At 43.2% G+C, this 259209-nt stretch overlaps 22 protein-coding genes across 44 annotated transcripts; 11 read left to right on the forward strand and 11 right to left on the reverse strand.

Moving 5' to 3' along the window:
• Nucleotides 1–316: 316 nt before the first annotated feature.
• Nucleotides 317–3246, forward strand: LOC121178227 (protein boule-like). The gene is made up of 11 exons (XM_041032790.1): nucleotides 317–340; nucleotides 727–879; nucleotides 1178–1269; nucleotides 1390–1444; nucleotides 1548–1623; nucleotides 1896–2056; nucleotides 2230–2301; nucleotides 2413–2448; nucleotides 2526–2642; nucleotides 2904–2975; nucleotides 3106–3246. The coding sequence occupies exons 1-11, from the start codon at nucleotides 317–319 to the stop codon at nucleotides 3244–3246; spliced, it is 999 nt and encodes a 332-aa protein (XP_040888724.1).
• A 3042-nt stretch (nucleotides 3247–6288) lies between these two features.
• LOC121177950 (gamma-crystallin S-1-like) lies at nucleotides 6289–7156 on the forward strand. Of its 2 annotated transcripts, none has more exons than XM_041032398.1 (3): nucleotides 6289–6315; nucleotides 6413–6655; nucleotides 6881–7156. In XM_041032398.1, exons 1-3 carry the CDS (start codon nucleotides 6307–6309, stop codon nucleotides 7154–7156), a joined length of 528 nt encoding a protein of 175 aa, XP_040888332.1. In that variant the 5' UTR covers nucleotides 6289–6306. The 2 variants fall into 2 exon arrangements, with proteins under 2 accessions (XP_040888332.1, XP_040888331.1); XM_041032397.1 differs by having other exon boundaries at nucleotides 6307–6315; nucleotides 6413–6652.
• A 265-nt stretch (nucleotides 7157–7421) lies between these two features.
• Nucleotides 7422–8526, reverse strand: LOC121177943 (gamma-crystallin M2-like). Of its 4 annotated transcripts, none has more exons than XM_041032391.1 (3): nucleotides 8518–8526; nucleotides 7771–8013; nucleotides 7422–7691 (listed from the first exon to the last, which is right to left on the reverse strand). In XM_041032391.1, exons 1-3 carry the CDS (start codon nucleotides 8524–8526, stop codon nucleotides 7422–7424), a joined length of 522 nt encoding a protein of 173 aa, XP_040888325.1. The 4 variants fall into 4 exon arrangements, with proteins under 4 accessions (XP_040888325.1, XP_040888324.1, XP_040888323.1 ...); XM_041032390.1 differs by lacking the exon at nucleotides 8518–8526 and adding an exon at nucleotides 8184–8192; XM_041032389.1 differs by lacking the exon at nucleotides 8518–8526 and adding an exon at nucleotides 8184–8192 and having other exon boundaries at nucleotides 7422–7684; nucleotides 7761–8013.
• A 1517-nt stretch (nucleotides 8527–10043) lies between these two features.
• Nucleotides 10044–11297, reverse strand: LOC121177948 (gamma-crystallin M3-like). The gene is made up of 3 exons (XM_041032395.1): nucleotides 11286–11297; nucleotides 10835–11077; nucleotides 10044–10316 (listed from the first exon to the last, which is right to left on the reverse strand). The coding sequence occupies exons 1-3, from the start codon at nucleotides 11295–11297 to the stop codon at nucleotides 10044–10046; spliced, it is 528 nt and encodes a 175-aa protein (XP_040888329.1).
• Nucleotides 11298–12179: 882 nt separating this feature from the next.
• Nucleotides 12180–13095, reverse strand: LOC121177942 (gamma-crystallin M3-like). The gene is made up of 3 exons (XM_041032387.1): nucleotides 13087–13095; nucleotides 12591–12857; nucleotides 12180–12458 (listed from the first exon to the last, which is right to left on the reverse strand). Exons 1-3 carry the CDS (start codon nucleotides 13093–13095, stop codon nucleotides 12180–12182), a joined length of 555 nt encoding a protein of 184 aa, XP_040888321.1.
• Nucleotides 13096–13737: 642 nt separating this feature from the next.
• On the forward strand, nucleotides 13738–15144 carry LOC121177945 (gamma-crystallin M3-like). Its single transcript, XM_041032392.1, has 3 exons — nucleotides 13738–13752; nucleotides 13908–14156; nucleotides 14866–15144. Exons 1-3 carry the CDS (start codon nucleotides 13738–13740, stop codon nucleotides 15142–15144), a joined length of 543 nt encoding a protein of 180 aa, XP_040888326.1.
• Nucleotides 15145–16771: 1627 nt separating this feature from the next.
• On the forward strand, nucleotides 16772–17906 carry LOC121177947 (gamma-crystallin M2-like). The gene is made up of 3 exons (XM_041032394.1): nucleotides 16772–16780; nucleotides 16882–17124; nucleotides 17631–17906. The coding sequence occupies exons 1-3, from the start codon at nucleotides 16772–16774 to the stop codon at nucleotides 17904–17906; spliced, it is 528 nt and encodes a 175-aa protein (XP_040888328.1).
• A 662-nt stretch (nucleotides 17907–18568) lies between these two features.
• LOC121178228 (gamma-crystallin S-1-like) lies at nucleotides 18569–20153 on the forward strand. Its single transcript, XM_041032791.1, has 3 exons — nucleotides 18569–18588; nucleotides 19486–19744; nucleotides 19881–20153. Exons 1-3 carry the CDS (start codon nucleotides 18569–18571, stop codon nucleotides 20151–20153), a joined length of 552 nt encoding a protein of 183 aa, XP_040888725.1.
• A 632-nt stretch (nucleotides 20154–20785) lies between these two features.
• On the forward strand, nucleotides 20786–21680 carry LOC121177946 (gamma-crystallin M2-like). Its single transcript, XM_041032393.1, has 3 exons — nucleotides 20786–20803; nucleotides 21016–21258; nucleotides 21408–21680. The coding sequence occupies exons 1-3, from the start codon at nucleotides 20786–20788 to the stop codon at nucleotides 21678–21680; spliced, it is 534 nt and encodes a 177-aa protein (XP_040888327.1).
• A 2438-nt stretch (nucleotides 21681–24118) lies between these two features.
• On the forward strand, nucleotides 24119–30834 carry LOC121177899 (ETS translocation variant 5-like). 2 transcript variants are annotated; one of them, XM_041032329.1, is made up of 13 exons: nucleotides 24119–24248; nucleotides 25832–25897; nucleotides 26006–26090; nucleotides 26284–26331; nucleotides 26444–26494; nucleotides 27260–27368; nucleotides 27481–27744; nucleotides 27836–28113; nucleotides 28239–28289; nucleotides 28384–28452; nucleotides 28570–28721; nucleotides 28846–28953; nucleotides 29110–30834. In XM_041032329.1, exons 2-13 carry the CDS (start codon nucleotides 25850–25852, stop codon nucleotides 29341–29343), a joined length of 1497 nt encoding a protein of 498 aa, XP_040888263.1. In that variant the 5' UTR covers nucleotides 24119–24248; nucleotides 25832–25849; the 3' UTR covers nucleotides 29344–30834. The 2 variants fall into 2 exon arrangements, with proteins under 2 accessions (XP_040888263.1, XP_040888262.1); XM_041032328.1 differs by having other exon boundaries at nucleotides 24127–24248; nucleotides 28846–28947.
• Nucleotides 30835–59930: 29096 nt separating this feature from the next.
• LOC121177894 (voltage-dependent L-type calcium channel subunit beta-4-like) lies at nucleotides 59931–73645 on the reverse strand. Of its 8 annotated transcripts, XM_041032322.1 has the most exons (16): nucleotides 73577–73645; nucleotides 72029–72112; nucleotides 68168–68245; nucleotides 68075–68116; nucleotides 67828–67950; nucleotides 67591–67718; nucleotides 66932–66934; nucleotides 65420–65496; nucleotides 64904–64923; nucleotides 63656–63736; nucleotides 62742–62800; nucleotides 62461–62570; nucleotides 62133–62284; nucleotides 60959–61054; nucleotides 60558–60743; nucleotides 59931–60239 (listed from the first exon to the last, which is right to left on the reverse strand). In XM_041032322.1, exons 1-16 carry the CDS (start codon nucleotides 73637–73639, stop codon nucleotides 59979–59981), a joined length of 1563 nt encoding a protein of 520 aa, XP_040888256.1. In that variant the 5' UTR covers nucleotides 73640–73645; the 3' UTR covers nucleotides 59931–59978. The 8 variants fall into 8 exon arrangements, with proteins under 8 accessions (XP_040888256.1, XP_040888253.1, XP_040888254.1 ...); XM_041032319.1 differs by lacking the exon at nucleotides 66932–66934 and having other exon boundaries at nucleotides 68075–68125; nucleotides 68180–68245; XM_041032320.1 differs by lacking the exon at nucleotides 66932–66934 and having other exon boundaries at nucleotides 65420–65502; nucleotides 67594–67718.
• A 6537-nt stretch (nucleotides 73646–80182) lies between these two features.
• Nucleotides 80183–97596, reverse strand: LOC121177849 (semaphorin-5B-like). The gene is made up of 22 exons (XM_041032229.1): nucleotides 97540–97596; nucleotides 91970–92158; nucleotides 89882–89981; nucleotides 89585–89630; nucleotides 89299–89361; nucleotides 89093–89191; nucleotides 88697–88910; nucleotides 88311–88596; nucleotides 88074–88209; nucleotides 87684–87891; nucleotides 87341–87548; nucleotides 86531–86648; nucleotides 86148–86332; nucleotides 85919–86062; nucleotides 85663–85810; nucleotides 84855–85080; nucleotides 83590–83811; nucleotides 83332–83502; nucleotides 82163–82312; nucleotides 81773–81808; nucleotides 80970–81181; nucleotides 80183–80875 (listed from the first exon to the last, which is right to left on the reverse strand). Exons 2-22 carry the CDS (start codon nucleotides 92112–92114, stop codon nucleotides 80711–80713), a joined length of 3282 nt encoding a protein of 1093 aa, XP_040888163.1. The 5' UTR covers nucleotides 92115–92158; nucleotides 97540–97596; the 3' UTR covers nucleotides 80183–80710.
• A 5372-nt stretch (nucleotides 97597–102968) lies between these two features.
• Nucleotides 102969–113189, forward strand: kpnb3 (karyopherin (importin) beta 3). The gene is made up of 26 exons (XM_041032228.1): nucleotides 102969–103107; nucleotides 105538–105618; nucleotides 106269–106461; nucleotides 106672–106774; nucleotides 106858–106954; nucleotides 107045–107149; nucleotides 107552–107674; nucleotides 107786–107906; nucleotides 108019–108106; nucleotides 108424–108530; nucleotides 108618–108742; nucleotides 108976–109065; nucleotides 109315–109488; nucleotides 109642–109860; nucleotides 109959–110042; nucleotides 110133–110265; nucleotides 110399–110520; nucleotides 110607–110703; nucleotides 110859–111031; nucleotides 111114–111225; nucleotides 111321–111376; nucleotides 111487–111609; nucleotides 111823–112042; nucleotides 112136–112364; nucleotides 112456–112597; nucleotides 112849–113189. The coding sequence occupies exons 1-26, from the start codon at nucleotides 103030–103032 to the stop codon at nucleotides 112933–112935; spliced, it is 3282 nt and encodes a 1093-aa protein (XP_040888162.1). The 5' UTR covers nucleotides 102969–103029; the 3' UTR covers nucleotides 112936–113189.
• Nucleotides 113190–114304: 1115 nt separating this feature from the next.
• On the reverse strand, nucleotides 114305–120916 carry atg13 (ATG13 autophagy related 13 homolog (S. cerevisiae)). Of its 2 annotated transcripts, XM_041032313.1 has the most exons (18): nucleotides 120761–120916; nucleotides 120225–120305; nucleotides 120014–120094; nucleotides 119731–119850; nucleotides 119342–119388; nucleotides 118673–118813; nucleotides 118455–118495; nucleotides 118215–118311; nucleotides 117976–118083; nucleotides 117688–117781; nucleotides 117425–117523; nucleotides 116963–117046; nucleotides 116674–116783; nucleotides 116382–116523; nucleotides 116100–116177; nucleotides 115876–115983; nucleotides 115646–115774; nucleotides 114305–115546 (listed from the first exon to the last, which is right to left on the reverse strand). In XM_041032313.1, exons 2-18 carry the CDS (start codon nucleotides 120291–120293, stop codon nucleotides 115469–115471), a joined length of 1626 nt encoding a protein of 541 aa, XP_040888247.1. In that variant the 5' UTR covers nucleotides 120294–120305; nucleotides 120761–120916; the 3' UTR covers nucleotides 114305–115468. The 2 variants fall into 2 exon arrangements, with proteins under 2 accessions (XP_040888247.1, XP_040888248.1); XM_041032314.1 differs by lacking the exon at nucleotides 117425–117523.
• Nucleotides 120917–121140: 224 nt separating this feature from the next.
• harbi1 (harbinger transposase derived 1) lies at nucleotides 121141–123981 on the forward strand. Of its 3 annotated transcripts, none has more exons than XM_041032359.1 (7): nucleotides 121141–121189; nucleotides 121503–121668; nucleotides 121784–121986; nucleotides 122119–122206; nucleotides 122302–122509; nucleotides 122608–122783; nucleotides 122884–123981. In XM_041032359.1, the coding sequence occupies exons 2-7, from the start codon at nucleotides 121504–121506 to the stop codon at nucleotides 123082–123084; spliced, it is 1041 nt and encodes a 346-aa protein (XP_040888293.1). In that variant the 5' UTR covers nucleotides 121141–121189; nucleotide 121503; the 3' UTR covers nucleotides 123085–123981. The 3 variants fall into 3 exon arrangements, with proteins under 3 accessions (XP_040888293.1, XP_040888294.1, XP_040888292.1); XM_041032360.1 differs by having other exon boundaries at nucleotides 121166–121194; XM_041032358.1 differs by having other exon boundaries at nucleotides 121178–121185.
• On the reverse strand, nucleotides 123162–148654 carry creb3l1 (cAMP responsive element binding protein 3-like 1). Its single transcript, XM_041032327.1, has 13 exons — nucleotides 148317–148654; nucleotides 140200–140332; nucleotides 138954–139040; nucleotides 133007–133161; nucleotides 132831–132912; nucleotides 132541–132740; nucleotides 131907–132053; nucleotides 131480–131538; nucleotides 129765–129833; nucleotides 127350–127452; nucleotides 126882–127050; nucleotides 126334–126502; nucleotides 123162–126253 (listed from the first exon to the last, which is right to left on the reverse strand). The coding sequence occupies exons 1-13, from the start codon at nucleotides 148425–148427 to the stop codon at nucleotides 126223–126225; spliced, it is 1515 nt and encodes a 504-aa protein (XP_040888261.1). The 5' UTR covers nucleotides 148428–148654; the 3' UTR covers nucleotides 123162–126222.
• Nucleotides 148655–151767: 3113 nt separating this feature from the next.
• On the reverse strand, nucleotides 151768–154810 carry zgc:110699 (uncharacterized protein LOC325371 homolog). Of its 2 annotated transcripts, none has more exons than XM_041032381.1 (7): nucleotides 154633–154810; nucleotides 153573–153629; nucleotides 153360–153433; nucleotides 153105–153243; nucleotides 152511–152604; nucleotides 152225–152296; nucleotides 151768–152098 (listed from the first exon to the last, which is right to left on the reverse strand). In XM_041032381.1, exons 1-7 carry the CDS (start codon nucleotides 154682–154684, stop codon nucleotides 151990–151992), a joined length of 597 nt encoding a protein of 198 aa, XP_040888315.1. In that variant the 5' UTR covers nucleotides 154685–154810; the 3' UTR covers nucleotides 151768–151989. The 2 variants fall into 2 exon arrangements, with proteins under 2 accessions (XP_040888315.1, XP_040888314.1); XM_041032380.1 differs by lacking the exon at nucleotides 154633–154810 and adding an exon at nucleotides 153817–153922.
• Nucleotides 154811–155571: 761 nt separating this feature from the next.
• LOC121177880 (NADH-ubiquinone oxidoreductase 75 kDa subunit, mitochondrial-like) lies at nucleotides 155572–160905 on the reverse strand. Its single transcript, XM_041032292.1, has 19 exons — nucleotides 160811–160905; nucleotides 159938–160014; nucleotides 159656–159747; nucleotides 159471–159578; nucleotides 159275–159351; nucleotides 159086–159167; nucleotides 158712–158842; nucleotides 158381–158566; nucleotides 158096–158230; nucleotides 157899–158013; nucleotides 157625–157770; nucleotides 157403–157531; nucleotides 157092–157221; nucleotides 156810–156970; nucleotides 156546–156700; nucleotides 156227–156402; nucleotides 156004–156138; nucleotides 155769–155841; nucleotides 155572–155668 (listed from the first exon to the last, which is right to left on the reverse strand). The coding sequence occupies exons 2-19, from the start codon at nucleotides 160008–160010 to the stop codon at nucleotides 155577–155579; spliced, it is 2196 nt and encodes a 731-aa protein (XP_040888226.1). The 5' UTR covers nucleotides 160011–160014; nucleotides 160811–160905; the 3' UTR covers nucleotides 155572–155576.
• A 381-nt stretch (nucleotides 160906–161286) lies between these two features.
• On the forward strand, nucleotides 161287–163951 carry unc50 (unc-50 homolog (C. elegans)). Its single transcript, XM_041032374.1, has 6 exons — nucleotides 161287–161365; nucleotides 162071–162342; nucleotides 162485–162605; nucleotides 162694–162833; nucleotides 162965–163072; nucleotides 163210–163951. Exons 2-6 carry the CDS (start codon nucleotides 162075–162077, stop codon nucleotides 163344–163346), a joined length of 774 nt encoding a protein of 257 aa, XP_040888308.1. The 5' UTR covers nucleotides 161287–161365; nucleotides 162071–162074; the 3' UTR covers nucleotides 163347–163951.
• On the reverse strand, nucleotides 163439–174667 carry LOC121177853 (protein-tyrosine kinase 2-beta-like). 3 transcript variants are annotated; one of them, XM_041032233.1, is made up of 32 exons: nucleotides 174463–174667; nucleotides 173972–174335; nucleotides 173496–173674; nucleotides 173322–173409; nucleotides 173039–173118; nucleotides 172793–172855; nucleotides 172056–172110; nucleotides 171805–171945; nucleotides 171519–171590; nucleotides 171285–171386; nucleotides 171019–171136; nucleotides 170845–170884; nucleotides 170508–170539; nucleotides 170349–170396; nucleotides 169712–169806; nucleotides 169488–169566; nucleotides 168315–168415; nucleotides 168037–168152; nucleotides 167773–167873; nucleotides 167420–167509; nucleotides 167130–167334; nucleotides 166915–167008; nucleotides 166677–166718; nucleotides 166259–166384; nucleotides 165952–165984; nucleotides 165620–165644; nucleotides 165446–165486; nucleotides 165183–165317; nucleotides 164944–165024; nucleotides 164592–164827; nucleotides 164072–164222; nucleotides 163439–163575 (listed from the first exon to the last, which is right to left on the reverse strand). In XM_041032233.1, exons 2-32 carry the CDS (start codon nucleotides 174173–174175, stop codon nucleotides 163543–163545), a joined length of 3006 nt encoding a protein of 1001 aa, XP_040888167.1. In that variant the 5' UTR covers nucleotides 174176–174335; nucleotides 174463–174667; the 3' UTR covers nucleotides 163439–163542. The 3 variants fall into 3 exon arrangements, with proteins under 3 accessions (XP_040888167.1, XP_040888166.1, XP_040888168.1); XM_041032232.1 differs by having other exon boundaries at nucleotides 166671–166718; XM_041032234.1 differs by lacking the exon at nucleotides 163439–163575 and having other exon boundaries at nucleotides 164169–164302; nucleotides 166671–166718.
• A 1327-nt stretch (nucleotides 174668–175994) lies between these two features.
• arhgef7b (Rho guanine nucleotide exchange factor (GEF) 7b) lies at nucleotides 175995–201516 on the reverse strand. Of its 5 annotated transcripts, XR_005893394.1 has the most exons (24): nucleotides 201446–201516; nucleotides 190373–190689; nucleotides 188988–189071; nucleotides 186235–186319; nucleotides 186029–186147; nucleotides 185675–185879; nucleotides 184571–184662; nucleotides 182999–183093; nucleotides 182578–182673; nucleotides 182343–182465; nucleotides 182102–182240; nucleotides 181925–181984; nucleotides 181696–181842; nucleotides 181434–181520; nucleotides 181242–181320; nucleotides 180834–180970; nucleotides 180530–180754; nucleotides 180348–180441; nucleotides 180151–180240; nucleotides 178975–179071; nucleotides 178668–178722; nucleotides 178141–178505; nucleotides 177899–177981; nucleotides 175995–176583 (listed from the first exon to the last, which is right to left on the reverse strand). XR_005893394.1 is itself a non-coding variant. In XM_041032275.1 (22 exons), the coding sequence occupies exons 2-22, from the start codon at nucleotides 190535–190537 to the stop codon at nucleotides 178383–178385; spliced, it is 2397 nt and encodes a 798-aa protein (XP_040888209.1). In that variant the 5' UTR covers nucleotides 190538–190689; nucleotides 201446–201516; the 3' UTR covers nucleotides 175995–178382. The 5 variants fall into 5 exon arrangements, 2 of the variants coding, with proteins under 2 accessions (XP_040888209.1, XP_040888210.1); XR_005893391.1 differs by having other exon boundaries at nucleotides 175995–177981; XR_005893392.1 differs by having other exon boundaries at nucleotides 177899–178505.
• Nucleotides 201517–238796: 37280 nt separating this feature from the next.
• Nucleotides 238797–239867, forward strand: sox1b (SRY-box transcription factor 1b). The gene has a single exon (XM_041032356.1). It carries the CDS (start codon nucleotides 238797–238799, stop codon nucleotides 239865–239867), a length of 1071 nt encoding a protein of 356 aa, XP_040888290.1.
• Nucleotides 239868–259209: the final 19342 nt, after the last annotated feature.

Below are 259209 nucleotides of genomic sequence, written 5' to 3' on the forward strand. Positions count from 1 at the left end.
GGTACAGCTCGGCGCTAGATATCAGGTTAAAAATAAAATAAGTTAATTAAAAATAAAATAAAATAAAATAAAATAAAATTGGCGAGGGCTTCAGGGCCGAAACGTGCAGGGACGTAAGGTGCGTAATGATGAGGTCACGAATTAATCCAGGGGGCGCGAGAGCAAATATCACTGGGGAAAACTTTTCTGTGTTGGAGGACTTAAACTAACACCGACATCTTAATAAACGATTAACCATGATTAAGCTGAGATTGTAACCTGCCTACATCTTCAGAGGAAGACTTTTACCCGTAGCTTTGCCCCGGTGAATGTGGCAATGGAAGTGGAAAACCAATACCGGGTGAGTGAACTGCCCCAACCGCCTTGCTAGCTAACCGTTTAGCTAGCTAGCTAGCAAAACAATGTTATGCTAATTAAAATAAATAACTTAAAGCTGTGCGAAAAGTCACGGAGAGCGTTTACTTAAGTACTTTTTCTTGTATTTTTCCGTTTTTTCCTAACTTCATACTTTTACTGCGCTACATTTGAGGACGAAATATTTTATATTTTATTGCACCAAATTACATTTATCTGACAGATACTATCAATAAATTGAATCAACCACTGAAATTTTATGTTTTATTTTACTTTCAGTGAGACTTTATTGACCATCAGTGTGAAATTCACTGTTTGACAGTATATATTAACATTAAATTTAGTTTATTTTTTTACTCTCTATATTTCAAGTTGACATCCAGCCGTCTGTCCCAGGAAGGCAGCAGCTCCTCCACCTTTCATGTTCTACCCCCAGAAAACCATGCTGACTGCCTGACCCATCACATCACCCACCTCGGCACTGTTATCCCCAATCGGATTTTTGTCGGGGGGATTGACAGCAAGGTGAGAGCTGTGAATTTGCACTGGCAGAGTGTATGTATGGGCTTGTTTGTCTTGCTATAGAAGCGTAGACACTAGAGAGCAGCAAGGCATGTCAGTAAGCTGAGGTCAGGATGACAGCGTGGCCTGAGAGTGAACGTAAATCACTGTTAGTCAGCAGTAACTGTATGTAACCATTATTTCTCAAGAAATAGCTTTTTGACCAATCATGTTTTGGTAAATCAGCGACCACTGCAGCTTTTTGGATGATAACACGGTCGAAAATGTCTTTTTGTGTGTGTGTGTGTGTGTGTTTATGAAGGTTAATGAGAGCGACCTGCGACATTTCTTCTCTCAGCATGGTGCAGTGAAAGAGGTGAAGATTGTGATAGATCGTTCAGGACTGTCCAAAGGGTGAGCTGATTGAAATACTCCTTACATATGGTTTTCTATCCTTTGACAATAAGCGTTATTCACAGATTTACTGTTAACTACTTACAACATAGTTTATCTTGATTCTGCCTCTTTGGACAGGTACGGGTTTGTTACATTTGAGACCCAAGAAGATGCACTGAAAATACTTCATGATGTAAGTAAAACACACCACTAAACTTACAGTGCATGTAATTTTGTAGTTTATCTACCAGAATTTTATCATCTAATGTGAGTTCTGTTTCCCAAAATACTTAAAGGCTAATGGAATCTGTTTCAAAGACAAGAAGCTCAGCATCGGCCAGGCTGTCCGCAAGCAGCAAGTTTCAGGACAAAGTAAGTCAGCAGTGTTATACTGAAGGACCTTTGGCAAATGGCTGAATTATCTGAATTATTCTAGCCAGCTCCCTGATCACACAGTGGCACTTTTTTACCTCAGCACAGCAGCTGTAGTGAAAACTAAATTCACATTAATGGAAGTTTGTTTCTAAAGGTCACCAAGTACTGGCCTCTCTCCAGTTACTGACCCACAAGCTGACATATTCTTTTGAAATGCATAGTAAAGGACATAGATTTGATTATGTTGTGTGGTTTCCTTCTTTTCCCAGTTAAAACGGTCCATGTGGCCAGCCCTGGCCCTGCTATGCCTGTGCCGATGTCCTGTGGGACCTTCTATCTGACCACATCCACAGACTATCCCTATACCGACCACAACGGAGTGACCTACTTCCACTGCCCCAGCGTGAGCCCTCCTGCCCAGCACTGGCCTGTCAGTTCTCACTGATATCACACCCACGTCACACTTGATTTACAAAGCTGTTTTAAACGACTGGCCATTTAAAAACATGCACATCCTTTGAATATATCATGATACTCTGTTTTCACTAAATTTAGCATTTATTGCTTTAATTTTAAGATGAAAGTAAGCTCCTTCTCTTGCAGCCTGCTCCTCCTGGGATGCTCCCTCAGCTTCATCAGCCTGTCTACCAGCAACCACCCTACCACCACTACCAGGTCAGCTCAGCCCTTTAGTAATCCATTCATTTCTCACCATGTCACTGCTAAAGTAAAGTGCAGCAGGAGTTCGGACTTAATTTAACAGTCTGCTTTTTTCTGCCTCCTCAGTGTGTCCCAAATCAGTATCAATGCCCTGTTGCCCAGGTAGGCAAAACTATACCTTTTATTTTAGTTAAGGAGAATCTGGCGTGTTTTTAACCTGTCGTCAACGTCTTGTCCAGTTGCCGCTGCCCTCCAGTCCAGTCGTGTACTCCCAGCAGCCAAAATATCTGTACCAGCCCACTGAAGGAGGCTCTGTCCCATCTCCTCTGCCTGTCATGGAGGAAACCACAGTAGAGGTACATCACCATGATACATCAAAACATGAGTACAGCTATGAAAACATATTTGTTAAAGCTTTTTCAGTTTTAGTTGGTTGGAAGTTAGAGGGTTTGTTGAGTGAACAAGTGTTTTAAAAACTTAGATCCTGTTCAGATGTTTCGGATGTGTTTTAGTGCACAGTGTGCAAGTGTTTTGTGGTGATTCTGCTGGTTTGATGAGTATGTGGAAAACTTGTTCTGAACTAGATCTGAATTTGGCCCGTTCTCATTCTTCTGCAGTTCGTAGATCCCACGGTGCAGCATTTTTACCCAGTGTATCCTTCAGTGGCTCTGCAGCACAACCCAGGAAAGGTAAAAGGCCTTTTTACAGTCAAGTAGTGCGAAACTTGATTTTGTGATCATCACATTAGTGATATTATTATTATTTTCTGTATGGTGTAGTTTGGAGAAATGCTGAGTGAATTTTTTTTCTTGTCAACAGAATCTGATGTTTCCACACTCCCAGAACCATTGCAGGCCAAAGTACCACGGTCACCTCCACCACAAGGACTGTCACTACCTGCCTGAAGCGCCAGAGCCACCAGACGCCTCCATGCTTCACGCCGCCCAACCTCCCATGTAGGCTAAACCCACAGATATCTTCTCAAGGGACAAATCCCACTCAGAGCACCACAGCCTCTCATGTCACGTCACTCTCCTTCTCCCTGGATTTAACACATACACATATATATATATATATGTAATCTTTTGAATGTTTAGCCTGTGCCTTACGACATAATGCAGCATGTCTCGTGACATGATTTCATAGCTTCCTTGTGCTTATTCCCACCAACTCTCCAGAATCAAGGTAAGCTCTCGGCCGGCCTCATTAGACCGGCAGATCTCAGATCTGTACTTATAGTTCAATACAGTTGGATGATTTAAGTTACTTAACAAGGGGTAATTTTGCAAACTGTACTTCACCTACATACAGTGGTTGCACTTAATACAAAAAGCGATAACACAAGTTTTTCAGTAAATCAGACATTTTTTTGTGATAAAACAAGAACTTATTGAAGTAGAACAAACTTTTCATGTTCAGATTTAATGATCTGTGATGCAGATGACCACAGTGTCACATATTCAGCCTGTCATGGCTGAATTCAGCCTCTGCTTGGCGTTATCATTGGTGGGACATCTCAGGATGCTCTGATCCACTGTCTGATTGGTGCTCAGCCAGTTCATTTCAGGGCAGCGCTTTCAAACATTATTTTATAGCATTTTCCAGTGTGATGATGGGAAGAAATTTGTCTGTAGCATACCTGTCTGCTGAAACCAGCTCTGATTGATTTAATAATAATTTAGAACCAGCAGTAGGCAGATGTATTTTTGAAACGGTACAGACCCAACAGCAAAATGAGTATTTAGCATGTTTTATATACAGCAGGCCGATTGCTAGTTGTATGTTAGCAGTTTTGTATTTCAGGAATCAAAATTATTCATTATATTTGGAAATATATGTAGAAATATATGGGTTTTTTTGATGGTATAAAAAGAGATTAAGCCTTTTGGAATCTGGCCAAAATAGTTTTCAAGCAACTTATTTTATTATTACTTATTTTTTATTACTCAACGTACATCAGATTTCAAATACGCAAATTTGTCACTGCGGCGTTAAGGACTTGGCGACAGCTTGATTTCTTTGTCCGTTGTGCTCAGTAGTTTTATTATTAGTAAAGTAATAATACCTGAAAGTCTTTTAACACCTGCAGCGATACAACTGAAAATTTCAGTCTGCTTGTATGACATTATTGTTCATCTCTGTTTTTTTCTGCTGTTGGAAGCAGAAGGTTTATTGTATAACCCAAAAAACATATTTTACACTCTGTTGAGGAGATAAATATGTGCAGTACTTACTTAACTGTTATACAGCATCATCTAACCATCTGTCACTTGTTTTAGTGTATTTTTAGTTCAGCGTGTTTCCAGTTCTTGAATGGAAATAAATGTTTCCCTTGGTGTAGTGGCTGTGTTTTGCATTTATATGCAGCAATTCTCTGTTAGTGATTGACTGACTTTATGTTGGTGATTGGAAACCAGAGGCTGCCTGGAAGCATAGAAGGTTTATTTTCCTGGACTGGACAAAGAGAAAAATCTGTGGCGTTCCCCTTAAACACTGATGAGCAGCGCTGCTAGCACTGACGGTGGTGTTATAAGGTCGCCTTTGTTTCGCCACCTTTTACCATCTTGTGCTGCAGACATATTTGCCTATAGGCTGAAGTGTTACCTTAATCGAAATGATCTGAAGCATCTGAAACAGTAAAATATATTTAGCGTGTGGACATCCGATGTATAACAAGAATAGAGGGGGGGCAATACTGTACCAGGCCATGGGCACTGATGAATCAGGGTTTTTTATCTGTATGAATGGGATCAAGACCTTGGCACGGGGGCAAAAGCGGCGAATGCCTGCTCATTAGAATGACAAAAGACAGAATCTCATGACCTTGGATTGAGGTTTATAAAACAGCAGTGTGTCTCTGTGTCAGCTGTCTGTGCATGATGAGCTTCATACTGTTTAGAGTCACTTTTCATATTTTAAGAAGTTTAAGTTTCCAAATCCTATTTTACAGCAGAGCTCAGTGTTAAGAATATTTGGCAGTAGCCTTTCACATTATTCTAAAGGCCTCTGGTACATCAAACACAGGTTCCTCAAAGGCTAAATAAAATGTTTTCAGACAGTTTTCAGATATGACAAATGAAAAAAAATATCCCTCAGTTTTTTTGTCATGTCTTCAGCAGATTCTGGGGCCCCTGAAAACCTTGTCCACCTCGCAAGTATTGTAGGAGAAGTGACCATCATCTCTAGGTTAATGAGGCGCAGGGTATATTATAGAATTTTCACAGGGCCACACAGTCAAGAGTAATTAAAGTAGCTTCAGCTCTGTTTGCTGTGGTACAACATATAAAAATACATGTTAACTATTTTGAAAAGAAATGATTTCGAAGGCAGCTTATCCTGACGAGACTCCATGCTATCATCTCTTTGCGTCTGCACTTGGGCACTCGGTGCTAAATGCTACGGTAAAGCAGGTGTAATGTAAAGCCTGTTCATCATCAAATTGCAAAGTTAGTTCTAAATAGCGTGTTAACATTCACTGTGCATCCTGAGAGTTCGACACATTATTTTTATAGGTTCATTGTAGAAAATATGCATAGGTATAAATTACTGTGACCTCCATGAGGAAACATGGAGTCTGTTTTAAATCATCTGTGCTGTAATTACTGTAATCATTTGTAGCCACTAAAGTCTTTGTGTACATTCAGAATACTCATTGCATATATATTTGCATATATGGGATTGTGTTAGGGGTAAAGACATCACGGCGCTGGCGTATAGAATTAGGAATTGATTGAAAAGGACACAAATAACGCCTGTTGTTTTGCTGATACTGTGAGCGGTGACCCCGGGCTTACAGGCCCACTGCGGTGTTTTGATCAATAGTGATGAACGTGTGAAAACCCGACAACAAAAACTCATCATCACACTTTGGCGCGTCGCTATACATAACCAGATTTGTGTTATAAAACCTATTTGGATGACAATACTTTATGCTGTGCCATCACACAGCAACTTTATATAAAAGGACAGCGGCACAGAGAGCGACTGTTGAGCGTCAGTCTGGCCCCCACTAATTTAACAATGGGAAAGGTAAGCTTATTATGTGTTGCTACCGAAAATACAGTTTGAGAAGTTTTCGACATGGTGGCAATTAATAATTAATCAATGCTTTGATAAATATTTGCAGATCATATTCTACGAGGACAGGAATTTCCAGGGTCGGCACCATGAGTGTGTGAGCGACTGTGCCGACCTGCACCCATACTTCAACCGCTGCAACTCCATTCGCGTGGAGAGCGGCTGCTTCGTGGTGTATGAGAGACCCCACTACATGGGCCACCAGTACTTCCTCCGCAGGGGGGAGTACTCTGACAACCAGCGCATGATTGGCATTAACGACTGCATCCGCTCCTGTCGCATGATTCCCGTGGTAAGCCTCGTTCTGCTGGTGTGGATAAAATTATTAAGGAAAGAAAACCTGTAACTCTCAAGTTCAAAGTAAATGGAAAATTTAGGGAGTAAAACAGAAGAAATAAGAAGAGTAATAAACACCCAGTTGAGGAAGAACCTCTGGTTAAGACTACTCTTGCAAACTATTCTTGATATAACTGTGGTATTAGCACTGTCTGACTCATGCATTCTGTTCTTCCTGCAGCATCGTGGTTCCTACAGAATAAGATTATACGAGCGTCCAGATATGGGCGGCCAAATGCAGGAGGTGAGTGACGATTGCCCCAACGTCCAGGACCGTCTCCGTATGTCTGACATTAACTCATGCAATGTGGTCGACGGCCACTGGCTGCTGTACGACCAGCCCAACTACAGGGGGAGAACCTACTACCTGAGACCCGGCGAATACCGCAGATACAGTGACTGGGGCGGTGCCAGTTCAAGGATTGGCTCGCTCAGGCGAATCACTGAGTTCAACTAGACGTGTTCTGAACCTTCTCCCTCTCACTGCTCTCAATAAACATCCTGGGCTTAAACTGTGCGTGTGTGTGTGTGCGTGCGCGTCTCTGTATCTAAAAGACATAAAGATGGCGTCCACAATGTATGTGTTTGTGTTTTCCCTTGAGTTCCAAGTCATTTAACCACATTGTTTGATCTCTCAGAACAGAAGTAGTTGACAGAGCATTGACTATTGAATAGATTTATTGACTGAACTTCACATAAACAGTGTGCAGACATCAGCTTTCTCAGATAGTGATACGTCTGATGGATCCCACCCTGGGACTCATGCTTCCCCACTCATTAAACCTCCTGTATTCACCTGGGCGCATCAGGTACTGGCGTCCCCTGTAGTGGGGATGTTCGTAGAAGATCCAGTAGCCGTCCATCACGTTACATGAGTAGATGTCGTTGAAATGGAAGCGTTCGTACAGGGAGGGGCAGTCATCGGTCAGCTCCATCATCTGGCCTCCGAACTCCGGGCGCTCATAGATCATCATTTTGTGAGAGCCTTGGTGCTGCAGAAAAGATGAGGTGTTTTTGTTGTTGTTGTTGTTTCTAGTTCAGTGAAAAGTATCAAAGGAAACTGAGGCTTACCATAGGGATCATGCGGCAGGATCGCACACAGTCATTGAATCCCATCCAGCGCTGGTAGTCTGGATAGTCCCCCTTCCTCAGGAAGTACTGGTAGCCCATGTAGTTGGGTCTCTCATAGACCATCCAGTCACCGCTGTCCACTCTGATGGAGTTGCAGCGGCTGAAGTGGGAATGCAGGTCAGAGCATTCGCTGCTGCACTCATAGGAGCGACCCTGAAAGTTCCTGTCCTCGTAGAAGATAATCTGGAAGCACATTGATCAAGGGATTTTTCAAATTGTCAGCTCAAATTAAGGAAAACATGCATACTGTACCACCTGAAAAAAAAACTGCTTCCAGTTCAGCGGTGTCGGTTGAATAATCCACGCAGGTATGCAGAAGCACAAAAGACACAGAGCAAAACAAGCAGCCTTACCTTACCCATTGTGTCGGCTAACCTTGGTCGCACTGTAGCAGCAGCCGTGGGCTCCACGCTGCCTTTATAACCCATGGATGACCTATGTCATTGTGATTCGGAACAATGACCGGGCTCGTCAGCTTTTTCTGGCTTTTTTAACAAAGCAGATCAGCTATTTTCTTTTCAGCAGCTGTTACACTTTGAATTTGCTCTGGTTCACTATGATCAATCTACAAAAAAAAACCTTTAAATACAGAATAACATCAATAAATATCTGAACTTGTCTATCAGTTACCTTATCAGATGCAGTGGACTGTAATGAACTTATGTATTTAATACTTCTGAGTTTGACTTTGGACATTACAAGAAAGAAACTCAAACTTCTCCCTCTCCCATTAACATGTTTCTTTGGTTTTCTTGTACAACATGTGAAATCCTTCATAATGCAGATGATTGTGGTACTGTACATACTTGGCACATACATGGCCAGGGCTGTAATGATTCTGTCATATGGTCAGAATACAGTCAGGATACAGGCCTGATTTGTGTCCTGTTTCTTTATCACTTTAAAGATCAACGTTTTCACGTGATTGAAATTGAACATTTTACCTCGAACACTGAAAAAGGCAAACATTCGTCTGAATATTCAGCCGCTCTGAAATCCTGTGAAGGGAACACACGCTCTGCCTTTCCTCTGCACGCAGCTGCACCTTTTATAAGATTTGCGATTCACAGACCATTATTTTTCTCAAGTCAGCAACAGAGTGTTTTGCATAGCTTCTAGTTCTTTCAGTTTTGGTTTTGTTTGGCTTCAGTCTCCCATGCTGTGATATTCTGTATGGACTAAGCTCCAGAATGTTATTTCAGTGCAGCCTGCACGTGACAGTTTTTATACTGTGGAGCTGCTCATCTGAGAGCAGAGACAGCACCGAGTGTGAACAGTGCTAAAAACACTTGTATGGAGATATTTAATTGAAGTCTTAGTGCGATTCTGTCTCGACGGTTTTAACATTTAAGAATTATGTGAATTCTGTACATATTGTATAAACGGATGAAGAAGCCAGTTAAAATATTACATCTGGAGAAAAAAAAACATCTCTCAAAGATGTACGATACAAAAAGAAGTTAAAATGTCAATCTTAATTTAATTGATATTCATTTTTATATAATTGGTTTTGTCTATATACTTGGTATATTGCCATTTTCAATAATTATGGCTAAAGGGTCTCACACCTCAGTGATCTAACATCTGTGACTGGATGTTACTGCAGTTAATGTTAGAAGTGGAGTTAAGTGTTAGCGCTGGTTTTCAGTACAGTGGAAACAGTAGACGACATGGAGGAGTTGTTGTTGTGAAGGTCATTATAATGAGGAGCGCTCAGTTTTCATTACTTTTCACTGTAACTGCAACAGTGAGTGTAAAGTTCTGCTAATATGAGCAACAGCATTTTTAGTCGCTTTAACAAAAATATAGGAAATATTGGCAAATGTAGGCATCTGCTTAGTTTTATTACGTTATTTTATTATTGTATTTTTTTTGTTTTTTTGTACTTAAGCCAAGTTTCAGGAAGTAGTAGTATTAGTAGTATTTCATGTGTTTTCAGATGTCTGGAGCCAACTATATGTTTATCTGTTGATGAAACTAAATGCCACTTATTGGATAAAACAGTTTGCTGACATTGTGTTCGGAAGTAGTTCACACAGATATGCTGCAAATTATTTTATTGTGCGTGTCACACAGTAAAAGAGGTAAATTCATTGTGGCTGGATTCCACAGTACAACTGGAACTACATACAAACAGTGAACAAATCACAGCTTCAGGATAAAAACAAGGCTTTTTCCTTTTGCCTCTCACTTTGACAACAACAAACTTACAGTTAAGATTCTGTGATACGTTTGATGGAATTGAACCTCATGTCGTCGCCGCTCATCTCTCTGAGGTTCCTGTACTCTCCTGGCTTCAGGTAGAGCATCCTGCCCTCGTAGTTTGCCTGCTCGTACATCAGCCAGTACCCGTCCGTGACGTTGCAGGACTGCATGTCAGACATGTGATAATGATCCCGGATGGAGTCACAGTCATTAGTCAGTTCATGCATCTGGCCTTCAAAGTTTGTTCTCTCGTAGATCCTCATCTTAAAAGGCCCCTTGTGCTGTAAAAGTACATGCAACAAATAGGATTAAATACATGTATGAATCTGATGAGTCGTGTCGGTGCTGTGATGTTAACACACTGGAACCAAAAATAGCTAAAGGTCTTTCTAAATAGGAAGCAGCTATAAGATTACTGAGAAATGAGAAGCTCGGTATAAGTTTAATCTCAAAGTTTCTACAGTCTCAGAAGCAGTCCTGGTTAGGAATGTATAAATAAAAATGCATCTTCTGCTCCACTCTGAACACAACCCTTAGATGTACTGGTCAACAAGACAAAAAAAACATTTGGTGAAGGTTTGGGTCACATGGAAGGAGCTTTTGTTGTTGTTTGCGTGGCTAACAGTTTCCCTCTGCTTCCAGTGTCTGTGCTAAGCTAGGCTAAACACATCCTGGACATAATGCTTCTCATCTCATGCTGGTAAATTAAACCAAACATATTTCTAATCCGTGTGCCTGCACAGTACATCGCTGTCTGCCTTTTTCCTTCCTTGGTTGACGGTGTCATGCTCATATTTACCACAGGGACAAAGCGGCAGGACTGAATGCAGTCGTTGAAGCCGATGGTATTCTGATACTCGGGATACTCTCCCCTGGTCAGGAGGTACTGCTGTCCGGTGAAGTTGGGCTGGTCATACACCATGAACGTCCCGTTCTCCACCCTGCAGGAGCTGCACCGCCTCAGGTGAGAGCTGATCTCAGAGCAGTCGCTGATGCACTCATACGAGCGGCCCTGGAAGTTTTTCTCCTCGAAGAAGACAATCTAGAGAGAAAGACACAGATTGTCTTTGGGTCCAACATTCTAAAATCTCCGGTGCTAGATGTACCAGAGAGTTTTGTGTTTATCTTAACAGTAACAGAAATTAGTACTTTGGTATATATACAGTGTAAAATTACTGAGCTTGAGGCAGTTTATGTGTCAGCGTCTGTGTCCTGTACTGGCCGGTGCAGAGATCTGTACTCCCCATTACCTTTCCGCTCATGGTCAAGCTATTTGATTTCTGTTGTTTTTCTCCCTGCCGCGCTGCCTTTTATGCATCATGTGACATGAAAAGAATCTGCCCCTCAATTGTATGAATTTACTGAGTCAGCTTATCAGCCCCTGCTGTATTATACATCAAAGCCGTGAGCACTGCAGTCGCTCAGATTAAACAGTAGTGGTGTGGATTTTACAATAACAAAGCAAACTCTAGTTATTGCATTGCTTTTGTATTCTTGCAGCCTCAGTTTCATCATAGGGCACATTTGTTTATAGAACAGATTGACATTTAGACACATGCCAGGTTGAATTAAATGCCTTGAATGAAAGATAAAATATGCAACTTCTGATAGATGATATAATACAATCCTGCTCTTGAGTTAGCAGTAAAACATACTCTGGCTCAGTACAGCCTCACTTGGTCTGCCCTTTTGGGTTTTGTCGTTGAAAGGACAGTCTTACTGTCCACTGCTGGTAAAACTATAAAATCTGAAACTTCATCACAGTGTTCTTGTTACATTTGCTAGCAGTTCCAGTGAGGTGCTGTCCATCTTCAAGTGTCAGTACTGGAGACTGAACCAGAACATTATATTAACTTATTATATTTATATTATGTTTTGACGAGGGTGAGGTACACACCAAATATCCTTTATATGATTGATATGTTACAGTCACAAAATGACTCTTGTGCTGTAATGTCGTGGATTGTAATGGATGTTTACAGTGGACGCTCTGGCATACCAGGCTAGGTAAGATAAGTCAGTGACTTTATTCACACCCCTGCTTGACTGTAGAGCATGTAGTTTTACTCCACACAAAGAAAGCAAAAGAGATATTTCAAAATATGGTTTATTTTTGATCCTTTGTTCCTTATAATGAGGGACAATCAGCACATGTCCATGATGCGTCTGATGGAGCTGATTCTCATGATGTTGCTCATCCCCATCTCCCGGAGGTTCCTGTACTCTCCTGGCCTCACGTACATCATGCGGCCTCTGTAGCTGGGCTGCTCGAACATCAGCCAGTGGCCGTCCATCACGTTGCAGGACTGGCAGTCAGACATGTAATAGCGATCCTGGAGAGACTCACAGTCGTCCATCAGCTCATGCATCTGGCCTCCGAAGTTCTCCCTCTCGTAAATCCTCATCCTGAACTGTCCCCTGTGCTGTTAGAGGACGAGGAGCCAGTTTAACTAACATGCATGTATTTGAATGTGGAGCATCAACAACAAACCAGACTGTGACATCAAGTTGTGTAAAAATAATAAATGACAGTGAATAAATGACAAACATTTTACCATTGGGATCATGCGACAGGAACGAATGGTGTCCATCATCGCCATACCCATCATGCCCATCATGCTCCCCATGCGCTGGAAATCCGAGTACTCCCCTCTCCTCAAGAAGACCTGGTTGCCCATGAAGTTGGGGCGGTCGTACACCACAAAGCACCCGTTGTCCACCCTGCAGGAGTTGCAGCGGTTCAGGTGCATGTGGATGTCAGAGCAGTCACTGTTGCACTCATAGGAGCGACCCTGGAAGTTCCTTTCCTCATAGAAAATAATCTGCAGCAAAGAACAAAACAAAACAGAAAACATACAGGAAATGTGCAGTTGTTTGGATTCAAGATCCCACAGCGGGATTCTTGGAAGATTTATTTCTTGGATGGAAAAGACTTTCTGTTACTGTGGCACAAAACAGAGTTTGCACAACAGTTTGCATCATGTTGTATCTGTAAACTGTTTTTACAGCTCTGGATTTTTCTGCATTATGCAAAGATATGATAAATATTACCCTGCCCATGGTGACGGTTTTAGTTTTTCCAAATGATGCCAACCCACTGTCACTTTTATATGGACAATCAGCAGCCGACCACCTTGCACACCTTTGTGTGAAACATCATGACTCATCATGAGGTTCACGTGGGCCTGCATTCATTTTTTACATCACACCTCGGTAGTTATTATTGTATATTGAACGTAGCTTAGGGAGGGTCATGTTAGGTCACAGAAAAAGCTAAATATTCTTCAAATGACTTATTATTAATTGTTTTTTTTATTTTCAAAATAATAGAAGGCCAAAAGGTCCTTGTTCTGTGGAGTCTGCAGTGTCTCCTGCAGTTTGTCGGATGCCGTCAGTGTGACAACAGTCTTATCTTCAGATCTGATATTCACACCACGTAGATTTTTACAGAACAGATATGAATTAAATAGTTGAAGTTGCTGGAAGCAAACATAAAACCCAATATTCAGTCCTCAATAACTATTGCAGATTCTGACATACAGTGAAGTCTGCCACCCTATAGTGCTGCTCTGTGCCACAATATAGAGTGATGAGTCAAAGGTTTCAGCACAAGCCATGTGGAAATACTACGGCTGTGCAATGTATAAAAAGGGAAAAGGGTCGATGTTGAAGCTGTACATCTGAGATTAGCTCACAAATATCATGACCATGGGGAGGGTAAGTGAAACTTTCAACAAAAAAAAAAATCTGAGCCACAAAAACATTTAAAAGATTTTTAGTGAAAATTCACTGCTTGATGTGGTGGAATAGACAAACATCAAATGAGCTGCTGAGATTTTTCTTTGAGGTACAGTTCACGTTACTGTTTGCAGATCATATTCTATGAGGACCGGAACTTCCAGGGTCGCTCCTATGAGACCAGCAGTGACTGCCCCGAGCTCACCTCCTACCTGAGCAGGTGCAACTCCTGCAGGGTGGAGAGTGGCCTCTTCATGGTCTATGAGAAGCCCAACTTCATGGGCCATCAGATGCTGGCGAGGAGGGGCGAGTACCCGGACAACCAGCGCCTGATGGGAACGAGTATGAGCGACTGCATTAGATCCTGTCGCATGATCCCTATGGTAGGTGGAGGAGTGACCCCACAAATGGCAAGAGAGCGATTTCTTTACCCCGTCATAGATGCATGGATGAGCTTAAAAAAATCAGCTGGAGAAATGCTCTAACCTTGCAGTAAATTTTGTTTGCACTGCATTAATTTAAAACAGCATTTCTAAGCTTAACAAATGCAAAAGGCAAATAAACATTAAGCATTTAATCTTGACCTTGGAGATGCATATCTGCTGTACAAATACTCAGCATTTCCCAGAACTTTCAACCGGATCTCACATCCTTTTTCAGCAAATGGAACCCGCTCATGTTTCATCACTAAGCACTGAACTTCAGTGACACGAACACAACCTGAGCAGGTTCCATTCATTGAAGAAGGCCATAAGATTCTGCTAAAAGCTCCTGGAAAAGCTAGTGCCTCCAGATTCCAGTGATACAGTGGTTCTGTTCAGACTTTGGTGCAAATCTTACAAAACGTGAAACCTGTGAATATCAACCTGACTAGTCTGTGATAGTTTTTAGATTAATTTAGAACATTGGTGAGTCCAGTTTTCTTTCTGTGCTTACTGATGTCAGGATAGCCACGCTGGGATATTCTTAGCTTCCCTGCAAAAGCATCTTTACCCATTTGTGAAATTAAAGCTGTAAAGACAGAGTTGACTTTTCATTTTCAGTTCAGTTCAGACATCCACAGTCATTTCCCTGATGTTACTTCACCCACAGCACAGGGGACCTTTCCGAATGAGGATCTATGAGAGAGAGAACTTTGGAGGCCAGATGCATGAGCTGATGGACGACTGCGACAACATGATGGATCGTTTCCACATGTCTGACTGCCAGTCCTGCAACGTGATGGACGGCCACTGGCTGATGTTCGAGCAGCCCAGCTACAGAGGCAGGATGCTGTACCTCAGGCCAGGAGAGTACAGGAACCTCAGAGAGATGGGGATGAGCAACGTGACGAGGTTCAGCTCCATCAGACGCATCATGGACTCTTGCTAATTCAAAGTCTAAATGTACTATGTGAAAAAATAAAGCAAGGCTAAAAATCCAGTGAATCTCATGTCTGCATGTCATTTTGGTGCAAAATAACTTTTCAAAAGCAAATCGTGACTGTTACTGCTTGAACCTGTGCAGCCATTCATGACTTGCAGTTTCAGATAGCAGTTACCTGTGAGTGAACACTTTTTTGTGTTTGTTTGTTTGTTATGCAGTTGTCAACGGGAACTGTTTTGAAAAGCTTGCTTTTCCTTGCTGGTGTGTTTAGGGAAGCTTTGACATTCAGGCTTTGAGAGTGAGGTATGAAAAAATCACGGCCACAGGAGAAACAATAAGTGAACAGCACAGTTCTGTAAATGTTCAACAGCTGACTCAAACGAGTTTCCCACAAGCACTTGAACACACCAACAAGTTTTCAAAATAGTCACTAATTGCAACTCAGTGACTTAAACCAAGTTGATTTTCACATCATGGTGAACTAAACTGAAACCACTGGCCTGGATGAATCACAGAAAACTGAAGTGCACAGGGTTTGTAAAGGGCTGAAACAGGCAAACCACCAGGCAAGTGTGTGCATTAATGGCAGTGGATGGAGAAAATGTTTCAAACTGATCCCAAACCTGAAAAAAGAAACAGAAGTCAGGGGATAAAATGTTTTTTTTATTATTATTATTATTCAGTGAGCTTTGTTTACTTATGATGATATGATTTAAACATCTTTAAGAACAAGTTTATCTCATCCAAAGACTAATTCTCCATTAAAAAATCTTCATTATATACAACTTTATTCTAGAATTGTCACTTGTGGACAAAACTGATCTTGATGTTCGACTCTCTGATGGCATCAGAATTCATTGCATTGCATAGTATCTTTGCTTCCAAACTCGTTTGCATATTAAAGCTCAGATATTTGGGGGATTACATACAAACTTACCCAAGGAAGTTGATGGAAAATCCATGTTTGTTAACACTGTTTAGGTGTTTCAGTTCAAAGTATGAACTAAGTATAGTACCTAAGAACACCAAAACATGACCTGCTTCCTTTAACTGATCTTTATCAACATAGTAACTAAACAAAAATGACGTATATTGGATAATTATAGAGTTTTGCCCATATGTGACCCGGTCGATCTTCTGTGAATTTGTTCACCTGGTCATCTGCATCATTCCGTCCCTGAAACTAATAAATAAGCTTTTGGTTTTCACTGAACTGTTTTCACTTTATTTGTCCTATTTCTAGTCTAATTTGTCATGTGTCCCTTCTTTTTGGGCAGTAAATCCATAAAGAAAATCTCATTTAACTCAGCAGGGAGTGATGCCAGATTCCAGAAGATGCGAACAATTAAAACTGCGTAAATGAAACCATAAGATGTGTATATTTTTTGCCAACCCCAGTTTCTTTCCATCACTGTCTGACACTGACCCTCTGCCTTCACTGTTCCAGCATGTGTTTGATACAGAGTCATCATCAGACTGGAACAAAGGCAAATCAAACAGCACCAAGCCATTTTGCTGATATGTAAATCTACCTCATTTGGGTATCAAAGACTTGCCACACTCTGCACATTTTGTTTATCGATAAATACTTTGATGGGGCTGCAGCAAAGAATGAGGTCTACAGTGCATCCAAATGGGGAAGGTAAGATAGAAGCTATTACCACCTGAATACTTTTAAAGACATTTTTTCTCTTTAATTTGTGCAGTTTCATAAAATGCTCACGTTTCTTACCTTTTCCACAGATCACATTCTTTGAGGAGAAGAAATTCCAGGGCCGCTGCTACAACTGCAGCAGCGACTGTGCCGACCTGCACACGTACTTCAACCGCTGCAACTCCATCCGGGTGGAGAGCGGTGTGTGGGTGATCTATGAGAAGCCCAACTACAAGGGTTTCCAGTACATCCTCAGCCCTGGGGAGTACGCCGACAACCTGCAGTGGATGGCCTTCAGCGACAGCGTCAAATCCTGCCGTGTCATAAAGAATGTGAGAGTCCTCATTTGGGTTTCTTCAGGGATTCGTGTCAGATACAGCAGCATGTTCTAAGTTACTGTATAATTATAGAGAAGTGTCAGAAAATTGAGCGGTGACCAGAAGGACAGGAATGCACAGGAGCACAGGGCCCAGCTTTGTGAACACTGTGAAGCCAACAGAACAAACAGGCAGACAATAGCAAGAATATTTGGCAGCAATTTGCAGGTTCTGCTAATAGGTAAGCCAAGAACTTGTTAAAGGGACATATACAAACTCAAAAGGATGTCAAGACTAACTAGTGAGCATTGCAACACATTTACGAGTTAAGGAGCCAGATGTGGAGCCAGAAACACAACTCCAAATATACGCTGAGTGAAGGTAGACTTTGATTTGTAGAAAAAGGGTTTTCACAAAGCTGGGTACTGAAAAAAGATTTATGCAGGCACCAAATCTCAGGAATTATATCAGCACTAAATTTAAAAAATCAGTTTCAGGAAACACTTTTTTTCTTCTTCTAGGTTTATGGCAGTGCATGGAAGCTGAGACTGTACGAGAGGCCAGACTTCGGAGGGCAGATGGTGGAGTGCTCCGACGACTGTCCTTCGGTGTATGATACCTACAAGTTGCGTGAGGCTTACTCCTGTATGGTGATTGATGGTGCCTGGGTCCTATACGACCTCCCCAACTACAGGGGGCACCAGTACCTCCTAGAGCGAGGCGAGTACCGGCAGCACAACGACTGGGGGGCGACCTCTCCTGGTGTCGGCTCCTTCCGGAGGATCACAGAGTTTTAACTCTGCCTCGGATTTAGCTTTGACCAGAAAGTGATTCAAGACCTTTTCAGATGCGTACACTGACACGACACAATCAATAAATGAGAAGCAAACTCTAACTGTGTTCTTATGGTTTTTCTCTAAATATTTCCCATGCTACACCACTGCTTTGCAATTAAGGGACCATTAATATAAATGTAAAATAATTATGATTTAAAAAATTACAGTGAAAGAGAAGGTAAAATGAGGCCTGAAGTGTGACAATGAAACTCTTGATAACTGGAGATAACACATTCAATTGTTCCGTCTCATTAAGCATCTTACAAAGTAAGTTTGGCCCCAGGTTTTTATTCCAAATAAACACTGTTAAAGCAGATTTCAGTGATTTACATAACCAGAGAGAAAGCGTGAATCAGAGACTCTGGGGTTTGCGTAATAACGTTTACTGAAATTAAAATGTGTGCTGTGGCCAATACCCCTGCAGCCACCTGGGACATTGTTCTTGTGTGTGGAAATGAAGGCTGATTATTTTAAGAAAAGGAATAATAAATTCCATTTTGGGGTCATTTTATCCTCCACACAGGAGACGATGCCTTTTAATTTTTGACATTGCTTGTATTTTCATAAATATTTGCTGTCATAAAAAATAAAAATAAAGTGACGCAGGTGGAAACGCTGTTGTGATGGTGACACTGGAGGAGAGGTCAGGGGGACACCAGAAACATTTCATGCTCTGTGGACCTTGAATATCAGCAGTACATGTCTAGATAATCATTTCTGATGGACATGCAGTTTACTGTTGGCTTTGCTCACTAACAATAAAACTCTCTAACCAGTCACTTCATCCACTGTCCAAAATCTCATTTGTGATAAAGAGAAATGACAAAGTCAACTTTGTTTTAACCCTGATCAGAAAACAGACTCTCTTCTTCCAGAGCTTTCAGCTGCGTCTCACAGCCTTCATCAGCAGATGAAGCCAGTCTTCATGGAGAATAACACCATCTCTGTTATGGAGGGGAGTGAGACTTTGAGCTAATATTTGCTTTGTCAAACAGCTGTTTCCAAGAGCAAGAAAGCAGCTTGGATTGGACCGAATGAATTCGTTGTGCAGTGTGTTGAAATCAGGATTCAGTATCTCCTGTAAAGTCTCTGGTGCCTTCCTGCTGTGCCACTGACTCAGCTCAAAGCGTTTCATATCAAACCAAATGTCCTGCAGTGCCCTTGTTTTTGTCAGCACGCTCTGCTGCATCCGCTGGCTTTGGGATGCTTTGCACTTTGCATTTGCATTGTTTAGGGAAACAGGATTGACTGCATCAGAACAATGTGATAAGCCTGGATAAATATTTGAATCGCTGATTGAATAAACCAGCTCACACAAAGCGAGCCATGTGCTTAGTTTTATTGTTCCTGTTCTTTATAAAGAGAATATTGGAGGTGGCTGCTTTAATGTTTTATATAACTCACCAAACCTATTGATATTAACTATGGAGAAGGTACTTTTCACATTATTGCACATATTTAGTGTAGTTTACACTTTACACTGAATGTGATTTTTTAAATCAGCTTCACAGCCTTGGACTGTGATAGTTTTTTTTAAAAGTCTGTTTCTTTTCCAGATCATCTTCTACGAGGACAGAGACTTCCATGGTCGATTCCACGAATGCGACAATGACTCCAGCGACCTGCACACATACTTCAGCCGCTGCAACTCCATCAGAGTGGAGGGAGGTTTCTGGGTAATCTACGAGAGACCAAACTACATGGGCTACCAGTACGTGCTGAGCCCCGGGGAATATCCAGACTACCAGCACTGGCTGGGCATCAATGACACCATCAGGTCTTGCCGCATTATTAGGAATGTGAGTTAAGAAGGATTACTAATGCCAGACCATGCCAGTGTTTTAGCCCATTTTCTAGCAATTGTATATTTTCTGTTGCACCAAATTTGCCTTTATTTGCAGCAGCCGTTCAGTGTCCTTTGATTCTGTCCTCCAGGTGGGGAATTCATGGAGGCTGAAGGTGTGGGAGAGGCCAAACTTTGAGGGCCTGTCCATGGAGGTGGCAGACAACATGCCTGCCTTCCACGAGCGCTGGGACAGCCACGATGTCCACTCCTGCAAGGTGTTCGAAGGAGCCTGGATCTTCTACGAGCACCCCAACTACACGGGGCACCAGTACCTGCTGGAGAGGGGCGAGTACAGACGGTACTCTGAGTGGGGGGGCATGAAGCCCACTGTTGGATCCATCCGCCGGGTTACACAACACTAGCCATGCAATTAAAAAAAAAAGGTGTTAAAAGGCTGAACATGCATCTTGAAAAATAAATTCAGAATACAAAAATGATTTAGTGTTGATCTTGCATGTTGCGTTCTTTAAACGACGTCAGTTATTTATTTTGTGACTCAAATGTGGGCATGATCACAGAAATGCTACTGCAGAGGTTAAACTAGATAAATAAAAGATCATATACTGCAACGTATACTGTAACATTAGAATGTCATATAATCAATATAAACATAATGTATTAAATACAAAAAACTTTCCACTCGTTTCTGAGGTAACTGCAGAAGTGATCAGGGAAATAACATGAATGAGGGAGTGCATGTACAGCAGCAGCACAACCGATAACAACACAGTTCAGTGCTATAAATCTTGGCCAAATCTTTTTCTAGAGTTAAACAGCATTCAGTCAAAATTTCTGCATCAACACATATAAAGGCCACATCCTGAAACAATTGCAGCATCAGCTAATGTGCCAAAGTTAATGGAGAGCTCATTTGAATGACAATCGTTCCCCTGGCAATGCATTTCATCAGCCTTTATATAAAAGTCGACCATCAGAGATCCGGGGTGAATGAGTGGCTTTAATTTGATTGGGTGAAGATAAACATAAGGTGATCATGGAGCGTGCGGGGAAGGTGCGTTGCTCTTTGACAGCGTTGATTTTGGTGGAATTAACTGTTTGCATGTTTTTAAATTTTGCTTTGGTGTTTGTTGCCCTGATCTCACAGGAAACAGCTTTGGTTGTACTTCTCTGTGGTAGTGTTGCTGTAACTAGTGGATGTAGAGGTTGTAATGGTCGTCATAGAAACAGTAATCAGTAGCTTCTAACGCAGTCTCCTTCTTGCAGATCTTCTTCTACGAGGACAAGAACTTCCAGGGTCGTTACTACGAATGCAGTAGTGACTGTCCTGAGCTCAGCTCCCACTTCAGCCGCTGTAACTCCATACGGGTGGAAGGTGGAGCCTGGGTCGTCTATGAGAGACCCCAGTACATGGGCTACCAGTATGTCCTCATGAGAGGGGAGTACCCAAACTACCAGAGCTGGAACGGCTTCAATGACACCATCCGCTCCTGTCGCCTTATCAGATATGTAAGTCCCGGAACATAGCTTGACGTGTAAGTGTGGTTCAAGTAAGATGAACATACAGTAAGCCTGGCTCAGTCTATAGGCAAGAAAAAATCTGCCTGGCAGCATTTCTAACACTCAGTAGTTAACACGTATCTGGTTTGATGTCCAAGCCTTCCAGCAGGCACAGGATCCGCATCTATGAACGCCCAGACTTCAGCGGCCAGATGATAGAGTTAAGCGAAGACCTGCCCAACCTGATGGACCGCTGGCGCTACCGTGACGTCCACTCGGCTCACGTCCAGGACGGCGTCTGGGTCTTTTATGAGCATCCAAACTACAGGGGACGCCAGTACCTGGTGGAAAAAGGTGAATACAGACGACATGCAGAATGGGGGGCCCTTCATCCATCTGTAGGCTCCATTAGACGTGTTATGGACTTTTAGGCACACCTGAGACCACACCTTACACCAAAACATCTTCTTCCACTCATCCTCCAGAAACTCACCTGCAAATAAAAGCATGCAAACTGCAGCAGAACAGGTGTGATTTTATTTTGTGAGATTGCAAAACAAATCATGCTGAAATTAGAACACATGAACATAAAAATGAGACACCCTACAGTCGATATTTGAACATGTGGTTATCAGCTGAGCAGTGGACGCTAACATCTGGTGTCTGATGGTAAAGCTCAGGAACAAAAAGGCTGCAAAAGCCCACTGATGATTCTGGAGGATTCACCGACAAGGACCCATGGTATGCCAGAGGCCATTGTTCTTAGATACCAGCCGGTGCCAGAGACGGCATTAAAAAACACAGACGAGCAGCTCAGCAGCATACACTACCCACAGCTATGACCCTTATAAATGACTTACTCAGTACTGCAGACTTGATGGCTTATCAGAAAGTGTCTTTCATTACCCTTTACCCATTACCCTCGGTGAGGTGAATGTTCATGACTCTGCAGTCCCTGTAGAGCTGACGTTCATGAAACATCTGAGCGTTTTTTTAGTGAAAGTGATATTTCCCTGAGTGCAGGAGTCATCTGGCCAAAAAAAAAAAGAAAAAAGGCCACCTAGTGGTGTAAGAGCGTTGTTGCACAGGACATGAACTTCCATCCTCTAATGTACAATGAGGAAGCTCATCAGGAAAACACATAAATAGATAAAACATTGAGAAAGAAGCAAATGATTCTCACCATTATCTGTTTATATCAACATCATGATTCATATAATCATGACTTTACATTGACAGTGTTATGTCTTGGTGTCTGTTACATGATTATATAGAGTCTTGTAATCTTACAGTAACTTAGCAAGTTCAATTTATAAGAGATAATCATTTCTCATAAAATCATATTTTTTTCCTGTTTGGTTCTTCCTGTCTCTTACCACATGTTCACATCATGTGTTAACCACAAAAAAAGATCATGCGTCATATTTAGTATTTAAGAGCTAATAGAACCTCAGCAGAGAGCAGAAGAAAACATCATAAACATCCGCCTGCAGACACCTTTGATAAGAAACTGTAAGACTTCGACGTCTAATTTCCTGTTGCAGGATGTGTTTGATTATATCATCCAGGTTGATCTGCCAGAACGGAAGAATAAAAATCCGTGATGTGATATGTACACAGTAGTAGACGCACGATGGCAGAGTAAACAGGAGACGTTGCAAATCAGTAACAGAGCTGCTGAGCTCAGCTGATGTTTGAACTGGAACTTTTATCACGCACAGATCCGTTCTGGCATCCCCCAACGCTGATCAAGCAGTTTCTAAGTAGAGCACAAACAATCAGTGCACCATGCCACAAAAAAAAAAAAAAAAAAACAACATCCACCTGAGCAGGTCATTCAGTCTGAAGTCATAAGACGGGACTAGCAGTAGGGTTTCCTGTGCTCCCTGCAGAAAAAATGTCCTTTAAATGGGCCAAACATTCTGCAAAAATGTGCCTGATTTTGGGCACAGAGACAAAGAAGAGCATGAGTGAGACAGAAATGATGATGAAATGTGTGTTGCAGCCTCCTGAACTTTCTCAAGACTGCAAAAAACACAATAACTGCATTACAGGCTGAGGGTGTTTAAATACTGGACTGGATTTTGCATCAGTTCCCTTTCCTTGATTATGATGATACTCAAAGATCACAAAGTTCAGTAAGAAACACTGCACTGTATCAGGGCTTGGGCTGAATTTCAGACCTGCATACCAGAGTTACACAAAATCAGGTGACACACTTGGTGATCTCTCTGCGGTGACTGGTAATGAAGTGGAAAGAATTAAAAACTGTTCTGCCACCCACTGAGATGAATGGACTCTGAAGCAGTCATGTGTGATGCTGGATTAAATCTGTCAAACATGGAACAGTTACAAAACTGCAAAGTGTGTGTGTGTGTGTGTGTGTGTGTGTGTGTGTGTGTGTGTGTGTGTGTGTGTGTGTGTGTGTGTGTGTGTGTGTGTGTGTGTGTACGGAGAGAGGTCATACAGTGTCTCTGCACTTAAGTACATATATGTTATATATTTATTACCCTTGTTAAATAAATCCAAGGAGAGACTTTGTAATGACATGACATCTGATGTTAGTAGTTAGTAGTAGTGGTACTTATGCTAGCAGTTGTTTTAATTATAGCACAATATTATTGTTTATTGTTGTCTAAGTCTAATTAAAATCAGCTGTTTATTTATTTATTCATCTCCTTACTTTCTTATTTAACAGAATGGTCGCTCTGGCCCTTTAAGAGAGCTGTGGATCCATGAATGAAACGCAGCCATTCATAAAAAACAACAAGGGACGGACGTCAGAGTCGTCTTGGAGACGATTGGCTCGCCCTTTGACCGACGCCGTGTTCTGGCCAATGGGAGGCGGGGCGGCGCGGGGCTCGGCCGAGATCCAGCGATCAGAGCTCTTCATTGAGAAAAATCCACTGGCGAGTTTTTATTCGCGGAGCTGCAGGGGATGTAGGGGAGGACGCCTGCGTCGAGTCTGTTTCAACCCGCCACGAAACTTCACTGATCAAGTGAGTCCCGCTTTATTAATCTATAACCCCGACAACAGGGAGGACGGGGGCTTGTTTGCCTTTGTTCGATCGCATCAATGCTAACGGCACCGTCGCGATCGGTCCCTGGCACTCAGGCACCCAGGGGAGCAGATGCGGGCTGAGAGGCGAACGCCATTTTCTGAGAATCAAAGGCGGCGCTGCGTCCATTTCCCCGCATCTGTCAGCTTTGCAGAGCGGTGTTTACGTTTTGCAGCAGCGGCCCGTTAGCATCGGCAGTCTTTCTCTGTGGTCTGTGGTAAATTTCTCAATGGCGAGCTGCCCCCCCTTCCTTCCTCCCTCTCTCCTTTCCTGCGAGGATCATGTTTCACTTCATTGAGAAAAACAAGGAGGTCCCACGATACGTGCTGTCCTCTCCTGCGCCTCACGCCAAACTCCATTCACAAATCTTTCACTTTAATGGGTTGCTCATAGTAATAACACGCCGGCTTGAAAACACCACGAAGCGGAGTCGTGTGTTTGGCTTTTCTGTTTGCAAATGAACTAAACTTAAGTCACAACGTTTCGCTTGTTATTAAAACGATTTCCTCAAACAAAAGCAGAAGGTGTTGTTTACCCACGGAAGCTCACTGTATTTACCAAAGGGGAAAAGAGACATTTTCTCCTAATTATAAGTTCTGTGTGCTGTAATTATGAAACGACTATCTTATAATTACTAGGTGAATGTATGAGACTTCCTTCCTATGAGATAGTTCGCTCATGCTGCACTGGATTCAATTGGATAAACTTTAAAAAATTAGCTGCTTATTTCAAGTGAAGAGCTCAGAGCAGTGGCCTGAAAAGTGGGAAAACCACGCTGAATAATCTAACTGTACTATGATTTGGAACATGCATACATCATTTAAAATAAATGGGTTTAAATCCTTCCAAAAGGGACAGAGACAAAGACAAAAATTTGGAGCTCTGGAAGAGGTTGAAAGCTCTTGTGTGGTTCACACCAAGTGCAAGACTATCCCCCTCATCTAGATCCAGATCAAAGGGAGTCCTGGTATGATCAGCAGACTGCTCAGACAAAATAAAGTTCCCAGACTCGGTCCAGTAATTGTTTCCAACTTTGTCATTTTGGGAAAAAACACTTGTTTGCTTTCTTGCTGAGATTTAGATGATAAGATTGGTACCACTCTCGTATCTTTCATGTCCGTGAACCTACCAGAATTTCTAACACGCACATTAATGTCACCACAGTGGAGCCAGACAGGCGGAAAACACATCACCTTTTATTGGACTGTACAGCTGCTTCCTGTTTATCTCCTCAAAACTAGCGTTGCCGTTTCAAACGTCTTTGAAGACTGGTTCGTCCTGAAGCTCGGATTCACCTCAGACTGAATTTACTGGAGTTAGCCGAACGCTGTCATTGACGACAGTGCTTTTACTGCCACTGTAACCCTGTGGGGGTTATGGAGGTTAGGAAAACACAAACCCACAGAGACATCACAGAGCGGGTGGTTGTGTGGGTTGTATTGGTGGAAAATACTTCAGCTTCAGAGTAAATCTCCGTGATCACTGTTTTCCCTAATCTGTCCTCTGATCCCTCTTTGTTCCAGAGTGAAGACTCCTGCAACATGGACGGCTTTTATGACCAACAGGTCCCTTTTGTGGTTCCTGAGAGTGTGAGTTTGAAGCATTAAATTAAATCTCACACATTTATCGTTCACCTGAGGATTGATTACAGTTATGTTTTATGTTTTCACTGAACAGTTTTGTCATTTAACTTGTAGAAACGTCACACAGAAGACGCAGAGATATGTCTCAGCGTCAGGAAACGGAAGTTCGTGGACACAGAGCTGGCTCAGGACACAGAGGGTAGGCTCATTACAGCCTCATGTCTCATGCATCAAAGTTTGTTTACTATGTTAGAGTGAAGTAAAGCAGTGAACAGCTTGTGAATGTAGAGAAAAATCCAGGTCCAGAGTATTTTTACTCACAAAAGTAATACTTACATACGAGTTAAATCATTTCACATCCATTTTAATTTAATTTCACAACTGTCTCACAGAACTTTTTCAAGATCTGAGCCAGCTCCAAGAAATCTGGATTGCAGAAGGTGAGACCAACGAGCATCATGGGATAATTCATGTAGTCAGAAAGTCACAGAACTGAACTCTGGGAATGTACCGAGGAGAGTCCTTTAATCTCCCGTCTTTCTCCCCTGACAGCTCAGGTTCCTGATGACGAGCAGTTTGTCCCGGATTTCCAGTCCAACAACTGTGAGTAGCTGCTTCGCCTCTAATATTTATAACAACAGGGAGCGAACGTTTTGTGGAATAACTCGCTAACAGTGCTCAGACTTATTAACTCACCAAAAAGCTACCAACAATAAACTGATCCAACAAACAGATCTTACTCCTCTGTGCCTTAAACTATAGTGCAGGAGTATAAAGTTTGCCAGTGTTTGAGTAAATGTGCTCGCCGTCACATTTTTGAAGTTTGGTTTGTACATTGTTCTCCTGCAGTCTGCGATTACAGCCAGTCATCTAGAGGCCAACAGATGAACCCAGCTGAACTGTCTGAGTGTGCATGAGTGTAGTCCACGCTGTCCTCAGGGTCACTGGTGTAAATAGGATGGTGTTTACAGTGTTCACGTTGACTGGTAATATAGTATATGAGTGGGTCTGTGCCAGTTGAATGATAGTAGTCATGTGGCACACAGGAAATGAGTTGTAAAATGACTTAGAGCAGCTCTACCTGTACTTTAAAAACCATGATGTCACAGATAAGGCAGGAGCTGAGGAAGTTTAGTGCTGCCAAACACGTACTGCGTGTGCTTACTGCTGCCTGGACACAGCGACTCCCGCTCACACAGTAAATCTGACAGCCACTGTGTTGTGGATGGAAACGTTGGCGGCGTGGTGTCGTCACTGCAGATTCCAGGAAGGCTGAGATCAGACAGAGGGCTTTCTGTCTTTCTGCTGCTCAAACACTAGAAACCAAAGGCTGCAGAGACTCTTATTCGTGTGTGTGTGTGTTTGCAGTGATGTTTCATGGACCGCCCGTCAGCAAGGTGAAACGAGAGCCCAGTCCGTCCAAACACCTGTCTCCCTGCAGAACGCCTCAAGCTGACATGTGCCTTTACAGTTACAGGTACCGCGTGAATGTTTTAGAGCAGTGCATGATGGGATGACACTGATATCAGCGTGTCAGAGTAACATTTTGGGTGCAGCACTGAGTGTCCGGTCGTCTTCTCTCTCTTTAGTGCCTGTGACACTAAGCCAGCTCTGCCTCCAGCCTCCACAGCTGCAGTACACTGTGGCTCCAACCATCCAACCGGACCTCCACCCTTACAGAGGCAGCTACAGCCATCGACCCCCCAGCTGACCGGTAGCTGCCCCCCGAGCCACGTTCCTGCCCTGAGCCCCTCCCACCACCACAGCCTCCCACCTTCCAACCAAAACCCTCAGTTTGCTCTGCCACGTCCCCCCATCAGCTGCCCCGCTGCACCTTTCAGCAGGGAACAAAGGTGAGATCTGATTATTACTTTATATGATGTCAGCTAGAAACAAGTTCAGTTCAAACCCTCAAACCTCTGCTGCTGGTCTTCCATGTTTCAGGTTCCAGCGGCAGCTGTCAGAGCCCAGCTTGTCCTTCCTCCCCCCAGAGAAAGCAGCAAACACACAGTTCCCCCCCTCGAGCCGTGATGGGCGCCCACTGTACCAGCGCCACCTCTCAGAGCCCCTGGTGCCCCTCGGCCCCCGAGGTTTCAAACAAGAGCTGGTGGACCCACGATACCCAGAGCGGGGGCCACCTGGTCCAGGTCTGGCCCAGCCTCAGACCACCTTCAACCATGTCACAATCAAACAGGAGCCGAGAGACTTTGGCTTCGACTCAGGTCTGTGCTTTATCTGTTGCAGCTGTTTACAAACTCTGCATTTTCCCACATTTATCATTTGAGTTAATGTTTAATGTGACAAATGATTGAATCTATTCTCACTCTGTCTGACCCGTGTCTTCCAGAGGTTCACACCTGCCAGTCGTCATCCCTCATGTACCAGAACAACAGTATTGGTGAGTTTGTGTTGTGTTGTCTGAGCCTGCACAGCGTCTCTGTGTTGTGAACTCTGTGTTCACTTTTCTAACGTCACATTTTATTTCCTCACAGGATTTGGTCGTGACAGAGAGCCACGCCTGTACTACGACGACACCTGCGTTGTGCCAGAAAGGCTGGAAGGTGAGACTGAAACAAGATGATGATGCCAGGAGGGATGTGTATATTAAGCAGGACTGTTTTTGTGACCTGACATAGTGAGACGTGTCCTCATTGTGTCCTGTTTGACCCTGTGAGCAGGTAAGGTGAAGCAGGAGGCTTTGCCGTACCAGCGGCGCGGCTCCCTGCAGCTCTGGCAGTTTCTGCTCACGCTGCTTGACAACCCAGCTAACGGACACCTGATTGTGTGGACGGGACGCAACATGGAGTTTAAATTGATCGACCCTGAAGAGGTCAGTCACAGACAAAACCTAATGTGGGACTTTCTGAAAGGCTTGAGATAAAAAAGAATCATATTTAATTTTTAAAAATTCGAGGATGAGAAGGACCCTACATTTCACTTCCTGTTGTGTCCAGGTGGCCCGGCTCTGGGGGATTCAGAAGAATCGACCGGCCATGAACTACGACAAGCTGAGCCGCTCGCTGAGGTACTACTACGAGAAGGGCATCATGCAGAAGGTAAAGGCAGGTCATGTTTCACTTCTCTCCTCCGTTACTCTCACATGTGGTTACACATTTCTTATGAAGTATCAGTTGGATTTTGTCTTTCATCTTTGAGGGGTTTCTCTTTAGAACTATTCAATCTAATTTCTCTCTCCTGTGATTGGTTCCTCCTGCCAGGTGGCTGGGGAACGGTACGTCTACAAGTTTGTTTGCAGCTCTGAGGCGCTCTTCTCCATGGCTTTCCCGGACAATCAGAGGCCGAGCCTGAAGGCCGACCCAGACGCCATGCCGCCCCCCAGCGAGGAGGACGGCCTCCCTCTGCCCAGCTACGAGGAAGAGGGTCCGTACCTGGCTGACGGAGGAGAGCAGGGCACCCAGGGACTGGCTTTCCCTGACAGCTACCTGTACTAGACACAGCAGCCTGGAAGCTGCTGAGATATTTGAAACAGGAGGACCCTGAAATTACTGAGCAGTGTTTGAGATTTTCAAAAATGTGCTCCCACATAATGGATGTCACAGAAAAGATGAACTTATCAGATTTTTTTTCCCATTCAAACTACATTTATCTTTTGCCAGGAGTTTTGTTTGCAAAGTGAGAGATCAGAGAATCTCTGGGACTGTTAATTTGAACTCACTCCCATAGCAAGAACAAAAATCTGTGTAAAAAAAGTCTGCTGTTGTGATTTGGTTTCATTTGTTATGATGGTCTGGGCCATTTGCAGCAAAGAAAAATGGAGTTTGCAAGAATGAAGTTGTAATATTTTGAGAAAAAGTAATAATATTACCAGAAACAGTCGTGATATTTCAAGATATAAGCAATATAAGAAAAGGGTGTAGTTTTATTTTTACAACAGTTAAAATTTTATGAGAAAAAAGTCACAATATTTCAACATAGAGTTGTAAATTTACTATTATGGGAAAAAGTCTGTGGTTTTATGAGAAAATAAAAGACGAGGAAAAAAGAACAAGAGGTTTTGAGAAAGTTGTAAAATGTGAAAACTTGTAAAAACTCTTTCTCCTAATTATGTTTTTGCGCTCACAATGTTAAAACTTCTTTCTCAAAATATTCCAATTTCATTCTTGCTATATATTTGATATATATTTGTATTTGTTTTTGGCCCTGGGGCTTGTGGTAATTTTGTAGCGTGGCCGTCGCTGTAGTTCTCACGTACGTGAACTCTGGGATCTGTATTTGAACCAAAAACTATCTAGAAGCCATGACACTCCTTTACTAACTGACCTATCGTTGTTTTTTTTTTCTGGGTGAACCTTACACTGCTTGAAAGGGACACACGTTTCAGTCCTCCTATAAACATGTATATTGAAATGTCTTTTGCGTAAGTTTTCTTGTTTTCAAAGCTAATATTTTTGGCATTACATGGACTTGTAAGTTTTTCCTAAAACTGTTTTATGACAAAGGTACTGCTTCTATTTTTGATTCTGTAATACTGCCACTCTGATGCTAAATACTAAGCATGGACTTTCTTACAAACAGCTCACCAGTTATCGCACCGAGATAGTTTTCTGCATTTTGTATAGTTGATTTGCTTCAGTGTGTAGAAAAGGTGTATAATTATATATGAATATATATTTTTTGCTAAAGGCTCTGTTTGCTTGACGTTGTACAGTGAGCTGCAGAGTTTGGCCTGCTAATGTGTTGCCTCAGTTTCAGCCCGTGGAAGGACCCGTACCCTTTGAGTCCTGCAGATGGAAACTGTATGTATATGCTGTATGATCACGTGGTGGAGGTCGTGCAGGACGGAAGATGGAGACACTGGTGTGACGTCTACCCTCAGATACTGTATGTGTGCCTTACGTTGTTCTTTACTGATACAATAAAACTATTTTACTCTTTATTATATTTTACTGTAATTATTTTTTGTAATTATTTACAAAAATGTATTTCCTCTAAATATTAAAAAGTCTTTGCAAGTCATAAATCAGCTTTGAGTGGTGATAATAATTCTCATGGTACAACATGGACATTATTCAAAGCTTTGTCTCACTGAAACAGCAGCAGCAGCGCCCTCTGCTGGTCGTAAAGAGAAGTGCTTACAGCACCTGAGTAAATGTACTTAGTTATATTCCAGTATTTCATTAATACTGATGGGAACACCAGGCGCTAAAAGCCTTTTTCGACCAGCAGACAAACAGTCCGCTCTCTGCATCAGTATTTGCTGCTCGTCGAACCACTTGCGCTTGTAGAACCACTTCCGTTTCAGGGTTCATTGCGTGAAGTCACTTCCGGCAACATGGCGGGCGATGGGCAGCTAAGCAGCGCAGCGTCTTCAGAGCTGGACTCAGGTGGAGCGTGTCTTTGAAAGTGTCATCTACAAGCTGCCAGGGTCAGTGTTGGGTACGGGTAAGTAGCTCAGTGTCTGACTTTAACATTTAGTGTTTAGCGAACGTACATACACGCGGTGGCTTAGCGTTTGATAATGTAGCGATCGATTGTTAGCGTCTAACGTAGTAATCAGCTAAGTGCCGTCAGGTGTGTCAGGTAGACTCATGACAGGCGACAGAAAAAATAACACGCGTGTTGTGTTAAGCGATGAGTGAAATGTAAATGTGGTTTAATAAGCAATGTCAGCAACAGCAGGAATTACAGCTGAGCTTTCTCACACAGGTCCCTCAAGCCACAAGCAGCGAGGAGGAGAGAGCAATGGGGGCTCCGCAGCAGCCTCCCCACTTCATCCGTCTCCCCCACCCCGAACCTGCTCCACTCTCCCCTGTTTCCGAACCTGAGCTGGAGGTGACCTTCTTGTCACCTATGTTTGATGTCTTTTAATGAGCTTTTATTTGTTTTGAACTCTTTATTCTGTGTGTAAAAGTCCAAATAAACTCTGTTGTGTTGCCTCTTTTGATATTTCTTTACTGGGAAGGCCACAGGTGACACACACCTTTGAAAGAAATTCACTGTGGCCCGTTTGAAGCAGGGAACTTTTGGTAAACTTCATATTGTAACATGGTTATAATGACCATGTTGGAAGACAATTGACAGCAGATTCACTGGTTGACTTTCTTTGCTTTTGAACACACCTTATATGACATATATAGTTTGCATGATCCAGATTCAGAATGACCCATTGCACTATTGGTATTTATGGAAACAATAGTTGTTCTGTTGGTTGTGTTGTTGTTCTGTTGTGCCTGAGAGCAAAGGGAAACTGAAGTCAGATTCCTTGTGTGTCTGCATAAATCTGGTCAATAAAACTGATTCTGATAAAGACTCTTTAATGCATAAAACCATGGAGTCAGACTGAAAGTGAACCTCTGGCAATTTGTGATCATTTCAAACACCTGTTCTGTGTTGGACGTTACTGCTGCTTTATGAGGGCAGTCACCGCAGGTCCCTCCTACCATTTAACCCAATAGTCCCGTCCAATCAGAGTCCAGTTTGAGCCGCGCCAAAAATCAGTCGCACCTGTTGCCCATGCGCTAATCAAACCCATGTGACCGGGGAGGAGAGGGCTCAGCCAATAGCAGGGCAGAATTTGATTTTTCGCAGGTGCGGGGAGACGCTGGCTATAAACTACCGTGGAATAGAGGCTGCCTCTGTAACGCTGTGCTTTGTCCAAGCTCTTTTTCTGGTTAGTGGATCGAACTGAACTCGTTACCTGTGGACAGAGGAAGCCTGCGTGTTCATGTTTAACGGGTTATTTGTGATTGTACTTTCTGGTTTACAGTGAGAGCTGTGGCTGAGAGCAGAGAGACGATTCAGGCCGAGTGGAGCTGGAACTTCGGCGTGAGGCCGAGACAGGTGTGTCCGGAGTAATCCAGAGGAAAATGGCCGACGTGGAGGCCAGGTAAGGCCCACGCGGAACGTTTAAAATGCAGAGTTTGAGTTGATCTGTGACCACAGGCTAACATGTTTGATTATGTGTCGGGTTTCTGCAGGACGGACGAAGGATCCAGCGGAGCAGCCGAGACTATTTGGGAGAAAGCACCGCGTTTGGCTTCGCTCATCGGCTCTACGTGTGTGTGTGTGTGTGATCTGAGTGTTGGAGGTGCAGGCTTGTGTCTTTAGCTCGGTTGAGATGGACTTTGTAACCAGTGTAGCCGCTTTGGAGTTTGGGACTGGCCAAGTGTTGGCAAGGCTTAGTTGTGGATGGATTCAGTGAGTAGAAGGCACTCGGGCCTTCTTAGATTTGGAGCGCGCGTTTGCTATTGCTGGGCCGTTGCGTCGGTGTTGTCGGTCTGTGGAAGCATATATGCAGTTGTGATCCGGACACAGCTGTGCATGTATGTGGAAGCCTGTGGGCAGATGGTGTTGGCAGCATGGGTTGAGTTGCGTGTCGTGTTGTCAGGCTTGATTGTGGGTAGTTGTCGGTGTGGATGGCCCCGGGGTCCGTTTAGGGTGTGTGTTCAGCAGTGTGGATGAGGCCATGGCCAGTGAGGGCCCTCAGCTGCACCTTGAAGTGTTGCTGAATGTGTAAAATTCCAGGTTTAATATCCAAAGCCTGTGTGTGTGTGTGTGTGTGTGTGTGTCTTCTCTGCAGGAAGGATGAGCTGCTCCAGAGAAACATCAGAGGGTAAGAGAAAGCATGTAAGTCAACATTGCTCAGTGTTTCTACATTTAAACATGTTTGTCTGTGTGTGTTTAGCAGGTAGCTGCATCTGGCTGAGTGGGACTCCAGCTTGGATGAGGCCATGGCCAGTGTGGAGCTCAGGTACGCCCCCTGCTGCATGTGGAAGTGTTGGAAGATGTTTTAACTTCCAGTGTTTGACTTGCCTAGCACCTATGGCTAATGTTGAGTGTGGTTCTTTGTGTGTTGTGCAGGATGGAGGAGCTGCTGATCCAGAGAACCATGAGGATGCATGTTGGCCAATACTGCTCAGTGTTTCTACACTGAAGGATTCAGAGTGGAAGATCTGGGGAGAAGAACCTCGAGGACTCATCAATCACAGTGGTCACGTGACTGTAGACCTGCTGAAGCAGGGATGGGACCACTGTCTCAACGCTTCGGCTTCAAAAGATGGATACTGCGTCCAGCATAACATCAGTAGCTGTGCAGGATGGAGGAGCTGATCAAGAGGACCATGAGAAGATGCATCTTAACCAATAATGCTCAATGTTTCTGCATTGAAGGACTCAGTTGTATCTTGCTGTTGTTTGTTGTGTTTGTTGTTTTATTGTTGGGTTTTTTGGGGGGTTTTTTTTTTTTTTTTTTTGGGTTTTTTTTTTTTTTTTTTTTTTTTTTGTGTGTTCCTTTGTGTTCAGCAGGTACCTGCATCTGGCTGAGTGGGTCTCCAGGTTGGATGAGACTGTGGCCAATGTGGAGCTCAGGTAGCCCTGTTGCACAATCTTAAAAAAACAAAGTTTTTTTTTTTTTTTAATAAATTGGTATCCAAAATTGTTTTGTTTTTTTTCCCCTTTAATTCACTGCAGGAGGGAGGAGCTGATCCAGAGGACGGTTTGAGACCAGGTGAGCAAGAGCCACATTGTAGTCTTTCTACACTTATACATGCACTAATTTTATACTGTGTGTGTGTGAGTGTGAGTGTGAGTGTGAGAGAGAGAGAGAGAGAGAGAGAGAGAGAGTTTTAGGTGTATGTGGGGTGGAGCCAGTGAAGGTGCTGATGGTGAGGATAGAGCGCCATCCTGTGGGAGTGAGGGACACACTGCAACTGTTGGTGTGTTGTCAGAGATCTTTGTGGTAAGTGGATTTAAAAAAAATATCAAGGGCTGTTTCAAAGGTGCTTTGTGTGTTGATACTTCCTGTTTGTGTTTCTCTTGCAGGATGGCAGAGCTTATTTGGAGAGACCATGAGAGACCAGGTGAGACGTTGCCTGTTGGTTAACATTTAGTGTTTCTACACATATGCATGCATTCATTTGTGTGTGTGTGCGTGTGCTTTCTCTGCAGGAAGGATGAGCTGCTCCAGAGGATCATCAGTGTGTGTACTGCATCAGAGTGGAAGACCTGGGGAGAAGAACCTCAAGGACTCATCAATCACAGTGGTTACGTGACTGTAGGCCTGCTGAAGCAGGGATGGAACCACTGTCTCAACGCTTCGGCTTCAAAAGATGGATACTGCGTCCAGCATAACATCAGTAGCCGTGCAGGATGGAGGAGCTGATCAAGAGGACCATGAGAAGATGCATCATAATAAATAATGCTCAATGTTTCTGCATTGAAGGACTCAGTTGTATCTTGTTGTTGTTTGCTGTGTTAGTTGTTTTTTTTTTTTTTGTGTGTGTGTTCCTTTGTGTTCAGCAGGTGCCTGCATCTGGCTGAGTGGGTCTCCAGCTTGGATGAGGCTGTGGCCAATGTGGAGCTCAGGTAGCCCTGTTGTATAATCTTAAAAAACAAAAAGTTTTTTCAACAGATTAGTATCCAAAGTTTTTTTTTTTTTTTATCTTTAATTTGCTGCAGGAGGATGGAGCTGATGCAGAGGATCCTTTGAGACCAGGTGTGTGAATACCACATTGTGCAGTGTTTCTACCCATATGCATGCATCCATGTCTGAGTGTGAGAATGTGTCTATTAAAATCAGAAGACAGTGCCTGCTTTTGTCTTTAATACACTTTAGATGGGGCTTAGTTCAGTTCTGGGGGGGCTCAGGTTAGGCCCCTGCTGCAGCTGGAAGTGAAGCAAAATATTACAAGTTCAAGGACTGAATTGATTAGTATCCAAAACCAATGTGTTTGTTTTTCAGCAGGAGGGAGGAGCTGAGTGAGAGGATGGTTTGAGACCAGGTGAGCAAGAGCCACATTGTAGTCTTTCTACACTTATACATGAACTAATTTTATACTGTGTGTGTGTGTGTGTGTGTGTGTGTGTGTGTGTGTGTGTGTGTGTGTGTGTGTGTGTGTGTGTGAGAGAGAGAGAGAGAGAGAGAGTCAGTGAGTCAGTGAGTCAGAGAGTGTTTTAGGTGTATGTGAGGTGGAGCCAGTGAAGATGCTGATGGTGAGGATAGAGCGCCATCCTGTGGGAGTGAGGGACACACTGCAACTGTTGGTGTGTTGTCAGAGATCTTTGTGGTAAGTGGATTAAAAAAAAAATATCAAGGGCTGTTTCAAAGGTGCTTTGTGTGCTGATACTTCCTGTTTGTGTTTCTCTTGCAGGATGGCAGAGCTTATTTGGAGAGACCATGAGAGACCAGGTGAGACGTTGCCTGTTGGTTAACATTTAGTGTTTCTACACATATGCATGCATTCATTTGTGTGTGTGCATGTGCTTTCTCTGCAGGAAGGATGAGCTGCTCCAGAGGATCATCAGTGTGTGTACTGCATCAGAGTGGAAGACCTGGGGAGAAGAACCTCGAGGACTCATCAATCACAGTGGTTACGTGACTGTAGGCCTGCTGAAGCAGGGATGGAACCACTGTCTCAACGCTTCGGCTTCAAAAGATGGATACTGCGTCCAGCATAACATCAGTAGCCGTGCAGGATGGAGGAGCTGATCAAGAGGACCATGAGAAGATGCATCATAATAAATAATGCTCAATGTTTCTGCACTGAAGGACTCAGTTGTGTCTTGTTGTTGTTTGCTGTGTTTGTTGTTTTTTTTTTTTGTTTTTTTGTGTTCCTTTGTGTTCAGCAGGTGCCTGCATCTGGCTGAGTGGGTCTCCAGGTTGGATGAGGCTGTGGCCAATGTGGAGCTCAGGTAGCCCTGTTGCACAATCTTAAAAAAACAAAGTTTTTTTTTTTTTTAATAAATTGGTATCCAAAGTTGTTTTGTTTTTTTTCCTTTAATTCACTGCAGGAGGATGGAGCTGATCCAGAGGATCCTTTGAGACCAGGTGTGTGAATACCACATTGTGCAGTGTTTCTACCCATATGCATGCATCCATGTCTGAGTGTGAGAATGTGTCTATTAAAATCAGAAGACAGTGCCTGCTTTTGTCTTTAATACACTTTAGATGGGGCTTAGTTCAGTTCTGGGGGGGCTCAGGTTAGGCCCCTGCTGCAGCTGGAAGTGAAGCAAAATATTACAAGTTCAAGGACTGAATTGATTAGTATCCAAAACCAATGTGTTTGTTTTTCAGCAGGAGGGAGGAGCTGAGTGAGAGGACGGTTTGAGACCAGGTGAGCAAGAGCCACATTGTAGTCTTTCTACACTTATACATGCACTAATTTTATACTGTGTGTGTGTGTGTGTGTGTGTGTGTGTGTGTGTGTGTGTGTGTGTGTGTGTGTGTGTGTGTGTGTGTGTGTGAGAGAGAGAGAGAGAGAGAGAGAGAGAGAGAGAGAGAGAGAGAGAGAGAGAGAGAGAGAGAGAGAGAGAGAGAGTCAGTGAGTCAGTGAGTCAGTGAGTCAGTGAGTCAGTGAGTCAGTGTGTGTTTTAGGTATATGTGGGGTGGAGCCAGTGAAGATGGTGAGGATAGAGCGCTATCCTGTGGGAGTGAGGGACACACTGCAACTGTTGGTGTGTTGTCAGAGATCTTTGTGGTAAGTGGATTAAAAAAAAAATATCAAGGGCTGTTTCAAAGGTGCTTTGTGTGTTGATACTTCCTGTTTGTGTTTCTCTTGCAGGATGGCAGAGCTTATTTGGACAGACCATGAGAGACCAGGTGACCAGGTTGCCTGTTGGTTAACATGTAGTGTTTCTACACATATGCATGCATTCATTTCTTTCTGTGTGTGTGTGTGTGTGTGTGTGTGTGTGTGTGTGTGTGTGTGTGTGTGTGTGTGTGTGTGTGTGTGTGTGTGTGTGTGTCTGAGTGTGTCTGAGTGTGTCTGAGTGTGTCTGAGTGTGAGAGTGAGAGTGTTGGCACTGCAGGCTCATCTTCAGCTCAGTTTAAATGGGCTTTGTTCTGTATCCAGGTGCATTGGAGTTTGGGTCTGGCTGAGTATGGTCAGGGTTTAGTTGTGGATGGATTCAGTGTGTGTGAAAAGCATTGAGGTCGGTGTAGGTTTACAGTGTTTGTGCTTGTGTCAGTGTCGTCTGTAGGTGGAAGCATATATGCAGTTGTGATCCGGACACAACTGTGTATATGTGGAAGCCTATGGGCAGATAGTGTTGGAAGTGTGTAGCTGAGTGTTGTCAGGCTTAGTTGTGGTTATTTGTCAGTGTAGGTTTAGTGTGTGTGTTAGATGTAGTTGGCTCTTGATGTAGAGGCTGTCAGTAGTTGTGTATTGTTGATGGAGCTGTGTGGCTCGGTGGTTAGGTGCTGTACTTGGGCCTGTAGGTGTGAGTCTGTGTGTGGCTGTGTTTAACAGGTTGATGAAGATTGGCATGAAGGTCGTGGAGGAGGTCACAGTCAAAGTGGAGCTCAGGTACGCCCCCTGCTGTATGTGTTTAAAAATGCAAGGTTAGACTTTTTCTTCCTGTGGCTCATGTTTAGTTTCTTTGTGCATTGTGCAGGATGGAGCAGCTGATCCAGAGGACTGTGAGAGACAAGGTGAGAGCAAACATGTTGGTCAACATCACTCAGTCTTGTGGGGGTTTTTTTTTTTGTTTGTTTGTTTTTAAACATTTCAGGGTTCGTTTGTGTCTCACTGTCTCCATTTCTGTGTTCAATTCAGGAAGTGTTGGATCAGAGGCAGTTGGTGTGTGTCCTGGGCCATGAAGAGGAAGAATTGTAAAGAGCTTTGTCTCCTGTTGGGGTTGTGGAGGGTGTGTTTGCAAATAAATGCTTGATTTGTACCCAGTGGCAGTTGTCTGTTCTCTGTGCTTATTTTGTGATGTACAAACTAATTTCAAGGCTGCATGGAGTTTGGAGAATGTTCCATGTTTAAACTTAGTGACTGGCTCCACACTTTAACATTTCAACCTTAGGTTTAGGACTTTTAGTTAATTCTTTAAGTGGCTAGAGTCATCTGTGAGGACTGTCAGAGTGTAAATGTAGTTGAAAATGTTTAGACAACTAGTTAATATGCAGGCTGTGCTGTGTGGATGACAGAGTCTTAGGCTTTAAACTGGGAGGTGTTAGATGCACAACTTAGACTTGGTAGAGTTTTAAAAACACTGTTCTTTTTCTATTGGTTTAAACAGACCAAACCTATGTTAGAGAGCTGAATGCTTTGGCTGTTGACCCGTGGTGTCTGGGTGCCATAGTGTAAGAGTTTAAACTGTGAGCTGTTGGATGCAATAGTAAGATTTCTGGGTAACTGTTTGGCTGTACCTCTCTGACTTTAGACATGAATAAGTAGATGTGTGTGTAATAGTTGGCTTTATATGTCAGACTTGTTTGGTATGATCACATGTATGATAGAGTTTGGCACTGTGACTTTTAGACTGTGGTGTGTGGACGCCAGGCTGAGTTTAAACCCAGATGTGACAAATGTTCAGTGTTTTGACACATATGCATTAATGTCTCTCTCTTTCCAGCTGCATGTGGATGAGGCCATATCCAGGGTGGAGCTCAGGTACGCCCCCTGCTGTATGTGGAAGTGTAGCAGAATGTTTAAAATAGGTCGGACTGTTTGTACCTGTATCTGATGTAGAGTGTATTTGTCCTGTACAGGATGGAGGAGCTGATCCAGAGGACCACAAGAAATAAGGTGAGAGCAAACATGTTGGTCAACATGGCTCAGTCTTTTGTTGTTTTGTTCTTCTTTTTTTTTTTTCTTTTTTTTATTTAACATTTCAGGGTTCATTTGTGTCTCCCTGTCTCCATTTCTGTGTTCAATTCAGGAAGCGTTGGGTCAGAGGCAGTTGGTGTGTGTCCTGGGCCATGAAGAGGAAGAATTGAAGCAGAAGGGTGTTTGCAAATTAAAGGCTTGGTTTGTACCTAGTGGCAGCTGTCTGCTTGTTGGCTGTGCTTATTTTGCAATGCACCAACTGATTTCAAGGCTGCACAGAGACTGTGCCATGTTTAATCTTGGTGACTGGCCCCACACTTTAGGTTAACATTTCAACCTTAGGTATAGGACTTTCCTTTGTTTACAGCCATCTGTGAGGACTGCCAGAGAGTAAATGTAGTTGTAATGGTTTGAGTTTTGGCTCAATTTTGAGACATAGTTTTAAACTGGGAGGTGTTTGATGCACCACTTAGACTTGATAGAATTTTAAGAACTCTGTTTTTTTTTTTTGTTTTTTTTTTTCAACAGATCAAACCTATGTTAGAGAGTTTTATGCTTCCTGTCGACTTGATAGTCAAAGTGCGATGATTTTTGTTGTTGTTGCTGCAATAAAGTGGATTTGTGTCTGTGTTGTCTTTTTTGACATGTGGGAAATGGAAAAAAGATGACTTGGGTAGCCATGATACAGGTGTACATGTACAAAGTGTGTCAAACTTTACAGGTTTTTGTTGTTGTTGCAATAAAGTGGATTTGTGTCTGCGTTGTCTTTTTTTTGTCTTAAGTTTGACATGTAGCAAATAGGTGAAATAGAAAAAAAAATGACTTGGGTAGCCATGATACAGGTCTACATGAACAAAGTGTGTCACACTTTACAAGTTTTTGTTGTTGTTGCAATAAAGTGGATTTGTGTCTGCGTTGTCTTTTTTGTCTTAAGCTTGACATGTAGCAAATAGGGGAAACAGGTCTACATGTGCAAAGTGTGTCACACTTTACAACTCAAACTCTTACAAAGTGCCACTCTACGTAACACTCATTTGGTATTGTGTGGCACTGAGTGGGCCCATGTATGCAACTGCACATCAACAGTGTAGTGGACTTTCATGATGGAAGCTTTCCTCTGTTTGAATGAGTGATAAGCTGTTTTGAATGAATTCATCTTGTAGCAGAGCCTGTGGTTAAAACATTCTGCCAAACTCACAGATCCAGGGAAGCGCCTACCGTGCTCCACTTTGACCGTGACCTCCATGACTCAGTCCTACCGGCCCGTTATCAATGAACTATTTTCATTTTCTATTTATAAGCAATGAAGACGTGTAGGAACTTATGCAGGGACAATAGAGAAGAAATCAAATAATCTTGTGTGCTGCTTTCTCTGCAAATGGAACTGCTGCGTTTCTGCTAAAGATGGAAAATGCAGCACTTAAAATTAAAAAGCAAACAAAACAATCACATACTTAAAGAATTGAGTAAACAAACCAATTAAGTAGTAACATATCTGAATACTGAGCTAATGGAGTAGTTAAGCCAAATGTGATAACAAGTAATCTTAAATACTTAAATACTACTTAGAGTATTTAATTAGTCATGAGGTTAAACAAACGATTAGTAAAGTAATGTAATGGAGTAGATATGCAAAATATAATTTTAAAGAATTTTTTTTTTGCTGGTGTTTGTTACTGCTGTCGCATTCACCCACTGCGGCCCATATCACACACACACAGGTATTGCATACATTTAACATGCATTACATACATCGTACAAGCATTACATACAGCATACATTTCATGTGGGGATCGGCTCAGGGTTGCTGGATCACGGCTTTAAAGCCACGCATGTCGGGCTGTGGCTGGTTTGAGACCGTTTCGTCTATGGTTAAATTAGTTTTACAGTTTTTGTTCTTAATTGCTTCATTTTACCATGTATTTTTGCGACAGTTAATAATCGAACAGAGTAATCTGTTACATAAGTAATTGACTAACTTTGGAAAATGGCGTCGAAAAAAAGTAATTTTTTTAAAAACTTTTTTTAATTTTTTTTTTTTTCCCCTCCTCTCCTTCTCTATAACCCTCACCACACACACAGACACACACACACGTCATAGACATCACAGACATCACATACATTTAACAAGCATTACATACATTTACAAGCATTACATTTCATACACATTTCATATGGGGATCGAACCCCCGACCCTGTGATTGGAATAGAAGGCGCTCTACCAGCTGAGCTAGCCAACCACGATTTCGGCCCCGCTCTCACCGTCTTATGAGTCTCTCATGAGTGAATCTAACAACGTATTAATCGTGTTTAGGTACGCTAACGTGAAAAGTTCGTAAACGACGGGCAGCGGCGTGAGCTCGGATAGCTCAGGCGTTAAGGCTGCGGGTTGGAGACCATGAGTCTGCGGGTTCGATTCTTGCTGGAAACCACCTCTATTTTTAAAACCACACGTCCAGGTTGCAGATTGAAGAAGGTTCCGAATGCAGCGGCCAGTGCGACGGCCAGCGGTGGCGTACGTGGATCGCTCGCGGTTTGAAAGCCGCACCACCCCTGTGGAAGCGGGTTCGAGACCAGGTCGTCCACTGTGTATAAATTCTTTAACAATCAAACTTTAATATTTACTAAAAGCAAGCGCAAACGAAGCAATTATTTTGGCAAATTTTTTTGCTTTTTTAATGACTTTTTTAATGACTTTTTTAAAGATAATGACAATATAGCAAAAGACGGCATCGCAAGCGATGCCGTCTTTTGCTATATTGTCATGCAAAATGAAAAAGTAAACGTTTTTTTTTCTTTTTTTTTTTTTCTTTTTTGGAGTTTTTTTTTTTTTTTACGGAGTCATTAAGAATGTACGCAAAACTATACGCAGCTCGCTCCAATGGACCCAGGGAGCCAAAATACCTCGCACTGGTCCGAGCTTCGCTCGGACCACTGCTCGGTATTTTTGGCTCCCTGGGTCCATTGGAGCTCGCAACGCTGTAGCTATGCATCTATATTACTATGCTTAAAGAAATTTTTTTTTTCTTCCTTTTCTTGTTTTTTGTCTTTTGTTCCTTTCTTTCTTTCTTTCTTTCTTTCTTTCTTTCTTTCTTTCTTTCTTTCTTCTTTTTATTCTTTTTTCTTCTTTTTTTCTCTTTTTTTAATTTTTTTTTCTCTTTTTTTTTAATTTTAATTTTAATTTTTTTTTTTTTTTTTTTCTCTTTTTTTATTTTTTTTTTTTATTTTTTTTTCTCTTTTTTTATTTTTTTATTTTTTTAATAAAAAATTTTTTTTCTCCTTTTTTTTTTTTTTTTTTTTTTTTTTTTTTTTTTTTATTTTTTATATTGTGATTAAAAAAGCAAAAAAATTTTACCAAAATATATGCTTTGATTGCGCTTGCTTTTAGTAAATAGAAATGTTTGGTTGTTAAAGAGTTTATACACAGTGGACGACCTGGTCTCGAACCCGCTTCCACAGGGGTGGTGCGGCTTTCAAACCGCGAGCGATCCACGTACGCCACCGCTGGCCGTCGCACTGGCCGCTGCATTCGGAACCTTCTTCAATCTGCAACCTGGACGTGTGGTTTTAAAAATAGAGGTGGTTTCCAGCAAGAATCGAACCCGCAGACTTATGGTCTCTAACCCGCAGCCTTAACGCCTGAGCTATCCGAGCTCACACCGCTGCCCGTCGTTTACGAGCTTTTCACGTTAGCGTACCAAAACACGATTAATACGTTGTTAGATTCACTCATGAGCGACTCATAAGACGGTGAGAGCGGAGCCGAAATCGTGGTTGGCTAGCTCAGCTGGTAGAGCGCCTTGTCTCCCAATCACAGGGTCGGGGGTTCGATCCCCATGTGAAACGTGTATGAAATGTAATGCTTGTCAAATGTATGTAATGCTTGCTAAATGTACGTGATCTGTATGTCTGTGAATGCCTATGAATTGTGTGTGTGTGTGTGTGTGTCTGTGGGGGGGGGTATACAGAAGAAAAAGGAGCGGGGAAAAAAAATAAAAAAAAATAAAAAAAATTTTTTTTTTTTTTTTTTTCAAAAACTACTTTTTTCGACGCCATTTTGCGAATTTAGTCAGTTACTTATGTAACAGATTACTCTGTTCAGTTTTTAGCTGTCGCTCATATAACGTTCAGCTCGAGGAGGGAAGCGTGGTTGGATAGCTCAGTTGGTAGAGCGCGTTGTTTCCCAACCACAAGGTCGGGAGTTCGATCCCAACATGAAACGTGTATGAAATGCAATGCTTGTCAAATGTATGTAATGCTTGTTAAATGTATGCAATGCTTGTCCAGTGTATGTAGTACGTGTGTGTGTCTGTGGGGGGGGATTTCCAGTGGTCGAACGCGAGTTACAAATAACGCCAAAAAAAGTTTTCTTTAAAATTATATTTTGCATATCTAGTTGATTATAATACTTAACTAATCGTTTATTTAACCTCATGACTGCTTCAATACTTAATATATTTGATTTACTTCTACATTACTAATCGTTTACTTTATTAAATCTCATGACTGCTTCAATACTTATATTTAATTTTCTTCTCCATTAATTAATTGTTTACTTTACTTAACCTCATGACTGCTTCAATACTTAATATATTTAATTTACTTCTCCAATACTTTACTAATCGTTTACTTTACTTAACCTCATGACTGCTTCAATACTTAATATATTTAATTTACTTCTCCAATACTTTGCTAATCGTTTACTTTATTTAATTCATGACTGCTTCAATACTTAATATATTTAATTTACTTCTCCAATACTTTATTAATCGTTTACTTTATTTAATTCATGACTGCTTCAATACTTAATTTATATTTTTTTACTTCTCCATTGCATTACTTAAATAATCATATATTTCACCTCATGACTGCTTCAATACTTAATATATTTTTTTTTACTTCTCCATTGCATTACTTAAATAATCATATATTTCACCTCATGACTGCTTCAATAGTTTTTTTTTTTTTTTACTTCTCTATTGCGTTACTTAAATCATATTTTTCACCTCATGACTGCTTCAATACTTAATTTTTTTTTTTTACTTCTCCATTGCATTACTTAAATATTCATTTATTTCACCTCATGACTGCTTCAATACTTAATATATTTTTTTTTACTTCTCCATTGCATTACTTAAATCATTTATTTCACCTCATGACTGCTTCAATACTTAATATATATTTTTTTTTACTTCTCCATTACTTTACTCACTCAAACACTTCAATTAGCCCATTACTTGTTCTTTGATCGCATTTGGCTTAACTACTCCATTACCATAGTATTCAGATATTTTACTACTTGATTGGTTTGTTTACTCAATTCTTTAGGTATGTGATTACCTCAATAATCAATGACTTTGTTCTTCTCATTCATTCATTGATAACGGGCCGGTAGGACTCAGTCATGGAGGAGGTCACGGTCAAAGTGGAGCACGGTAGGCGCTTCCCTGCATCTGTGAGTTTGGCAGAATGTTTTAACCACAGGCTCTGCAACAAGATGAATTCATTCAAAACACCATATGACTCATTCAAACAGAGGAAAGCTTCCATCATGAAAGTCCACTACACTGTTGATGTGCAGTTGCATACACGGGCCCACTCAGTGCCACACAATACCAAATGAGTGTTACGCAGAGTGGCACTTTGTAAGAGTTTGAGTTGTAAAGTGTGACACACTTTGCACATGTAGACCTGTTTCCCCTATTTGCTACATGTCAAGCTTAAGACAAAAAAAGACAACAGACACAAATCCACTTTATTGCAGCAACAACAACAAAAATCATCGCACTTTGACTATCAAGTCGACAGGAAGAACAAAACTCTCTAACATAGGTTTGGTCTGTTTAAATCAACAACAACAAAAAACAGAGTTCTTAAAATTCTATCAAGTCTAAGTGGTGCATCAAACACCTCCCAGTTTAAAACTATTTGTCTCAAAATTGAGCCAAAACTCAAACCATTACAACTACATTTACTCTCTGGCAGTCCTCACAGATGGCTGTAAACAAAGGAAAGTCCTATACCTAAGGTTGAAATGTTAACCTAAAGTGTGGAGCCAGTCACCAAGAGTAAACGCGGCACAGTCTCTGTGCAGCCTTGAAATCAGACAGATGCCACTGGGTACAAGTCAAGCTTTTAATTTGCAAACACCCTCCACAACCCCAGATGCAATTCTTCCTCTTCATGGCCCAGGACACACACCAACTGCCTCTGACCCAACGCTTCCTGAATTGAACACAGAAACAGAGACAGGGAGACACACATGAACCCTGAAATGTTTAAAAACAACCAAAAGACTGAGTGATGTTGACCAACATGTTTGCTCTCACCTTGTCTCTCACAGTCCTCTGGATCAGCTGCTCCATCCTGCACAATGCACAAAGAAACTAAACATGAGCCACAGGAAGAAAGAAAGTCTAACCTTGCATTTTTAAACACATACAGCAGGGGGCGTACCTGAGCTCCACTTTGACTGTGACCTCCTCCACGACCTTCATGCCAATCTTCATCAACCTGTTAAACACAGCCACACACAGACTCACACCTACAGGCCCAAGTACAGCACCTAACCACCTAACCACCGAGCCACACAGCTCCATCAACAATACACAACTACTGACAGCCTCTACATCAAGAGCCAACTACATCTAACAAACACACTAAACCTACACTGACAAATAACCACAACTAAGCCTGACAACACTCAGCTACACACTTCCAACACTATCTGCCCATAGGCTTCCACATATACACAGTTGTGTCCGGATCACAACTGCATATATGCTTCCACCTACAGACGACACTGACACAAGCACAAACACTGTAAACCTACACCGACCTCAATGCTTTTCACACACACTGAATCCATCCACAACTAAACCCTGACCATACTCAGCCAGACCCAAACTCCAATGCACCTGGATACAGAACAAAGCCCATTTAAACTGAGCTGAAGATGAGCCTGCAGTGCCAACACTCGCACACTCAGACACACACACATAAAGAAATGAATTCATGCATATGTGTAGAAACACTAACCAACATGTTTGCTCTCACCTTGTTTCTCATGGTCCTCTGGATCAGCTCCTCCATCCTGTACAGGACAAATATACTCTACATCAGATACAGGTACAAACAGTCAAACCTATTTTAAACATTCTGCTACACTTCCACATACAGCAGGGGGCGTACCTGAGCTCCACCTTGGATATGGCCTCATCCACTCAGCCACATGCAGCTGGAAAGAGAGAGACATTAATGCATATGTGTCAAAACAATGAACATTTGTCACATCTGGGTTTAAACTCAGCCTGGCGTCCACACACCACAGTCTAAAAGTCACAGTGCCAAACTCTAACATACATGTGCTCATACCAAACAAGTCTGACATATAAAGCCAACTATTACACACACATCTACTTATTCATGTCTAAAGTCAGAGAGGTACAGCCAAACAGTTACCCAGAAATCTTACTATTGCATCCAACAGCTCACAGTTTAAACTCTTACACTATGGCACCCAGACACCACAGGTCAACAGCCAAAGCATTCAGCTCTCTAACATAGGTTTGGTCTGTTTAAACCAATAGAAAAAGAACAGTGTTTTTAAAACTCTATCAAGTCTAAGTTGTGCATCTAACACCTCCCAGTTTAAAGCCTAAGACTCTGTCATCCACACAGCACAGCCTGCATATTAACTAGTTGTCTAAACATTTTCAACTACATTTACACTCTGACAGTCCTCACAGATGACTCTAGCCACTTAAAGAATTAACTAAAAGTCCTAAACCTAAGGTTGAAATATTAAAGTGTGGAGCCAGTCACTAAGTTTAAACATGGAACATTCTCCAAACTCCATGCAGCCTAGAAATCAGTTTGTACATCACAAAATAAGCACAGACAACAAACAGACATGTGCCACTGGGTATAAATCAAGCATTTATTTGCAAACACACCCTCCACAAGCCCAACAGGAGACAAAGCTCTTTACAATTCTTCCTCTTCATGGCCCAGGACACACACCAACTGCCTCTGATCCAACACTTCCTGAATTGAACACAGAAATGGAGACAGTGAGACACAAACGAACCCTGAAATGTTTAAAAACAAACAAAAAAAAAAAACCCCACAAGACTGAGTGATGTTGACCAACATGTTTGCTCTCACCTTGTCTCTCACAGTCCTCTGGATCAGCTGCTCCATCCTGCACAATGCACAAAGAAACTAAACATGAGACACAGGAAGAAAAAGTCTAACCTTGCATTTTTAAAAACATACAGCAGGGGGCGTACCTGAGCTCCACTTTGACTGTGACCTCCTCCACGACCTTCATGCCAATCTTCATCAACCTGTTAAACACAGCCACACACAGACTCACACCTACAGGCCCAAGTACAGCACCTAACCACCGAGCCACACAGCTCCATCAACAATACACAACTACTGACAGCCTCTACATCAAGAGCCAACTACATCTAACACACACACTAAGCCTACACTGACAAATAACCACAACTAAGCCTGACAACACTCAGCTACACACTTCCAACACTATCTGCCCATAGGCTTCCACATATACACAGTTGTGTCCGGATCACAACTGCATATATGCTTCCACCTACAGACGACACTGACACAAGCACAAACACTGTAAACCTACACCGACCTCAATGCTTTTCACACACACTGAATCCATCCACAACTAAACCCTGACCATACTCAGCCAGACCCAAACTCTAATGCACCTGGATACAGAACAAAGCCCATTTAAACTGAGCTGTAGATGAGCCTGCAGTGCCAACACTCTCACACTCAGACACAGACACACACACAGAAAAAAATGAATGCATGCATATGTGTAGAAACACTAAATGTTAACCAACAGGCAACCTGGTCATCTGGTCTCTCATGGTCTCTCCAAATAAGCTCTGCCATCCTGCAAGAGAAACACAAACAGGAAGTATCAACACACAAAGCAGCTTTGAAACAGCCCTTGATATTTTTTTAAATCCACTTACCACAAAGATCTCTGACAACACACCAACAGTTGCAGTGTGTCCCTCACTCCCACAGGATGGCGCTCTATCCTCACCATCAGCACCTTCACTGGCTCCACCTCACATATACCTACAACACTCTGAAACACACACACACACTATAAAATTAGTGCATGTATAAGTGTAGAAAGACTACAATGTGGCTCTTGCTCACCTGGTCTCAAACCGTCCTCTCACTCAGCTCCTCCCTCCTGCTGAAAAACAAACACATTGGTTTTGGATACTAATCAATTCAGTCCTTGAACTTGTAATATTTTTGCTTCACTTCCAGCTGCAGCAGGGGCCTAACCTGAGCCCCCCCACCCCCCAGAACTGAACTAAGCCCCATCTAAAGTGTATTAAAGACAAAAGCAGGCACTGTCTTCTGATTTTAATAGACACATTCTCACACTCAGACATGGATGCATGCATATGGGTAGAAACACTGCACAATGTGGTATTCACACACCTGGTCACAAAGGATCCTCTGGATCAGCTCCTCCCTCCTGCAGCGAATTAAAGGGGAAAAAAAAAAAAACTTTGGATACCAATTTATTAAAAAAAAAAAAACTTTGTTTTTTTAAGATTGTACAACAGGGCTACCTGAGCTCCACATTGGCCACAGCCTCATCCAAGCTGGAGACCCACTCAGCCAGATGCAGGCACCTGCTGAACACAAAGGAACACACACAAAAAAAAAAAAAACAACTAACACAGCAAACAACAACAAGATACAACTGAGTCCTTCAATGCAGAAACATTGAGCATTATTTATTATGATGCATCTTCTCATGGTCCTCTTGATCAGCTCCTCCATCCTGCACGGCTACTGATGTTATGCTGGACGCAGTGTCCATCTTTTGAAGCTGAAGCGTTGAGACAGTGGTTCCATCCCTGCTTCAGCAGGTCTACAGTCACGTAACCACTGTGATTGATGAGTCCTCGAGGTTCTTCTCCCCAGGTCTTCCACTCTGATGCAGTACACACACTGACCATCCTCTGGAGCAGCTCATCCTTCCTGCAGAGAAAGCACATGCACACGCACAAATGAATGCATGCATATGTGTAGAAACACTAAATGTTAACCAACAGGCAACGTCTCACCTGGTCTCTCATGGTCTCTCCAAATAAGCTCTGCCATCCTGCAAGAGAAACACAAACAGGAAGTATCAGCACACAAAGCACCTTTGAAACAGCCCTTGATATTTTTTTTTAATCCACTTACCACAAAGATCTCTGACAACACACCAACAGTTGCAGTGTGTCCCTCACTCCCACAGGATGGCGCTCTATCCTCACCATCAGCACCTTCACTGGCTCCACCCCACATATACCTAAAACACACACTGACTCTCTCTCTCACACACTCTCTCACACTCTCTCACTCTCTCACTCTCTCTCTCTCTCTCTCTCTCACTCTCTCACTCTCTCACACACACACACACACACACACACACACACACACACACACACACACACACACACACACACACACACACACACACACACACACACACACAGTATAAAATTAGTTCATGTATAAGTGTAGAAAGACTACAATGTGGCTCTTGCTCACCTGGTCTCAAACCGTCCTCTCACTCAGCTCCTCCCTCCTGCTGAAAAACAAACACATTGGTTTTGGATACTAATCAATTCAGTCCTTGAACTTGTAATATTTTGCTTCACTTCCAGCTGCAGCAGGGGCCTAACCTGAGCCCCCCCACCCCCCAGAACTGAACTAAGCCCCATCTAAAGTGCATTAAAGACAAAAGCAGGCACTGTCTTCTGATTTTAATAGACACATTCTCACACTCAGACATGGATGCATGCATATGGGTAGAAACACTGCACAATGTGGTATTCACACACCTGGTCTCAAAGGATCCTCTGCATCAGCTCCATCCTCCTGCAGCAAATTAAAGATAAAAAAAAAAAAAAAAAACTTTGGATACTAATCTGTTGAAAAAACTTTTTGTTTTTTAAGATTATACAACAGGGCTACCTGAGCTCCACATTGGCCACAGCCTCATCCAAGCTGGAGACCCACTCAGCCAGATGCAGGCACCTGCTGAACACAAAGGAACACACACAAAAAAAAAAAAAAACAACTAACACAGCAAACAACAACAAGATACAACTGAGTCCTTCAATGCAGAAACATTGAGCATTATTTATTATGATGCATCTTCTCATGGTCCTCTTGATCAGCTCCTCCATCCTGCACGGCTACTGATGTTATGCTGGACGCAGTATCCATCTTTTGAAGCCGAAGCATTGAGACAGTGGTTCCATCCCTGCTTCAGCAGGTCTACAGTCACGTAACCACTGTGATTGATGAGTCCTTGAGGTTCTTCTCCCCAGGTCTTCCACTCTGATGCAGTACACACACTGATGATCCTCTGGAGCAGCTCATCCTTCCTGCAGAGAAAGCACACGCACACACACACAAATGAATGCATGCATATGTGTAGAAACACTAAATGTTAACCAACAGGCAACGTCTCACCTGGTCTCTCATGGTCTCTCCAAATAAGCTCTGCCATCCTGCAAGAGAAACACAAACAGGAAGCATCAGCACACAAAGCACCTTTGAAACAGCCCTTGAAATTTTTTTTTTTAAATCCACTTACCACAAAGAGCTCTGACAACACACCAACAGTTGCAGTGTGTCCCTCACTCCCACAGGATGGCGCTCTATCCTCACCAGCAGCACCTTCACTGGCTCCACCCCACATACACCTAAAACTCTCTCTCTCTCTCTCACTCACTCACTCACTCACTCACTCACACACACACAGTCTAAAATTAGTGCATGTATAAGTGTAGAAAGACTACAATGTGGCTCTTGCTCACCTGGTCTCAAACCGTCCTCTCACTCAGCTCCTCCCTCCTGCTGAAAAACAAACACATTGGTTTTGGATACTAATCAATTCAATCCTTGAACTTGTAATATTTTGCTTCACTTCCAGCTGCAGCAGGGGCCTAACCTGAGCCCCCCCAGAACTGAACTAAGCCCCATCTAAAGTGTATTAAAGACAAAAGCAGGCACTGCCTTCTGATTTTAATAGACACATTCTCACACTCAGACATGGATGCATGCATATGGGTAGAAACACTGCACAATGTGGTATTCACACACCTGGTCTCAAAGGATCCTCTGGATCAGCTCCACCCTCCTGCAGCGAATTAAAGGGGAAAAAAAACAACAACTTTGGATACTAATTTATTAAAAAAAACCTTTTTGTTTTTTTAAGATTGTGCAACAGGACTACCTGAGCTCCACATTGGCCACAGCCTCATCCAAGCTGGAGACCCACTCAGCCAGATGCAGGCACCTGCTGAACACAAAGGAACACAAAAAAAAACAACAACAAAAAAAAAAAACCCAACAATAAAACAACAAACACAGCAAACAACAGCAAGATACAACTGAGTCCTTCAATGCAGAAACATTGAGCATTATTGGTTATGATGCATCTTCTCATGGTCCTCTTGATCAGCTCCTCCATCCTGCACGGCTACTGATGTTATGCTGGACGCAGTATCCATCTTTTGAAGCCGAAGCGTTGAGACAGTGGTTCCATCCCTGCTTCAGCAGGCCTACAGTCACGTGACCACTGTGATTGATGAGTGCTTGAGGTTCTTCTCCCCAGGTCTTCCACTCTGAATCCTTCAGTGTAGAAACACTGAGCAGTATTGGCCAACATGCATCCTCATGGTTCTCTGGATCAGCAGCTCCTCCATCCTGCACAACACACAAAGAACCACACTCAACATTAGCCACAGGTGCTAGGCAAGTCAAACACTGGAAGTTAAAACATCTTACAACACTTCCACATGCAGCAGGGGGCGTACCTGAGCTCCACACTGGCCATGGCCTCATCCAAGCTGGAGTCCCACTCAGCCAGATGCAGCTACCTGCTAAACACACACAGACAAACATGTTTAAATGTAGAAACACTGAGCAATGTTGACTTACATGCTTTCTCTTACCCTCTGATGTTTCTCTGGAGCAGCTCATCCTTCCTGCAGAGGAGACACACACACACACACACACACACACACACACACACACAGGCTTTGAATATTAAACCTGGAATTTTAGACATTCAGCAACACTTCAAGGTGCAGCTGAGGGCCCTCACTGGCCATGGCCTCATCCACACTGCTGAACACACACCCTAAACCGACCCCGGGGCCATCCACACCTACAACTACCCACAATCAAGCCTGACAACACGACACGCAACTCAACCCATGCTGCCAACACCATCTGCCCACAGGCTTCCACATACATGCACAGCTGTGTCCGGATCACAACTGCATATATGCTTCCACAGACCGACAACACCGACGCAACGGCCCAGCAATAGCAAACGCGCGCTCCAAATCTAAGCAGGCCCGAGTGCCTTCTACTCACTGAATCCATCCACAACGAAGCCTTGCCAACACTTGGCCAGTCCCAAACTCCAAAGCGGCTACACTGGTTACAAAGTCCATCTCAACCGAGCTAAAGACACAAGCCTGCACCTCCAACACTCAGATCACACACACACACACACACACACGTAGAGCCGATGAGCGAAGCCAAGCGCGGTGCTTTCTCCCAAATGGTCTCGGCTGCTCCGCTGGATCCTTCGTCCGTCCTGCAGAAACCCGACACATAATCAAACATGTTAGCCTGTGGTCACAGATCAACTCAAGCTCTGCATTTTAAACGTTCCGCGTGGGCCTTACCTGGCCTCCATGTCGGCCATTTTCCTCTGGATTACTCCGGACACACCTGTCTCGGCCTCACGCCGAAGTTCCAGCTCCACTCGGCCTGAATCGTCTCTCTGCTCTCAGCCACAGCTCTCACTGTAAACCAGAAAGTACAATCACAAATAACCCGTTAAACATGAACACACAGGCTTCCTCTGTCCACAGGTAACGAGTTCAGTTCGATCCACTTACCAGACAAAGCACAACGTTACAGAGGCATCCCGTATTCCACAGAAGACTAAAACCAGCGTCTCCCCGCACCTGCGAAAAATCAAATTCTGCAATGCTATTGGCTGAGCCCTCTCCTCCCCGGTCACATGGGTTTGATTAGCGCATGGGCAACAGGTGCGACTGATTTTTGGCGCGGTTCAAACTGGACTCTGATTGGACGGGACTATTGGGTTAAATGGTAGGAGGGACCTGCGGTGACTGCCCTCATAAAGCAGCAGTAACGTCCAACACAGAACAGGTGTTTGAAATGATCACAAATTGCCAGAGGTTCACTTTCAGTCTGACTCCATGGTTTTATGCATTAAAGAGTCTTTATCACAATCAGTTTTATTGACCAGATTTATGCAGACACACAAGGAATCTGACTTCAGTTTCCCTTTGCTCTCAGGCACTACAGAACAACAACACAACCAACAGAACAACTATTGTTTCCATAAATACCAACAGTGCAATGGGTCAGTCTGAATCTGGATCATGTAAACTATATATGTCATATAAGGTGTGTTCAAAAGCAAAGAAAGTCAACCAGTGAATCTGCTGTCAATTGTCTTCCAACATGGTCATTATAACCATGTTACAATATGAAGTTTACCAAAAGTTCCCTGCTTCAAACGGGCCACAGTGAATTTCTTTCAAAGGTGTGTGTCACCTGTGGCCTTCCCAGTAAAGAAATATCAAAAGAGGCAACACAACAGAGTTTATTTGGACTTTTACACACAGAATAAAGAGTTCAAAACAAATAAAAGCTAATTAAAAGACATCAAACATAGGTGACAAGAAGGGCCAACAAGCCACGGACACAGAAAGTGAACCTTCCCAACAGAATGTAACTGACATAAGATCAGATCAGATAAGATAAGATAGCACTTTATTGATCCCACAGCAGGGAAATTCACTTGTTAGGCAGCTCACAAGCACAAACAGAAGAAAAGAAAAGGTGCAGAAGTGTGCATGTGATTCAAGTATAAGGAACAATGTGAAAAAAAAATAGCATTTACAATCTAAAGAAAAAAGGAAAGTTACAAAAAAACAGTACACAAAATACAAAAACAGGAAAAACTGGCAATATACAAATTTACATGATGGTGGAGGGGTGAAGAGTAGGATCCTGTGGGAGAGAGGAAAAAAAAATATAGACAGATAGATAGATAGATAGATCTTTTACAGTTTGCAGAGGAAGTAAAGTAATTTCCAAATCATCAATCGACAAAAATACAAAAACCTTCTCACTCTTATTCACAAACAAAGAGGTAGTGAGAGTTAGATTCATACATTTCTTTACTTAACTATGTCAGTTGATACTATATTCAACAGTGATTGGTCTACTCTGTTCATCAGCTACAATCTAATGGCTAAAACACGTTTGGGAATTGTGCAGTTGTGCAGAAAAGCAGCTCTCTAAGGAGAAAATCACCCTCAGTCAAGACTGTGCCTTACTGCAAAGACCCTTGCTTGCCCCTCACGGAAGATAATATGTCACTGCACATCCACACCAGCAGAGGGCAGTAAACGTGTCTCCGGTCCTCCTCCTTTCAGCAAAGATGAGTATATTAATATGATGAGTCACTCGCTCTTGACATCCTGAAAGGTGACAAAAACCATAACTGAGCACGCCTCTGAGATTTCCCTGGGTCGGAAAATCAGGACGGTGGAGGTTTAGATTCGCGTTCTCCTGCCACGAGTTGGTGCACGCAGCTTACCTTGCTGTACAGTGAATGCATTACTCTCTGCAGTGTTGGTGGGGAGGCGGTAATGTTGCCTCTCTCCTGTCAGTGATCACGCCTCCACGCGTGACCTGACAAACAGCGAGCCCACCTTCTCATGATCCTGTTTCTCGTGTTGTTGTTGTTGCGTCTGTCAGAGGGAAGGAATGCGGCTCCCCCACCGCTGAGCTCAAGATGAGAGAGCGGTGGATTCATGTGGGTCTGATCTGCATCCCGCCCCCTCAGCTCTCACCTGCCCTGCAGAAGTGGCACAATGACAGCAGCTATCCATGCTAGCTGCTAAAAACAAACGGAAGTTTCTGCTTCTTCCTGTCGGCGTCTGACGTCACACAACTTCCTGTTTAGAGTTGGTTTACCGTGTAAAACTAGTGAAATCTCAGAGATGACTTCTTTGTTAATGATTTAAAGCTCAAAACCGAATTCATTCATTGCAGTGAGTCATACTTCAGACAACGTTAGAACTACTCTTTTATTTTGAAAAAAAAAAGTTTTAAGTCACTTGTAGCCTCGCCTTAAACACAGTCACCTCCAATTTCATGTATTTTTCTTTACCTTCTTTTTATAAATTAGAATGGTATATTATGCATGCAATACCGCATTAGCCGCTTAGGTTTTCATCTTCCACAGAAAAAAAAAACAAACAAACAAAAACAATAAACACAAAAAAATCCCTAAAAAGTCCAGATGAAGCTGCTTGGAAAAGGGTGGTTGGAGAAGCCACAGCATGAAGCGATGTACACAGTTTGCGGTTGCATAGTACAGTACATGAAGTTCCTCATTTTAAAACAGCATGCCGTTTTGTATTGCACATTATTGAAACTTTGTATACTGGACCTTGCTGTTGTTCCAAGTGTCCCACATGGGTCGTCGTCATCGTCTCATTTCAGCACATGTATACAGCAAATAGCATCTCTCAAAGACATTATGTACATTTATTTGTTATAAAAATAATTGCCAGCAAATATTCATCTATTACTTTTCTACTGGAATAAATGTTTGTTCTTTTTCTTCTTTTTTTTCTTTTGTTTTACATTTTACCAAAGAAAAATCTCCCTTGAAGTTTTGTATTTTGTGGTCATCTTGAGATTTAGTCCGTGAAAAATAAAGTCAGTAGTGAATTTAGTTTTGAGACAAAAATTTAGCCACAGGTAAAGGTGAAAACAAACATAAAAGAAAGCCAGGACGGGCAGTTTTTCCGAGGTCTGCGAGTGAGTGTGGTGTTTTGTTTTGTTTTTTTGTTCTGATCTGATTCCACAGCTCAAAAGGGACAAACGTCTCTTATCATTTTAGGGCACTCACATAGAGAGGGATGGTGGGACGCTGGTCTGGAAATCCCTTCTGATTGTCTCAAGCAGCCCAGCTCGACATTGGTTGGTTTGATTTCAAATGGAAAATGGCTCCCTGTTCATCAACCAATGGGGATTTTATGCTATGGGGCAGAATGAGACAGAAAAGCGTGCTTGTAAACAGTAGCATGCACTTTGCACTTTTAACACTTTCATTTTCAGTCTACTTTTTCAGCAAAGAACTTACTGAAATAATATGTGCCCTTATGCCAGATTCACATTGTAGGAACAGTTGCTTAAAAACCTTTTCTTTCTTTTTTTTTGCGCTATACAAGTCTTTCAAAATAATTTTATCCAGATCTATACAAAGTGATCCAATGAGAGAATACAACACCTAATTTTAAGTTTAACTCAGTACATTAAGAGCTGCTTTTTTAACACCAGGTCAGGTTTTAAGTTTCTGTCAGGGAAGTGAGAGGAGGAGGAGCCATTTGAAACTTACTCTAATTAGGCCTCGAAAATGAGGTCCTCTCAAGACATCGTGAAACTGTGTCAGGCTGTAAAATTCTTGGGGACAGTGAAATATCGTTTATGTAGGACAGAAGCTGAAGTCTGATTTCTGAAGATTCAAATAGAAAAAATGAAACATCCTCCTGACCAGTTCTCTGAGTAAATAAAGCCTAAAGCTAAATCCTGTGAGTACCCAGAGCATTTAAACAACCCAGTATCCATATTAACAGACATGGTATAACACTTTTATCATTTATGACAGAACATTAGAAATGTATGAATTTAAAAAATGTAAATCACCCTAAAAACAGCAGCTCCCATATTACTTTTTGCTTTTTTCTTTCAGTCTTTTAAATAAAAAAAAAACAAACAACGCACATCTAAAATTTTTAGATATCACTTTGTACAGATCTCAGACAAAAAAAACAACAACTTGTATTTAAAGGAATGGACCAACTATTGAGCCAGAATTCATTTGCTGAGCATTTTCTTTCAGCTATTCTGGTGCTGTACATCAGTTTTGTCAGAAGGGAAAAGTCTAAAAGTTAAGAGAAGCTTCAAGATTTGCTTAAACATGCCAAAGAAAACTCTGTTTCACACTGTACAGTTTTGATGTCGGACTAAACATTGTGATTTCTTTTTCTTGACAAACTACATCTCTCTGACAGTGTGTCTGCACAGAACTTGAGTTTTTGTGGGTTGCAGCATCTTTTAATGTGCCTCAATAAAGCAAAGTAACGAACCATATGAACTAAGTATGAGCTTGTTTGTGGTTATTTTCTCTGTGTTATTCTGTCATCTACACATTTAGGTGCTTTTTGGTAAAACAACACAGAACAAAGACAAATTAAAGACACACTGCCAGGGAAATACATGAAATACATCATATAAATTTTCATCATCCTGTCAAACTTGTGGAAGCCAAGAGGAGCCAAATTATCTTCAGACGACAAACTGTAGAGATAACTTTTGTTCTCATTGTCGTCATATTTACTGTCTCATAGTTTCTTCATTTTTCTCTCAGAGGTCGGTGGAGTGACACTGACAAAGCTTTTAAGCTGTGATCATAAGGAAAACACTGAGTTTTCTGGTTGAATTTCATCTTCCGTTCAGTCTTTTCAGGCTTAAAACTGGCTAGCTACTACTGTAGGTTTGATGTCCTAAAAGAATAATATTTGTACAGTGTATTATGATACTGGAAACAAGCTTTAAAATCATTACTAGCAACCACAGCATCTCTCTGCTCTCATACAAAGCACCATGTTTGTTACGACTGCCCATGTTATCTCAACACAATGTGTCTGTGAGGGCTGTATCACTGTTTGACCGTTGTTTCACTGCACTTTCTACCACATAACAAAATTGTGAATTTATAGAAACTATTATCAATGTGATGTCACCTCATACGAGTCATGCAATCAACTGAATCTCTGTCTGAACGACATAAACCAACACTTTAGGTTTCCAGTGTGCCACAAACCTCAGGGTTCCAGACATTTCATTCATCTGTAATTTGGGCCATCTTTTAGTTTACTTTTTTTTTTTTTTTTTGGAAAAAGGTGCCCTATACTTCTACAAACATCAACTTATCAACTTGATTACAGTAGGGTTCTATTTTACGTTTGGAGGGAACATGCTCTGCAGTCAGGACAACATGCCAGCTACACAGAGAATGAACATGATGCAACCAGTCCTGCCAAGTCACATTTTTAACGCTTTAACCCCTAAAACCAACAGAGACAGCGACAAACCAATCCTTTGATTTACTACTGACTTAGTCACCAACATCTGTACGTCTGTTTTACCTCGAAACAACTTTGATTTTGTTGCTACTAAATGCAAGTGAACAACCTGTAGCTTCAGCAGCAGATGCTCCTTCAGGTCTATCAGACTAAATTTAAAAAAACAAAAAACAAAACAGTTCCCTATCGTACTGTTCACGCTGGCTGGGGCAAAAATCTCAGACAGAACATCCCAAACTGCTCCAAAGGTTCTCACAGCATCAGGTTTTTAGCCGGTCCCCATCTCAACACCACCAAATGCATCTCAAGTAGTATTTTGCTATTGTATTTCACTACACTATCCGACAGACTGTCACAGCTATTTCCTCGTCTAACTCTCTAAGTGCTAACTGTTCAGAACAGAAGCAATATTGCCTTCTCCTACAGCGTAACTGAGATCTGATCCCAGCACCATCACAATCTGTTCTGCTTATGACGGTGAGGGTCTTCACCCAAATGAAATCCTAAAGCTATGCTACAGAAAAGCTGGCCTTGCTCAAAGTGACTTTCAAATAGCAAAATAGTTTGGGAATGTGAAGCACCAGTTTTCAAAACTAGCAGCCAGATACCATCTGCACGCCCCACCACACACCCAGCACCTACCGCCTATCCAGTCAGGTGATTTAGAAAATTGGACCTCCGTATCTACACCTCTTCGTGGGAGAATCCAGAATGCTAGGTACAAAATATCAATGAAGTGATCGCGGAGGTTGATCATCTATCAGCATGCAATAAGCTAAATGGTGAGAGGATTTACACATGGCCCAGGATAGGGGTCAGCAGCCTTCAGCAGTCTGTGCGCAGTGGACCTCCCTCTGACCCGGTGCGACGTCCCAGGCACTTAGAGGCCCGCACACCATCACTACCTGACCTCTATCCATAATTAGCTTGCTGACACAGGCAACAAGCACAATCTGCGCTGCACGTCTGCTGAGCATCGTGTTAGTACAATCCCAAAAGGTCCCACTAACATAAATTAAAGGAATTCATTCTACAGCAAAAGTTAATGTGGGAATCCTGAACCTCTTGACTACTCACGCTGTTGACGACGGGGTTGCCCTGGCAGCCTGATTAAAAACAAACACCTGAACATGACTTTGCTTGACTTTGAAAGAGGAAAACAGCCAGGTGGACAAAACAAATGAACACAAACCATAAAGGTACCATTTGGGACCGTCTTGGCTCTGTTGCAGCGTTTATTTTGGGTGGAATCTGGGCCATTTGGCCCCGGTGGTGACAGACGTGGGCTCAGAGCCGGTGCCGGGAGTCATGGCTGTAGCTGCCCGGTGAACTGCGGTTGCGATGTGGCTTGTATGCATCCTGATAGGGGTCCTGGTAGTCCTGGTAGGGGTCCTGCTGCTCTCGGCTATGCTGCGAGCCAGACGACATGCGGTTGCGTCCCTTGTGCGCACGCTCGTTGTGGTAATTTTCATCTGATGTCATCAGGTTGCGTCGTTCATTCGGGGTAGAGTGATCTCCCGTGTGGTTGCTCTGTCGCATTCTTTGGCTCTGCTGAACACATGAACACAGAGGACACACAGGTGAGACTGGTGGGACAAAACACCTCAACATACAGTGACGCAGAGCTCCGACTGAGAAGAGATCACTATGATTAATGCCCACATGATGTACACATGGGCGATGAGTATGTAATCAAACATGGACAATGCATTAATACAAAACATGATTTATTTGAGCAGCTGTACTGTACGCCCATCAAGGAGGCAAAAAACTGTCCTTGAAAAATATCCCTGCCCTCAGGTCAGTAACTGATGTTGCTTTAACTGCTTGTGAAGTATCAGTCAGAGGAAGGGATGGGTTCTGTACCTGCAGTCCAGAGATGCTGGTGGGGTAGGGTGTGAGGGTGGTGGGGCCCAGGTTGCGTCCCAGCAGGGGGTTTAGGGGTGTCGCCATCGAGGTATGGGTTGCTTTCCAGTAGGCCTCGAGGTATTCGGCGAGGTGCTCGCACGCGTCCTCCAGCTGGTTCTCGTCCAGGATGATGTCAAACATTTCCTGTCAGCAGCAGATGGTCAGAGGAAGGAAAGTGAGATGAAGCTAACAACGAAAATGAGACGGAACGAAAATGATCTCCACGTGTGAAGATTTATGATTAAGGAGCTGATTGGTTAGTTAACAAAAGACTATGGAGACATTTGTTTCTGAATGCAGACACATATTTGTGACCCAGCCAACAAGGCATCAGCCAACGTATGAGTACGTCCACTCACCGGGGGACACTGGGCCAATTTGTCTGCTGCCACGAGCTGGACATTCAGGTGTTTGCTCTGGGACTTTCCTCTGGACTTGACTAGCCTCTGCAGGACCTGAAAGGCAGCATAAGAAAGTACATGACGCTCCAGTTACACTGAGAGCATCACAGTTTCTGGGTGCACTGGTTTCAGGTCACCCAGTACCCTCTTCATGTACCCTCTCACATGCGGGGCACAACAGTGGTGGAGAGATTTGGAAATTCGAGTTCATCATGAGAACTGGGACATAAAACAACTGAGGATGTTTCTGTGTGTACAGATAATTTATGGTGCTGGTCACGTGTTTGTCAGAGTAAACACACACACACATGTCAGGCAGCAATAAAGAACCTTACATATAAATGTATGTGCAAACTGAATAAGGTGGAGAGTAACATAATGCTTGGGTTTGTGCTATGTTCAACAGAGTTGTGTTAATAATTAATAGAATTCATTTAGAAATAAGTAAACATAAAAAAAATCTAGTGGAAGTATTTCTAAAATCCTGTCTCCTGGTTTTGCAGGTGACACGGATGCTTCCTGATTTGTTTTTACTCTGGTCAATGTCACTGGTCAACTGTAGTAAAGTGAGCATTTTGCATGCTGGTGTAAAACTGGTGTGAAAGACCAGAAAGTGGTTGTCTTTAAACAAGTGCACCCTGTCAATAAAAACTTAAAGACACACAGGAGTGATGTCCTCAGCTTGTCTGAGTGGACATTGCTGTAGCCCCAGTGTAGAAGTAGAAAGTGCAGCAGACGTATTCTTCCATGCAAAGGTGCCTTGGTGCTGACGCCACACAATGAATTTAAAAGTCTCAGTCAGAAGCTTTACAGTATTTCATGCTGGTTCTGTAGGAAACGTTGTGCCTGTGCTGAGCTCTGAAACCAGTGGAGGGAAAATACGGAGCTAACACAGAGACCGTTACCTTTAACGGGTCTAGGTGTTGTTGTTTGTCTCCATCAACTGAATGACTCTGTGGGACAGTCACTGTAGAGATCATATCATATGCTTAAGGTTTGTCCACATGATTATAATTCTTGTAACCCGCTGAATAAAAAAGCGTTGTGTGAACCGAACCGGCTGAGGAGTTGGTCACAGAGATGTCAGAGGTGTGTCTTTTATGTTTGTCTGTCCCCTCCCATCATACAGTACCTTCGGCGAGGAGACCTTAACGTGGACGATGATGGGGGCCAGGGAGGTCTTGAGGAGCTGGGCCGGGTGGTTGATGGTGTCTGCGTCCAGCACCACCAGCTGCAGGGAGCGGGCCAACTCAAAGATCCTCTCAATCTCACTCTGCACCTCAGCTGATGAGACGAGATCAAACTCAAATACACGATAGAAATCTACATATGACCAGCATCCGGCAGTCCATGTCTCCTTTTCAAACATACCACAGTTGAGAGGTGAAACAATTTGCTGATGAATAAACAGCTAATCAAGAAAATAATCAGTGGAAATAATCAGTGCAGAGTTATCTTACCTAAGCTGGAGCGAGTGTTGGATCGTTCAATGATGGCCCTCTTACTGGGGTTGTTGAGAACGGAGCGCTTGGCTAATGATATGTCTGCCGTGACACGTGTGATAGATATCCTGTAAACATTGGACAAAGATTTTTAAACATGAGAATAGATTCATTTAAATGAATGAGTGTGATGACCCCGGTGCTGTGCAGGGAAAATTAATTTGTCGACAGTGTGATCAGAAACAATATTTAATGCACTGCTTCATGAGGGGCAGTAAATGCACTCGTCTCCGCCTCACCTGCCATCAAATCTGTGCTTGAGGAAGTCGAACAGTGCTTTCTGCATCATGTCTGTTACCTGCACAAAGACAAGTTATATAAATATTAATAACTTAATCAATTTCATTGCTTTTTGTTTAAGGCGGCATATTCTCAAAAAAAGATTTCTAATCTCACAGGAGTTTCCTGGTTAAATAAAGTTGTATCATTAGTATCCAGCTGTTACACTATGGACATGAATGTTTGGTTTCTCCTCACAGTTACACGGAATTGTTGGACTGAAGGCTCATAACTACAGGCTGAAATAGACTTATAATCTGTCCTCAGTGTTTTCCCTGGCTCCTGCCCAGTGCATGCTGGGAGAAGCTCCAGCCCCTCTTACGACCCTAAATATGAATAAGCCCCCGTCCATCAGGCAGATCCAGGAGGAGGAGACAGATGGCATTTCTTCTGTCGCTACAAAATCATACTGACATCTGATGTCTGATCAGAGTAAACAGGACGGATCTGACATCAAACCAGTAACTAATCATTATAGTCATTATTCGCTCTTGGGTTTCATTAACTGTGTATCTAAACAGCGCCTTTATAGAAATCAAGGAAAGCACTAAGGTTAAAGGAAGACGTTCTTCCCAGAAAAAGCTCAAATCTGCCAGTTTCACAACATATTTTCATCTGACCTCTTCAGTCTCCTCATTAGTCTGGCTGCAATCTGGATGTTACGTGGGTGATGACACGCTCGCAATTAACTGCGCCAACAGTGAGCTATTTCGGGTGACTGAGGGAAAGACGAGTGAGACTCATCTCCTTTCTGTAATCTTGTCGTTTTTTTGCATCGGTAAACATCGTATTCAATGAGCCATGTTTTCAGGCTTCCATTCAGTGATGCTGAGTCGTTGGTATTTATCGTGGACATTGCTGAGCAGCAGCTCACCTCATAACCCTTGAGCGAGGGTCCCACCAGCACCACGGGCCTCATGGAGGGAACCACGTCATACGGGGGAACGTGCTCCGTCTGTCAACGCAGAAATATTTCATCAGCAGCAGTCGACCCAAACAAAACAATGGAGCCAAAACAACTCCACAGAAAACACAGAGAGTCGGCTGAACGTCGATAATGTACTAACTGTTGTCAAAATGTAATAACAAGAGAAATATAATTTAGACTGAGGCAGTTAATTCACACTTTTCCTGATAATGTAGGAACGTTATTATTTTATAATTCAAAGCTTTTTTGGCAAATTACCGCATAAACAGATTTAGTTTCTCAGCAACATGTTATTACATTTTGACCAACTAATAAATGTTTTAACATTTGCTACACAGATGGATGGATATGAGTCGCTGCACTGATCACAAACGACAGTCTAACCCATTCACACAATACCAGACCAAATATAACGATAAGCAGGAGCATGACGACACCATACCATGCCATGCCAAAGTGAGACTAGATGTTATTAGGTCTTATCTTTTCAGATAATATTCAGTTTGGCACAAAACTATATTTAAGTTGAGGGAGAGAGAAAGTTCGTTCCTGTCAGGAATCTTACAGTCTTCCTCAGTGGATGGAGTTTGGGCAGTTGTCATGGCGATAGCTCAGTAATGCATAGTACAGTCAGCACAATGAGATATCTCCATGACAACTGAGCACACTGTGTGACCATGATATGCAGCTGAGAGCTGAAAAAATTAGTAAGTGGAATTATGATCAAGTTTTTTTTTGAGTCTATAAAATGAAACCAGAAAAATTCAGTTTTTCAAAGTAAAACTGAGGTTTAAGGAGGGTTAATGAGCCAGAGGCAGGCAGCTGTTTCCCCAAACTACTTCTTTCATATTTCTTTGTTTTATGTCTGATATCAACTAAAATTGAACTGCAAACCACTAAAAACACCATATAATGTGGTGAATGTAAACAAGGTAAAGAAACTACTTTGCCCAAAAACCATACCATCATAAGAGTCACTGCAGTTAAGACACTTTGTACTTTGGCATTAAAGGTGATGATGGCGCCGTATACTTGAGCAGGGCTGAAGTACTGAGCGCCCCAGGATGTGACATGAGGTTGTAACTTCCTCTCAGACAAAATGTTTCAGTGCTGCTGGTTCCTGTCATTTTATGATGGCAGCAACAAGAGTCCAGTGGATGGTGGATGAGTGGGTTTTTACCGTCACCGACTTACCACTTTCTGTTTCTGCTTTCCTGTAGGAGGGGAGAGAAGACAGTGACAGTGTCGTCAGTAGCTGGTATGGCATCGGGCGGCGTCACCATTATGTCTCAGAAACATCCAAACATGCTTCACATGAGCAACGTTTCATCATAATTCTTAGCAAATGAAACCTATCAAGGATAATCAGCACGACATTAACATGAAACATACAAAAAAAAATATTTCTATTGTCCTAAAGTTATATTCACAAAGTCACATGAGTGCAGTTCAGAGGGGGGTTCATAGTCTTGTCGTTGGGTTCACACTGTGGTAAGCTCCAGTCTCAGAGCGCCTGCAGTCCTCAACTGGAGGAAGAGGAGGATCATGGGAAAATGTACCAACAACTCTACGCAGTGAACTTATGCTCTATGCAGAGACATGGGAAGGCTTTAGAGTCTTATTCTCTCTATGTTGCTGCGGTTCACGAGGCTTGGCTCTAAGCTGGCAGCCGGCTATTAACAGCCCTCTCCCCCTGTCCGATGTTCTCACCTGCCGAGGATATGAGGGGTCGGATAGAGGCAGAGACCTCATCCTCAACACTGGAAGAAGAGTTCCCTCCAGACTTACTGGAAAAGACAAGAGGGGATAAAAAAGAAAAAGACAGAAACACACCATGGTATTAATGCAGAAAACGACAGAAAAACTAAAAAAAATAAAAAAAATAAAACTACCAAAGCTTAAGCTGAACGTTCACTGCAGAGGAAAGGTGTAACACCTGGAAGGGAAATATTGATTAAGGTTAAAGGTAATAAAAACCATATGTGGTGCGCTTAAGTGGTAACAGAGGGGCAGAAAATATGAGCCATCAGCTGCAAAGTGTTCACGTTTAATTGACTGTAATCACTATTCTGAGGGCTGATATCTGATTTCTTCCACTTGGCATCATAAATTGTCACAACACAGGCAGGACAGGCAGCAAGTCCACTGACGTCAGACGTCCGTGGCCATGAAAACAAAGATTTTCAGTACTGCTGACGACATATAAAGGCCTCCAGTTTGTTTTCCTGAAGCCTGTGGATACAATTAAGACTGGCATAGAAAGCAAACAGTGACAACTTCACTCACAGAACTCCAATCAGTTTTTTCCAAATTCTTCAAAAGCACCAGACGTGCTGTTTGTTTAATTCTCTCACACAGTTTAGTGCTGCTGCGTGTTACAGGGGGAATTAAAACACTCTTCAGAGATGAACTGATGCCAACAGGAAAAGTTTAAAATTTTAAAAGTGCTGTAACTGTAAATTATTTGCACTTGCTTGCAGCTTTTTACGTCCTGCACATTTACACCATTTTCTTGCTGACCACTGCAGCAGATCATCGTTGGTGGATACTGATGATCTTGACATTTTACAGCGGTACATGTATAATCAGTACCCGGTTGTTTGTGACATGAAATAATGTGTTTAAATGTTTGTGAGTTTTGTTTATTTCACGACAGGAAACAATCAAGTTTGGTATGACATCCACTCTAAATAAAATCAAAGAACAAATGAAAAATTAGAAGGAGAATATAACTAAAACCGTTCAGAACACATACAGTATATCTTCACACTATTATTTGCTTTCCATCGTCTCACAGAAGGAGACTGTTTTTATCCGTCACAGTGAAAGTGTAGTCCTGGTTAACGGGGTTCAAACGTCTCTCCCTGTCTGAGAGGCTTGGTGACAAAAAGCCACAGAAGTCAAGCTAGTACGTGAAGCGCTGAAGCGCTCCAGTCTAGTAAGATTAGTATTAAACTCAACAGCAACGCTTGGGGAAGTGCATGTGAGATACTGTAAAAACTCTGGATGACAGAACCTTCAAGACACATTACACACACAAGGAAACTAGGAGGCTGATAGGAGCGCTAATTACAGCTATTGAAACTGCTCCCACTTGTACAGTCGGCGTGAGCAGAAGTGATGGAGTAAACAGGCATGAGTCATGAGCAGACCTGGGTCAGAGTAGACTTCAAAATAAATCGGAGAGCATTATACTGAGGAGCTAATGGACTGAATTCACACCTTCTGATTAAATCGTTGTAGAGAGAGAGTACGTTCTGCAGAAAATGTGAGCCTGACAAATGTCGTTTACAGCAACAGAAGTTTTGTTTGGTCTCAGAAAATAGAGAAAAATTCAAACGGCTTTCAATTTACTGTCAAATGTGACAAAGAAAAGCAGCAAATTCCTTTGAGAAGCTGGAACCAACAAATGTTTCTTCTTATTCGACTGTCAAAAGAGTTGTTGAGTCATTTTCTAACAATTAAGGGGGTTTTGTTGAAAACTGTCAAACTAAAAGAAATTTTGCCAAAAAAAGACTCTGATTATCAAACGCCAGCTCATAAAAATGCCTCTAAGTACAATCTGTGTGCAGCTGCGGAATGTAAACGCCTCTGTAGACACTGTGGACATCACCTTTGTGTGTCCAGCCTTGTGCCACCTACAATCCTGTGCAAACTCGCTCAGCCTTGTTTTGTTTGTTTACCACCAACACCCGCGGAGCTGCATGATGGCTGAAAAACTTAGTCATAGCTTAAGGTAACAAGATAAATGTACAACATAAAGCTTCGGCATTGAGATGGAAATAAAGCTAATGAATATGATATGATATTAAATATGATAGAATAATAGTAGTTAGTTTGTGAGACTAACAGTGAAACGAGTGTGGGTTTCTGTCACTTACCCTTGGACTCGTCCTCTCTTTTGCTCCTGCTGGAGCCGGATGTTCTCGAGCTTCAGAGGGCTGGGGATGAAGCCGATCTCACAACCCTCTTTCACTAACCGACCTATCCACCAGTCATTGTTGAACTTCTGTGGAGGATAACGTCAAATAAAAGGAGGGGGGGGCTTTTCATGAGTAAGTTTCGCAGATTTTCATTTCTCTCAGCTGTATATGCAGCATTAAAAAGTACACGTGTACCTCTTTTATGTGGAGGAAATCCTTGGCGTCAAAGGAGATGGCTGTGGCTGGAACTGGAACATCCTCATCCAGTGCGCCACAATAGCTGACGTTGGTCCTCACAGCGAAGGCCACAGGTTTAGTCTGGAGGAGGGAAAGAAACACTCAGTGAGTAACAATACAAATATGCACATATTTAAAATATTGAACGGCCATTTTTTATTGATCTCCCTGAAAGGACAGCTAAGCAGTGGCACAGGTTGGCTACCTTGGCTCTCTCCAGCTGAATGGCGGCCTGCTGCTCCCTCTCCTGACGGCTCTGTCCCGGTCCTTGGCTCTGGCTTGGGCTCTGGCTCTGGACCTGGGCCTGCACCTCCCGCTCCTCCTCCAGAGAGACATCTGAGTCTGATGGTCTACTAGTATATGAATCAGCTGAGCCCTGCAAACAGATATCACACCTCAGGTCACTAAAAGAAACTCACACTGATGCTTCACATTCATCTAATTCTTCATCGTCAGCTACTGACAATGAAGACTTGATGATTCTGAGACCTACACTGGGAGTGTTTGGTCACCATGGACGTCTGAAACGACGTCTCCAGAACGTCTCCTGCCAGCACAGTCAGCGAATCTGCATTTAGAGTCAGAGGAAACTGGACTGTACGATCAAAAGAACGACTAATGCTGACGAACAACAGCACTCTGCTCCTAATTCACTGTTGAAAGCCAATTTAAGAGATAGAAGTTGGGAATCATGAGGAAAAACTACTTTTAAAACCTCTCCACGGAGTGAGACCCTGTCCCAAAATCAAGGGTCAAAGACCTGTGGACAGACACAACAAAATGGTCTGGATTGTAATCAGAGCTGCTTAGAACAATAAGATTAAATGAGAGAAAAAAATCTTTATGGGAACACTGACTGTATTAGGTTTTGGGGTTTACATCAACCAGTGCCAAACCCAGAGTGGTGGCCTGGCACTCCCAGTGCAGAGCAGGTGAAATGGATGATGTAGGAAAGAGCAGACTGCCAGGAGCATCTCAGACAAAGTGGAATTTCCATTCTGGTGCCGTCAGCAGTTTGTGCGACCACACGCAGCCCGTCTCACGCTCCGAGACAATTCTGGACAGATTTGACTGATAAAAAGAAGCCGACAGATTCCTTTAGTCTCTGAACGAATGCTGGTCCTGCAGCAGTTCATCCTGCCACACTGTGAGGTTTTTTTTTTTTTTTGCTTGGACATGACTGGACCAAGCGTCTCCTTCTTCTGCTGTGTTAATCTAAACAATCAGCCCCTAATGATGATTCAATTAAAGAAGGCCATTAGTCCCGAGAAGATCAATCAAGCTAGTCATCACAGCTAAGCACTTTTCACTTTTTACAAGCTAGCAGCGTCAGGGCCTGACTTCAGCACACTGCTCGTCTGCATCGTGTGCAAGTAACCACAGAGTGGCACGTCAGGGAAACTCAGATGATTTCTTCATTCTGGAAAATACATGTATTAAGGGATTTACAAGGATAAACAGATTTTAGAATAACAGAGACGTCAGTGTAATGGGGAAAATGTCAGACATGTAAGATGTTTTTATTAAAACATCTTCGAGGTGCGTTCACTCGTCATGAGCGGTGCTGATCATCCGGTGAGAACAGTTGTATAATGTCCTCTGTGCCTCTGGAGGAGCTTCGTCAAGACCGAGAAAATGACCCCTGAAGACGTCATGATGATGTCATCAGGGTTAACGCGTCCTGGCAGTGGAGGTTAGAAATGTGTCAGAGAAAGCCTGGGTATGAAGGGTTTGAAAGACACAGACATTTATCAGGCAGGGAGTGCCTGATGAGAAACGCTACTGAGCTGCATTATGGGAAGTGTAGGACCCATTTTTTTGGGACTTAACACATGAGAGGAGATAAAAGCGAGGATATGTTGGTGTTTTACATTTTGATTTTTTACCTTTCTCTTCCTAATCTATCTCTGACTCCAACTTTAGAGCAGTGCAACACTAATGCTCGCTGGAATAACTCGTGAACAGTCACAAATATCTCCAGTACGATGACGTTAATCACTGAAGCATAAACTGTGTAGACTCCAATTTCCCTTTTACTCGAAACCATTTTGCCTCCATTTCTGAAAATCCCCGACTCCAGCACTGACAAGTCACCCTGAGCATCTTCTCACGCGCCCGTGTGGAAGCGCTGAGGTCGCACCGTAGCATCTGAGCTATTATCCAATGGAGTAGCTTCGGCATGTGACTCATCAACATCAGAATCCACTTAATGACATCACGACGCATGTTTCAGCGAGCCTCGGCGGAGCCCGCACGACACGCCGTCGCAGGGTCAGATACCAAACACTCGGCTGCATATTTCTCAAAAAGTGATAAATGTAGAAATGTAGACACCCGGGGATTTATCATTTGAGCGTGGCGGCGTAACTGGCCTCAGGGGGGAGAGATGGGTAATTAACGTCATCCCATCTTCCTCTGTGAAACGGGGCTCGGTCCATCTCTGAGAGGCACAGAGTGTGATGAACGCTAAATGGCTCCTCCTGGCTCTGGTGGTTTCCTGACAGCCGCTCTTACAGGCAGACTGCAGACACATATGCAGCACATACAGAACCACACACACCAAAACGCACACACATATTTACAGAAATACACACAGAAACGTGTGAATGTCACACGTCAGAAGCCATCTGCCTAACGTGCACCCCCCCTTCACACACACACACACACCAACACCCACCCACCCAACCCCCTTCCAGCAAAGCATAGCCCACGATCACGCTACAGTGTACTGTTGGCTAACCCATCAAAGGCCTCTTATGTGCGCTGGTGTGTGTGTGTGTGTGCGCGCACAGCTGAGCTACTTCCATCAATAAACACACAGCGAGAGAGCACAAAAGCAGATTCACACACACACACACACACTCACCGCCTCCGAGTCTTCAAATCCATGCAGGTACAAATTGTCATACATGGAGGTTTGATATTCCAACGAGTGCCTCTAGAAGAATGAGGGGGAAAAACGAGAGTGGAGGCGGAGGAGGAAGGAGGGGGCACCACAGAGAGAGAAAAAAAGGATGGATGGGGGAGATGACGACAATCCCTTCTCTCCTCAGCAGAGAAGAATAATTTTTTAAAAAAATATCTCCCCTCCCGTTGGATCACGCCTGGTCCTCCGGAGGCCCGTCGCTTGATGGATGCAGCTTCTCCCTGATCCCACAGTGCTGCTGGCTGGCTCACATTATAGGATGGAGAGGCTCTCCCTGGAGGTAGCCCAATCCTGGCATTTCATTTCATCAGGCTTCCACGCGCGCGCACAGACACACACACACATACACACACCCCCACACAGACACACACATATACATATACACAGCGAGAGCAGCAGAGGCAGCAGCAGCAGCAGCAGAGCGGTGGATCCTTCCTCAATATCCAAGCCTGATGACAGAGCCAATGTGCAAGGAGCTGATTGGCTGGCTGGCTGTCCACTCAGCTTGGATGAGCGCTCTCCTTGATTTTTTTTTTTTTTTTTTTTTTCCTAGTGCGGGAGGTAGCGGGGGACCGGGGGAGGGGGATGGAGGAGTGAAAGAGGGGAGCAGCATCCTCCATTTCCCTGTTACCTCTCAGTCCCCAGTCTGCTTACTTATTCTCCAGAGAGATGACAAATACGTTTAATTTGGCTCTGACAATGAAAGGAGGTCTAATGAATTTACACATTTGATCCATGTATTTAAAAAAAAAACATGAGAGAGATGTATGTATACTATATAGTTTAAAAAAAAAGCATCATATGCTTTGGTCCACAGCCTGGAGAAAGTCCAATCCCCCCCCCCCCCCCCCCCCCCCGGTGCACCCCACCTACATTCTCTAATATTTACATTTTTCATATTTTATTTATTCAGTTATATTTCTTGTCAATCACGCCTGCAGACATAAAACGCTAAATGCTGTTTCAAAGCCCTCTACACTCTGACAGGAACTATCCTGAATCCAGTGTCGTCCTCGGCTTTTAATATATATTCTTTGTTTATGTCAGCCTCCAGTTTTGTTTGTCTCCTCTTTTACTGGTGCATTGGAACTTTCTGCTGGCGGTAAATTACTGCCCTCTGCAGTCGACAGTGATGAGTATCACATCACCTCTGCTAGAAGATGTGATAAAAATATTACATGTTGCCTTTAACCATGAACAGTGTGCACGGAAGGTGAATAGCAGGTGAACTACCTGTCTGAGGATGAAGCTGGTGGAGGTGGTGCTGCCATCAGACCTCTTGAGTCGGCTCCTCCTTGAATAAGTCCCTCGGTTCACCTGCACGAGAAAAACAGCATCTCAACCAGCAGAAACACTTTTTTAAAAATCCATAAAATGTAAATTTTTCTATCATCTGTTTGCATGTTGGATATAATGTGAGTGAAACCTTCAGTAAAGTCACATCAAGCTTTGGCCGATGCTTTTTTCCAAAAGAGATTTAAATGGTGCAATAAGGTCAAATAATACAGTAAACTTTCCAAGCAGCTGGACACTCGTATGTATGTTTTTGCATTATATGTGTACCTCACCAACTTTTACTTTTTCCTTACCTCCTGACTTTCTCTTTTTCTTTTTTCTCTTCCAAAAGTCCAAATATACCAGCAGAGTCCATCTCCAGGGAGCTAAATTAATTATCTGCCAGTGATTTGCCCCATTTCTGTTCAAGTCTCCAGAGTTAATGACAATGTCACCGTTAAAAAGTCAGAACCTACTTCCCTGAATCTATAAAACAGGGCCATTAATCTGGGTCACCATCTCTCTTCTGTCTCTTTTTCTCTCTGTTTCTCAATTCAAGCAAAGAGCCAAAAGCCGAGAAGACATATGAAGGATAACGATGGCTAAGTCTATGAATATCCTGCTATTAATATCAGCAAGTAGCCTCCAATGATCCATTAGGCTGAAGAAAAATAACTTATCAGCCATCTAACATTCACTTATCTTCACATACAAAACTTCTGCCAAAAATCTGCAGATTTTATGAGTGACTCCCGACAATCTAACACGATACACCTAGAAAAACAGTGAAGTCCTTAAAGAAATTACTGAATTATTCTGTTGTTTGGCATAACCTGTGGTGCACCGAGTTTATATTAATAAAATGTGAGTGTTTACATCTGATACAGCTCACTGAAGCCCACCATGGTGCAGTTTCAGAGGCTGTGAGAACAGTTCAGCCAACCGTAACAGTTAATAGTCTGTTAAAACAAATGCAGTTACAATCACCAGGGAAGTTAAAGTCTCTCAGTGAGATGACATTAGATCTGATTAAAGAAAACGGGACAAAAGTCTTACAAGGTTTAACAGGACATTTAAAACACCAGGTGGAGCTGAAGGTCAAATTTCAACAAATGTTTTTATTGTAACTCCTTTATCCAGATCATCGCAACAGATTCTGTCCTTTATTTGCTCGTGTTTATTATTCTAGAAATAAAAATGCCTTAAAATATAAGAATAGTTCTCTGTGTGTTTTCTGTTTATGTGAAAAGGTCCACGAACCAGCAGTCAGAGCGAGTAGGCACCATGGCGTCTTTTCTGGCTACTTAGTAAAATAAAGTAAATAAAGTCCTTCAATTTAATTAAAAAACATCGGTTTACCGAGACTGGCTCTCAGTCTTAGTTTTTTAAATAGTGTGTCAACCAGCCCTGATCTCCCCTATTTCTGGATATAACCTTACAAGAGTAAACTGTTCGTTAAATGTTTCTGGGAAAGGAACCAGTCGAGCTCAGGTAATAAAGACCCACCTGAAAGATAGGCGCCTGGATGCCCTCGCCAATCTTGTTCCGTATGTAGATGTGTCGGGACATCTCGGCCAGGACATCGGTCCAGAGGGCTGGCTGCTCCGGTCCAGCCCAGCGGATGGGTGGCGGGTTCCGGGCTGCGTGCTCCAGCTTCACGCCACACAGCAGAACATGAGCGCTCACGACCCGCTGCTCCGTCAACCGCCCACCTTCACTCAGGTGTGAGGCTTCTTCCTGCTGCGCGCGACTGGAGGCTCGTCATGCACACTGCTGCCGCTCGCGCCACTCAAAACCAGGTGCGCCTGAATGATGGAAGGAACTATTTTAGAAACCCGGGGGGGGACAAAATGGAAATGATCAAAAGGAGATGCAAAAGTAGAGCAGCTACAAATAAATGCACATTTTTATAAATGCATGAGATGATTCCATACACAAATGCAAACATTATGCTTTTATATAAATACCAGAGAATCATTGTCAGAGTCATTTCAGAGCCTAAAGAAGCAAAATAATCCAAATTCACAAGAAACAAAAATAAAAGATTAAAAGAAACGTCTTTAAGTTCATGTATTTTCAGCCTCATACATCCTGAAACTACTGGCTCAAGTGAAAAACTCACCTGAACCAGAAAATATCAGTAATCTGGCATGATGTTGGGGACCCCTGCAGAAGTCAGTCTTATGAGGCCAGTTTGAATTTGCACCCACCCCAACCCTGTATCCTGCTACTGCTACAGAAGTAGGCAATTGGGCCATGCATGTTTTGAGGGGGACTGTGAAACCAAGTGCAAAATCTTTCTCTTTCGTTAGTTTATGCTGTGCAGGTTTGATTTTAGTTTAAGTTTCAGTCGTCTGTCTTGTTATACTGCACATTTAGCTTCTGTTTTACCCTCAGCAGCATATTTATCAGAATGTTTTCTCTCCTCTACCTGCACAGTTTTTCCTGTTCCACTGGCTGACACACAAAACATAATAATCAGCTCCCATGATTAACGATTGTTCTTTTTTTAAAGCCTTCCTCAAACCCTCTTCTCCCCAGACACTCTGCCTCTGAGTGTGTCCAAACCTTTTCCTTCCAACAAGCTTATGTTTCATCTGAATACTGTGTTCAAGGCATTTCCTTTTGTGTTGACATCACAGGCAAAGTTTCCAATTGAGGACACGTCCATGCAGATTTGAAAAAGCCTCTGTCAGACCACCACACAGAACAAGCATATCTCTGCAGCATCGGTGAACATGATTCCAAAATGTCAGGCTGACATGTTTGAAAGGTCTTTATTAAAGTAAAATACAAAAAATTGTTGCAGTGTTTTGAAAAAGCATTGGAATTAGAGGTAAAATGAGCCTTTAGTAGCACTTCAGTAGCTAATGTTAATACAACCTGTTCTTCCTCCATTTGTCCAGCAGATGTCAGCCTTTTCAAAATAAAGGCAACAACAGTGAGGTGTGTTTTCAGTGCTCGGGGACTAGAGGGTGACATTGTACCACAGATACCTGAAATGCACCGTGCACAGTTTGAGCAGCCAACAGATTTAATCTCCAAAACATTTATACATTAAATGAAATCACCATCATCATCTAAATAGATCATATTTACCAGATACTGTTAGGGTGTAAATATTTTAATCGTAGCTCATCAACTGTGTTTATGTGAAATGTTACAGCTGCTATAAACTCTGGTTATGGATGTGGTGATACTCTGTCCCTTCTTTCCTCTGGTATTCATGTCTAAGAGCAGCCATGGCTGCAATTATCTTTTAATCCTGTAATTTAACCACAGTAACTAATAAATCACTTTGGACTCTTTATACAGACCAAACGATTAATTGAGGAAATAACTGGCAGACAATTTAATTATTCAAGTTAAAATCAGTTTTCTTGGGAAAAATCTAATTATTGCCCCTGTGGCCACTCTCTGCTCCTGCTTCATAGCATCACCTCACTGTTGTTGTTTTGTTTGTGGTACAGAACATTTCCTCCGCGTCTCTTTGCCGCGCAGAGAGACAGACACACGTTTTACATCTGTCTTTTGAAGCTGCAGCAGGGACAATTTGTTGCCGTGGCTTCTCCTTTTCAACTCTTCCAGTGGACAAAAATAACCAAGAACATGCAGCTCCTCCATCCATCTCCGCTACTCAGACAGACATCTGAGTCCTTGAGTGGTCCTTGTTTTTTTCTACAAGGTACCACTCACCTGGCTGATAGAGCAGTTATACTGACTTTAAAATATCTCAGTCACTATGCTTTAAATAACCATCTCCTCCTTCACACAGTCTGTTGAACCTGCATACACACAGGAATGGTTCACATATAAAGCACAGACAAACTCCTGGATAAAAACATCCTGCTCCATCGATAACAAAGGCACAGTTTGAAATTTAGTTTGTAGCCACAAAGCCACAAATGTGCATCTGAGCACTTTTACATCGTCCATCGAGCAAATGAAAAACAGCCACTTTGACTTATGTCTTCATGTGTTCAGAGACACTTTGATCAGACAAATCTTCTAACGAGTGAATGTGGTGGATTAAGCGAGTTTAAAGTGGGAGGATTAAGTTGTTTTGCTCTCTTTTTGTTACTGGTCAGTACTGTAGGACGTCCACTGCAACTGCAGGCGTTTGCTGCTTTCAAATGGAGCAAAAATATTGTTTTCAGGTACCTTTTTAACTAAATAGTTATGTGTTTTGGTTCAGTGATGTGTTTTGGTTCAGTGATGTGTTTTGGTATGAGGTTAAGAGTTATAATTCAGAAATAAGTTAGAGAGCACAGCCTCAAAAGATCCAGGAGTAAAATCTGGAGGTGAAAACACAGATGAGGGTGCTTAATGCCCTGAATTTGACCTCTCAGGCAGAACTTAAACCCTGAGCAATTAAAAATGAATGCGTTAAAAGATGGTTAAGGTTGGGAATACAGCTATAGCTGTTAGGATGTGACAATTTTTCTCTCCACCTCGGCGAACACATTATGAGGTGAAGGAAAAAGCGCACTCAGAACTTGTAAAGGAATTACAAAAAGACGCCCACAGAACCGAGAGAAAAACTGCACCTAACAGTTTTTATACCTCAGCAGCATAGTGAATGATAAAATAAGACGCTAAGTAAGTCTGCAAGTAGACAATGAATGACACCAGCTTCATGAATATTAGTGCAGCTTCTGCATTCGGTGTAATATTTATGGACTTTTGCTCCAGTTTTTTCCAGTTTTCTCTAAATGGGAAAGAAAAAAAAAGATAAATTCCAATGAAAAACGAAATAAATAAATAAACATTGAGCGTGAGCACACGAGGGTCGTCTATTTCGGTGGCCTAGTGGTTTTACCAGCAGATTAAACGCTCAGACAGCAGAGCAGTGCTGCTCATTGGACTATGAACAATAAACACTGGAGTGCAGAGCAATGATGTGAGAACTAACTGGTTTAAAACGTCTGGCAGTGGACGGGCACACTCTGGTCGTCCGATCACTCAGAATAAAACAGATATTAAAATATTAAAGTCAGTCTACGCAGCTATTAAAAGCAATCTGTCCAATTTCTGTATGTTTCCGTCCAAGAAGACCAGAGTCTTTCACATGCTGAAAAACAGATGCTGTGTAAACAGTGTTTTACACCTTTAAACATGAATGAACGTGTTGTATGTCCCGTGGCAGTGAACTGAGGCTGTTGTTGCAGTGATCAGGCTGCACTGCTCAACCACCTGTCCAGCGTTAACGGGAAACACAAACAGGATTATAGCCCCGACCACGGAAAGCAGGATTTCCAAGAACTGGGCCTGCCGGTGTCTTTTGTCTCACGGAAGCATCATTAATCCCACTGGCAGCTAAAGACCGCAGAGCATTAATGGCAAACAGGTCTGACTGAAACCCCAAACTTCTTCAATAATCCGGTTCCACCTGGTCTGAGATTATCAGCACAGCATCTGCATCACCCGCTAAGTGGACTCCACGTGGGCTCCATGTGTCTATTTACAGTGCAGCGACAATGGTAAAGGTGCAAATGGGTAAAAGTGGGCTACCTGTGGGCAAGTGTGCAAATTCAAAGAAGCTGCCCTTCCCTTTTCCAGGTGCTTCCGCTGCTTCCATTATTCAGCAGGTGAGATCTCTCGACCTGAAAAGCAGACATAAAATCACCAGCTGTACAGGACAAACCGGCAGACGTCAGGGTCTTTATGGCTTACCTGCACGCCTGTCTGCTCTCAGCCACTGTCAATTATTAAAGACACAGGGAAGGCTGATGGAGGAAGAGCAGCTTGTGACCCTCCACTTCCTGCTCGTGCATCAGTCAAACCACTTAAAGCAAAACAAAACAAAAAATCCACCTTAAACTGGTTAAAAAACACAGCAGTGAACCATTTTGTTGTTTTGTTGTGTATTTGTGGGAGTTGCACAGCTTCCCACACTTAAATGAGGCTTAAATGTTTAAATAATTCCATTATTTGTAATTTAAAAAAATCAATATATACATCAAAAACTTTTCCTGATAAGCCAGTGACTGGTTGTCGTATTCTGTGATAAGCTTTTAGCATGTATAACCAAAACATTGGCACCAAAATTGATTTATTCATCTTGATTTCTTTTTCTTACAGTGTACGTTATACAAAAATATAGAGTACCAAAAGTTCACAGTGTCCGAAAGGCAGTGTTTAGTCATATTCACACCAATCATATTCAGCTCAAGTGTTTTTGGGAGCAAAACAAATCCATTAAATGGTGAGTGTATATTCTGTAGTTCGTGTGGAAAGGTGATTCAGATTCAAAGAAAGCTGTCGAGACTTTTAAATACAAAACACAACTTTCTGAAAATGAATATTTCCACCGTCCTGGCCAAATACATACAAACACATCTGCACAGTTTACACAAACATGTGTTGTATATTCATGTCAGAGTTTCAGTGCATGCAGTTACGTGTTGGCAAGCACCCAAAACGAGAACACACACATTATCAGGGCTGTTGGTTTCATGCTACATAACACTGCAACTGGTGAGAAACACCTGAATTCATTTCTTGGTATTTACAATTTAGAAACACAACAACATACTGTTTATATTACACATTTTACTACACAAACTTAAATATCAACAATACTGTGGTGGAATGTAACAGAAAACTCAGATGGTGCACGTATTGAACCTGTTTTTTTAAATGTTTAACGTCATCTAAAGCCCCAGTGTGTGGATTTACTTCACTTCACTTTAGAGTCAGACTTTGTTCTGATGGTGTAAAGTTTTGTTCCAAGAAAAAAAACATCTGGTGGGAGTCGTGAACGAAGAGGGCAGCGTGTTGTTAGTACCAGCAGTAGCAGCCGGAGTCTTCAAAGACCACGTACTGTGGCTCTGACTTGCCACTAATTTGGGCTTTTTCAGCAGCAGAACTTTTGAAATGCTTCACAATAATTTCAGAATAATTTGGTTCTAATTGTCAGGAAAATGGAGAATGAATCCAGTTGATTAATTCCAATTAACGTGCCGGACTTTAAGTCTTAAGCTGGTCTACGGAAAGTCGGCTGAACATGCAGAAACGTGAAATGTCTCTACAGACGTGCATGTTCAACATGTATGAATAACAATATGTTTCCCCTGCAATCTGTGCCAAACTATACTGTTTTATTTTCCAGGAAACTTCTTGTGACAATGCATTTTCTAAATCCACAAGTCTTGGACATTGTGTTTTTCCTACCTTCCAGGTAGCCATTGTTTTCCACTCACTTCAGTACACTGTGAAAAACAAGATGTCGAGACTTGAAAGCTGCTTGAGCAAGTTAATCCATCACAGTTGTACATATTGTCGTGTTGCTGTTGTCTGTTACCTCTTTGTTGAAAAGCCTGCGGCTGATTTATGGTGTGCTCACGCGCTTGTGAGAGGCTCTGAAATATACAGGTATAGGTGTGTTGTATTTGGTGATTGTTGAGCAATAACCTTAACACATTAACATCCAGAAAACAGGAGTGAATGACAAAATAAATGCCCCTTTCTGAAGTACAAAATCAATCAGGAGATAGACAGAAACACAAACAGTGACAGACGTGAACACTCCTGAAATAATTCACCTAATCTGTTGACAGAAAAGTTCTTCGTCAGCGATGTACAGTACGCAGTGAGGCCTGTCCAAAACGTCCTCTTCAGTGCTTCCCGTTTTCCTCTTCAGTGTTTTCTGTTGTGGACGCTGCTAAGCATGAAAATTAAAGCAAATAAGCCAGAAATCCACACACAGTGAAGAATGATGTCTGCGGATGTTTCGTAGAACAGATCATTCGTCTGTGTTTTTTTCACAGTCTTTACTGACGGCAACTCACATTTATCAACAAGTGTCCGAGCTGCCTGTGTAGTCCATATACAGTTTTACTAAGTCCTCTGAACTCACCTGCCAGAAATTCATTATACGCAACCAGCAGATGAGTCTCTTCTCAGTCCAGTGGAAATCCAGGGACAGACAATGTCTTAATGTCCTGCAGCCCTGGACCTCAGAGTCCCACCCTGCTTTCACTCTGCCCTGAGCACAAACGGAGCACCTCAGGGTGGGTGGCGTGAGAGGAAGGTTAGAGATGCAGGTCGTAGTTTGAAAATATGGTTGCTCCTTGTGTGTGTGTGTGTGTGTGTTTGGGGGGGGGGGGGTGTTAGTGTGCAGAGCCCTTAAAGACAAAGTTCATCATTTTGCTTATTTGCTTTCTTTGAGGGAGTGAAATTAAAACATCAATACCAATCTTCTGTCTGTGTGTTAAGTACAGAGCTGCAGGCAGGAACTGGTTTTCTAACAGCCTGACACTTTTAAACCTCTATGTCGTTTGTTTAATGCAAACACAAACAGAAATGTAAAAGAGGAAGATGTATGGTTTTGGGGTAAATGCTATAAAACTGTGCACAGTCTCTAAGACCGGCTGTGGTTCGCCAAGAAAGCTCCAACACCTAACTCGACCTAAAACCACAAATTGGTGTTTTTCAGTTTCTGTTTGGGTAAGAATGTGGATTATACAGACTAACAGGAACACAGTTACGTGAACCGAGATCTCATTAACAGATCAAAATAACTGAGTGGAACATGACGAGGATTTTGGTGTTTACTTTAAGACTTTCTTGGGGGTTCTGGTGTTGGGGTGAGTAAAGAGGGTTGTTGTTGTTTTTGTTTTGTCAGAGCCCGGCCTCCTCTCAGCTGTGCATGTAGGTCCTGCAGGGGGAGTCAGGATGGAAGTCGTACTTGCTCAGGCTGGGAGGATAGTAGGTGGTGGTGAACATATTGCTGGAGGGCAGTGGGGAGGGGAAGTGGTTGCACGTCGTCTCGTCGTTCACGTGGAGATTGTTCTTGTTCAGCGTCTAAATTGTAGAGACGGATATTTTGGTGGTTAGGTTGAGGCACAGAGTCCAGCAATTCATTTTTAAGAATTCATAAACGACTGAACCAGCCTACCTTAAACTCCATGGGGATGTACTTCTCATTCTTTGGCGTGCTGTTGCCCTGCTTGTTGTAGGTGAGGTGGTTGGGTGTGCTGGGGTGGATGACTGCTGACTCCGCTGACGGCCGGTTCAGGTGGTGGCAGTAGGTGTAGGCCAGCGCTGACAGTAACGCTGCTGCGAAGAAACTAGCTGAGCCCACAGCTACCAGCTGGAACAAGGTAAAGGCTGGAGGCAGAGGGGTGGAAGGAGCGAGAAGAGAGAACATGAACCTCTGAGAATGGGAAGGGTTCACCCCCTGAGGAGAAGTGATGCAGTTAGTAAGTTTCACTGTAATCCAGCCATTTTGTTTTGATATTTCTTTTGTGACTGGTTGAAGTGGAAATTGTGGACTGATGGTAAGTTTAAGAGGTGTTAAACATCGGTAATCCAGCCAGAAGTTTTCAGAAATATCAAGTCGAGGGACAGGTGGCAGGAAAGAAGGACTTCAACCTGAAAGCTGATGCTGCAATGAAACTTTATCAAAAGACCAATAATGATTCCACATTTCCACACGGTCCCCTGCCACATGGGGCCAAAGCCACAAACAGAAGTCAATATGCTACCAACTGTGTGGTACACAGGCGAAGAAAAAAGCCAATAACTCTGTAACCTTGAGACAATAACTAGGTGTTGCTACATGTTCAGAGACGGCGACTAAGCTGCTGTGACATTGATTTTCTCCGGGTGCAACAGGAGACTGCAGGCATAAAACCAGGCAGGTTTTCTGTTGGGGATTAATGAGAACACAAAGGAATGACGTCACTTGTTTTCACTTACTTCCACAGCTGTGGTCCTCCTGTCCGGGTAGAATGACTGGACAAAGACAGACAGAAATGAAAAATACGCAGAGAGACAGAGAAAAAAAAAACATCAGTGAAGGGAAGTGAAATCTCTGCAGCTCCACAAGATCAAACAACAAAAGACCAGTTAATTTCTCTCAAAGGCTTCACGGTTCTTGAAGCAGGCAGAGTGCTGACATCTGTATTAATTTGTCTTTTAATTTCTACAGACACAGAGGGAACAAGTCAGCATTACATTGTGTCTGATTAAACTTTTTGTGTGACGAACTAACTGGATTTTTCCTGCTTGTATCAGCATCGGTCTGCAGCAATTTATTATGTGCAGCAAACTTGTTCCAGCAATTTACTAATAAGAGCATGTGCTTACCTGGCACCTCATGGGGCTGGCATGGCCTGGACTGGGTGATGTTGCCCTGGCAGAGACTGGCCTCGGCCTCCTGGTCCTCACCGCAGCGACGAGTGCGATGCTGCAGACCTTCCTCATCACAATCCCCCCACTCTGTCCACTCACCCCAACCTGTCCACCGAGGGAAATAAAGATAAGATGCTTTGAATGTTGGTGGTAATAGGTTTTTTTTTTTAAATAACTGATGTTCTGGGATCTGCATCCGTGTCCTTGTCTTCTGAGTGTTAATGTCCCGCAGTGCAGATGCAGCATCAGCACATCACTGCCAAGCTATTTCAAATACCTCCACTTCAAAGAAAAGCCCCCAACAAGGTATTTATCTAGAATTTAATTGGATCATGTCCAAGACCAGGTCCACATCTGCTGTGTAGGAGACGGCTCAGAAACAGCAGTAAGAGTTTTGCATATTGGCTCAGCTGAAAAGACTGAAAGTGATGGCCGTCTCAGTGGGACATCTGAAGAAAAAGTCAGGCAGCCACTGACAGGAAGCCAGTGACCAGAGAAACTGTGTGGAGGGTTAACGGGTGTGTGTGTGTGTGCAGGCTGGGAGATGTTGGCCACGGTGCAGCCGTCACCATCAGTCAACAGCTCAGCCTCCTTGTGTGCCTGCTGGGGTTACTTTGTTCACTGAACAAAGGTGTAAAATATATGAGAAGTTGATTGCACCAATCTGCTTCCTCATGTCTCCACTTACAAACGAATGAAGGAACATAAGAGCTGCACCAATCCGTGTTTGGAGCAGCTGTAAAAATCTGAGGCTAATTTCTTAATGTTTTGTTTTTTTCTCTCTGATTTTCTGACTTTCAGCCAATGCATGCTGGGATAAGCTCCAACAACCATGTTGTTTGCCTCCTCAACACAAATATTGGTTCACCACTTGCTGTGCGGAGGAGATTTCCCATCAGGATCCATACAAACACCATTATTCAATCCAGGGAGACAGGGTGAATCAATGGAGTGTGTTTATGATGTTACACTCGTGATAACTCTGTGTCGCGCTTTTCAAGCCAAACTAAATGATTCAACCTGGCAAAATGTCTGACAGGAAAATAACCAGTATGCAAAAGCCTTCACAGAAATAACGACTTGATGTGATACTTAAAATATCACATCAGCATTTGCTTTCATACCTTCACAAGTATGTGTGTTGCAGAGGGCCTCTTCAGTGTGCAGGCCGATGCAGATGTCTCCTCCATTGGCAGGTGGTGGGCTGTTGCACGTTCGAGTACGCTGGTAGTGTCCCCCCCCACAGCTGGACGAGCACTGGGACCAGGAGGACCAGCAAGACCAGGCCCCGCTCACTGGTACACACACGTACAATAAACTTTATTTATACTGTTTACGTTTTCTGCTTTTGCAAGATACACTGCCAACACTTCTCCAGTTACCTGGACAGGGTTGAGTGTTGCAGTCCTGATACTCCACTGGGGATCCTACGCAGGCGCTCGGGTTGGACCTGCCCTCTGCCGACGAGCAGCTACGTTTCCGGGTTCGGAAGCCTCTGGAGCACTGCTGCGAACAGCTGGACCACGTTTCCCAGGATCCCCAGCGAGCGCCTTGGGGCTGGGACAGAGCTCGGCCACTAGTCTTCACCAAGTCTTCGACCAGAGCTGGAAAACAAGATTTTTTCAGTCCCCTTCACACGATAAGCAAAGAACAGGAGAAAAAAGAGAGAGAAGAAAAAGTGTAGCAACTTTCACTGAATGGAAAGAACGAAAGTCGATGCCGACATCTTTTGGCGCAACCTGCTAAATGAGTGAACGCTCGGGAAATCTGAACTTCTAAATGCTTCTCAAGTTCAAATAAGAATCACAGAACGTTATCTTTTTATTGCCAAACTCAGCAGACAGACACCCTGTTCTGAAACTTTAATTACTGAGGTGCAATGTGGGTCACGCTGAAAAATGAACTGGTTTTCCCTGTACACCCACACACACACATAGGCACCCATAATCAGAAATTATTTACATATGAATCAGGAGTAGCTCCTGAGGTTTTCAAATGAGGCCAGCACAAATATTTCATTCTGATTTTTTATTCTGTTTGCAACAAAAGGTTGAGAGCAGCCACACGAGTTTCAGCTCATCAGCTTTACCTACTTTGGACTAAATTTCCAAAATGAATTTTGAATAAAAATCCAATTTTTATGCCGTATTAGATAATCTATTACCTGTGTGTCTCTGAGGGCTGGAGGAAGTGGACATCTGCTTCCCCATAATGGTTCAATGACGTTTAATCAGACTGCTGATTGATGTCTACTAACACGGAAACCTGGGAGCTGTGCCACCGACAGCACAGTCGGACAGGTGCGGTTTTACAGATACAGTATATGAGACGGGTCTATAGAGTCCGGACCGGGACGTTCGAATCCAGGTTAAGCAGCTGCACAAACATAAAGACTGATTACTTCGAACCTAGAACGTTTAGCCCCAGTTTCACGACCCCCGGGTTAAAGTGGCATCTGGATGCACCTGCACTCAAGCAGGTAATCGCTGCACCAGCTGTGCCTCCATGATAACAATCACGTTACCATGGGAACTGCTGGCAGGTGACAAACGGAGGCAAACACTGGCGAGGTGCTAACGCTGCAGAGTGAGAAGGGAGAGAGTTGTTCATCTGTTGTTTCCATTGTTTAGTCATTCCCTGTACTTACAGTCAGTCTGACAGGCTCCAGAGCCGTCATTGGGACAGAACCGGGTCTCCACCTTCTTCTTGCCCAGCTGCAGCTGCTGGGGGTCGGGTAGCAGTGCCCGGCAGGTGTACCTGAACCTCTGCTCTTGCCGTGCCCCATCTTGGCTAACATTGACCGGCATCCAGGGAGTCCAGGGGGTGTTGCGGCGTACCTCGGGGCAGGCCTCCAGGTTACAGACCTTATACTCCTGGAATACACAACGGACAAAGTGTATAAACATTAATAGCTGATGAAAACTCTGAACCCGCTGCTGTGTCACAGGCTGGAGCGACTGCTGCCTGTTCTGCTGCATGCTTGCTTTATCTCCCAGAGCCATACATCCTGATGTTTATAGTCATTCAGTGTAAACAGCTTGCAGAGACACAGTGCTGCCTTAATTCAGCCTGCTAAACAGCACAAATACTGCAGCTTGTCCTGGAGGGAGTTTATTATGCTGCTAATTACTGTGTTGAATGGGACTATTTAAACCAGGCTGCATGGAGCCGAAGACATAAAATGATGCTTCGCAGTCAGTTCTTATGGAGTGGATTAGTGATAAGTCAGGTGGGGCTGCACTGAACGGATGATGGCAGAAATATAACATTAAAAATCTCCCATTTTACATAACGCTGATCTGCATCCAGGGCTTAAACCCCAGGTCTTACTGACAGAGGGTAAACACAGAATCTCTTTTGCATTTAAAGCAAAAGCCCATAAATTGCTTGACTTGTCAGTGTGGTTATAAACATCTTAATTTTTTTTTTTTTTAAATATCCAAGCACTGCAGTACCGTGGCACATCCAGGACAAGTGTTTCCATTCTCACAGGTTCTGGTCCTGGAGTGGACCCCACCTCCACATTCAGCACTGCAGTGAGCCCAGGGGCTCCATGCTGTCCACAGCACTGGCAGGGGACATGGCTTTTTCTCATTGCACAGCCTGGAGACAAAAAGACGTCACTTAGACTTGAAGTCAAAATGCAGACTTCATATTTTAACTCTTAGCGATGCCATGCAGTGATGATTGCATCTTCACACTCCTCCTCACCTCTCCTCTCGACCCTGGCCGACGCAGACTCGACCGCCGTGGCGAGGCGAGGGGTTGTTGCAGGACCTCTGCCTCACTTCGAACCCGATGCCGCAACTGCTGCTGCACTGGCCCCATGAAGACCAGGGAGTCCAGCCGCCATTCCTGAGCAACAGGACGTGAGAGAGGACATTTTCAGATTTATTATTTTGCCCTGGTGACTGATCTCTGATGAAATGAAGAGGCGTACCTGGAGCAGTTTGCCACCTGGATGGTCGGGCCCTTGCATTCGACCCCACCGCATCGGGCCATCGGCCCGTCACATGAGCGGGACCGACATGAGCAGCTGCTGATGGAGCCCTCGCCGTCATCGTGGTTACACGGCTGCCACGGTGCCCAAGGACCAAAACCGCCATCCTGCGTTAGGTTCCTCACCTCCAGAAAGGATTTGAGAGGGCCACAAGAGCAGGAATAAGTCTGATTTCCTTAAATGCACCAAAATTGGCTGAAAACTGTTTTAATGTCCTAAAAAGTTTTTTTTAATATGAAACAATTCTCATGAGTTTTCTATTAACAGCTCCAAAACATTTTATACGATTAAAACCATCACACAGGACTAACTGTGTGTCTTACTGGGCACTCTGTGATGTTTTGGGTCCACTGGTTCATGTTGGAGCTCTCCTCGATGGTGGTGCAGCGCCTCTGTTTGTGATCCCAGCCACAGTATGGGTCCCGAGCTTCCATGCAGTAACTAATATGAGTTCAGACAGTTAGGCGGTGATTGTTGAATGTGCAGAATTAAGGAGACTCCCTGCGACACAGTCGTGTTTGCTATGAAATGCTGATGCAAAATGACGTTAAAAAAACTGTGGTAGTCTGCACATTTCTACAGTCGACAATCAGCAGGATTGTCTCTGAGGATAATTTTGTCTCTGTATCATACGACTTCTATTGTATTTCACGTAGGAGGTCTGCTACAGGGGCTAATGCTGAGAAACAACTGTACATCATACGAAATTTTGTTGTCAGCATATTCTATTGGTGCACCGACTGTCAACAAATTCCGTAACGGCCCACTTGTGTAATGTCTGCTCTGAGGCTTGGCAAAATATGGACTGACAGTTCAAAAGCAGTTTCTTTACAGAGGGAATGAGCTGGGCTCTTAATATAATCATCTCTGTCAGCGTTTACTGTGGGCCTCTCAGACTTGGACACCCACGCGTGTTTGTCTCTTTAATGGCAGTGAATCAGAGTTCATAAATCTTTTTTAAGTATTTTCAGGTTGAGTTGGGGAAACTTGCACACTCACCACCTGCAGGAGAAAATTCACAGACCGAGCAGGCTCACAGATTTAGAGTGCAACTTCTACAATGATCAACTGAACACTGTGAGAGGGTGAAATCATGTTTGACATTGCAGGCCTGAGCTCGACGAGGATCGTACCGTTCGCTTGGGTAGCTGGAGCATCGCTCTAACGGGATCTTCACCAATCTGTCATCAAGTCCCACAAACAAAGACCTGTCACTCTGGAGGATCTGCAGGCTCTTGATTGGCCCGATTTGCCCTTCGGGGAGGATCCTGAGCTCCTCCAGGTAGCAGCCATGAAGGCTTTTATTGGTTGTGGAGAGAGCCTTCAGGATGGTGCCATATTCTGACAAGATGGACAAGGAGAAAAGCTCTGGTATAAAAATGATCTGGTGCATTTCACACTTTGATGATAATAAAGGAGTAGACCCTGTTGCTGCAGATAAAAAGGTCCATTACTTATTTTATAACTGTTGCTCACCAGTGCCGATGTACATAACATGGTAGAGGGTGTCTCTGCCCTGCACGATGTCCACCACCATCTTGGAGAAGCGCAGGTTGTCCTGGGTGAGCAGAGGGTTGACGGTCACCGGCTGGACCACGTCGTTCATCAGGAAGAGTCGCTGAGCGTCCTGGAGGATGCGCTCTGTCAGGTTCCCCCCGGGGCCTCCCTCCTCCAGGGTGCCACACTGAAGATCGAAGAGGGAAGGATCAGTGCGAGGTGTTAAGGATGTGGAGGTAAGTTTCAGTCTTTATGTCTTGCAAAACTGTGGAAGGACAAAACTGTCTCATATCTATCAACATCATGTTGTCGGAGAAAACCAGCCATGTGGAGGAAGTGTGGGATCCTTTTCTTTTGTTCTTTAGTTACCTGAAAATTAGGGATGGGGTTTGGTGTGGAGAGCCAGGCAGTGCGGGGGTTCTCCTGGTAGCGGAAAGGTCCGTTGAATGCCTGGGTGATGGAGCTCAGATTGAAGGCGCAGACAGCCGAAGCCGATATGCTGTTCCTGGAGGAGGGGAGGATGTGATCGCGGTCAGATCTCAGCAATTGAGTGTGTGAAAGAAAATGAGAGGAAATGCAGAAGCCTGAGGAAGCGATGCAACTCACACATTAGTGGTGAAGATGCCATAGATCAGGTCCTGCTCCGGTAAGTAGAAGGTGCTCTGCAGCTCGTTGTAGTAAAAGGGGATTTCTCCTGAGCGGGAGCAGTTGAGCCGGGCCTTCATGAAGGTCGTCCACGTGTCCTCCAAAAGGAAACGGCCGCCCATGTCGTTCTTACAGACGCGCGCCACGCGGGAGAACACCATCTTCCCACAGTCGTTTTCTACTGCTGTCTCTCTCAGGAAGAAGTAGGCAAACCGACCGATCTCATACACAGACACAAAGTGAGGCTCTGGAAGACACAGAGGAAAGACGTGGAAGATATGATGATCACAGACTGACACACAGCTCAATGCAAGGATGAAAAGAAGACAAACCAGTGCTGTGTTTACCGTTGAGCCATTTGGAGTTGTACTGCGCGGTGCGCAGCGGCGGCATGTTCCCCAGGCTCCTGTAGATGACCGGGTCACGTCCTGAGAAGTCGATCACTGTAGCAGCATACAACTCGCCCTTCTCCGTCACCATGGCGGTGGAGTTGTGGCGAGGGTCATAGGGACATCGGGCGACACCGTTCACTGTGTCCAACACCTGACTGACGTTAACAATCTGACAGGAAAACAAGAGACTTTATAACTTTATAACCTAAGAAACTCTGACTCTTAGTTGTAGCCCTTTTACGTGTTTTAATTATATTTTATACATTTACTGACCACTGACCGTACAAGTGTGTGAATGTGTTCTATTTTTTTCCCCTAATTTTGTTGGATACCTGATGTTGTTGTACCAACCTGCCTGGTCATACAGACCGGGGTGAAAGCATTGGTCCCACACGTGAAGAGGGTCCTCCCATTGATCAACAAAACCCGGATGTAGTTTTGACATTCCGCCTGCAGGCAAATGAACAGTTGCAGCTGGTCATCCACTACAACAACACATCTGAAACACAGTGAACAAAGACTGAACTTTCTTTTTGTTGTATGACACAGCACCCTACCTCAGATTTGCCTTTGCTCTGACATGAGCGCTTTGTATCTTCATCGGGTGCCCATTCTGTCGCCTGAAGAAAAAAATATAAATGTTTTGCTTTTGGGAATTAAGTTTAGATCATGTATGTTAAAAAAAAATTCGTGGTACAAGGGTGTGATGTGCAAGCGAAATTCAAGGGAAGAGGAAACATAAACAAATATTTAAAACTGTAAATTTCTAAATACTGTTTTGTGTATTTCTATAAAAGAAGCATTAAATGAATATTTTATCTGTCGCGGCTTGGCCAGTGTTACCTGTATGAGGGAGGCGTTGCTCAAACTCAGCCTGAAGATGAAATTTCTGGAAAAGAAGCACATCACGGCGGAGGTAAAGCAGCACAAGCACTCAGACTGCTTGCTCTTACTGTATTTAGGTTATTTTATTTTTTTTTTTTTATGTTGTTATAAATATGATCCTGCATGTTTCAATTTTCCTGTATGGCCTCCCATTTTCCTTCCTGGTGCATTCCTATAAAACATTATTATCTACATTCCCTTTATAACATGGTACACTGGCAATACATGTTGACTCTAACTGCTGTTATTTGGTACCTTGCTCCCACAATGAGCTGGTTTCTGCTCAGGTCCAGGGCCAGCTGGGAGAAATCCTTCACTCCTGGACGGGAGAACTCTGACATCCACGGCCTTAACACTGGATGGAGAGTGAAGGGTGGCGGGGAGGAAAGGGTTGACGGGTGGAGGAAAAGTTAAATAGAAGGAGGGGGTGGGGGTGAACAGGGCGAGACGAAAAGGCGAAAACACATTATGAAAGATGAACAATGAAGAGGAGAACAAGGAGGGGGAAAAAAAGATTAATGAGAGGAGAGACGAGGCAGGAGAATAAGAAGAGGAGAAAGAAATGGGAGGAGCAGGATGATGAGCGGGAACAGGAAGAAGACAAGGAGCAAATCAGAAGGATAAAAAAGAAGAAGGTGGGGGAGGAATTAGGAGGAAGGGTAAGAAGAAAGGGTAAAAAAATAAGTTATCCATTCTCTGCGTGGGAATCCCTCCTCACCAAATGGTACCTGGCTCCAGCTTCAGCCGAGTCTTTTTTTTTAAAGGCCCTGAAAACAGAGCGTTGTTCAGCTGCACCACAGTTTGGCAGAACTTACTGCAAATATATGATGACATTTGAGGGGTTGTTTGCTCATGTTACCAGCACTGCCAGTCAAATCTGATCAAATCACACCCACACAGTCCTGATGACGCAGATTACATGAGTTATAAACTATAAAATAAGAACTTCGACTCTGATTGGTGTTTATTTACTCGGTCTTGAATATCCAAGATAAAAACATATGATTTTGATTAATTTCATCTCTATTGGCAAATATTAATCAAGCTGAGGGACTTGAAAACACTTGAAACTATCAAAAAAAAAAAAATACAACAATTTACGGAGAGTGATGTTTCATCAGTAACAGTTCCTCCTGTTTGATGAGACCTTTATATTTTCATTTCTCCCACCTTGTGAAGAGCTTGTGACTTTGTTTTCAAAGTCATTATAGATTAAATTAAACTGTCTTGATTTAAAACCTGGGCCCAGGCAGGATTACAGCTAATCAAAACCGAACATTAAACAAGCCTCTCTGGCGTTTTTACACGAGCAGTGGGCAGTGTGAACAAACCGCATAAAGAAATGCAACGAATTAATCATTTCGACGATGTTTCAGAGCAAACTGCAGCCTGCTCACTTAAATCAGCACCGGCTCCTCTTATCCGAAGGTCGGCTTACGGGACGCGTGTATCCGAAACCACAACAGCCCAGTTCGCCAGGGCAAACACTTTGAGCTTAATGGAAACTGACATCCAGTCAAAATAATATCATCAAAGGCCCTTTCACACTTGGTGGACGGCTGGAGAAGAACATTTAATGAGGCTGTGCTGCAGAACATTTATTAACATTTATTAATTTCATCTAAACCTGTAGGTCTGTTAAAATGCACAGATACAAATAACCTCCAACGAGGAGAAGAGAAACACGACTCTAACAAACCCCATTAATGCAAATGGATGCCACCTGAGAGCTGCCCGACTTTTATCATCTCGATATTAAAGCCAAGCCTCATTTGTTCTAATACTTATTCTTTATTAATCTCATAAAATGTGAAGCAACATTTTGAAAGATTACGAGCAAACAGTGTGTTATTAGGAACAAAACTGATCCGTCACTCAGCTCCTCCTCTTTACAGCATGAATACAAACCATCACTTGAGCCACAGCGATTTTCAGAGGGAGTTATTAAATCCAAATTGCTTTTGTGCATTTGCCTCTGCACATAATGACCTGTGGCAACGCAGACCAACACAGACTGTCCACGCTCGTACACTCATTTTCACAAACACTCACAGCTCAGTGGGAGAAATTACTCGCTTTCCAGCAGCAGCCGTGTCCTAAAGCTTCGCTCTTTGACCCCCTCGGTTAACTACATGGAATCAGAAACCGAGAGTCTCGCTCGGCAAACAAAACCTGTCAAATATGAAAACAGACGGAGGGAAACTAAGGATAGAAGTGACATTAGCAATTTAGATTTCTTAAATGTATAAATGTGCCCTCCCTCTCTGTAGATGATGGCCGTTTGATGAATGGATGGATGAAGTGAAAAGCTAAGGAACAGCAGACTGGTGTCGATGCACTCACTCTGGTAGGAGACAACAGGATGTTCCTTTCTACTGCAGTCTGCAGGTTTGATGTGAGGCTGCTGGGACAGACACACAGACGAACAGATGAGCAGCACGAGGCCACAGGGGGAGAGGGCCCACACCCCCCACCCTGACGTAGGCATAGTTACAACCACATCCAGTCTTCGATCAGGCCCTCAGGAAACACCTGTTGAAGCAGAGGAGACAGTGTTCAGTTTGAGCACATGACCAACAAGAGTCAAACAGCAATGATGGAAATTTCACCCAGAAAAATAAAGAAAACACCAGCATCTGAAATCCTCAGTTCTTTTCCACTCTCACACCCCGCCCTGTTCTGCTCCCCTGTCCATCCATCTAAATTAGTTTTGCCAGTGCCGTGGCCCAGCGGTCCCTCCGCCGCCTCTGGGTGTCCGGCCCCTCAGTGTCAGCGGGAACTCGGTCATGGCTTATTCACCTCAAAAGGCCAGAGCCGCCAATCTTTCTCATGTCGACTCTCAAACCGAGGGTGCCATCAACAGAGCTCTTCATGACTGAGGAGACCCATTCAAAGACGAGACTGGGCCCAGGGCCAAACAGGGGATGTGAACTCTGAACTGAGAGCCACATGAAGGGTCTTTGTGTCAACATCAAAATCCATTTATGTACATCAGCCGATTATCTGATGATGATGGCCATATGCACAGGATTATGGGAAAAGCCCATTCAAAAAGATTAGCTTGTGACTTGCTGCATCAAAAGTACATTACATTAATGTGCCGCATCAGCTGTGTCTGTTATGAAAGATAAATAAAGTGTTGAACAAAGACCAACGCTGCTGTAAACCACCAGCAGCTTTTTTATTCATGTGGACATAAATAATTAACCTAAACTTCTGGCTGTGACAGACTGATGCAGACTTTTGGTTTATAAATTTGTCGGGAATTGAAGGATAATATTTAAGTTATTCTACGCCACAGTTCAGCAGTTTGGCTATTTGTTCGTAGCAGCTCCCACTGTCTTTCAGCTTGCGTGCATCTGCTCTGTGCTCTGGAGAATGGAAGCACTGAATGTCTGTCTACTGCTCACCAGGAGGACTGAGACTGAATGTGCATGGAGGCAGAGGTTTTTCAACCTGCTGGGTCCAACATTGCTGCTTAATGAAGCGACAGGAACAGAGCCTCCACCGCTGGCCTCGCTTTGGTTATGTGGCCGAGCTGCTCTCACCGTGCAAAGGGCCGGCCAGTGAGAGGCCTAATGTTCGGGGATTTGTCTATTCAGTACAATGAGGGGGAGCAGCAGCAGACGTCAGTCAGATTCTTCAGGGGGCAGCAGAAAATGCACAGAAGCAGAAACTTACACCCAGATAGCAACTTTAGTTGTTCTGCCGGCATTTGGTTAAGGTTTGGCAAAGTTTAGTCAACCAAACCTCACCTCGAACAAAGACCTCAAAGCTTGCGTTGTTTGGCTTTTTGTAAATTAACTCCGTGCCTGAGAAACACTTTTCAATTATTGATTAATCCATTGATTATTTTTAGCCCTGCTAGCCCAGCAGCAGGGCTCTAGGGAGGACAATGTCCATCAGTTAATCGGTCGGTCCACCACTTTACTCCAGAGCAGAAAATCAGCTGAAAAGTAGGAAGTGAAAGCAGCAAACATTCAGGCCCAGCAGTGTTTTCCTGAAGCCATGAGCCTGTCAGGACATCCATTCATTCATGTAGCTGCCCGAGCTGGAAAAACACCGTAAAGCCTTAACAACCTGTGAAGAGATTAGAAATACAGAGTCTCCGATTCATGTGACCTGTATGTGTTTGGACTGTGGGAGGAAAACCGCAGGAACACGGAATGAACATGTGACCTCCACACAGCCAGGAACGCCGCCAAGATTTTAAGCTCTGAGCCACCGTGCGTTAAGTTTACAACACGGCCTCACTGCATCAACACACAAAAATATGACAGGTGTACACATTACAGCTCTGTTTGCCTCGTGTTTTCCCTCTGGATTCATCTTCATACTTTGCTCATTATTTTTTTCAGACTGTTGGAAACTTTAACGGCTCACAAATGAGAATATGTCAACACCAAAGTTCTCTTCCTCTCACACAACAAGTTGTATATGTACACACCTTAATTACTGACCAGGAATATGTTTGGATTTAGGGAAGAGAGAGACAGCCAGAGTAATAATTACAGTCCTCACTGGATCCACACACAACACATACTCTGAGTGCTGTCCAGAAACCTGAGTTGTGCTGATCAAAGCAATGATTATAATTAGGCCTTAAAGTCATTAAGTGTGTGCCCATCATGGGAGAGGAGTCTGTTATCCATCACTTCTTAAGATCTGAACTAACCCTGCAACAAAAACTGCTCAGTGCTGATGTCTTCTTCAAGACCTATGTCCATATATAGACCTGCCGTCTCACTTTACTTGGACATTTGTTACAGGCATTTGATTTGTTGCATTTCCTTCAGTTAAAATATATACAAACCCTGCATGGTGAAAAGGCTGAGCCATTTCCCCCATACACGTTCAATAAGTGCCGCTTTCTCAGCCAATACAGAGTTAATTAAACTGCCTTTATCATTTCTCATAATCCAGATTTTTCAGTTTGCTTTTTTTTTAAAGATTTGGAGGAGGTACATTATTTAGGGAAAGTAATTTATACAAGGTTTCACGGGGGGTTGGAGTAATGTGGGTGCAACAATCTATATCTGATATATCTGCTATAAGATCACATTATCCTCCCTGATTCATTGGTCTGGCTCTAATCCAGGCTACTCTCTAAGGTCTAAATCTAAGCTAATAAATCTTAGAACAGACAGCATGGTGGCCTCAGCTCTTTAAATCAGTGGCTCCCAACCTTCTCCATTTGCAACACCTTAAAAAGCTTGTTTACTTGTCTTACAGACAGTGGCCAGTTAAACTAACGGGTGATTTCTCCTGCTCAGATTGTTCTAAATAATTCTTCAGTCGCCCCAAAAGTATCTGGAAATTCACAAGGAAGCACAATGATTAGATAAAGTCTGGGAGGATGCTTTCGATTTCCACACATATCTCAGCAGAAAGTTGAGAGAATGAGCTACAGCCTCCGGAGTTTCTCCCTTCGTGCCGGTGGAAATGTTGTGACACATCAACAAGTGTTTGGACAGAGTGGTGGTGTTCCCGCAGCTCTTCATCATCACAGTCGTGCAAACTTTACGCGCTGCAAAAACTAAAAAAAATCTCCTGGCTGTTCTTTTTGTCTGGGAACGTCTGACAGTTACTAACCTGCACTGCGTGAAGATAATGCATCTTGTGTATTTCTGTGAGCCTCTCTTCTTTGTTTCAATAAATTTCTATTCAAGCAGCCTGGGCTTTGTCTTCAGACGAGCTGAGGAAGCACAATGGTACCCTCCCATGGTGTGTGTCACTTGTATACATTCAGCCACAAGCTTATATATAACTGAGTGATGAAGGAAGGATTAAGGCCTGGGTGAACCTCTTTAGGATGAACAGGGCAGCCATGCCGACACTGTGAAGGTGCTGTTTCTTCTTCTGTCAGGATGAGTGAAACCTCTTCGGCCATACCTCAGGAGCAGCTATTACACTGAATTATGTGTCGTGATCTGACTACAAAAGATGCACAAAGACCTTGAAAATGCTTAACAGCACGTCCACCAGGATTACACAGGCTACCAAATGAGCATGCTGAGACTCTGGGTGTACATGTTAAGTGAGCTTCATTAAAATCCAGACAAATCCACTTTACCGAGGTGATATATGACAGGGAAATTATTTACAAGCAATTATTTCTCCATTCAGAAGCTGAATAATTTGTTCCTCCATTTCAAGAAAAATAAAAGACGGGAGTCCAGTGTCTGACCCTTGTATATCTGCCTCTTGTCTAAACTCTCTCTCCACTGGAATACTTGAACTCCATCCAAATATCTTTAAAGGAAACAGTGAATCCCCCCACCTCCCTACACCCAAGGACCTGGGATTCCAAACTACAAATTCCTCCTTAAATTTAAAAAAAAAAAAAAAAAGTCTCACAAAACAGCAGCAAATCCCTAGAAATCTCTCCCTGGCTGTTACAGTAGCAGCTCTCACTTGAGGGTAACTGACCATCACCTATTAAAATTAGTATTAACGACCAATGAAGTCAGTTCATGGAGATTTGTTACTTGCAGTAACTGGACACTAAGAGGGCATCCAGAGTCTCTCCATCAAAATATTCAGAGAGGACCATTTCCGAGGCAGTATTCCCAGCTCCTTCCTACCGGGGTGAATGGCCTCTCTGTGCAACCTGCCAACTATCTGCCAATGGCCGCTCTCTTTTACAAGTGAATAGACTGAGTTTAGCCACAGTTAAAAAGACACACTAACGTGCCATGGCTGTGCCACAATGGCCGCTCGGGTAATTTGCCAAACCTAATGATGCCGGTTTGGCCCCGGCGAGAGGAGGTAGAGAGCAGGAATCCTAAAGAGGCACACAGCTGCACTGATCCCTCTCTTCCTATCTCCCCTCGCTCCTCTCTGTCTCCCTCTGTTCTCTTGTCATGAACTCAATTTCTTTTTCTTTCTGGAGTAAACGACACAACGAGGGTGCATAACACCCTCTGTGCATACAGATTAAATTATAATTATCACAATGTAAGCAAATTCAAAGGCAGGGTTCCACCTGAACGGCTGCGTTTGACCAGAACTTGAACGTAAATTTTTATCAAATTCTTTTGACAAATGTGGTTATAAAGCAAATGGATGGAAAATATTCAAGATATTTTGTTTCAGTGCAAGTCAACCTTGAGCCTATTAGTCATGTAATCATGAATGAGGGGTGCCAGTCCTGCTGCAAGCAAATATTTTGTGGGAGGAGACGCTAACTGCAGTTTTTACATTCAGATTTCAAGCTGCTTCTAGTCAAAAATATTCATCACTATCCCAAAAACACGCTTCTTAAAAAAAGGAATTTTAAAAATTGCCCAAGGTTAGAGTCAATGTAACTTGTGTCTCTTACTTGACAAAAGGCTTATTGCTCATCCATTGAATGGTCAGGCTGAAAAATAACAATAAAAAAAACACACACACACACATTCAGACATAATTTTAGAACCCAGACAGAGGTTATTGATTCAGAGTTTTTTCCTGCATCTCTCCTTTGCTTCTCTCTCCTTCACCCTTGAAAATTTCGGCACTCGTGCCTCAGACAGAACAAAGGAAATATCCAACACACATTACCTGGTCCCCCCCACCCCCCCACCCTCCTCCCGAGGGTTAACACACGTGCATCCACGCAACATGTAGTCTCCGAAGTCAGAGACAGAGTGATATACGCTGAGGATGGGAGTGAAATGAGGGGATGGAGGGAGAGGTGAAGGGTCATATTATATATTGTTAAAGAAGGAATGAGCCTGCAGAGAGGAAACAGACAGACAAACTAACAGGCAGAAAAACAGGCAGCAAAAGTAGGAGGGAGAGTTAGACACAAAGACAGAAAGGACAACACAAAAGAATAAGTAATTGCACTGAAACAGCCAACCTCCACATGGATTACATGCACGGACACACACACACACTGCACACAGAAATATACAGGAAAATAAACTTACTTGTCCACCATCACCAAACTGCTTCGAGAGACAAACGATTGGCACAGATCCCGGCGCTTCACATGGCGAGAGAGGAGGACAGAGGCATGAAAAACAAGAAAGAAAGAACTTGTTACACATCGACACGCAGTGGCACGCTGACCAGAGTGTGTGCAGAGAGGTGGGGGGGAGTATGGGGGGTAGTGTGTGAGTAGGGGGAGGTGGGGGGAGCAAAGCATTCCTGTTTGTGCAGAGCAAACTGTTAACTCTCTGAGCAGAGAGAGGACGTCTGCCCTGTGTGAGTGTATTGTTATGCTTGTGAGATCCAGTTTTAGATTTTGGTCTGAGGGGCTCAGTACTGTGGTGTTTCTGCTCTGCATTTACCACCGATCACCCGTCAACAGGTTTACACTTGATTCTATAACTTAATAATCCTTTTCAGGCTGATGCACTGACCCAGACTACTGCAAAACAGTCAGTCAATGACCGACTGAGGAGACCAGTAAGTGCTTGATGTAATTAATTCAGGTCCAACCTAAGAATCTGAGGTAATCCCATCAATCTCATCATCTATAAAAGACTCTTTAGGCCAAACAATGAAATATTTTCACTTTGTTTTATCAAAGTCTACTTGGTTCAGCTGTGAAGTCTAAACATCTAGTGCTCACTGTGTTTTTACAGTAATTAAAATGCAGCGAGTTGCTGAGCTGTTGAGGGCCGTTAACAAACTCCTTCAAACACACAATCAGCATCTAAATCAGCACTTAAAGACAAACAAGAGGGTTAAGTTTTCTGAGGCGAATTTTAAATCATCTGGATAGAAAATGAGCCTTGGTGTGGGACGCACATGGCTGCAGTATCATCAGAGTGCAAATGAATCGGGAGACAGAGTCAACAGCAAATGCCATTAGCTCAGACAAACATTTTGTTTGCCTAAACAAAGAAATCCAGTCTGGCCTCCAGAGTCACCACCAATGACAGAAAGAACATGACGTTAATAAAATACTGGAAGTTTTCTAACTTCTACATTTAGCAGCATTAAAATATGAAGCTGTAACACCCACATTAGAAACACACACACCGCTGAACCAGCTCCTCTCTGACACAGTTTCTGAGCATTGTTCAAATAGGTAGTATTTACTACTCTGTACTGTATGATCATTATCTCCAGCACCTAGAGGCTCATTCAAATCCCACGGCACAGTTTCACAATCACACAGCTGTTGGCATCTTCTGTCTGCACTAATTTCTCTCATCTCAAAACCGAGCTTTTTAAAAACAGTCTCCATCGTCTGAACAAATCTGACTCCTTTTCACTGTGGACAAGGAAAATTAGCAGGATAAGTGAAGCTGTGTTTTCAAGTTTAAACTGCTTTGTGCTCTACGTCAAATCCATCAACCCGATTCGTGTCTGTGTCAACAAGCAGGAAACATGACAGGTCTCCGCACTGTTGACAGAGACACCACTCGGGCATGGCTGTAAAAGCGGCTGCTCATCTGCCATTCAGAAATTAATGGCGCCATTTAATCATATCCGCTGAGAAACGACAGGCTCGTTTAGCTTCCCGTGTGCCCGGCAGAGCATAAGAGACAAATTCCCGGCTTCGTCCCCAACCGTTACAGAGCAGGACATTCATCTCTCTCAGCCTCAGTCTCACCACAGCAGAGTACCAAACCCCCCTGAGAGGATGAATGGCTCGATCCTGTGCAAACTTCAGGATGACCTCCTCCGGCTCTGTTTTTACTGCCCTCCTGTCACTGCTGAGGCTGAAAGATTACAGGCACAGCGAGGTGCAGGGGAGAGCTGAGGAAAAACCAAACCAGGACCAGTGAACGATAGCCGGCTTCTACAGAGGACAGTGGACTTCATGGGGGCTAAAAAGAAGGCCAGCAGCCTGTCAGCTAAAACGAGTGAATGTGATGGTGACTTCTGTATCGCCTTGTATGATTCAGAAAATGTATCAGCATTTGTTTTGCTGAAACCAGCTGCCTGGTGTGTCTGGAAACGAGGTTAATGAGAGCGGTGAGACTGAACCAACAGTTAAGCTGTGGCCTGTAAAGCCAGTGCAATGAGCTGAAAACTTCTTTGATCATCAAAAAAAAAAAAAAACTGCATGTGAATGTAATTTAGGCAGGAATTACATTTCCTTCAAAGCAAGTTTGCAGCACAGAAGATAAGGTGTACACCTGATAAAGTCCTGGTCCTGCACTCGTAACTGAATTAAAAAAAGAATATCAGTTAAACTCCAGTGACTTCCATTAATCCATGGCCAGCTGCAAAGGAGGTCGACAGTGGTTACCCAACAACTCTTAACCCCCAAAACCAGCACCTGACCCCCACCCACACCCCCCACGTCACTGCCCTCAATGGATGCCTTGTCCAGGATATAGCGCTCCTCTGTGAAACTCGGTCTGTGTGTCACAAAGAAATATTGACTTTTAATGCTTCAAACATTCAGCTCGCTCCGTTTTAAACAAGCCCGGCTGTGTTGATTTTTAAAAACCCTGCAGTCACTGAGGTTTACCTTTTTACTGGAGCAATAAAATTGTGCTTACAGGAGTAACACACATACATACAAGTAGAAACAGGGTTAAAGTGCAGTTTAGAGGTTGGAGAAGAAGCCCAGTGAGGAAACTCATGGGGAACCATAAGCATCAAGGTTAAATGCTCTGACAAACTAAGAAATATAATAAATGTGAGGGATCAAATCCACTCAGCTTAACGTCGGTCCAGGACTAGACTAGCTTAGCATAGACTTGAACTGAGTGGAAGGTGCTGGCCTCATGCTATCAGTGTGAAAAAAGAAATGTATATTCTGAGTCCGACAGCTCCAAACATGTCTTATTTACACTCCATATTTTCTTTATTTACTTGTGTAGAAATAGAAAAGTAAAAATGAGAGAGAAATGGCTCGTACGCCGACGTTGGAGGACTGCGGCTTTCTACTGAGTTTTCCAGGAAAAACACGAAGTACTAACAACTTTCCCTGAATAAACAGAGGCTAAGCTCGCTCACACAGTCTCAGGATCCTCTGTGAATTCTGGGCTGTGTGTGGGGGGAAAACCAGCCGCCTGCCTGTCCATCAGCCCCTTCAGCACTAAACTTACTCTTTCTCTCCTCATCCATCTTCCTCTCCTTTTCCACTTCAGCCTGACCTCATGTGAAACTGTGGAGGTCTGTGGGTAACACATTCAGGCGTCCAACTTAATGATTTAATGCCACTTACATTTAAGGGTTATATATTAGCTGCAGTAAGTCCTTGTATGTAGTGGAAGAGTCTAAGCAGCTCTGTTTCCACTCAGCTCCTGAGCAGATTTTAATCTGACGTTTAAAATGTGGTGGAAAATAAAATAAAAGCACAATACAGTTCCTAAATATGCTCTAAAATGTCTTTAACATACCTGTACTGCGGTTTTCCAGCGTATTGTTAATCCTGCCAGGAACAGCAGTGAGGACAAGAAAGAAGAGTGATGTCAGTGAAATACAGCCTGAAACAGAGTACATCTAACTTGTTTTTTTTTTTTTAAACAGAAATGTGTTGGAGGGAGAATAAAACTTTCTGACAATGAGTCTATTCATTTGCTGCAGTGGATGATAAAAATGCACAGTTTCAACCCAAAATGGTGCCACAGAACATAAAGAATCACCAAATACAGTGAGTGTCATCCTCTCGGAGGTATGTATATATGATGTTTGGTGTAAGGGTAAGGGAGGATAGGCTAAGAGGTCAGCAGGTCAACAGGGTTCAACATGAAAACCTACAGCAAATTTCAGAAATGGAACAAATACTGTAATATACTGTAATAAAATCAATCATACATGAATTAACAAAATATCTAAAGATTTTTAATATTTCTTGTAAAAACTGTTTTTGTCTGTTTAAATAAATTCGTACTGAGAAATGTCAGAACTATGTGAGACAAGAAGAATCAGGCTGACAAATATTGGGAGGATTTTTTAATTATGTCATTTTTTTTCGCCCCAGTACCAAAGCATGCAACAAAGTCCGGTTATCATCACCTACACACTATTTAGTAAATCTCCTGCAGATTTAATACGGGTATTGGTGGAGCCGAATTGGTAAGTGGACCCGAACAAAAGCTTCCTTAAATATTTCAAATGCAAATGTGTTTTCCAGAAAGCTCTGCAACAATAAAACTTTAATTCTTGAATGGAGTTCGATGTTAATTATTTCAACGTCGGAGCCAAATCTAATAAAAACGATGATGAGTGGGCCGATGCAACCAAATGTAAATGTCGATCTTACCTTTCACTTTTCACTCATCGTGGGATCCCAGCTGATTTTAATCGTCTGGTTTCAGAGACACAGGTGGTGCAGATTATCGGTAGCCCCGCTGTCCAGAGGTCTGAACCGCTGCAGCCCGGTGCACAGTGGCAAGTCACAGGTCTAACGCAGACCAGTAGGGGTGCTGTCAGGACACAGAATTGACCAAATAAATTCGGTAACAGTAAACAGCTCAAGAACAGCAGAGCGTCCCTGGTTAGTGGCATAGACCTGAATGAATTTTAACAAAAAAGAAAAGGGGTTGTGGCGAAATGAATGCTGCAACAGAACAATAATATGGTCATTAAATGGGCAATTACACTGATATACAGAAAAGGAGACACAAGCAAATGTCCTCTTATCTGTTTATCTTGCCAAAGGCTGTGTTTCCACCAAATGTCTTCCAATTGTTTTGCAGCTTTTTGACAGTTTATGTGACCTACAAACAAACTAGTAATTCTAATGGCAGAAGTATGCTGGATTCATTGAGAAAAGTACATTGCCGAAATCACTGAGCAAAGCTTTGGTGCCATCTAGTGGGGAAACCTGCTCCCACACCCTCTATGGTTACAGCGCACATTGTATTTTAATCATTAAAACATGCACAAATATATGTATATATATAAGATGGCTTATTTTGCATTTAAGACATGGTCCTAACGTTTCCAAAGATGCCACATGTCAGAAGGTGTTCACGTCTGTAACGAACACGTACATATTGTGTTATTACATGACTATGAATGATATATATTTTACTTTTGTTGCTTGTTGAGGTGAAGCTGGGTGGTTCACTCTGTAGGTATCTCTACCTGTCGAACAAAAGTAGATAATATTTACAGCTGAAATGTAGTGACGTCAAAAGTAACGTAAAATTCGAGTAACGAAAAAGTACATCAACAATGTACTTTAAGTACTATACTTGAGTAAATTTACTTAGTTACTTTCCGCCATTCATAATGCACAGTTGTTTCTATTTCCAAGCGCCGATACGGTAACTTCCCGCGCTTTGGTAATTCACTATTAACTAATAGGAACAACATTCACTTTTCCTGTGACCATTCCATCCAATGGGCGCTCTGCTACAGGCCTCGGGTCCAATGAGCAGCGAGTACAGTTGCATAAAGCAAACCAATAGGACTACAGCAGCTTTGTGTGACCGAAGCAGCGTCGACCGGTCTCATTTCGCCGCTTCTCCACCCGGCTGGTCTTTTTGGATCTCACTGCAATGGCGGAACAGCAGCAGTTCTACCTCTTGCTGGGTAACCTGATGAGCCCTGACAACACCGTCAGGAAACAAGCAGAGGTAAGAGAAGGAATCGCAGTTGCTTTCGCGGCTGACAAGATCGGCGGTTGTGGAAAACGGTGCGATCTGGTCAGTGAAAGCTAACCGCCTGTTAGCTACCCATCCTGGCCGCGCGCGCAGCGAGCTTTCACGTCAAGCGCGGAGAGTCCACGTGCGATGTGAAGCCGACACGGAGTACTAGTCAGCTAACGCTAACTACCTCCACCGTGTTGCGTAGTTATGTGGACATAATGTTGATCTCATAAACACGAAGCCAGTCGTGACACTGTGTGTTTGTCTGTGTGTGTGCGGAGCTCATTCGGTTTGATTCAAAGTGAAACGATCAGTTTGTTAGGTACCAGTCCTAATTTCTCCAGCTGACAGTGAAGCTAGTCTTCTGGCTAGTAGAGTACAGGAAGTAGCATGAAGCTAGGTGTTGCTAGTTTTATTAGCTAGCAAGCTAGTGTAGGACATAGTGGGATACCAAAAGATTAAACGCTGGATTTCATAAATTATAAAAGGACAGTAATGGCAAGTTAGAGGCGTAATGATGGGCGACAAAATGAAAACGGGATCGATTACAGATGGGGTTCATTCAGAGGGCGAGCTACGTTAGCAGTAACGTTACTTATGCAATGGCCTTCAGTCATTCTATGTGCAAGTCTGTTTCACACAACACTTTAAAGCATGCTGTTTTTTCCTTCCTTATTCGGGTTGATGTTACTCATGGTGTGATTTATCTCAGTTTCAGCCACGTCACTATAAAGGCTCGTCCTGTGGGTCATCCCCTCTCACTGGATTAGTTTCTCTGAGGATTTGTTTTGGCTGAGTCTAGCTGGCCTGTTCATTTGCCCCCTTCCACCACACACACACCACGATTAGCCTCATGTCGCGGCAAAGCTTTGTTACCACAGTTTTCCTCTTCAGCACCCGACTTTTGGATGAGGTGGTTGAATCTTATCACACACACACACACACACACCCCTCACTGGCAGTCAGCGTTTTTCTTTATAAAACACAGACTGTCTGCCGCGATGCTAAGCTCATTGGAATTCATCCTTTATAGAAACTCTCCCTTTCTGTCTTACGCACATAATAGGAATTGATCCATCTGCAAAGGACTTTAAACCCATATTTGAACAGCTAATGACCACAGCTACAGAACATTTGTAGGTGTCCAGGCCCCCGGTTTACCCCATTCAAGACACGATTAGGGGTGTTACAAGCCATGAATTACACAATAATTACAATCTTAAAGGTGTGGCGGTGTTGTGGTTAAAATCAGAGGTTGGGGATGCTTTTCTATAGCTAGTGGGCAAGTATTTAATCTCAGTACAGGAGCTGAAGATAGCACTTGTATGATACTTGATTTGGAACAGACAGCGATACCTAGGCATTGGGATTCAGCATTCACTGGTCAGGAACAAGTTTTCTCCCCCACCATATTGTGGCCACAGTGATACTCCTCCCTGTCTTTGTCATGCGAATGTGTTCACTTAAAAAGACATCTTGCTGGGGTTCTCTCAGTCCTTTCACCTGATAAACAAGACCAGATCTTTTTGTTTACTGTTGAGCTTCCACGTGACCATCAGTCCTCAGAGCACACACCCAAGGTTCCACTGCACCAGCATACAGCCTCATGTGTGTTTGCACTTCTCGTGTTGCTTTAATAAGCACAGTAAGAACAGCAGAGACCGAAACAAACGGGCAACAAAAGCGTCTCAATGTAAATGTAATGAAGTATTCATCAAGTAAGGCGTTGGTAATTGGATGCTAACTTGGGTGATACTTTGCAGCTCCTTCCACTGACCTGTGGAAAGTGAGGCAGCCTCGGGGTGTTTGTCCTCACAGTATATTAACACAACAATGGATGTTAGCTTTGGTAGCAAGGCAAAGCAGAAGGAATCAGAAAAACAGCTTGATAAGTGAGGAGAGTAGGGTTGAAGCTAAACCCATGACTCCTACATTATAGATCTCTTCATTTATAAATTTACAAGTTCGCCTTTATTATCATTGATACACAGCTAAAGTGCACGTGTCTCACTTAGTCTTTTGCCAGTGTGCACAGTTTCTGTCCTACAGTACAACCAGGCTTTCAGCAGAGGCTTTTGAAGCTTATTCCACAGACAAAACAATTAACATCTAGTTAATAACACTAGTTTTTGAATGGCCACACCCATCATCATCATGAATACTGCCAGATTATGACTATGATTTCTGGACATCCCTCCTGCATTTTGTCTGACTGCAGCATGTGTTTCAGCTTGAAATGTGCCTAGCGTGGGATAACAGGCATTCATTCTGACTCTAATAAAGTGAACATGACACTCTCACTGGTCGAAATCCATTTTTCACAGGGGCTAAAACAGAGTGTCTGTGGCGCTTGCATCTGTATGCATTCACCAAATGGCCTGTCTCGTCCTCACCACTGTCCATTAATTCTCTTTGCAGGAGACCTATGACACTATCCCGGGCCAGAACAAGATCACATTCTTGCTGCAGGCTGTCAGAGATGCATCTGCTGCAGAGGAGGTTTGTACAGACATACACTTCCATGACATGTTTTATCCTTCAGGCCTGAATTAGAGGAAGGATAGAAAACATTTTGTGTTGTTTTTTTTTTTTTTTTTAACAATCGGGAACAAAGAACATATTAGGTCAAAGGCATTTGCTGGAAAGTCATACATTTTCATGTGATATTACATCATGTCCACCACGTGAATCCCGTCCACATTACCTTAATGTGTTCGCTTTAAAAGCGGCATTTGAAGAATGTAGCCTGTCATCATGTGTCAGCCTTCACCACAGCCTGACACGAAGACCCATGAGTCACAGTTTTGGCATTTGGGCAGTTATGTTTACTCCGAATCCACCAGCTGCTTGGTCCCTCATGCTTCCTCTCCTTTTCTTTACCTCAAGGCTGATATTTTTAGAGTCTTGAAATGGGAGCAGGCAGAGAGGTGCTTGGCCCAGGGAGAGTGACTCTGCCTTTCTGAGATGCTGCAGGTTTTGTCAGGGTGGTTTTTATTTATTTAAAAAAAAAAGTTGTGGTATAAATTGGTCATATCACATCAAAACTATGAAAAGGTCTTTATTATGGACTGGAAAGTTATGGGCTTTCACGCTGGGGGCCACGGTGGGAAGCGTGACATGATGTTGAAACGGGTGTTTTATCCACGCAGGTCAAACAGATGGCGGCAGTGCTGCTGCGGCGGCTGCTGTCGTCGTCCTTCGAGGAGATCTACCCGGGCCTGACCCTGGAGATGCAGACGGCCATCAAGACAGAGCTGCTGACCAGCATCCAACAGGAGACTTCGCCAAACATCCGCAAGAAGGTCTGCGACATTGCAGCTGAGCTCTCCCGCAACCTCATCGGTAATGTTCATTAGTTTTTTCTTTCTGCCCGACGGTACTTCCTACATTCTGGTGGCTTTGTGATGATTAAATATTGATAGTAAACAGTGAATGGAGTATTATCATGTCATACCTTACATACATGATAGCATCGTTGTAAGGGTATTGGTTCACTTGCTGTTAGGTTAGACGTCGTTGCTGTTATCTCTGATTGTTTTGTCTTGAATCTAGATGATGATGGGAATAACCAGTGGCCAGAGGTGCTCAAGTTTCTGTTTGACTCCGTCAACTCCGACAGTGTTGGTCTGCGAGAAGCCGCCCTGCACATATTCTGGTGAGCCGCAGATTACATCAGACATCTCGTCTGTTCAGGCTGACGAGCCGGTGGGTGACTGGTATGTTTTGGCCTTGTTTCAGGAACTTCCCAGGAATCTTTGGCAACCAGCAGCAGCATTATATGGAGGTTATCAAACGTATGCTTGTTCAGTGCATGCAGGACCAGGCAAATCCACAGGTAAGATCTTGGGACAGTTGCAGGGCAGCTCATTTCCAGATTGATGTTCCTGTATTGTAATTTCCTGTCATTTTTGAAATTCTCCTTCAGATTCGTACCCTGGCGGCTCGGGCTGCAGCGTCCTTCGTTCTGTCCAACGAGAGCAACACAGCTCTGCTGAAGCACTTTGCTGACCTGCTGCCAGGAATCCTCCAGGTGAGACACCAGGAACTGGCTCCTAACATCAAATTATTTTGTACTGTGTCCTCTGCATCAGTCATGGACGCTTTCTTTAAGAAGTTGTTGTCCGACAACTTGGAGCAGTGTTGTTCTTGGTGTCTGCGTGTAATCCTCTGCACCAGTAATGGCTTTTAAGCAGTCAGTAAAAGTCCGGTCCTTTGAGAGACCCATTATTGGTCTGATATGGATGCATTAGCTAATGCAAGCTTAGATCATGTAGTAATGGGTCCATGTAAAAAAATAGCACCCTGCTGAGTTACATTGACTTATAGTCCTGTTCTTTGTGGGTCTCCTTTCTCCCCATACTGTGTTGTTGATGATCTAAACACAGTCTAATGAATGTAGTTACAACACTAATCTCATCCTCTGTTTTTCCAGGCAGTTAATGAGTCCTGCTACCAAGGAGACGACTCTGTGCTCAAGTCTTTAGTGGAAATTGCAGACACAGCACCCAAATACCTGAGACCCAACCTGGAGGCCACCCTGCAGCTCTGCCTGAAGGTGAGTCAGGGAGTTCCCTCATGCAAAGCATCACTTTACTGCTCTTGGTATTAAACACAAAAAGACGCCTGAAATCTTAACATCTGCTTATCTCCGTCCCCGTCTCCTCAGCTATGTGCTGACACCAACCTGACAAACATGCAGAGACAGTTGGCGCTGGAGGTCATCGTCACCTTATCTGAGACAGCGGCAGCCATGCTGAGGAAACACACTGCCATTGTGGCTCAGAGTGGTGAGGATTTGCTTTACCATCAAAGCGCTTCGCTTAAAGTTCTCTTACTAGTTTGTGGCCACATAAACATGTCTGGTGAAGTGGTTTAGACAAGTGCGTTATGTACACGCAGTGCCCCAGATGCTGGCTATGATGGTGGACCTTGAGGATGACGATGAGTGGGCCATGGCTGATGAGCTGGAGGATGATGACTTTGACAGGTAAGATCCTGGTATATCATCAGCCTCCACAGCATCATCATCATCACATCTGATCTCAGTGTAATCACCTGACCTTTTTGTCTATGGTTCCACTCCAGTTTAATTTTTGAAACACAAGATGAAAAATTTCAGCATCTAAATTTAGAGAACTAAAGGATCAGAGCGTGTTTTACATCAGGTTACCTTCAAAGACGCTTGTTTAAAAATGGCTGTTGCTGCAGCAAATGCACAAAGTGCTCAGATGTCTAAATGTGTCCATACACATTTTATTTTATTTTTTTTTGTGCTTGACTGATTTGTTTTTTGTCACCCACCAGTAATGCCGTGGCTGGGGAGAGTGCTCTGGACAGAATCGCTTGTGGCCTGGGAGGAAAGATCATTTTGCCCATGATCAAACAGCACATCATGCAGATGCTGCAGAACCGTAAGTAAATCTAAAGCACTCGCATGTATTTTAAGTTTTAAACTGGTCACTATGAAAACGAGGCTAACTGTGTGTGTTTGTGTGCAGCTGACTGGAAGTACCGTCACGCCGGGCTGATGGCGCTGTCGGCCATTGGCGAGGGCTGCCACCAGCAGATGGAGGCCATCCTCCAAGAGATCGTCAGCTTTGTTCTCCTCTTCTGCTCCGACCCTGTAAGAAACACAACCTCAGACTTCACTGTGTCACACAAAGATGGTGCATCAAGTTAGTTCAGCTCAGAATGTGCTCATATGTACTTAAACCACATTAAGTGATGATGGGCAGATGATAAACATTTAGGCATTTGTTTTACTGTTATTTATGATCTGGTTACTAATGTTACAGGTGCACAGCAGATGGTATCTTGTATGGTGGTTTTGAGTTTGGCTTCCTTTTCCCTCCTCAGCACCCGAGGGTGCGTTACGCTGCCTGCAACGCCATAGGACAGATGGCCACAGACTTCGCCCCGACCTTCCAAAAGAAATTCCACGATAAGGTACCTAAAGTGACGCGGAGCGTTTTAAAATGGTTGTTTCCTGGTGGCTCCATGTTCAGTAGCTGTGGTTTTAGATTAGTTGATGTGTCAGCCTGAGCAAAGACATTTACATCCATCTGCAGCTGCAATGCATCACTATGTCCTTGTGATTTTTAATCAATCTAATGCTGTAGAATAGAAATGTGAGACAGATTCACAGATTTACTGCTGTGGACTATGAAAACTGACCTGTGTCCTTTTCCCTTCCAGGTGATCTCAGCACTGCTTCAGACCATGGAGGACCAGAGTAACCCTCGGGTGCAGGCGCACGCTGCTGCCGCCCTCATCAATTTCACAGAGGACTGTCCCAAATCACTGCTCATCCCGTATCTGGACAGCTTGGTGCAGCACCTTCACGCCATTATGGTTGCCAAGCTGCAAGAGGTACAAATATTCACAGTTCATGTTAATAAATATATGTATTATGTTTCTTGCACACCCACCTTCCAGTCCCCGCTAACACACTTTACTGCCAGTTCAGCGTGTCTCCTCCGCGACTCTCTGGAGTTTCAAGTGCGCCCTCCTCTCTCTTCCCAGCTGATCCAGAAGGGCACCAAACTGGTCCTGGAGCAGGTGGTGACGTCCATCGCCTCGGTGGCTGACACAGCCGAGGAGAAGTTTGTGCCATATTACGACCTGTTCATGCCCTCGCTCAAACACATCGTGGAAAACGCAGTGCAGAAGGAGCTCCGGCTGCTTCGTGGCAAGACCATCGAGTGCATCAGCCTCATCGGCCTGGCTGTCGGCAAGGAGAAGGTACGTCTGTGTAGACTGTGATCAGACGTCCTGTTAAAATAATTTCACTGCATGTCCTCACTTCAGCTGTCCTCACATCGGTCCTTTTCTGTTTCTAGTTCATGCCGGACGCCTCTGCAGTGATGCAGCTGCTCCTCAAAACCCAGACAGACTTCAACGACCTGGAGGATGACGATCCTCAGGTAGGAAGACGCATACGACCTTTGAACTATCCAGTTTTCCTTGTTTGTGTTTCTGTGTAGTCAACCTGTCGCGTCCTGTGCGTGGTTTAGATCTCGTACATGATCTCAGCCTGGGCCAGGATGTGTAAGATCCTGGGGAAGGAGTTTCAGCAGTATCTGCCTGTGGTGATGGGTCCCCTGATGAAGACGGCCTCCATCAAGCCTGAGGTGGCCCTCCTCGACAGTAAGTAACACAACACTGGCTCACAGCTACGTCCTGTGGACATTTAGGGAAATGACTGCAGTAATCTTATTTTAAAAAATAATAAAGCAGTATTTTATTGCAGTATTTGAAAGTGTTTGTGTTTGTCTTGCAGCCCAGGACATGGAGAACATATCCGAGGATGACGGCTGGGAGTTTGTCAACCTGGGAGACCAACAGAGTTTTGGCATCAAGACGGCCGGCCTGGAGGAGAAGGCCACTGCCTGCCAGATGTTGGTGAGTCGAAAAGAACCTGAATTTACACATTGAGGCTATTGACAGTATTTAGCCAAGTTAGTAAACTGTTCTGTGTTGTTTTCCAGGTGTGTTATGCCAAAGAGCTGAAGGAGGGTTTTGTGGAGTACACGGAGCAGGTGGTGAAGCTGATGGTTCCTCTGCTCAAGTTCTACTTCCATGATGATATCCTTTTTGTTAACGTCAGACCCACAGAACGACTGGGGGCCAAAACCAACAAGGAATTCAATGTTAACATCTAAAATATTCCATCGCTTTGGTGCTTGATAAATTGAATTGTTTATCAAACATGTTTGTGGCGTTTTCCTTAACTGTCTCACGTGTGCGGGTGGCAGCAGCTGAGTCCATGCCCCTGCTGCTGGAGTGTGCGCGGGTTCGAGGACCCGAGTACCTCACCCAGATGTGGCACTTCATGTGCGACGCTCTCATCAAGGCCATCGGTACCGAGCCGGACTCAGACGTCCTCTCAGAAATCATGCACTCTTTTGCCAAGGTAACTTTAGCAGGGTTTTTGCACAGCATGAATCCTGTCCAGATTCTGATGTGACTGATGAGAGTTTGTGTTTTTCTGTTAGTGTATTGAGTTGATGGGTGACGGGTGTTTGAACAACGAGCATTTCGAGGAGCTGGGCGGCATCCTGAAGGAAAAACTGGAGGAGCATTTTAAGAACCAGGAGCTCAGACAGGGTGAGTCTTCATCACAGCCACAGATCACATCACCACATCACTGTGTCAGACAAAGCATAAGCATTACAACATTGTCTTCACTTTGTCCTTCACAGCCAAGAGACAGGACGAGGACTATGATGAGCAGGTGGAGGAAACATTACAAGACGAGGTAAATATTTTCATTTTAGTAAAAGTGTTACAGCGACTATGAAGGCACAATCTGGAGCTAATGATTTAAGACTGCACCATCCCTCTGCTCACTTCTATTTTCTTTCCCAGGATGAGAATGATGTTTACATCCTGACCAAAGTGTCAGACATCCTGCACTCAGTGTTCAGTAGTTACAAAGAGAAGGTGCTGCCTTGGTTCGAACAGCTGCTGCAGCTCATCGTCCAGCTAATAGTAAGTACCTGCAGAATGAATCGGTCATTTCCTGGTGCAGACGGTGGATGCTGGCTGTATCAGGCACATTTCCATTTATTTTCTGCATCTTTGCTACAAGTCCAATGAAGAAACAGAAACTGAAGTGGCCACTAGATGGTGTCAGATAGTCCCAGCCAAGACTCACAGTAGATGTCTACTTTTTCCTAACTGGACCGTCCTGCTTGTCTCTAGTGTCCCAACAGGCCGTGGGCAGACAGACAGTGGGGTCTGTGCATCTTTGATGACGTGGTGGAGCACTGCAGCCCCTCCTCCTTCAAATATGCAGAGTATTTCCTGCGGCCCATGTTGCAGTCACTGTGTGACTCGAGCCCTGAGGTTCGGCAGGCAGCCGCCTACGGCGTCGGCGTCATGGCTCAGTATGGAGGAGAGAGCTACCGCCCGTTCTGTACAGGTACGACCTGGTACTGGTATTAACTAGCATTGTTTTCAGCAGGTTAGTGTTTTTAGTTGATAACTACATGATGTCTTTGTTTCCTCGGTCCAGAGGCCATTCCCCTGCTCGTCAGTGTCATCCAGGCGGCCGACTCACGCTCCAAGGAAAACGTCAACGCCACGGAGAACTGCATCTCTGCTGTTGGAAAGGTTATGAGGTTTAGGCCAGAGTGCGTCAATGTTAACGAGATCCTTCCTCATTGGCTCAGCTGGCTACCGCTCAACGAGGACAAAGAGGAGGCCGTCCACACCTTTGATTTCCTGTGTGACCTCATTGAAAGGTAAAAAAGCCACCACCTTATCTGTCCCCATCAAGCGCTGAGGTGGAAATGATTTTTGCACCTCCTGCTGACTGTCATCTTCTCTCCACAGCAACAACCCCATTGTCCTCGGGCCGGACAACTCCAACCTTCCTAAAATCTTCCTCATCATCGCAGACGGAGTTGCAAACGAATCTGTCAAGAGCGAAGACGCTTGCAGCAAGCGGCTCGCAAATGTCATCCGTCAAGTACAGGTGAGTCATCGCTGTCACGTGGCAGGAAACTTCACCTGGGTTGTACAAGGTGTCTATATACTGAGGTGATTAGACATCAAGATGCCTGAATTTAGAATAGAAAGAGACCAGATGACATTTCAGTTTTACCAGGAAACTGAAAAGCAGAAGAAGAAGAGACACAGGTTTCCACTGTCTCAGAGCAGATGGACATTTTTTTAAGTGAATGAGGTTGTTGTTGTCAATATTGACTCTTCTGTCATGTCCTCCAGGTGTCAGCAGGATTATGGGCACAGTGTGTATCGACACTGAACGAGACGCAGCAGAAAGCCATACAGGACCTACTGAATACTGCCTGAGCCTGAACCCCCGGTCACCTCCCCGCTCTCTTAAAAAGCCCATGAAGAAAAGTTGAGCTCCTGGATCTCCTCCATACACTCCCTCCTCTTCCTCCTGCTCTGATCTGTAGTGTGTATGGACGCCGGCTTCACCCCCATCACCACCCCCGCCCTACTATTATATAACTCCACCTACATTCAGCCAACTGGGGGAGCAGGTTGGATATTTATAACAATGGAGGACATTGGCCACCCACCTCAAAAGACTTTCACCCTGTATCCAAGGAAGTGGGAACGAGTGTGTCTATCGGTCACCCCCCCCCTCCCCGTCTTATTACAGTTACGTGTCTTCTATCTGGACGTTTTGTTTCCAACCATTCCCTGATGTTTGACTCGTCTCGCCATGCCCAGAGGGACTCATTCTCCACGTAGCCCAACACAAACTCATTGGACAGTCAGGCTCAGAAGGGCCATGGTGGGGGGGAAATGGGGACAGGACATTCTAGTGGACTGAGCAACTGAATGAGGTGAAAATGCACACTGGGCAATCACTGCCTGTCTCCTGTGAATTTTTTTTTCTTTTCTTTTTTAATTTCTTTTTTTGTTCCGTGTTCCCAGTGTTACCTGGGGGGAAATGGCCTCTGTCTGCCGCAGCTTCAGAGGGTATGTTTCAGAAGTAACGGCATGTTTGTTTAAATGGCTAACTCTAGAAAATATAAATAGTTAGGAGATTTACATCATCGTTGTCTGGGAAGAGTTGACGTTGATTTAAGCAGCTTTCCTCCATAGCCCTTTAGACAGCTGTTCACAGGAAATGAGTCTGAAGATGGAAATGTTTGAACGGTTCTCAGCCCCTCTCTAGGCGGCAGTGTGAGAGTTAGAGCCTCTCAGAGAAGAAGCGCCGTAATCTGAATTTGGTCACGACCACAGAGCGCGTGGCGCGTTGGAGGAACGTGAATTGTAGAGTGTTCGTGAAACGCGTGCTACCATACTATTAAACTCTATGGTTTCGACCCTTCGCAGTTCTGCAGGTATGTGATGGAAAATACCAATAAAATTCCATTTGAGAATTCTGAGAAACGAGTTCGAATTTTTTTTTTTTTTCATTTAATTATTTACCCAAAGGGAATGATCAGGATGTTTTGGGGAAACACCTGACAGCACCTGTAAAGCACATTAACAGACTGTACATTTAATCCACACAGACTTTTTTTGTAAAACAAGCTAACAGCCTGGTTAAAAACAACCTGACAGGTGTGTCAAAGCCATTTCCCCCTTAACTGAGCCCAAACTTATTCCTAAGTCTGTCATTCATTACTGTCAATGCTGTGTGCCTTGCCTACCGCAATCCCATCACTCGAGACACCAGGTATTTGCTGACAGACTCCACTTGCTTCAACAGAGCAGCCATGCTTTATTAGGACACCTAGAACAACAGCAAATGTTTAAATTAAAGCTTTCAACCAAACTCAAACAGTCATGGATGGTGTTGTGGCGCCTTCTACAGACAGACTGGAAATGTGTTTATCCCACCTTTAACAAATTCCCCAAAGATACACACACAGGTTGTAGAGACCTCTGTAAATATAGATGTTTAAGAAGCTAAAACTAAAGCGGCGGCCCTGTGATAAATCACACCTTCATTAAGGTTTTAGAGTTTATTTTGGTGCCATTAAATTGTGTTGTTATACAGAGAAGATGTTTAATTATCACCACAAGCTACAGCCTCCGTCTAGAATCACTTACAACAAAACCTGAACATCATAATGTTGATGGAGGTGGGATTAACTGCAGGGCCGCTGCTTTAGTTTTAGCCAAGTGAACTTTATTAGCTGACAACAAATTGACTCCGCGTGGAATATGTGTAAGGGCCGTAGAAAATCTGGGCCTTTTGCTTACTCTGAAGCTGGCAGCTTGAATCCCCAGTCCGGCTGGGAACGCCTCCTTTCAAGTTGCTTCTGAAACTGTCTGAAATTCTGAAATTGTGTAAAGCAGGACATTTTTCAATTACGACACAGGATTAGCATCCACCGTGAGGATGAGACCAAAGCCATGGTGTAAAGGAAACCTTCAGCAGGGTGGGAGAGGGGAACCGATTACAGTGAACCACAGTGAACAAAAACTAACTTATGTCTGTCCTTGAATTGCATGGCTGTTTAAAGTGACAGAAAAACCCCCAAGATCATCTGATTTCCTGAATAAACACTGATGACGAACACCTCTGTGCCACATAGAAAATAAAGATCTTCAGTTTGAATTCACACTACCAGACCAGAGAGAGTGAGAGAGAAGGGGGGAGGGTTTGTGCCAGTGTCAGAGGAAATAATACAGTATTTACAGTGAAGAGGACTGTCTGTACAAGCTGGTAAAAGAGGTGAGCGTGCTAAACAGGAGGGTGAAAAAAAAAATGTCAGAAATGATCTTCACATTAAAACATGGTGATTTAGTCTGAGTGATTCTCACAGGACAAACTACTACAGAGCCTCCAGTGTCCTTTCATTATCCGTTTAGTCTTTCCTCACATGTAGTCCTTCTCTTCATCCTCACTCCTCTTCTACTGAAGCATGTCCACAAAAGCGTCAAACTCGTCGATGTTCTTCTCGTAGACGGCCAGCTTCTCTGGCAGCGAGTCCTGCAGAGAGAAAAACCGAAATCGAGGTCATTCATTTGCTGTTTTACTGAGTCACACCATGAAAACAAGACTCCGTTAAAATAAAAACAAGCTGGTTACCAGGTCATCGGCCATCGACTGGGAGCTGATGTGTAGTGAGAGGCTGGCCAGCTGTGGAGGGTTCTGAAACTCTCTGTAGAACGTTCCCAGATCCATCGGCAACAAGTCGTCTTTAGAGAAGGCAGGTCGCTAAAGAGACAGGACACAGAGACACTGTTATATAATATACTGCTGCACCTCGAGAGTAAAGCTGTGAGTGGACAGAACAGACTCCAACAATAGGCACGTACGAAGTCGACCATGACGAAATCGTCCTGCTGCCCCGATCCCTCTGAGCCCTGAGAGTGAAGGCTGGCCTGCAGGGGGGACGAACAGGGAGGAGAGTCTGGAGGCTGCACCTGAACACACACACACACACACACACACACACACACACACACACACAAGCTTGAGTCAAGCTTTGTGTCTTCAGCTCCATCATCAGACAACAACTCAGAATTAGATCTACAGTTACCATGGGATCATTCTCCTCTGAGTCCAGGCCTCGAGGAGCAAATGCAGCAAATGGCAGGTCCAGACTGGCTGCTGTTATCTACACACACACACACACACACACACACACAAACACACACACACACACAGGTGAATTCAGAGATGCAAACAAGTGGCTTAAAAATAAGACAAACCCAAACCTGGCTCAAAAGCTCTCCTTAACCATTCTTGTAATGTGTTTGTTCTCATTTTCATTAGCGTCACCAGAAAACAAGAAATAAGCAGCTCACTACGTTCGGTTTACCTGCGTGCTCGGCTTATTGACAAATGCTCCGACTTTCCTCGTGAACGCACTGAGAGACTCCACCGGGTCAGAGGGAGAAACGCTCCTCCTCCCTTCATCCCTCCTTCCTTCTCCGCTCTGAGTCAGACCATCATCATCACCGCTGTGAAGAGGGATGAGACACAGATGAAGGTTTGATCAAGTTCAAGTCTACCTGTCATTTTACTTTATTAACATCACAACAACAGGAAATAAGTTCACAGTTGGTTGGAAGCAGAGATGCTGAGTTGAAGCGATGTCAGGAGGGATTTACCTGCTGCCAGGTGTGTTGGGGGCATGTTCTACTGTCAGATGGGCATCTGCTCCATGAGCAGGATGAGCAGGAACCAAGACAACCCCACCCTCCTTCCCAGCATGCAACACCTGAAGAGGGAGAACACAGGCAGAGCGTTAGTGTCCCTCAAAGAGACAAAATGAAAATCATGTCAGGGAGGACAGACACAAGACTGATGTCTGGGCTAATTATACTTCATAACAAAAATAACCTGCTCTTTTTTTTTTTAAATCAAAGTGAATTGATTGGTGATTGACTGGCCCATCACCTGGTTTGGGTTGGCAGCAGGGTGACAAAGATCAGCAGCTCCTGCTAAAGCTGGAGGCTGGTAGGATAACCTGGAAGTATACAGCTACACAGAGAGACAGAGACAGAAATATGAATCACAAAACATCACGGATTAACACTGGAGACACACACTGTGTTGTTAGAACGTCAGAGCTGTGCTCTTGAGATGGATCAAAGATTAATGCGGCTTTCTACTGTGGTGCATGTGATGGTAAAAGATTACGATGAAGCAGGTCTAGTGAGCAGCAGCAAACTGACGCTACAAAGCTCAAAGCTCCGATGGAATTTTAAACACAGTCAAAAGGGATGGAAATAAAATCTGACGCAACTCTGACACGCCCCAAAACAAACGAGCAATCTGAAGGAACAACCGAGTTGTTCAGTGCAGTTTCAGGGTGTCTCACACACAGTCACACTCTCACAGTGGCCAGCGCCGACTCACAGTGTGAGTGACGAGTCCTGGAGCCAATGGAAGCTGCAGACTGTCCAGGGGGAGGGGCTTTGACAGTTTAGAAGGAGACGGACTCAGTGTACACACACACTGAGGTAATGCGCACACACGGGTAAACGTACAATCAAAGGACAACAGGAAAGAAAACAGACAAAGAGAGAAAAGAGAGAGTGAAATGAAAAACAGGCGTGAAAATGGAGAGAAGAAGTCACAAGGTAAAAGAAAGAGGTGGTTAAGAAGTGAGTGTGTCCTACCTGAGAGGGAGGGGAGGTGGAGAAGGAGGTGGTGCAGACCTCCTGTGAATCCTGAACTCCAGCAAACGGGCTTCCATCCTCCTCATCTGGAGCTCTGGACACACACACACACACACACACACTTTATAATGTACAGAGGAAGCATTACATCACCTAAAAGCTCTCTACTGTTTGTGGTGAGACTCAGCATTGTGTCTTTAAAGTTGAGCGGCGTCGTGGGCAGATAACGTCAGCATTTTCATTTTAAAATGAACGGTGGCTTTCGCTTCCAGAGCTTTGCGTAGGTACCTGTAGTTGCAGGGCTGTCCCATGTTTGCAGGACGCTGGCTGCTGCAGGGAGGATCCACGAAGTGATCCACAATGATCCCCATAATGGGAGCTGACGGCTCAAACTGCCTGCGGAGGACGACATTTCAACAGCTGACTGGCTGAGCCAACACTAACAGATACGTTTCCAATTTAAATAAGTAAATAATAACTGCCTTTGTGTGAAAATGTTCTTGGTTTGTATGTAGTGTGTGAGTTACCTGTTAGACATGAATGCCAGGTTGGTGCGGTAGGCACATGACAGCGTGACTGTGCCGACAGGGGTGCCAACAACACCGACGCGCACAGTCTGAAAACCTAAGAAACAAACAAGGATCCTGAGTAATCACACCATTTTACACAGAAGCAGACCACAGTGTAACACGTTAGTTTACTCATATCTACTGTAGAGGACCTACATTGTAGGTGCAGTGGTGTCAAGAAGCTAAGTTTACAGTTACCTTCTCCTAATCCACTCAGCTGGACTTCCCCAAAGTAGATCCTGGACAGAAGAGAGACAGACACAAGACAAACCTGTAAGTTTAGACGACTGGACTGAAATAAGCACAAATAAAATCAGAGCATCTCGCTGTGGACAAAAAGGAGACAGGTCAAAGTTTGTGCTGCTTGGAAGTAAGTTAGACAAACCTATCTAACAGGACAGACAGAGTCCACACACCTGTATAATATGACATAGTCATGCCCCTGCTTTCTGGACAGTTTATAGGCAGGCGTCACTCTGGTGATGGCCAGCAGAGACTTCAGAAGGACAGACAGACGGTTGTATACTGTATACGACACCTTGATGTCCTTATCGCACCTGCAGGAGAAACAGACAACACAATAACTCATTACAATATCTCCAAGACACTTTCTATGTTCATATTTTTTCTGAGAATAAAACCTCAAAGGGCAAGAGGCAGATCTGCATTAAAACAGCACGTTAGAGATGTGATATAACAGCAAAATGTCACAGACTAAATAAGCCGTTTATGACTCAAAGCAGATGACGCTGACTGTGATGTGTCATTTGTGCTCCTCCACAGTTCACTCATTCACAAAGCTGTACGTATAGCGCAGGCATTAAGCTGCTGCATTGTAGCTGCTTAAGAAGCCAAGCAGAGGAGAGTCAGCCATCACAAGTGCTGCACATGATGAAATAACTTTTATAAAATCAGTACTGGGTCAACTGATTCTGTTACTACAGATAAAGAGTGGTTCACCAGTCTAATCCTGTACAACCTTATAAAGCCTCAGACACATCAACAGCATTGACAGTTCTCTTATTTCATTTAACATTCTTTAACTGTTTGGCTAAAAGAACATTTAAAAAGCAAAATCTACTCACTTTTCATTCATCTCCAGGCACCAAGTCTCTAACTCCATTGAGTCACCCTGAGTGTGACAAAAACAGACAGACAGATTACCAGAGGGACATAAAACTGGGACTAAAAAAATGACTATATTTATTTTCATTTTTTCACATCCAGGAGCTGAAGAGCAATCCTGTGACCCAAATCCACAAAATACTGGTGATATTAATGAGTATTTTTCCAGGCTCATGTGCACAGCAATATAACTACTGTTTGTCTTGCTGTCATCAAAGACCTCACCCACCACTGATGCTTTATAAGCCTGATCTGCGGAGTTTGAGATCATCTTGGTGAAGAAGCTATTTTACGAAAGACGAGAACAGGAGCAGATGATCTACAGTTTCCCCGCTGAACAAGGTTTTACCTCTGATGTCTTCAGGGAGATCTCGACACACATGGAGCGCCCGATGCCTGGAAGTTGGCCTGCCAGTGCCTTCTTGGCTTCATGAGTCACCTCTGGGATGTCTTTGATGGCCAAATTAAACTAAAGGAAATAACAACCAAAACGAACAAATTTTATACTTGTGAAAAACAGAGCAACAGTCAAAACAAGCTACACATATTTAGAAATCTACAGCAAACTGACATATTTTATATGAAATCAGTTATAACAATAGAGAAATAGGGCAAAGGCATAATTAGTTTACCCAGTCAGAGCCTGTAGGTGACGAGGAAGAGCGAGTGCAGATTTTCTCTCCAAGACGGGCTTGGACTATCACCTGGACAGTCTACACACACACACACAACAGGTCATAAAAAACCAAACTGTGAACAGCAATTACAGAAACATTCAGTTTTCTGCAAGCACATGGAAAAAAAACCTACGTTGGGACCAGCAGCATCATACTAGCCTCTTACCTTCAAGGCAAAAAACTTAATGAACTTGTCCAAGTCTTTTTTATCCTGGGGACTTAGGTCACTGTCCATGTTGACACAATCCTGCAGCAGGACAGCCCATTAGAGATGGACAAAAGACATACATCAAAATACTGCCTGTAATCCTCCTTCAATTGGGAAAAATCAGTTCAATATCTAGTCGGAGTAAAAGCAAACTTTGGATTTGTCAGCAGTAACATAACATATGCTGTTGTTTATCATTTTTTTACCCTCCATAGAAAGTGAGGCCTCCACGTTGACATGAAATTGTCCGTTAAGATTTGGAGGTCATGTTAAACTACAGGACACTGACAACCACCTTACATTGTACATTACGCAACTTGACACATTAAAAAACTACAATACCGTCATTACATGGCTAATTATTAAACGTTTCACAAAGGCGACGCAGGGGTACTGGTTAGGTGACTCGCCAACTAGCGTTAGCCAGTGGCTAATGTTAGCTGGCTAGCTGAATACGACGCACTTTAACTTCACCATAAAACAGCAAAACTTACATTAGATTTTCCCTTTACAACGTTGCTTCCGTAAAATAAAAAACAAGTTCACAAATGTGACATGTAGGGCTACGCTTCGCAAACATTTATACGCCCATTTCAGATGTACACAACGTCAACAGCGGCTGTGATACTCGTCTGTTTATCTTCTCCATGTCGACGTGTTTGGATAGCAGCCCTTTCGCATACGCACTTTCGTAGATTCTCGTGTAAACGTGTTTAAAATGTACTATAGAAAACTAAACAAACCACACCACGTTATGCGAAATAGAAAAGAAGATCAAATTTTAAGAGTTTATTTTTTTTTTATGTAAAACGTCAATCAATACATAAAACACGAGGACACTCTCCGTGTCGAATCTGCGAATATACGCCGCGAGTTAGGTGTTCTTATGGCTTGTTTTGGTTGACAGCTGCTGCATGGTGTAGGTAAAGTAAGCGGGTTTTCATCAACAATGCATCAATGAATCATACTTTCTTTTTTTATTTATAGCCATTTTGCCTACGGGGGATTTAAGAATTGTTTCCACAAGAACACAGAGCTGAAATTGGGATAGCTCAAATACAGAGTAGCTAGCTAGCTGACGTTATCTGCTTAGTGGTAATACGATTCAAAACATGAGCAGTTATTCCTGTTTACAAAGCCTCGTTATTTTATAGGATACAGTCAGCAATTAAATCTGCCTAAACTTAACAGACCCGTCGAACTCAGAATCTTATTATCTTCTATTATCACCCACAGCATGGCGATCCCTATAGCCATCTTGGACTGTGATCTACTGTTACATGGCCTAGGTCATAAGACCCTGGACCGCTTTGACCTGGACTCTGTCTCAGATGACTTCCTCCTCACACAGTTTGGCTTCCCCAGAGAGTTTATACTGTACCTGGTGGAGTTACTCAGAGAGGTTAGTACATCCTCATCCTCAGCTTTGACTGTACACAAAAACTGTTCAGTGTGTCTTTCTCAAATCTGCAAATACAACTATGCTGTGTTTCTCTTTTATTACTTGTGTGCATTAGACTCTCTGTAGGCGTACCCAGCGGTCGAGAGCCATCAGTCCTGAGGTCCAGGTGTTGGCTGCTTTGGGATTTTACACATCTGGCTCATTCCAGACGTCAATGGGAGACACTATAGGGATCAGCCAGGCTTCAATGTCAAGATGTGTGTCCAACGTGACTAAAGCCCTAGTGGAGAAAGCTCCTCAGTTCATCGTGTTGAACACGTATGACACCATGATACTGATTCTGTTCACAGTGGTTATGAATATGCTGTTGAAGGTGAAAAATATAAATTAAGCTTTAGAGAAAGAGGAAGAAAACAAACAATAACAGCAACAATATTGATTTGCAAACAGGGATCCTTCCAGCAGAGAGCAGTCCTTCCAGGAGTTTCAGAGAATTGCAGGGTTTCCAGGAGTTCTCGGTGTGCTGGACTATGTTCAGGTTAATTATATTATACTGTATTAACAGTTTTGCACACTCTACTTAAATTGATTATTAGTTTCTACAGCAGGTAACTGATTTCTACTCATCTCCAGGTCGCCATCAAAGCTCCAAACAGCGAGGACTCTTCGTATGTGAACAGGAAGGGGTTTCACTCTGTGGGCTGTCAACTTGTCTGTGATGCCCGAGGATTATTACTCAGCGCAGAAACCCACTGGCCAGGTGGACTCAAAGACACTGATGTACTAGAAAGATCTGCTCTTTACAAACAGCTGCAGGACACAGAGAAGGGCTGGCTGCTGGGTGAGACATGGACTCAGGCTTTTATTACAGCTCTGTAAAGTCCACTCGATTTAGGTGTTGGTTCACAGTACAGAATTAAGAAGTCTTCTCTTTCCTAGGTGACCGTCGTTACCCTCTGAGGAAGTGGCTGATGACCCCGGTTGATGCCCCAGAATCCCCCGCAGAGTTGCGATATAATCTGGCACACACTGCTACACATGAGATTGTGGACAGAACCTTCAGAGCCATTCAGACCAGATTCAGATGTTTAGATGGCACCAAAGGATATTTACAGGTATTCTGGTCTTTCCTACTCTTTCTTTTACATCTTGCCTAAAACAAAATTGAAACCCACACAAAACTGTGTATTTGTAATCTACCTCTCCTGTGTGTAGTATTCTCCCGAGAGGAGTTCGTCCATCCTGCTCGCTTGCTGTGTCCTCCACAACGCCTCCCTGCAGTCTGGATTAGACGCCTGGACTCTGGAGAGGACAGACCCCCTGGAGCAGCCAGAGAGCCTTGAACAGAGACCAGAGGACCGTGACACCCAGGCGGAGGACCTAAGGAAACAGCTCATACTCAAACACTTCAGCTGAAGCGTAGTATTCTGAACTTGGACAACACGAATATCACAAAAGTCACATTTAAAGAAAGAAAATCAACAGACCCAGAGTTGCTGATGCAGTTTTTTAATATTTTGCTGGTTTCTACTCTACTGACTACACTAAGATAACATAGTTATATATGGAGGAACATGCAAGACGCTATACAACAAACCAAGACAACATTATATCCAAACACATTTCAAACAACTGAACTCCTCGGAAAGTGCTGGATTATTCTCTCGGGACATTCTCCAAATATTCATGGTTAGAATAATCAAGCACCTCCTGGTGTTTTACAACTATTCAAACTGTGTGAAGCTACTCTGTCGTCCAGGTTTCTTTACAAGTGGAAAAAGTCACCCTCCCTGTTTTTTTTTTTATCCCTCCCCACTTTCTTCCCCCAAAATCCACAGATTTTCTCCTATTTTTTCCCTTTCCCATTTAATTCCACAGGTTAAAATCTTGGACTATGTCACAATACAAAAACGAGGCCCTTTATTTACAACATCTGCACATTAAGTTGTCATTATTTATGTACACTGGTGCATTAAGACTGTTGAGGGTGAGAATGATAGGATGGTTGTGCAACGGGCTGCAGTCATGGGATGTTTTTGTGTACGCTTAGCAACAGGGACACGAAAAGAAATGAGTACACAGAAGAAAACAGAACATCTTAGTTAACTGTAATGTTGTGGAATTCAAAATCATGTTTCTGGATGTTTTATAGTCAGAATTTGTCATGATTTCCTCAAGGAGTTGGTCTGGGACAGTGAAACATCTGTTTTTATAACTTTTAATTTGAAGGAATGCCATGACATTTTTTGGAGAGCATCATGTTTCTCACATTGTCAGAATAGTGGTGAAGAAATAAAAGCTTTTTTTTTTTTTTTAATGTCCTGGCGTTCCTTCAAACCATGGAGAGAACAAAGCTAGTGGTGTTTTACTTCCTAGAATGTTTTTTTTTGTCCCCTGATTGGCTTCATCAATATATACACACTTTCTACAAACAGGAATAAATACAACATGCACTGCTGTCGCATGAGCACATTTATCATTGATGTTTTAGACGTTTCCTCTGCTGCTTAGAGGTTACAGGATGTATTTATAGCACAGAAATATTTATATTAAATGTTATTGTCAATTGGAGTCTGTCTTAAATGTCTTTGGCTTGTTGGGTCAGGAACTTGAGGGTAAAAATGAGATTTTTTAAAAGGTTCAATTGCACATTTTTAAGTCATGAGGGAACAAAAAAGCCCTCGGAGGTTTTCATGCGACAGCAGTGAAACATAAACACTGTATTACAGTTAAAAGACACAAACAGATCATGTCAAAGTTTTACAAACCATGTAAACTACACACCCTCATGTAAAACTTCACATCATCCTAAATGCCAAAACACAACATACAATTCCTTTTTTTTTTTTGCATAAAATAAATATGCCCTTTTTTGATGCTCAGAATATATTATAAGTTGTATTTTTGTTTTTTTGTAAACATTATTTAGAAAAATGAGACAATGAGTTAAACTAACCTTAAAAACAAGTTCAGTATTTCTTTTTTTGTTGCATAAATTAAATATGCTCTTTTTTGATGCTGCAAATATATTACATATATAGTTTTATAATTCCATAAAAATACTTTTATGTCATGTTTCCCAGCCTCTGTGAGAACCCAGAACAGTCCCTTGATATGAAAATATGGTTTCTTGCCCAAAAATAATACAGAGTTGTGGTCAGAATTTAGAAGTGAAAAACTAGTTTTAAGAGACAGGTTTAAAAAAAGGGAAAAATAAAAATACATTACATATTTAGTTGTAACTCTAACTGAAGACCCATCACATTTTTACTGTTCAAACCAAGGCTGGCTCACAGGAAAGGTAAATTTACCACAAGGCGTTTACTGCTACGCTGCCAAACAGATGCACAGACATGTGAAATAAAAAGTGTAGATAAATCCTAAACATTCATTCGGTTCATAATCAGTTAAAAGAAACATGAAACAGGGAAATTAGCAAAATCTCAGCCTCAAAAGGCCGAGGCCAGCTCTGATTTAAACAGTGTGTAATCTAGTTAGAGTTACATTTCCAGGTTTATAATTGTACGTGTGGGCGTTAGGTGTAAGGCCAAGTTAGTCACATCTGACTGAAGCAGGTGGAAGGCACTTTGAAAATGGCACAGGATGTGTTTGTTCTCAACACACTCGCATCTCTGGTAAAGTGTTTGTAGAAACACTGAGCTGAAGAGCTAATTTGTTTAGCTGATAATAGAAAATTAATAAATTTGATTAGACTTGTAGACTTATAAGACATTCGAAAGACGTCACTTTGGCCTCTTGGAAACTGAGACAGGCCTTGTTTCACTATTACCTGACACTTTCTGGACTAAGTGATTAATTGATTAATCAAAAGAACAGCCGATAGATGAATCGATAATCACGATAATCATTTGTTCCAGCCCTTGATTAACATATGGTATGTGACTGATTAAAGACTGAAACCAGAATCCCACAGTGGAGGTCTGTCTAGTCTCCATATATGAGTATGTAGGTATAAAGGTGCAAAGTACATCAGTCTGTGTGTCACTCAGCATTAAGACCACATTTCCCATAAAGCTCTTTGATACATGGAGAGAGTGGATAACTGTTTTAGGTCCATCATGACTATTTTTACATGATCAAAACTTAAGTGGCTCTTTGTTGTGATAAAGTTTTTTTTATTAAAATGCTACAAACTGTGTCTGTACGTTACTGTATGCTGTCTGAAGGCTCTTTAATTAAGAACCAATGGTTTTAATGTCATGTATCTGAACTGAATATGAATGAATTAGTTCTGCTTTTAAAATTATTCTATATTTCAATGCATGAAAATGGAAACTCCAAAAATAAGGTCTCTTTAAAATCAAGTATATTCAGGTGTATCAGACTCTGTTAAAGGAGAGAGGTGCACAAGCACGAGCAGGACACCGGCTGAAGTCTTGAAGCAGAGTAAGAGATGATGGACGTGCTAACAGAGTAAGGTAGACAGAGGCAGGTTTTGGTCCAGCTGGATGTTGGTGTGAAGCCCGTTGAATAATTTTGGGCTTTTTAGGGGTCAGAGGTGAGAAGTCATGGGAGGAGGGGTCATGTTGTCTGTCAGAAAAACTCTTTGTCTGGTTTTGTTTCTCTGAGGAGAGAATAGAGCAAATGTATTCATGCTGTTTGACTCGTACCATATAAAGATCATCAGCGGAGTGTGTGTCTCACCTCCGGTCTAACTTGGGCCCAGTTGTCTGGTTGCTGTGGGCGTCAGCTGTGTATCGGCTCGTCTGGATGCGGGAGTGGGCTTCTGTCTGTAGCCTCTCCCCTTCTGATGTCGCTAAACTCTCCTCCAGCGGAGCCCCTTCATTGTAGAAGAGCAGGCTGCGGGAGCGGACTGAAACACACGAACACAGAACAAACAACTGTATTTTATCTGATGTATTTCAGGTCTAGCCACAGCTAACAAAGCTTTTTTCAGCGCAGACAGTCGTAGCTTGGGCACAGTGGAGCAGAGGTTTGTCCTCACCACTCTCAGGAAGGTTCTTTGGCAGAACTGAGTGGCACTTATCATGATGGCAGCCTGACTTTGGATTTCAAAAAGGGGTTTCCCAAGGGTAAGTGGGTAAAGGAAGTAAATTTCTAGGAAAGTGGAATGTGGTGTAGATAAAAACTTGATACCCATGTCCTCTGTCCAAGTTCTGTTTCAGAGAAATGAGGAATTTTATGCCTGAAACTGGTCGTATGCTGTACACTGAAAATATTTATAGACCTACCCTGACTGGTGGTGTAGAGGTCCGCTGACGGAAGAGGAGGAGAGGAAGAGGGGTGAGAGGAAGAGGAGGAGGAGGAGGAGGACAAAGAGGAGGTGTGAGTGAGGAAGGAGAGGGGAGAGAGGCAGGGGGAGAAGGAGCCCAACACCAGGACAAAACACAAGGCCATCATCTGCACAGAGAAACAAAACACTGCTGTTAATTAACAATCATAATGTGATGATGCACAATTTTAGAGACAACATGAATAAAGGCAACATGAAAAATTCACATCAGCTAAAAACCTGGAAAAAATAATATTCACTTTATTCTGAGCAATGGTGTCGTCATGTGGGAGATTCATGGTTGACAAAATTAAACGCCTATGAGATGAGTATTTACAGAAAGGGACTAACAACAACATCAGAATGCATGTACGATTTTTTGTGTGTATGTGAGTGTGATGAGCTTCAGGACAGCAACAGTATTTACCATGAGGCACGTCCCTGTTTGAGTTGAGGCCATTTTACAAGAGCGGGGAACAACTTTCCCTGAAATCAGTGACTGAAGCTTCTGGAGCTGCTGTAGGAGAGACCTAGAGAGAACAAGGCAAATAAATTATAGAAGAACATTAGAGGAAGAGAGGAGAGGAAGTGTGGCCTGTTAAATTCTTATATTTCAAAGTGGGCTTCCAGACGAACAAGGTTAGGATGAGAGGCTTTGCTGGAGTTTGAGTCTGATGATTGGTGCGGAGCCTGAGAGGTTAAACTCAGGGCAGGAAGCACCCCTGTGGATCTGCCTCCCCTTTAATGATTATGTGTTTAGGTCCATAGCGTGTGCATTCACACGCATGGCTCAACTCTCCATCCACCACTAAGTACAGTACACTTTGAACATGTGAAAGTCATTGAGAACCACAAGGAGAGTTATACACACACTGAGACATACAGTTTGCTTCACCTAAAAAAAAACAGTTTAACCACCTGATTCGTTGTTGTTCTGTCGGTTAGTTCACGTGTGTAAAGAGTGAAATAGAGCTGGACGGAGTACACGAGTTAAAACAATAGAATAAAGCACATCAGTGGGATCTGGAGAGCAGGGTTCTGATGGTATGAGCTGTCAGGGGCTGTGAGGACACACTCCGTCCAGTAGGTGGAGACAGAGAACCAGTTACTGCTGAGCACACTGTGAACCAGCCCTCAGCAGGTCACTGAGGCAGTTAGTAAGTTAGAAACTAAACCAGACAGTAAACTGGCCAATAATTCTACCATATATAAGGTGATTAAACTAAACAACGAGTTATGGTTCACGTTTCCATGCTGGTGTCTGTCACATGCACCAGAGAGTAGCTTTATGCCAGCTGCAATAAACCTACATGGGGTGACACTAACCAGCATCACTCACACAGGGCTTTCATGCAAAACCACAGTAATTTACTGCTAAAGTTATTGCTGCTTAAAATATGCAATGCTTCCAAAGGTCATGCTGGTCGACTGGGTGAACGAAAGCACGTGTAAATGTTCAGCACAAGAATGGAACATTTTAATTAATTAATTAAATCAACATGGCTCCCCATCAAGGGATCTAGGCTTTCCACTTGGTTCCACTGTCTGTGCTAAGCTAGGCTCAACATATCCTGAACTGGACTCAGAGAGCTGACATTATCATAAATCTTCTCATCTGACTCTGGCTGAGGCAGCAAATAAACATCTCTGAAAAGTCCCGGTGTTTCAGTGTCTGCTCAAACTCCACTGTAACAGAGCACAAAACAAAAAGCAAAAACACATCCAAGCCAAATTCAGCACCTTTTAAATGCAAATTTATATTTAATGCTGCATGGAATTGAAGACTATTCTTGTACAGCTAATAAACCAGCTGCACGAACCCAGTTCAGTTTGAATCAGTAGAGAAAAAACAGTGCATGGAGAACAAAATGACCACTAATAACTGCATCTGAGGCATTTTTAGGAACTAAGACTTTAAATTTAGCTCAGTCGTTTAAAAACTTTTTTTTTTTTTTTTTAGACCCACACATTTTCTGGACTCTATGTGTGAGCGAGCATGCTGTGTGCTGACTCATGTTTCCCACTTTGTGCCAACTCATTGTTCCTCCGTGTGGTGGTTTAACATATTCATCTGTGTGTGTGTGTGTGTGCTTGTGTGTGTGGTGGGAAGGGAGGGGGCTGCCTACCATGATGAAAGCTACTGTTAACTCGCAGCTTTAATGACAGGCCGAGGCTGCCACAGACAGACAGACAGACTTTGTAGAGACGGACCCCCCCCCTCAACCCTCAACCGCCTCTCCCACCACACCCGCCCACCCATCTACCCACCCATCTACCCACCCATCTACCCACCCATCTACCCACCCACTCCAGGATAATAGCAGATTGGCTTCATATTGTTATAATAACAGAGGAGACAAATGGATCTGGGTGAGTGTACACTTTGCTTATGGAGCAGATAAATTTCTCCTGTAATTCTCTCAGTGTAATTCACTGTATATATACTGTACACTCCAAATATTTTATACATACAGAGCATAAATACTAGTCTGTATAACCTATATTTGTCCTTTGAAGACCACATGACTGCAGTTCAGTCAGAGTTTTGCAGTTATAATTTAATTAATTGTTATTTCTCCAAGAAAGATAAGAAGACAAATGAGGCCCAGTTTCCTCGGCCCTGCTGCAGCACAGATCGCTCAGCTCTCAGATTATCAGGCCACATTCTTCACAAACTTGTTGCTGTTTTCAGTGATGATAATCCAAACATCTCTGCATGAATGTTGGATCTGTGTTATGAATGTTCAGAGCCAGCTCACAGCAGCTTCACAACAGACACCACGGAGAAACAACACTAACGTCAGCCTGAGTGTGTGTGTCTGTGTGCGTATGGAAGCCTCACCTATTGGCAGTCTCCAGGTTTTCTACTTTTCTCCACAGGTCGCTGTTTTCTGACGTGTAGCTCTCCACCCTGACAAACACACAAACACAGGTTTCTATCAGCATTTCGTGTTACTCAGATCAGAAATATTATCACACAGTCATGTTATGTTCTAAGCATGTTTAGACGAAATATTCCTTGGGTTGATTAAAACATCTGTTTAGTCAACAAAAGGGATTGCCATTCCCTTATACTGAGGATTTTCTAAGATTTATGAGGACGTTCAAATGAATTTTAAGATTAAAATTCAACATTTAGATAATATTTTGAAGAAAAATATACAGGTGGACTCACAGTTAAAGAAAAAAGAAGAAAGAGGATGAGAGATTTTCTGCTCTAAACCATCTTCCCATCATCTTTTTCTTTTCTCTTCCTCTGTCATCTCCACTAATCCCATTGATCTCTATTATCAATTCATCACATCTTGCTAATCTCTTGCTCTCTTTCTCATAATCCTCCTGATCTCCTCCTATGTTTGGTTTGTATACCGCTCATTCATACACATTCCTTCTAGCATGTCGTCCTGCTGTTTTCTTTCTGAGGGATCATCCAGTAATTCAGTCCTCGTGCCACAAAAGGAAACATACGTACAATGAGGATATAAAGAGGAGGATTTCTGTTCTACACACCTCCTCTTGCCTCTCTGTTCTCTTAAAAGATGGAATGGGATTAATAGGACATTCTGTTACCAAATGTAGGAACCCGGCAGTTTACTCTTTGCAATGAAAGTGACATAAAAATAAGCACACACTTTCATTTGTCTTTCACCCTCCGTGTCGGAGACTCTCAGAGTCTGACCCATGTGTTCTGCAGGTTATTGGAGTCCTGCCATATCAAGGAATGGCCAGAATAACAAAGGAAAGAAAGCAGAGGAGGTGAACGGAGTTTCTGTTCACTTTTGACGTCCTTTAATGAATCAGAGGACACAGGGAGGAGAGGAGTACAGATGAAACACAACCAGTAATCTAAACCCACAAAAAACCTGCATGTTTGCTGGGTTTGCTGGTGTGCTGCCTCCAGTTCAATCCCCTGCAGGGCTCTTGGGTCTGTTACCACACTCAGCTCTAAACCAGTTGGGAAAACCTCTAAATGCAAAAACTGCCTCTTAACTACATTTCAACTGCCAAGTTCACTTCAGCATTACACAACTCTATCTTTTCTCTCTGTTGCCAGTTGCACATTTCATTTTCTGTGCTAGTCATGCACATAAAGAGCACACAATTATGTATAAAAAGGCCTATGGTTAGATTCAGCTCAGGGAAAACCTCACTGACCAATATGGCTGCTTTCTGCACCAAATACAATACTCTTAAATACATTGTTCGACAGCTCAGAGAAGTGGAAGAAACGTCCCATTAACAGCCTTGAAAGATCCCATATAAAGATTAATTGATCCTACTGTCTTATTCATCTGTGCTACAGACCTCCATTGTTCAATGATCCTGCTAACAGGTTCCTTCAGGACCATGAACACACACACTGCAGCCACATTTACTGTCCTGCTGCTGTAAATACTCACTGGACCACAAAATGTGTATCCGTCCGCATTTTAATACCATATGAGGTGACTATAAAGAGAAAAAAGAGCTTGGAAGTCACAAAATGACAGACAGACACAAAGGTAAACCAAAAGGAGGAAAATGAATGGAAAAAAAAAGATTTTTGCCAAGACGTACTTTTTCTCCAGACATTCCACATACTCTTTCTTCTTCCTCCGACTCTCCTGAGCTGAGATCTGGGAAGAAAAACAGGCAAAAATTATTATCTTTCCTTATTTTATTTTTTTTTTAGTAATTGACTGATTGGGTTTTTTTTTGAGTGTCAGACACACCAAAACATTTCTTCTAGTGGAGCAAAAGAACAGCTCCAGTAAACGTTTTATATCATGATACTATTTCTGTAACTATCATCATTTGATTCTGTGTCGGAGCTTTCTGACGTTACAGTAACGGCACCACTCAACTGAACATTTTCAGCTCTGCTTCGCCCTCAGAAAAGGCGTCAGTCTGAGTCACCGATTCTGTAAATAGCTGATCTTTTTGGTCAATCAGATGTTCAGTTCAGCAGTGAGCACAAACAGAACGAAAGGTGCATGGTGTTTACCTTATTTTTAATCTTCCGTCGGACTCTCTTCAGTGCCTTCTCTTCACTCTTGGTGAGAGGGAGTTTGTTGGGTACTGGGTAACCCTCAGCAACCAGGGTCCTCTTCTCTTCCTCTGTCAGCATGAGGGGTCCTGAACCCTGCAGCTTCTGCACAAGGAAACAAGCACTTCAACAATATATTTACAACTATTATCAACAATTTATCTCCAAATAAACCCTGCATGAGGCTGACTCACCATCTTTACATCAGCGTATCTACCAAAAAGATTCATGAGAAAATGGAAAATACTGAAAACTGATGCTGTAAATGTCCGTGTTGTTATTTTACAGCAGTTCATCTATTCAGATGAACATTACCACATCTTTTTTTTTCTGTTTTGCTGACAGAACAATTCTGAATAAACATTTGGTCATAAGGAATTATGTTATGGCATTAGTACAACGTGATTCATTTGTTCGGAGAAAAGCTGCTGAATCAGACAGACAATGGTCAGACACCGAATGCTCAACATTTTCACTGAATTGGCCCCATTTTGTCAGCAAATGATAGAACTGATTTAACCCCAACACTGCAGCTGTTCACACACCAAAATCACAGCAATCACAGAAGCGTCATGTTTCTCATGTTACTCACATGTGGCGCAGTGAGGAGAGGTGAAGAGGAGATGGCTGAGGAAGAGGAGGAGGATGAGGAAGAGGCACGACCCCCTGGCCTCTGTTGTGGTTGAGGGGAAGACGGGGGCAGAGGGAGGTGTGGGGAGGAGGGAGGGAGGGAACCGTCACTGTCGCCGTGGTTACTGCTGGGAGGGGTGGGCGGGAGCTGGAGAGCATCGTCTGGAAACAAGGAGAGAGCTGAATGAGTGCGTCTACTTTAAACGGAGGACATTCTCTGTTTCTTTGACCAGTATATCCATGTGCATGTACCACTGGGCAGGCTGAGATACTGTCCAAGCTCTCTGGGTTCATCTTTTATAGCCACTGGCTTCATATCATCTTGACTGCGCTCCTGCAGACACAAGAAACACACAAGCAACAGATGAACATAACGCCTGAACTGAACGCCATGTGCAGTGTTTCGTCGTTGTGGGGTGGACACTAACCGTGTGTTTCCAAGCTGATCCTCTGTGTGGGGGTGCAGGACTTAATATGAGCGGTGGGCCTTCCATCGGCTGAGGATCTAACCTTTGACCCACATCAGGTTCTTCCTGTTTCACCAGGATGGCTGACAGGTCCTGACTGAAGCTCCATTCAAACTCTGAGGAAAAGACAGAATACCATACAATAAATGTCCACATGTACGTTTATGTACACATATAGTTTTGTTGCACACCAAAGTGAAATGTGTCCATTTGGTGATGGACAAGTTATTTTGTAGGTCTGTGCTGAATCTCTATATCTAAAATACCCGTGAGAGTAGGCCTGTGTTTTAAAGTTACTAACACTAACTCTACTTAGCAGTTTGGCCCCTGTTCTTGGTCATAAATCACTGGAGTTGAGTCATTTACCATTGTGGCTGTGAAAAAAGCACCGTAAACTTTCCTGTGTGTAAACATAGATATATGAAAATAAACAGTGATTAAAAAAAAAAAAAAAAAAAGACATTTTGACTGTACGATTCAAGCACCTTAATCCCAACCTAGGACGCTCCTTGCTCTTTTCAAAAAGCAGAATGAACTTAAATTTTCTGAGCAACTTCAGTAAACAACTGTATCTCTCTTCAGTCAGGCTTTGCTGTAGGTCTTCCAATGGGAAGTAACTGGTAGCTTATAAATCACACTTTAAAAGAGCTTCCCCAAAACATTTGAGCACTTCCTGACAAGGCTGGTTATTACAGACTGCTGGACGACGTCGCTCTGGCAACTGCGGTGCATAATTTGTCTCCAGTGAGTGTGTATCTACCCTGAAATAAAAAGATGGGCTGAACCAGCGGCTCGTCTTCAGTGTCCCTCCTCAGAAAAGGCACAGTTGCAGCATTTAAACACTGCAGAAAATATGGATAATTGAGTGAAGAGTACAATTTCAAAGGAGGTTCACCAAAACACAATGTGGATTTATTTCTAGAAGCATGTCACAGGTACTCCATTGTTTAGTCTACTGTGACCTGCAGAAAGTATTTTTAGCGACATAAGTGCCACTGCAGGACAGCTAGTCACTGAAACTCCTGGTATATTTGCTGTCCTAGTGGGCAAGATGATGAAGAGGCTCCGCTCCTCCCTGCCCGCTCCTGAACTCATGGGGGTGGATAGAAGTTTATTGTAGAGCATCATCACAATTCTTCAGCAAAAAGGACAATATTGTTCAAACAAAATGAATTATAAGGAACTACAACGCTACACAAAAACTACAAAAATACACCTCAGAGAGTAATGTAAGTCTGGTTATCAGTGGAGTCCCTTAAAACTTAAAACTCATCAACTTTTCACCTCAGAACTGCTGATGGTTAAAACCATCAGATTCTGTGTCTCTATGAGGGACACATATGAGGGATAAACTCTATAATTGGCCCAAATAAACAACATGGTGGCACTTATATTTAGACTTGACTGTCCTGTCAACTTTTCCACAACTTCCCACAGTGGGTTCAGGGCAGCCTTAACTCCCACACAGCGTGGTAACCCATGTGAGAACCTCTTAAACATTATAGGACATTATCCCAGCCCTGCGAGAGGGCCCGGAGAAAATCTTGCAACTGGGAAGAGAAGGTCACGTCTCCTCAAAAATGCCTCACAAAAAAGAATTAGTGAGTTAGCTGGATAACTGAGGAAGCCTAGAACAGCTGTTTTTATGTTCATGCTCCAGCTTTGGTTGTTTCCAGATTTTGTTCTGCACACTATCCAGCTAACTTAATTTCTCTTTGAGAGACAGAATCCAGATGCTGCAGTAAACAGCTTTATATAATCCAAAGTTATCTGACTAGGTGGCCTATCTCTTACTGCTCAACTCCGAGCTTTCCATCAGGTTTCTCATCAAGGGGATTTAAAGGAGCCTTCCACTAATTTTACACATGACAAAGTGACTTATCAGGGCTTTGAGACAACTTTTATTTTTTTAGCTAAAGAAATTATAAAATAGAAATTATGTTGATGTCTTTTCTGCACATTTTCATTCTCTATGTTATATCTATCTCAACTAATTCTCTATGAGTGTTTCATCTTAACTTTGACTTGAAATTCAAAAGTGAAGCCATGACATAACTTTTTAGAAGTAAACACCAACAAAAAGGTAAGAAGGAGGTGTGTGTGTGATGTTTTATCAAGTCAGCATTTCTTCACTTTGGAATAAGACACTAACACCAGGTCAGACACTTTGATGTTTTGTCACAACACACAGCAAGAAGGCTCCCATGGTGTACGGAAAGAGAGCAGCAGCAGTTTAACAAGACAAGGGCTGCTGTGTGTGTGTGTGTGTATCGGGAGTGAACGTCATTTTAATCACCTCCCGGTTTCCTAGCAACATTCTGCTGGTAAAACGCTCTGAAGTTTACAAGCTGTGTATATACGTGTGTGTGTGTGTGCTGGGCAGAAGCAGAGGGGGGTGGAGGTGTGCGCCCATCAGAGAGCTGGTAGCTTGTCTTGTTATCCTGTCCATCACTGCAGCGGGGATCAGCACACAGAGAGAATCCATCCTAAAAACAAATCCCTGTGGCTTGTTGCTGCTGGTTTAGACAAACCCAAAGCCAATAGTTGCAGGCTCAACACTGCAATCTGTGGTGTCAATATCAGAAATAAACACTGACCTCAAGACTGTCAAAAAATAACTGTTATGCTGTTTTCTAGAGAGGCCTCAAGTTCATTTGCAAGATCAGTCCTGGAGTCAATTGAGCCGTTTATTAGTCTCAGCTGTATTTATTCCAATTAAATTCAGATTTTTAATTTATTTTAATCCAATCTCTGGAACGCAATGTGCACAAACACGTACCGTTCAAAAGGGTCAGTAAATGTGTTGGCAATCTGCCCAGTGGATAGACAATTTCACGGCAGACATTTTGGCGTGTCGTAGCAAGAAACCCACAAAAGTCATTAAAAACACTAAAAACAACCGCATTCCACTTTTCCATTTCCATTTAGGTGAGCTTGTTCCAGGGTGCTGGTACTGTGCGTGGCGAATCGTGGCTTGCTGGGACACTGAGCCACTGTTAACAAGATTTGTTTCACCTGCCCTTCTCCTGCTATGATAAGTCAAAATGCCTGCTGTGAAAAGTCTGTCAGGACTTGTACAGAAGCTGAAATTCTGAACTGACATTCGCACTTGAGGAAAGGTCAGAAGTTCACCAAAAATATTAGGGTGGCTGTTCGCTGATGAAGATCACCTGTCACAGACCACAGTGTGGGTGGATAGGAAACAGAATAGCAGACTGGATTTCAGACCCTGATTAATTAACTGCTGATAAATCAATTACATAGCAACACATGCCAATGTTATGACATCCCTAGAGTTAGGTAAGGTATTGTGCATTTCTGTCAATTAATCTGCTAATTATTTTCTTGTTATCAGTTCATTGGTTGGTCCAAGGTGAGTCTGTAACATGTTAAATGAAATTTATTTAAGGGACACACTGTACTGAAGCATTGACAAAAGTTTAAAAGAGATTAGGAGTAACATGAATTCAGTTTTTGGGTGGATCCACAATTTACTTATAAGTAAGTCAGTAAGACCCTCAGAAGTCTCTCCTAATGAGGCCGGTCCTGCTGCTAGCCTGAGCCTCGTTAAGCCTCCTGCCCTCGTTAAGCCAGGGCTTGATTGGACGCCTTCTCCAACCATTTCTTTAATGAATACCAGAAGCCGTCAGCTGTTAGCCAATGCATAGGAAAATTGTCCTCTGCATCTGTTGCTACTCTGGTAGTTTCAGAGACAGTGACACACCTTTTCTCAGTTTTGGGGTTTGTTTCTCAGTTTCTACATAAATCACATTTGAACACAAGAGCTCAACAGGACCATCGCAAAGTGCCTCTGTTATCCACCTTGGCATCGACAGTCTCACTGTACATAATGTGTGTTGCACTGCACGTTCAGAATATAACTCACTAAAAGTATGTGCAGGGGGTTTAAACATCATTTTAGACACACTGTTGTGTATTTCTGCAGTACAGTACTGAAGTAAATGTGAACAACGCTCTGGGTTAAAGTAATAAAAGTAAAACCCGATCCTCCCAGTTACCATTTAATAAAATCCCACCGGACACCGTGTTAACACAAAGAATAAAACAAAGTCTGTCTGTGTGGGCAAAATGTTGTAAACGCATGTAAGAAATCCTATCATGGAGCAATGGCTAATTACCAAAGGCTCCTGGCAGTCGTCACATGGAGCTAACAGAGCGGAGGTGGTGACTGTGTTTGATCTCAGTGGGACAGCAGCAGTATTAAAACAATAGATGGGGCAGCGCAGTAGGTGTTGCAGTAAAACACACAGCTTCTCTTTGACTGAATTTGAGCAACAAGACCACAAACAGAGAGAGCTGGAAAGTTAGAAAGTTAAAACTTGCTAACCAACATGTGTAAAATGGCTCTAGATGACCTCCATACTATAGAGAAATGTATTGGCTTGATGTGCTACTGATGTCACCATCATGATGATACCATTTCACTTTAAAAATATATATATCACCTCCCTCAAAAGTAAAAAGCAGCTCATAAAACTACATGTTAGCTCACACACATATATGGAGCAGAGGCATTTTTGGAAAAAGTTCAATATTAAATATCCTGGAATAGATTCAAGTACATGTGTGCTATTCTGTGTGCACGTGTGTGTGTGTGTGCCACATGTGAGCTTGAGTTGACAGTTACACAACTTCAGATGGAAACACAAGAAAGTAATATATATCTACATATATATTAAATGGCTTGAAATCAAAGCTGTTTAAATGTTTTTATTTTATGAAGTAATATATCACGCTGACGGTTAGTGGTTTAATGTCATTTTAGTTTTTATAACATCCTGCTTCCTTTGGCATCAGTGTAAATTTACATTCAAACCAAAGCATACATCATTGGAGTGACTCTGATTCTTACACTGATTTATTCTTTATGAGTACAGCCTGATTTTTATTCTCTCCTAAAGCTAATCACTATCTGCAGAAACATTCTGGTTCACAGTGTTGACCTAAACACACAAAGGTATTGGCAATGAACAAGCCAAACAGTTGTGTTTTGATGTGAACTACATTTTTTCTTTGCTCAATGTTCTGTTTTGGCAGTGCAGGTAATGTGATATTCATACCAATAAAGTGGATTTAATTGGATTAAGGGAGACAGAGACGGAGACAAAGACAGAAAACAGGAGAATCAGAAAGAAGGAGAGACAGATACAGACGGAGAGAGAGTGAGAAAGATAACCTGACAGAGGAGAGAGAGAGTTTCCGCTGGCTTCGGCTAAAGCTGCAGATTCAAAACCATATGCTTGTCATAGCCTTGTGCGAGTCTGTGTGTGTGTGTGTGTGTGTGTGTGTGTGTGTGTGTGTGTGTGTGTGTGTGTTAGGTGGGCAGGGCTTAGCTGGAGGAAAACTGCTCAGACTGGGATCCTGCTGTGAGCACCAGGATCCCCGGGACAAACGGAGAAAAGACAGCAGGCAGACAGACAGACAGTGAGAGAGACAGGTACAGACAAAGACAGGAAGACAGCAGGACATAATGGGGAAGATGAGTCACAAAGAGTGAGAAAGGCTGAGACACAGGCAAAGGCAAGCAAAGGAGGCTTTCAAATATACAGTATTTTTATGCTGCACTGCTCCTACAGGCAAACGGACATACAATATAACAGACAAAGGTTTCAGCCAATCATCACACACATTATATGACAGACAGCAGATGCAACCAACCAAAGTATATGCTGTTTGGCAGCCAGCAGAAAGGGTCAGACTGCATGTAAACCCTTTTTTTTTTTTTTTTTTTCCAAACAGACAGAAAACTGAGCCCACCAGATAACCAGCTGACAGCCAGCAAGATAAAGAACCAGACAAAACATTAGCAGCAGAGTTTTGATTGGCTGGACTTTTTTTTTTTTTCCAGATAGCTGAGAAGAAAACATGAAAATATAAAGTGACATACCAGACTCTTGGTCCATTTTGACTGACAGGGCTGGGCTCTGGGGAGCGGAGTCTTCACTCAGAGAGTAGCTGTGCTCTGCTTGAATATCTGTGAGATTCAAAAGCCTTTTTCAGAAATGGTATATGTACAGTAATGGTGTATTGCCACTCTGATATATGCACATTTTCAATACAGAACCACTGCAGAAAAATCCATTCAATATCTGACTCATGGCCTTTTTCTTTTTTTAGACAAGGCCAACATGTAAATTCACATTAATGAGGTGCACGTGACAATTACTTTTCAAACTAAACTTCAAAATGTTTTCATAACTTCCTACAGTCATAGCCATCTCACCGTAGAGGTCTCAGCTGGGCTAGAGATCAAGACGACGTCTGACAGGGAGACAAATTTGTCTCAAGCGATGAGCCTGACAAGTTGTGCTACATCCTTCTGACAGCTTCAGCAGACTGAGATAAGCTACAGTAACTCTGAGCAGGGATACCAGAACCCATTCATGCAGTATGGCAGTTTATTTTGCAACTGAGTGCCTTGTGGTCGCTCAGCCAGTTGTAGCCTCAACTAACAGCTCAGTGCCTCCTCTTTGCAGGCCGAGCACCTGCTAGGTGTGGGATAGAGGTCCAGTGTGTTTCCTGCTAGTTAAAAGGCAGGGGTTTTGGAAATCACAGACTTTGGCAACAGAAACTGGCTCTCGGATCATGGAATTTGACTCTCTGGGGAAGGCCGAGACAGTTTGATGTAAGTAACAACTTGATACAGTTGGTCTCAGAGTGTTGGCTTTCGATTTAAACCAAATAATGGGCCTGGGGTCTTTTCTACTCAGACACTGGCTGAGGAATGAAACAACTGGCTGCTGCACTGTTGGAGGCTACTCAAGGAAACGAGAAGGTCACCTACATGGGACTATGAGTGGAGGAGATGAAAACTCGGAGAGATTCTTGGAGCTAAGACATTTCAAAGTAAACAACTTCAAGACAGTGGTCACAGTGGACACTGGAAAGAGTTCCACCAACCCACTTCTTTCACCTGCTGTGAGAGTTTAGTCATTGCTCTGGAAATAACTATGAATTCTGAAGAAACTATTTAAATTATATAAAGACATTTACTGGAAGTAACAACCACTGTGATCCAACCCCTGGTGTATTTGCATTACACAGGCATTTGCACAACTCCTACAGTGTGTTCTTTTACTTTAATACTGTGAGAAACTGTTGAGATAAGTTTTCACAATAAAAGAGGAGCTGACCTGGGCTGCTGTCTATGTCCATGTGTAAAAGTGAAGGTCTGTCTGCCAGCAGGGGTCGCTCTAATAGATGGTCGTCAAAGAAACTGTTGAACAATTCACTGCTGAAGTCGTCCATCTGGTCACCTGAGAAAGGCTGAAGCACATAAGGAGACACATGGAGACAAAAACAGGATGTTTTTAATTTGAGATACACGACTTTCACCACAAAAATTACTCGAGCAATTATCAAAATAGTTGCATATTAATTTTCTATTTTAATCAAATAATAATCTCTCAGTCAGAAAACCAGACAATAGACTGTGCTGATGGAGCGGAGAGTCAGTCAGAGGGAAACAGTATTGATAGATTCATCCTCAGTCTGGATGAATGAGTCACTGAGCGGAGAGACGTTGTTCTGGAAGCCTGGGACAGCATGGTGCTCTGATTTCACTGGTTTACACACACACAAACACATACACACACAATATGAGTCACCCTGGTCTTGAGCAAACATGCACAAAGCAGTACAAAAGCACACAGATGGATTGGTTGGAACCTATTACTACAAAAGACAGCGCTGCTTGGAGGCTCCTAAGACACAGTGACAGAAATAACTTGATTTGATTAACAACAAATACAAAAATTGATTTACATGTTTTATTCCTGGAAATTAGCTTTAGCTCTGCCAGAGTGTCACAGCAGATTAAATCAGTCCAGTAGCAACAATGAAAGACACTGCTGAGATAATAAATACAGACCTAAATTCAAAATTTTTTTTTTTTTAAATATCAATAATGGATAAAATGTGTGGTGTGAAAGGGGTCACTTGTGGGAATGAACCAACAAAGAACTCGTCCAATTCTGCAGTTCCTTGCAGCTCTGTGAAACATTTTACCCTCTTTTGGCTCATTGTTTTGGTTTTCCATCCAAAACTTTGTTCCCCTGAATTATGGTTTTTAGGCAGAACTTATACCCAGTGTCCATCACTGCAGGACGAAGGTCTGCACAGGACTATATGGACTGCAGGAGTACATAAAATCAGCTTTAAGTAACATTCACACATGCACATGCATTATCTCAGTGTGTGTGTGTGCTTAACTGTGCTTGGAAGGTCAAATGTGTCCCATGGTGTAACTCTGGGACACATGCAGCTGTCTAATGAAACCACATGGAGTAAGCACAAACACACACACACACACACACACAGAAGGCAGGCATACAAAGTGTGGGTAAAATAACAGAAGTACATGACACATGAAGAACTGCTGATGATTTTGAAACTCAATGATTTTGAGATTTTGGAGGAAACTGTGTGTATTTTGAAAGAAAAGGCTCCTTTTAAAACGATTTCATGATTAAATAAAAAGCTTGCTTGATTCTGTAATCGGTGAAGGAACCAGTCAACATTTGTATTTAAACATAACCTGAAAGATGAAACCACTGACAGCCACTGCTCTGCAAGGTGTGTGCACACACTCACTGATCCTGTAGTCACTTGCTCTTTCATACACAAGTGAATACTCACTCATTCATAAGCAAACGCACCCACACGCAGGAACAGTAATACTGACAGAGAAGCCTTGTCCTCCTGCTGCACTAAATGTTAGAACAATATCCCTTCAAATAACCGCGGCACAGCCCCTTTAACTCTGCTCCATGAGGGAATATAGGTCACATTTAAACAGGGCTGCTCAAAAACAAACAGTGAAAAGTTTCCTAGACGGAGAAATGTGGGTGAAATTGTTCTAATGATGGGAGAGGTGCAGGCAGAGAGACGCAGCAGAGAAAGCTCCACAGTTTAAACATTTTAGTGTGATCTAAAATTAGCTCCGCTGGATGCATTAGTCCAACAGAATTAGTGTTTATGTTGCTCTCTGCCATTTTACTATGTAAAATTTTAACTCTTGTAGTTCCCTTTAGATTCAGCAGCATTTGCAGTGCTATGCTCCAGTTCTGTATTTAGCCCCAGTAGTTAGAGTGCACACCTGGAGTCTGTGATACAGCTCCCAGCTACTAGCACAACCCTGCTTGAGGCTAATCTTTTTCTTATCCTTCACCTGGCATGGTGATGTGCCCATGGCACTGCATAAACACATGCAGACATGTTCAGCTAGTCTGGCTGATAAGACCTGCTCCTCTCAGGACTGGATTTGTACAGACTGCTTCATTGTTGTCTTCCTGGGGGTGGATCTCAGGTGGGAGACAAGGTGAAGGCAAGGAGATGGATGAATGATGGACGGCGTCAAATCAAACCATGCAGCCAAAAGAAATGATTGCATTACCAGAAGCTTCCAATCTTTCTTCTATCTCACAGTAAACACTGCAGTGACAAAGTCCTCCTCTGCAGTCATTCATCTGTCACATTACTATGAACAGCCTGTGCAATAATAAGGTCTAAATCAAGAATATATTTTCTTTGCTGTTTCTGTGTTAGGACAGAAAGCTTAATGAGCCCAGACTGGTTCGGTGTTCGATGGCTGATGCCGGGACAGCTGCAGTCAGAGGTCTGGACCTTTCATTACCTGAAACACTCCCCTCTCTGCTGGGAAAAGAATCACATTAGGGAGTGTTAAAAAGCAGTTGACAGTTTTTATAGCTTATTTCAGTGCTGCTGTGTCATTAGGGGGGATGGGGCCGAGATGTAAACCACACAGGGAAAGAGCCTGAGAAGACAGACGCAAGGAGTAATTATAAATGCAGAGAGAGACTCTGTTGTGCCTGTAATTAACAGTGTTGAGTCTCAACACATCTCTCTCCTCTCCTTTCATCTGGATGCCTCACTGGTTCAGGTGAAACTGAAAGAAAAACACCAAGTGGTTCATTTTAGTGTTAAGGCTTGAATGCTGGCTAAAATGGGCAGTTTGGTGCAGAGCATGGTGGGAGTCTCCTGCACCTTAACAATCATACAGACCGAGGAAGGATATTTACTCTCCCCGATTCAGTGATGAAGGAAAGCAAAGCGATAAACTGGACCACTGAGAGCCAGGCCAACAAGATTATGTCATTATGGCACACATTTTACAGTGGAAACCATCGTAAAACTCTTCAGAACATCATGCAAAGGCCAAAGGGAAATACACCGAACAAAAATGTTCTCAGTAAGTCTCAAATTTAGCCCTAAAACTGCCATCATTTGGATTTAATCAACTGTGATTCTGATTCTCCATCTCAGAGGGTCAGGGAAGTTCAGGTCGGGACACAGGGTGTTATCACCTGACCACTACAGGGTAACGGTACAGTCTTTGATAAATGATCAGAATTAATCTAATCTATTGGTAATTTGTGGTAAAATAGGCTAAAACATACAAATGCACTTTAAATCTAGAAAATGTTGTAAATAATCAGACAGGCTCTTTCTCCAACATACCACATGAGATTTCTTTTTTGCAGTGTAAAATGAAATTGCAATTTTGAAAGACCTGAAAACATCATGTCATTATATTATATCACAGGCTGCCACAGATAAGAAAATGGCAATGTTCTCCACTGTATTTGGCTTCATGTGGTGCTGTGCGGCTGCAGCGGGTTGGCAGTGTTTGGCTTCGCTCGAGCTACATCTGAGAGAGAGAGAGGAGGGAGCCGAGGTGGTTACTGTGTCTGTCAGTGTGTGTCTGTGTGTGTGTCTGTGTGTGTGTCGAGACAGAAGTGAACTGAGCTATAGAGTTCTCAGTAAAACAGCAGAAGAGTATTTTTCCTTCTCACTCACACTCACTCACACTCACTCACACTCACACACACACACACACACACACACACACACACGCACGCACACACGCACACACACACACACTGCTGCATGCCTGCTCACATTCCTTCTGAAAGCTCAGCAGCCAATCAGCAATGAGCATGGAAATAAGATGGGTGTGTCTTTTTAAAGCTGGAGTACAGGGTCTGAACGGAGAGTAGAATAGAATAGAATAGAATAGAACATAATAGAATAGAATAGAATAGAACATAATAGAATAGAATAGAATAGAATAGAATAGAATAGAATAGAACAGAACAGAATAGAATAGAACAGAATGGAATAGAATAGAGACAGAAACAGCAAGATCAGAATATGAAAAGTAGCGAAAAGCATTTAAACGGATGCAGGATAAAAAGAGTGTCTGGACTGAATAGACCGTGAGTTCAAACCACCTCACAGCGTGAACTTACTGCACTGTCCTTACCTGACCTCACTCCTGCATGTGTGTGTTCATCTACTGATCCAAATCGGTGTATAATGATCCAAAGCTGGACCGATCGGTTGATTAAAACATTCTCTGGTTTCAGCTTCTTAAATGTGAGGACCTGCTGCTTTTCTTTATCATATATGACAGTTATATGAATATCTTTGATCCAAGAAATTACAATTGACATTTTTCCAATATTTTATAGATAAAACACAATGGATTAATTGAGAAAATACTCTGCATATTAAATGATAATGAAAATAATCATATTTATAGATGTACAATGTTCATGTCCACACTTCACATGTTTCGGTCCCATTCACACTCAACATGTTGTGAAACTGGCCCTCAGGTGTGTTACAATATATCTCTGGCAGACAGTTAATAAAACGTTAAAATGGTGCACAGTGGTTACCATGGTTACGGCGGCTTTTGGCCCTGCATGAATTTATACTCGATAAATCCCATTTCTGGGCCTCAAACATCGTACAAATCAGTCCTAACAGACCCACAAGTCTCATCGTAGCATATGTTTGTTGACTTCTTTCAGACGTTTCTAACATGGGAAGTTCCTCTTATCTAGAGCTGAAATTATTAGTCAATTAATTTATTAGTCAATCGACAGAGAAACAACATACAATCATATGTGATATTCCATCTTTAAAATTTGGATTATTGGCTGGACAAAACAATTCATCTGTAGAAGTCAGCTTCATGTTGTTGTGGTCATTTTTCACTACTTTCTCACATTTTATGGAGCAAATCTGTAAACTATTAAATCGATAATGGAAATAATTGTTGCTGCAGACCTACTCTCATTTCCTCCATGATTTAAGAGAGCTACATTCAGGGCTGTGCTAACCCATTAAGAGTTCCCAGTAGGTGGTAAATGATGTTATCCATGCATGATCCATGCTTAATACTGCGGTCGAACGGTCCAGTGCACATGACGCATAGACGCAGCTGGATCATGCGAGCAGATGAGCAGCGGTGCCAGTCGTCACTGATTGGCCTCGCAGCATCTGTTCAGCTCAAACTGCAGCCAAGGCATGGACACATTCAACAGGAATTGTTATGCAGAAAAAAATAAAATAAAATGGTTGTTATATTTATTCAATGGGAAATAATTAGCAGCCATAGGTCCCACTGATAATGACTGTCAGGTCACTTAATGTTACTCTTAAGTGATCTGAGCCATCAGCTCTGTAATGCTCCTATTTCTTGTCTACACTGACTCTTCGCTCGTGGTCATTAACAGGGCACACACTGTACTGAGGTAAATAAAATTCACAGCAGGAAGTGTGTGAATCCCTGCTGTGCTGCACAGCTGAGCACACTCTATTAAAAACCAACGAGCTGATGTCTCTCTGCGTCCGTTCACTGTATCCTCCACATTTTAATCGTCGCACAACAAAGGTTTCAGGACAGGCTGTGGTCCACGCTGGTAACACTCTTCAATTTTCAAATTTAGTTTAAACAGCTCATTTTAGCCAAGACATGTTCAGTTCAGTGGCGCTGCCTGAATGAGGAAAAAGCAGTGCATCTGTGCACGTACCAGATTCTAACTGGCATTTTCTCTGTTTTGCTATTCTTCCAACATTGAAGCCGCTTCAATCAATATTTTGTATTAACAATGGATGAAATGTCTGTGTGTGATGTGAAGGATGTTGTTCGTGGTGACAAGCTAACAAAGAATCTGCAGCTTCTCTCAGATGTTCAGAGCTTTACAGCAACTTTCAGCTTTTTCTTTTTTTTGAATTTTTACTTTTCAGAACCAAACAACAGGCAAAGAACGCAAACTTCTGCTGCTCAGCCAAGCCGGTGGAAAACAGAGCTAAAATCAGAGTGAATTTTGGTTTGCAATAATCAGGTGGACAGAAGCACGACTCAGAATATATGTTAATGTTGAAATTCAGGTTTAAACAGGTAACACACATTCATCATTGTTGTCAAAGGTAAAGAGTGAAATAGAAAATAAACAAATCTGGCAAATGTGAGTTCACTGCATTTCAATATGTATAAGCGTTGGATAAGCAGCCATCCTTTCCCATGTCCTCAGTGGTACAGCCCAGTCTAGCGGGTTCACAGCAGAGTGGACTACTACTTTATTTAGAACAGAGACAGAGGGGTATAAACCACAAGCAGACTGCACGGCTGACTCACTGGCTAGAATAGAGAAAAACTGCTTAAAAAAGAATAGAGAACGGCAGAGAATGGGAAAAAGAGACAGCGATGAGAGAACGTCCTGCTAACGCAGTCAGTGACGCTGTGATATTTATCATTAAACTCTGTGCAGCAGTGAAACAGTTCTCAGTCTGTCCTCAGTCTTTCAGTGAATTAAGAGTGCAAAACTCGGTCAAGCATGCCGTGCACACAGGGCACGGCAATGTGCTTTTGGCATTTTAGTGGCCGGAGGTGCACAGCACACGCACAGGTCTCCTGGAAACGAGGGAGAATTAAGAGGAATAAATTAAAGGCAGGTAGCAGTTATCGCATCACAGTTAGATTTGACTGCAGCGGTCCTGGCACTGCTCTCAGAGCCGAGGATGAAGCAACTCCCTTTGGTATTAGTGGACAAGTTTGTATTTTTTCTTATTTAACACATACTTGTTTCTTGTCGCACCACTTTTGCTTCGTCAACCAACACAGCAATGATTGTATTGATTAAAAAGCCACATCCTGTTGTTCATTACAGCCACAGTTTGTCCGACACTGAAATTAAAGACGCAAAGTCTCAGGTGCTGAGGGAGGTGATGCATGCAGCTGTTGCCCTGGGTAACCTGTTGTTTTTGGAGAGGATACTGGGAGAGGAGCGGTGGGAACAGGTGGTTTTTGAGGGGGCTTAGAAGATCTAACTGTCGTCTGATTTTTCTCAGGCTGAACTGTGCGTGTCTTCTGCATCTCTCGAGTGTTCGAGTGTCTCAAGTATTTTTCCTGCAGAACTGAGCTATGTGCACAAGAAAAGTCTGTCATTATTTTGCAAATGCATGAAGCTGGTGCAGCAAGATTTAATTAACTGCAGCAGATAAGTGTGATAAACAGCTGATAGAGATCAAGAAAAGTTAACTGGTACTTATGATTTAAGAATAAGAATTTAATTTAAGAATTAAAAGTTAGAGGCAATTAAGACAGAAGATTAACTACTTGATTTCAATATTATTTAGGGCTGTAACAAGTGATTATTTATTGTCAGCCCATGGAGGCTTCCTCAGAGGTCTTGTTTTGTCCAACAATCTCTCCAAATCCAAACTGATTTTTGGACACTGTCATTTCAGAAATTATTTAAATCTTTAATCAATCATCAAAACGCTGAATACCTTTCTGTCAGCCGACAAATCGATTGACCGACTAATCATTTAAGCTCTAATATTATTTACTTAAACTTAAACTTAATACTAATTAAGACGTATTATTGTGTAAGTTGATTAAGAAACATGCCTAAATTTAAATCAAAGTTTGATAAACAAAAAAAACTTGAAAAGTTAATAGAAAACTAATGAAGACCAATACAGGCAATGCATTTACTGAATATTGATCAGTTAACAGTCTGATGCACACACAAACACAAACACACCGCTTCTTATTAATAATCAGGTGGACTGCAACACCTGCCAGCTGAACACACACACAAACACACACACCACAAGTTAACCAGTAACTCGCCAACAGCCTCTGTCTGTGTTCCCAGTCTAACATTTCGGTTTACACAATTAAACACACACACTTAGTGTATGGGCCCCGGATGTCAGTCAGGATCTAATAACTACACCGCCCTCCCGAGGTCCGGCTCCGGGCGGAACAGGCAGTGAAGGTGCGCTTGATTTAAGGGACTTTAAATGCACACAGCTGACTTCCAACAGAAAGCAACGGTTTACACGCACAGTGATGTGAAGTGTGGACTGAAACAATGAGAGGCTAAGGCATGCCCAGCTAGGTTAGTTAGCGATTTGCATACAGACTCACCACGTTAGTGAGGAAATCTCCGTCGCTGAGTTCCTCCAGGTCCAACAGGTTGGTCCCTCCGGACGGATAGAGTTTCTCTGCTGCTAAACTGTCTAAGATAGACTCCATCATGACTGTGTGCGTCTGTGTGCAGCTCACTGGACTGATCGTCAGTAGCTAAACGGACTGGTCGTGAACGCAAATGTGGAAATCAACTCATTAAAACGAAGCGATCTGTTTTCGATCGGGATGTAGAGCCCGGCGGGTCGAGCTGAGTCCGGCCGCCGCTTTCTTTCCTTCTCTCAGAGGCAAAACTTGAGAAATGTCGAAAATTCACATCCTTCTCCTGCGGTGGCGGAGACGCTGCTATCCATCCAGCTGTGAGCGTACAGCTGATTCTCCGCTCGCGTGCTCTGTCTCACCCACGAGGTAATGAATATTCAGTGAAGCCCCGCCCCCGTGGCGTCAAACAACGAGCACGCGCGTTGCTCTTAATTAACTTCTGTTAAATGGTATTCCAATTAACACAATTAAGGCTAATTAATTAAGTATACTTCATGTTGTAAGTATTTAGATCATATACAAAGGTGCATTGTTACGTGTCTACAATGAGGAAGAGACAAATGAGACAAAGTGACCATAGACACTGTTTTGACACCCCAAGAAACTGCCTCCAGCTACAACACACACACACACACACACACACACTGAGCAAAGAGGGAATGAAACAGATATTTCTTCCTCCTCTGTGAGTGCTGAGGCTCACCCCTCTCATCCTGCCCTGGATTGTTTCTCCTCTGAGACACTGAGATACCTGTACAGCAGGGCGAGAGAAACCATGTCCATTGTGTTGCAGGTATCAGAGGTGCATGTGTCTGTACTGCAGCTCTGACCTGTTACACAATCTGGGTAGATTTCAGTGAAAGAGACATGTAAGAAGGACATTTCCAAGGGTTATTTATTTACTTTTTTATGTCTTTGTAGCCAACAGCAGTGCCATCCCTAAAACCACTCAGTCCGTCCAACATTTTAGTCCAGACAGAAATATCTGCCCAGAGGATGAATCCATACTGACACTGGTCCCAAAGCATTGCTCAGCTCTGGGGCCTTTAGCATTTACGTTATCCAGAGGTTTGGAATCAGACTCTACTACTCTACTAATCAGAAAAGACATCCAACTACGTCCCAACACCAGTGACTGGATTTCATTTGGACTGTAGGCCCCTGACTGTACTGTCCAATCAAGGTCACATCAGAGGGTGTGGTAGAGGTGAGAAGACAGAGCTCCTTTGTCATAATGGACTGCATTGATTACCATCAGGCATCTGTGTGTATGTTTTATGTTCCTGTTCAAACCATAGTTGATGTTACATAATGATCTCCTGTTACTCTTCAACCTCTGTCCACAGGACTTCTTCTCATTTCCGTCCTTGTTTTCCTTTATCTGTGTTTCCTTTTCCATTATTCCGGCTCTCTCTGCTTCCACCCCTTCTCTTTTCTCTGTCCACATATCAGTTTACGGAGGTGTCCCACCCCGGGGGACAGGGTGTCTCTGTTTTTCTCTCACACACTTTGGTGTTGTATAACTGTGGTGACCTTCCACTGACTACAGTAATTCTATTAATCCTAATTCACATTTAAAGGTGGAGTTTCTGACCACCAGCGGCACCGTCACCTTACACTGTACATCAGCTGCTGGAGCAGTGAATTTGATTGATGCATTTATTTAAAACAAATCAGATTAGTACAAACTTATCAGAATCCCAAAGCCTCAAAGTTTTTGTCAGTTTGAAAGCAGCAGCTCCCTGATTGGTTGTTCATCCGCTGATGCACATCTTGACAGGCAGCTCCCTGATTGGCTGCGGGTGTGACGATGCGGGTATGACTCATCCTCTATTCTTAGCCGGAGAGGTGACACAGGGTTCTGACCTTTCATCGCCTTGGTGACCGCTGTGATGTCATCACCTCTCGTCGTTGTCATCATCCTCTTCAGTCCCCTCGCTGTCTGTCTCTGGAATCCGCTCGGGTTCGTTGGCGAGATAAGAGCAGTGGCATCAGAGCACTGAGGGGGAAAACACAGGGTTTACGTGCGTCTGTGTGAGTCAGTGATTTGTTGACTCTCCACCACACTATCACCCCCAGACAATTCCTATTAGTCCTCACATCGTCTCTGCTTCTCGGCCCCTGTGCTGACTGTGAGCAGGCATATTCCCAGGCGCACCCGCTCATGACTGTGAATATAAATTCACACTTTGATATTAATGACTCCTCCTGTGTCCAAGCAGTCTTAAAGGAGTAGTCAGGGCTGGCACAAGACTTTTTGTCGGGGGGGGGGGGGGTCCAATCAGCACCAATGGTAGTGTACTGGATCCTGTATGGGAAAGGCTGGGTCAACCAGTGAAAATGAAAACTAAAACAGAGGAGAAATTAAAGAATGCAAATATGTTGAAAAGCCACAAAAATGTGGTTTGATGCAAAGAGTATCGAAATGATTGTACGTTTGCAGCCCAAATAGGTGGCTCTCTGTGCAATTTCAACCTCTGTGTTTGTGCATAAAGCCCAAAGGGGGGCCTGTGGTTGGTGGTAGCTGGGTGGAGGAGTTGATAATAAGTGGGGGTGGACAGGGTGGCGAGTATACAGCCAATTTTCCCATAATGTCTTCACAAGTGGCTGGAGATAGAGCAGCCTGTATAAACACAGCAGTCAGACAGAAACTGAGCAGCTCCTATTCATCTTCCTTTCTCTGCTCCTTACAGACGAATAAGATGCCAAAAGAGCAAAGTGTTTTCCTCCCCTGTTATAGTCTGTCTTATTTTCTGTCACTCACCGCGTTGCTTTTTCCGCTCTCTCTGTTTTCAGACGTCTCTCGCTGATCTTAAAGTTCAGAAGTTCGGAGTGAGCAGTAAGGAGAGAGGGATACGTGGGGTGAAGGACAGAAAATGAGTTGAATAAGGCCAAGACTGTAATCAAAGCCAGCCTCATTCTTTACACACTGTTACATCATCTACGCACTCCTACAGAAAGGCCAAGTTCAACTGCGTTACCTAAGAACTGATGGACTTCAGGGACTGGTCCATTGATTGTCCTGCAGCATCTTTGTCTTCTTATAATTCTAAAAATAAACATATGTGAAGATAATGAAGTTGGCAGAAAAGAAAAAAGTATGTGGAGACCAGGGCATCACACCCATCTGTGATTCTTAATCGTTTCATCCCAAAACTATGTGCATTAATCTGCTGCTGTGACATCCTCCACTCTCCTGTGCAGGTTGTACACAGGTCAGGGCTCTGTGCACACCAAACTGAACTAAGGTATCCACATATATTTGGCCATATAGTGCATTTGACATACTGTGAGACTGTGATGAGTCTGCACCAGATCAAATGACTGTGTCGCCCTCTACTGGAGAATGAAACACATTACAAACTCCTACTAAAATAACTTAAAGACGTTTTTAATCATCAGTGATTTGCAGAAGTGGAGTTCACACTAATCAGGAGGTTTTATTTCTTCCATTTTCCTCCACACGACTGGTAACAGGATTCAACATCTCTGTGTGTCAGTACTACAGTGCTGATATCATAAAACCAGTCCGGGAGTAAAACTGCAGTGCTGATATGAGAACAGACAACACACACAGTTTTCTCAAATGTCCCACTGTAACTGTAAGTGGTGAATGGTCTGTTTGCTGCGGTCACCACTGCATGGTCTTAGATCGGGTGAGCTTCTTGGTCAGAGCGTGGCGAACTGTCAGCATGTAGGAGCGACGGTCGGGCAGAGGCCGCTGCTGATCCAACACCAGCCTGTTGGACACCACAGACAACATGTCACCAATAATCAGCTACAACACTCAACACTTAGGAAGAACGGACGTAATGAGAAACAGGGATGCAGCTTGTGTTGTGTGCTGATGTGCGGCTCAAACACACCGAATGAGCTGAAACACTGCTGCTTCCACAGGTGAGACGGCTTCAGCCACAGACAGCTCCTTGAAACCACACCTAAACACACACACAATGAGCACCAGTGAAAGTTTATATGCAGAATAATTAAGTTACTCCAAACTGAACTGAAGCTGGTTAGATAATTTATATCTCAGAAGCAGAAAATAATAGTTATTAAAGTACAGTTTTCCATTATAATTTTAAGGGTAAATGAAAACGTTTAGCATTAGTAAAAACTACTGAACCAACAGAACCATGCAAACCCACATACCTTAAATCCTTGGCCAGTCTCTGTCCTTCCTCTGCTGTCACCTCTCGTCCTATTTCCAAATCTGCCTTATTGGCTACTAGCACTGTAGGAACAACTGACACACACACACAGCAAAAACAATAAACCAATATGATAAAATGCTGATGATATCTCTGTGTCCTGTCAACATGTTACCTACAGGGCACAGGATGGTCTGCCAAACATGGAATGTGTGTTCACTCCGTGTGTGTGTGTGTGTGTAAATATGACAATAGACAGATGTCAAACAGAGTATGCACAGAGACTCACTGCACTTTAATAGCAAACACAGTGAACACACTGCTCCTCTGGAGATCATACAGCTGGTTCAGTAGTTCAGCAGTTAGCATGTTAGTCTAAGTTGTGTCAAACATGTCTAAGTTATTTTTACACAGAGCATTATACTGTCAGTGACACTGACACTATAATGTACAGTTAAGTTTCTGTTTAGAGACTGTTCTGTTTAGGTTTTAACACATGCAGTCCCTCTCATTCACTATCTAAAGTCACAGTCGGAGGAGTCTTTGCACCTTTCTTTCAGCGTTCCCTCGGACAATGAGTAAGTTTGTCCCCTACCCAGACTCTGTTTGGTTTGTTCGATGAGTTTCTTGAGTCGCGGGACCTCCAGGAAGCTGAGGCGTTGCGTGATGGAGTAGAGCAGCAGGAAACCGTCAGCCCAGCGGATAGATGACTCCAGCGAGGCCACAGAGCTCTCCTGGGGAACATAACGTCTGTTGAAACACTGACTGAAGACTGATACCACTCTCTCGCTTGTACGTTAAATATGAAGCTGAAAGCAGCAGGTGATTAGAAGTAGAGAACAAATCCCACCTTACAAGCCACGTCCAAAATCTCCAGATCCACGGCTTCCTGGTCCACCACCCGGCTACATCTGTAGGTCACCTCTGTGGCAGAGTGACACAGGCACCTTTTACTTATTTCACTCGCTCAGTCAGACGATGCAGTGATTTAAAGTAATGCATCCAATTATTTTCCTCCACGTCCATAATGTTTTTTTGTAATAAACACTTACTGCAGTCTTACCCTTTTTATGGTCGTATTCACCAATGAAGCGCTTGGTTATGAAACGAACACACAGTGCTGGAGACAAAAAACAGACATGGTGACTGGAGAGTGAACAAAAACACAACAGACACACACTAATATTTCTATTTAATACTCTACATTCACACACAGGAAGTTTGATTTACACATTTGCATCTGGTCTGCGTGTTAATGTGTTTTGTGTCCGTTCTCACTTGGGGAATTATCCTCTCTGTAATTTTACCTGCTTTGTTTAGACAAATGCACAAGTGCCTTCTCTGTTTGGGCGGAGGGAGTCTGGATGGGTTCATGTTTGTTTGACTTCTGTGTCTGGTGTTTGAGGGCTCACTGTATTTTCTCCACACAGGACACATTAAAAGGTTAGTTAGGCCTGTTCCAGTTGTTATTTGAGCCTTTAGAGATGTTTTTTTGTTAAATGTTAAATATATGACCACTGCTCTCACACAACAATGAAACAAAATGCAGTTTTATATACTCTGAACTTGGAATAATTCTAAGAGCATGCAAGTTTAACCATCTAGATTTTGGAAAACATCCTGTAACATGACTAAAATAAACCTGCTGTAAATTCAGGTGTTCAATATGAAACTCGCATAAAATCACAGCATTTAAATAAAGATTACACTGGATTTAATAATCACCAGTCACGCATGAAAAGCATGAAAAGTCTATTTCTCCACAAAGCAGTTTCTCATACGGATCTGTTCTCCAGCCATGGCAATGGTTTGGCATTTAAACTGAGCAGTGGAGGTCACAGCACAGAAGAGGCTGGAGACATTTACGCTTCAGTGCTGGAGAGGGGTCGACATCGGACCTGTATACACCTCCATATTTAGCAAAATCTCTTAAACCGTGACCAAAATTTAACCCTAAACTTAACCTCTTATATTTCCTTAAACTGGACTTTGTCACGTCATGAACATGTGACCATGTGTCCGACCTGAGATGCTGTTACATAATCCAGTTTGAGCTCACATTCCCATCCTGTCCCTCTGCCTTCTTGTCTACCTGTATGTCTCTGCCTGTCTCTGTAGTTTACCTGTTTTTCCAGTGTTATGAGCTCCCAGAATGAGGAGTTTAACTGGAACCATTTTCCTGCTGAGTCCACTATTAGTCCACTGTCTGTCTTGCTGTTTGTCCCTGCATGAAAACTCTATTGAGAAGAGCAGAGTCAACTTTAAGATACAAGATATTTACACACAAATGCATATGGAGTTATGGAACTATAACTAAACACTACAGATTTCAATAATACTGACCTGTAAGTAGAAATAAATTCCAGATACAAAGAGTGTGTTCGGCCTGAGACACTGAGCAGACAGAGAATGAGGAGACAGGACTGTCTTCTCTCCTTTCCTGCCTGTTTAAGTGAGTCCCTCTCTGCTTGTGTTTGGTTTTAAGAGCTCTCTCTCTCTCTCTCTCTCTCTCTCTGTCTCTCTCTCTCAGTGAACAGAATATGACAAGAGCCATTTGTTTGGAGGAGCCGTGTCCAACTCCAGACACCAATATCCCGATCTGGGTCCATTCACGGTACAGTATAAACTCTTTTTAGGGACTTTCAGTGACTTATAATCACCCCAAAGTTTCACTCTGAGTCCTGAAATAAAGCCACTGTCGCACTTTACTCCCCACTAAATTATTTTGCAAATGCTCATGTGTGTCTTTTAATGTTTGAGGTGTAACAGTTCAGTTTAGACTTTTGTTTTCAGCTGAAGGTAATGTTCACATCCTGTGGATTAAAAAAGAAAATAGTCCTACATACTGGAGTAAAGACGTCAGTAAGATTTTATTCATATTTCATATGTTTTTCAGAATTGTTCCACAAAGCCCGTTCTCAGGAGTGAAAACGATTTAACAGTATACAACAAGCATCAAGGACAACTTTAAATTAAGGAGCAACGCTGAGCTTCTTCAGAGAAACGTGTGGTCTGTCAGCAGATGAGAGAGTTTTTTTGTTGTTTGGATGTGGGTGTTTTTGGGTGTTCAGCAAACCGATGGCTCGTCGACGGCAGCGGCTCCTTCTGTGACGGCTTTGACACATTTGGCCATCGTCTGCGAAGCCCTGCTGATGGAGTCTGTACACAGAGAGAGAGCAGGTGCGAGAATTTTATTTTACATTTCTGGATTTTTTTTATTTTTACCAGTATATCTACTAATTAAAACAAAAAAAAATACCTGTCATGTAGAAGTCCTTTACAGTGAGTTGAGGTGGTACCAGAGGAGCTGCTAACAGGTCCTGCTTCACTGCCTGAGAGTGAGGAAACAGCTGAATCATCTGTCTCTCATGCTACTGCTGACTTTTGTCAATATCTCCAATGTCCTGTGTTCATATCCTCTGAGTTATTTTATCTGTAAATTGTAAAACTATACAGCATACCTCACAGCAAATTCTGAGCAGAAAAAACTTTACCTTGGCGAGTTCGTTCGCTTGTTTGAAGTAGTTTGCTTCCTCTACGTCGTCATAACGGACCAGATTTGGAGAAACCTCAGCCAGTCTGGATCGTATCTCGTCCGAAGTGTCGTAGGGCAGTGCCACACCAGCCAACTGCAAGCACACAGAGACACTTCTTCAGTCAGATCAGATGTTAATTAGCAGTATGAACATTTGCTTTAGTCAGTAACTTCCTGCTCACTTCAGATACAGCTCGGATGACCTTCCAGTCCTCTCTGGCCATTCCAGGAGCAGTGACAGCCACCCGGGTGTGTTGGCTCCTGCCTTCAGTGTTGACATAAGTGGCATTTTTCTCTGTGTATGCTGCACCAGGTAGGATGATGTCTGCCACTGGTGCTCCTACGTCACCATGGTGACCTGGCGGGGTTGAAAATATAGATCATAATATTCTCAGACACTTTGCACTTTAACTTCCATTTTTGGCTTTTACTCTCATGTTATCTACTGAATGTGTGAATACTTTGTGGCAGGTGTGTATGTGTGTGTTTGTGTGTATGTACCCTGATAGATGATGAGGCTGTCTTTGGGCAGGTCGGCTCTGGTGATGCAGCCGGCATCAGCTCCCAGCAGGAACAGGACTTTGGGTGGATTCTTCCTGATGGCGTCCACTCCGGCCTTGTAGCCCAGATCCAACGCAGCCACCTGACTGGCCACTCTGGTAACACAAACACACACACACAAAATATAAACAGGAGGCATCAACTCATCAGTTTGTCTTGAAGGCTTCAAATGAGTTTACACTTTAAAATACTGGTGTGTTTTACCTGTGCAGGACATTGAGGACTTTCCACCCCTCCTCCACTCCACTGCTGGTTCTGACGTTTTGTGCGATGGTGGAGACGGTACTCAAAATGGCGGCTCCGTCTTCTCTCTGCAGAGCGCTGCTGCCCACGACCACTACTGGACGCTTAGCAGCTGAAAGGACCTGGAAACAAGGGAAGAAAAGGGAAAATTCAAACAAAAGTCCCCAGAAATTCAGATGAACGCTGAAAACATGTTGCTCAAAATTCCCTCCAAGCTGATCAGACTGCGTGTGTGTCCATTACCTGGCAGAAGGGGTGTGTGCCGTTAGCCAGCTCCTTCAGGACTGCAGTGTCCTCTCCCAGGTGGTCGTACGCGTAGCTCAGGTCAACATTGTGACCCACCATGGCAACGCGCAGCTCATTATGGAGCCAGCTGACAGAACAGATAGGCAGAGGGAAGCAGGTACAATCAGGTGACTGAGTGAAGGACAAACTGATGCGTACAGATGACTGAGTGGTGCAAAGTGTCTTCCAGGTTAATCTAATTCATCGCAATTATTTTAAAATCTGTCCTTTGCGAGATAATAACCGTAAACTGTGCCGTGTGAGTTTACCTCTTGCGGATTCGGGCGTTGAACAGCGGGGCCTCATAGCGTGGGTTGGTTCCCACGAGCAGCAGCAGGTCACAGTCCTCAATGCCGGCGATGCGGGAGTTCAACAGGTAGTTAGAGCGCAGGTCAGTGCTGCAGAGACAGCAAGGAGGAAAACCAGTCAGTGGATGAAGCTGGTGACAAACTGTACATCACACATTTAAGCTTATAACCTTCACGACTTACCCTGCCCCTGACATAGGGAAGATCTCCTCAGTGCAGAGGTTTTCTGAGTTGAGTCTGTTGAGGAGGTCTTTGAGGGACACCAGAGCTTCAGCATCGGCCATCCCTCCTGCTATGGCTGCAACCTCACTGCCCTGCACGCTCTGCAGCTACACACACAACACACACACATGTATTTATGCATACAGGCTCAAATAATAAAAGGCATCACCACAGGGGGTGTCTTAGATATCGCAAATGAAGAAGAAGAATAAACAGGAAGCAAACACACACTTACTGCTCCAGCAACACGAGTGAGAGCGTCTTCCCAGGTGGTAGGTATCAGCTGACCTGAATCATCCTTCACCATTGGCTGAGTCAACCTCTGTCTCTTCAGACCATCATAAGCGAACCTAAGAACAAACGTTTTAGGATTTCAGTCTGAAACATGTTAACAGGTTCATATTTTCTGGCTCGGGTCCGTCTGTGTCCCACCTGGTCTTGTCAGAGATCCATTCTTCGTTGACGTCTTCATTCAGCCTGGGCAGCACCCTCATCACCTCACCTCCTCTTGTGCTCACCACGATGTTGCTGCCCACAGCATCCAACACGTCGATCGACTCGATTTTCCTGCAAAGACAGCAGAAGATGAGACTAAAGGAAACAGAAGCTAAAATGAAAACTCTTTAAACTGCTGAAACAAATCTGCTCAGCACGTTTAAAAAGAAATTTCCCATCTTCAAATATAAGCAGCAGCAACTGTCTGATCAAAGTTCCTACCTGGTTTCCCATGGTCGTGCAGTGAAAGCGTAGGGTTTGGAGGTGAGAGCTCCAACAGGACAGACATCGATAACATTGCCCGACATCTCCGACATGAACATCTTCTCTACGTATGTCCCGATCTGCAGGTTGTTTCCTCTTCCTGTCGTTCCCAGGTCTTCAACACCGGCGATCTCACTGGCAAAACTTCACATAAAACACACACACACAGGATCCGTGAATATGTGACATGTGTCTCAAATATCTCACTACTTGAAATGACCACAGAAAACAATCTGATTATCACATTATTCCTGATACATGTAAGTATGAATGTCTATGATGCACTTACCGGACACAGCGTGTGCACTGGATGCAGCGGGTCATGATGGTTTTGATGAGCGGCCCGATGTTTTTGTCCTCCACTGCTCTCTTCCCTTCTGTGAAACGACTGCGATCTGAACCAAACTGCATGGACTGATCCTGGGACACAGTGTGCAGAGTGTTAATAAGTAATAACTGTCCACAGTGAATTGGGTTTATTACTGACTTATTCAAACTTTATTTGTTCCTTTAGGCACCACAAACAGTTTTACAGTCACAGCTAATGTCTAAGCAACAGATATGTCTTTCTGCGTGGTTAAATACCATTAAAATAAATGGGAAAGTATGTTTTTTTGTGGCTGAACTGGCCCTTTAACTTCCATAACCTCATCCTTTAGTCACCTGCAGGTCACACTCTCCTCCCTGATCACAGATGGGGCAGTCCAGTGGGTGATTGGCCAGCAGGAACTCCATCACTCCCTCCCTGACGACACAAACATGCACATTCATCAAGCTTGTTTACAGCAGTTTATTAACCAAGGTGACATTTTAAACATTTTCCAAAAGACTGACTCATATTTGAATTAGTACCTGGCTTTGCGTGTTTTCTCTGAGTTGGTGAGGATGTTCCAACCCTTCATGACCGGCATGGCACAGGCTGCTACCGGCTGAGGGCACACAACAGCACACACACATCAATTAGACAATCTTTGCTCAAACAGATGCTCGTTCAGTCTAGTGGCTACTAAAATGATCTGACCAGAGACAAACAGATGCACTCTGTTACCTTTGGAGCTTTCTCAATCTCCACCAAACACATACGGCAGTTTCCTGCCACTGAGAGGCGCTCATGGTAACAGAACCTGGGGATCTGGATTCCCACCTTCTCACAGGCCTGATAGGGAAGGGAAAAAGACATCAGCTAACAACAACAACAAAAAGTCAGAGAAGCTACACTCAGGTACTTCTTACCTGCAGGACAGTAGTTCCAGGCTCCACCTCCACTGGTTTTCCATCCACAAACACTTCCACCATGTTGCTGGCAGCACGCACTGGAGTGCGCACTGAAATTGCACACAAAAGGACACATTTGCTGAAATTCTACCTATAAAATATATGTAATGTATACTCTGTTTCCACAGAAGTGTAACAGATAAATCCTGAAACAAAGCAGACCTGCATCAACTACAAATATATGTGAAAAGCCTTATATAACCTTGTATGGACACAAATAAACACACACTTAGATCTTACCAGTACTGGATGGAGCCAGGCTGCCCTTGGTGGCTCCGGCTAGAGCTCGGCCGACGGTCGGCAGTCGCAACATGACGCTGTGTGAGGTAAACAGATGGAAAGCAGCCAAGATATGAGCTAACCTTATTCTGAAATGCCATGTACCAAACTCCATGAAAAAGAAATCTGACTTGGTTTTGGGAACGAGTTTGGAACATAAATACTGACAATTAAAAGTTGTATTAATTATGCTTTTAAGCCAAAAAACGCTGACAGCAGATGTCAACAGAATTTCTGTAGGTTTTGGGGAAAACATTATCAATTTGCTGAATGTGAGATGAACTGATTACTATTTTACAATATATTTATCTTCACATATCTGGAGCATATCTATGTCTGAAAGACATTCTCCAGAGACATCATCTATTGTAGGTTTGTTGTTGGGTATTGAATACGTTTGTGCAGCTTCAGTTGATAAACTCGAAGCCCAGTGACAGCATACATAACCAGAGCTACGGCTGCTAGTGCTACTTAGCTTAGTAGCTGTCACTGTCAACAATAACAAGTGTCATATTGTCACTCAGTCACGTAACGATTCAAGGAGATAATACACAGAGGACAAAAGCAACATGCTGAAATAACTTCAGGGTTACATACAGTAAGCAATCAGGACTAGACAAAAAGTTAAAAGTAGCATGAACCTTCCAACGAGGACCCCTTGTTGGAGGCTAACAGCGTTAGCTCAGAGAACTACTCAAGGACACGGGCATTGCAGTGTTGTAAGAGGGTGACTGAGGGTAATAAGGTCAAACACATAATTTCCCACTGGCCTTGCAATTAAATAACACAGCGATTTAAATGTGTGTAAGTGCACAACGTGTAACTCCTTCTTACCTTTCGCTATTTGGCCTTCTTGACCAGAACAGCGGTGAGTTTTGCTACCAGTCTAACAGCTATGGCGTTGTTAGCGGAAATAGCACAGTGTCCTACTTCCGTTTGAAATGAGATCCCAGATTTCACAATAAAAGTGACACCTTCACTTTTGTCAACGTCAATTTCTCTTTTCTTTTACTTTATTGATTTTTTTTTAATTCTTTATGTACAACAATAGCTATACAAAACGTTGTACAAGCCAAGGATATCCCTTAAGTCAAATGCAGTCCATTCAATTGACCTTCATTTTTAGGTTCTAATTAAATTAAATTAAATTAAATTAAATTAAATTAAATTAAATTAAATTAAATTAAATTTAAAAAATGATAATTACCCTTATTTATGTTGGATATAGCAAGCCTTTTCCCACCGCATATCATCCCGAACTTCGACTACCTTTCCCATGATGACCCGCGAGTTCACCGGAAGTAGCTACGTGTTCGTTTTCGCGACAATTCAGGAAGCGTCTATAAACAGAGTCGGTGCTTTCTCCTGTGAAGGAGTGCAGCAAAACAGGTAAATATTCTGCAGAATAAATAAATTTAGTCGTATATCTGCTTCCGAACAGTCACCGCTGCGTTTATGTCAATTCTGTTACAAATGAGACTGATCAGGCCTTCTCATGTTATTAAACTAGTTAGCAACAAGCTAACTGTGTCTGCTAGCGTCTCCTAACTTAAATACAGTAAATATATCAGTGTTTGTCGGGGGCGAAACTGATATTGCTCAGTATGTCTCTTATGTTATTAGTTTATATATGAAGAATTTTGTGTTTTTGGATGTTGTTCAGTCCAAATGTAGCACAGGTTTGCAGTCGCACCCTCTGTTTCTGTGTTGTCATTTTTATTGCACCAGTGATGGGAAATTATTTTATTATTTTGTTTTGCTGTCCTTATTTGCTGTGATTTATATTTGTCAGTGTAAAGGGAAATTCTGGACAAGATAACCTTCAGAATATCACAAAACGAAAAAGAAATGTTCAAATATTCTAAGCCAGCATGTTTGAAAAGTAACAAAACTATCATACAGTGTTTGCTGGTTTTGATTCACTGGTTTGTCTGCATACCACACAATATGCTCAAGGCAGCCAGCTTTTTTGAGAGCTGAACTCCATCAGGATGGTTAGAGCTGTTTTACTTGTCTCTCTTCTTTTTCACCTTACATCCTTTCCCCATCTCCCTCATCCCATGATCTCATGTGCACTTGAAATGTAATTTTCAGCACCATGTTGCCGACCACCTCACCACACAGCAACGGCGCCCTTGGCTCCAGGGATGCTGCACGCCACACGGCAGGCGCCAAACGCTACAAGTACCTGCGGCGGCTGCTGCATTTCAGACAGATGGACTTTGAATTTGCCCTGTGGCAGATGCTTTACTTGTTTACGTCACCACAGAGGGTCTACCGCAACTTCCACTACAGGAAACAGACCAAGGACCAGTGGGCCAGGGATGATCCTGCTTTCCTGGTCCTGCTCAGCATCTGGCTGTGCGGTGAGTCTGTGCTTATCGGACACTGGTCAATAAAACACTTTGGTCATTGTGGTTCATTTCGATTGGTCTTGATGTCGCCAGTTGAATCCTGATTCTTTTCTCTGTACAACAATAACTAAACACTCCCTGTATTCATCTGCAGTTTCAACAATAGGCTTCGGTCTGGTGCTGGAAATGGGTGTCCTGGAGACTCTGAAACTGTTGCTGTGGGTGGTCTTTGTAGACTGTATAGGAGTCGGTCTGCTCATCTCGACATTCATGTGGTGCGTTGCAAGTTTGCCTGGTTTACTGAATGAAATGAACTGACTTGAAAGTATTGTGAAATACTATTTATTTTTTCGTCTTTTTTAGGATTATTAGCAACAAATACCTGCTAAAACATCCCAGCAGAAACTTTGATGTTGAATGGGGCTACGCATTTGATGTTCACCTCAATGCTTTTTACCCACTTCTGGTCATCCTGCATTTTCTGCAGCTCTTCTTTATCAACCGTGAGTAGATGGTGTCTCAGGTTTAAAGGTCTCTTATTTAGAAAGTGTTTTGTGACATCAGTGAGCTGTCAACCTTCACTGATATCAGAAGTCGTGTGTGTACTTACAGTTTGTTGTTTTGTGTGTTTCAGATATTGTGGTGATAAACTCAGACTGGTTCCTGGGATACTTTGTTGGGAACACCTTGTGGCTGATTGCCATCGGTTATTATCTATACATCACCTTCTTAGGGTACAATGGTAAGCTCCATTCACATAATGGCTATTCACAAATTGATTAATTGAGAAAATAATCAGCAGATTAATTGATAATTGAGAAAATGTATCAGTCAGTAAAACAGAAAGTTTGAAACTGTGGTCTTGTGTGATCCTCACAGCTCTACCTTTCCTGAAGAACACGGTGGTGCTGCTCTACCCCTTCGCTCTGCTCGGCCTCATCTACATCCTCTCTGTCTCTCTGGGCTGGAACTTCACTAAGGGTCTCTGCTCCTTCTACAAGTTCAGAGTCCAGTAGAACCAGTTTGTACCTGAGACTGGACACTAGCTGCCTCCAGGCCGACTCAAAATCTCTTTTCAGGTCGCACCGTGATGACATCAAATCCGTTTCCAGCTGCTGTCAGTCAACGTCTGGTTGAGAGGGACTCGGCCCCTGGTTGACTCTCAGTAAACTGGGACCTGGGGGTTGATTGACGCCGACTGTTGCTCGACTCTCACTTGATTTTCTGTCTGGCTCTCGTGTTGAGCTGTAGCGGCAAAGCGAGTAAACAGTGATGTGTTTGGACTAGTTGCAGAAACAAGGGGAGAGATGAGGCACAGTTTTTATTGTTGTTCTTTTTGTATCATTTGTAAATAGTGCTCTGGCAGGTTGTAATATATACACAGAGAATTGTTTCTGAAGAAGATAAATTTGCTTTGTTTCTTTGAGTTTTCATAAAAAAGACTGAAATCCTGCTTATTGAAGGGAAGAAAGGAAAGTGGAGGAATGTGGGGTGCAAACAGTTTTTCCTTTTCTTTTTTCTTAAAGTGTACATTCCAAAGCACTTTCAATAAAAGGTTTTATTAACTTAAGCTGCTGCAGTTTTACTTTCTGGAGGAATAAATAACAACCATGCTCTCCTGTCGCTGATCCAGTCTGCACTGTTTAAACCTCTAACCTGAAGGTGACGCCGTCTGAAACCTCGTATCAGGTTAAAACAGGAACAGAAACTGCATCAATGAAAGTTCTGGTGTGTGTCTCACCTCTTCTGCATTTTGATCGACAGTCTTGATCATGGCAGGCACACTTCTTTTCTTCTGCAGCAGCGTCGAACCTGGGCCATCCTCCTCATGAAGCTCCAGCGTTAATTGGCCAGCAGGCGCTCTGAGCAGCTGAGACACTGGGATCTGTGGACTGAGACAGATTGTGCTGGTGTAGGGATGCGTCCCGTAGTCTGCTAACATTAACCTCCTCAAATCACTTTGATTCAACAACTAAGTCACAGCCCAGTAGTTGTGTTATGATAAAAAGAGAGGGAAAAAACAGTTAGTGGAAAATGTTACTGTGTTTAATTGTAAAAATAAGCAATAAACAGTACAAATTGTTTTTATACACAGTCGCAGTTTCATTTGTTCACCTTCACGTTACCACGATTGATTTTCTCTAAGACAAAATACAAATATATTATCTTTCATTTTGAAGTGTTGCACCCTTAAACTTAAACTCCTTGTTTTAAACCAGTCCATTTAATCAGCTGTGAACTTTCTACTCTCATGTCATTACCCTGAGTCTTTTGCATCTTCTGTCTCAGGTTTGGGCTTGGCCAGGTTGGCCCTGACCCGGGCCTGGTCCACAGCATCCAGCAGGTTTTTGGAGTCGAGTGCGAGAGTGTGAGCGGCCGCCAGCATCTGCCGCAGGCACTCCTCCTTCAGTGACGTCACAGAGTTCTGCTGGGCCAGTCGCATCTTATTGATCAGCTCCCCTAAGTCTTTGTTCAGCAGTTTCTTAGTGCCCTCGATCTGAGACACAGAGGAGAGAAGATCACAGGCTCCAGTTCTAATACATCTAATCTGACTCTGTGTGTGTACATAGGACAGACAGTGGGGGACGCAAAGAGACAGGAAGTGAGGCTCACCTCTGTGGTGACAGAGCTGTGCAGGGAGGGCAGGATCTCATCAACACTTTGGATCAGGCTACGAAGAGTGACACCCACCGCCTGAAGGTGGAGGGAGGGAAGGAGGCCAGGACAGGTGGGGGGGTGTGACAGGGAGGGAGGACAGGTGGTGGGAAATAACAGGGGAAAAAGAAGACATCAAATATAGTGGATGATTAGAAGCATTCTTAAACTGACTGTGAGGTGATTGATGGACCTACTTTGACAGCGCTGGGATACTCGGAGGCGGGCAGCGTGTTGACATCATTCTTCAGCTGGACCACCTGTTTCACCATGAGCATGACGCGAGTGTAAACCTCATCGCCCGATCGGTCCAGCTCTGCTGTGGGGCGAGGCTGCGACACAATGCAACACACTGCTTCACTCCTCCACAAGCACGTGCAATAAACTGCTCCATCTATCAGTCAGTTCTAAAACATTCAAACGTTCAACTCTTCAGGAAATAAAAATATCTGGTTTTTACCTGTGTGACTATGGGAGGCATTGGGGGCTTCTCTGGAGGACCTGACACACACAAACACAAACAGCTGCACATTTTGTACACCCACACATTCTCTGTACATTAATATGCCTCTCTGCAGACTCCAAGGTTTAACTTAAGTGTTGTGAGTGTGAGTCTTTCTGAAACTGGACTCACCGTTTTCTGGGCTTTGTGGGACAGGCTGCGAAGACAGAGAGGAAAAAGTGAGTTTATCAGTTTAAAAGGTTTTAACTGTAAATTCTCCTTCAGTAAAAGGATAAATTTAAAATGATTGGTGAATGATGGCTTTGTGTTGAAAAAACAAACACTCAACTAGTTTTTACTCTTTACTGCCACTGTGTGGACAAAAACTGTGAATCTGTCTATGTCTTTAGGTGATAACACTGGTTGTTTACTGGTTTACTGGTTTACTGGAGAAAATAAACCACACCTCAGCTGATGATGGACATGCTGTGTATTTCCCCCAGGGTCAAAAAGTGACAGTGTACCTTGGTTTGTGAATCCTGTCGCACAATTGGATCCTGCACAAAAACACGAAAAGATCAGCGGTGTCTGCATACTGTCAGTGAGGTGGCAATTTCATTATCGGTGGAGTCTCTGTTACAGTCGCGCTCCTGAGGTTGGTTTGTGTGTAAACTGCAGACACGCAGACATTTCAAAACTTTTGGTCAGACAGATATCACACGCTTACCAAACATTTTCCCCATTACAGGTTACTTGTTAAGCAGTGAAACACATAGTCTATGATGACATCTACAGTGTGTGTGACAGTGAGCGTGTGTGTGTCTGTCTCACCAGTTGTCTTTCCTCCTGTTCCAGCCATTGTTTATCCATCATCATCTCTCTTCTTTGTCTTTGTAAAGTGTTCTCCACATGTGCTCTCTCTTTCTCCCACACTGGCCTGTTATCCCTCTCTCTTGCCTACACACACACACACACACACATGCATCCTTTAAATAAACCTATTTTCACACTGAATGTGATGCATATTACACTTTTGCTTGGCTTGCATTGAGGCAGGATGACTCAGCAGCTTTATATTCATGTTATCTTTTACAATAAAAGTTGTGTGACAGCTGCCATTGCCAGAACAAACTTCCCTTTTATGTTGCGATGTGATGTGGGACGTGTGGTCATTGTACTGCATGTACAATATACTTATATTGACAGAAAGCAAAAGTATGTCAGTGCACATGTGAACGCACACCTGTACCTGCGAGACCCGAGGAATTGTGTTGCCTTGTATTCTGGATGGCTGGTGAGAGAGAGAGGAGAGGACATGCCATTTATTAAAAGGACACAGCGGCTCTTACTACATCTAATCTGCTTCTGAAGTAATTTTCACATTTAGCTGTGGTGGCTGCAGAAAAGCCGAGATGCAAAGCCAAGGCCTCAGATTATTTAACATCCAAAAATTACTGTGACACAACAAGACATGCTGTGTGTAGTACCTTGGGTGGAGGGTCTGTGTGGTTGGAGTTAAATGCATGTTCCCTGCCCGGCTTCACGTCCTGCTCCTGCTCCAACTCCATCCTGTGGATGTCACTATCAAATACAGTACATTACTGAGCTTTAAAGTCATAAACAGATGAGGAAAACAAGTGAAGTGTCAAGTGAAATGAGAAACAACACACGTGTGTGTGTGCGCAGGTGTGTGAGTGTGCACCTGAGCAAGCAGACGAGCTGGCTGAAGCGAGGCCGGGCCCCCGGCTCGTAGGCCCAGCAGCGGGTGAGCAGGGAGTAGATGGTGGGCGGGCAGAACTGCGGTTTGGGGAGTCGAACTCCGGACTCCAGCTGGTTGATCACCTGCCCGTTCTCCAGCCAGAAGAACGGCTGCTGGGCCATTGAGAAGATCTCCCACACGCACACACCTGGTTAGACACACACACACCAGCCTTGAGTATAAGTTTGCGTTCAGACAAAAGGACAAAGGATGCAGAAGAGTGTGTTCCTCACCGAACATCCAGACATCACTGGCTGTGGTGAAGCGTCTGAAGTTGATGGATTCAGGTGCCATCCATTTGATTGGTAATCGACTAACAGTGGCTGCACACACAGGAAAAATATTAAAAGAGAAACGGACCAAAAACAGAGACTGAAGCTTTATCTTTACTTTTGTAAAGACTGAACTGAAGTGTGTGCATGCTGAAGGCAACTCATACCTAAAATTAACTTCTATTTAAAGAGGGAAGAAGATGTTTGCTATACTTGAATGAGTTTCCTCTGCACTGCAAGTCTTTTGACCACAGATATTTGTGTCTAAGTGTATGCATATGTGTGCATGTGTGCGTATGTGTGGGTGTGTTTACCTTTATAATACTCCTGGTCGTCAACGTAGCGAGACAGGCCAAAGTCCCCGAGCTTGACGCATTCAGGCGACGCCACCAAGACATTTCTCACAGCGATGTCTCTACAGCACACAGACAGAGACCAGTTCAAGGACATGGACCAAAATAACATGTGACACATATAAATAGGTCAAATATGACATATCGCAGAAAATATTTGCAGTGCACCTGGAGAGAAAATGCTTGTTTTTGTGTTTGTCTGTTTTTTTTCTGTGGCTGCGTTACCTGTGCACCATGTTGAGTCCCTCCAGGTAAGCCAAGGCTTTGCAGATCTGCACACAGAACAGGATTAACGTCGCTCCTGTCAAGATGTACTGCTGCTGCACGAGATAGTTCCCCAGCTGTCAGGGAAACAAGAACACCTACTGTTCACAAGATTCTGTTTACAAGTGTTCACTTCAAGAAGTATTTATTCATTCTGGATCTGTTTGCTAGTTGAAAACAACCTTCAGGTTTCTGCTGAATTTAAGGTGAGATGTGGTTCCCACAGCACAAACACACACCTCTCCATGTTCATACAACTCCATGACGATCCACACGGGATCGACCTCAATGACTCCGATGAGACGCACAATGTGAGGATGATCCAGATTCTTCATCAAACCTGCAGCAGACACAGCAACACACCTCTGATCAGTGAAATATCATGTTCGAACTTATAAAGAACTTATTAATATCAGATGGACACATGCTGCTTCCAAGCTTCAAACAACAAACATGTCTCTGCATTTTAGCCAATTACAGAAGAGACAGCATCAAAGGTCCAACCACAGAAATAAACATAATAGTGAGTGTTTAACCACTCAGATTACAGTCCAAGCTTTCACTGTTGCTTTATTTTAAAATCACTATGGGAAAATAAAATCTAACCACAGCGTTTGTGTGGCATCTCTTTCGTGAGAAATTCTGGTTGTCTCACACCACCATCAGCGGCCTGGTTCCCAGCAGAGGCCAGCAGGTAAATACTCAGTGAAACAGAGAGGAAATATCTGACTTATGTTCAGAATCCAGATGACAACTGAACGTGAATGTGCAAACTGTCTAACACTTTGCTAATCACAACGTCATTTTTTAAATTTCCACTTTTTAATCAAGAAATTTCAAAATGTAACAATAATTGAATCACGGGCGAGTAGTCTCGATTTTTAATCATCCCATGACGTTTCTTCTGTCGGGGGTTCAGACTTTACGTCTGGATGTTACAGACTTTTTAAGAACACTTTTGCTTCGCGGTTCACGAATTCTCCACGAAATTACGGGCAGCTTGATCTAAAATCTTTTTTAAATTTTCTTTCTACACCCACACTTCTCATGTTTCATGCTGAAGCTACCACAGCCTCCAGTCTGAGCTTTTTCACAAAGCCACAGCCGCACAACAGGAAGTCGACTACAGCAACTTTCTGAGTGACGAAACATGCAAAACCCTGAAATGTTCCAACCTGAGATGCTCTTCTCTTATTACACTTTACTCTATTTCTTGCCTCTGTTATTTTCAGTTGTATTTTCACATATGTAAAATTCTCCTGCTAAAGAAATTGAACCTGTAACCAGTGAATGAAATGTTTTTACGAAGGCATGACTTCATTGACTTTACAGCTGCATCTCGACTCTCTGCGCTGCACCAAAAAAAAAACTGTTTCAAAAGGAAATAATCACTGCAACAGTCTCATACTCACCAGCTTCACTGAGAAACTTCTCCTTCACGTCAGGTGAACAGTCCTTACATGTTTTGATAGCTACACGGATATCCCCTGTCTGCAAACACACACATACACACATGCATTAGATCCACACTGACAGTGTTCTGTGAATGTCCTCAGGTGTTTTCAACCTGTAGATTTATTTTTTTTTTCTTGGTGTGATGTCTGGAAGCGAGCTGTGCTGATACAGATGAACTCACTGAGCTTTTATACACTCCATCATGAACCTCTCCGAAGAATCCCTCGCCCAGGATCTGACGCACGACGACGTCATCTCTGGATATCTTGTATTTGTCTGGACACACATGCACGTAAAGAAACAAAGAGTAGGAGGAAAAATTCAGGAAATATGATGATGATTGAGGACTTGAAGTACTTAAATTTCCAGTACGAATGCAGGTGAGTTACAGGCTAAAACCTCTGCAGGAACTTCAGGGAGGAAACGGCCCAGATGTGGAAATTCAGAGAAATTACATTTTAGCTCCAAGTGTTTTTTTTTGGTTGAAAGTGAAACTTGCTGGGAGTCATGGCAGAACTAAGAGCGGGTTTAAACACACATAAAAAAAGAGAAGCTACATGCTGGTGTCAGTGTAACACAACGTAATGTCACATCTTCACTCTTACACCTTTGACACCACTTGACAATTTCACACAGAGGTGTAGGTTCAGTCCAGGGTCATTTCTAAGTCAACTTTCCCCCATTGTTCATTGACAAATTCCATTTTTTCTGAAGTTGTCTGAAGTTGTAATGACTTTTCAACACGTGTCTTTCTCAAGGAGGAAGAGGACACTCTGAAGGAGACGAAGTAGTTTGTATTGAGGGTAGACATAACTCACCGCCAGTGTCTGCTGTGCCCTCTGGGATCTCAGCATAAATATCAGAGCCTGAAGTTAAAGAAAAATGTTGACATCTCTATTATTTTTATAATTATTAGTATAATTTCACTATTAAACATGAAAGTAACACCAGCGAATTTATAAATTAGTTATATTTACCCAAACTTTTAACAGGACCACTAGAACCACCGCTGGAAGAGAGAGAGACAAATATCTTCTTTAAACTGAGCAGCCAGTGACATTTCACCTACTAATCAGCCTGTTTGAACAGAGACGCTTTGTCGTCTGCGTCTTTCTGGTCAAGCAAAGGTGAAAATATGAAAAGGTAACCAGAAAGCACAGGATGAGGAAGGTGTGAAGGTAATAAAAATAAAACCCGACATTATGCGTTTCCAGTAATTTACCACCACAATGGAAAAAAAAACAAAACGTGAGTGTGTCACTTTTAGCAGCATTTAAAAAAACATGACTTTTCTGTTTGATTCATCACTCTTACCATCTTGGGATGTCGGGGAGTTTCAGTCTTGTGTCTCTCCCTGTAGGAACCACATATTTGCATTAACTGTCATTTTACACCCACATTTCAATCTTTAACTTCACTGTTGAAATTAGTGAGTAAAATGAGCGAATGAGTAAAATGCTGTGTGTTGGTTCATTACTGTGACTGTACCTTTGCAGGGTCTGATAATGAGCGAGCTCTCGGTGCTGCCGTCCAGGCGACAGTAGCCGTCAATCAGGTTGGCCATGTTCTCTGCCACGGCCAGCGAGGAGGTGTTCACTGACAGCGGCTGGAGAGTTTAACACACAAGCTTTGCACCTTAACCTCAACTGAACTTCATTTTTGAATGTGTGAAAAGCAAAGAGCTGTGAAACAGGAGGAGACACACAGTCTGGAACTGTCTAAAAATCAAGCAAACATCCTCGAGGGTTCCTAACCTGCTCGGCTCCCTCTATGTGCACAGTGAGCAGGGCCCGACCGTCATTCCCCGCAGAGCAGGAGATACTGCGCACCCGAGAGAACACCGCCAGACAGACGGGCTGCAAAAGAAGAGGCAGAGAAATAAAGGAGGAATCGATAGAGGAAAGGACGCTGTGATACCACATGTGATCTTGTCATCTTTGTTATTGCATGACAAAAAAAAAAAAAATTAAGAAGTGTTAAAAACTCACTGCTGAGTTCTCAGTTTGTTGACTGATGCCTTCAGGGCCGATGACCAGGTCTATTGCTACATTCCAGCCATGCTACAGACACAGGAAATTTTTGTTTTTAATTTAAAAATCATCCAACACAAGTCTTTTGCATCTGTTTTATAAGGGTCCGGGGCATTTCCCACTTACACAAGAACAGAATCTCAAAAAACCCATGAGCTCACCGCTGGTTGGTTTTTTGGAGGGCCACTTTTTGTCATCAGAAGTTGTGAAAAGATGTGTTTTCGTGAAACGCTCAAACACTCACCACCAGCTGGCAGACGAAGCTCTCCTTTGTGAAGCTGTAGCACTGAGACAAAGTGGTGAAGAACTTGGCCATGCACTCGTCCTGCTTCAGAGTCGAGTAGCCCTGAAACGTCTGCTGGATCAGCCGTCGCAGCTGCTTGGGCTGACACACACAGACACACACACGGACACACACACGTGTAACTTCAACATGAAGATTAATTCAGGTTTTAGGCGGGAAAAAATAAACTCTCAAACTATCTGCCTCTGTACCTTCATGCTGTCAATCAGCTCTCTGGGAAAGAACAGGTCCAGCCCCACATCCTTCCTAACAGAGGGACATCACACCACCATCATGAAACAAGCTCTTCAGTTATTAGCAAAATGTCTCAACAGAAACAAACAACGGAGGTGGACTGGCATTACATTTGGAACATATGATGCACTGTACCCAGCAGTCCATAATAATAATAATCAATAATCAAATTCTATAAGATATAACATCACCACCACCGATCATTATTATTTATTTTAACTGCATTTGACTCTCAGATGTTCAGTATTTCTGCAAAGCTGCAGAGACAAACGTCTCCTCAGCTGCTCAGACCCGTCTGACCACAGCCTGAGCTGATGAGAGGCACGCACCTCAGTGGCAGTCTGACCGCGAGGCTGTCGGCGGAAAGATCTTTAGTTTCAGGTTGGTTTTGTTCTGCCTCTGTTGACTCTGAATTACTGTTAAAGTGAATTCTCACTGTGTAGTTTGGGACACGGACGCAATTAAAGATACTGAGACCAATAAGATTTGACTCCAGAGCAGCTGGTCGGAGACTTGCTGGACATCAGGTAGCTCTGTCATATTAAATAACATCAAACGTTCCTTCTCTTTTGATATCGTGTAACAGTGACATACAGCAACAATTAAAACATGATTTGACACCAGTACATGAAGCTCATGGACAAAAAAACCGCCATAAGCCTAAATGGAGGAGAAGGGTTCAGATTTCACTTACTCCAATAGTTCAAAGTTGGACTTTTTCTCCAGTCCGTTTGGATTCATGTCTTTGCAGAATCTCCTGTGAACAGAATAAACAGAAAAGAACAATAACACTTTATAATTTGTGAACCAACAGCCTTTGATATTTCATAAAGAACATGAAATTGTTGCCTGTTGTTGTCCTGTTTCTCCAAATCTGGAGCAGAAACAAATGAACATCCTTTTTGTTAGATTAGTGAACGAGGTGGCAGCTGCACAGCACCTGATCTCCAGACAACCGAGCTGTAGAGCCATCCCATCACTGACTTTGGAGGCGTACTGCTGCATGTAGTCACTGCGCACCTGTGGATAAGCAAACACATACCTTCCACTAAGAGACATTAAAAACCTGAAACAAGTCCCAACCCGGTGAAAATCCTTTGGGAAGACAGAGTCAGTAAAACTGAGACCAATAAGATTTGAGTTGCTCATACAACTCAAAATAATCTGCCGGAGTAAAACCACAAACACACACACACACACACTAACACTGGGACATCACTGACCTGCTGGTAAAAATAGAGCATAGTGGTTCTGTCGTCTCTGAACTTCTCCATGAAGTCTGATGGGATGTATCTGATCCTCAGGTCATATCTGGACAAACACACGTCACAGTTAGTTCACAGTTTTCCAGATCATGACCACAGTTCAAAATGTGCTGTAAAGACAGAGGTACCGACCTCCACTCAGCCTCCAGGTGCTGCTGTTCGTAGCGCTGGGTGAGTTCAGACACCGTCAGGTCCGGGTGCAGCCAGTGCATCTCTGAGGACTTGAGGTGTTTGAGGAGGAGGCCGTAGCAGAGGCTGTGTTTTATCTCCGGACCCACACAGCCGCTGGTCAGCACCACGCTGATGACATCCTGGGACAGAAGTCCAAAATATTCAAACTAAAATTACAGCATTATGAGCTAATGAAAGGCCTCGTCTAGCTGCTGAACCATTTTGTCAACGTCTGAGTAATTTTTCAGCACCATTACTAAAACAGACTTCCTTGTTTTTGTGCATAAAAGAAGCAAACAAACACAGCAGAATACAATGAAGCGCAGTAGTTGAATAGAAGTCCAGTAAAGTAGAGCACATGGGAGCACAGTAGAGTACAGCACAGTGCTGTACAGTGGAACACAGTAGAGCACAGTAGAGTAATAAGTAGAGTATACCCTGACAGTTCTGCCCTCCTCACAGCGGACCAGTTTGAAGTTCTTGCCCAGGTTGGAGCTGTTGCTATGGAAACACACTTTGATGATCTTCACCGGCAAGATGCTGTTCCTGCCGACAGTTGTCGTGGGAGACATGTCCGAGCTGTCTGACTGGCCGGTGGGAGACATGCTCCTCCAGGACAGGGTGCTGGTGTCTCCCGACATCACGGAAACACTCACCACACACGCCCAAACACACACACAGCAGGTATGCTACAGCGCAGAGACACACATCGCCGTCATCGCCTACACACACATTTCACTTTCTGTCTCTCGTCTCTCTCTCATACACACACAGTCACATACATGAGGGGATGCATTGAAGCTGGAGACAGACGGGAGAAGGACACGGCAACAACAACACAATCAGTCTTTGTTGGATTTGAAGAATTTGAAGAATATTCATGTGCCAGAGAACGACTCAACTTCTGCTGCAATCCCTCTGTACTCACCCGTCTTGCACAAGCTCCACGGCTCAGCACGAGGTTTCTACTGACTTTAGTCTTTATAACAGAAGACAAGTCAACACGAGCAACAAACTGTGCTCATATTAGTTTGTTAAGGTTTGCGTCGTTGGTCTTCTTTGACAGGCTAACAGAGCAGACTTCTCCGAGGCTGCGTCCTGAAGAAGAACCACATCAGTGAGCAAAAGAGGAAACGGCACTTACAGGCAAATAAGGAAGTTGAACAGCAGCAAACAGAAAAACTTACAGGACTGATGAAACTGCATTGTCACCCCCTATCTCACATGCAATGGCACAGTCCAACACCAAACCACAAACCACCCCCACTGAGCAGAAGAAGGCCCAGCTGGCAGCACGCTCACTTCCCTGTTTAAAGGTTTTGATGAGCTGAAGCACAGCACAGGTAAAAACGGTGAACCTCCTTCACTTTGGCTGGTGGAGACTAAAAAAGTTGGACAAATGTTGAGTAAATAAATTTTAGCACAGACATTCACAGTATCCACAGGATTAACCCTAACGATCACCTGACTCCTCCTCTGGTGTCACCATGAAGATGATTAGATTTGAATAAATTGTCTCCATAACAATGGAGGTGGACTGACATGAAATCTGGAACAGCATTTTATTCTCACATGTTCAGTATTTCCTACCTATTAACTTGGACATCAGATCTGGAGGTTACTCTCCTGACACGAGCAGCCGTTTCTTTATTATTGAATTCTGGGCAGAAATGAAGAACCATCATTTTTTATGTTAGTGTTTTTTTTTACAGTTCTGTAAGCTGGTAATGACACAAGGACCCATGACAGCAGCACAGAGGAGATAAACTATCATGGACTACTTCTTAATGCTTGTGTTACAGGGAGACTTGACACATTGAAGTGACACCATAATTTTTGGTGTGACATCCTGTTGTGCATAGTGTGCCACGTTTTCACACCCTCGACCCGGCCCAGTTGGCTTCTGATCATAACCTTCTTTTTTTTTTTTTACAGGCGCGACTGTTAATTTGAATTGCTAATTTAAAACACTGAAATAATTCCTGTAAGAAGAAAAACATGATGCAGAGACTGGTGACATTAACACTGTGTCTGCCTTTTCACTTAAATGGAAGTTATGTGTTGTTTTATTTGTTGTTTACCTGTTGTTTGTAGTATTCAGAGAGTGACAGGCCTCAGTTTCTCCTTCGGACACGTGTTCCACCACAACTCAGGGGGGCGCTGTTTCCTCTGTTTCAGGACAACTCAGTAAAACAAGAGGAAGACAAAAAGATAAAAATAAAATTTTATTTCTATGAAGAGACAAAGAAAGGCAAAATATTAAATCAAAAACACTTTCACACCTTGGGGGACAATAAAGTTCTATTCTGTTTAAATAAATAACATTAGATTTTGAGTGTGTATAATCAACAAATAAATGATGATGTATTATTATAGACTGAGACAACATGAGACCTTATTGATCCTTGGGGAAATTTAAAAATGGGTCATTCATTCTACTAAAGACATGAGATTCAACAGTTTGATTCAGCATTTTATTCAGACAGACAAATGGGTGAAATAAATAGAGGGGGGATGATTCTTCTTCATCATCGCATCATTCCAACACAACACATTTACATCACATCAGTTAAATACATCATTTCGAGTCAGTAATTGACAAATGGTATGACATAGCTTACATTAGTGTAGTCCTAAATTCGGTAAAGTTAATTTGTAGTGAAGTCTTGAAGCTAAACGCTTTAGCAGAAGAACTGTATTTTCTCTCCACGGACGCTCAGGAGAAACTGCCTTTCTGCACAAATCATCTTCAGGGTGATCAGCCAGGTCAGGTAGAAAATAAGACGTCTTAAAAATCAAAACCAGCTGTTAAGCATAAAAACACGATCACAAATATAAAAATAAGAAATCATTCTAAAGTAAGTTGCATATTGAAATTGTAAAAAAAAAAATCATTAAAAAAACATTAACATTTCCCAGTGCTGTATTGCTTGGACTTTGGTCTTGAAACAGAAAAAGCAGCGGGCTGACTCACTGTGGATATTTTGTTTTGCCCCTAAAGCCTGAAGATGGCGTCTGTACACCATCTCTCTGACATAGTGGTCTCCTCCTGTGAAATTCAATGCCTCAGTATCAGTTCAGTGCAATTCAAATGTTCTCGTTGGCTCTGAACATCTTGCAGCTTAAAACAGTACAACCATGCATATCGTATTAAAAAGTAATATAACCTCAAAACACTATTTAGCGTTAATGTTACCTGTTTTTATTACTTTTACATTACAGTATACATAGGTTGTATTCGTCACTGCTACAAGACATAACAACAGTTTTCTAATATATTTGATTGTATCTCAGCTGATTGGTCTCATGACAGTCGTCATGCTGACAGCCGGACAGGGGCGGGCTGGGGTTGAAATTCAGCCCGGGAGCTTGGTTTGGAGAGGCCTTTTACCCGATCGCACTACAGACGCAAGTGGAACTGTGATTTTAACATGAATACTTTATTTGCAAAAAAACAATCTAAGCAGACCGGCCGTTCGGGAAACCTCCCGAACCTCACGATGACCAGCCCGCCCCTGCAGCCGGAGCAAAGTGTGGTGACAGTAGGTCCGCAGGTTTACTTTAACTTAAAAGTAGAAGAAACTCAAAATCCTGAATCTGTAACTAAATACACAGTAGTTGTATTGATGATCTTTCCATCAGATCTTTGAAATCTCCCATGTTGCTTTACTGCGCTTCCCAGGCCTCCGCCTTTGATGTGTGATCAACAGTTAATAGTCTGATTACTGATGAGAGAAGGTGAATTCTCCACTGATAGTGCAAGATAGCGCAAGGGCTATTAGAGGTGATACTTGTACATTTGTCTGATGATTTGAAGTAGTGTTTTCAGCTCAGGTCGTGAGATTCCTCTCTTACCTTTAGTGTGTGCCATGTTAGGCCTATTGCCATGGCAACTTCAGCTAAGTTTCCTTTATCTTTAAATATTGCTCTGAACGTGAAATTTGAAATGGATGTTAAGCCGAAGCAGGAAGCTGACACTCCCTGATGGTTGGTTCCTGAGAAAATCTCACTCCAGCTTCCCTTCGGCAATAAGGATGTGTTGTTTTTGATTGGGTGAGCTCACAAACATCTCATCTACAGTTCAGTTAATCACAATAATTTACATCTCATCCTGTAAAACAAGAGGTCACTTTTAAGTGCTGGTAAATTTAGGTCTAGTTTAAAATGTATTTGATATAACAACCAACTTTATAGTTTGTTAAAGTTATAGCTTGTTGTCAGTAACACATAAATCATAATTTTAAAAGGCATCTTTAAGAATAATATGTTAGTTTAACATCTGAAATTGAGACAAAATTGCTGCTAATAAAATGCAGAGTGTGGAAAAAAATCTATTTCAAGTTTCACTGAGGGGTTTTACTCACATGCTGCTCTGATATCGCTCTGGAACGTACGAACCCACGGAGCGTTCTCAGTCATGCACCAGGCCAGTCAGTAAAACACTGTTCTGGCAGTGGTGAGATTTTACACTTAATGCAAATAAGCGCACGGAGGAATGAAAGATAAATACGCAAGCGAATGAGAAAAGGTGGTTCTTTTGTCAGTGCCCCAAAGGCTGTTAGAAAAAGTAAAGGAGCGTGACAGGAAGTGATGTCATCATGCCTACCAGCTAGTTTGGCTTCACAGTCAGATGGGATGGCTTTGCTGATGGATGGCAGGCATCGTTTCTTGGTCCAGAGTTTGGTGCACAGGTAACCGTGAAGGTTAAAGTAAGTGGAAATGGTGAGGATGCGTCGAATGAAGAACTGTTGGCAGCTTCTGTCCACACAGGTTGGACAACATTTCAAAGGTCATTTGGTCATTTAAAAGTCAAAAGTTGGTTCCATGATGTTTAGATACATGTTGGTCTCAGAGGTTCGTCTCATCCCAGGTTGGGTCGTTCATGTTCTTCAGAACTCTCCGGATGATCCTCTCCAGCTCCTTCCTGGCTCTCTGCTCCTCCTCCAGGGTCCTCTTCATCCTCTTGTTGTCCTGGAGGGAGACAAAGAAAGAGGAGATGAGCCGCTGGAATCTCCTTCAATACTTCCACGGGTCCTTGGAGCTCAGTTTGAACCCTACAAAGATGGACATCTGAACAGGGAACTGATGATAATGAATCGTTCAGGTTAGTATTAAATTTAACTGCAGACTCACCTGTTTGAGTTCCTGGACCTCGTCCTTTAGACTGTACACAGTGTCCACCAGACTCCTGCAGGAACGGGATTTTACATTTCATGTTTTTATTTTTTCATGAAACTGTTGATACCTGCACAGACACTGCAACTCTAGTTTTTCTTTTCTATCTGACAGGTCTCTACTTACTGTGGTGTTCTGCTTCCACCATTCACTGCATTTGTATTCACATTTTATGCTTTGTCTTTTTACTTTCAGCAGCTCCTTGTCCCCACAGGGGACGACTTTGACAGCCTGAATTACCTGCGTTTGCAGCATCATCTCTCACCTCTCCTCCACCACGGTCTGTCCGTTGCTCCTGGTTTCCTCCACTATAATCTTCTCCTCCTCTGGGAACAACATGTGAACGTCCTTCCTGCTGGAGCCTGATAGAACAATGAGAACGGTGGAAGTTACCAACCCTGCGTCACACACAACATGACAAACGCACAAACACATTGATGTGCACGTCTACACAAACACAGACTTACAGGAGAATGAAAACACAGAGGATACTGATGGGGTGACTCACAAACTACAAGCAAACAAATAAATGATGTTTAAATAATCTGTAAATGAGTTGATAATAAAGTTGTTAGTTGTGGCCCTAAACGAGTGTGTCCGAGGAGTACTCAGGGTGGAAGGTTGACTATCCTGTTACTTCTCCATCTGCTTGTTTTGTTTGGTTGCAGTTAAGCACACACCCACCTTTAAACACACTGTACAGAAAAATGGGGCATATGCCTGCTGCTGGGAGTCCACACAGGCTCATACACAAACACAGCTACTACATATGCACACATAAACAAACACACACAGACGTACACACATCGGGTGAAAGGTTCGGGCTGATTTACAGATATATACGTCTGTCTCTAGCTGCTGCACCAGCGTGCCTGCGGTTTCAAACACCGGTATCTTACGAGAAAGCGAGGCAGCCCTGTAACTATGGGCGGTCCAGATACTGTCATAATCCGAGTCCTCTGATTGGTCAGAACATGGCAGGTTGCCAGGGAAACCGGCGATGGTGAGGCTGGTGTCAGCGAGCACATGGTTGTGCATGAGGTCAGTCCCTTGCCAGGCTGTGCCACAAAGTACCCAGCAGTCAATGGGGTTTGGAACAAACCAAAATCATATGTCAGGGGAGACGAGGGGAGGAGGAGTTCAAACCATATGGGACAAAGGGCGAGGGTTGTAGGAGTGTGCAGTATATTTAAAAACATAAATATGAGATTTAAAGCAGAAATAAAGAAAAAAAGTGAGATAAAACCAAACGAGACCAGAAGAATGAAGCAGAGGAATGAAGGGAAGACACAAAAAGAAAGGAGAGAGAAAAACAGTGTTAGAGCTGAAAGCAGAGAACAAACAGTGTTAGCATTAACACGCAGAAGCTAGAAGTGTGTGAGCATGTGTGTGCGTGATAATGTGTTCACATATAAATGTGCTGACGTGTGTGTGCACTCACTGGAGTTGAGAGTCTGTCGCGTCTTGGCGCTGGTACAGTACGCCTCGATCACCTTCAGTATCTGAGCGTCCTCCTCTAGAGCTGCTGTACCTGAGAGACAGGGACGGGACAGAAGGACAGGTGACAGAGGAATTTAAAGAACAGTAGCAGCAGCTTTTTGACAGATTGAAGGTAAACTGATTTACTTGTACACTCACTCTTTCTGACAGTGAAGTCCTCTTCTGAAGGTTTCCTCTCTGGCTTCCTCTTTGGCAGCAGCTTCTTCATGTTCTTTGGACTTTTACTCATATCCTACAAAATAAAGTGCGTACAGTAGAACTGTGATTCTACACTCAGAAATGTCAGCTTGACTTTTTTTTAGTGTGTCACTGAACAGCACCTCCTTGTAGCAGAGAGCAGCGGAGGGCCGGAGTGGAGGCGCAGGGCGAAGGCAGCTCAGACTCCAGGGTTTGGGGGTACTCGGCGGCTCCAGGGGCCCCCACATTAGGCTGCTGCTGTGTGCCGTCCCATATGAGGACGGATGGGGAAGGGTGTGGTAGGTGTGTCCACTGCTGCCTCCACGTGACTCAGAGTGTCTGGTAGGAGTGACGGGGTGAGAGGGCAACTGTGAGGAGGAGAGGACAGGTTAAAGACAAGAGCAGGTGGGCGAAGCAGCGGACGAGCATCAAAACACGGAGACTTACCGTGTGACACACGGACTGAGGCTTGTGGGAGTGCGTGTGTGCGGCCGGAGTGTGTGTGTGTTTGGTGAGAAGGTCGAGCCATTCCTGTAGATCGTGCTGACTGTTACACGCCACCTGCATCCGCTCACACTGACCACCTGTACAACAGCACACACACAAACACACAACCAAACGTGTTAATGTACAGACAAGCACGCATAGGTCACACAGGCAAACACTACAGCACTATTTACAGTGTGCTTGTGGCTTCCTACATTTCCCATAATTCCTTTGAACAATGCACAACTCTGCAGGTGTAAAACTCTGAAGGTGTAAAATGTAAAGACGCCAAAATCAGGTGGGATTTTATAAATGAGTTCAGCTGAAATCAGAAAGGTCTACCAGCTGAATGAGAGGGTGAGGGCTGACCGGATATTTCAAAAGCATTCTTCAGGGTTTCTCCATCTTCTATTCTGGAGATCAGCATTCCTGACAGTGGAATTCTCCCCTGCACACACAGACACACAGAAACACACAGGGTTGGACAGTGGACCGGAGATTTTGATCTGAGCTGAAGCTGAGAGAGAGCTTCATTTCAGTTTCATCTCATGTAAAACGTACCTGGTAGATGAACCCACTCATTCTCAGGCTGGCAGACACCATGAGCAGTGTATGAGGGAAGAGGAGGAGGTAGCGTTCATTTGACTCCTGAAAGACAGAAGTACCTTTTACCTACACTTTCATGGTCGCTTGAACTCTTCTAGTTTAACTGGCAGGCAAGTGGGACAAGATCTGACTCGTCTGAGACACGAGTCTTTAATCTCAGACAGATAAAGATGGTCTCTGGGTGTGGTTTGACTTGTTTAGATGTTCTGATGGGTACCTGACAGTTCTGTGTGTGGACCATAGCCTGGGACATGTGCAGGACCGGGCCGAGGGTTCTGATGTCGTCCCCCTCCCAGTTTCTGATTGGCTCGGTTAAAATCTGCAACTCCAGGTCCTTCTTCTTCCTCACCTCCTGACACTGAGCCTGAAGACACACAGAGAGAGTCAGAGTACTCAGACTGATGAATGTGTGTATGTGTGCGTGTGTGTCTGTGTGTGTGTCTTACTTCAAGGTTTTTGAAGGCCGTCATGGAAGCATGGAGATCAGCTCTGTCGGGGTGTTGGTCCTAAGACAAAGACAATAATAATAATAATAAAACATGGAAACACATTGTACAGAATATTTCAAAAAGCAAAGCAAACTGATCACAACCTTAAAAATAGTATTAAGGAGTCAGACTAACCTCCATGTGTCGGTCCAGTTCTTTCAGCAGTGTTGGGTATCTCTCCAGTCTGGTGAAGGGTTTACTCAGACTAGTGGTCAGGGTCAGGATCCCTGGAGTGGAGGCCCCCTTTGACTCCATGTACTCCCCCAGCTCCTCCCTGTAACACACACACCCACACAGACACACAGCTGAGTATTCACATAGTTTTGTGTTTACACACATGCACACACAGCATACACAGTCTCTGTCTGGACTGTACCTGTGTTGTGTGAGTACACTGACGGCAGACGGGTGGTTGGAGCAGTAGGCCACATAGATGTTCTTCATCTGGGGCATCAGGCTCAGGAAGAACCCCCCGATCCTCTGCTGGCTCTCTGGGAGTCTACACACACGTGACGTGACAATATCAGACTGAGAGCTGCCACTGCTGCTGCATTTAATCACACGCACACGGTGTGTAACTGCTGAAAAACAAAAAAGATGGATGCACTAACTTTGTGTGGTCCTCTAAGGACTGAACCAACATCTGCTGGAAGGTTGAGATCTCCTCCAGATTTCCTTGAATGTGACTGATGTCCACGATGCTGAGTCTGCGAAGAAGAGAGAGGAGCGGCTTCATTCATAATTCAAAGCTGCTCTCTGGGTAATCCTGATTCATTAGCATGTACATGTTACTGTATTTGTACACTGACCTAGATCTAATATGGATAAAACCTCAGACATTTATATTTCAATCAGTATTTGGTGCCAGAATGAATTCAGATTAAAGTGTGAACAGTGTATGTTAGATCAGCTGTGGGTGAAAAATAACGGTATAAATAACGGTTCTGCAGCAGATATTCTGACGTGTGTGCCGTTACCTCTGAAAACTGGCTCTGTTGAATAAAACAACAAAAAGTGTAAAAATAACTGCACCTGTCTGTGGGGTGAAGTGAGCGCAGGTACGAGCCCAGCAGACTCTGCAGCTCCCTGGAATATTCACTCTCTGCTTCCAGGATGTTCTGTAGCACCTGACAGAGACATGAACACACACACAGATACACAGACTTTAATTTTTTTTTTTTCTCTTATTTTTTTACAGTGAGAGATTTAATGAAGAGGCAAGAGGAAGTTTAAAAATAGCAATGCTGTTTGGCTTCGCCCATAAAAATGCCAATTCACGTTACAAATATCTGTAACAGGAAGTGACACTTAACTAATTCCAGAGAAAACAGAGGCAGGTCAAAAACACAGTAACTGTATGAGCAGCTTGCTTTGCCGGTGGGAGATGTATGTTGTAATCAGCTAATGGACAGAGTTATCAGGCCCTGTGGGAGCTGCTGCACTGGCTTTAGTAGCTTTCACTGGGCCTGACTCCACAGGATAATTGGCTAATCTCTCTCCAACATCAGAAACCACACAGGAATCTGAGGTTTCTGCTAATGAATTGCAGCATTTCAGACATGTAACACGTGTTGCTGTTGCAGGAGACAACAAAAAAAAAAATCTGACTGCAACTGAAGCAATAAAATAAAACAAAACAGAATGTATGTATTTTTTTATAGAAACTGACGTGTTGAGAGGACACAGACAGGATGTCAGGACGGGCACTGGGAATAAGAATACTATGAATACACTGGCATCTTCCAAATTGAAAAAAAAAAAAAGCATGGCTCTTAACAGACTACACACAAACATACACACAAAGAAAAACAAACCTTAAAGCCTGTGTCCTCTGCTGGTACAAGTCTCTGTCCTAAAGCTTTGACAGGCTCTTTAAGAAAAAGGACAAAAACTTTTTTTTTTTCTTTTTCGTTTCTGTCTGGGAACAACTTTGACTTCAGGCAGGGTCTGCATGTGACGCAGGTATCCCAGCCAAAGATGGACTGTCCGAAGGGACTGTGCAGCTTGTTGCATTATTAAAACACACACAAACACTCATACACACACACACACACACACACACACACACACACACACACACACACACACACACACACATCAGCAGGAGCCAGCCCTGGGGCTAGGCTGCCCCAGAAACCACTGGAATGGAACAAATAACCTACATTACATCTGCTGCACTCTCACTCTCTCTCACACACAGATGACACATGCAGGGGTGCCATGCTCCACAAACCATCACATGCTTATACACACCCAGACAATCATTAACTGGATGTGTGGATGAAAAACAATTGATTGCAACTGTCCACAAATGTGACAAACATCCACTGACTCGCTTCAGTCCTGCAGTCAAACACAAAGCTGCACCAGGACAGACACACAAAGGAGATCATTTATTTCACAAATTCATATTTTCCCACTGCTTTAAACTAAACTTTGTTCTAACCCTTAAACTCCTCTGGAAACAGTGAGAACAGGGAGATTTTCTTCCTCATTCATCGCTCATATGAAAATGTGGTAATTATAAAAAAAAAAAGCACAATTTTAACACACACACACACGTGTGCAGACACAAACACAGTCTCTTAGGAGTATGATGCTCACCACGTTGTAGTAGGTCTTACTAATGATGGTAGTGTCAAAACCTTTGGGTGGACTTTTAAGAGTCCCGGACTTTGGCTTCTCTGACGTCTTATCTGAAAGCAGAGAAAGGAGGACGGTTTAATGGTCAGCGGTCAGAAATGGAGACAAAAACAAGCTGCACGTCAGTCCCATCAAACTACAACACAACCGAAGACGCTTCAAGTTCATGTGTCATTTTGCATTTGAGCTCCAACATGTTCCAGCTGCTCAGCAGCGCTGTGGCCATTACAGGATGTAGGACAACCAATGATTGAACCCTTTAACTCACCGACCCCACAATCAGGCACACTGTCATGTCCCCCAGTCATATCCTATCGGTCTTTGGAGACACTGATGTAAAGCCAGAGGAGTAATGGCTATTTTCTAGACACTGGACAGTTTCATGTTCTTCTTAAAGTTTTCTGACTGAGCAGAGAAAGTAAAGAGCTATTTAAAGTGGAGTCTGTAATTAGGATGAACACATCCTAGGCCTTTTCCTGTTTCTCTCTTTTAACACTGATCTCGGTGCTGGAGGGTCCAGCAATTGATTACTTTGCAGTGCGAGTGTGCTACCTCACACACCAAACAACAACCAGCGTTATCACAGTCTTTGTTTTCTCGCTTTAAGTCAGGAAGTTCCTTTCTATACAGCAGCTCTGGAACTTCCTGTCATTGTGTGCACGTGGAGCTTCCTTCCTTCTTTCCTTCCCTGCCTCCTCAGAAAGCAACACCAGTGACACAACAACACAACCGAACTAGCCACAATTGTGTGACTCTAACAAACACAGGGGGAAGCAATTAACAGCCTCAGTGCTCAGTTTCAGTTCAGAGCAGAACGTCGATCCAGCTTTTCCATCTTTTTTATCATAGTTTATATAAACCCCCCCCCCCCCCCCCCCATTTATATAAACCCCCCCCCCATTCCTGAGATGTGAAATTAAAAAAACATTAAAAACAATAAATTTTATGTTTAATATTTGTGACACAGCTATCAATTTAAACTGTAAATATAATTCTAGATATTTTGGTTACTGTTTGGTACAGATTTATGATTTATCCATCTGAAGCCATAGGAGCTTCACCCACCGCTTCCTTTCAGCTCCCGTACGTAGTTACTGGGGAACCACCCAGTCTTGCCGTTGAACGAGCCTTCCCACCAGCCCCCCTCCTCCTGCCTGTTCACACTGATGATGTCACCCTTGGAGAAAGACAGCTCGTCCTCATTGGTCTGCTGGAAGTTAAAGCGCGCCTTGACCACCAACTGGCCACACCCACTGCCCTCCGACATGTCCTAGGAACGAGGAGAACAGGGAACAGAGAGCTGAGTGAAACTGTGCGGGACTTCAGGGGCAGCGTGATATCACTAACGCCCCCCCCGTCAGCTTTTGTTTACTGTCATTACTCGTGAGTTATGTTACTGCCGTTGTCATGGTAACTCACCAGGCTGCGGTACTGAGGCTGCAGCAGTTTGGAGGAGCGAGTCTGAGTGTTCAGAGAATCGAATGACTTGATCCTCAGTGTCGAGGAGTGTGGCGCACACACGCTCTCTCCGGAAACACCTGAACGCACAAGTGCACAAGGCTTTTAGAACAATGTAAACACATTAAACTCATTAGAAATCCACAAAAAAAGCACAATAATCTTGCCTTCAGTAGCTTTGTTAAGCGCAACCAAGGAGTTGAGCACCTTAGGGAAGTTCAGTCCCTGCAGGAGGTCACTAACCTCAAAAGGCTAAAAAAGAGAAAAAAAATATATAAGAAAAAAAAGAAATACACATTAGAAAAGCAATTAAGCAGTGAGGGGTGTGAGGCAGGAGAGGAAAAAGTACACACATTCATAATAAATTTATAGAGCACGACGTCAGCAAGAACACAACGCTGTAATCCTGACATTTCCATGCATGTATCTCACACAGGGTGGTAAAACAGAAAGGAAGGAACCTATGGCCTCCAGCTGCTGATCATATTTTTAGAAACTGAGTGTTTGTTCAGTCACAGCATCGTCATCTTATTCAGCCGGGATAACAACTCTCTGAACGTGTATATCATGAAGAAGCACGTCAGCCTAAAAATGAAGAAACACTGAGTTTAGTGGGGGTTTGCATCCCTGCTCCAACTGCAGTCTGGAGCAGGATTACTCAAAGTCTGAGCTCCCCCCTTGTAATCTCCCCATCTCACACACACACACACACACACACACACACACACACACACACACACACACATGCACACACACACACATGCACACAGCCATAATCAAAATACCTCTGAAGCCCCTAATCTTGTGTATACCACACACACTGACTGATTTCTACATTCTGCAGGCGTGAAGGTGGAGCGATCTGAAGCGTGAACATCAGAGCTGAAATGTTCTTTTGTGGTTCTTTAACAATTTAATTTACAGTAAAACTTTCTAATGACTGAAACGATAAGAAATATCCAAACTCCACGTTCCTTCACTTTAAAGACAAAGCTACGATGTTCTTTAATGCAGTCTTGGCCTGATTTATATACACAGGCTGATTAGTAGTCAAAGCAGCATGGACCCAGCAGTTAATACACACTTTCACCTCTCCCACTGGCATTTGGCCAAGGTACAGTGTGAGGCTCTCTGTCCACTCCTGCAGTGGAAATATATCAGCTGCATTTGCCCACATTTCAGGCCTTTTGTTGCAGCTGGTTCGAGGGTACAATAACAGATCAATATCTCTGATCAATACTTAAATCTGACACGAAGAACGACATGTAGAACGTCAGGCACTCGCATAAAGATCTTATATCTTATTAATGGAGAAAACTGCATTTGATACTGAAACATAAGACAGAAGTTTATTGATCGCCAAAAAGATTTAATAGACTTTGAGTGATATATTTGTTCATTTTCATAACGTGAGCAATGACCTCAACAAATCCTCATTTAAAAGTCTTATATAGATGTATACCAATAAAACCTGACCTGTGCCTGGTCAAACAGCTTACCTGATAACAGGGAGCGCTTGATTTAATGCTGCAGAGAAGGCACACTAAGTGCACAGAGCTAATATCCCACCTGATTAGGCTTAATTAACAGCAGAAGCCAAATTTACGATCACTATTGTTATCTGGTAAATTGTGCGGCTCTTGCTCATCGTGGAGTCAGAACTCATCCACGCTCACACTGGCACTCGTTGTCCACGGATCCTGTAATCCTCCTCTACCGGACAGGCAGCCTGGCTCGTCCTCTGCTTGTCCGATGACCGTCTGGGAGAATTACTACGCTGATGTCAGTCAGACTGCCTGTAATGGAGGCCTTGGCTACCAGCAACAAGGCTGACATGCCTCTAATCAACCTGATTGGAAAATCCACTGGCTGCCTGGCGTGTTGCATTACATCAGCCCACCCTGCTCCTCTCCTCCATTTCATCCTTTCATACTCTTTCCACTGCTTCTTTACCATTCAGGGTTTTTTTTAAACCCACTCTCCTCATCAAAGTGATTTTCCAAGTCTGGAGAAAACCTTATTAAAGATCTGCAGCCGAGGACTTCTGTGTTGCATAATCTGATCTTTTCCATTATGATTCCACGGCTTTTTCCATGGCTCTGATCAATATTGTGCTCGTGTGTGTGTGTGTGTGTTATTTTGTACCACACTACTCACTAGCCCTCTCTTCACACCCACTGTGGGACAGGATATAACCTGGCTTGACCCACTGTAGTGCAAACACAAACACACCCTAATGTGTGCTTTTAAACTCTGCTAACAATAGATTATCCTTAATAATTAAATAAAATAGCACCACTTTAAATTAAACCCGTATTTATACAGGCTTTAACTAATGGCTTGACTAATGACAATAAACCACATGCTGCTGATAACGTTTGGGTTGCCAGGTCCTGAAACATCATTGAACCACTACCTGGTCCACAGGTAATTTATTAGTATTAACAGATACAGACTTGAGTGACCAAAAGTCCTTTATATATAAACATTTATAATGATTATGAATAATATTTATGACTGAACAATTGCCAAACATAAAAATAAATCATAAAAATCACAACCTGGCAACACAGAAGTTGTCATCAACATCTAATAATTGATGGACTGTAAATTTACCATTATTAAAGCTATTAGTTATAAATTATAAGCCCTATAAAAAGAGTGACTTAATGAAAACGACCATTAGTGTATGTCTGAGTGCGCTGTGCGATTTTCCATGTTGCTCCAGAGGAAACGATCTGTCGCTGTGTGATCTGGAGAAACGGCTGAACGGTGCGGAGCGGATCAGGACGGCGCTGATACACAAGTTGCAAAAGACGGTTTAAACGACAAATAGGTCGCTGGAGGTCAATCTGGTCCCCGGGCTCCACGCCGTGTGTGTGTGTGTGCATTATAAATATATTTAAAGGTGTTAACTCACCTCCACACCGAAAGCCCCGCAGCCTTTAATAAACTCGGTAACGTTCCTCTGACTCTCGCTGTCGCTTCTCGGCTCCTGGAAAAACTGCACACAGAAAGTGGCTCAGTTGGCTGCACACACTGACTCCAGATGTTAATTAACTGCGAGGAAAAAGCGTTTAAAGGGTTTTTTTTCCCGCATGAAAACAATCTTATTCCAGGCGTTTCTGGTTGCACTTGCCACTTGCTGCTTATCGGTGTTAAGTTACCTGCAGTGAGCAGACCTTCTTCCGGTTTTACCTCAAACTAAAGCTTTAATTGAGAGACGTTTTCACACATTTTGTGTTTGAAATGTGAGTCTGGGAACAAAATATGAATTTAGCATTCTTTTACTGCAGTTAGCGGATTCTTAATTTGTTGTAATCTAGTGTTTCTTTATTTTTTCATTGACTTGTGAGGGATCATTTCAGTTTTCTGTGATGTCTGTGGATGGTTCATTCCTGTTGTTATAATACATCTGGAAAAAGCGCTTAAAAACAAAAACCTACATATTATTTAACTTGAACAGAAGTCTAATGCCTCCACTGAAGTGTGCTGGCTGTGGCAAAGCTATTCCCAGACGAGGTTAAATAAATAACAGAGGAGTTGAACCATGCCAACGAGTTTTACTGTCAGTATTGTGAAAGACGCACTGACTCGCTCTGTGCTCTGCTGCAGCTCACTGACGCTAACTTGACACAGATCTACAATCTCCCAGGGAAGTTGGATAAGCCCAAGGAGGATATGACGTTGATAGGTCCATGGTCCATTGTATTTGTGTGTGCGTGTGTGTGTGTGTGTGTGTGTGTGTGTGTGTGTGTGTGTGTGTGTGTGTGTGTGTGTGTGTGTGTGTGTTACAGTCTCATCCTTAACTAAAAATAGGTTTATACAATAAAGTCATTTATGGATGTGCGCAAAACACACTGTCATTGTAGTATTTTAAATTCTACATTCAGTATAAGTAGTTCTATTACAATATTTGTATTAGCATTTACAAGCACCAATACGTTGTTTTATCAGTGCAGGGATCAAGAAAAATAAAAAAGTTACACCAGGCTGTTTCAATTAATCATTTGAAGGCTTGTTGTGAGTACACTGGTCCTTTACTAATATTACAACAGTATTAACCCGTGTCTTAAAAGTATTTATTTATTCTATACTCTAGAGCCCTAAGAACCTTTCACTGTTTATCAGTTTTTTCGGGAACACTAAATTCCTTTGGATGTGACCTAACTGGGTTTATTTTACGCACTGATGTAGTTTATTTGGCTTCTGTTGTTGTTGTTGTTTTACAGAGCCTAGTATACATATTTTTAATCTTAGGTTCTGTTTTTCTCTCCACAGTCCTCTAGCCTTCCATCCACTTACTTTGTCCACCGTCCCGGGTCTGAGTCGCTCCAGCAGCCTGCACAGCACCGCTCCATCCTGCAGAGACGCCTGGAGGAAAGCCTCTGGATCCGAGATGCTTTTCTTGGGAGACTCCAGGACTCCCAGCGTTATGAGCCACGTTACCGTCTGTTCGGCCGAATTCATGCCTCAGTCTCTAATGTCATAAAACAGCAGCAGCAGCAGCGGGACTCTCTGGTCTCTGCGTTATCCTACTTGTGGTATGTCCAGAAAGAGCCGGGATGGTCTGCCCCGCCTTGTTTGAACATTACAGTCAGTCACTGGTCGGATCGCTCGGGCTGCGGAACCAAAACAGAACAAAACAGAGGTGGAAATGAGGAATAGAGGGAGTTCCTTCCTCCCTCTGCTTCTTATTCTCTCTCTCTCTCTCTCTCTCTCTCTCTCTCTCTCTCTCTCTCTCTCTCAGCGGATGCAGCGGATGTCGGCATCACTGCTGCCTGTGCACAAAGTAGCAGCAGCACCAGAGTCAATGTGGGAGCAGTGGAAAACGACTTCCTTTGACAACTTTCATATTAAAAGCCTGTACATGAAGAGTTTCTGCTCACAATCAGATCGCAATTCTGATCTAAACTCAGAGAAGAACTTTTATAATATATATTATATATATAAACAGTATTCATTACTGACACACACAAGAAACTGATGTGTGCATTATTTCTTTTTCTAAACATAAGGCTGATGCTTCATGGGAAACATGATTGATATAATGCCATGTAATCCATTAACAAGACCTACATAGTATTTGTTTGCATATTTTCTTATACTTCTCATATTTTAGGGAACAGGAAACACACACTGGAATCTGCCATATGATATACAACTGGAAGTCAAACAGGTAAAAGGAGCTTCCTGACATTACTGAGGTTTGTCACCACACCATCTAAATAATAATAAGTTCACTCCACCTACTGTACACGTGTTCACCTCACAGCCTCTATAAAGTTTTTTTGTTGAATTTCATCGTCACATATACGTTTGTGATGTTTCGCGGTGCATTAGCGGCAGTTTGATGGTTTGGTAGATGGTAGATGTCTGTTATCAATGCAGTCAATAACATCACATGGCCAAATTGCCGACAGGTTTTGGCAGGACACCAGTGAAAAGCATTATTCTCATAACAACAGAGGAGAAAGGAGTCTTTGTGGAGTTGTCCTTACTAAACTGACAAGGCCTTTTACAGCCTTTGATACAGGGCTGGCTGCCTCACACAATGGAAGGCATATAAATTTGCAGATGTCGTCTGGAAAGCTCAAATGTCAACGCTTTTCACAACAGCACCAGGGCCCTGCGAGAGGAATAATTGATTGGTTCACCTTTTGTCTCGAGCCAAATATTCATCCGGGAGGACAAAAATAAATAAATAAAAAGGAGGCGAGCAAAAGATGAAAGAGCATCTTCCAGAATCAGCGTGTGCTGACACTATTCATCTTTTCTCTTTTAAGAAAAATAGTTTTCATAATATTTTAAAGGCTACAGAGCTGATGCAATACATGTTCAGGCTTCAGGGTCAGTCATCCATCCAGTGGACATGCAGATGCAGATGCAGATGCAGTTGCATTGCACTGCTGCCACATGATTGGCTGATTGCATAATTGCACCAAGAAGCAGGTGAACAGGTGTTCCTAATAAAGAGAACAGAGTATATACATGAGTGTATATTTTTTAGTCAAGTGTTAAAGTCAGACGCAGGAATCGAGATCGGAACTGTGCATGAAACCAATCATTAATTCTACCTGCGTCTCCACACGCACCTGGAAGTCTGGAAATAGTGAATGGGACACACACACACACACACACACACACACAGACACACACACATACACTATCGACAGCCCCATTGTAAATGAAATGACAGTGAGTCACTGGGGTTGCATTGTTTTTGACCATGGAACCAACAGGTGTCTCTGCTTCATGCACACACACACACGCACGCACACACACACACACACACACACACACACACACACACACACACACACACACACACACACACACACACACACACACACACACACACACACACACACACACACAGTACAGTACCTCTCTGTCTCTTCACTGTGTTCAGTAGCTGCTGATAATTTAGATTTGACTTGCATTGTTGCATTGTGTCTCCCTCTTCTTTCTCTCTCTCTCTCTCTCTCTCTCTCTCTTCCCCTTCAAAGCCTTGCCATTAATTTCCAGCCTCTGCAATTTTCCTCTCCAATAACAGAGAGGAGCAGAAGAAAAGGGAAAGAAAGATGACAAAGACAACACAGGACTCCCCTCTTCCCCCGGCCCTGTTGTTGGACAAAATAGCCAAGCAATAATTTTTTGTCATTGGTTTACTCCTAAAAGCCCATTTGACGTCGGTCCTGAAAAGGAAGCAATAAAGAAACCTTTTCAGTAGCGCTGAATGAGGGAGAGAAGGAGGAATGAATCCCTTTGGGACGTTGCGACCGGAGAGGTCTTTTTATTTTCTTTGCTCTGGTAATCAAATGGAGCTGAAATGAAAATGGAGTTTTCTATGAAAATAGGGGCCTTTGTTGGCTTTGGAAGGCTGGTAATTCATAAACAATAAGCCGGCTTCTTTTGTTTGGGCTATAATATATTCCTGCTGCTCTGAAAGAGGCTGAAAGAGGTCTCTCTCTCTCCGTGCGCACACACACACAAACACACACACTCATTGAAGCCAGGGTAAAAGCCAAAGCGAGTCAGCAGGGGAAGAGAGAATATAAAAGGAGACAGAGAAGCAGGCTTTCCATTCGTCGTCCTGGCGGGGAGACGGCAGGATGCTCGACTCCTCAACTCCACATCCTTCACCTCTCTTTCTCTGCTATCTCCATCATCAACCTCTTCCCCTCTGTTTGTGCTAACACTCTCATTCCTCTTACGTCTGCTCGTCTTTTTTTTTTTTTTAAGCAAAAAGTTAAACTTCAATGTGGTTGTCCAGCCAACAGGTGTGAGTGGATCACTTTTCTGTCTGAGTGCAGCACGTTTATCATCCCAAGGAAAGATTTCCTCCTCCGTTTGGAAGATGATGGATTATGTTAAGATTTTTGTGGTTTTTGAAATTCTCCACTAAACACTGGACCATGACAAGGAAGAGAAGACGCAGGAAGACAAGCGGTGCAGTTTGTGAGCTGACAAAAAAACCTACAGCATCAGCATCATGATGGGATGACACCCGAGTCCCTCTGAGCAAAGTCATGGACAGAGACAGAAGCTGGTGCTGGAGCTACACTTCGTTATATGGAGAGCGATTTGTCTGCTTAACCCAGAGAGAGGATCTGGAAAGAGGAGCATCTTATAAGTTAAGGTGATTGAAACTCCTGGAGATTATTTCCACGTTACTAAATGATTTTGCCAAATATGTTTGGGAGGAAATTGTTTCATGGATGATCTTCTGCAGGCCAAGAAGTGCTACTTTCTTGGCCTGCAGAGGAGTTGCAGGAAGGCGGTTAGAAGGTGGACGGAGGGTGAACAAAGTTCAGGACGGTTTCCTGAGTCCTGTGTGTGGTCGGGTTAAAGCTGTGGTTTTGGTTAAACAGTGAAAAAGTAAACACATCTTGATTGAGCGTTGACTTGTTTCTAAATAACACTACAATCTGCCCATAATATGAAGTTACTTAGACATAACCATAGAATATTAATCATCAGACAAACTATCATAAAACAGCTAACTTAGATATGGGGCGCTGTGCCCCTGCAGGTAGATCTATGTGTCACTGCCACTTTTCAGTCATGTGACTCTATTAACCATTTAAATTACTATGTGCAGTGTATAGACGGAGGTGAAGGAAGTGTCACAGGTACTAACAATGGTCCTGCTTCATGACGCAGACACTGAACGTGGTTGGAAACAAAGCTGCTGCCTGGTGTATGTTGGAAACTGCAGGCCTGGATCTGCAGTAAGTCAAACTGCCTCCTGCTTATCCATGGACACAAACGGTGGACGAGTGAATGTGCCAGGTGCAGCTCAGCACTCAGACTTAATCTTCATCGTGATGAAAAAGTCTGCTAAGGTACATAACAGTTTTAAATAGGTTTGATTTGATGTCATTAGAGCATGTTTGTCCATTCTAACTGGGATCCCACTCCCACAGTGTGTGGCTCAGCTGGTGGATTACTGGGGACGATTACTGGGCCACTTATCGTAATTGCTTGCTTTTCCACATAGCTGGTGGAACAATGCGGCTCCTGAACTTGCCTCATGTTCATGTCTTGGAAAAAGTTGGATTAATCTGAGTTGTTCTCTCTTCCAGTCACTGTCTGATTTATGATGATGCGGTTTAGTGAGTCTGAGTTTAGACTGTTTTGAATACAAGCAGGCTGCGGTCTCCATCATGGCCGCCGCGTGTTGTCACTGTGGTGTTTTTTTCCCTGACATCACCTGTCAATCAAGCTAAGGTTTTCCCAGTGCTCATGCTGATAACCTGGTTCTTCCTCTGCTCATTTAAAACACAGCAGAACTGTTGACAGAGCTGCAACGATTAGTCGACAAAACCTGACATGTGAAGTGTCACCTCTGGCTTTTGGAAGTTGTGATGGACACTGATCACCGCTTTCTGACATTTTACAGATCAATTAACGCAGGACACAGTCGACAGATTAATCAATAGTGAAAATAAAACACACGCCTTCCTGACCAGAAACTTAACTTAACTTAAATAAACACACCTGGTCTGGTTTCACCATGATGACATTAGTTTTTCAGTCTAATTAAACTCCTGACTGACCTGTTGTGGTTGAGGTTGGAAACTGTGCTGATTAAGATGAAGAAATGCTGTAAGTCTTGATTTAGCCACAAGATGGCAGCACAGACTACCAAACTGGAAGCTGGAGCTGTTTCACTGTGAGAGTCAGGTGACTTTGTTCTTAAACTATCTTGTATTTAAATGCAAATCTGGGCCCAAACAAACGATTCCACAGAATCTGACACTGTCCTAAATCATATAATCTGATCATACAGCAGCTTTCATGCATGTTTTAGTTCAGCTGAACACGACATAGCATCAGTTACTCCTGTAACTCTTAAATAAGTTAAATATATTTCTCACAATACAAGTGTATAAATACTAATTCCCTGTATTTTAACTTATTATTATTATTAGACATTTTTTTCTTCAGGTTTAACTTCAAGTCCCTGTCCAGCAAACACTGTCTCTCCTCTGTATTAATCATGAGCAGTATACAAACTCTTCACTAGAGGGAGCCTGATATCCACCTTAAGACTGCTGATTTAACCCTGACAGAGGCCTGTGAAGCCTTTGGCGACTGTCGTCCGCTGTGTTTTACAAACTCTTGTGTGTGTGAAACACCTGCAACTGAACCCTGATTATACACTGTACTGTATAATAATAATAACATGGGTGGATTGTGTAGGTCACTGTGGCAGTTAGTGGAAATACATCACACACGTGACCACTTGACTATATTATTGATAGTGTGGATACTGGGACAGACTCTGAGGTCAGTAAACTTTTATCCTGAAAGGCCAGTGATAATAAGTTTTAACTTAAATGAATAAAACACAGTAAGTGCATATAAAGTAGCATGAAACATGAAGGTGTAAGAGGGTGAACTATCAAAGATCTTTCTGTCCAAATACAAATAATTTTTATTATTTATTTCTTTTTTTTTCCTGTTGCACACTGAACTGTAGACCATCAGTCTGTCTCTCAGGAATTTTTTATTATTTGAGGGAGTTTTTTTTCATACCACATCTAATTTATCTTCAGATTTTTAAACACGGATTAAAAACTGCTCTCTAAGCCCCTGTTAATAACAAAAGAGCTACGAGCACTGGTAACAAAGCCAAAACAAACGTCTTCAGTGTAGAATTCAATAAAACGGCCAATTCTAGCACCAGCACGACGACACTGAAATGGTTCTGTAGGGGAAAAAAGCTGCAAACATAAGTGGTGTGCAGCAATCTGAACCATTTACAGAAAAAAACAGAGACCAATGGGATACGAGAGCATTCCTGTGGACTGAATTGCCTCAAAGTGCCAGGCTGCTATCAAACCGCGTTAATGTGATGGATATCCGGCATTCTGCATTCATTCTCCACGCAGTAAACATGGGAGCTGACAAACAAACCCTGGTGAGAGGGCCTCCAGCACCGAGCAGCCGCTCAGGCGCTCTCTGCCTCTAATGCGTCGACAAATATATCCTGAGTTCAAGTATATTTTATGTAAAACACACACAAATAGACACACTTTTCCTTAACCCAATTTTTGCAATTTCCTAAGAGTAAGCAGCTCAGTCTTCTTTCTCCTTCTATTTCTAGTGTTGTGTGTAAGGATAAGTGAATGTGACCGGGCTTTTCTTCTCTCTCTGCTGTCAGGCAGGGTGGAAAAGGTCACAGCGTCGAAACGCAAGTCAATCTGAGACTGTGAAGAAGGCGACACATGACTCACAGTTTGTTAGTTTGCTGGACAATTATCCTGCTGCAGGTGTGCGTGATGATGGATGAGTTTACAGTTTCTGTTAAAGACGAGGCTGTGAGGTGAATTTTATAACTGTATGATGAGCTTGGAAAGGCTGAACTAGCTGGTTGAGCTGCAATGTTGTCTGGAGACTAAACGACCATCAGAGGCAGCTACAGGTTTCAAACCAGAGCATTTTCATGAAAACCAATCCTGTGAATATTGCTATTATCTGGTTTGTAGTTACTCTGACTCCATACTGTATAACCCCCATGAGACAAACTGTAAATCTGAAAGCCTTTGTGAGCTGCTGGTTAAGTGGGTTTGTGTGTAAACTCCACTTATTCGTATAAGAAGGCGGATTCTTACTGTAAAACAAACGACGCAGAATGAAACAGAAGTGCTCGGTTCAGGCTGATCTGCTGAGTGACGCGTCACCTTTCAGCCGCCTGGCTGACGAGCATCACGAATGCAAATCTGCCTCTGCATGTATTTAAACCATCCGCATGTCAGCGCTCCACCCATTACTCAGACCCCCTCACTATGAAGGAACTACACTGCCATCATCACACCACTACAAGCATTACACAAGATATTCAGTCAGACTAAATGGTCCAGCCAATTACAATGATTTTAGAGGAGCTGTGTTGTTTGCATTAGCGGAGGAAAATGGACTGCCATTTTCCATGTCGTTGGGGTGGAAATTGAGAATTGAGCTCTCTTCAGGGTCTATAATGGATAGAATACCAATCAGCTGCTGATGTAACTCTACACGCTCTCTCTTTGACCACGTATCACATCATGCACTTACACCATTAGAAAGTCTGTTCAATACATTTCTAATTACATGAGCAAATATATTTTTAGGCCTGCGGGTGAGTGCTCAGGACTGTAAAGATGGTAGAGTTGATGCTGGGCTGGTTCTGCTATTTGGATCAAACTGTTTTATAACTTGGTAATGGTAAGTTTCTGATAAAAATAAAAAAGTACTGTTACTGTTGCTTTATGTACATTAATAACTGAGAGCAGCATGCAGCCTCTGATTATGTCTCTGAATGTAAAAGAACAGACAACAAATCCCATCACTCACATGCTCAGATCCCTCTCCCTCAGACACCCCCCCCCCCCCCCCCCCCCCCCAACCTGACACACACTCACAGACAGACACACACCTAAAGCAGAGTACCGCTAAGTAAGAAATCAAATGTCATTCTCGGGGCCAAGTCGATTTTCAATCTGTATTTTCAGCTTTTTCCAAAATCTATAAACGCAGCTCTTAACACAGGAGTGAGCGCTGACTGAGCAGAGGGTTAAAGGGGGTCCGGGTCTGTCAGGCTTGGGTTAACTGCCGTGTCAAAGTGGCTTTTGTCCTCCGAACAACGCTGGAATGAGGGTGCGTGTGTGTGTGGCCGACAGCACAGCCCGAAGTGATCTGGAAGGTTACCGGTTTGAATACACAGCATTAGGCAGTAAATGAGTGTAGCTGCTCATGAGCCTCTGACACCGACGCCAGGGGGTGTTTAGAGGAAGAAAGTTCTTTTTCATTGCTTTAACCGGGGCACGGGGACGTTTTATAGGCTTTGACAGTCAGCAAAGACAAATATCTGGTTGTATACATTTCTGTTGTATGATCAAAATGCACTGGGGCCTTATAGCTGGCAATAACCACAACAGAAATGCCTCTCCAGCCACATATCATAGCTGTCTCACAACAAGCCTCGCCTCAAAATAATTTCTTAATCCATTAATTGGCGTGGAGCAGCATTCGGGGCAGGGCTTTTTGTTCAATGTGTTTTTCAGAGATGCATACTAATCATATAAAGTGATCCTTTGTACTCAGGTTGACAGGAGCGACGAGGGCTTTTAGATGCGTACACACACACACACACACGCCGAGGCATGTGTCTGGGAGCGCCGACGGCAGAACGAGTGTATTATTTTCCCTGAAGAGTGTTATTTTCCTGTCAAGGCTTGATGGCAACGTGCCAACAGATGTGACAGGGAGCGATCATCCCTCCTTCATACAGTACAGAGAGAGGGAGAGAGGATGCGAGGAGGGATGGATGAGGACGGAGAGAGGAAGACAGACACACAGACACACTCGCCGGGTTTCCATCCAGGCATTTTTATGCAAATTGCGATGTATCGAATTTGAAAAGCAGCGTGGAAACGACTCGTTCTAATGAAATTTTCTCGTTAAAAAAAAAAAAAAAAAAAAAAAAAAGTTTTTCACTTGAGGCTGGAAGTTTGATTCGAGAAAGTGTGATTGAAATCCATTTGTCAAATACTGTGCTATCTGTCCACCCAGATCTCCCAACACTGATGGACTGCTGCGCCCTGATAGGCCTCTACTGTGGTTATGTGTCCATTAGTTGGCACATTAAAATCCTGTCGAGGGATTTTTCTTCTTCTTCTTTTTTTAGATGTTAGTATAACGTACAGTCACACGTTAAGTTATCCACAGAACCTGCAAACAGTTTTACTGAGAACCACCTTTTGCTTGAGTTCCCTTGCCAGCTGTAAGGTTTCAAATGTGTCGCAGCTGCAGCGTAAATGAGAAAATTAGTATTTCATACATTTGCATTACATGCCACTGGTGGCCATGCAGGGGCAGAGTGGGACTCACTTTCAGGCTGAGAGTTAAAGAGGAAAGACGAGGGCGGGAGCTGTTGCATGCTCACGAACATAAGCTTGACCTGTTTGTCATTTTGCCAACAACAATGAATATTACACCTGTGGAGCCTGTCAAGGTGTAAGACGTCAGTGTGCCCTGTGACACAGGACGCAGGGTTTTAACAGCTCAGTAATCAGTTACTACAAATCTGAGGGAATCTCTGCTACGAGAAATCAACCTGAATCATTGTTGGATGAGACTCTGCACGCTGAAGTTGGACTTCCACTCCAGATCCCGCCTCAGTAATCTGATCTCCTGAGCCAGCTCTGCCTGAGAGGAGAACCCCGCCTCGCAGATGAGCGCTGCTATTCAGAGCTACCTGATAAATAACAGCCGCTGCAGATCAGATTATAGCGCGTGTGCTAATGGCACTGTTCTCTTTTGTCATCTGGTAAAGTCTGTAAGTAAAGTGATTCTCTCAGTTATCTCCCTCTCTTTCTGTGTTCCTCCATGTTTCTCTCCCTCTCTGCTCCTTTACCCTCTTCATTTACTTCTTCTCTGACTAAAAAACAAAGAAAAAGCAAAACAAAGCGGAAGAAAACAAAAGGAAAGAAAGAAGAACATGTCATTACCGGTTTTGTTTCCACAGCGGCACAATACCCTGACCACCCTCATCAAGTGATAGAGAGAGATCATGTGCATGCAGGCGAGTGAGAGAGAGAGAGATAGAGCCCCCACGTGACAAAAGGCAGTTTAATTTAGATAATTATCTCACAAATTAACCACAAACTCCTTCCCTGTTAATTACCTGTCTTGGGGAGCAGTGCAGGAAAACAAAAAGCAGAGCCAGGGAGGTCTTTGTTCAGATCTTCTAGGGGGGGCCGTAAATTGGTTACGCCCCTGCTGAAAGGCCAGATAACCCTTTGAGGTAACAACCACTAAAGCATTTGATAGGCTAATGGGGAATACTGTTAGCATCCACGTTTGTAATTGGACGTCATAAATCTGGAACAGGTGACGGGGGAACAAAAGAGGGGTTTTGTCTGGGTGTCGAGGCCAAGGCGCGACTTGTAAATCCTTCCCCCTGCTGAATGGCGCTATCTGACGGCCCATGTACGGCCACAACAGGAGATGCACGGAGACTGGATCTCCCACATCGATCCTCTGTGAATGTGTGGAGTATTTATGTGCACTCAGATACACAACTATATATATATATGTGTGTGTGTGTGTGTGTGTGTGTCTGTGTGTGTGCATCTGCCCCAGCAGTGCTAATAAAAAGACCTTTTCTTATCTTGGTGTCTGCTGAAGGTGATTCTGTCAGCAGCTATTAACCTTGCCTTTATAATGACAGCTCACCTGATTAGTTTCAACACTTAAAGCCCTGACATTTTCCATTTCACTGTTATTTTTCTTCCTCGGGTCTTTGTCACAGTAGGAAATACATTTTGTGAACTTTTATCTCCTCTAATAGTGACTTATTAGTGTCGTTAATGTTCCTCATTAAAAACCAACATTAAAGCTTTGTTGGTTTTTTTTTTTTTTTGGTCAAGTGAAGAGCAGCAAGTATATGTAAACTTCAATTAGTAACACAAAACTTACTTTCAACATGCTTAGAAGTAGAAAATCAAAAGGTAAAATGAGTGTTTCATTAATTTTGAAGGTGTCTTTTCTAAAGAGAAGATCCAAAGAAAAGCCCAGCAGGTGGTCTCACCACTTAACAAATCTGGGAAACAGATTACATTTCAGCTCGTCTGAAGAATTTGACAAAAACTCAGCGTAATTTCCCTTTATGTCACCTCTTAAGTGCTAATAAAAATAACTCTTTATCTCTGGTCAGTGTCAGGGAGGCACTTTGTTATCTCCTGATTTCAGTGATTTGGGAGTTTTAGTGTGATTAAGCCACACAGCTGAATACCATCAGAGACTGGGATGACTGGAACCTTATCTCTCTCCTCCACTGTGTGTGTGTGTGTGTGTGTGTGTGTGAGGACAAAACTTCTTACTTACCAGCGTATGTGCAGATCTTTCAACCGTATTACATGGTCTTCACCCAGCACGGGCGGGAGATTCGAGGGCTGCTACGGATTTCAGCAGGTCCATCTCCATGACAACCGAGCAACATCCATCTGTTGAAGAACATTGTTCAATATGGTTGAAACTTAAACTTTGGACTAAATATCTTTCTATCCCTGTGAGGACATTCAGTAGAAAAGGACACACACACACACACATTAAGACCCATTACGCTGCATGTGACGATACTGCTGTTCTCCAAACCAGGTGTGAGAGACATGAGAGTGCACACAAACACACACACACACACACACACACACACACATGTGCGCTCTGCATACTTAACACACACCGTGAGGGGAACATCGGAGCTGCACCAATATTTGTGTTTTGTGGCTGTCACGTATTTGTCCAAGTCCTTGTCGCTGCTCTCCACATCTACCGGCAGCAGGTGTGAACAACTCTTGTGTTGAGAGGGACGCACTCTACTGTCACCCTGTCAGAGAGAGAGAGAGAGAAACAGACACACACACACACACACACACACACTCAGGCTGGGGGAGGAGGGGAGGAGGGAGAGGGAGAGATCAATAGTAGTGAGTGTGGAGTTTGGATAATTACAGTTGTTAGCAGGGAGAGGAGAGCAGCTATAGTGGCCTCTCCACTCAGAGTCTCTTATCACTCTCTGGCCTGTCATTACAGCTTTAAATGCTGCTGTGGCAAAGTGGCAACTGTGTGTGTGTGTGTGTGTTTCTGTCTTTTTTTTTCTGTCTCTCCTCTTTATGTCTCCTCTCCTTGTTTTCTCCTCTCTCCTCTCTCCTCCTTACTTCTTCTTTCCTCCTCCTCATATCTCCTCTCTTATCCTCTTTCCTTTGCTATCTTCTCCTTTCTTCTCTCTACATCTTGTCTCCTCTCTTCTCTTTGTTTCTTTTCATCTCCTTTTGTCTCTGCTCTTCTCCTCTGTCACCTCCTCCTTCAGTAATCTCTCACCATCTCTCCTTTTCTCACAGTTCACCTCTCCTTCGTGCTCCTCTTCTTCGTGCTCTTCTCCTGTCCCCCTCTTCACCTCTCTTCCATCTCTTCTTTCCTTTCCTTTCCTGGTTTGTTCCAGCTGTCTCTCCTTTCTACCGTTTGTACACCAAACACCGGAGGCAGCTGAAGGTCTCTGTTCAGGCCTCAGAAACACAGTGTGGCATGAGACTGTAGAGCGGGGAGTCGCCATGGTTTCTGCCGGGCTGCAGCATCATGCTCAGCTGACTCCACTTTTCTCTCTGTTGCAGCAGTGAGTCACCTGTTTTGGTGAAGTATGACAGGGTTTTTATTTTTGGTCCAAAGTGTTGTGCGGTGCTCCACATCACAGGTGGGTTAGGTCGGGCAAAACTGAGCATCCAGCCAACTGGAAGCGACGGCACAATGGAGAGAGCAGGTCTGCGCGGTGTCAGAGCCCGGGTGGGTTTTATTGAATTTGAAAACTTGGAGATGAGCTGGGCCGCAAAGTTCAAGAGTCAGTGAGTTTTATGGTTTTGGTGAAAGGAGAAAAGTAACACATCACAGCTGAACGACTGCAGAGTGGAGAGGTTTAGCTGCGTACAGAGACTGTTCGTGTTTTTGCTTGTTTGTCTCGTCCAGTTTTTCCATCACCTCCTCCTTACATGTGTTGATTCATCCAATAATCTCTTGTCAACCGTCCTTTTTTTCCCTAATTTGTCTTCCTCTCTCCTCCTCTCTTACATCTCCACCTCTCATCCAGTAATCTCTCTTCATCTCCTATCTCCTTCTCCTCGCTCCTCTGCTTTCTTTGTCCCCTGCCTTCCTCTCCTTTCTCCTCCTTTTCTCACACCATCGGCGGTGCCAGGAAGAAGAATTTATTCTGGAGATCCACGCTCTAATTTCTCAGAAAGAGACAGAGAGAGGTTTTGACTGTCCAGCCAGACGGGATATTCTTAATTGTTGAGTCTTGACACACGACTCTAAAATAGGCCTGGAGAAACTGGAGTTAAATCCCCTTTGGATTGCTGTGGTTGTCTCACCATTCTCTCTCACCACACACACACGCACACACACACACACAGACACACACAGAGTTGTGGTTGTGTTGATCTTCACTGATGTTGAGGAGCCTTGTCAGACATAAGAAGGAGATGAGAATGATGGAGAGAAGGATTAGATGGGTACAAAACAATGGTGGTTTGTCCCCTCCGGGCTGTTTGCTCTGATTTAGATGGAGCAGGATTAGCTGAGGATGAGGAGATCAGAGTAGTGTGTGTGTCTGTGTGTGTGTCTGTTGGAATACATGTGTGTGTTGAAGAGAAGTGGGCTGGTGATACGTAGATGCTTGAGGCAAAGCTGTCAGATATTCGACCAATTTTCTTGTTGTGTTCCGTAGGTGGTGCATGGTATACCATGAAGGATACACACACACACACACACACACACACACACACACACACACACACACACACACACACACACACACACACACACACACACAGGTTTAAAATCTTGCACAAATTGTTCACAAAAGTGGCCAAAGTCAGAGTAAATGGCTTCACTTTACATGACGTTCTTGTAAATACTCACTTCTTGTGATGTTGCACTCACAGATGGTGTAAGACTGTTGAGTAAACGGTGTGTGTGTGTGTGTGTGTGTGTGTGTGTTATTGAAGCCGATGGGGGAAACGGAACTGTGTGAATGTGGTTTTGATCAGCAGGAAGCGCTAACATGGTGGCTCATGCAACCAGACGAGAGCTGTCTCTCAAATGCCTCTGTGTGTGTGTGTGTGTGTGTGTGTGTGTGTGTGTGTGTGTGGGTGTGTGTGTGTGTTACGAGCATTGAGTCGAGTATCACAATGAGACAGGAAATCACTGCGAGGATGAAAACTCTCCCCCTCTCTGTCTCTCTCTCTCTCTCCCCTCCTCATACAAAACACTCACAAATAACCCGCTAATCTCTGCCTCTGCCCGCGTGCCATTCAAGGCTTCCTCCAATTAAAAAGCATCAGGGAGTCGAACCCGCCATCTTATTTATCATATTAATTAGAAACTCCCCTGACAACAAAGAGAGGCCTACAGCTGTGGAGCAGCGGAGAGGCCTGGGAAATGAAGGATGGTTTGATTTGTTGTCTTGCTAATGTGACACCTATTATACAGGTTAGGCCTCAGATACAAAGACGCCACAACAGCATATGGTAATTGTGAGTGTGCAGATGCATGTGCAAGCGTGTGCGTGGTAAATACATGGGCATCAAAGGATCGGCTTTGACTAAGTACTTTTTGTATTGAGTTAACCACAGCTTTTATTCGGTGTGGGTAACACGTCACTGAGAAGGCTGCACGGTCGCCATAAACCATCAAACCGTACCTGAGAGGCCTCGAGTCGCTGTCCGCGGTGCTGAAGCTGAGGCTGTCGGCAGCGAAGGAGCTGTTCACAGTGCTGAACCAGTGGCTCTGATCATCGGAGAACACACTGTGGAGGGACGGAGACAGAGAAGAGACGTTCAGATTTGGAAAGAGACGTTGATAAATGGGTCGAGGATATCTCAGCTTTAAAACCATGATTTCGTTTCGAGCCACCAGCAATTGAGTTTTGATAGATGCTGGCAAATGTGTGTATGTGTGTATGTGTGTGTGTGCGTGTGTGTCAGGACAGCCATCTGGTTACCAGGGTATTGTTTACTCTGTCACAGCTCAATATTTGCCCATCCATCTCTCATCTCACGGCAAGCCACAAGTGTTTGTGTTTACAGTGAACAGTGTGTGTGTGTGTGTGTGAGGCTTTGCGTTGTATTTTGTTGTGTGTTGAACAAAACTGTGAATAAATCACATTTTTTGGCAGTTTTTGTGAGAAAAGGTCACAAATTTCAGACGTTTTCCGACAAGTACTGGTGAAGAAAGAAGAGAGTTCCATACTCAGTGTGGTTTGGCCATGAATCACCATATTCTAGTTCAAGTCCCACTTGGACTAAATCACACATGTAACCTTCTCCCTCTTGTGTCCTTCTTCTAAAAAAGGTATTCTTGTTAAGATTATTCTCCTTATTCTGCAAGTTTGACTGAATAATACTAACTTTTATTATTGGATATGAAAAGAGGATCCCACTAATATACTGTGTCATCTTCTTGACACTGCTCAAATAACTTCATTTACTTTTGCTTGCAGCAGTACTTTTCTGTGAGGGGATTCAGTGTGAATCTGCACAGACGGTGAAAGCCAAAAAGAGAGAAAGCCTTAAAAACCTTCAGTGTAAATCAAAGTTTCAAAGGTGAGGCATCTTAAGTAGGCTCCTTGTGATCTTACTACAAGTTTCATTCTTTCATTGTGAACCATGAAAAGACCAAAACTGAATGAATTCATCCGACCAACAAGAACCGTTAGAGCCTGACACGACCTTTTCCTCAAAGCTACAGAGCTTTGCAGAGTGTTGTCCTAAATAACAACCACACAACTCCTTCATCTTAGGGCGAGGTCGCACTCAGATGGTGTGAGTTTGGGTTAAGTCAAAGTTATTAGTGATTGTGTGTGTCTGTCCACAGCATGAAGATCCGTGCTATTGTGTAGCTTTCATGTGTTTGTATATACAACATACAGCACAGCACCAGACTAAATGCACTGCTTTGACATACACCAATAGCAGTGCACTTAACACAGGACAGGAGAGATATCTGTGACATAGACGTTATTGCTCCTGTGGATCTCCATCTTCTGCTGCTGGAACACTCACTCTCATCCTTCCATCTACGTCTCTTTTCTCTCCCCTCTCTTCGCAATATGTTGTTGCTCTTCCCTCCATTTCCTTTCTCCATCTGCAGGTCTCTGATCTCCTGCTGCCGTTTGAGCATCAAAGGTGTTGAAGAGGGTTGCCATCTCACCTTCCTCCCCACAGATCCCTTCATCTTCTTCAAACACAGGGAAAGAGCAAAGGCTAACTGTGGGTTTCAGACGTCTTCAGTCCTGTCGCTCTGTCTCGCTCCTCTGGCCTTTGCTATTAGCAAAGTATCCTGACAGAAATGTTCTCCGGGTATAGAAATGGTTGATCTTCAGACTGAGACTTACATGAACCTTGACCCTGAATTGATGTTTTCAGAGTAGAAGTATTTTCCTAACTTCAGTTTTATCCAGCTTTTATCCAGTCAACTGTTTTGGAGGACAAAATACTGCAGCAGTGTGTTTCTTGATAATCTGAGATTTCTGCCCTCTTGCAGTAAATCACCTGATTTGGTTTGGCTTTGGTTTGAGATCCAGAAGTAAATTGATAATTGTCATGTGACTCTGTAGAGTCTGTAAGTGTGTGTGAGAGGGTGACAAGCCAGTGATCCTGGCAGCTGCTCTCCACTGTTTAAACACACACACACACACACACGTTTGCTGACTGCACTGTATGAGCACCTGTCTGCACTGCAGTGGTCAAACACTTTTATTATTGTGCTAAAAGTTAAAGTGGAAATCCTTTAGACCTCCAGTTTTTCTAGTCTCCATCTGTGGTGCTAAGAGCTCATCGCCGATCAACAGATCAGCTGCCAGTCGAACTCTGTGGGCGGTAAACTGAGCACGCTCAGTCAGACATCATGTGGTCTTACACTTCATGTGTAATAGGTATTAGCATTATTAGAACATTTATGTATGTATCTGTGTAGGATCATATGGAAGTATAGAACCTTTAGGCGCTCTAAAGCCCTTGGGTATGATGTTCCAGAGGGACCCTACATGCTAAACATCAACAAACACACACACACACACACACACACAGGCGACACACACACTCCAACCTTTACCCTAACCCCATTCCTCATCCCAGCTAATGCAGAGTCTGAGTGAATGGCCTCGCTAAAGGCTTTTTAATAGACTGCTTTGTGTGGGGAAAACTCTTGGTGATGTGGGGGGGGGGGGGGGGGGGGGGGGGGGTCCCAAGGGAAACATGGATGGCGTGGGGGGGTTGGGGGAGAAGCTGGGAGACAGAGTGAGAATGGCTCATTGAAAAACTAACTGGGCATAGAATCAGTGATTGCTGCGCTACTAATCCTTAAAAACATTTAAACTCCTTATTTGAATCCAATAAATTACAATTACACGTGAGACATTTCATAAAAATACACATAGCGTTCTATAATCTGTCACACACGTAATAACTGTGCATTTGAACTTCAGATGCGGTTTGTGTTTTGTATATTTTTGTAAAAGGAAGTGTTTAAACCTTAACTGAGCAGCGTAGATGTGAAAACCATCTGATTTTTACTAATGAAAACAAAAGCTTCACAGTCACAGTCACAGAAAGGTGAGCATTGACTGGTCCAATGCTATGCTACAATTTCAGGTCAGGAAAAGGTGATAGGTTTGACGGCGACGGCGGCGGGAAGCCGATACGTTTGCTGCTGCCGTGTATTTCTGTCCCCTCTCGGCTGCAGTGTGTGTGAATGAAGACATTTATTACAACAGAGACACAGAGGATTAGCAGAGGGCTTAAACCATTCTCATGGTAATGCACAGAGCTGGGAGCGGGCAGATAAACGCAAACACTCACCTTATCAAAACACCCAGACCTGAAAGACTACTCCTTAACAGCACCGACAGACTGACAGAGAGACACTGACAGAAAGCAGGAGACAGACGGGAGAGAGAGAAAGATGTCAGTTAGCTGTGGCAGATTATGGCCCCATTCAGAAATATGGTTTGGACAATGAAACCATTCAAGGGTGCACCCATCACACTTAAACGCTAAAGGTAAGACTCCATTGTCCAAGTTAATGTCAAAAAAAAAAGAAAAAAGTAAAAACAATCAACCTGTTTTTCACTGAGCCTCAGTTTGGCAAAACCTGACACTTAAAGTTCAGATTTGTTTTGGTAGTTTTTGTCATTTAAATGCAGAAATAATAACACCTGGACAGGTCATCAGCTAACACACACACACACAAGTTGCTGAACCTAACCTGCTGATCCACTTTGCTGTCATTGCCTATTTGTCAGTGTGAGGTTTTAATTTTAGTTTTGATTCGACAGACTGATTGATTTCTCATCTCAAACGATAACAGTGCCATGTGTGCACACGTGAAAGACGGAGCGGGGAGGACGATAAGCTCTGTGCAACTGTAATCCACGGTGTCCTCTCTGCTCCAGGCGATCCACCGTGTTCACCCGTGCCTTCTCAACATTGTCGTCAGACAACAATCTCAGCCACCAAATCCATGTCTCTCCAAATCTTCTCTCTTGGCGTCAGGTTTGTTTTTTGGCTCCTTCAAGAGAAGACAGACAAGAAGCTGAGCTCTGTGGATTTTTATATCCCTCTTTTCAATAGACTCGGTCTCTTTGAACATGGCAGTGTAACAGCCTATCACAGACCGAGCACGACTCCAAGATTCTCCCTGTTATCTCGCTGTTTTAAAGAAGCAGCAAACCTGTTAGCTTAGAGATGGACGTTGATTACTTTGGCGAGCAGAGTTTTATAACAACTGTCACAAAGAGGCCCTGAAAAAGTCTGATGCCTTTTAGGGCGGGTCCAAGTCAAATCATAAGTCTTTCAGTGGAAGTCTCAAGTCCTTTGGATCAAGTCCACCACAGTGTGTTAAGGTGTGTCTTTGAAAGACAACATATTTTGATTCTGAGACAGTTGTGTTAGTCAACACTGTCTTTACCAGAGATCAGTGTACTTCCTGAGGTTCAGTACAGTCCTCAGGGGATGTAAACCTGTAACCTTTGCAGTGTCAATGCTATAATCCACCCCCCGACTGCCAGTCTTTCCTACTGTGACAGAGATGTAGCTTCCAGATCTCTCCCCTGCCACCTCTGATTAAGGCCGCCGTAGGCGAGACACACCTGTACAGCTGATGGGAGACAATGCCGCTGCTTCCTCCCGGAGATTGATTTTCTCCATTAAAACTGGCCCTTTGTCTAAAAACCCTGCACCCCCTTTGTTATGCTAAAGAGAAGATGGAAGATTTCCAATTCAATTTGGGCAGAGCCGAGGGCCGGTCAGCTATATGGGCCTCCATTGTCCTGGCCGAGCCCACTGGGATGACGCTAGCGTCTCCCAAACGCCAATTAAGCCGGACGGAGAGACGGACAGGGGGATAATTGACAGGCAGGAGAAAGGCAGCCTTCTTCCTCTCTGTCTCATCATTGGAAAAGAAAATCAAAGAGCGAGAGCAGCAGAGAGGAGGAGAAGTGAGGGATGAGAGGGAGAACAGGGAGGAGAGGAGTAATAACCTGTAATATGTTGCCCGGAGCAAATTCAGATGACATGAAGTGTTTAGCTCATGTGCAGGACTTTGGCCCACGAGCACCAACAGGGCCAAGAAAAGACAATGAGAGCGATGATTAGGAGCAAAGAGGAAACGTAATATTGGATGACTTACAGTAGGCCGAGCAGACATTTCAATTCCACTTTCATAAGGTGCTAATTTTACTGTAACTTTCAGTATCTTTATCCTCCGTCATTAACCTGTCACAGGTTCACTCACACTAATTACCTGAAAATGCATCTAATTAAGGCTCATTTAACTGATGTTAAATACTCCGTACTACATTTCTGCTGTCTCAAACAGAAGGGGACCAATAAGGACTTATCTAAATAATCTACAGCACACTGTTAGGATATTTTAGAAATCTGTGTCCTCTTCCTGGTTTTCAAGCCCACACCAGGGTGTCTGTAAGCTGCTGTTGAAATATTACCTTTAGAATTTAAAACCGCGCTGCAGCGTTGCAGAGGACTGTCCTGCAAAACATGTTCAAGCCAAACTGAAAATCTGCTTCTTAAAATTCACGTGAATTTCCAGGATGAAACAGGGAACACTGGAAACCGATTCAACATTAAATGGGGGAATAATTATCCTTAAAAAAAAGTCCTTTTTCATCTCGACTTCACGCAGCCTCTCAGTTTCTTAACTCATACTGTATGAACTCTGTGTATTTACATGTACAGTAGATATCTGCGAGAACAAAGTGGCTTGCAGCTGGTAGTAAAAAAGGATCTTTTCTTCACTTTCTTTCCTCCAAACCTCCTTTTTCTCAGTTTATCTTGCTGCCCCCCCCCAGTCATAATGTCTCTCACTCTCTCCCTCCCTCCCCCCTTCTCTCTCTCCCTCTCTCCCTCTCTCTGCTGGCTTGTGACAGACGGCCTAATAGGATTTAATAAGCCCCATTTGCATGTCAGCCTTTTAGATTTTCTGTAAGAAAGAAAGGCGATGGGAGGGATGGGGGGTGGACAGGGGGAGGGAGGGAGGGATGGTGTGAAGGAATAGAAAAGAGGGAAAGGAAAGAGGGAGGGAAAGGAGTGAGTGTGACGATGGATGGATTGGTTTAAGGACCCATTTCTTTTTTGATGAAGGTAGAAAAGTATGATATCAGGAGGTTTAGAATAAGCAACCAGTCTTTTTCTTAAATTCATGCATTCACTCACAGCTATTCTAACTATTGGTAAGAAAATACTTCTGATGCTGTTTGCAAGTGATTCTTCATTAGTCTGACTATCAGTGAAGAGTTTTATGGCCTAAATGTTGCTTCAGAGGTGTCGTCATGCTGACAGAAATAAATAAATAAATGAATAAAACCAGATTTTGGTGTAAATTCTATATTCAGCTGCAGCGGGCAGCTTCACGTCACCTCTGCCAAGTGGCTTTTGTGCTTTTGTTTGTTCGTTTAGAGCAAATGTGAAGAACAGAGTGCAGCAGAGAGTCAAGATTATCAAAACTGGATTTGGTGTTCAGTGATACATGACGATTTATATTTTTGGAAGGCCTCATTGTTCCCGTCCACACTGAATATTGGCTGCTTATTTAAAACATTTGTACCAGCCTTGAAAAAAACATATAAGCCTCGGTTCTTCATCACAGATATGTGGTGTTGATATTACCTTATTTTGGTCATGATTTCATGGTTTCTTTTTTTTTTTTTTTTATTACTCAGACTCTGCTGAAATGTTTAATTTTGGTTTTTTGCTTCTGGAGTCCTCACATGGATGGTAATGCAAATAAGAGGATATATATCTGTGTGTGTGTGTGTGTGTGTGTGTGTGTGTGCAAGCGACAGAGAGAGACTGTCATCCTGTAAGGAGGATAAAAGGTCCAGCCAAAAACCATGAGTGTTGCACACATCTCCACACACACTCACACACTCAGTAATCCCCATGTTGGTAGCTGATGTTTATTGCCGTGTAATAGGATCAGGATGAGGCAGCGTCAATATCAGAGCAAACATCTCTCTCTCACACACATGCACATGCACACGCACACACGCGCACGCACACACACACACACACACACACACACAATCGCTGATCAAACATAGCCCAGGAAACATTGTGATCCAGGAGAGATGAGAGGACTAATCCTTTTAGCCTTCTGAGAGGAGACTCCTCCTCCTCCTCTTCTTTCTCTTTCAGGCTCGCTTCCTCAGTCATTCTTCTTCTTCTTTGACTCTCTGCCGTTCTCTTTCTTCCTCTCTTTCGCTCGACAACATTGTTTTCCACTCTCTCCCTCTGCCACTTTTACTGACGAGGACGAGGCTAAGGAGAGAGGGAAGGAGCCACTGAGCTAAATATACATAGCTGGCGTGTGCACGTGTAAGTGTAGATTGATCTGCTTGCTTTGCTCAGAGATTAGACCTGATAAATCCTCCTTTTTAAACCAAACTCCCTCCTCAGCCTCCTCCCACTTCCTCTCTTCATCCATCTGTGTGTGAACATTCCTTCAGGTTGGCACCATCACATTCAACTTTCAGTGCAAGCTGTTTAATTTGCGAAGGGCGAACCCAACATTCGGACCGTTCCTGGAGCAAAGCAACTCATGGCTGATGTTTAGGGCTCGTTGCATCAGTCCAACAGTTCGTTTCAGAGTAAGATATCTCACCAGCTGCTGCAAACCTCTCTGCAGCGTTAGTTTCTGTACAAAAATATACATTCTCTCTCTTTTTCTATTCTGAGCTTCTCTTTAACTGGTCTTTTTCTGTTTACAGTTTTTTTTCTGGCTTCTTTCTTCACTTCACTATCATATTCATAGGTTCATGTAAATGCTCACTGCTGCACACGTGTGTGTGTGTGTGTCTTCAAACAGAGCTGTGAGTGCTTAATGAATTTACTTTGCTCTGATTGGAAATTAATTAAAACAGCCTCAAACAGACAGCCGCCCACAGGGAGCCACTGGCAAAACACTGACAGACAGATTACTGCTCTGAGCAGCCAGGGAGGAGGGAAGAGAGTTTACAACTATCTGATGCATTTCCTGCGACCCCACATGTCACGGATTATAACGACCCCAGCCTCGACCTGAACCAGCCTCATCTGCACATCCCAGACACGTGAGCAAGTCCTTTTCACCTCAGTGAGACTCTGGCAGACAGTGACGTCAACAAGTTTAATATTAACGCAAAACTAATAAAGAACTGACGCTAGAAAAATACTCAGGTTTACTAAACAATGCGTGCTTGTGTCTTTGACCAAACTATGGATATTAGATAAATGTAGAATAAAAACAGGGCTGCAATTAACATTATTATAAATTTCAGTATCTATTAATTACACTTTTCTGCAGTTGTGTGCTTCAGGTGATGCTCTGCAGCAGAGAGTATGATTCATCAAAGGTAGCTGGACCCAAACCGGGGTCTGAACCTCTCCGTTCTGCCTCTGGTTCAGGAAGTGTTAACCGGTCCAGCTCCCTCAGGCAGACAATGATGTTAAAGACTAATTGACGAGCACTTTAAATAAGTCCTAATTAGAGCACGGCTGGTAATAATTGGGCAGGCGGTCTGAACACTAATTAGTGTTTAAAAAAAAAAAAAAATCCCACAGTGTGTGTGTGTGTGTGTTACCGTGTGGATGAATGATCTCTGCAGGGGGGCTGATGAAGCCCATACTTTCAAGAAGCAGACAGAGAGAGAGAGAGAGAGGGAGAGGGAGAGTGGAGTAGAGAGAAAGAGGGGAGACGAGCTGCCGCCCCTCCTTGCTCTTTTGTGATGGCGTATGGTCTGCGGGTGGCCCTCTCTGCGTGGGAGGGACGGGGCGGAGGGCAGGTGTGTGTGTCTGTGTGTGTGTGTGTGTGTGTGTGTGTGTGAGAGCTGAACTCACTCCTAACAAGACTAATTGATCCTGTAGCCGCTCTTTATCCTTCCCCGTCTTCCCCTCGCACACACTCTGTTTTTTCTTCTCCTCTAATTGTTTGTGCTGAGAGGCGTCTAGAAAACAGCAGTAATAGATTTCCCACCTGCTGCAGAGACACATTAGTAACACACTCAAATGACATGTTTGCCTCTCTCCCTCTCTCTCCCCGCTGCCGCCTATTCATTGTTTACTGCTCGTCCTTTCAGCCGGCGACCCAGGTGTACTGATCCTCTCTGATTCTCAGCCGGGCTGAATTTTAAATATACAGCCGAGATGTCACTCGTCTCTTTTCTTATTATTCTTATTTGATCACGTTTCACGTGTTTTATAAGCAGGGTATGAATGCAGCACATCAAAGGCTGATTTTGTTATTCGTTCTGTCATTAAAACCCAGATACTGTCCAGGTATGAGTATGATATATATGGTTATTTTCAGTATTATGCCCATTACAACTCTGCAGGCTGTTATAAAAAATATGAAATAAAGCTTATTCAATCTGAAATACATCATAAACCCCTCTATAGGTCCAACAAGAGCAAATTCCTGCCTAAACTTAATATTCGTACGGATAAAGTTGCGGGTAGAGTCACTTCAGGTTTCAGCGGAGCTTGTTGCTGCTCCGTGTGTATTTATCAGTCACTTTCAGAGACGGATCGGCTGCTTGACAGTTTCTTGCAGGTGTTGTAAGTGCACTTTCAGTCTGGCAGAAAGTCAGTGTGAACTGTGAGACACGATGCTCTCTGCAGTAAAAGTTTAATTAAGTTCATGGCAAATTTGAAACTGGAACATATGCCTCCATCTGAATGCAGCACTGACACTAATGTGACTCTTGTCAAGTTGTGTGCCTGTTCTCAGACTGCAGTGTTGGGAATTACAGGACAGGTTAATGAGTCATTTACTTTCTAACACTCTCAGACGGTAAACCATTAAGGGACATTTTACACATTTAATGACGCCGAGATGGAAATCAGAATGTAAAGTTTCCAGTGTCAATAAAACCGAGGTTAAGATGAGAAGTAATTTTATCATTTAGAACAAGACAAAGAGTGAGAGTGAACAGTCCAGTGAGGCCGTGCTCAGACACAGCGGTGCTTGCTCACAGTGACAATGCTGACGCTGGAGCCATGAACGTCAGAAATATTTCAGTCTGGATCTTTAAAACTCCTGAAACACTTTCTCGTATTTAAGCTTCTTGGTCCACTCATTCTGATTAGACATGCTCGGAGGGGTCAAGGTTAAAGTTTAGATTTTTTTTTCTTTTTTTAACTTTGATCACCGTAGGTAGGTGATGGCACAACACCAAAGGTAGCCCTGCTTTTAGGTTGCAAAGTGATTCCGCTGATCAAGCCCTGGAACTTAAAGTAGTGTCCTCCAGGCCTCAGACACAGCAGGATTCATAACTCAGACAGATTTTACAAATGAAAATTACTTCAAATACTAATTAATAGCCCAGCAGAGCCAATCTAAAATTGGCTGTCTGGTTTGAACATGCCAGCTGTACAGTTGTTGGTCTCTAATTGCTGGTTAATTAATTAAATATCCAGTGGATTAGAGGAATTATGGGCAATTGTCCCTTAACAACCCTTAACGAGGCCTTGATTAGTGTCTTCAGCCATATCCTGTGGCTAAAATGATCCTTCAATTAGTGATGGAAAGCTCATGAAGAGAGAGCCTTGGTGGATGAGAGGTCACATGATGGACAGTCGACAGGAATGAGATTTTAAAGCAGTTACTTCAACCAAATGAGAAAAGAAAAAAAAGTTTAGAGGGACAGTGAACGCGGGAGCAAACCTAAAGTTTAGAGAACAGCACTGTGGCCCCTGGCATAAAACCAAACACTGAAAGTTCCTGAAACAGATTTAACATGCATGTACATAAAGCTGTTTTCACCAAAAACTAGAATAAATGTTTATGTTTCTGTTCATGCCTAAGAGACAGATTGACCCATTTGGAGATCGGTTGAGGAAAATAAGTCTATGTTTTTTTTCCCCCTTCTTTTTGTTCAGAATTGCAGGGAACAAATTGTGCATCATTTTCATTTCGGCCTCTTTTCACCATAATGGATTTTACCCACTCTCCATCTGTACAAGTCATGCTTTTTGTTACTCTACATACAGCACACGTCGATGTGAAACCACTTGTTGCGAAAAGCTGTTTGTATTTTCAGCGCTTTTCTGGAACACAGTAAACAAAATGCCAGAACATCAGACTTGAGATTTAGGACCACGATGCGTAGTATTTGTTATGAAACGGAAAAACTGGTTGTGTTGCTTTATCATCATCTATGTCCAAATTCAGCTTAAAGAGAAAAAAAAAATATATGCAATAATTTAATATAAACCTGCTACAATTATATTAATCCTGTAATTCTTAATTTAAAAAAAACTATTCCAACTTCTGTGCGCACAAACAACAAACCCCCCATATTTCATGACTCTGACACAGTGACAGGAAGATTTCCTTGGCCTCTGAAGCCTTGTCAGACAGATAAATGTTGTAGATCACCCATCATACACACACACACACACACACACTGGCTGTATGGAGATATGAAGGTGGCTGACATTTGTGGTGGCTCAGGTGAGGACATGGCCTTTTCTCCTCATTTCTCTTGGCCAATCACCCAGACTGAAAGAGGAAAAGAAGATAAGGCCTTTTGTTTGGCCTGACAATGTCCTACTGATACTACCATGGGAGACCATTCTGTGTGTGAGACAGTGTGTGTGTGTGTGTGTTGGGTCTCTCCCACCCCTTTAAGACAGGGAACCCCTCAAAGAAGTCATTATTCCAGGAGGACATTTACCATCAGAGCCGCCCTCTCTGAGGATCACACTGACAAACTGTACCCACTTAACTGATGCACACACGGGATCACAGAGCCCACATCCACAGTAAAATGGACCTTTTAGTCAAAAACAAAAAACGGCTCGTAAAAGCCATGATTTTAATCATCATAGTAAGGTGACAAGAAAGCAGGGTTGTAAGTAACTATTGAGCTGGAAGTAGATTTTCTCCTGCGCTGAAAACCATTATCTGCCTTCGGCGTCACGGCTGAAGTGACAGTGACTGACGGGTGACAGCGAGCAGATGACTGCCGTCGAGTGAGTTTTGGTTTGCCTGGCTGCCTTGAAAAGCCTGTGTGACGTGTGAACAATGCTACTCTAATCTGACAGATGTGTCTTCTGTTCAAGATGCTTTTTTTTTTTTTTTTTTCATCTTTCATTATTTTATTTGAGGGTCTGAGCCGGAGCATATACTGTTCCCTATATGTCGTAAGACAATGGAGAAAACAGGACCGCTGGCAGGTTTGGCTCGATACCATGTTAGCCAGATGTCATCCTATATCATGGCAGATAGCTGGATATTACACTGTTACCAGTAAATGGTGTTAAGATCGTGTCAGGTGGGAAGAGGGGGATGCACTCATTGAAGATGGTATCACTCCCAGAAAAAGGGGCAGCAGCCAAATGCGGGAGGATTGATAATTTTGTCAAATTGCCTGTAGCACTTTGAGGCCTCGCCCGTCAGCTGCCGAACATCTTAAAGAAGATCCCGCTATAATATATGAAGCCATCTTCATAATGTATCAAAATTGAATGGCTGCAATGCCACTTAAGGTAGTGGTGGTGTAATTGGTGCTCAAAAAAATCTTAATAATATCATATATCTTGAGCTGGGCTTTTAAAAGGATCTATTGTGAGATCTTGCCTTGATCTCTCTTTCTCACACACAAGCACAATCTCTCTCTCTCTCTCTCTCTCTCTCTCTCTCTCTCTCTCTCTCTCTCTCTCACACACACACACACACACACACACACACACACACACACACACACACACACACACACACACACACACACAGGATAATGCATTCAAGCCATCATTTCATCTCAGAATTCCCAAGCGTATTGGGACACCACATGCTATAATGATCCTCTGTAAATGGCTTGGTTGGACTGCTAACTTGTGTAGATAGTGCAGGCAGAGACTAATGTACTGTCTTGTAATAGGGGGAAATTACCTGCCTATTACAGCTAGACCCTCCGAGAGGGGAGGAGAGGCGGAAGGAGAGGAAGAGAGGAGGTGAAGATTGGAATGGAAAAGGGAAGATGATGAGATTGATGAGAAAGATGAAAGGGAAGCTGGGAAAGAAACAGAAAATGAAAAGTTTCTGGCGTGTGTGTGTGTGCGTGTGTGTGAGGGAACTTCTGATTTGGATGTAACAGAAATAGTTTATTGGTCTGTGGTTGTGATGAATAGAATATTTATGCACAAAATTAGGAGTCAGAACAGGACGCAGCTTCTGTCGTTCTCTCTCTCTCTCTCTGACTTGTGTGAACTTTTTTTTACTGAGCAGTTAAAAGTTGCACGGCAGCTTTGCCTTTATATTTCTGACTACTTACACATGCAGATCTTACCACACACATGAAAACAAATAAAGTCAGTGTAGAGAATTATATTACCATCCATTTGTATCTCTACCTGCTACCATGCAGGGTATGCAGGTATAATTTCTAATAATTTTCAATCAGGTGTTTGATGTTGAGTGATTTTTAATGTCCTTCTCTTCACGATGTCAAAAACCTGAACTAAAGGAGGCTCCACTGATCCGAAGTGTCAAAGTGTGAGAGATGTATATGAATGGAGGTTCCCATAAAGGCCTTGTAAGTGCTAATTAAACAGTTGTAAAGGGCCATTCATGGGCTTTTGGTTAATTTGGGTCTCATTCTAAACAAAATATGAAGCTTCATAAATCTCCTTTTCAAATCTGGATTTGTTTGCTGACAGAATTCAGGCTGTATAATTCCAGCAACATGTTTTGTCATGCTTGTTTAAAGAAATTAATTGAAAATTTCTGCAGAGCTGGTTGTAATGCACACTAATTTCCTTCAGCTATTGGTGAAGCATAAATTGGCAAACATTCGCATAATGTGTTCATGTGAATAGACAGTTTAGATCGCTGTTTGTTAACAATATTTGTTTGCTTAGTTATTGTATTCATGGAGACAAATATGAGGCATGTCTTTTTATGCAGCTTCATTTCTTGTTAGTTGTTTGCTATTATGATAACAAGGATCCATTTGATGTCAGCAGGCCTTTTATCTTCAAATGAGCCATTTAAATGTCACTACTGTAGGGCTCTGTGTGTGTGTGTGTGATCATTACATTTACAAGGCCCATTCATGTCTCGTCATTTTTCCTACAATGAGAAATTACCAGCATTCACTCCCTCTGATGCTGCAACAGTAACAATATTCAGTTTTTAATAATTATTGTTCAGTGACATAAACTCAGGCTTTTATCCGTTTCTCTCTCCTCAGTTGTTTGCTGGTTAGAGCAACAGGCCATAGCGCAGTGATACAGGATATTAGCCGTTATTTCTCTAGTGAGATGCATGTAAACGAAATATCTCTGCATTTAGAAAAAATATGGGCTGTGCCTTACAAAATAAAACTGTAAAGTAACTTGCAACGAGCACAATTCTATTTAAAACTGGCGTGTTGCGAGGATACTCAGAACTTGTGTTGCCTGGGAGCAGGCTTCAAGGATAAAGTCCGGCAACAAAAGGCTCATGTATGCAGTTAATGCCATAGATTTTCTGATGGATTGTAACATGACTGACTGGTGTCAGTGACACCTCCAGTATCTCTGGCTGTTACAGGTACTGTAAATCCTCTGCCTGGGTGGAGCTGGGCAGCTTACATTCAGGAAATATAGAGGAAATTATATCTAAAGTAGCTCAAAATGGAAGCACTACGTTCATTTCAGTACATGCAATAAATGTAATTAGTTAATGTCCACCTGTGCTCTCATACCAATGTTGCAGAGGAGCTCAGGACACCTGACAGCAGAGTCTGAGTCCATCCGGTCAGAGCCGGGCCCTGCTGGCTGGATGCTTTTAAAGAAAACCTGATATTGGCTCCATGTCCTGTTTGTGGTCTAACCTTCACACAGAGAGAGCTGTCTCTGTCTATTTGCTGGAGTGGCAGATAAGCTATAGGGCAGCCCTCCCAGTGCACTACTGGTAATTTAGGAAATCCTTTCTGGCAGGTTGAGATGACAAGGCCACTGTCTTTGTGGCAGTGCTCTGTAATTTGCTTGTTTTCCACTCCACCATAGAGCTGACGCACTGCAGGAGCAGGCAAGCCAAGGAGCATTTATCTCTCGCTCACTTTCTCTCTTTCTCCCTTCCTATCTCTTTCTCTTGCTCGCTCGCCCATTTGCTCCGGGTATGCTCTCTCCTATTGTTGTCATTGTGTTACTCAGCTCAGCTCTGTGGCCTCCAAGTTAAAAAGAAAAACACAGGCTGCGGCAACCACAGAAATCAGAGCCTAATGTCTTACAGCAAAGAAACGTACTGTAGCGGTGGAAACACAATGCTCCGACAGTTTGAAATGCAGCGATCTCTTTAACAGGCGCTGTCAGGTTTCTGAAACTGAGTGTAAAATATGAACGCTGCACACACGCACATGTAAAACAAATACAGGTGCACGGAGCATTTTCCAAATCCCGACACTGCCAGTCATCGGCCTCTGGTGGAATTTTGGATCCTGCTTTGATTTAAAAAAAGCTTTTAATGAAGAGAATGTAGGTTTGTATGTTTTAAGAGTTACCAAAAATGAATAAATAACATAAAATAAATGAACAGAGTTTGGTAGAAGCTCATTCGTCTGATGAAGCATATCGTTTCCCTCTCTGCTGTCCTGGACCGTCGAGAGAAAATCCCTCCTGTCATGATCAGCAGTTATTTCCTCTTTATCTGTTTGCATCAGTCACTGAATAAAACTATTTAGTCTGAATTGCAATTGTTTTGTGAGGAAAAGCAGCACTGGACACAGGCTATGTGCAGTACTGTGTGTGTGTGTGTGTGTGTGTATGAGAGTGTGAGTCAAAAGAACTTTGAATGGCTCCCCTGTTTACCATGGCGACGCCGTGGCCTGTGTTCTCTCGTCTCTACGGTAACCGAGGCCCTGAGCAGCCTCTTATTGGCTCAGCCATTGAACTCCCAGCTAGAGACAAAAGAGAAGGACCCGGCACTGGTAATTTCTTATCACCAAATCCCATTAGGCTCAGGGTTTTTCAGCTTTTTTTTTCCATTAACCCACACAAAAGTAAAGTGGAAATCACCATACCCGGTCAGCTCAGCCCCTACTGTGAGCCTGACTAGGCCCCCTAATAACATCACTCTGCTCTCGCTCGTGGGGGATTAGTACGAGAGAGACTTGCAAAAAGTGCATTAATAGAATCAGGTGTTGTATTTTAAAACAGCGATACTGAATCCTCACACCTGTGTGGACACCACGGCAGATAAAGCTGACAGCCACAATTTTATTTCTGTGATACCGCGAATTAATAATTAATTAGCTGAAGTGACACAAGGACACTGAAAAAGGAAGATGAGAAATGAAAACATAAATAACTGAAATCCACTAAAGCCACTTGCCTTTATCTCAGTGTTTTCTCCTCCTATATTTCCTCACGCACTAAGGAATAAAATAAAAAATCACAAGGGGCTTCTTTACTGCATTATAATATGTCACTTTCTCAGAAGCATCCATCCAGTAAAGTCTGGATAAAACAGAACCGAGTGCAGAAAACTGACGAATACCTTATCCAGTCATCACTTCAGCTCCGCTCTGCATTTTTACCTGTCACCTTTCCTCCAGCCAACAAACCGAGACAACATTCTCCCATTCACAGTGTGTGTGTCTGTGTGTGTTGGGGGGGGGGGGGCAGCCCTTGCACCACCAGCTCTGACACCTCTCAGCATACTGAATGGGCCCGATATACCTAAGGCCATAATCACTGCGGTTTCTGCACGAGTGTGTGTGATAACCGCCTCTATGAAGTCGGATTGACAGACAAAGGCCTAATCGCTCCTCAGCTCCAGCAGCCAAACAGCTCAGAGGAAGTATTGACCCAAAAGCACCATAATCCCCTTCACCTAACACGGGCAATTTCATGTAATACCTGTAATAACACGCATTCAGCTCAAAGTAGTCATCAAAAGAGCTCTGAGCATCTGATTCTGAGAGGTGAGCTCTTTGAATAAAAGGGACCTGAAGAGTATATCAATCTGTAATAACAACATCGTGGCTCGGACTCGCTTTCTTTTCAACGTATCGTCGCTCCTATGATTCATTTTCATTCACGTTCTCTCACTCTCTTTGGCGCTCTCTGTCTAAATGTGTCGCTCATGTTACTTTACAATTTCTGCTTTCGGAGTTGTTTTAAAGAAACATATAGAGACTCGCATGGTAAAGATAAGCCGTGTCAGGAAGGGGTTTCATTTTCTTTTTCTGCGAGCGTGAGTGTTTGCTGGTCCTTCCTTTACATTTTGACACCTGAATTGCTTCTGTTACACACAGTTTGCCTGCTTCCTGTCATTTTTCTGTTCTCTGCTGTCAGTAAAGTTCTTGTATCAGCGCTGAGAAGTAACGTAAATATAGCGACGGCATAACGTTGAGATTCAGAGGTTGCAGAGAGCTATGGATACCGAGAAAGGACAAAAGTTACCAAGAGGTCAGAGGCTACCTGATAACTAAAGAAGCATTGCTGTCAGGGTGTGTGTGTGTGTGTGTTTTCCTGCTGCACATAGAGTGTGTGTAATGTGAGGATTAGCTAGAAGAAGTGGTGCACATGAAGGAATATGTGGTATTTTCTGTTGGCGTTGGGCTACGTTCACACAAAGAGGACAGGAGAGGTCACGGAAAGAATCAGTGGAACTCAAGAGTTTCTTAGTTTCACTACAGATCTAATAATTTATCTCACGGACCGAATAAGAAGTTCCTGCTGAGTTGTTGCTCGTAAATTTACTTTAGTTGTGTCGTCTAGAAAATCTGCTTTGGAAGCGCACACACATGCACACCAGCCTAACACCATCATCTTCATCACAGCTTCAATCATCACCATCTGCATGTGCGCCCAGACACACACTCTTTAGCCTCTGATTGTGTATTCATGTCACAGAGATTAATCAACCTGCTCATCCCCTCGCTGCTACACAGTCGTACACACACTGCACTCACATGTTGTACCTGCTTTTAGGTGTGTGTGTGTGTGTTTGTGTGTGTGTGTGCTCATGTTTGAGAGACAGTGAGAGAGGCCTCTATCACCAATCTGCATATCTGCATATTAGCGCTGGACCATCCCTTTAATTTCCTACAGCGGCTGATAACCATCGTCTTCTCTCAGCCTCTTTGTCGCTCCCACACACACACACACACACACACACTGACTAATACCATCACTTCTTTCTGTTGCCCTGCACTCAAACACACACAGACACACACCATGAGAGGACTGTCAGGCATTAACATGCTTCTGATTTACTTAATAAGTGAAACTAACTGTGAGAGACTGAGGAAGTGTTGTAGAGAGCAGAGAGGAGGAGGAGGAGGAGGCAGGAGGTCAGACGAAGGTGTTCAGCGACAGAACAGATTTTAAAAAAAGCCTCTAACCAAAAAGGTGTTGGTCCCATCTGGGAAAAAATAAACCTTATATCTTTGTGTGAGTATGTGTGTGCGCTGCATGCTACAAAAATGTTTGCGTAGGTGTTTGTATGTGCGTTGTATGTTACATATGGTCGCACAAGTGTGTTTGACAGCTCGACAGTGGTAATTGCATCACCTTAATTAACTCTGCGAGGTCTAGGCAAGGCCAGTTGCCTGTGTGTGTGTGTGTGTGTGTGTTGAGTCACATCACATGGTGAGGAGGCGAATGCTAATCTGCTATTTGCTATTATTCTGCGAGACCTTGGGTGCGACAAGAGGATGGAGGTAGAGACGGGGGAGCAAGACAGCGGCAGAGAAGGAGAAGAAGTAGATAGGGAGGTTATGAATGAAGCCTTTGTGCGAGTGTGTGTGTGTGTGTGTGAGTGTGTGTGTGTGAGTGTGTAGTAGAAAAGCGAGGCAGTGCACATTCAGAGGTATGAGAGGAGAGGGCGCCTGCATGAGAGAAAGAAAGCCAAGTGAGGAGGAGAGAGGCGTCGTGTTTAGCTCCCATTATTGTACTTGTGCATCTCACCAAGGTCGCTGAGGTCTCTCATCCAGCAGAAATATGTCTGATCAAGTTTTTATTTCACTGCCTTACACTTTTTTTTCTCAGCACAATTGTACGTTTGTGGTATTTTTCGTGTTGTGTTGTTTTTTACTGCAGCCAATTATAAGTTGTTGTTTTTTTTTTAAAATCCTGTTTAGGCAGTGGTTAAAGGGGTCTAAAGGTTACAGAAGCAGGAACTGTGGCTGGAAGGTTAACGGTTCAATCCTCAGACAAACTGTGAATCACTACAACCAGACAATGTGCCCTTGAGCAAGGCCCTTAACTCACAACAGCTCCAGTGAAACTACTCAAAGAGCATTTCACTGTCAGTGAAACTGAGAAAAAAAAAAAAAAAGAAAAGCTGAAGCCACAATAAATTGAATTCATGCTCATAATGTCGGCCCGGGAGCAGATTAATATAAACACCTGTAATAAATGATAGATAAGTGAAGGACCTAATATCTGATCATATGTTTGAAAACAGCACAGGACACAGAACTAAAGGTTTCACACAGGAAAACTCAGCTCGCACCGAATCACACAGAAGTTCAAAGAAATTCTGACCTCATGAGTTTCTCTGACTAAAGTTTTGCGTATGAAAGGCGAAGACACAGAATCCAAACCGTGTCTTTTCTTTGCAAGAATCAGTTTTTCCTTTTTTTCTCTAATTCTTAGACGTGAACTGAAAAAAGCCGACTCTTCCTCTGTTCAAGGCTGAGAGATGACGACGGGGGAAAAGTAGACAACACCAACTCTTTAACAATTTGATCTTTGTTTAACGCTTTGAACATTTTTCACTGATACCAGGAGAGGAGATGCTGTAGCTGATCAATGTGATCAGCTGTCAGTGAGACGGTCTGTTTTAAATTGTTTGGTTAGTGATCATATCTCTGCCTCTGTTTCTCTGTTCTCCAGGACAAACACAACATGGTGGCTGTTGCTGACGCTGACAACAGAGACACACGGTACCTCTGAAAATAAGAAGACGTCTTCAGACAGGTAAGAAAAGCTGTGCAGAATTTCTCTAAACTTGTTCACTTATTTGATCAGTATCATTTGTTCATGGCTTCTTCTCTGCTGCTGCCTTTGCTCTGATTAACTTGAACAGAACGTTGTGGTTTCTCTGAATGGCTACAGTCACACGTTGGTACTGGACCTATTTAAGGTCAACACATTCAGAAACATGTTACTTAACCTAACTCCTGCCTTTATTTACTGCAGAGAGATGAATATTAACCTTGCATGAGCCGTGGGCTTTAGTGTGGAGTCTGGTATAAATTAAAGTTCTTTGCTTTGATATTAAAATTCATTTGGTATTAAGATACAACTAAAGCTGTTCTGTGTCTCTGCGGTGAATTGCTGCTCGGATCTTCTCTCTACCCGAAGTTTTTTCATCTTTTTGAACCTTCCCAAGGCTATACTCTGTGTGTGTGTGCGTCTCCAAGGAGCTTTCAGTGAGATAAACACTTGAGCTACAGATCCTGTACAGAAGGAAATCTATAATGTTTAATACCAAGGTCAGAGTTATTGTTCTCTCTCTGTGCTGGCACTCTGCCACAATAGGAGGATTTTTTTTTCCCCACTCAATAAAGAAAAGTTTCCAATCAGACCCTGCGGCTGAATGTGTGCACGCAGCATGGATGAGGTGAAGTGTCAAAACCTCCATCTTCACCTTAAATCAGCAGCTAATAGATAGAGATCCTTTGAATAAAGACGCAGTGGTATTTGGTTGAGACAGAAATGTCTGCATGTTTTGTTTGGTTAACACAGCAGGACTTCTGCTAACGGGAGTTTAACCCATGACAGGAGGATTAAATAAGATGAGATTTCTAAGTGTAAGCCAGGACGAAATGTTTGAGGTGTGGTCCTGCTCCTGGACTTCAACTCAATTATCTCCAGTTCACGTGCAAGGATCACGCCAACAAATAAGACGCACATACAACCGTTCCATTTAGTAGATCTGAGGTCACGTTCAAATATGGAATCAACGGACGAGTCTGCCGACACAGGGCGACTAAAGCAGTGACTGTTATGATTTTATGTTCCTAAAAATACGCTTATGTTGTCTGTCAGACTGAGGGAAGCGTAATGGACATCTTATCAGTGCAGAGTGACAGTATGTGCTACTACATAGAGCAATGTGTGTGTGTGTGTGTGTGTGTGTGTGTGTGGCCCAGAAGGAACAGACTGCTGACAGCACAGTGATGAGATGATAATGTATGTTGTTCGTGCTGGAGAAAGACAGAATGATGGACACGGCTGTTCCTTGCTCTTATCCTGATCATCTGTCCGGTCCAACTGACTGAGCGGCGACGCTCTGCAGCCTTCACCCTGCACACTCCCATTCAACCTAAACACCTGCCTGACGCACAGACGGAGGGAGAGACAATGTCCAAGCAACGTTACAAGAGTCAAATCTCAAAAATGCACTGAGGGGAAAGGTCAAGTGTAAAAAAAAAAAAAAAAAGTTTTCAAGGGCGCCTGAATAAGTTTTGCCTGAATTTTCTAAAAGTCAGGATATCTCGCTGCTTCAGGTACGGTCAGACAAACACCTGTGACACTGCCTGCTGCCCAGTGTTAACACAGGGCACGGCGGCAGCTGTGTTTTTCAAAGCAATACCTTTAGTTTCTAGATGGACTGTCTCCTTAGTGTTTCACTTTCAGCCTGTATAGAGTCAATCCAAGATGAGTTTAGTGCCATCACCCCCCCGCCCCACACACACACACCCCTTTACTCCTCCTGTTGTCCTCCTGTCATGCTCTTGATCCCTCCATCGCTGTCGTGTCACTGCTTTTATCTCGTCACCCTAAGCAACCTCTCCATCTTATTGTCCTGCTGCTGCTATCCGCCTCTTTGTTGCTCTGATGAGGGTCAGCGGGTCAGCTGGAGGGCTTGTCATTAGCCGGGAGTGTGCACATGTGTACACAAGATAATAAGGTGCTTTAATGATCACTGTGAGGAAGTGGCAGCAGGAAGGGGAAAGTAGGGGGAGCAAAGCGCTGAGAGCGAAAACGTGAATGTAAAAGTAAAATGTAAAGAAATTTAATTATGTACGAGTGAGAGAGCATCCTTAGATTAAAACACTGAACAGGATGAGACAGTGACCAGGTTATTACATACACTGCTGCCCATGACTCGGCCGCCACTGCTCTGAGATCAGCTATGATGTTTCACGCGTTATTACACACATTGCACAGATGTGTGCGGCTCTTTCTGATAATCACGGTCCCTGATACATGGACGAACTCTGCCAGGCTCTTCCCTCTTTCTGTTGCCTTCCATGCTGACCAGTAACTCTGAGTCTCGCTCTCGTGCTTTATCAGTGTCGGTCGAACAATAGGCGCCAATGAGAAACTGCTGACGCCGTTTTGGTCGCAGTAAACAAACAGCATCCAGAGCTGTCCACCAGCCTCCCAGTTTATCCTCCACCGCTCTGCTCTTTTCTGCTCTGCTGAGAGTTAAAGGACACTGATCTCTCCAGTCAGCCTGACTGATGTTTAAAAAAATAAAAAGCTGTTTACAAATCTGAATTTTAACCGTCTAAGAAAACAAAAAAACATAAAGCTGTGCTGTGTGTGTGTTGCTGTGTGCTGAAAATGTGCTCGCTGGCCTGTCCCTCCAGTTTACCGTGGAATGAAACTCTCTCTGGGTATTGACCAAGCAGCTCTTCTGGCTGTGTGTGTGTCTGGACATCAGCTTATTGTGCTGGCTGGTAATGAGAGCTGCTTGGCGTGTGCAGCTACCATCGCACAGCCTGTTTGTTTAGGTGCTGCTGTTCTGTGTGTGTGTATTTACATACATGTGTACGCCTGTGTGTGTGTCTGGATGCCACTATTTGTTCAGCTTCGCCCGCTTTTCTCAAGGTTGGCTCATCGCAGCCAGGAGACAAGTATAATAGTGGCGTGTGTGTGTGTGTGTGTGTGTTTGCCTGGGGGAATAGAATCTAGAGTAAACACGCGTGTCCGTCTCTTTCCCAGGTGGAGCTGGATGAATGAATGGGCCGACAGCGATATTGACAAGCAAACCACTGTGTGTGTGTTGCTCTAAAACAGAGCAGGAAAGCAGAGGGACGTGAGTGGACAGACTTCTGTTCTGTAGCTCGCCAGCAACAGTTGTCAGTTAAACAGAATTACAGATATTACTTTCATAGTTTTAGCCACATCATTTCTACCAGTTCAACTTCAGTGTTTGTCTGAGCTGGTGTTTTGTTTACGGCCTGCTGTAAACTTCTATTTAGTGATGCTGCCGTGTTTCCCACATCTGAGCAGTTGACTTAAAGTGAAATTACAATGTAAGAGAGTCGTTTTTAGTTAGCCTTTACTCATTACAGTAACTAATGACCTGGTTTTGGCACATTTTGTTCCCTTTAGATTATCACCCAAAAAACCCTAACTGGGTAAACAGGGACAGAAAGAGAGGCAGAGAGAGAGAGATGGTGCATCTCTCTCTCTCTGCCTCTCTAAAAAGAAGGGGATAAAGGGCCTTTTCTCTGTTCCACATGCCAGGCAACTCCCAGCGGCCTCTCTGTTGACACAGCCGCCACAATGGGAACTAAAGGCCTCCCAATGCCTCCCATTATGAGCCTAACCCCAGGCCCAGTCGCTGCGCTGCAGGGTTATCCAGTGCAGGCCAGCCAGCATTGGCCAAAGCCCCCTTGAATATTAGCCTGGATATATAAGACTACCCCCCTGCCCCCTGCTGCATTGTTCAGCGTTATTCTGCTCCCACAATGGGACATCACACTTTGGAAGTAATTTTCAAAAAGGGGAAGCCAATCAAAAATAATGGCACTTATTGTTTCTCTTTTGACACACATTGCTGAGCGGCCTGCCCCTCCCTCCTCTGTTGCTTTCTCTGCCTGTGTAGCCCTAAACCCCGGGGTTCATTCACGTCTATTATACGGACAAATTAAATAAAAACCCAGTATGGCTCGGAGGGGAGCGGAGAGCCACGCTGGCCATCGGTGGTGGAGTTGGAAAGAGTCAGGGTTGGGAGGAACGCCATGCGGGGAAGGGACAGGTGGACATGCCTGAGGAACGGATACAAGGGAGAGCCAGAGGGCAGGAAGGGTTCAGACAGGCTAAGATGGAAGGAAGACGTGGACGATAAAGGTAGAGACAGAGTTCAGTTTTTCCTGTTGCAGCAAGTCATCAGGTAGGGCTTCAGCTTCTGCTCTTGATGGACACATTGGGTTCTGCAGGAGTTTAACGATGTGATGCTATGGGACCAACTGCTAGGCCCGAGACTCTGAGTAAGAGGATCATTAATTGGAGATTATATGCCTTTGCGCTGCTCTTCGGCTCATCCTCTGTCCAACTAGAGTGTGACAGAACACACCTGATCCTGGATGGACAGATGGATAAATATGGAGAAAAAAGGTGCTGAACCTGCCTATCCACTGCTTTCCCCTCTGGATAGATGAACACCTGGTGAAAGGAGGGAAGGTATGTTGCTGTGTCTGAAAGAGGGAGGGCCTTTTGAGGCATGAAGGTGCGTGTCTGTGTGTGTGTGTGTGTGAGACAGGTGGTTGGTGCCACTGGCTCATGATCAGCTGCATTTAAGGTAGTTCCAATTTTTCTTGGGTCTTGTTGCATTAAAAATAAGAAATCAGCCTGCATGCTTCTGAAAAAGTCAGTGAGCGATCTCCTGACGATGACGCAGAGGAGTGCACAGAAATTATAAAAAGGACGTCCACGCCATTTGAATACCAGTAGAAAAATAAGCACAATTGTGTTCACAGAGCTGCTGAACAACTTGAACCTGCAGCTAAAGACACGTTCAGGGGGAGTCCAGCTGTCTGATGCCTGACCGTGGATTTGTGATCTATTAGCTGGAGCCAGAATTGGCCAGGTTTAGCTGTGCGGCCTCTCTTGACTGTGGTTGCATGCTACCTGATTGCATGCACAGGGGTGCACGGATAATGTTAATGTCATAGCTGTTCTGAAGCTGCTCCTAAATGCAGTTTAATATAAAGTCTCTGCTGAAACAGTAATTCTGTGTAACACAGATCTAAACAAGATTCACTTTTCAACCACATTCAGCTGAGTTTTTACCAAGATATATTTTGACCTGCAGATAGTGAAATGAGTGCACACTGTTCTATCCAGCTCAAGTGATAATCATGAGATCACGAGCGGAAAGAGACGAATCACACCTCCAGATGAATGAATGGACAGATGGATACTGTACTGTAGGCCAACAGATAAGATGAAGAGAAAAGAAGGGGGTGGATGGGAGGAACAGGCGAGGAAATTGAAGTGAGGGACAGGAATGAAAAGGAAAAAGGAGGGAAAGAAGAAGAAGAGGAAAGGAAAGGGCAGGTGGAGGAGAGTTGCTCTTTAGGGTCTTTGAAAGCAGCAGGTCCTGGCTGGGAGCTTGACCCCATTTAGGACGAGCGAGAGACCTAGAGAGGAACAGTAAAGGAGAGAGAGACGGACTCCTCAGTCCCCACACTTAAAGGCCCTCCACAGGAAGTCCTCATTCTTCCCAGAGCCTGACACCCCCCACCAACAGCAGCGACAAAACGAGGAAAAAGCCCTCATTTAGGATGAGTGGATGGGAGAGAGGGAGAGGGAGAGGACCCCCATCCTCCTCTGAGGGGGTCCTGATATCAAAACTTTCCCTCAGTCGGTGAGAGAGAAATGTCAGGAAAGGTTTCCTGTCTTTTATCGTTTCATTTCAGAAGAAAATATCCTTTATTTATTGATCAGCTTCGGTTATTAGCTGCTCTGTAGATTTCTGATCGTACAGACAAAACGTGATCGCACATGTTTATGTAAACGCTCGCGCAGCTGTGAAATGGACAGTTTGTCTTTTATTTATTGCTAGTGTGTGTTGTCCTGACTTGACGGACGTTTCTGGTCCACAGAGGTGTGTTCAGTCATGGTGGTGACGAGGGGAGCTGAGTGGGATTACTGGTTCTTGGCCACTGACGCTAACTGCACACAGAGGTGTCGGCCCAGTGTGTTGACAGTCAGCAGAACTGGCAGAATGTAGTTGTGTGCGTGTGTGTCTGGGGAAAATAAAAACTCCGGTTGTGTCAAAGTAGACAAATAATTATAGTTGTTGGATTCACGAGTGCAAACAGCAACACAAACTTTACATGTGTACTGTGCTGTGGTACGTGTGCTGTGTGTACTCGGACAGTTATGTGTGTGTTTGCATTGGGCAGACAGGTTGGGCTGATGCTGATCACTTTGATGTGTTCATTGTGTGTGTGTGTGTGTGTGTGCGTGTGTGTGTGTCTTGGCTGGGGCTGACTCTCCCCTCTGAGGGACTATCATTGCTGGTAATCCTCTTCATGGTCCACTAATCTGTTTTCGCCGGGGTCACTCCATCCCAGCCCTCCCTGCCTCCCTCTCTTCCTCCATCCTCCCTTTATTTGATCTCCCTCTCTTTTTTTCTTTTCACCACTCCTCAGCAGGGCCCCTGCCTCTCTCCTTACCACTTATTCGTTCTTCTCTCCTTCACCACATTCTCCTCCCTCCTTCCTGAGTCTCCCTCCATCTCTATCTGCCCTTCTTTTAATAACACTAATCTTATTACACAGAGAGTCATGTTTACCTCCCGTCCATTTGAAAATCAAACTAATAATGAGGGATTAGGGATCTTCCTCCTCATGTTTTATCTTTTCTTCCTTCCTCTCTCCATCTCACCTCAGATAATGTAACCAATAACAGTTTCTTGTAATTGTTAGGGAAATATGCTTATTTGCTTTCGTTCAGAGAGCGAGGTGAGAAGGTTTATCAGTCTCACGTCTGTGCTTTGAGAGTTTTAGCATTAAGACTGGATGAAGGGGAATGATAGCTCGGCTCTGTTCAAAGAAAAAAAAAAAAAGAACGCCTACCAACACCTCTAAAGCTGACTAATTTACAGGATGTATCCTGTCTAACCCTGGTCTACAGACCAGATGAGAGAGAGCGTGGGAGGAAAGGTGGAGTAAAGAGGCACCATGAAAAGGTACCGTTCTTCCCATGCACACTCTCGTCTGGTCTCTGTGTCCCAGGTTGAAGCTCACCTTGTTCCCAGAGGCCTGGGGAACCCCTGCTGTGTTGACAGGATATGCAGCACGTCTAAGTTGCATTTGTTTTTAGGGTTTGTTTGTGTTTGGATTTGCATCGTTTCTATTTGTAGAGTGCTTGCTGCTAATGTTTTTGTTTTGCTTCCTGTAGCACGTTGTTCCTTTTGCAGGACGTTTCTGTTGTTGTTTATTTGTTTTGTGTTTTTGAACTGGCATCGTTCCTGAAGTCACGGCACGTTTCTCCTACTGGAACCTGGCTGCTGCAGTGTGTTTGTCCTTGTGAGCCACCGTAGCACGAGGAAGTAAATGAGATGTGTTAATTAGTCAGCTTTATGTATATTAACCTCATCCAGACTGCAGCACATTTTCCAAAATGTTGAATTACTCCTTCCACAAAAACACAAAGCCCAAACTGACAATATCGATCAATAAATCGATGTATCAGCTCACTCCTCCTTCCTCCACCTTTCTATCCTTCCCTCTCCTCTCGTATCCGTCCATCCAATCATCTCCTCATCCTTTTCAACCCTTCAGCTTACCTCTGCTCTCACCACTAACAAAACCACAATCAGATTTCTTCCCGCTTCCTTCACACACACAGACACACACGTGGCCTAACTCAAACACGTGGTCTAATCATATTTCTTCCTATCTAGAAGCAATCAGTGATAGTGTTGGCTGCTCCCGAGCGCCTTGACAATACTGGCAGAGAGGGAGGCCGCACATGCTCTAATTAAATTAAATGTGTGTGTGAGTGTGTGTGTGTGTGTGGTGTGTGTGTGTGTTGGGGTGCGTGGGGGTGTGATGAGGGAGGGGGGAGGTACAACTAAAATGTAGCTGCAGCGTCAACACTGCTTGACCTGCCTGTGGCAGATGGAGGAATAATGGCAAACAGAGGTTTGATTTGAAGAGCTCAGCTGAACGTGTTAGCTGATGTTCGGTTCCTTGTCTGTCCAGTTATGTCACTGTCTCTCCTCCGTGGTTTCGTCCCTACAAACCCTGTCACCGCACAATAATTCTGCAGAATCCCTCAGTGAGTAAAAATACATGTGCGTGGTAACAACAGTGTGACTAAGGTCAGGAAATGCTCGTGGTTATGACGAATAAGGGGCACAGAGGGACGTGCTGCTCTGTACTGGTTTTGACTCGTGTGTCATCTGTCTCTCACTAGTTTCAGACCATTACTGCCTATTAGTGAAGAGTGATGTGGCCACTAATTGTGAAAGTACTTGCAGAGAGATGCTGCTGAGGCCTGGTTTATACTGTGAGCTCAGTGCTGAGTTTTTCATGTTTCGCATTCATGCAACAGATGTGAACATGTCAGTTCTGTGTGCATAAGGAAAGCAGAGCTCCGAACACGTATTGTTTTATTTGTTAAGAATGCTCCAACTACGTTCAGTGGAAATGAGATATGACAGAATAAATGGTCTTGAAGCTCCGGTGTAAACGCAGACTTCTCTGCCTGAAGCCTGGGCTGTCTGGCAGACAGGCAAAACCCATTAGCAAGGCTCTGTTAGCGATCGTCTTGTAAACCGAGACCCCGGTCATTCATTAGGCATCAATCAAAGGACGAGGTGTGATGATTAAATGATGAGTGCAAATGCTTAACAGTGTTCGGTACACCAGGCCACTTTACTCTGACACTTGAAAATGGGGGAAAATGGATGGAAGAAAGATGGCATTAGTCTCCATGTAGATGGCTGGAACTGGTTGGAACTGGATGGCTGCAACTGGTTAATTTATTCATGGAAGTTATTAAAGAAAGTGAATTTCAAAACCTTGAAGTCAAAGCTTCTCCAAACGCTGGTGGAGCAAAGGGAATTCAGAGTGCTCGCGTTGGCTCAGTAATCATTGTTAAATTACGCTTAATTTAGGAATTCACATTTTGTTCCTATTACAGGACTCAGAAAGTATCAGCAGGCGTTTAGGCCGACTCTTTCAAACCTGAAATGCCAGGAAGGAGTTTGGGATCTGTGACGCACTGAAAACTTTAACAGTGAGTACACATCCATTCATTTCTCTGAGCTGCTCATATGATTCAGGCAGCTGATTTTAAATGTGTACTGTACATTACTCTGACATGCTAAGTTTATGTTGTATTATTATTATGCTGCTGAAAAATGTCGTTTACAGACAGAGAAACTTCCTATTTCTTACTGTAAATTATTGTTTTCACACTTCACTGTAGTACTGTGATCATATCCAGAGCTGAGAAGGCTACAGCAGCAGTTTGGCAGTTTTTCTGAACATTTAACGCGACATATGTCAGAGCTTAATGGTTGTATATGCGTACTGTATGCATATGTGTGTGTGTGTTTGTGTGCTGTCTGCTCTGTCAGTGCTGCTGAGCTGCAGTAGAGCTGACAGTTTGCTGTGACAGAGAGCCTTAAACAAACCCACTGGGTCGGCTGCTGCACAGGAGAAATGCCTTTGATTCTATTAGTCCTGTGTGTGTGTGTGTGAGCATGCGTTTGTGTGTATGTGTGTTCATGGCCTGTTGGTTTAGAGATTTCCTTAGTGCCGTGTGTTTTGTCTCCCAGTACTCTTTGGTTTCAAGTCCATTATAAGCAAGCAAAGCCAAATAGTCCCTTAGTACCTGAACGTCTCACTATCCTGAGTATAAAGCAAACTAACTCTACTAAGGCCAGCAGACGCAGTGTTTCCAGCATTGTCCACTGGCTGTCCTGTCCCAAACAATGCGTATTACAGTTCTCTCTGGGTATTTCCAGTCAGGCCAGGCTCCCTCAGCGCTGCTGTCTGGTGAAAATCTACTGGTGTGAACTCGTACATTAAAGAATAGGTTAGAGAGTATTATTTACAGAGATCATTTTGTTACACTCTGCTTTATCTAATTTTTTTTTTTGCAGATATGGAAATCTATACAAGTGCTTATGTTGGGGGAACTCTACAAAAAAAGATAGCACCACCAGCAGCACAGCATGCTGGGAATTCTTGGCCACAATGGAGCCTGCAGACGTTCGCTGGTGCAGCGTGGAGACAGAGTCTCACATGGAGCTGTGTCTCCTGAGCCGCTGACAAAGACTCTGTGTGGAACAGCAACAACCAACAAGCAGCTTCATGTGCACCAAACCACTGACTATCGGTGCTGATGTTCACACTCAGGATGCATAATGAACTGCAGCACTTTCTGCCAAACAGAAACCGAACAAGCCACACACATTATTTCTCCTGCTGTCTTCAAACCACTGAGTCTTCATACGTCTCTCATGCTGCTTGTGAATGATAGATTCTGTCCTTAAGTCCAAATAAAACTACACTGCTTTTTGCTTTTTGCACCTGTTGTCACACCTGTGGCTAACACATGTAACTATAGTGGTATAGAAGTTAAAAGCAGCTGCAGGTTTTTTGGGGCCCTCTCTGTATTAGTTTATTTATTCCCCTCACTTCGACATCTCTGGCTACAGCACTGTTCTCCCAAGTTACAGCACAAGTTTGCTTCGTCTCTTGTTATCCTGCTGGAGCTCAGGCTGCCAGCTGCTGTCAATCAAACAGACACCAACACAAACGCTGATAACTAAAGGAGCATTTATGATATTTCCCTAAGTGCCTTTCTGTCTTTTATCAACACTGAACTATTGATAACAAATTAAAAAAAAAGAGATTTATTTTATTTATTTTTCACTGCAGAAAAGAAATTCTAACTACTGTTTTAGTCCAAGGCCAAACACTGTGTTGTTTTCTTTTGTTTCAAATATAAATACATTGAATGTTTAGATGAATGTATTGCACAGCTTTATCACAGTAAACAGGACGATGTATTCACTGTGAACAGTTGTGGTTTAGATCTATAATGGGTTACATACATGTAGAAGTTAGGTTTGCTTAGAAAGAGCTGTTTCAAAATGTGACCGAGTCAGATCTGACAGCTCATTACAGAAGAACAACACAACTCAACTCATCTCATCACCAATACACAACACAGGTGAAAACTGACAAAGCACAACAACAAAGATTTACTCAAATCAATCCCGGCTTCATAGGGCTCAAGGTTCAGCACCTAAAATGTGAACAGCTCCATTTAGGGACAGTGGATCACAAACAGTGATGCTCAAACGTTGCCTGGATTGTTATGACAACACACAGACGGGGGTTAATAAACCAACCCAGCACAAACTATGGATCTAAAGGAAACACATGAGAAACTCATTTTTATGTGTCACAAAAGAGTTTAAATGTCTTCACGTCATGCTATTAAAATAAGTGGACTACTTATGTGTCTAACTGAATATTATGTATCTGCATTACTGCCTCAATCATTTTACAGCTGCACTTTTCATATGCATGTAAACTAGTTTTAACTGTGCAGCATACGTCGAGACTGTCCCAATAATAACATGGAACCACAATGGTTTGAATGATTATGGTTGTAGTAAACCGCCTGCTGGTTAACATTCAGAAATCAGTACACTAGATTCTGCTTATTTGGAGCCATTTCAGGACCCCTCATTACCTCCAGAGTGTAATTCACCTGCAGTAAGTCAGAACGGCAAATAGCATCACGCACAAACCAAGAAAATAAGACACAAAGAGCTATGGTCTGACAGCGCTGACGATGGGAGTGGGGTCTCCTCTCACCGTTCACTCGTCACACAAAGCAAACACGCAGGCATAAACTCTAAAAGGTCAACATAAACCACAATGATCTAGTGTAAATGAAACCGTCCAAATGTCCCTGAGAAAGAATCGCTCTGGAAAATCTGATTCTATCTGTTAGCCTCAGAGAGTGACAAAGTCCTTCTGCTGTTTGCCATGAAATCAATACATGAATAGGCACTACATTAGAAAATTGAGCAAAGTGTGGTCACTGACAAGACATGATTATTTGATCAATGTGAAATATTTCTGTCAATTCTCTGATCTGATTTCCGGCTCAAACGAAGAACGACTTGATTTTCTTGCTGCTGCATTTCCCGTGTTTGTAAGATACAATGCGCTCGACTCCGTGCGTCCATGTGTTTCTGTGCTGGATGCAAAGAGGCAGAGAGAGAGAGGAGATTGTCACAGTGTGCGCAAAACAGATCATACAAGCCCACTTAACAGCACTATAGCCAACTGGTACAAGGGAGCGAGAGGAAAATCCAGCTATGCCAGCGTGCCAGCATAGTTTAACAGCTCGCTGAGAGGCGGGCAGCACCTGACAGATGCCACTTTGGGAGCATAATCCCAGAGGGCTGAAAAGATCCTCCACATGACGGGAAGCCAGTGAAGCAGGAGGAGACCGGAATACCCAACAACATACAGAAATGTTGAATGGAATATCTATCAGGGCATCTTTTAACCAAGAATGTAAAATGCGTGAAGATGCAAAGATCGGACGAGGGGCAAGAAAATCATCCGCGACTCTTTTGGTGCTCAATTAATCCTGAGAAGCATTTCCCAAGCAAACACTGACAAACACTCGCTGGTTTCAGACGCTCAGATGATTCTCGTCTGTGTCTCGTACGATTTCAAACCGAACATTTTTGACCGTTGGTTGGATAAAAGTGATTTAGATATGTCACCTCTGGCTCTGGGAAACTGTGATGAGCATTTTTCGGTGTTTTAAGTAAACAGGAAAATAATCTGCAGATTCATAAATAATTAAAATAATAATTAGCTGCACCTCTGACAAAATATGGTGTATCTGTATTATTGTTATTATTATTGTAACATTAGTACTATTCAATTAGATTTTTGATCATTTTATAACCCAGACAGAAGAAGCTAAATATTAAATTTGACCGGTTATTGTTTGTTCAGAAACAGCACTCTCTCCTTTACAGATCATGACAGACTCAAATAAAATTATATCTTTCAGGAAAATTGCTTTGCAAAATTGTCCTTGGTCCTTCTTATAAAAAAAAAAAAAAAAAAAAAAAAAAGGAGGAGGATGTAAGCAACACTGGGCCTACAGCAGCAGGCCTGCAGCTGGTTTACAGTGGAAGCATTATACTTCATTAATTTATTAAAATGTGCTCATTTAAAAAAAAAACTATAATATTTCTAACATTTATTAAAGGATTACTGTAGTTTTTTTTTGTATAGGGGTTAAATCTCTCCCTCTTTCTCTCGTGCTCGCCACACAGAGCTGGGGAAACAAACAAAAGGGGAGCTTTGAATAGCACGTGCTCTGGGTGTCAGTCACCTGTTTCCTAGTAACGGGCACAACAGAAAAGCACCTGTGGCTCTGAATAGGCGGCTGTGTAGGCTTTAGTTGGACCAAAAACCCGGGGACAAACATGTAGGCTTTTTTTAAATGGCTACATGGGTCATAATGTCTAAAAGAGCAATATTACCCAAACAATGAATTCTCAAACTCATATAGCAAATGACATCTAATATAGTTAAAGAGCTAAATAGGATACTTCAGTATTATAAAGCTTCAAAATCAGCTCTAAAAATGGACTGTACACTGAGATTACAGGCAGGTGCCTATTTTAAAATTCAAATACAGTTTGTTCACATCAGTACTTTTAGTACTTGATGAAGATAATTAATGATGATGATGAATTATTTTAAATAGCTGCCATATCTTCTACATTTTGAATTCCATACAGATTTTCTTTGCTGTGACTCAGACCCCCTGTTTTCTGACAAATTTCATTATCATTAAAGTTTTTGCTGTAATCCACTTTTTTTTTTTCTATTATAAAGATGAAAATATCAGAAAACAGAGGCTGCGCTGTCGCCTGACTGAAGCAGAGGACGTGCGCAAAATTATGGGAATTAAACTGTTTACATGTTGTGTGTTTTACGGCCACACACACCATCTACACACACAAAACAGATGACAGAGGGAGTAATTTTTAGGTCTCGCGCTCCGACGTCACCAGAACCTCGAGCCCCTGCATGCAAATCACGTCTCAGCTCGAGCCTCTCCATTGGCCGTCTCTCGCTCATTTAGCTGCTGTCAAAGCGCGCGGCCCGGGCACGCTCCGGTAACTTTTCCCAGCACCGCTTCAACCAAAGTAAGCTCGAACAACCGGTTTCTTTTCTTCTCGGCGCTCGCGGATGACAGGAAAAAAGGCGAGAGGGGGAAGTGCGGAGCAAGTTTACCTGTGAGTGGATTTCACCCTGAGACTACAGCACCTTTCCATCCCTCTTTATCTCTCTCTTCCTCGGAGGTGTAGCTGCGCGCGGGCCAGCCTGAATGTTTCTGTGTGTTTGACTGAGAAGTTTTGTTCTACCAAGACGAGGTGAATGTACAGCATCATGATGGAGACGGACTTACATTCCCCCGTGGTGCCCCAGACCAACCCATCCAACCCTGGGGGACACGGCGGCGGAGGAGGAGGAGGCGGGGGGGCCGGAGGCAAAGTCCCCCAGGAGAGGATCAAGAGACCCATGAACGCCTTCATGGTCTGGTCCCGGGGCCAGCGGAGGAAAATGGCACAGGAGAACCCCAAGATGCACAACTCGGAGATCAGCAAGCGGCTGGGCGCCGAGTGGAAGGTGATGACCGAGGCGGAGAAGAGACCGTTCATCGACGAGGCGAAGCGACTCCGGGCCATGCACATGAAGGAACACCCGGACTACAAGTACCGGCCGCGGAGGAAGACCAAGACGCTGCTGAAGAAGGACAAATACTCGCTGGCCGGCGGGCTCCTCGGCTCCTCTGCGGGCGTAGGGATGGGCGGCGGGCAGCGGCTGGAGAGCCCCGGAGGGGGCCACGCTGGGGCGAATGCGGGCTACGCCTCGCACGTGAACGGCTGGGCAAACGGCACATACTCTGGCCAGGTGGCGGCTGCGGCGGCTGCGGCTCACGCCATGATGCAGGAGGCGCAGCTGGCGTACACGCAACACCCGGGCACCGGGGCTCACCCGCACCACCCGCATCCGCACCATCACCCGCACCACCACCCGCACAACCCGCAGCCCGTGCACAGGTACGACATGAGCGCTTTATCTTACAGCCCCATCTCAAACTCTCAGAGCTACATGAGCGCCTCTCCGCCGGGCTACGGCGGGATCACCGGCTACACTCACCAGCACCAGAGCTCCGGTGTCTCCCCGGTGTCCGGAGCGATCGGAGGGACTTTGGGGTCCCTCGTGAAATCTGAGCCTAGCGTGAGCCCCCCGGTTTCCGCTGCGCGCGCGCCGCCGCCGTGCCCTACGGGAGACCTGCGGGACATGATCAGCATGTACCTGCCGACCGGCGAGGCGGCGGGAGACTCCTCCGTTCAGAGCAGACTGCACGTGCTCCACCCGCAGCACTACCAGAGCAGCGGCTCCACTCCGGTAAACGGGACGGTTCCCCTGACTCATATTTAAATCTCTAGATGTACTATAAGCACTACAAACCACAACCAAATATTTAAACTCTAGATGTGGGCGCAGGCTGCTGCTGAATTGTAAATTATAGGCGGTTATAGCCATAAAAATGCAATCACTTTGAACAAACTTTTTTATTGTTATTATCATTATTATTATTATTATTTTTATTTTCTTTCAGTGATGGATTTTTGTCTGTCCGAGCTAAAGGAAAGCGCGTCTGATTTACTCCTGCTCTCTGGAACAGAGCATGCCAAGTTTTGACACGATTTAATTTATAATCCGTGAAGGCTGGTGCATTTTGAAGGTTATTTCTTTTTTTTTTCTCCCGACTTTTCTGTGGAATTAAAAGGCACCAGCTGTGTGTTTGAGGGATCCTGAAAACCTGTTTAAAGAGGGAACCGTATAATAAATGGAGGGCGGTGTGGAAGATGTGTTTTTAAAAAAAAAAAAAAAGTTTCTTGGCTGCAATTTAAATTGATTTCCAGTTTTAATGCTTGTAAACATGTGAGTCAGTCGGTGTAATTTGAATTTGTTTTTGTTGTTGTAAAATCTTGTAAATTGTGAATAAATAGGCCTACTGAAAACGCTTTTATGCAATTGTACATAATTTAAAAAATACCAAGCCCCCATTTTCGGGTTGAAGACGAAACAATTTTGCGCTGAGTTTAATAAATTTTCCAATAATTTCATCTTGGAGAAAGTGTTAGATTTGTTCCTGGAATATTTATTCTTGCAGCAGGAGATTTAGAGCAGGCTCATGCAAACTGCACCTCCAGTATCTGCGGTTCATTTACGTTTATTCCCTTTCTGAAATAGATTTTAAAACGCTGTCAAGCCTGTTGTATCCTTACGGTTTTAATTACGTCTCGACAAACAGTCAAAATCTGGTCAAAAAATGCGAATGACAAAAAAAAAATAATTACCACATCACAGACAGGCATGTTCTCTCATCTTACTGATGCCCTTGAAGAGAGGATGTTATTTATCAGTCGGGCTCTTAATTGATTATTTCTCTTATAATTTTAAAGGATGGAAACAAGATCATATTTTGCTTTTCATTCTGATCGATCTTTTTCTTACGAGATTGCGGTAAATTAATTAAACCTTTGAAATACCCATCTTTCTTTCAGCTGGCAAAAAGCCTGATAATACACATTTGATCGATATAAATTCATGCTGGACAAAAAAAAAGGGTGATGTGTCATACTAAGGTGATGGGAGAATCTGAGAACAGATTCTTCTCCTGCATTTTTCTCCTTAAATTAAGACATTTTTTTTAGTGGTTTACATTCAAGTTTTCCTGCACTAGAAATCTCTGTTTAATATAGTTTGATAATCTATAGTCTGACATCCTGTAAGTTAAAGGCTGCAGCAAACACTTGTTGGCTGCAGGGAGAAGAATGCACTAAATATGAGCCTAATAATGTCCAAAATTTCCATTTGTCTCCATTTTCTTAATTTGAAATTGGGCCACTTTCTCTATAACTCTATGCTTTAATGTCAGTGTTAAACACTAAAGCATATTTTCATGTTGTTGTTTTTTTTTTTACATAATAATTAATGTCAGAACATACACTCGAAATACAAAGTACAATACAAATGTATTCCGTTCTCTTGAAATATGTTGTTATATGCTGGTTTCTTATTTTTCTCTGTTTCTTGCATTCTGGAAAGAAAATGTGAAAATGCATGTAGGTTATTTTTCAAAGGCTCAATCCTTTTCCCATAAGTACTGTGCCCTGTACAACGGACTCACCTGCACCTACAAACATGTACAGTTCATGATGAGAAGGCCTGTCTGTCATCTTATCCCGGTTTACTTTCATTTTTACATGGATCATTTGAAATTCAGTTTAAAGCCCAGACAGCCAGCTGATAAAGTGGAACATGACATTATGGATCTATCTACTGGTTTAATGTTGCTCTCACAGACAAAGCAAAGTTTCTCTTCTCTGTTTTTTAACCTTCCTGTGGGGTCATGACCTCACTAATCTAGATCTCAAGCAAAAGTAAATCCCACAACAAGAGGATCCGGTGGTCAATGAACTGCTAATTGTTCAACTGGCCTCAACTGGGCCCACTTCAACCCCGCCTCCACCTGGGTCCCTCAACTCCAACACAGGTCCTCCAACCATACGCCACGCCTGACCCCCAGCTGCAAATGCTTGCATCGGTGTGTGTGTGTGTGTAATTCTCCTGGTTGTTAAATTATTTCCTTCTTTAAATTTAATGGCTGAATCACTGGAGGCCCCAGGATGGGGAGGGAGGAATGAAATAGAAGAGAAGAGGAGGAGGAGGAGGAGGAGGAGGAGGAGGGAGAAGGCGAGCAGAGGAGGTTTTTGTGCGGGAGGAGAATGGGGATTAGCCCTGGTGTAAGCTGGGGCAGCCCGGGGGTCACCACTAACAAAAAGCCCGGCAAACAACACCCCTGGTTTTATCAGACTAATTCCCACCCGGGTCTGGACTTAAAAACACGAGGCCAACGTGGATGCAAAGCACATAAAATAAAGCTGTTTCCAGGGACGTCAGGTGTTTAAACTGAAGGTATTTATCTGACACACAGTCTTGTACTGAATGTTCCCTGATGTATTCTTTTATTTATCATTACATTTCCCGTCGTTTTGCTTTAAATTTCTTTGTTTTACCTTTGCATTCTGGTAAAAACTGGTCAAATTTGGATTCATATACGTGGGGTTTATCTTCAGAAATTACATTTTCATGACTTTACTACTTTAATACGTAAAAACATACTGAAAAAAAACAACAAACCTGTATAAATGTGAGGAAAAGGTCCTTTTAAAGGGATAATGCATTCATGTTTTTCTGATTTGTGGTGGTTGTTAAGAAAAGACATATTTACAGTGACCACCTTTTTAACTACTGCGTTTTGCTACTGCATGACTGATGACAATAAATGTGAATTCTTGTTTTCTCATCATTTTAGATGATTTTGCATTACATTAACATTTCTCCAAACCCGGCTTACTGGGCTGTTTTAAAGAGTAAATTATTCTGAATTTGCCCTGACCAATAATTGATTAATTGAACATGGAGTTAAGGAAATCAACGGTTAGACTCAGAGGCAGTAAAAGGTTTGTTGTTCAGACTTCACAATATATAAACAGACATTAAATAGAGCATTAGGTGATATTTGTAAAATGCTCAGTTTAATCCAAAAGCTTGTGAAAGCTCTTTATAGGAGGGAAAGGGATGTAAATAAAAATACATTTAAGACAGAAAGAGCAAAGAAAACATGAAAACAGATAATCAGTCATCACTAACTTAGTTTCTAGAGGCTGTTCAGTGTGACAGAGCTGGTATCAGTGGCTCTATGTTTTAATATGAGGATACAAAACTGAAAAATCAAACAGATTCTGTCACATACACACAAACTGTACAACAACTATCCTGAGGAGAATCAAGTCACTGAACCTCGAGGTATGACAAGAGATTTTTCCCTTGAATAAATCAAATAACACCATCTCAGCTGCATCCACCATGGGAAGAAAGCGAGTGAATAAATTATTATAATCTGAAGTGTGGTGAATCAAACAATCAGGTCCTGATGTGATGTGATGATGGCAGCTTCACTGAACCTCAGGTAAGAGGAAATATACCCGAATGACAAATACCTACAGCCTGTAAGGCAAGAATCAGTGTTGGTAACAGGATATTTGGGACCGGCACAGCCTGGTGTGCCCAGTGGCCCCGGATGCTCCCATAGGCCCATCACTGAGTCTGGGGGCTGAGCTCATCCACAGCCATGTGTCTGCAGGTTTTCATCCTCTCCTCATGTTCTGTTTGGCACATGCTTGGACACTGCTGCTCTGGCACTTCCCACTCCATAACCCCGTGCACCCCCACGCCTCCCATCCCCGCGTGCTCCCGGTGTCCTAAACGTGGCTAATCGGCGTCAGTTTATCACGCCTCCGCATATTTCCCTCCCTCTCCTCCTATAAAAACCGTCACCTCCGTCGTTGGACCCGGTTCTGTCATGGGAGATTACGGGGGACCGATTGCACAACACCGAATGTGGCGCGAGGAGATTAGCCGGGACGCCATAGAAAATAGCAACGGGGCCAACGGATTCCTCGCGAGGGGGCCTTATCGTGCAATTACACGTTGACACGTTTTAACCATTTTTCAGCCTCTTAATCCGAGGCCCCCCTCCCCCTGCCCTCCTCCCCTTCCTTCCCCCTTGTCTTTCCAAAAGCAGACCTATTGGTGCTGAGGGAGCCTCGCTGCTCTCTGTCTGACTCTCTCCATCACTCTGCTGCTGTCTGAAAAGTCTGCCTCTTTCTCCCTTTTCTCTCTTTATCAGCCACTGTTATTATTTCAAAACATTTAAAAGGAAAAAAAAAAAGAAACAGACTTGTTCGTAGTTGTCTCTGTCTCTCCATTTCAAAAACTTTGAAAGCTAAATTAGAGAAAAAAATGTTGGAAGTTTACTTGTGAAGTCTTCAACAAGGTCAGTAAAATATGAGGACTAAATAAAAAAAGGAAAAAGGAAACTGATAGCTTTACTCAGCAAGGCCAGTTACACAAAATAAAGTGCACAAGAACAAAAGTAGAACTCAGTGAAGTGAAAGCAAATCTAAAGCTAGGAGGAAAAAGTTTTTGTATGAATTAATTTCAACACAGATTTGGTTGTTTGGCTTATTGTGTGATAACATAATGGGACTTGGATCTATTGTATTTACCAGGGCTGTAGCCATGAGTCTCCACTAAATATTTCCTGTTATCCATATTTTTATTTATTGAGTTAAATTATAATTTCTGTAATAATTTCTTTCTACATACAAATACATTTCTGGTGGAAAAATACTGAATGATTTAGTTATGTATTTAGTATTTTTGCCTCTAAAACACCCAACACGTGTACGTTTTTATTTGGAGACTGGTCACGGCCCCCCATTTTGCTAAACCCCACAAATATACAGAAAAAAAAAAGATTTTTAAAAATGTTTTTAGCCTTTTGCTGCTCATGCTGACTATTCAGCTCCTGTTCTGCTAATTCCAAACAAACCAAGGTCAAGGTAGAGTACACTGTCAGCGTCTGTGTGCACTGTACACTGTGTACACAGTGAAAATAAAGATTTGTATTACATGGACTTCCACCAGCAAAGACCCACCAGACACCATATAGCATGGAATGGAATATGTCCTCACCCACTCTGAATTTTAACTGCGCAGAGAAAAGAAACAGAACAAAGCAAAGCAAATGACAAAGCAGTATTTAGCATAATGACTACACTACACTTTTTTTTTTGCAAATTTGTTGTTTCTAATAGCACCAAATAAAAACCAATGATGACTTTTAGTTCTGTTTTAGTTGCAGCTGATATAAAAACTTGAATGAACTTATTTTCTTCCATGTAATTCTTCACTTATCCACTGCCTTTAGTTTTTTTTTTAACAGAGTCACCAGGCATCAAACGGACGGCACAGCGTGTTGTTCTACCGCGCTTTTCAATTCAATTAGAGTCTTTCATGACAATCAATTAGGGAGTACCCTCTGGATCTCCCCAGGGGCCCATAATCATCACACACCGTCTGCTCAGACGGGCACAGGGGAGCCCCGCCCACCAATGGCAAGGACGCTTCGATGCAACATGACGGGGCCACTGGGAGCCATGAAGAGACAGTCTGTGGTTTATTTCAAGGTATTTTACTCCAGATTATGTTATTTTCCCCTTAGTGCCTCTGTGTTAAATGTAGATTTTCCCCCTTTAAGTTTAACTCGTCTGCACCATTTCCTGCATATTAGAGCTTTACTTCTCTATGCTCTGGCTTTTATGGCAATTCCTCCAGCTGGTGCAGAATGACTGACTGAAACCAATGACAGAGTATAGTAGAGTATTTATGGTGGTTTGCAAAATACTTATTTTATAGGATTTATAAGATTTAGGTTAATTAATGATCCCTTTAAGCTTCATCCAAAACAGGACGCGTACAGTTTTAGTTTTAAAAGCCCCTTTAGAACCAGGACCAGGCTTCATCTCCAACCCTACGATCTGCAGAGTGAATTAAATCGTATCGCTTACAGTGAAAGAGCAACAGGACGATTGAGGTTAACAGTAGATGCTCAAATGAACATATAAAGCAGTGCTGGAGACAGATTCTAATTTTACATGGTGTTTCATTATCTATTAGCAGAGGATGACTGTTGCATCATATTAGCTGTTGATCTGTGCCAAATAAACATCTCACAGAATCACAATCCTCCTCATTTTTCTCCGATTAGAGACAGTTAGCTGACTCCAGTGAGGATGAAGTCACTCAAAACACATTTATCTTTCCCTTACATTTTACCAAATGTCCATTAAAGTCTACTTTAATAACCATTACCATCACTACATGTAATAAATGAAATCAGTATATATGAATATGGTTGAACTGAAATATGTATTTTGCTTCCACTTAAGCCCTGTTTTCACATTTCCACGTTTCCAGCTTTCCAGCTAACATAAAAATACAAAATGCAGCACAACAGAAAGTTTTAAAATATATTGAATATTCTCACAAAATGTGTGAAAACGGCTCAAAGTGCAGCAGTAAATGTTCTACCAGGAAGAAAACCTAATATTGGACAATGGAAAGCGAGAAAAGCTCCAGTGTTTCAGCCTTTAAACCAATTATAAATGCAGAAGAAAGTGCGGTCTTCTCGAGCCAATTACCTCAAACACCACGGTACTTTTCCAGGAGGGTTAAGGCACTTCGAAGAATAAAGAAAGAAAGAGGGGGAGAAAGAAGAGGAAGGAATTGAAGAGAACAGGAAATACTAACATGATTACAACTGTAGCTCAGGCTCAGGTAATCACTGGAGTTAAAAGGTCTCCTGCCAGCTCAGAGGCCAATGAACCACTCTCTCCCCTTCACCTCTGTGGAGGGGAACTCTGTCATTTGCAGATTGCAGGTGAGATATGGTTCACATCTCTCCAACCTCCCACCAGTCCGGCCACAAAAAACACTGGTCAATTAGTGCCAATCATCAGCAAAGGTGCCGTAATTATTTAGTGATGTCTGACATGGGGAGACCTGTGTATGTATGTGTGTGTGTGTGTGTTTTTAACAGAAAATGCAGAGAGTTTCTGGGCTGAAAAAGTCAGAACTCGACGCCTTTTTAAATTACGATTGTTTGATTATGTGTTCTACGTCTGTGGTTTATAGGAACATCTAAACATTTAGATCAACCCTCTAATTAAATCTAATCAGTGAAAATATATTTTTTTTTAAATGGAGGAAAACTAATTTAATAAATCCGACTGTATGCTATGCCTTGGAAAATATACATCATCTGTACTGCATAAAATAACATAAACAACAATTCACTGTAAGTTCCTTTAATAAAAGGCCCCAATTCAGCCCTGAATGGAGTCAAGTCTGCAAATTGGCCTGACGATAGTATGAGTGTGTGCTCACTGGTGTGTGAGCGATTGTGCAGCCTCTACAGGAAATTCATTTACACATTATAACATGTTGACCCATGGCAGCCAAGGCGAGGCACAGGGCAGAGCGCCATTAGTCACACTACTTAGGCTGTCTGTCAGTGGAGTGTGTGTGTGTGTGTGTGTGTGTGAGTGTGTGAGTGTGTGTGTGTGTGCTCTACAGAGGGAATGAAACAAAAAGAAGCAGACAGAATGAAGGACTTTGCTTTTGTACCAAACTTCACTACGACATCTCTGTTAATCTGTACGTTACAAGTGTGTTTACAGTGGAAACAGCCGGGTCTATATTACTTACATAGCACCAATTGTGTTTTATTGTAGATGTTTATTTATTTTGTTTATTTATTATAGCAAATGTGAAGAGCTCGGCTCCACAGAAATTTACCAAAAGGACGACAGAAGAAAGAAATGAAAACACAAGTGGCTTCATCTTTTTCCGTGATACAGCGATACAGCGCTTCCTCCTGCTGTTAAAGACACACTATGTTTTTTCCTCAGTTCCCACCAGTGACCATCCTGACTCCAGCTTTGGTTAGCAGAGAGAGAGAGAGAGAGAGAGAGAGAGAGAGAGAGAGAGAGAGAGAGAGAGTGAGTGTGTGTGTGTAAAACAATATGCTAATCTCCGGCGTGGAGTGGAGGGATTTGCTGTATAAAGGAGAGAGAGAGGAGCATGCTTGTTAGCGATAGCCTGGCTGAAGATTCCTACACACACCCACCTCCCTGATCCACTTATATAGGCCTTCTAGTGTGTGTGTCTGCATGTGTGTGTGTGTGTGTGTGTGTGTGCCTGCATGTTTGTGTGTGAGTTAGTATGATCTGTCAGAATATATGGTTTCATCTATACGTGCTTTTCCTGTTTCTGTGTCATTTGCAGATGCTGCATATTGACTACTGATGTCCCTGTGTGTGTGTGTGTGTGTGTGTGTGTGTGTGTGTGTGTGTGTGTGTGCGTGCGTGTGTGTGTGAGCGTGTGTAGGTGTGTGTGTGTGTGTATGTGTGAGTGTATGTGTGTACAGGAGGATGATCTGTGTTGGCAGCCAGTAGTCGTGGACTCAGATTAAACATGGAGAGGGATTCAGTCTGAGGGTATTTACAGATTCTCATTATAGCCTCAGAATCGGCATGTATGCACGCACACACACATGCACGCACGCACACGCACGCACACACACGCACACACACACACACTAATCTTATCACCTATATAGCTTAATCTGTTTACTGTGATTAGACCAAATTTGAATTTAATTTTTTTTTATTTTACTTTTTTAACCTGGTTTCTTTGCTTGAAGTTGAATGCGCATAACACTAAAATTAGGAGGCAAAAACATAATGATAATAATAAAATGATAACTATGTTCTGCCCAGTGCATGCTGGGATATCCTCCTGTCCCCCATGGCGCTGAACAAGCACAGCAGATAAAAAGAAAGACTAAATGACTCAGTAAATCAAAGCCGTCATATAAAAACAACACATATGTTCCTCTGTTCCAACCATACGTGTCATTCCTGTATAATCTGTAAAACCTTACCTGACCTGATTCTAAATTTATCAACACTCACTTTTCTAATTCAATTAAATTTAAAGAAATTCTATTCAGGTCAATCATGAAAGCTGAATTACTTTCTCACCTAAAGTCTCAGTTAATTTTTATTCTTCTTTCACTCCTCAGCTCAAACTATACTTCTCTTGTCCACGCAAGCTGCTCGGGTCTGCCGACGCCCCGTTCAGCACAAAGAGAATCACATTTACATCTTTAGTGTACTTATGTATGCGGCGGAAGGTGAACAGCGGACTGTGAACAAACCACAACAACAACGGAGGAAAGTTTTCAGCAGAATCCAGAGCTTATCCTCCACGCCTCTTTATACGCCGTCTCGGCATCAACAGTGAAGTAAACCGAAGTGTCACCAAGTTTAGTTACGTTTATACTGAGCAAAACCCAAAGTTCTCAAGGAAAATGCTTTGGTACAGACACGGGATTATTCAGCCTTGAGCTGCACAGTGCCACTTAGAGCTGCAGCCTCTTCTGTACTGCATTATTGAAAAGCATATATCTCAAAAACTACAGGGAAAGAACTAAGTCTTTCACCTCTGCATCTTTAATTAAATGAGTATATGGGGCTGGTATTGTCCTTTCCTGTCTTATCTGACTTCTCGTTCACGCTCAGCATCTACAGTCAGGTGAACACAAAGATAGAAATGATGAACAAAACCATGAACATAAGACTCAGGTTGCAATAAACCAGAGTAATGGTTCTGGGTAGTATTATTATTTTTGGGGGACAAGCAGAACAAGGTGGTTTTTATCCACCTGTCGGTATATATAAATTTAATAAGACACCTTCTGAGCCACAGAACAGAAGCAGGGGATCAAACACAGCCTGCAGACTCTACACTCATGTCGAACATCCTCAGGAGGAAACTTTACACAATGCAGCACAAACTTTTTCTTGTTTTTTTTTTTAAAGTACACAACTTGGTCAGTGGAGAGGAGAAGGGGAAGGAGGGAGCGATGGCGAAGGATGTGGAAGGATGAGAAGAAACAGAGGGAGGGAAGAGCAGCGCTGAAACACAACGGGAGCATCCATCCTTTAACCGGTGGGGAGTTATCGCCCGACGACAGAGCCTTTCCAAACGCTTTAAAAAGCACATTTGAAGATGTATTAGTGCATCCCTGAATCCACTTGCTGCCAATAGGGGGCTGCTTGTTGGGCTTGGTACGTGTCTGTGTGGATGTGCACACGCTTGTGTGTTTATGTGTGTGTGTTGTTGTTTTTTTTCCTTTTTTTGTAGCTCCCTCCAAATTCCCTTAGCGAGCGTTGCTAAGGTGCTTTAGGGATGGGATTAGCTGGAGGCTCATCACACATTCCATAACAGAAGAAAGTGTGGAGAGAAAGAGGGAGATAGAGGAAGAATTAAAAGAAGAAAGCAAGAGAGGAAAGAGTGACCAAAAAGAAATGAAAGAAGGAAAGGAGGGCGGGAGGAGTGGTGAAAAAAAGAAATGAAGACTGGAAAAAGGAAAAAGTTATGGGTGGAAGAAGAGGAGAGATGAGAAGAGAAAGAAATGAAAGAAGGAGGAAAGATGGATGGAAACTGCTAAAAGAAATTAAGGAAAGACTGGAAGAAAAGAGATGAATCAAGAAAGGAAGCAAAAAAAGAAGGAAGGACAGAAAGATGGGAAGAAGTGGAAAAAGAAAGGAAAAAAAAGAAAGCAGATTGAATCATAGAAATAAAGAGCAACAAATCAATTTGCAGAGAAGACAGGAAGAGAGAGGGATTGAGAGAGAGAAAAGGAGGTGATGAGAAAGAGGAGGGACGGAGGGTAAAATGCCATAAGAAAGTGAAGAGGAACAATGGAACGGTGTGGAAATGAGAGAGGTGGGAGACAGGAGGATGAAGGAGGGGAGGAAAAAAGGACAAGAAGAGGGGAGGAAAGAGAAGGAGGGAATGGAGGAGGAGGAAGAGAGGAAAGAGTGGGAAGAAAGAAGGAAGAGGAGGGGAGTAAAGGAGTGAGCTTGCTGACTGTTGCGTCAGCCTGTTAACCGAGGGCAATATGATGAGAATAAGCTGCATAATGAAGCGTGGAGGCAGCGAGAGAAACGAGTCCAGGAAGCCACCTTGTCTCCTCTGCTGTGATGTCTGAAAATCTATCAGGGCAGCAAGTCTGGCAGGTCTGGCATCCCGGTCCACACAACACCGGAGACTACAGACACGCGGGCAGATCAAACTGCTAATCTTCAACATCCCGGTTTATTTTTGGTGTGATGTTTCTACGCTCCACGTCCCAGGGATCATCCGTCGACCAAACAGCGCAGGCTTTTTTCACCTCAAGATGAATTAGAAGTTTGTTTGTGTAATTCAGACACTGACAGTCTGATCTTGGCCATAATAAAGACACTATTTTTATTTTTCTGACGTACACAGATGAGGTCAGTGCAGATGGCACTCACCTGATTTCTCTAAAATCAAATGATTTGTCTGTTTAAATGAACTCAAACAGCCGTACAGTACGTTCGCCGCATTTGCAAGTGTGTGCATGTGAAGCAGGGGGATAAGGCTAATACCTGTTGCATAGGTGTGGTCTGTCAGGTCTCACGTTACCTGGCCCTCCACTGCAACCTGAGCCTCCTCTGTTTGGACAAATTGACACAGTGAGTCGAGCTGACAGGCAGCCAGATTTCCCTCTCTGTTTATCTTCATCTCTCCCTTTTTCTATTTACCTATCACTCACTTTCTCCCTCTCTTACTATGACACAGACACATATTCTTATCAATGAAGACATGACGACATAATGATGATGATGTTTTAGAAAGTTGACATCTTTGTTTTGCTCAAGACTTTAACAGAAATAGTAACTTTTCTCTTTTTTTCTTGATTTAGGAATAAAAAAACTTTTCATAATTGTTCTGATATTTCTCTCCCTCACACTCCATCTTTCTGTGCTGCTCTGTCTGTCTTTCTTTCTCCCTCCTCCATCCATCCATCCATCCATCCATCCGTTTAGGGTTTCCATGATCTCATTATGTGCCTATGAAAAGGGACAGGTAATGCAATCTGGCATGGCGTGGCATGACTTGTGTGTACGTGTGTGCACGCGTACATGTGTGTGAGTTGATTACTTGAACAACAGTCAACAGCGGCTCTATTTCACCCACTTATCCCGTCTCGAAATAATCATCTAATCAGGCGCGCACAACTTCTCTGCATACAGTGAAGACAAGATGGACACAGCGGAGGAGAGGACGATGCCAGTCACTGCTTGTACCCAGCTGAACTTTATGACACTGTTTTAAAAAATTTGCAGACAAAAAGGCAATTTTATCCATTAAAAACTAAATCTACTACACAAAGTGCAGTAAGTGAAGGGGCCTGAACACTTTCTAAATGAAGATGCATTTCAGATGCCTGTTGAGCTCTAAAAGCCTCATGAAAACATTCTTCTCCCTCTTAATTACATTCAAGGCACAGAAAACAAGCAAATGATTCACATAATTTCATTTTCAGCGCCGTGTGTTTGAGCCTCTGCAACATAATGCTCAATTGGCAGGTGCCTATGATATTAAAAATCACATATTGAACTGCAGTGAACACGCGACAGCAAGAGAACAGAAAAATAGATCAATCACAGCGATGGGAGAGGGAGAGAGAGAGAGAGAGAGGGAGGGAGAGGGAGGGGGGTGGGGGGGACACTGAAAAGAAAGAGGTAGAAAGAGGGAGGGAGGCCGATCGACTGCAGCTTTGACCTCTCGGCACACACAAAGCCCTCCTCCCCGAGGGAAAAAAAAAAAAAACAGCCTCAGAGCCCTCCACGGCAGGGCATTTTACTGTATCAATCGCCCCCCCCCCCCAACACCAGTGCCCTCTCAGCCACCCACCCCACATGGCTGGACAGCCGATAAGTTGGAGCTGAGGACTAAAAGCTCCCGCAGGGCGAGCGACAATAGGGCTCCTACAGCCAAGGAAAGAAAAGTGCTCTCTCTCCTCTCTCCCTCCCTTCCTCCCTCTCTCTCTCTCTCACTCTTTCCCCTCACTAACTCTCTCTCGCTCTCCCTCTCCGTAGGGAGACATTATGGAAGTCATTATTCTGGCCCTCAAAGTTGCCACAGAAGCTTCAGGGCTTTGACCTGGCCGCGTGTGTGTTGTGCTGTGTGTGTGAGTGTGTGTGCGCATGTACATAAGCCCTGCAGGACGTCTTCCAGCCCCACAGAGTGTGAGATGAGGAGAATTAAGAGTAATTTTTCCTCGCAGAGTCTTGACTATTTTCCCCACCGAGGAGCAATGTCACACATTTTACAATTTCCACTGGATACACTCTGATACGCACACACACACACACACACACACACACACACACACACACACACGCGCCTGGTATGAGGTAAATTCGTCGAGGAAGGCCAAATCCAATAACTAATGCATTTCAAAATGAAAACCAAATCTGCACTGCGTAAAAACCACTGAGGGTTCTGACGCCTTATTTTGAAATAATTATGCATCACAATCAATAGTTAATCAACATCACACTGATCGGTCACGGGAGGTTTAAAACCCGGAAAGGTCGAGAAACAGCAGAATTTTTGTTGTTCAACACGAACGTGACGATGTTCATTACTGGTTTGGTAAAGTTCACTGCAGCGGTGGGGATCGTCAGGTCAGGTTATCTGTGCTGGCTCAGGCCGACTGCAGCTCCATGGAAAAAATCCAGTTTAATTTCCAGTTTAAAGTCCAGTCAGTGCAAAACAAACACCGTGTTAAGCATCAATCATTTCCTAATACACAGAATTTGATGATGGGGGCATCACGATGCCATAACACAAGGTGAGCCGTTACACAGGAGGCCGATTAAGATGTCGTGAGGAATGATGCACTAACCCTGTTCAGGACTGGCTTTGGTGCAATAAATTTCTCGGCAGAACCAATCACAGCTACCTAATCTAAATGTTACAGCCAGGTGAGGCTGGCATATATCTGCCTCACCAAACTGCACCGAGCACCAGGGCGTCCGATTTAATGTTTGCCAGGCAGACGTAACCACACGCTGCTGAGAGAATGAAGTATGATGATTGTTTTTTCTTTTTCCCATTTTTAAGTGGGCTAATCCCGGGAGGACTAATTCATGAGGATGCACAGTTAGCAAGTCTTCCAGTGCAGCATGTAGCCTGGTTTTCTTCATCTCGTTGAGGTGAACTTAAAAGCCATTTTTGTTAGACTGGTTTATTGTTAAACTCCAGTGAAACTGGTCTCTGATGCAGAAGATTAAAAATTTGTAAAAATGTTAATTCCAGTTCAGATTTTCCAGATTTGAGGATTTTTTTTTTGTTCGTTTTTTGTGGTAAGGGATTCATTTCGTTAAGAATGTGAACAAGCTGAACAATAATCAGTATAACTGGGCGACTTCATCATCATCATCATCATCGCCGCAAATCTCATTGCTGTATTTGTCATATTAAACACCAGAGGTTCCTCTCTGCCAGTATCACCTCTGCCATCGCTGTGATCACCGGGACCTTTGTCAGGCTCATCATCATCACTGCTGCTGTCGCCCCCCTTCATCATCCTGACCTCGTCATCACTTTCCTCTTTAGGGCCTTTGATTGTTCTGGACCTCTTGTATCTTTTTAGCTGGAGTCTGGAGAGGGCCTTTAGCTTTTAGGCTGAGCGGCTGATGGTTAGAGAGAAAAGGGGATAAAAAAAGAGGACAGGGGACGGAAGAAAGAGGGGAATCAGGATGGAGGCTGTAATAGGAGACACACAGCAGGAGGGCTGTTTACTGTCACTGAAGGAGGAGAAGAGAGAGATGGAGGGGTGAGACAGAGGGAGATGGACAATGAGAGGGAAAGAGGGAAAGATTAGAGGAGGATGAAGAGCGAGGAGGCAACGTTCAGGGAAAAAGACAGACAGCACAGTTTCTATACAGTGACAGAAAATGTTTCCTCCAACCATCTAACCACCGCAGAATCCAACAGTCTTCTACACCGCAGCATCCATTGTACAATAACAAAGAGCTTCATGTAACGGCCCTGAAACGGTTTGATTCGCAGGTTCTGAGAGTTTTCAAGCAAACTTTGAGCTGGAACCTGCTCAATTCAAAGTGCTGGAGAAGGAGAACAACTCGACTTTAGGCAGAATAAATAAATGACAGTTAAAATAATGTTAGCTACAGCATTCAGAGACTGGTTGTAACCTCTCCTCACTCAGTGCCTCCTCTGTCATCACCTGATCCTGCTGAAACTCCTACGACCTGTTTCCTGGTCCCAACTCCATTAAATGACAAATAAAATATTGAGTCTTCCTCTTTCAAGAGAGAAGCAAGAACAAAACAACACTCAGAGCTGATTTGTTGATAAGCACATATTTTGTTTAAGGTCTGTTCTGATGCTGAAAGTTTGGTGTTGGGCTGTGCCGTCTCCGACTCTTTGATTTAACATCATAAAAAAATACTGCCAGCACAAAGTCTCTATTTAAAAAAAGTCCTGACGCCATGATGTAAAGTTAACATTCTGAGATTTTGCCCTGACCTTCAAAACTATGAAGCATTAAAAAGATTCTACATAACATTTATATAAACGTCCACATCATAAAAAGACAGGGTCAGTAACGATCAGCTGCAGGTTACTGCTGGCATTATTCAGTAACTGGAATTATTTCCAAAAGATGTGAAAATCTTTGAGGGTTTGTAGGTTTTGAGAAGAATAAAACAACATTTTTGAAAAGGATCAGATGGCCTTGAAAAGACTGATGTATTTTCCCCAAACATACAAAAAAAACCCAACATATTAAAAAGTCAAATGGCTGCGAGGACCAGGCTCACTATTCTTTTTATCCGTCATATGTGTGATATTCCACACAAAGCAGGTTTGTCCGTGTAGCTTCCACATGACGGAATAAATACTTTACCTACTGCTCTGTGTACGGTTTCCCAGCAGCATCCTAAAGCGCAGCTACACACTTTAGCTGCCATTAATAATTATCTCCTTCATCAGTTGATCTGCTGATTATTTTCCTGATTAAAACATCTGATCTACAATGATATAAAACAGAGAAAAGATTTGATCGTCTTTAGAAAGCTTTTAGTTTCAGATATTAGATCTATCTAATCTCCTAAGTGTACAAACGAGTTGTATCAGGCTTCTCATCTACAAGAAAGTGAATAAGAACAATTTAATCCCCACAATGTCGAGATATTCATGGAAACTCGCCCTGGAAAAGGTGCTTCGCTTAAACTGCTTTTAAAACAAAATTACTGTAGCGTAAATTGAAGCGTGCCTCCTGTTCATTCATAGAAACACGACAAAAACACACACTCTTAACCTCTAAAGATCGACTGTTATCAGATAACACCGCCCCGCACTGTACCCGGGCCTCACTTGTCTACACAAACACACCCACTAGAGCCTCTCACCTGTCGAGCTCTTCCAGCGTTCTTTACCTGCCGCTGGGATCAGCTCCAACAACTGTCAGTTATCCGTAAATCAATCCCGCAAGTGATTGACAAGCCAGTAGAGCCAGGGATCGAGTTCAGTCTCTTGGGGAACTGTGTGTGTGTGTGTGTGTGTGTGTGTGTGTGTGTGTGTGTGTGTGTGTGTGTGTGTGTGTGTGTGTGTTTGTGTGGGATCAACCAGCGACACCACTAAGCTCTGACTTCAAGCAGCTCAGGTTGACTAGAAGTCGATGGGCTGATAAAACTGAGTGTGTGTGTGAGTGTGAGTGTGTGTGTGAGTGTGAGTGTGTGTGTGTGTGTGTTAGAGTGTGTGTGTTGGGGGGTACAGGCCTTGTTGTTTGAGCACAGAGACCATGGGAACACATGGACACCGCTAATCCTTTAACTACCACTGAGAGAAACCGCCACACACACACATTCAGCATCTGTTTAACTCTCTGAAGTCAGTAATAACACGAACACTGATTGATTCCACATAAAGATTCTATAAGCTACATTATATCTGTGAAAAGAGATTTGAACAAATTCAACTGGAAATAAAAGTTTGAAAAGAAGAAACTTCAAACATCTAAAAAGTTATTCCTTTAACTCGAGACAAAGTTAGCAGCAGTTACCTCAGTTAATCTACTCTCTGGGATGCACCGGCACCATGTGCTTATATCTTAGGTAATAGTAAACATATTTTACAGCTGTGGTTGGGCTGTGATAAAGAAGTGAATGACACCAGTCGGCTCTCTGTATCAGCCCAGTCTGTGCTGACACGGTATTCAGCTCCACAATCCTTGAAAACTCCCCAAAGTTTAGAAAACTTCACCGAGTACCACAGCTTCCCAGGCTATTGTCAGCAGCTCCGAGAGGCACCCAAGGCTGGAGGAGAAAAAAAAATGAAACTGATGGAGAGGCAGAGAGTGGAGAAAAAGAGAGAGAGATGAGGAAGACAGACAAGAATGAATGCTAACAAAAGTGAACACAGTTTTCCAAGGCTGCCCACATCTGAGCAATTCAGCAGTGACTGAGGACTGAAGAGAGGTAAACACGTTAGGCAGTGTGTGTGTGTGTGTGTGTGTGTGTGTGTGTGTGTGTGTGTGTGTGTGTGTGTGTGTGTGTGTGTGTGTGTGTGTGTGTTTTAGTTGTATGAGTGAGAGTGCAGGAGCTTGAATTCAGAGGAGAAATATGAATCCTCAGTCCAAACGAATTGATCACATGCAGCGTTAGCTGCTGTAACAGAGAAATAAAGGCAGTTACACTAAAAATCATCTGAGACTTTATTTCCTCTCCTTCAATGCTCTGAATTTCAGGACATATCTAAAACCAGCCAGACGTGAAGCTCTTCTCCTCTGAGTGTGTGCAACAGAAATTTTTCAAAACCAGTATGATTCAGGACAGAGGCCTTCTTCAATTCACTGGAATTGCTGCCTTACTTTCTTCTTTCTCTGGTTGACCTGGCCTAATTATCCATGTAATGATATAACCCTGAGGGGAAAGGGGGGGAAAGGGGATCTCCCTCTGTCTAAGGCGCGCACACACACACACACACACAGAAACTGGGCCTCCCTATTCCCACAGTAGACCAAAAAGCCTCCTGCTGAAAGAAGTGATGGCAGGGAACGAATTTCACCCACTAATTAGACTTGACCCTGCCTTGTATTCAAAGCGTAGAACCAACCTGGCCATGAGAACAAAACAGAGAGTCACGGAATAGAGAAGTTGTTGTCTGTCAAAAAAAATTAAATACAAAAATCCTACTATATGTTTTTATACGTCACAAACCACAGTCCAGTGACACGGGATCTCACTACATTTCTTTTTTGGGTGAATACGTCACATTTTTTAAGCAAAAACTATGAAAAAAATATTTCTGCAATGCAAAACATCACCTTGGACTGGACGGGGACAGGAAACTGGGACAGACATATTTTCACTAATGTGAAATTTATTAGACTAAACAATGAGCAAAATATATTCTACAGATGAATCAATAAGGAAATTAATTTAGTTAGTTACAGCCCTGCTACAAAATCGAATTAAAAACAGTGTATTTTAGTCTATGCAGGAATTAATGGGTGCAGCATACAATTAGCTCTTGATACTACAAGTTACACAAAAGAAAAACTATAGATATGAAGCGTTTTACAGTATTTAGCAGTGTGGATAAAGTACAGCTTTTTTTTTTTTAACAAAGGACCACCCACACATCCATCAGCAGGCCCTTGACATCTCAGGCCTTTGAAAAGTGAGGCGGGTCAGAGCAATTATATGAGATTGATAGCAGCACACACACACACAGAGTGAGACTCCTCATGGACAGAGATACAGTGCGTCTCATGTGTCTTGCTCTTGTGTCTTGGTCTATTTATCAGCGGTACGTTTGACAGTAACTGTGTGGTGACAATGCAGCTTAAGTTTGTTAAGACGTTGTGCTAAAACGTCAAGGTCATTAAAAGGTAAACAACTTAGTGATCCCTGACAATTCGTGTGATAAAGTGTTAACTCATTTTATCAGTGAAACTACGTCTCAGACACACAAAAGGCATAAGATCACAAACAAGGATGCTCTTTGTTTTTAACTTCTCCAGTTCGGTGGGTTATTCTCAGCGTGCTACTCTTTTTCTTTGTGAAATTTTTTTTCTTTTTGCTGCCACCAGGAAAGAGATCCACAAAAACTGAATGATTTTTTTTTTTTCTGTCTGTGGTTGTGTGAAATGGAGGAGAAGACACTGGCAGGGGAAACATTTTGGCACATTTTCAAATGGTAAAACATCTGAACTCATTTATATGATAGTCAAACAGAAACAGAGAAAAAAAAATGGTTTTCTAAAGACGTGCAGAGCTTCAGGTGCAGCTCAACAACTAAATGCATTCGCACCAACCACAGACATGCATACACCCTTACAGCACAGCAACAGTTTGAACAAGCAGAAGTCAGCGGAGAAACTGGAGCGAAT

The sequence above is a fragment of the Toxotes jaculatrix genome, chromosome 24 (genome assembly GCF_017976425.1).
Source record: "Toxotes jaculatrix isolate fToxJac2 chromosome 24, fToxJac2.pri, whole genome shotgun sequence".
Lineage (NCBI taxonomy): Eukaryota > Metazoa > Chordata > Actinopteri > Toxotidae > Toxotes > Toxotes jaculatrix.

What these genes read in the sequence shown, in the direction of transcription:
- LOC121178227 (XM_041032790.1), top strand. Translation starts at nt 317, where the DNA reads ATGGAAGTGGAAAACCAATACCGG. An exon ending in TCGGGGGGATTGACAGCAAG is followed by an intron (nt 880 to 1,177) that starts GTGAGAGCTGTG and finishes GTGTTTATGAAG; the next exon opens with GTTAATGAGAGCGACCTGCG. An exon ending in CGTTCAGGACTGTCCAAAGG is followed by an intron (nt 1,270 to 1,389) that starts GTGAGCTGATTG and finishes CTCTTTGGACAG; the next exon opens with GTACGGGTTTGTTACATTTG.
- LOC121177950 (XM_041032398.1), top strand. An exon ending in CCTGTCGCATGATTCCCGTG is followed by an intron (nt 6,656 to 6,880) that starts GTAAGCCTCGTT and finishes TTCTTCCTGCAG; the next exon opens with CATCGTGGTTCCTACAGAAT.
- LOC121177943 (XM_041032389.1), bottom strand. An exon ending in GATCCCTATGGTAAGCCTCA is followed by an intron (nt 7,685 to 7,760) that starts GTTTCCTTTGAT and finishes TGCAGCACCAAG; the next exon opens with GCTCTCACAAAATGATGATC.
- LOC121177948 (XM_041032395.1), bottom strand. An exon ending in CCTGCCGCTTTGTCCCTGTG is followed by an intron (nt 10,317 to 10,834) that starts GTAAATATGAGC and finishes GTACTTTTACAG; the next exon opens with CACAAGGGGCCTTTTAAGAT.
- LOC121177942 (XM_041032387.1), bottom strand. An exon ending in CCTGTCGCATGATCCCAATG is followed by an intron (nt 12,459 to 12,590) that starts GTAAAATGTTTG and finishes GTCCTCTAACAG; the next exon opens with CACAGGGGACAGTTCAGGAT.
- LOC121177945 (XM_041032392.1), top strand. An exon ending in CCTGTCGCATGATCCCTATG is followed by an intron (nt 14,157 to 14,865) that starts GTAGGTGGAGGA and finishes CTTCACCCACAG; the next exon opens with CACAGGGGACCTTTCCGAAT.
- LOC121177947 (XM_041032394.1), top strand. An exon ending in CCTGCCGTGTCATAAAGAAT is followed by an intron (nt 17,125 to 17,630) that starts GTGAGAGTCCTC and finishes TTCTTCTTCTAG; the next exon opens with GTTTATGGCAGTGCATGGAA.
- LOC121178228 (XM_041032791.1), top strand. Translation starts at nt 18,569, where the DNA reads ATGGTGACACTGGAGGAGAG. An exon ending in ATGGTGACACTGGAGGAGAG is followed by an intron (nt 18,589 to 19,485) that starts GTCAGGGGGACA and finishes TTTTTTTAAAAG; the next exon opens with TCTGTTTCTTTTCCAGATCA. An exon ending in CTTGCCGCATTATTAGGAAT is followed by an intron (nt 19,745 to 19,880) that starts GTGAGTTAAGAA and finishes TCTGTCCTCCAG; the next exon opens with GTGGGGAATTCATGGAGGCT.
- LOC121177946 (XM_041032393.1), top strand. An exon ending in CCTGTCGCCTTATCAGATAT is followed by an intron (nt 21,259 to 21,407) that starts GTAAGTCCCGGA and finishes TTGATGTCCAAG; the next exon opens with CCTTCCAGCAGGCACAGGAT.
- LOC121177899 (XM_041032329.1), top strand. Translation starts at nt 25,850, where the DNA reads ATGGACGGCTTTTATGACCAACAGGTCCCTTTTGTGGTTCCTGAGAGT. An exon ending in AGAAATCTGGATTGCAGAAG is followed by an intron (nt 26,332 to 26,443) that starts GTGAGACCAACG and finishes CTCCCCTGACAG; the next exon opens with CTCAGGTTCCTGATGACGAG. An exon ending in GGATTTCCAGTCCAACAACT is followed by an intron (nt 26,495 to 27,259) that starts GTGAGTAGCTGC and finishes GTGTGTTTGCAG; the next exon opens with TGATGTTTCATGGACCGCCC.
- LOC121177894 (XM_041032317.1), bottom strand. Translation starts at nt 73,639, where the DNA reads ATGTCCCGACACATCTACATACGGAACAAGATTGGCGAGGGCATCCAG. An exon ending in ATTTCCTCCACATAAAAGAG is followed by an intron (nt 67,719 to 67,827) that starts GTACACGTGTAC and finishes TATCCTCCACAG; the next exon opens with AAGTTCAACAATGACTGGTG. An exon ending in CCAGCATCTCTGGACTGCAG is followed by an intron (nt 60,240 to 60,557) that starts GTACAGAACCCA and finishes TGTGTTCAGCAG; the next exon opens with AGCCAAAGAATGCGACAGAG.
- LOC121177849 (XM_041032229.1), bottom strand. Translation starts at nt 92,114, where the DNA reads ATGCCTACGTCAGGGTGGGGGGTGTGGGCCCTCTCCCCCTGTGGCCTC. An exon ending in CAGCTCATTGTGGGAGCAAG is followed by an intron (nt 89,631 to 89,881) that starts GTACCAAATAAC and finishes CTTCTTTTCCAG; the next exon opens with AAATTTCATCTTCAGGCTGA. An exon ending in TGTTATGTACATCGGCACTG is followed by an intron (nt 87,549 to 87,683) that starts GTGAGCAACAGT and finishes CCATCTTGTCAG; the next exon opens with AATATGGCACCATCCTGAAG.
- kpnb3 (XM_041032228.1), top strand. Translation starts at nt 103,030, where the DNA reads ATGGCGGAACAGCAGCAGTTCTACCTCTTGCTGGGTAACCTGATGAGC. An exon ending in AGGAAACATTACAAGACGAG is followed by an intron (nt 111,377 to 111,486) that starts GTAAATATTTTC and finishes TTTCTTTCCCAG; the next exon opens with GATGAGAATGATGTTTACAT. An exon ending in CTGTGTGACCTCATTGAAAG is followed by an intron (nt 112,365 to 112,455) that starts GTAAAAAAGCCA and finishes TTCTCTCCACAG; the next exon opens with CAACAACCCCATTGTCCTCG.
- atg13 (XM_041032313.1), bottom strand. Translation starts at nt 120,293, where the DNA reads ATGGACAGTGACCTAAGTCCCCAGGATAAAAAAGACTTGGACAAGTTC. An exon ending in CACCTACAGGCTCTGACTGG is followed by an intron (nt 119,851 to 120,013) that starts GTAAACTAATTA and finishes TATTTCCTTTAG; the next exon opens with TTTAATTTGGCCATCAAAGA. An exon ending in TGCCTGGAGATGAATGAAAA is followed by an intron (nt 118,814 to 119,341) that starts GTGAGTAGATTT and finishes TTTCTCCTGCAG; the next exon opens with GTGCGATAAGGACATCAAGG.
- harbi1 (XM_041032358.1), top strand. An exon ending in GTGTGCTGGACTATGTTCAG is followed by an intron (nt 122,207 to 122,301) that starts GTTAATTATATT and finishes ACTCATCTCCAG; the next exon opens with GTCGCCATCAAAGCTCCAAA. An exon ending in GCACCAAAGGATATTTACAG is followed by an intron (nt 122,784 to 122,883) that starts GTATTCTGGTCT and finishes TCCTGTGTGTAG; the next exon opens with TATTCTCCCGAGAGGAGTTC.
- creb3l1 (XM_041032327.1), bottom strand. Translation starts at nt 148,427, where the DNA reads ATGATGGAGTCTATCTTAGACAGTTTAGCAGCAGAGAAACTCTATCCG. An exon ending in GACGGAAGATTAAAAATAAG is followed by an intron (nt 131,539 to 131,906) that starts GTAAACACCATG and finishes TTTTCTTCCCAG; the next exon opens with ATCTCAGCTCAGGAGAGTCG. An exon ending in AAACAGGGACGTGCCTCATG is followed by an intron (nt 127,051 to 127,349) that starts GTAAATACTGTT and finishes TTCTCTGTGCAG; the next exon opens with ATGATGGCCTTGTGTTTTGT.
- zgc:110699 (XM_041032380.1), bottom strand. Translation starts at nt 153,883, where the DNA reads ATGAACCCATCCAGACTCCCTCCGCCCAAACAGAGAAGGCACTTGTGC. An exon ending in TGAATACGACCATAAAAAGG is followed by an intron (nt 153,434 to 153,572) that starts GTAAGACTGCAG and finishes ACTCTGCCACAG; the next exon opens with AGGTGACCTACAGATGTAGC. An exon ending in AGACTGGCCAAGGATTTAAG is followed by an intron (nt 152,297 to 152,510) that starts GTATGTGGGTTT and finishes GTGTGTGTTTAG; the next exon opens with GTGTGGTTTCAAGGAGCTGT.
- LOC121177880 (XM_041032292.1), bottom strand. Translation starts at nt 160,010, where the DNA reads ATGTTGCGACTGCCGACCGTCGGCCGAGCTCTAGCCGGAGCCACCAAG. An exon ending in CCTGGCTCCATCCAGTACTG is followed by an intron (nt 159,748 to 159,937) that starts GTAAGATCTAAG and finishes GTGCAATTTCAG; the next exon opens with TGCGCACTCCAGTGCGTGCT. An exon ending in GCACGACCATGGGAAACCAG is followed by an intron (nt 158,231 to 158,380) that starts GTAGGAACTTTG and finishes CTGTCTTTGCAG; the next exon opens with GAAAATCGAGTCGATCGACG.
- unc50 (XM_041032374.1), top strand. Translation starts at nt 162,075, where the DNA reads ATGTTGCCGACCACCTCACCACACAGCAACGGCGCCCTTGGCTCCAGG. An exon ending in GCTCAGCATCTGGCTGTGCG is followed by an intron (nt 162,343 to 162,484) that starts GTGAGTCTGTGC and finishes ATTCATCTGCAG; the next exon opens with TTTCAACAATAGGCTTCGGT. An exon ending in GCAGCTCTTCTTTATCAACC is followed by an intron (nt 162,834 to 162,964) that starts GTGAGTAGATGG and finishes TGTGTGTTTCAG; the next exon opens with ATATTGTGGTGATAAACTCA.
- LOC121177853 (XM_041032232.1), bottom strand. Translation starts at nt 174,175, where the DNA reads ATGTCGGGAGACACCAGCACCCTGTCCTGGAGGAGCATGTCTCCCACC. An exon ending in AGGAGGGCAGAACTGTCAGG is followed by an intron (nt 173,675 to 173,971) that starts GTATACTCTACT and finishes CTTCTGTCCCAG; the next exon opens with GATGTCATCAGCGTGGTGCT. An exon ending in ACAGCTCTGTCACCACAGAG is followed by an intron (nt 164,828 to 164,943) that starts GTGAGCCTCACT and finishes TCTGTGTCTCAG; the next exon opens with ATCGAGGGCACTAAGAAACT.
- arhgef7b (XM_041032275.1), bottom strand. Translation starts at nt 190,537, where the DNA reads ATGAATTCGGCCGAACAGACGGTAACGTGGCTCATAACGCTGGGAGTC. An exon ending in GACCCGGGACGGTGGACAAA is followed by an intron (nt 189,072 to 190,372) that starts GTAAGTGGATGG and finishes TTCTGTGTGCAG; the next exon opens with TTTTTCCAGGAGCCGAGAAG. An exon ending in TGAGTGGGTTCATCTACCAG is followed by an intron (nt 181,321 to 181,433) that starts GTACGTTTTACA and finishes CTGTGTGTGCAG; the next exon opens with GGGAGAATTCCACTGTCAGG.
- sox1b (XM_041032356.1), top strand. Translation starts at nt 238,797, where the DNA reads ATGTACAGCATCATGATGGAGACGGACTTACATTCCCCCGTGGTGCCC.